General features: G+C 35.6%; 21 protein-coding genes, 1 long non-coding RNA gene and 3 other non-coding genes across 39 annotated transcripts; 10 read left to right on the top strand and 15 right to left on the bottom strand.

Annotated features, from left to right (window-relative positions):
• Positions 1 to 21,739: 21,739 nt before the first annotated feature.
• Positions 21,740 to 24,121, bottom strand: LOC133882586 (basic form of pathogenesis-related protein 1-like). Its single transcript, XM_062321790.1, has 3 exons — positions 23,995 to 24,121; positions 22,630 to 22,745; positions 21,740 to 22,501 (listed from the first exon to the last, which is right to left on the bottom strand). Exon 3 carries the CDS (start codon positions 22,376 to 22,378, stop codon positions 21,881 to 21,883), a length of 498 nt encoding a protein of 165 aa, XP_062177774.1. The 5' UTR covers positions 22,379 to 22,501; positions 22,630 to 22,745; positions 23,995 to 24,121; the 3' UTR covers positions 21,740 to 21,880.
• Positions 24,122 to 42,444: 18,323 nt separating this feature from the next.
• LOC133881580 (uncharacterized) lies at positions 42,445 to 42,986 on the top strand. Its single transcript, XR_009902555.1, has 3 exons — positions 42,445 to 42,539; positions 42,626 to 42,731; positions 42,828 to 42,986. It is a non-coding gene; the product is annotated as an uncharacterized LOC133881580 (long non-coding RNA).
• An 8,975-nt stretch (positions 42,987 to 51,961) lies between these two features.
• On the bottom strand, positions 51,962 to 52,991 carry LOC133882730 (basic form of pathogenesis-related protein 1-like). Its single transcript, XM_062321946.1, has 2 exons — positions 52,853 to 52,991; positions 51,962 to 52,723 (listed from the first exon to the last, which is right to left on the bottom strand). The coding sequence occupies exon 2, from the start codon at positions 52,598 to 52,600 to the stop codon at positions 52,103 to 52,105; it is 498 nt and encodes a 165-aa protein (XP_062177930.1). The 5' UTR covers positions 52,601 to 52,723; positions 52,853 to 52,991; the 3' UTR covers positions 51,962 to 52,102.
• A 23,920-nt stretch (positions 52,992 to 76,911) lies between these two features.
• On the top strand, positions 76,912 to 82,381 carry LOC133882442 (branched-chain-amino-acid aminotransferase 2, chloroplastic-like). 6 transcript variants are annotated; one of them, XM_062321626.1, is made up of 11 exons: positions 76,912 to 77,271; positions 77,381 to 77,428; positions 77,713 to 77,822; positions 78,290 to 78,458; positions 78,542 to 78,718; positions 78,811 to 78,942; positions 79,646 to 79,741; positions 80,577 to 80,693; positions 81,228 to 81,323; positions 81,862 to 81,974; positions 82,090 to 82,381. In XM_062321626.1, exons 3-11 carry the CDS (start codon positions 77,779 to 77,781, stop codon positions 82,202 to 82,204), a joined length of 1,059 nt encoding a protein of 352 aa, XP_062177610.1. In that variant the 5' UTR covers positions 76,912 to 77,271; positions 77,381 to 77,428; positions 77,713 to 77,778; the 3' UTR covers positions 82,205 to 82,381. The 6 variants fall into 6 exon arrangements, with proteins under 6 accessions (XP_062177610.1, XP_062177609.1, XP_062177608.1 ...); XM_062321625.1 differs by having other exon boundaries at positions 77,371 to 77,428; XM_062321624.1 differs by having other exon boundaries at positions 77,367 to 77,428.
• Positions 82,382 to 84,840: 2,459 nt separating this feature from the next.
• Positions 84,841 to 96,433, top strand: LOC133881940 (branched-chain-amino-acid aminotransferase 2, chloroplastic-like). Of its 4 annotated transcripts, XM_062321018.1 has the most exons (11): positions 84,841 to 84,927; positions 85,031 to 85,095; positions 89,149 to 89,215; positions 89,774 to 89,957; positions 90,151 to 90,327; positions 90,675 to 90,806; positions 92,078 to 92,167; positions 93,914 to 94,030; positions 94,413 to 94,508; positions 94,773 to 94,885; positions 96,098 to 96,433. In XM_062321018.1, exons 1-11 carry the CDS (start codon positions 84,884 to 84,886, stop codon positions 96,210 to 96,212), a joined length of 1,200 nt encoding a protein of 399 aa, XP_062177002.1. In that variant the 5' UTR covers positions 84,841 to 84,883; the 3' UTR covers positions 96,213 to 96,433. The 4 variants fall into 4 exon arrangements, with proteins under 4 accessions (XP_062177002.1, XP_062177001.1, XP_062177003.1 ...); XM_062321017.1 differs by lacking the exons at positions 84,841 to 84,927; positions 85,031 to 85,095 and adding an exon at positions 87,352 to 87,472; XM_062321019.1 differs by lacking the exons at positions 84,841 to 84,927; positions 85,031 to 85,095 and adding an exon at positions 87,611 to 87,705.
• A 4,784-nt stretch (positions 96,434 to 101,217) lies between these two features.
• Positions 101,218 to 104,970, bottom strand: LOC133882036 (protein trichome birefringence-like 13). Its single transcript, XM_062321127.1, has 6 exons — positions 104,476 to 104,970; positions 104,125 to 104,302; positions 103,194 to 103,334; positions 102,244 to 102,364; positions 101,632 to 101,766; positions 101,218 to 101,511 (listed from the first exon to the last, which is right to left on the bottom strand). The coding sequence occupies exons 1-6, from the start codon at positions 104,936 to 104,938 to the stop codon at positions 101,248 to 101,250; spliced, it is 1,302 nt and encodes a 433-aa protein (XP_062177111.1). The 5' UTR covers positions 104,939 to 104,970; the 3' UTR covers positions 101,218 to 101,247.
• A 2,690-nt stretch (positions 104,971 to 107,660) lies between these two features.
• On the bottom strand, positions 107,661 to 113,984 carry LOC133882413 (probable pectin methylesterase CGR2). 2 transcript variants are annotated; one of them, XM_062321578.1, is made up of 7 exons: positions 113,825 to 113,984; positions 112,429 to 112,582; positions 112,147 to 112,186; positions 111,766 to 111,807; positions 110,544 to 110,918; positions 109,603 to 109,658; positions 107,661 to 108,128 (listed from the first exon to the last, which is right to left on the bottom strand). In XM_062321578.1, exons 2-7 carry the CDS (start codon positions 112,549 to 112,551, stop codon positions 107,982 to 107,984), a joined length of 783 nt encoding a protein of 260 aa, XP_062177562.1. In that variant the 5' UTR covers positions 112,552 to 112,582; positions 113,825 to 113,984; the 3' UTR covers positions 107,661 to 107,981. The 2 variants fall into 2 exon arrangements, with proteins under 2 accessions (XP_062177562.1, XP_062177563.1); XM_062321579.1 differs by having other exon boundaries at positions 112,429 to 112,573; positions 113,825 to 113,974.
• A 13,323-nt stretch (positions 113,985 to 127,307) lies between these two features.
• On the top strand, positions 127,308 to 132,606 carry LOC133881808 (DUF21 domain-containing protein At2g14520-like). 2 transcript variants are annotated; one of them, XM_062320846.1, is made up of 11 exons: positions 127,308 to 127,868; positions 129,339 to 129,415; positions 129,512 to 129,595; positions 129,930 to 130,043; positions 130,139 to 130,225; positions 130,500 to 130,639; positions 130,732 to 130,819; positions 131,476 to 131,549; positions 131,685 to 131,809; positions 131,920 to 132,200; positions 132,292 to 132,606. In XM_062320846.1, exons 1-11 carry the CDS (start codon positions 127,691 to 127,693, stop codon positions 132,334 to 132,336), a joined length of 1,293 nt encoding a protein of 430 aa, XP_062176830.1. In that variant the 5' UTR covers positions 127,308 to 127,690; the 3' UTR covers positions 132,337 to 132,606. The 2 variants fall into 2 exon arrangements, with proteins under 2 accessions (XP_062176830.1, XP_062176829.1); XM_062320845.1 differs by having other exon boundaries at positions 127,311 to 127,868; positions 131,911 to 132,200.
• A 954-nt stretch (positions 132,607 to 133,560) lies between these two features.
• On the bottom strand, positions 133,561 to 136,752 carry LOC133881007 (uncharacterized). Its single transcript, XM_062319976.1, has 5 exons — positions 136,514 to 136,752; positions 135,401 to 135,574; positions 134,194 to 134,449; positions 133,776 to 134,084; positions 133,561 to 133,682 (listed from the first exon to the last, which is right to left on the bottom strand). The coding sequence occupies exons 2-5, from the start codon at positions 135,567 to 135,569 to the stop codon at positions 133,583 to 133,585; spliced, it is 834 nt and encodes a 277-aa protein (XP_062175960.1). The 5' UTR covers positions 135,570 to 135,574; positions 136,514 to 136,752; the 3' UTR covers positions 133,561 to 133,582.
• A 7,188-nt stretch (positions 136,753 to 143,940) lies between these two features.
• On the top strand, positions 143,941 to 153,067 carry LOC133882724 (LL-diaminopimelate aminotransferase, chloroplastic-like). Its single transcript, XM_062321940.1, has 10 exons — positions 143,941 to 144,054; positions 144,234 to 144,313; positions 145,680 to 145,747; positions 146,567 to 146,683; positions 148,237 to 148,299; positions 149,008 to 149,112; positions 149,316 to 149,366; positions 150,168 to 150,488; positions 152,017 to 152,223; positions 152,440 to 153,067. Exons 1-10 carry the CDS (start codon positions 143,975 to 143,977, stop codon positions 152,731 to 152,733), a joined length of 1,386 nt encoding a protein of 461 aa, XP_062177924.1. The 5' UTR covers positions 143,941 to 143,974; the 3' UTR covers positions 152,734 to 153,067.
• Positions 153,068 to 155,706: 2,639 nt separating this feature from the next.
• Positions 155,707 to 159,258, bottom strand: LOC133882760 (uncharacterized). Its single transcript, XM_062321975.1, has 2 exons — positions 159,109 to 159,258; positions 155,707 to 157,834 (listed from the first exon to the last, which is right to left on the bottom strand). Exon 2 carries the CDS (start codon positions 157,661 to 157,663, stop codon positions 155,912 to 155,914), a length of 1,752 nt encoding a protein of 583 aa, XP_062177959.1. The 5' UTR covers positions 157,664 to 157,834; positions 159,109 to 159,258; the 3' UTR covers positions 155,707 to 155,911.
• A 3,310-nt stretch (positions 159,259 to 162,568) lies between these two features.
• Positions 162,569 to 168,906, bottom strand: LOC133881771 (squalene monooxygenase SE1-like). Its single transcript, XM_062320798.1, has 8 exons — positions 168,503 to 168,906; positions 166,584 to 166,695; positions 165,994 to 166,168; positions 165,050 to 165,218; positions 164,372 to 164,590; positions 163,975 to 164,250; positions 163,470 to 163,748; positions 162,569 to 162,943 (listed from the first exon to the last, which is right to left on the bottom strand). Exons 1-8 carry the CDS (start codon positions 168,731 to 168,733, stop codon positions 162,839 to 162,841), a joined length of 1,566 nt encoding a protein of 521 aa, XP_062176782.1. The 5' UTR covers positions 168,734 to 168,906; the 3' UTR covers positions 162,569 to 162,838.
• A 4,362-nt stretch (positions 168,907 to 173,268) lies between these two features.
• Positions 173,269 to 178,077, top strand: LOC133881770 (uncharacterized). 2 transcript variants are annotated; one of them, XM_062320796.1, is made up of 10 exons: positions 173,269 to 173,524; positions 174,108 to 174,172; positions 174,248 to 174,309; positions 174,423 to 175,448; positions 175,540 to 175,615; positions 175,718 to 175,840; positions 175,943 to 176,056; positions 176,170 to 176,268; positions 176,788 to 177,005; positions 177,643 to 178,077. In XM_062320796.1, the coding sequence occupies exons 1-10, from the start codon at positions 173,398 to 173,400 to the stop codon at positions 177,908 to 177,910; spliced, it is 2,178 nt and encodes a 725-aa protein (XP_062176780.1). In that variant the 5' UTR covers positions 173,269 to 173,397; the 3' UTR covers positions 177,911 to 178,077. The 2 variants fall into 2 exon arrangements, with proteins under 2 accessions (XP_062176780.1, XP_062176779.1); XM_062320795.1 differs by having other exon boundaries at positions 175,709 to 175,840.
• Positions 178,078 to 179,085: 1,008 nt separating this feature from the next.
• Positions 179,086 to 196,785, bottom strand: LOC133882205 (proline iminopeptidase). Its single transcript, XM_062321319.1, has 11 exons — positions 196,626 to 196,785; positions 195,983 to 196,185; positions 195,253 to 195,351; positions 195,039 to 195,149; positions 194,882 to 194,944; positions 194,662 to 194,755; positions 194,023 to 194,120; positions 187,307 to 187,408; positions 184,129 to 184,242; positions 181,437 to 181,511; positions 179,086 to 179,444 (listed from the first exon to the last, which is right to left on the bottom strand). Exons 1-11 carry the CDS (start codon positions 196,747 to 196,749, stop codon positions 179,340 to 179,342), a joined length of 1,188 nt encoding a protein of 395 aa, XP_062177303.1. The 5' UTR covers positions 196,750 to 196,785; the 3' UTR covers positions 179,086 to 179,339.
• A 10,543-nt stretch (positions 196,786 to 207,328) lies between these two features.
• Positions 207,329 to 207,434, top strand: LOC133882978 (small nucleolar RNA R71). The gene has a single exon (XR_009902792.1). It is a non-coding gene; the product is annotated as a small nucleolar RNA R71 (small nucleolar RNA).
• Positions 207,435 to 210,852: 3,418 nt separating this feature from the next.
• Positions 210,853 to 214,641, bottom strand: LOC133881655 (receptor-like protein kinase 7). The gene is made up of 2 exons (XM_062320635.1): positions 211,944 to 214,641; positions 210,853 to 211,419 (listed from the first exon to the last, which is right to left on the bottom strand). Exons 1-2 carry the CDS (start codon positions 214,489 to 214,491, stop codon positions 211,007 to 211,009), a joined length of 2,961 nt encoding a protein of 986 aa, XP_062176619.1. The 5' UTR covers positions 214,492 to 214,641; the 3' UTR covers positions 210,853 to 211,006.
• A 13,441-nt stretch (positions 214,642 to 228,082) lies between these two features.
• On the top strand, positions 228,083 to 229,515 carry LOC133881222 (uncharacterized). Its single transcript, XM_062320160.1, has 2 exons — positions 228,083 to 228,588; positions 228,834 to 229,515. The coding sequence occupies exons 1-2, from the start codon at positions 228,083 to 228,085 to the stop codon at positions 229,513 to 229,515; spliced, it is 1,188 nt and encodes a 395-aa protein (XP_062176144.1).
• Positions 229,516 to 236,865: 7,350 nt separating this feature from the next.
• LOC133882807 (protein TUNICAMYCIN INDUCED 1) lies at positions 236,866 to 239,451 on the bottom strand. Its single transcript, XM_062322030.1, has 3 exons — positions 239,105 to 239,451; positions 238,677 to 239,009; positions 236,866 to 237,785 (listed from the first exon to the last, which is right to left on the bottom strand). The coding sequence occupies exons 1-3, from the start codon at positions 239,228 to 239,230 to the stop codon at positions 236,976 to 236,978; spliced, it is 1,269 nt and encodes a 422-aa protein (XP_062178014.1). The 5' UTR covers positions 239,231 to 239,451; the 3' UTR covers positions 236,866 to 236,975.
• A 176-nt stretch (positions 239,452 to 239,627) lies between these two features.
• Positions 239,628 to 239,701, bottom strand: TRNAV-AAC (transfer RNA valine (anticodon AAC)). The gene has a single exon. It is a non-coding gene; the product is annotated as a tRNA-Val (tRNA).
• A 6,651-nt stretch (positions 239,702 to 246,352) lies between these two features.
• Positions 246,353 to 249,127, bottom strand: LOC133881964 (transcription factor bHLH25-like). 2 transcript variants are annotated; one of them, XM_062321041.1, is made up of 5 exons: positions 249,029 to 249,127; positions 248,795 to 248,873; positions 248,044 to 248,547; positions 247,209 to 247,583; positions 246,353 to 246,947 (listed from the first exon to the last, which is right to left on the bottom strand). In XM_062321041.1, exons 2-5 carry the CDS (start codon positions 248,828 to 248,830, stop codon positions 246,873 to 246,875), a joined length of 990 nt encoding a protein of 329 aa, XP_062177025.1. In that variant the 5' UTR covers positions 248,831 to 248,873; positions 249,029 to 249,127; the 3' UTR covers positions 246,353 to 246,872. The 2 variants fall into 2 exon arrangements, with proteins under 2 accessions (XP_062177025.1, XP_062177026.1); XM_062321042.1 differs by having other exon boundaries at positions 248,982 to 249,109.
• A 2,021-nt stretch (positions 249,128 to 251,148) lies between these two features.
• Positions 251,149 to 252,217, top strand: LOC133882773 (uncharacterized). Of its 2 annotated transcripts, none has more exons than XM_062321986.1 (3): positions 251,149 to 251,429; positions 251,508 to 251,768; positions 251,874 to 252,217. In XM_062321986.1, exons 1-3 carry the CDS (start codon positions 251,264 to 251,266, stop codon positions 252,020 to 252,022), a joined length of 576 nt encoding a protein of 191 aa, XP_062177970.1. In that variant the 5' UTR covers positions 251,149 to 251,263; the 3' UTR covers positions 252,023 to 252,217. The 2 variants fall into 2 exon arrangements, with proteins under 2 accessions (XP_062177970.1, XP_062177971.1); XM_062321987.1 differs by having other exon boundaries at positions 251,843 to 252,217.
• A 3,151-nt stretch (positions 252,218 to 255,368) lies between these two features.
• LOC133882796 (L-galactose dehydrogenase) lies at positions 255,369 to 261,459 on the top strand. The gene is made up of 5 exons (XM_062322017.1): positions 255,369 to 255,788; positions 256,888 to 257,116; positions 257,263 to 257,562; positions 258,380 to 258,508; positions 261,147 to 261,459. Exons 1-5 carry the CDS (start codon positions 255,607 to 255,609, stop codon positions 261,276 to 261,278), a joined length of 972 nt encoding a protein of 323 aa, XP_062178001.1. The 5' UTR covers positions 255,369 to 255,606; the 3' UTR covers positions 261,279 to 261,459.
• A 4,518-nt stretch (positions 261,460 to 265,977) lies between these two features.
• On the bottom strand, positions 265,978 to 278,864 carry LOC133881633 (phosphoglycerate mutase-like protein 1). Its single transcript, XM_062320607.1, is given in 11 exon segments — positions 265,978 to 266,457; positions 266,536 to 266,580; positions 267,050 to 267,169; positions 268,243 to 268,331; positions 268,486 to 268,560; positions 271,549 to 271,711; positions 274,017 to 274,096; positions 274,228 to 274,344; positions 274,346 to 274,413; positions 274,491 to 274,571; positions 278,623 to 278,864. Coding segments are annotated over 11 exon segments (1,140 nt in total). The 5' UTR covers positions 278,801 to 278,864; the 3' UTR covers positions 265,978 to 266,333.
• A 2,744-nt stretch (positions 278,865 to 281,608) lies between these two features.
• On the bottom strand, positions 281,609 to 283,396 carry LOC133882371 (uncharacterized). 2 transcript variants are annotated; one of them, XR_009902661.1, is made up of 3 exons: positions 283,234 to 283,396; positions 282,861 to 282,911; positions 281,609 to 282,317 (listed from the first exon to the last, which is right to left on the bottom strand). XR_009902661.1 is itself a non-coding variant. In XM_062321519.1 (3 exons), exons 1-3 carry the CDS (start codon positions 283,229 to 283,231, stop codon positions 282,192 to 282,194), a joined length of 324 nt encoding a protein of 107 aa, XP_062177503.1. In that variant the 5' UTR covers positions 283,232 to 283,396; the 3' UTR covers positions 281,609 to 282,191. The 2 variants fall into 2 exon arrangements, 1 of the variants encoding a protein (XP_062177503.1); XM_062321519.1 differs by having other exon boundaries at positions 283,085 to 283,396.
• LOC133882953 (U6 spliceosomal RNA) lies at positions 283,258 to 283,358 on the bottom strand. Its single transcript, XR_009902769.1, has one exon. It is a non-coding gene; the product is annotated as a U6 spliceosomal RNA (small nuclear RNA).
• Positions 283,397 to 286,841: the final 3,445 nt, after the last annotated feature.

Here is a 286,841-nt window from a genome sequence, read left to right as displayed (position 1 = left end):
TTTTTTTGCGCGTGGGCAGTAGGCTTGAAGATGTGCTCGGCACATGGCGGCGCATGAGGTATAGAACGGCGGAGTTTCTTTCACGGGAGGGAAGTCCCGTACCTTGCGAATTTTTTTCTGGTCTTATTGTTCCAGATTAGACTGCAAAAAGACTGAAAAGAACTTTAAACAACGGCTACTGTCACATGAAAGAGCGCCTGAAAAATTGCCGGAAGAACTCTGGAAAAGCTCATACAGGCCATAGGCTGTAGCTCTGATACCATGAAGAAAAAGAGAATGGATTACAATTGTGAAATAAACTTGTATTTCTGAGATGTATTGTTTGCACAATGAGGTGACCTATTTATAGTTGAATGAGGCCAAATAAATAAGGAAAATAACGTAATTACATTCATACAACAATATCTAATAATACTATAATTGGGTGGAAGAATATTTTCGTGATATACTAATGATATTACGAAAATATTCTTCCACAAATATGGCAAGTATCGTATTATTCTAACATATATATATAAACGGAAAAACAAAAAAAAAAAAAAAAAAAAAAAAAAAAAAAAAAAAGATCAAATTTACATTAATGACTAAAATACAACATAAAACAATGTAATCTCATTTGTCCATATTCAAATGTAGTCAAAAAAAGTATCCACCCAGGTTCAGATTAGTCAAATGAGGCCACAAAGACCAGCACATCCCACAAGTTGGCCCAAAATCAGAACACCCAATACGCTAAAATCACAAAGAAGCAAATACCTTGTCCTTGGGCCTATGTGGATGTGACTTCCTGTCGTTCACCTTGCCCTGCTGCTAGTCTATGGAAGCCTCTTGGTTTTTTGCTGCGATTATTTTCGTTTGTGGTTTGGTGATCTCTTTACAAAACTTGATCATTTAAAAAAAAAAAAAAAGTAGGAGTAGATTGCATAAATCTTTGAGAGAGAGACCTGCTAGCACGAAGGCAAACGATGATACCAAAACTGTGAATCATATACAAGGTTTTGTTAATAGGAGATAGAGAGAGGAGCGCCTAGAGCGGAAGATAAGAGAAGACTAAGAAGTAAAATGAAGAGTAATGTAGGAAATGAAACAGGATATGAGAGAAAGTGCAAATGTCTCTAATGGTCTTTAGGGTTATTAGGATTGAACGGTCAAGATGGTGAGATGTGTATAAGATCTTTTATCCATAGTCGTTTGATCAAATTTTAAGTGAGTGAGGTTAATTGATTAAATTTAATGCAGATGATAAGAAGTAGACAATTAGGATGTTCCCAAATAAATCCAGCGGCTAGGATGTGTTCATAGGTTTCTAGAATCTACATGAGAAACACATGTTTAACACTTATCTTCAAAATATATATATATATATATATATATATATATATATATATATATCAAATGGTTAGATCCAAAGCTAACCATTTGATCTTTTAAATAAAATAAAATTGATGATCTGTTTTGATTTTTTTTTTTTTTTTTTGAATTAGACCGTTCGGTCTGATCTTAAAATTAAAAATAAAAAATAAAAAAACTTACCTTACACCATCAAATATAAATAAATTAACATTTTCCATAGTTTAATGATATTATTATTCTACAAATTCCCTTTAATTTTTATAATATTATTATCTAACACTTTCAACCTGCATAGGAAAAGACAAATTAGTTCTAAATAAATTGATATAATTTTAAATTTGTGTAATTTTAAAATGAATTCATAAATCTATGTGATATTAATCTTCTATAACAAAATGATCGTTATGCATAAAATTATAAGTTTAGATCATATTTTAAACATAATCTTTATAAAATTACAATTTACTCTAATAAAAACTAATTCATTCATGAAATCAAATCAAAACAAAAATTAATACAACTGATGAGTTGTTGGTAACTAATATTTTTTTTATTTTATAACTAGTAAATTTGAATATAGAAATAGAGGGGGGAAAAAAAGAAAAAGAAAGAGGATGTAAACTTAAAAAGATAATAGTTTGTAATTGAAGAAAATGTTTGGAGATTTTCCATCTTCTTAACATTTAATTTTTCTCCTCATTTTGAATAACGTATAAAATGTAAAAGAGAATAAAACAAAAAATACTATTTTTTTGCCTTGTTTCAAGAATGGAATGTGACTACAAATCTGAGAGGAGGAGGGAGCATATCTGCTCCCTCCTCCTCTCTTTTTCTCTTTATGCTATCCGCTCCTACCCTCCCCTTCCTATTCTGGTTTTTTATTTTGTTTGTAGGTGTTCTCCGACTAGATCAGCAATTTTGGCCTCTTCACTATACACCTTCCATCTACCTTTGTGTTGTGCCATTCATCTCCTCCCTAGCCGTTGTTGCTGTTTGCTAGTTGTGATTTTTCTTTGAATAAGAGTTTTCTTTTCTTTAGATTTGTCCTCATAGGCAATCTATGAGTTGAAAGTTAGTCAAGTGTGAGGGGTTATCTCTCACAGCCTGAATAGTTCGGTTTGAAGAGTTATCTCTCACAGCCGGTTTAAATAAATTTTTAGGATATTTAGCTATCTTTGACTTAGATCTAGTCTACTCGAAGTAGATTTGCTCTTTAACTATATTTTTTGCACATGGGTTAGCGGAAGATGAAAGTCATAGATAACACTTTATTGTAAGAAATTTGCTTGCATCTATAATTATGTAACCTCATAGCACGTGACTATGATTTTGTAAAACTTTATGCTTTGTGATGTAAGAGCTTTATACTTGTGATCTTTTATCAATGAAATACTCAAATCTTTTGTTCAAAAAAAATGGAATGTGACCCTAATCAATTTTTAATTCATTTCTTTTTTTTTTCTTTTTTTTTTTTTAACGAAATATCTGAGTATTTCATTGATAAAAGATTACAAGTATAAATCTCTTACATCACAAAACATAAAGCTTTGCAAAATTATAGCCACGTGGTATGAGGTTACATTATCATAGATATAAACAAAATTCTTACAATAAAATGATATCTATGTCTTTTATCTTCCGCTAACCCATATACAAAAATTGTTAAAGAGTCGATCTGCTCCGAGGAGACTAGATCTAAGATAAGGGTAGCCAAATATCCTAAAAAAAATTATTTAAACCGGCCGTGAGAGATAACTTCTCACACCGAACTTTCCAAGCTTTGAGAGATACCCCTTACACCTAACTAACCTTATTCATATAGATCGCCCATGAAGGTAAATCAAAAGACAAGAAAACTCTTATTCAAAGCAAAAACACTACCAACAAATAGCAGCAGTAGTCAGGGAGGAGATGAACGACACAGCACGGAGGTAGATGGACGGATGCATAATGGAGAGGCCAAAATTGCTGATTTGGTCGGAGAACACCTACAAACAAAAGAAAAAACCAGAATGGGAGGGGGACGGTAGGAACAGGGACTAGAAAGGGAAAGTGAGAGAAGGAAGGAGCAGCTCCTTCCTCCTCTCAAATTTGTTTTCTAAGGGGTGAAGTCTAGGGCCGGTTAATTTGTTTCCTTTCTTTGCCTTGTTTCAAGATTTGAACATTCATCTTCTTTGGGATTTAATTCAATATTTAAGAATGGATTTAATATTGTTTGATTCTTTTATTTAATGCTATAAATTTTTTAAGCCTTGTTTCAAGAATGGAATGTGACCCTAATCAATTTTTAATTCGTTTCCTTTCTTTTTCTTGCTTCAAGAATTGAACATTCATCTTCTCTAGCGTCAAAGGGCCAAGGAAAACTGGCTGACCTTAGGTGACCGAAATACCAAATATTTCCACGCCTATGCAAACTAGAGACAACGGCGCAACCAAATCAAAAGAATAATGACTATGTATGGGTGCTTGTGTTCTGAAAAGGAAACTATCGGGCAGGCTTTCATTGAGTACTACCAAGATCTTTTCACCTCAGGTTCGAGCCTTGAAGTAGAAGCTTGTACTCGAGTGTTGACGCAGAAGGTCTCACAAGAGGTCTCACAGGAGATGAATAACAAATTGGTGGCTGAATTCTCTATGGAGGAAATTTCTACTGCCCTGAACCAGATGCCTCCCATGAAAGCTCCTCGTCCAGATGGCTTCTCGGCTTGCTTCTACAAACATAACTGGGTGACTATTCATCAGGAGGTATTTTCTGTCATTTTAAATTTCTTCCATACTGGGGTTCTGGATGGAAGAGTAAACACTACACATATAGCCCTTATTCTGAAGAATAAGAACCTTGAACATATTTTTGAGTTTAGACCCATTAGTCTCTGTAATGTGGTCTACAAAGTGATTTCTAAGGTTCTGGCAAATAGGCTTAAATTGATATTGCCGAACCTCATCTCCCCTCTGCAAAGTGCCTTTATCCCGGGCAGATTGATAACTGACAATATTCTTACTACATATGAGACCCTTCACTCAATGCAGACAAGGATGTGGGGAAAAATTGGTTTCATGGGGGTGAAGCTCAACATGAGCAAAGCATACGATAGAGTTAAGTGGACTTTTCTAGAGGCAGTCATGGTCAGGATGGGTTTTCATACCAAATGGATTACTTTGGGCATAGCCTGTGTTAGGTCCATGACTTATTCACTGCTTGTAAATGGGAATCCAATAGGGATGATCTGACCTACTAGGGGCATTCGCCAAGGTGACCCCATCTCACCCTATCCTTTTCTCCTTTGTGTGGAAAATTTGAGTGCCTTGTTGAGCCAAATTGAACGGAAGGGGGTTATAACTGGGGTTCCTACGTCTCCAAGAAGGCCACGACTTAGTCACTTACACTTTGCCGACAACAGTCTATTGTTCTGCAAAGCAAATTCAATGGAGTGGAGAAGGTTGATGAAAATCCTAGAAGTTTATGAAGCCGGTTCAGGTCATAAAATCAATCTCCAGAAGACCTCAATTTTTTCAGTAGAAATACTAGTTTGTAGAGAAAGCAGGAGATCATTAGATTGTTTGGCCTAACTGAAACTCACAGGATTGACTTCTACTTAGGGCTCCCCTCTTTTGTAGGGAAGTCTAGGTCTCAAGCTTTCCAATCCATTAAGGAAAGGGTGTGGAGCCGTATCAGCAATTGGAAGGTGAAATTCTTGTCACAAGTAGGCAAAGGGGTGTTGTTAAAGGCAGTGCAGAACTTTGTAAAGAAATTAATAGCTTGATACAGAACTTTTGGTGGGGTCACATGGCTAAAACCTCTAAAATTCATTGGTTGAGTTGATATAAGATGGGAAGGCAAAGTCTGTTGGTGGGCTTGGTTTTGGGGACCTTGTGTTATTCAACAAGGCTTTACTTGCCAAGCAAGGGTAGAGACTTATTAAAGAGCCGAATTCCATTGCTGCAATGATCCTCAAGGCTAAATATTTTCCTCAATCAGGTTTTATGGAGGTTGAGTTGGGTAATCGGCCATCTTATGCCCGGCGCAATATTTTCAAATCCAAGGAGTTGCTTCAACAGGGTTTGTGGTGGCGTGTTGGGGATGGTAGGCAGGTTAACATTTGGGGTGATAGATGGTTGACTACCCTTACAACTTTTTCTGTTCAGTCAACCCCAAAGATTCTTTCTAGGAATGCTAAGGTGGTGGAGTTGATAGATCCGAATTTGAAGAGATGGAATGTTGACCTGATTTCTGCAATATTTTCCACAGATTCCTCTTAGTCCCTCGCTTCCTCGTGACTGCTTGATATGGAGGGGTACTTCCACTGGGGTTTTCACTGTCTGTAGTGCATATCATTTGGCAAAGAAGGTGCAAGATAATATGGAAGGTCAGTGCTCTTATCAGGAAAAAGGGAAAGAGGTGTGGCAGCGCCTATGGTCTTTGGAAGTGCCCCAAGTGGTGAAAACCTTTCTGTGGAGGGCTTTCAATAATGCCCTCCCTACTAGGGAAAATCTTTTCAAAAGGCATGTGGCGGAGGATCCTTGTTGCTCAATTTGTGGGAATGCTGGTGAAAATACTCTTCATGCGATTTGGAGTTGCCCCTCAGCCCGAGATGTATAGGGTGGAGACTCCTCTTCTTTCCATAAATGTGCTAGCCAAGGAGTTCATTTCATGCAGGTTTTTGATCATTGCATGGGGTGTTTCAACAGGGAGGAGTTGTGCCTCTTTGTAGTGGTGTCCAGAGGCATTTGGCTACATAGAAACAAATTCATTTTCGAAGGGAAATTCACTCCTCCAAATGTTGTCTTCTCGGAAGCTTCTAAGTCTTTGGAGGAGTTCATAAGGTGCCACCAAGCAGTGAATGATCTGGTGCAGCCTGGGGAGTCCATTCCTACTACGGTGGCTAATAGATGGCACCTTCCCCCCTCAGGTTTTATTAAGCTGAATTGGGATACAGTAGTCAATGCCCAGGATGGTTGGATAGGGCTGGGGATAGTGGCACACGACTGATTGCAAGGGTAGCTTCATGGGGGCTAAAAGCATCCCTCTTAATCTACAGGTGGCTCCTAAAATGGCTGATACAATGGCAGCTTATTATGCAATCCAATTTTGTCAAGAAGCTGGTTTTTATATGTCATTTTTTAGGGTGATGCTAGTCAAGTGGTCCAAGAGCTAAACCAAAGTTCACCCAACTACACCTATGCAAGCCACTTCATTGAGAACATTCAGCAGGAACTTATTTTCTTTCGAGCTACACAATTTGTTCGTGTGCCTAGAATTTGTAACAAAGTAGTTCATGAGTTAGCAAAAGAGGCAATTCGTACAAGGCTAAGTGTGTTTGGTTGGAAGATATTCCACCAAGTATTTTTACCATTGTTTGTAGGGAGCTTTCAGGCCCCTATATCCTGTTTTTTGGGTCAATATTTTCCCAATTATATGCAAGATGATAGCAATTTTCGTTAAAAAAAAAAAAAAAAAAAGGATATAATATTGTTTGATTCTTTTGTTTAATGCTATCAATTTTTTAAGCCTTTTTTCAAGAATGAAAAAAGTCATATTCTTTGCCTTTTTTCAAGAATAGAGTGTGACCCTAATCAATTTTTAATTCGTTTCCTTTCTTTGCCTTGTTTCAAGAATTGAACATTCATTTTCGTATGATTTAATCCAATATTTAAGAATGGATTTAATACCGTTTGATTCTTTTATTTAATGCTATTGATTTTTTAAGCCTTGTTTCAATAATGAAAAAAGTCCTATTTCTCTGTCTTGTTTCAAGAATTGAATGTGACCCTAATCAATTTTTAATTTGTTTCCTTTTTTTGCCTTATTTCAAGAATTGAACATCCATCTTCTTAAGATTTAATCCAATATTTAAGAATTGATGTAATATCGTTTGATTCTTTTATTTAATGCTATCGATTTTTTAAGCATTGTTTCAAGAATGGATGTGACCATAATCAAGTTTTAATTCGTCTCCTTTCTTTGCCTTGTTGGTGCGGACTAAGAAACCCACTTTGGTTTTCCTTTTGGAAACCAAACAGGTACGCAAGACTTTGGAATCTGTGAGAGTGAAATTGGGTTTTGAAGCAAATTTTGTAGTAGATAGTATTGGCCGGAGTGGTGGTCTTACTTTGTTATGGAATTTGGAGACTAATGTCGAGGTGCAGAATTTTAGTCGGAGACACATTAATGCCACTGTACTTGATGTGAAAACCGGCAAATCGTGGAAATTCATGGGTTTCTATGGAAATCCGGAAACTACTAGAAGATCAGAGTCTTGGGCTATTCTCCGTTTTCTGTCCAAAATTAATCCAGCCTCGTGGTTATGTGTTGGAGATTTTAACGAAATTACCAACGTAGGGGAAAAATCTAGCTCTTCATACAGACCGCCCCGACAAATGCAAGAGTTCAAGAAGGTGCTAGAAGACTGTCAACTCCTGGACTTGGGGTTTGAGGGGCCTAGATTTACATGGTGCAATGGCAGATATGGTAGATCTGATTTTACTAGAGAGGGGCTGGACCGTGCAGTGGCAAACGATAGTTGGATGGGTCTCTTTGATGTGGTTGAAGTTCAGGTGTTACCTCGGCATATATTAGACCACAATCCACTATTGGTGTCGTTTTCGAACTCTATGGCTATCCAATGGACTAAAAGCCGGATGTTTAGATACGAGGCTTCCTGGGATAAGCAGAAGGACCCACAGAACATTATTAAGCAAGTATGGACGGTAAAACAGAAGTCCTCTAGTCTTTGGGATAACGTTCAGAATAAGTTGCTAGGGTGTAAAAAATCTTTGAAGAAGTGGGTAAGGCAGAATTCGTGTCCAGTGAATGCTCAAATCAATAGTAAAGAACAGCAGCTTAGGGATATCCAGCTACAGGAAAATGGGAATCGAACGGGAGTAGAAATGGAAATAATGGAGGAACTGAATGAGTTATTAGCACAGGAAGCTCTTAAGTGGCAACAAAGGGCGAAGGAGAATTGGCTAAAAAATGGGGTCCAACACAAACCCTAAACCAACACAAACCCATAACCCTAAACCCTTAAAAAAAAAAAATCTAATACCCTAAACCCTAAACCTTAAACCCTAAACCAACACAAACCCTAAACCCTAAACCCTCTAAAAAAAAAAATCCAACACTTTCTAAATAAAAACTAAAACTATAAACCCTAAACCCTAAACCAACACAAACCCTAAACCCATAACCCTAAACCCTTAAAAAAAAAAATCTAAAACCCTAACCCTAAACCCTAAACCCTTAAAAAAAAAAAAAAAATCCTACACTTTCTAAAAAAAAACTAAAACCCTAAACCCTAAACCCTAACAAACCCTAAACCCTAAACCCTCTAAAAAAAAATCCAACACTTTCTAAAAAAAAACTAAAACCATAAATCCTAAACCCTAAACCAACACAAACCCTAAACCCATAACCCTAAACCCTTAAAAAAAAAAATCTAAAACCCTAACCCTAAACCCTAAACCCTTAAAAAAAAAAAATCCAACACTTTCTAAAAAAAAACTAAAACCATAAACCCTAAACCCTAAACCAACACAAACCCTAAACCCATAACCCTAAACCCTTAAAAAAAAATCTAAAACCCTAACCCTAAACCCTAAACCCTTAAAAAAAAAAAAATCCTACACTTTCTAAAAAAAAAACTAAAACCCTAAACCCTAAACCCTCTAAAAAAAATCCAACACTTTCTAAAAAAAAACTAAAACCATAAGCCCTAAACCCTAAACCAACACAAACCCTAAACCCTTAAAAAAAAATCTAAAACCCTAACCCTAAACCCTAAACCCTTAAAAAAAAAATAAAATAAAATAAAATAAAATCCTAACCCTAAACCCTTAAAGAAAGAAACACGTAAACCCTAACCCTAAACCCTTAGTAAAAAAAAAAAAAAAACCCTTAAAACACAAATGAAAATCCAAACCCTAAACCCTCAAAGAAATAAACACGTAAACCATAACCCTAAACCCTTAAAAAAAAAAAAAAAACCCTACATCCTTCAAAACATATAAGTAAAAAAATAACACCTAAACCCTTAAGAAAAAAAAAAAAAAAAAAAAAAAAAAAAAAAAAAAAAAAAAAAACCATAACCATAAACCTTAAACCCTAAACCCTTAAAAAAAAAAATTACAAAAACCCTAAACCCTAAACCGTAAACCATAAAACCATAACCGCAAAATTGTAACCCATGTTCTTTATTTTTTTACAAGTTTATACAGTAAGAAGTATGATTTGTCTCGGTCTCTTAACCCTATACAGAGAAATATGGACAAGTCCTGGATGTCAGCGTGTAGGGGTACGACACAGTATAACGACGGATGTAGGGCGTTTGTGGCATTTGCCGTTAGTAACTGTACGGCCGTCGATGGCAAAATTTACTACCCATGCAAGTATTGTCAAAATAACCAGCGTCACACTCCAGATTACGTTCTTGCCCACCTGACAGGAGGTAGGGGGATGAATCCGGGATACAATTTGTGGTATATGCACGGTGAGACAACGATCGGGTCCGCTGTTCATGGTCAGTGTTAGAGTCATCACAGTGGCACAGATTCCGCTGCCTGTAGCACTGAACATGGTGAATTCACAGAACAGAGGGGTGTGGCCATGGAACAGAATGATGACATGCACGCCATGTTGCGTGACGCATTCGGCATGCACGATGTTGCTGAAGCCGTCAGTACGAATCCGCAACAAGTTGACAAAGGAACCTCTTGCGGGGACGCATTGAAGTACCAAGAGTTGTTAAAGACTGCCGAGAAGCCCCTTCACCCTGGTACCAAGTATAGTAAATTGAGTGCTACTGTACACATGTACAATTTGAAGTGCGTTGGAGGTATTAGTAATAAGATTTTTTCTGACATTCTCGAGTTTATCAATCAACTATTGCCTCTTTGCGATGAGACATTGCCAGATAATACATATGAGGCGAAGAAGTTCCTAAGTGTCATGGGACTAGGGTATGAGAAGATTCTGGCGTGCCGTAATGACTATATGTTATTCTGGAAAGACAATAAAGAATTAGATTCATGTACCGTATGTGGAGAATTTAAGTGGAGGGCTAATATACATATAGATGAGGATGGTGAGGTCATATCAGCGAGGAAAAAATGTCCGGTGAAGATTTTGAGGTGGTTTTCACTCATCCCACGGTTACAGAGGTTATTCATGTCTGAGCATACTATGCCCCATATGAGATGGCATGCAGAAGGCCGGACTAGGGACGACGTATTGAGGCACCCGGCCGACGGTGAGGCATGGAGATCATTTGACATTTTATATCCAGATTTTATGGCAGAGAGTAGGAACGTCCGGCTTGGTTTGACAGCAGATGGATTTAATCCTTTTGGGAACATGAGCACATCCCACAGCACATGGCCCGTAATGCTTGTGCCGTACAATTTGCCACCTTGGATGTGCATGAAACAGACGTCGTTCATCCTGTCACTGGTTATCCCTGGACCGAGCTCACCAAGTATGGATATTGATGTTTACCTTCAGCCATTGATTGATGAGTTGCTGGAACTGTGGAATGTAGGTGTACGAACATTCGATGCTTCAAAGAAGGAAAATTTTAATATGGGATCCCAGTTGATGTGGACAATAAACGACTTGTCAGCGTATGCAGATTTATCTGGTTGGCCTAACAGGGGTGTGAAGGCATGTCCTTGCTGTATGCACTCGACACGTTCTAAACACTTAAAGAACGGATGTAAATTTTGTTATATGGGGCACAGGAGATACTTGCCAACTGAACATCTGTGGCAACTAAACAGAAGAATATTTGACGGTACTGAAGAATTTGACAGCGCGCCGATTGTGCCATGCGGAGACGAGATCTTCCAACTGTTGGACAGAGTTGCGTTTGGGGATGAGATCGCGGGTAAGAAGAAGAAACGGAAGAAGCGGAAAAATGGTGCAGGGAGTTCCGATGTTATATGGAAGAAGAAAAGTATTTTTTTCAGATTGCCGTATTGGAAAGACAATTTGCTTCGGCACAATCTTGATGTTATGCACATAGAGAAAAATGTCAAGGACAATATACTTGGCACTATTTTGGATATCAAAGGGAAAACAAAGGACAACCTGGCTGCTCGGCTGGACTTGTAGGAAATGGGGTTGAGACCTAAGTTGCATCCATTCACGGCCGCAAATGGTAAGACGTATATTCCCGCTGCCTGTCACACGATGTCTAGGGAGGACAAAGAAAATTTTCTGAAGGTTCTTCGAAATGTGAGGGTCCCGAACGGATACGCCTCGAACATTTCACGATGTGTTCGGCTCAAGGACCGTACAATTTTCGGGTTGAAGAGCCATGATAGCCACATACTGATGCAACAGCTTCTCCCAATTGCATTGCGTAAGTCATTGCCAGATAAAGTTGTTAAACCTCTTGTGGAGATTTCAGCATTTTTTAGAGGCATATGCTCAACCAAGCTATCACAAAAAGATATGGACCAACTGCAGGGTGACGTTTGTATAACTTTGTGCAAGCTAGAACAGGTATTTCCTCCAGGGTTTTTTACCAGCATGGTTCACTTGGTCTTGCATATTGTGCACGAGTGTAGACTCGGCGGACCAGTGCAGTATAGGTGGATGTACCCGGCTGAGAGGTAAAATTCGGCATTTAATATGTACATATATATTTTGATTTAAATGTAACCCTAATTGACGACAATCCAAATGTCGTGTATGTGGGTACACCAGGAGTCTTGGGAGTTTCAAGTCTAATGTGCGTAACAAAGCGACTCCTGGAGGGTGCATTATAGAGGGGTACATAGCGACCGAGCTGGTAACGTTCTGTTCAAGGTATCTGAATAACGCACCAACATTCCACAACAGACCTCAAAGAAATCCATATGGATCCAAGGGGGCGGGCACGCGAGTTACGCTGAACCGGTTGACAATGCACCAGATTCATCATTATATTGTGTTCAACTCTGAAGAGTTTCACAATTTGCGGATGTAAGTAGTGTTTATATATTTAACAGAATTCGAATAAAATAATTAATAACAATTATTACATAATTGTATATTCCCGCTGAATGTAGGATGCACAAGGACGCGCTTAAGCGATCATGCACTAGGGCTCGCATTACGGAGGCTCTTATTGAAGCACAACATCATGAGCAGTTCTGCGAATAATACCGTGCATATGTAAGGAAATAGTGGTAATTTTGAGATAATAATAAATTTACGCGGGTTCAATGTAATTAACCAATGTGATGTTTAATATTTGTAATTATAACATAGGTCGATGGTCTGGACGATCAACGTAGAGAGGAATTGGGCCACAACTTGATTATGCGTTATAGAGGGCTAAAGGAGACAGCGGTCAAGTACAACAAGTACGTGGTAAATGGGAAATCGTTCCGCACGCTTGCCCATGATGTGGGAAGGAGGACGCAGAATAGTGGCGTATGTGTTCCAACCGTTGAAGGCAAAATGTACTACGGGCAGTTAACCGATATAGTTGAGGTCGAGTACTATAACAGGACTACATACGTCCTATTTAAGTGCAATTGGGAAGACCCCACGATGGACAGAGGATTCACAATAGATGAGTATGGCCTAGTGTTTGTCAACTTCGATCACCTCGTCCATAGGGGAGAACTGATGAAGGTAGAGCCGTACGTGCTTACATCTCAGGTAGATCAAGTATTCTACGTCGAAGATGGTAGGAACCCAAATTGGGTTTGTGCAGTTAGGACCAAACCGCGCAATGTGTACAACGTTGGTCAAGGGGAAGGGAGTAATGAGGCAGGCACAACCTACCATGAGTGCGTACCGCTCGTACTAGCCACTGATGACCTACCCAATACGAATGACGAATTCGAGTACGACAGGCCCGACATTGATCCGATCGAAGCTACCGTGATACAATGACTGATATATATATTGTTCGTACAATTCGCTTGAACTCAATACAAATTTTTATTATTTGCATAAATTTCGTTGTATAATTTGCATATTCATTTCAAATATATAAAATACAAATTTTAATTGATTTGTCTACATTTGTTCGCAGGTATCGATGGACCAGAGACCCCCTCCAAATGCATATCGGGAACCACGTCCACCCGTGCCCCCCATGACCACGCCTACAGATTCGACAGCATTATATACTGCGGTGTGGCCACACCACCCAGATGCCGCTTATAGACCGTTGATGCCGGGTATGGTGGTCGTGCCCACGTCAGATCACGGGCAGACCAGCACAGCTGGACCTTGCAGTTCTCCATTGTCGGAGCCCCCGACATTATCTCAGATAGGGTTCACCCCACAGGGTAACGTGGCTCGATGGTGGGTGCGAGAGGGGATAGGGCCACAGGGTTATGCGCCGTACTTTCCGTATACATATAGTATACCTATGGCATGTAACCCTGACAGTGAGACACAGGATGAGAGATTTCATCTGTCACAAACCGGGGAGATGCAGATACCGGCTGTGGGGTTGGGGCATGTGCCAGCCCAGGCAGCGATGCAGGGCCAGATTATGGGGTTCAGACAGATGCCAGCATCGACCGCGAGGCAGGGCCAGGGGCCTGGAGAGAGCCAAATGCCTGTATCTGGTGAGAGCCAGGTGCCACTTTCCGGTGAGAGTCAGATGCCAAATCTAGGGGGGAGCCAGAGTACCCATGACGAGGACATTGCGATGTTGGGTACTGATCAGTTGGCCCCCGATTGCCCCTAGGATATGCTTTCAAATGATGATCAGCAGCCCCCACCAGCAGGAGGGGTTGGCGAGGAGGTCGCAGGCGACCCAGCGACCCAGCACATAGATATTGAGCAGATTCGGTTGATGGGTAAGTACATATTTAGACAACCTTATAACTCATATTATTTTTTATCAAAAATAAATATTAAGTTTGAATGAAAAATAAATTGAATTTACAATTATTTGATATAATTATGTTTTTTAGTGTTAACCATTTAAATGTTGTATATTCTTTTTCATTAGGGTACAATCCAGACGGAACCATATATTATGGGGTGATTAGGGACCCAGAGAGAAACTGGGTGCTCCCGAGGGGGAAGAAGGTTGTGTTGCAATACAATGCTGCTCTACAACCTGTAGGACGAGCCTGTAATCGTTTTAGGCGGGCTGAGGGCAGACTTATCAGGAGCGGGTCCTACATACATATGCGGGATGAATGGGCGAGGGTAGATAAGCAGATTAAGCAAGCTATGTGGGACGCGCTGATGGTATGTTTTAAAAATATATTTTATTTATTTATTTGAATTAAACTTAAAATTAAGTTTTTCATGAAGTTTTTAAACCTATAATGCTTAAATTGAATGTGCAGGAGGAGTTCTATCTACCTGTATCAATAGACAAGCGCATGGCACAACAGGAAGTGTGGAATGATATAGGTCGGAAGCACCGCTCGTGGAAGTCGCAGTTCAAAACCAAGCTAAATATTCAAGACGGTGACACGCCCGAGATTATCCGTGCGAGAGTGCCGGATAATTTTTTTGCGAAGTATGACACAGTAGATGTAGAGTTCCTGCTGAGCGATTGGTGCACTGAGCATAAAAGGGTATGTAGGCTTTTAATTGTATGACAAAAAAATGTTGTGGTTTTTTAATAACTAACCATATAATTTTATTACTACTTTAAGTGTGTCAATGCTTACATTTTTATTTTCATGTTCAATTCGTAGGCGACCTCTGAACGGATGAAGAGGCTGCGGGAGCAGAATGACCTTCCCCATTGTACGGGATCCAAAAGTTATGCTAAATTTAATCACGAGGAGGTGTGAAAAAATATATGTTTACGTTTTTAATATTTGGTGGTAATTGTATTTCTTTTTCTTTACACTATTTTCTCGCTCTCTGTTTGTTATATATTTCAACTGGATGACGACAGACATGTACATCTGGCACGCCCACCACTCGCGCCGCGTCGTTCGTGAAAACCCACACAAGGAAGGACAGCACTTACTTGAATGAACGTACACAGGTCCTATGCGTATGCTACTGATCTAATTTACTAATATTTCTAAATTATGTGTGATATGCCATTATTCAGTATATGAGTTTTTCATGTTGACGACGTACAGGAGAGGATGACGCAGAGTTTATCCAGTGATCCAACCGCCAGGCAGAGCGTCTCAGCAGACACGGTGCGGTGGGCACCGAACGACGCGTACGAACAAGCGGTTGGGAGGCCTGAGTACGCGGGGAGGGTTCAGCAGGTTGGGCCGAATGTTACACCTGTTCGGGGGACATGTTTCTCATACAGGCCTCGCTCACAGGGGGGACCATCTGAGGGCACGTCTCGGGATTGAGCCGAACACGCCCGGAAGATGGAAGAAATCCGAAACGGAGTTACGGGCTGAGCGAGAGACGAATGACGCGTTGGAGCAGCGCATGCAACAGTTCGACGCCATGGAGCAGCGCATGCGACAGTTCGAGGTCTTCATGTCCTCCATGGGAGTATCACAACCATGTCTTGGTGCTCAGTCTTCACCTGCACACATAGGTAGTACGTCGTCTGTTAGTAGTGCATCTGCAGGTATGATTTATATTGTGTATAGGACAAAATTACTTTCAATTTGTTTTCATTACCCCTTTAATTTTGTAAGTAATATTATATACTTTAATTGTCTATATTATTTGCAGATAATTCGACAACGGTTGGTACGTTGTCGCCTGTTGGACGACGGCTGAGCCAGCACTCCCCTGTCGCTACACCTTCGCCCGCTACACTATCCCTTGCGCAGCAATCGCCGGTTGGGGATAACACGCCTGGGACGGTACCTCGTGCTTCGCAGGGACACGCTTCGGATTTGTAGATATTTTGTGTAATTATCTTGTGTAATTATTTTTTGTTTGTAAAGATTTGCATATTTAACAAATACGTTATTAATTATTGGTTTGTGTAATTTGATTTTGTTTTATTTTCGGGTAAAATAAACATTGTGTTGTTTGTGGTCGGAAATAAGAAATTCTTTTTAAAAAAAAAAAAAAAAAAAAAAAAAAAAAAAAAAAAAAAATTAATTAACCCAAACAAATTTAAAAAGACAATAATCAAAACTAAATTAAAAAAAAAAATTTCAAATTGTATTTTTTAATTTAATTAAATTTTTTGTTTAATTATTTAATTGTATTTTTAATTTAAATTAAAAATATAATTAAAGAATTAAATAAAAAAAATTAATTAAATTAAAAAATACAATTTTGAATTTTTTTAAAAAAAATAAAAAATAAAATGGACACGTGTATGAAAATACATGTGTCAATCTAACTGGACACGTGTATTCAAATACACGTGTCCAGTTAAACACGAGTATTGAAATACACGTGTCTAACTGGACACGTGTATTTGAATACACGTGTCAAAATGCACAGTTAGTGACATCCACATCTGACACGCGTGGCAAAGAGCACGTGGCAACCTGTTTGACACGTGTACAGTGTCCGTACACGTGTCAAAATGCACGTGGCAAAATTCAATGTTTTTTGTTGTGACGTGAACACATTACAGTAATGTTTGTTGGGGCCCCATATTTCACGAGCACCACCATGACTTAAGGCGCCATATTAGCTTCAGACTTTTCTCCATGCTTACGACCTTAATTAGTTCTGATAATGATATTAACATATAACATCAATTTGGATCGTCATCATTTCGATTTCTAAGATATATAATTCCATAGAGTTTTTAAATCTCATAAAGTTGTATAAAGTTTTTATAAAGTCTTGCCATAAGTTTTCCTAAGATGCATGTATAGATCGAGATTAGAGAACCCTAATTTTAAATTCCGATCATGCTCAAAAAAAAAAAAAATTAACAATAATTTTCTGATATACCTATCAAATTTAAGAGGGCTCGGGAACGATAAGGATCCACTTACGGCAATTACTTGCTCGAATTGCTTAGAATTCACCGTTCAAGTAAATTTTGAGTCGTCGATCTAACCACCTACTCGATTAGGTAATTAAGTTCTATTAGAGTATATTAGGAGTTCAAAAATTTAAAATACAGTTAAAGATTGTCACAATTGAGGATTGTGACCTAATTACAATTAAGACTATCCCCTAATCATAGTTAAAGACTATAATCTAGGTCCCTATAATTGAAGTCTATCACAAGTTATAGTTGAAGACTATTACTTAGTTGTAGTTAAAGTCTATTTTTATTATCTAATTCTCGTACAAATAAGAGTTTGTTATATTGTAAACATCATTCAAAGAATTAAGAGCAAAATTGAGCCATTTGGCTGTATCCTGTGAACATAGGCCATAGACCAAAATGCATAGTTCTTTATATCTAATTATCTATTTTTATATTCTGCCTTATATTATCTTTCAAGTTTCAAATTAGCATTTCACATTATATGTCCAAATAACTAGCAATTAAGGAGGATAATACCCAAGATTCTTGAAAATTACACTTGGACGTCAAACGGTAACCCTTTTTTCCTGCAAACAAATTAACTACCTTTGATTTGGCTGATCATGAAAAAGGAAGTGTCCCTTGTATGGAGGATTCATGAGGCCCCGTTCAGTAATCCCCCTCCCCTCCCTTTATGGGAGAATATTTTTGTTGAGTGAAAGTAAAAAGTGATTGATGTGATATAAAGTAGAGAGAATTTATATGAAAAAATGAAAAAAAAAAAAAAAAAATTGTATTGTAGTGGGTTTTTTTATTTAAATAATAATAAAAAATTGTTGATGTGATATAAAAAGTAAAAAATGTTAAGAATGTTTTGAATTGATATTTTTTTGGGAGAGATGAAAATAAGGGGAGGAGAAGGGGAAGGGGTTATTAAACGAGGCCTGATTCGAAAGGGGTAAAAAGGAATCTAGGCCACAAGGGGAAAAGTTATAGCTCTGGCATGGGGGATATGGGGACCAATAAAATTATAAAAGACAGGGGCACATCTGGAAGTTTGGACAAAAACATGTGGTAAAAAGGTAAGGATATGAATTGTGTGGACCGATGTATGAAGATGGTGACTTGGTGAGAGCGGTGGAAATATGACGTGGAAAATTTTAAATTAGCCAATGGAGATTTACCAACAGTAGAGGATTCTATACCATAGGGGAATAGGATCTTTTCTATTTCAAATAAAATTGAATCTATCTATTTTATGGTCAAAATTTAAAGTTGATACATTTAATGTTGTACATGATTTCACATTATTTAAATTTTTAAAAGACGTGTCAACATTGACTTCATATACACTATTAGATGCATCAATTTTAAATTCTGACCTTTCATTTGAAATGGATAATATCTATTTCATTAAATGGAATGGAGAGGATCCTATTCCATGTCGCTCTTTTTTTTTTTTTTTTGAAGAAATATTACTGATCTCATTAAAAAGTGAAATCAACCAGAGCATAGAAGCTCTATACAATCAGAGATGGAAGCTCTGAAACAATAATATGAAAAATAAAATCAAGCGTACAATCAATACAAGTACGACTTAAAGCCTGTTGAACTCCTACTTGTGCCAATGTGTGGGCCGCCTTGTTTCCTTGTCGTTTAGTATGGCAAATCTTCCACCACTTGAATCCCTTTAATATATTTCGAATATCATCTATAATAAGACCAATCCTACTCCAATTTACTCCTGTATTATTAATAGCTTGGACCACAAGTAGGGAATCACCCTCTAACACAATTGAAGAAAAACCTTTGTCTCTACAAAACTCCACCGTGTGTAGCACTGCAAGAACTTCCCCAACCACTAGATTAGCCATTAAAAATTCCACATGGCAAGATGCAGCTTGCAAATTTCCACTAGAATCTCTAATAACACAACCATATCCCAGCTTTCCATTTTTCAAGTCAACCGCAACATCCCAGTTAGCTTTAACAACACCAACAGGAGGGGGACTCCATTCACCATTATGGGCTCTACCGACCCATTCAGGGGCTTCCTTTCAACATAAACACGAATCTGGGCACTCCTATACCCAGTCATCAGAGTTGTAGCCGTTCGAATCACTTCGTTTGGGTGAGAAAAATTACCACCATGCACAACATCATTCCTCCTAAACCACAACGTCCTAGCAATCTCAGCAAATAATTCAACTTCCTCAGGATCAAAACGGGCAAATAAAAACTCCAAAATTTCCACAAAGAAGTTACCAGAATTGGACCATTTTTGAACCTCTCTACCACAAAAACCCCACACATCCGATGCTGAACAACAAGACCACAAAATATGCAAAACAGTTTCCCGTTCACAATTACAAAAAATACAAGAGGGGTCTAGATCAATACCTCAATGCTTTAGATTATATCTAGTAGGCAAAATATCATGGCAAGCCCTCCATAAAAAGCTCTTAGGGAATTAGGAACCTTCATACCCCAAATCCTCTTTCAAATAATAAAAATATCATATTGATATGAACAAGATCCACCAGCAGCTTCAATCCTCTCCTTCTCCATATGATAAGCACTCCGAACCGAAAAGTCCCCCGAGTTAGTCCTCCTCCATGTCGCTCTTGTATCCGCTTAAAATTTAGGAAAAACTTCATTTATAATTTCTGATCGATCTTTCATCACCTTTGTAGAAAGGTATTCAAACTTAAAAAAATGTCAATTTAAAGTATCCATCTTTCAATTTTTTTCAATTTCTTATAGTGAAAGAGTAATTAATTTGTGAATTTTAATTTGAAGGGAACATGATCCCTTTCTATATGGATTCTAGCCATTGGATTTAATTAGAAGATATTTATTTCCATCGATCTAACCGTTGGGTTTAGATTTCTCTTCTTTTTTTCTTAAATAGTGATAAAGATTACAAATGGGCCCCACATGGTGATGCCATGCTGACACAATCTGCAAGGTGGCACAGTCCATTGGCTGCCACGTGGCAGCATGACAGAAAATTTACTCCCAATCTTTGAGGTCTTTCCAAACTCCAATGGGAATTGATTGCTGCACTATGAGTGCACAACAAGTGCACTCCCTCGCTCACATGAGGGTGGGGCCCAGTATGTGGGCCCCACCCTCATGTGAGGGGGAAGAGTGCACAAATTGTGCATCTGTAGTGAAACTAACATTTCCAAACTCCAATAAACCCGAAATTATACGAGAACTTAAAACGTTTGTTTCGAAACGATCATTTTAACGGGTTTTACGAAGCATTTTGAATTCATTTGACCCAGATGTTTTTTGTCACGAAGTTTTTGGTACTTCTTTCTTTTCTATTTTAATTGGACTCCAAACGAAGTCCAATTTACTCCAAATTTTAGATTCGTGCTTACGACACGTATATAATCATAATAATTATTTTATTTTTGTTAAAATCGCTCTAATTAATCCCAAATTTTATAATGTTTCTAAAACACAAAAATAAAAATAATAAAATTTGAGTTTTATATTTCAATTCTTTCAGTTTATATAGAGAGCGCTATACTCCTTGGTATTACATATATGCTAGAAACCTGGCCTCAAATTAATGTGGCTTGAGATTCCACCGTATGTCAAAAATGTGTGACGACTTAATAATATTTTTTTTCAATCGATCAAATAACTTTTTTATTATTCTTTTATTAAAAAATAAAAAATTGTTATATTTAGAAATCAAACTCCGAATACGGTTATGCACCATGCTTGTCAAAGTTACCAAATGAAGATTAATTGCATGGAAAATCAGATCATTGCAATATAAAATAAAAAATATAACATATAACAATTAATTTTCATTTTTAATTCACCTCCAAAGTCTTCTCTTGATGTCCTTAAAAGTAGGGAATTGACCGATATGTCTCTCTCCCTCCTACAGTGAAGTGCATGGATGGAAAAAGGAATAGCAATTTGTTTTCCCATATTGATCACTTTGATTCGTGTTGAGGAATGCATTGAAGATTATATAAGTTAATTTTAACTCGACCATTTTAATTAAACAGGTCAGATTCTTTAGCCATAACCTTCTAATTCTGTGTTGGGTTAGTATTATATTCACGAATCGTGTCAAAAATTATCAACCCTAATGTCGCGTGTCGGGTTTGATTGTGTTAAATAAACAAGTCATATCCCTTGACCATAACCTATTAATTTCGTGTTCATAAATTCATGTGGAATATGCAACACTTTCGTGGTATTATGATGAATAAGTTCTTCAACACAACACACTACAACTCTTCAGCAAAGCAAATAAGTTGAGGCACAATGATACTACAGAACAGTACAAAGATATCAACCAAATACAACTACAAAACACCAAAATCTACCAACAACTAGACAAAAAACCTATCAAACAATGAAAACCCCATATATCTGTCCCCACCGCTGCTACAGAACCAGAAACTTCAACAGCACAAAACCAAAAACCAAACAAACAGAAGCAGCTGCGCGCTACCTCATTCTGCAGCACAAAACCAAACCAGATCGACAATCAAGTTTGGGAGAAGTATAGTGGATCATAGAGAAACTTATAATATCTTCTCCATTAATAATAGTAGTAGTAATGATTTCATTTTCATCATATCCATACACATTCGATTACTGCCACACAAACAGGAGCAACAACATGTATACTCGCAGGTAATCATCAGTACAAGAATTTAATATGGACGCTCGCCATAATAATTTCCTGAAGGATAATAGTTGCAAGTGACAAATACCCGGCCATTGTGGCACTTGGACTTGCCACACCCAAGATACTTTGTATCGCGCCAAATCACCTGGGTGTAGTACCCGCACTCACCACCAACACATTTGTTGTCTTGATGCTCATAGTATTTCTTCTCACTCACCCACCCATTCACTACATCCGTAGCCTTGAACTCACCATGACCTTCAGCAAGGCATTCTCCATAGGGCCCATTCGGATCTGATTTCTCCAGCTTGCAGTCTGGGATCCTCTTATTAGCATAAGCTTGAGCGTAGGCTGCAAGGGTGTGGTTCCAGACAAGTGGCTTAACGCCATGGCCGACCTCAGCACGAGCTTTATTGTGTCCATCCAAGAAGTCTTGCCGTTCGTCTCCGGCTACGGAGACAATGACATGGGTTAAGGTTAAACCTGTCAAGTATAGGGCTAGCAAAATCTTGGTCAACCCCATTTGGTTCCAAGGCACGTCCAGTTATGAGAGATTTCTGGTTCTTTTGTGAAAATGGGAGATACCGTCGATTTAGATGTATATATAGCCGTATAGGCCAGGCACGAGGTAGTGAAAGGTATCTCTCTATGGGATGCATAAATTAAAGAATATAGAGTCGTTATCATAATTAAATAATAAAATAATGTCCAAAACTTAGATTATTAATAAATGATAAAAAATAAAAAATAAAAATGGCAATTTGGTTATTGTACCTTAGGAACAGACATGAATCATGCAACATAAGGGTATCTCGAGCTCCGGTTCCATATATATGGAAGCTTTCTGCAAGCATGAAGCCCAATCATCGCCTGTAAACTTGATATGAAACCTTCAAAAGGAAGTATACTCATTAATATACAATAAATTGCTAGGCCGTCAGAGGAAATTTCTGTCCTTTCAATATATGATAATGTTGTGTCGGGTAAACCGAAAATTGAAAGAGACAGATCGATGAGGTCAATAATTGCAGCTGCGAATCTAAGGTCATGCTTCTAAGTTCTAACAGTGAAATCACGTGAACAGATTTCAGTTATGTTGGTTGGGGTCCCATATTTCACGGGCACCACCATGACTTAAGGCACCATGTTAGCTTCGATTAAACTTTTCTCCATGTTTACGATCTTCACTGATAATGACATAAACATATATATGAAACTTTGGGATTGTAACGCCCTGCCTTTTACAAAAAGGCGTAAGTGAAAATTTCGATTTTCACGTGACATTACGACATCATCAGAGTTATAAATTGACAGCGGAATATATTTTTTTTATCCAACAGACTTGGAAAGAAATAACACATCAGAGCTTCTAATTGAAATACCTCAAAATAGATATATAAAGTGTAACTGAATAATTACACATAAGATAGTATTTGTACCATACAAGGCACATATAATTTACAAGCCAAAATAACTAGAGTATAGTTAATACATACCAACAAAAATATAAATATCATTCTCAAGATAATATAATAAAGGACTGGAACACAGCAGTCCACAAAATGGAGGCATCCCAACCTCAAACACTGCTATCAAGTTCACCTAAAGGTCTTCTTCATAACCTGTATTAATATATAACACAGAGAGAAACAATAATACAAAAATACCTAGTGAGTTCACTGTTTTCAATAATATGATGATTACTGATTTAATTAACAATATACGATGCAATGATATGATGTAATGACAGTTTTATATGCACAGTTTTATTTATTTTCTTCTTGCACTCCTCTCATACCAGGGCCATTAAATCCCTGTTCGTTTAATCGGCTAATTATTGGAGCACAGACTCCCTTACCATGTTTTCTTAGCTTTTCCGCACTAGTAGTCAAAGTAGCATACTTAGTACATTGGTCATCCCGACAACCAAGTACATTGACCATCCCGACAGTCAATTAAGTAGCCATAACTTGCCTAGCACATTGACCATCCCAACAGCCAACTTGTACTTATTAATCCTGCATCAGAATTATTAACAGTATGCAATATACTATTCCTATGCATATAATTAAATAAAGCAGAAATCACAACATTATAGAAAACAACCACGTATGATCCTCAGTGAGTAAGAATACTCACCTTCTTCTTCGTGTAGTTCCTTTAAACTTCTTTTCAAAATACTTCTTAGCACACACTTCAAGTCTTGAACCACACAAAACTACACAAATTCCACAATTTTCTCTCTTGGCCTTAGGTGTGTGTGTGAGTGAAGCTTGATGGGTATTGTGTCTTCCATTTTGGGTTCTATTTATAAGAGAATGAATGGTTAGGATCAAGTAGACACATTTTGATCCAATGGATGGGAATTAACCTTACCTACCACAATGCACTCAAAAATGCACTCAAACTTACCTACCACAATGCACTCAAAAATGCACTCAAAAATGCACTCAAACTTACCTACCACAATGCACTCAAAAATGCACTCAAACTTACCTACCACAATGCACTCAAAAATGCACTCAAACTTACCTACCATAATGCACTCAAAAATGCACTCAAACTTACCTACCACAATGCACTCAAAAATGCACTCAAACCTTAATATATTATTCTAACATTATTATTATTATTATTATTTAACCATTCTCATTGCTAGACCAATCTACTATGCCTAGTTTCTCACTCAAGGAAATTACTATTTCCTCAAAGGTGGGCTGGGTTTGTAGATAGCAATTGGAATGGGTTGGGTTAAGTTCAAAGATGGCCCAATAATGAATAATGTGAATTTAACATGTGAAATGTGGGTTGGGTTTGTAGATAGCAATTGGAATGGGTTGGGTTAAGTTCAAAGATAACCCAATAATTATAAACTGAATTTTCGTCCTATTCAGAGGTGTAGTTTTTTACGGATGTTCTCGAGTACCAAATAGAGTCCAAAAATTATGAAATTTGGAGAATAGCTAGAGGACTTCAAGACGAGCGTCCCAGTTTTTGAATCGACCAAAACGGAGTTCGTTTGACCCTGTTTCCGTTATTCCAAAGTTTAAGGTCCGTTTGAGTTTTTATCAAATTAAAACTATAAAGGCTTCTAAATAAATATTTATTTTTATAAATATTCATATTTATTCTTTTACCTCATTGTTAGGTTTTAAAACATATTTTAAGATATTTTATTTAATATCTTAAAATACGGGGTGTTACAGGGATCATGATCATTTCGATTTCTAATTAGATAATTCGATAGAGCTTTTAAATCTCATGTCATTTAATTAGTTGTATGTTTAAATGGTTTAATTTTAATTATTTTATTAAAAATAATTATTAAAGTTCAAAAAAAGTTTTGCCATAAGATTACCTAATTAAGATGCATGCATAGAGACACTAATTAATCATACTTTCGAGGTTTTAAGTAGAAAAATTTTGGTGTATGGTTATCATGACAATATATATTGATTTGGCTGATGAAAAAGCTAAGAAGTGTACCTTGTAATGGAGGATTCCGTCGTAAAGGGGGAAGAAAGAATCTAATTAAGCCACAAGGGAAAAGTTATAGCTTAGATCAGGAGAGTTCTTTGTGTAAGTTGCTGTCATGGTGGCATGGGATAGAGGGACCAATAAAAGACAAATGCACATGTACATGTGTGGAAGTGGGACAAACGCATGTGGTAAAAAGGTAGGGATCGATATATTATAGCTAGGGTTTGTGGACCTATGAAGATGATGATAGGGGTGGAAATATGACTGAAAAGCATGTGGAAAACTTTCAAATAGCCAATGGAGATTTACCAACATGCAGTTGAGGACAAGGGCCAAGAAGAAGAATATTTAATTTGGAAGAATCAGAGAAAGAAATAAGAATGGTGCCGGCCGGCACTCTATACCAACAAAAATCACGTGAAAAGGATCATGGGTGGGAGTAAAGTACTGAGCATGGATTGTGGGGTGGAGGCTGATAAACAGGAACAACTAAAAAAAAAAAAAAAAAAAAAAAAAAAAAAAAAAAAAAAAAAAAAAAGGCGCATGGATATTGATGAAGGAGAGGTCTCACACAAGGAGAATGGCAAATTAAGGGCCAATTTTAACACAATTAACCGGTTTAATTAAACAAGTCAAACCCTTCTACTCTGACATGATTCATTTAAATAAGTGGGTGACACGAAATGATCTGTTTGATAAACAGGTCGTGTAGGTATGAATCGACCCAACCCGACCCGACCGAAATAACTCATTTAATAATATGTATTTATATATTAGGTCACAAACACGATTTGTTTGACCCGTTATTTGACCATCCTAATAAACACCGAGGAATGTGGTGCGAAAAACAATAGTGTTGTTGAGGAGCAATTACGATGGAAAAGGCCCCCATTAATTAGGCTTCCAAAAGGTGAATTGGGATATGACACTGAATACAGAGTAAGGACGAATTGGAGTGGGAACAATCATACAAGCTAGAGCACGAGGGATGTACACTTGCAGCCAAAAGCATGAAAAAATTGGCAAAGGCGTTGGTTGCGTTGCATGCATGCAGTTGAGTTTAGTCGAGACTTGAGACTACGAAATATTATTACGAAAGGTAATGCGATTCAAGTTGTGAATGTTGTGAATGTCACTAAAAAGACTTGGAGCAGATATAGACAGATAGTAAAGAATACCCACGGTGTATTGAATACGATACAAAGTTGGCAAATTTCTCTTTACATATGGTTTCGTCAAAGTAACAATTAGACAAATCATGGATGTAATTTGAATAGAAGAGATTCTTAATTGTATTGTTAGAGCAACAAGCTCTACTTTCATGATTATAATTTATAAATAAAGTTTAAAATTTTTCTAAAAAATAAAATAAAGTAGAAAAAATTTGTGATATACCTAGCTATCAACTTTTAGAGGGCCCCGGGAGACATGATAGCTAGGCTTGAATTTTACACTTGGATCGGAGGTCAAATGGTAACCTTTTTTCCTGCAAACAAGCTACCTTTTTCTAATAATATATAATAAATTACATAAAATAAATAAATAAGAAAGAAAAGAGAAGAAGCTACCTTTTTCAATTCTTTCACCGCACTACAGATTGAAACTTGTGGGAAAAGGGTGAGAACCCACGGCATCAGCGGACCATTTTTCGCGAAATCAGATTGACCGCATAATCAGCAATCGATGGAAGAAAAAAAGTTTCCTAATAATCCTTTTGAGGATTTTATTTTATTTTACCGTTAATCTAGGTCAATTCAAATGTGTATGTATGTGGATCGAATAGGTGAGAATGCATGCATGCATGATGAATTCATGATGTCAAGTACTGTTATATATATTAAGTAAAGAGCAATGCTTCTCTTAATTACCAACTCTCGTCCAATTAATGTTTACAAATACATGAAGTGTAATTAATAGATTGTGACCTTGCAAGTGAGAACCATGCACGAAGTGTAATTATCACTCAGAAGATCATAATTATAAGTCCTTGTAATTTATAAAAAAAAAAAAAATGCTCATAGTCATAAAAGGAACTTGAAAATCCATTTAGACTATAACATATCAACTTTAACGATCTATCTTGATTAGGAGAAGCAGAAAGGACTATGTGAGTCATCATTCTTTTAACAATGTGATAAAGAATGATGTACGTGCACGACAACTTATAAACAATTACTCTAAATCCTGAGAAGATTGTGAACTCAGATGTAAAGTGTAGGTCACTTTGATGTACGAGAATGGGATCAAATAGCTGGTCAACACTTCTGTGCATTAGGTTATCTCATATAGCATTGTGGGAATACTTACTTTAAAAATGAATCAAAATCATTTGTCATAGAACAAAGTGATAGGAAATATTTCATTTGATGTAGATTTAATGGGAATGATTATCCTAAAGCTCGAGTTGGAGTGTTTCAGTGATATTTACTGAAACTTTATTTTGTGCAATGTGAAATGAAAACTCACAAGATATAAAAAGGATATCATGTAATTAAATCATGAGTATCAAAGAAAATAGGTAGTGAACTAAGTAAAGGTGTATTGACTTTGATTCAACTACGAAATAATTCCATGAAGGGTAATATGTAATAAATATGCATGTCGTGAGAATTGATTCATTAATTTGAAAATACATATTAAAGTCAGTTACATTTGTTTAGTGGAATCAATTGTGATTAAATAGGGTCATGTGATATTGTCATAGACCTATTTAAAACTAATTGTATTTTTTCCTTTAGACCCCTCTTTGAGCTGATGTAAATTGACCGTATGCTATGTGTCTCAATTATGTATTTATTTATTTATTTGGATTGTGTTATTTGATAAAACATAGGTCAAAGGAATATGATTCCTAAGTAGCTCATTATTCAAAGATGATTGGGCTTATGAATTAAATTCCTATGTGCTTAAGCAATTAAAGAGCTATGGGCTTAAGAATTAAACTATGGGCTTAAGCATTTAAGAGCTATGGGCTCTTCAAATTAATTTCAAAAGGCTTAAGTAAAGATAAAGGAGCATTAAATCTGAGAGATAAAACCCAAGCCCATGTTGAAAAATTGGTAACAATATGCTAGGGTTTTAACCCTAACCCTAAACGCATGGAGAGATAATTATCTCCCCATGGCCGTGTGGTTCATGGCAAATAGGACTATTTCACTCACCATTGTTTGTGCACCCGACATAGTAGGATTGGAATTTTAGTTCTCCTATGACTCCAATCTTATCTATGCTACATCTCTCTCTTATCTCATAACCCTATCATAAATGTAAATTCAAGACTATAAATAAAGGGCTAGGCCTATAAAAGAGTTGAGTTTTGGCACTGCTGGACTGGCTGGTTTTACTGGGCCTCTAAACGAGCCAAGCTCGAGCTTGAACTGGGCTAAGAAACCCTTGTCCGAACTCAACTCATTGGTTACATACCCTAGCTCAGGCTTGAGCTCAAGCTTCCTAAGAACGCAATTTCGAGTCGAGTCGGGTACTCGAATGACTCAAGTTGACTCGAGCTCAAGCTACACTCAAAATTTTTGTAATGTTTGGTCCAAGGCTTTCAAGCCTTAAGTTGGCAGCTCGACCCAATTAGGGCTCATTCGGTGTGATTTTAAGTTTTTATCAAAAAAATTGAAAAACACAAACTTGACTCTAAATGTATCAATTATCAAATAAGTAATTTCGAGCATTTCCAAGTAAATTCAGAAAATATATATATATATATATATTGAAGAAAAAGAGAATGGAATACAATTGTGAAATAAACTTGTATTTCTGAGATGTATTGTTTGTACAATGAGGTGACCTATTTATAGTTGAATGAGGCCAAAGAAATTAGGAAAATAACGTAATTACATTCATACAACAATATCTAATAATACCATAATTGATGGGAGAATATTTTCGTGATATGCTAATGATATTACGAAAATATTCTTCCACAAATATGGCAAGTATCTTATTATTCTAACATCCCCCCTCAAACTTGAGATGATGAAGTCAACTTGAGTTTGGAAACAAGATCACGTAGCCGACCAGGAGGATGAGACTTTGTGAAAATATCGGCAAGTTGATATTCAGATGAAACAGATCGAAGATGTAGAGTGCTCTACTGAAGATGGTGCCGAATGAAGTGATACCATATTAAAATAAATATATGAAATAGAGAATATATGTGAAAGAGAAAAAGAGCGGAAGAGAGAGCGGAAATATATTAAGGACTACATTGTATTGAGTAATATATTCATAACATATTACAAGAGACCTTTATATATAGAGAGCAACAAGTAATGACCAAGAAATCCTAGAGTATTTAAGGTGGGAAAGAAGACTAATTAACATAGGAAATAAATCATAATAAGAAAGACAAAAATATATTTTAACATCCCCTTCAAACTCAAGGTGGAAGATTCTGAAATCTTGAGTTTGAAATTAGAAGTCAGATTTAAATGCAGCCAAAGTCAATGGTTGGATCAAAATGGTGCCGGCGAGAAAGGCTGAAAGTGACAGCCGGAGAACGGAGACTATTCGTTAATCCCGTGAGGGGTCAAGCTGCATCTGACAATAATAGTCAGAGAACGGATACTAGCTATCAATCCTGTGAAGGGCCAAACCACATTGTGCTAAAAGGCTAAAGAAGACGGCCGGAGAATAGAGAATATCCGTTAATCCCATGAGGGGCCAAACCGCAACTTACAATGATGGTCGGAATCAGAAATTAGTCGTTAATCCTATGAAGGGCCTAACCATATTGTGCCAAGTTTCACCAATGAATTAAGCAGCAGATTACAACAAAATAGACAAAAAAAAAAAAAAAAAAAAAAAAAAAAAAAAAAAATCCAAAGGAGGGTCTTTTTTTTTTTTTTGCGCGTGGGCAGTAGGCTTGAAGATGTGCTCGGCACATGGCGGCGCATGAGGTATAGAACGGCGGAGTTTCTTTCACGGGAGGGAAGTCCCGTACCTTGCGAATTTTTTTCTGGTCTTATTGTTCCAGATTAGACTGCAAAAAGACTGAAAAGAACTTTAAACAACGGCTACTGTCACATGAAAGAGCGCCTGAAAAATTGCCGGAAGAACTCTGGAAAAGCTCATACAGGCCATAGGCTGTAGCTCTGATACCATGAAGAAAAAGAGAATGGATTACAATTGTGAAATAAACTTGTATTTCTGAGATGTATTGTTTGCACAATAAGGTGACCTATTTATAGTTGAATGAGGCCAAATAAATAAAGAAAATAACGTAATTACATTCATACAACAATATCTAATAATACTATAATTGGGTGGAAGAATATTTTCGTGATATACTAATGATATTACGAAAATATTCTTCCACAAATATGGCAAGTATCGTATTATTCTAACATATATATATATAAACGGAAAAAAAAAAAAAAAAAAAAAAAAAAAAAAAAAAAAAGATCAAATTTACATTAATGACTAAAATACAACATAAAACAATGTAATCTCATTTGTCCATATTCAAATGTAGTCAAAAAAAGTATCCACCCAGGTTCAAATTAGTCAAATGAGGCCACAAAGACCAGCACATCCCACAAGTTGGCCCAAAATCAGAACACCCAATACGCTAAAATCACAAAGAAGCAAATACCTTGTCGTTGGGCCTATGTGGATGTGACTTCCTGTCGTTCACCTTGCCCTGCTGCTAGTCTATGGAAGCCTCTTGGTTTTTTGCTGCGATTATTTTCGTTTGTGGTTTGGTGATCTCTTTACAAAACTTGATCATTTAAAAAAAAAAAAAAGTAGGAGTAGATTGCATAAATCTTTGAGAGAGAGACCTGCTAGCACGAAGGCAAACGATGATACCAAAACTGTGAATCATATACAAGGTTTTGTTAATAGGAGATAGAGAGAGGAGCGCCTAGAGCGGAAGATAAGAGAAGACTAAGAAGTAAAATGAAGAGTAATGTAGGAAATGAAACAGGATATGAGAGAAAGTGCAAATGTCTCTAATGGTCTTTAGGGTTATTAGGATTGAACGGTCAAGATGGTGAGATGTGTATAAGATCTTTTATCCATAGTCGTTTGATCAAATTTTAAGTGAGTGAGGTTAATTGATTAAATTTAATGCAGATGATAAGAAGTAGACAATTAGGATGTTCCCAAATAAATCCAGCGGCTAGGATGTGTTCGTAGGTTTCTAGAATCTACATGAGAAACACATGTTTAACACTTATCTTCAAAATATATATATATATATATATATATATATATATATATATATATATATATATATCAAATGGTTAGATCCAAAGCTAACCATTTGATCTTTTAAATAAAATAAAATTGATGATCTGTTTTGATTTTTTTTTTTTTTTTTTTTTTTTTTGAATTAGACCGTTCGGTCTGATCTTAAAATTAAAAATAAAAAATAAAAAAACTTACCTTACACCATCAAATATAAATAAATTAACATTTTCCATAGTTTAATGATATTATTATTCTACAAATTCCCTTTAATTTTTATAATATTATTATCTAACACTTTCAACCTGCATAGGAAAAGACAAATTAGTTCTAAATAAATTGATATAATTTTAAATTTGTGTAATTTTAAAATGAATTCCTAAATCTATGTGATATTAATCTTCTATAACAAAATGATCGTTATGCATAAAATTATAAGTTTAGATCATATTTTAAACATAATCTTTATAAAATTACAATTTACTCTAATAAAAACTAATTCATTCATGAAATCAAATCAAAACAAAAATTAATACAACTGATGAGTTGTTGGTAACTAATATTTTTTTTATTTTATAACTAGTAAATTTGAATATAGAAATAGAGGGGGGAAAAAAAGAAAAAGAAAGAGGATGTAAACTTAAAAAGATAATAGTTTGTAATTGAAGAAAATGTTTGGAGATTTTCCATCTTCTTAACATTTAATTTTTCTCCTCATTTTGAATAACGTATAAAATGTAAAAGAGAATAAAACAAAAAATACTATTTTTTTGCCTTGTTTCAAGAATGGAATGTGACTACAAATCTGAGAGGAGGAGGGAGCATATATGCTCCCTCCTCCTCTCTTTTTCTCTTTATGCTATCCGCTCCTACCCTCCCCTTCCTATTCTGGTTTTTTATTTTGTTTGTAGGTGTTCTCCGACTAGATCAGCAATTTTGGCCTCTTCACTATACACCTTCCATCTACCTTTGTGTTGTGCCATTCATCTCCTCCCTGGCCGTTGTTGCTGTTTGCTAGTTGTGATTTTTCTTTGAATAAGAGTTTTCTTTTCTTTAGATTTGTCCTCATAGGCAATCTATGAGTTGAAAGTTAGTCAAGCGTGAGGGGTTATCTCTCACGGCCTGAATAGTTCGGTTTGAAGAGTTATCTCTCACAGCCGGTTTAAATAAATTTTTAGGATATTTAGCTATCTTTGACTTAGATCTAGTCTACTCGAAGTAGATTTGCTCTTTAACTATATTTTTTGCACATGGGTTAGCGGAAGATGAAAGTCATAGATAACACTTTATTGTAAGAAATTTGCTTGCATCTATAATTATGTAACCTCATAGCACGTGACTATGATTTTGTAAAACTTTATGCTTTGTGATGTAAGAGCTTTATACTCGTGATCTTTTATCAATGAAATACTCAAATCTTTTGTTCAAAAAAAATGGAATGTGACCCTAATCAATTTTTAATTCATTTCTTTTTTTTTCTTTTTTTTTTTTTAACGAAATATCTGAGTATTTCATTGATAAAAGATTACAAGTATAAAGCTCTTACATCACAAAACATAAAGCTTTGCAAAATTATAGCCACATGGTATGAGGTTACATTATCATAGATATAAACAAAATTCTTACAATAAAATGATATCTATGTCTTTTATCTTCCGCTAACCCATATACAAAAATTGTTAAAGAGTCGATCTGCTCCGAGGAGACTACATCTAAGATAAGGGTAGCCAAATATCCTAAAAATAATTATTTAAACCGGCCGTGAGAGATAACTTCTCACACCGAACTTTCCAAGCTTTGAGAGATACCCCTTACACCTAACTAACCTTATTCATATAGATCGCCCATGAAGGTAAATCAAAAGACAAGAAAACTCTTATTCAAAGCAAAAACACTACCAACAAATAGCAGCAGTAGTCAGGGAGGAGATGAACGACACAGCACGGAGGTAGATGGACGGATGCATAATGGAGAGGCCAAAATTGCTGATTTGGTCGGAGAACACCTACAAACAAAAGAAAAAACCAGAATGGGAGGGGGACGGTAGGAACAGGGACTAGAAAGGGAAAGTGAGAGAAGGAAGGAGCAGCTCCTTCCTCCTCTCAAATTTGTTTTCTAAGGGGTGAAGTCTAGGGCCGGTTAATTTGTTTCCTTTCTTTGCCTTGTTTCAAGATTTGAACATTCATCTTCTTTGGGATTTAATTCAATATTTAAGAATGGATTTAATATTGTTTGATTCTTTTATTTAATGCTATAAATTTTTTAAGCCTTGTTTCAAGAATGGAATGTGACCCTAATCAATTTTTAATTCGTTTCCTTTCTTTTTCTTGCTTCAAGAATTGAACATTCATCTTCTCTAGCGTCAAAGGGCCAAGGAAAACTGGCTGACCTTAGGTGACCGAAATACCAAATATTTCCACGCCTATGCAAACTAGAGACAACGGCGCAACCAAATCAAAAGAATAATGACTATGTATGGGTGCTTGTGTTCTGAAAAGGAAACTATCGGGCAGGCTTTCATTGAGTACTACCAAGATCTTTTCACCTCAGGTTCGAGCCTTGAAGTAGAAGCTTGTACTCGAGTGTTGACGCAGAAGGTCTCACAAGAGGTCTCACAGGAGATGAATAACAAATTGGTGGCTGAATTCTCTATGGAGGAAATTTCTACTGCCCTGAACCAGATGCCTCCCATGAAAGCTCCTTGTCCAGATGGCTTCTCGGCTTGCTTCTACAAACATAACTGGGTGACTATTCATTAGGAGGTATTTTCTGTCATTTTAAATTTCTTCCATACTGGGGTTCTGGATGGAAGAGTAAACACTACACATATAGCCCTTATTCTGAAGAAGAAGAACCTTGAACATATTTTTGAGTTTAGACCCATTAGTCTCTGTAATGTGGTCTACAAAGTGATTTCTAAGGTTCTGGCAAATAGGCTTAAATTGATATTGCCGAACCTCATCTCCCCTCTGCAAAGTGCCTTTATCCCGGGCAGATTGATAACTGACAATATTCTTACTACATATGAGACCCTTCACTCAATGCAGACAAGGATGTGGGGAAAAATTGGTTTCATGGGGGTGAAGCTCAACATGAGCAAAGCATACGATAGAGTTAAGTGGACTTTTCTAGAGGCAGTCATGGTCAGGATGGGTTTTCATACCAAATGGATTACTTTGGGCATAGCCTGTGTTAGGTCCATGACTTATTCACTGCTTGTAAATGGGAATCCAATAGGGATGATCTGACCTACTAGGGGCATTCGCCAAGGTGACCCCATCTCACCCTATCTTTTTCTCCTTTGTGTGGAAAATTTGAGTGCCTTGTTGAGCCAAATTGAACGGAAGGGGGTTATAACTGGGGTTCCTACGTCTCCAAGAAGGCCACGGCTTAGTCACTTACTCTTTGCCGACAACAGTCTATTGTTCTGCAAAGCAAATTCAATGGAGTGGAGAAGGTTGATGAAAATCCTAGAAGTTTATGAAGCCGGTTCAGGTCATAAAATCAATCTCCAGAAGACCTCAATTTTTTCAGTAGAAATACTAGTTTGTAGAGAAAGCAGGAGATCATTAGATTGTTTGGCCTAACTGAAACTCACAGGATTGACTTCTACTTAGGGCTCCCCTCTTTTGTAGGGAAGTCTAGGTCTCAAGCTTTCCAATCCATTAAGGAAAGGGTGTGGAGCCGTATCAGCAATTGGAAGGTGAAATTCTTGTCACAAGTAGGCAAAGGGGTGTTGTTAAAGGCAGTGCAGAACTTTGTAAAGAAATTAATAGCTTGATACAGAACTTTTGGTGGGGTCACATGGCTAAAACCTCTAAAATTCATTGGTTGAGTTGATATAAGATGGGAAGGCAAAGTCTGTTGGTGGGCTTGGTTTTGGGGACCTTGTGTTATTCAACAAGGCTTTACTTGCCAAGCAAGGGTAGAGACTTATTAAAGAGCCGAATTCCATTGCTGCAATGATCCTCAAGGCTAAATATTTTCCTCAATCAGGTTTTATGGAGGTTGAGTTGGGTAATCGGCCATCTTATGCCCGGCGCAATATTTTCAAATCCAGGGAGTTGCTTCAACAGGGTTTGTGGTGGCGTGTTGGGGATGGTAGGCAGGTTAACATTTGGGGTGATAGATGGTTGACTACCCTTACAACTTTTTCTGTTCAGTCAACCCCAAAGATTCTTTCTAGGAATGCTAAGGTGGTGGAGTTGATAGATCCGAATTTGAAGAGATGGAATGTTGACCTGATTTCTGCAGTATTTTCCACAGATTCCTCTTAGTCCCTCGCTTCCTCGTGACTGCTTGATATGGAGGGGTACTTCCACTGGGGTTTTCACTGTCTGTAGTGCATATCATTTGGCAAAGAAGGTGCAAGATAATATGGAAGGTCAATGCTCTTATCAGGAAAAAGGGAAAGAGGTGTGGCAGCGCCTATGGTCTTTGGAAGTGCCCCAAGTGGTGAAAACCTTTCTGTGGAGGGCTTTCAATAATGCCCTCCCTACTAGGGAAAATCTTTTCAAAAGGCATGTGGCGGAGGATCCTTGTTGCTCAATTTGTGGGAATGCTGGTGAAAATACTCTTCATGCGATTTGGAGTTGCCCCTCAGCCCGAGATGTATAGGGTGGAGACTCCTCTTCTTTCCATAAATGTGCTAGCCAAGGAGTTCATTTCATGCAGGTTTTTGATCATTGCATAGGGTGTTTCAACAGGGAGGAGTTGTGCCTCTTTGTAGTGGTGTCCAGAGGCATTTGGCTACATAGAAACAAATTCATTTTCGAAGGGAAATTCACTCCTCCAAATGTTGTCTTCTCGGAAGCTTCTAAGTCTTTGGAGGAGTTCATAAGGTGCCACCAAGCAGTGAATGATCTGGTGCAGCCTGGGGAGTCCATTCCTACTACGGTGGCTAATAGATGGCACCTTCCCCCCTCAGGTTTTATTAAGCTGAATTGGGATACAGTAGTCAATGCCCAGGATGGTTGGATAGGGCTGGGGATAGTGGCACACGACTGATTGCAAGGGTAGCTTCATGGGGGCTAAAAGCATCCCTCTTAATCTGCAGGTGGCTCCTAAAATGGCTGATACAATGGCAGCTTATTATGCAATCCAATTTTGTCAAGAAGCTGGTTTTTATATGTCATTTTTTAGGGTGATGCTAGTCAAGTGGTCCAAGAGCTAAACCAAAGTTCACCCAACTACACCTATGCAAGCCACTTCATTGAGAACATTCAGCAGGAACTTATTTTCTTTCGAGCTACACAATTTGTTCGTGTGCCTAGAATTTGTAACAAAGTAGTTCATGAGTTAGCAAAAGAGGCAATTCGTACAAGGCTGAGTGTGTTTGGTTGGAAGATATTCCACCAAGTATTTTTACCATTGTTTGTAGGGAGCTTTCAGGCCCCTATATCCTGTTTTTTGGGTCAATATTTTCCCAATCATATGCAAGATGATAGCAATTTTCGTTAAAAAAAAAAAAAAAAAAAAAGGATATAATATTGTTTGATTCTTTTGTTTAATGCTATCAATTTTTTAAGCCTTTTTTCAAGAATGAAAAAAGTCATATTCTTTGCCTTTTTTCAAGAATAGAGTGTGACCCTAATCAATTTTTAATTCGTTTCCTTTCTTTGCCTTGTTTCAAGAATTGAACATTCATTTTCGTATGATTTAATCCAATATTTAAGAATGGATTTAATACCGTTTGATTCTTTTATTTAATGCTATTGATTTTTTAAGCCTTGTTTCAATAATGAAAAAAGTCCTATTTCTCTGTCTTGTTTCAAGAATTGAATGTGACCCTAATCAATTTTTAATTTGTTTCCTTTTTTTGCCTTATTTCAAGAATTGAACATCCATCTTCTTAAGATTTAATCCAATATTTAAGAATTGATGTAATATCGTTTGATTCTTTTATTTAATGCTATCGATTTTTTAAGCATTGTTTCAAGAATGGATGTGACCATAATCAAGTTTTAATTCGTCTCCTTTCTTTGCCTTGTTGGTGCGGACTAAGAAACCCACTTTGGTTTTCCTTTTGGAAACCAAACAGGTACGCAAGACTTTGGAATCTGTGAGAGTGAAATTGGGTTTTGAAGCAAATTTTGTAGTAGATAGTATTGGCCGGAGTGGTGGTCTTACTTTGTTATGGAATTTGGAGACTAATGTCGAGGTGCAGAATTTTAGTCGGAGACACATTAATGCCACTGTACTTGATGTGAAAACCGGCAAATCGTGGAAATTCATGGGTTTCTATGGAAATCCGGAAACTACTAGAAGATCAGAGTCTTGGGCTATTCTCCGTTTTCTGTCCAAAATTAATCCAGCCTCGTGGTTATGTGTTGGAGATTTTAACGAAATTACCAACGTAGGGGAAAAATCTAGCTCTTCATACAGACCGCCCCGACAAATGCAAGAGTTCAAGAAGGTGCTAGAAGACTGTCAACTCCTGGACTTGGGGTTTGAGGGGCCTAGATTTACATGGTGCAATGGCAGATATGGTAGATCTGATTTTACTAGAGAGGGGCTGGACCGTGCAGTGGCAAACGATAGTTGGATGGGTCTCTTTGATGTGGTTGAAGTTCAGGTGTTACCTCGGCATATATTAGACCACAATCCACTATTGGTGTCGTTTTCGAACTCTATGGCTATCCAATGGACTAAAAGCCGGATGTTTAGATACGAGGCTTCCTGGGATAAGCAGAAGGACCCACAGAACATTATTAAGCAAGTATGGACGGTAAAACAAAAGTCCTCTAGTCTTTGGGATAACGTTCAGAATAAGTTGCTAGGGTGTAAAAAATCTTTGAAGAAGTGGGTAAGGCAGAATTCGTGTCCAGTGAATGCTCAAATCAATAGTAAAGAACAGCAGCTTAGGGATATCCAGCTACAGGAAAATGGGGATCGAACGGGAGTAGAAATGGAAATAATGGAGGAACTGAATGAGTTATTAGCACAGGAAGCTCTTAAGTGGCAACAAAGGGCGAAGGAGAATTGGCTAAAAAATGGGGTCCAACACAAACCCTAAACCAACACAAACCCATAACCCTAAACCCTTAAAAAAAAAAATCTAATACCCTAAACCCTAAACCTTAAACCCTAAACCAACACAAACCCTAAACCCTAAACCCTCTAAAAAAAAAAAATCCAACACTTTCTAAATAAAAACTAAAACCATAAACCCTAAACCCTAAACCAACACAAACCCTAAACCCATAACCCTAAACCCTTAAAAAAAAAAATCTAAAACCCTAACCCTAAACCCTAAACCCTTAAAAAAAAAAAAAAATCCTACACTTTCTAAAAAAAAACTAAAACCCTAAACCCTAAACCCTAACAAACCCTAAACCCTTAACCCTCTAAAAAAAAATCCAACACTTTCTAAAAAAAAAACTAAAACCATAAATCCTAAACCCTAAACCAACACAAACCCTAAACCCATAACCCTAAACCCTTAAAAAAAAAAATCTAAAACCCTAACCCTAAACCCTAAACCCTTAAAAAAAAAAAATCCAACACTTTCTAAAAAAAAACTAAAACCATAAACCCTAAACCCTAAACCAACACAAACCCTAAACCCATAACCCTAAACCCTTAAAAAAAAATCTAAAACCCTAACCCTAAACCCTAAACCCTTAAAAAAAAAAAATCCTACACTTTCTAAAAAAAAAACTAAAACCCTAAACCCTAAACCCTCTAAAAAAAATCCAACACTTTCTAAAAAAAAAACTAAAACCATAAGCCCTAAACCCTAAACCAACACAAACTCTAAACCCTAAACCAACACAAACCCTAAACCCTTAAAAAAAAATCTAAAACCCTAACCCTAAACCCTAAACCCTTAAAAAAAAAATAAATAAAATAAAATAAAATCCTAACCCTAAACCCTTAAAGAAAGAAACACGTAAACCCTAACCCTAAACCCTTAGTAAAAAAAAAAAAAAACCCTTAAAACACAAATGAAAATCCAAACCCTAAACCCTCAAAGAAATAAACACGTAAACCATAACCCTAAACCCTTAAAAAAAAAAAAAAAAAAACCCTACATCCTTCAAAACATATAAGTAAAAAAATAACACCTAAACCCTTAAGGAAAAAAAAAAAAAAAAAAAAAAAAAAAAAAAAAAAAAAAAAAAAAACCCTAACCATAAACCTTAAACCCTAAACCCTTAAAAAAAAAATTACAAAAACCCTAAACCCTAAACCGTAAACCATAAAACCATAACCGCAAAATTGTAACCCATGTTCTTTATTTTTTTACAAGTTTATACAGTAAGAAGTATGATTTGTCTCGGTCTCTTAACCCTATACAGAGAAATATGGACAAGTCCTGGATGTCAGCGTGTAGGGGTACGACACAGTATAACGACGGATGTAGGGCGTTTGTGGCATTTGCCGTTAGTAACTGTACGGCCGTCGATGGCAAAATTTACTACCCATGCAAGTATTGTCAAAATAACCAGCGTCACACTCCAGATTACGTTCTTGCCCACCTGACAGGAGGTAGGGGGATGAATCCGGGATACAATTTGTGGTATATGCACGGTGAGACAACGATCGGGTCCGCTGTTCATGGTCAGTGTTAGAGTCATCACAGTGGCACAGATTCCGCTGCCTGTAGCACTGAACATGGTGAATTCACAGAACAGAGGGGTGTGGCCATGGAACAGAATGATGACATGCACGCCATGTTGCGTGACGCATTCGGCATGCACGATGTTGCTGAAGCCGTCAGTACGAATCCGCAACAAGTTGACAAAGGAACCTCTTGCGGGGACGCATTGAAGTACCAAGAGTTGTTAAAGACTGCCGAGAAGCCCCTTCACCCTGGTACCAAGTATAGTAAATTGAGTGCTACTGTACACATGTACAATTTGAAGTGCGTTGGAGGTATTAGTAATAAGATTTTTTCTGACATTCTCGAGTTTATCAATCAGCTATTGCCTCTTTGCGATGAGACATTGCCAGATAATACATATGAGGCGAAGAAGTTCCTAAGTGTCATGGGACTAGGGTATGAGAAGATTCTGGCGTGCCGTAATGACTATATGTTATTCTGGAAAGACAATAAAGAATTAGATTCATGTACCGTATGTGGAGAATTTAAGTGGAGGGCTGATATACATATAGATGAGGATGGTGAGGTCATATCAGCGAGGAAAAAATGCCCGGTGAAGATTTTGAGGTGGTTTTCACTCATCCCACGGTTACAGAGGTTATTCATGTCTGAGCATACTATGCCCCATATGAGATGGCATGCAGAAGGCCGGACTAGGGACGACGTATTGAGGCACCCGGCCGACGGTGAGGCATGGAGATCGTTTGACATTTTATATCCAGATTTTATGGCAGAGAGTAGGAACGTCCGGCTTGGTTTGACAGCAGATGGATTTAATCCTTTTGGGAACATGAGCACATCCCACAGCACATGGCCCGTAATGCTTGTGCCGTACAATTTGCCACCTTGGATGTGCATGAAACAGACGTCGTTCATCCTGTCACTGGTTATCCCTGGACCGAGCTCACCAAGTATGGATATTGATGTTTACCTTCAGCCATTGATTGATGAGTTGCTGGAACTGTGGAATGTAGGTGTACGAACATTCGATGCTTCAAAGAAGGAAAATTTTAATATGGGATCCCAGTTGATGTGGACAATAAACGACTTGTCAGCGTATGCAGATTTATCTGGTTGGCCTAACAGGGGTGTGAAGGCATGTCCTTGCTGTATGCACTCGACACGTTCTAAACACTTAAAGAACGGATGTAAATTTTGTTATATGGGGCACAGGAGATACTTGCCAACTGAACATCTGTGGCAACTAAACAGAAGAATATTTGACGGTACTGAAGAATTTGACAGCGCGCCGATTGTGCCATGCGGAGACGAGATCTTCCAACTGTTGGACAGAGTTGCGTTTGGGGATGAGATCGCGGGTAAGAAGAAGAAACGGAAGAAGCGGAAAAATGGTGCAGGGAGTTCCGATGTTATATGGAAGAAGAAAAGTATTTTTTTCAGATTGCCGTATTGGAAAGACAATTTGCTTCGGCACAATCTTGATGTTATGCACATAGAGAAAAATGTCAAGGACAATATACTTGGCACTATTTTGGATATCAAAGGGAAAACAAAGGACAACCTGGCTGCTCGGCTGGACTTGTAGGAAATGGGGTTGAGACCTAAGTTGCATCCATTCACGGCCGCAAATGGTAAGACGTATATTCCCGCTGCCTGTCACACGATGTCTAGGGAGGACAAAGAAAATTTTCTGAAGGTTCTTCGAAATGTGAGGGTCCCAAACGGATACGCCTCGAACATTTCACAATGTGTTCGGCTCAAGGACCATACAATTTTCGGGTTGAAGAGCCATGATAGCCACATACTGATGCAACAGCTTCTCCCAATTGCATTGCGTAAGTCATTGCCAGATAAAGTTGTTAAACCTCTTGTGGAGATTTCAGCATTTTTTAGAGGCATATGCTCAACCAAGCTATCACAAAAAGATATGGACCAACTGCAGGGTGACGTTTGTATAACTTTGTGCAAGCTAGAACAGGTATTTCCTCCAGGGTTTTTTACCAGCATGGTTCACTTGGTCTTGCATATTGTGCACGAGTGTAGACTCGGCGGACCAGTGCAGTATAGGTGGATGTACCCGGCTGAGAGGTAAAATTCGGCATTTAATATGTACATATATATTTTGATTTAAATGTAACCCTAATTGACGACAATCCAAATGTCGTGTATGTGGGTACACCAGGAGTCTTGGGAGTTTCAAGTCTAATGTGCGTAACAAAGCGACTCCTGGAGGGTGCATTATAGAGGGGTACATAGCGACCGAGCTGGTAACGTTCTGTTCAAGGTATCTGAATAACGCACCAACATTCCACAACAGACCTCAAAGAAATCCATATGGATCCAAGGGGGCGGGCACGCGAGTTACGCTGAACCGGTTGACAATGCACCAGATTCATCGTTATATTGTGTTCAACTCTGAAGAGTTTCACAATTTGCGGATGTAAGTAGTGTTTATATATTTAACAGAATTCGAATAAAATAATTAATAACAATTATTACATAATTGTATATTCCCGCTGAATGTAGGATGCACAAGGACGCGCTTAAGCGATCATGCACTAGGGCTCGCATTACGGAGGCTCTTATTGAAGCACAACATCATGAGCAGTTCTGCGAATAATACCGTGCATATGTAAGGAAATAGTGGTAATTTTGAGATAATAATAAATTTACGCGGGTTCAATGTAATTAACCAATGTGATGTTTAATATTTGTAATTATAACATAGGTCGATGGTCTGGACGATCAACGTAGAGAGGAATTGGGCCACAACTTGATTATGCGTTATAGAGGGCTAAAGGAGACAGCGGTCAAGTACAACAAGTACGTGGTAAATGGGAAATCGTTCCGCACGCTTGCCCATGATGTGGGAAGGAGGACGCAGAATAGTGGCGTATGTGTTCCAACCGTTGAAGGCAAAATGTACTACGGGCAGTTAACCGATATAGTTGAGGTCGAGTACTATAACAGGACTACATACGTCCTATTTAAGTGCAATTGGGAAGACCCCACGATGGACAGAGGATTCACAATAGATGAGTATGGCCTAGTGTTTGTCAACTTCGATCACCTCGTCCATAGGGGAGAACTGATGAAGGTAGAGTTGTACGTGCTTACATCTCAGGTAGATCAAGTATTCTACGTCGAAGATGGTAGGAACCCAAATTGGGTTTGTGCAGTTAGGACCAAACCGCGCAATGTGTACAACGTTGGTCAAGGGGAAGGGAGTAATGAGGCAGGCACAACCTACCATGAGTGCGTACCGCTCGTACTAGCCACTGATGACCTACCCAATACGAATGACGAATTCGAGTACGACAGGCCCGACATTGATCCGATCGAAGCTACCGTGATACAATGACTGATATATATATTGTTCGTACAATTCGCTTGAACTCAATACAAATTTTTATTATTTGCATAAATTTCGTTGTATAATTTGCATATTCATTTCAAATATATAAAATACAAATTTTAATTGATTTGTCTACATTTGTTCGCAGGTATCGATGGACCAGAGACCCCCTCCAAATGCATATCGGGAACCACGCCCACCCGTGCCCCCCATGACCACGCCTACAGATTCGACAGCATTATATACTGCGGTGTGGCCACACCACCCAGATGCCGCTTATAGACCGTTGATGCCGGGTATGGTGGTCGTGCCCACGTCAGATCACGGGCAGACCAGCACAGCTGGACCTTGCAGTTCTCCATTGTCGGAGCCCCCGACATTATCTCAGATAGGGTTCACCCCACAGGGTAACGTGGCTCGATGGTGGGTGCGAGAGGGGATAGGGCCACAGGGTTATGCGCCGTACTTTCCGTATACATATAGTATACCTATGGCATGTAACCCTGACAGTGAGACACAGGATGAGAGATTTCATCTGTCACAAACCGGGGAGATGCAGATACCGGCTGTGGGGTTGGGGCATGTGCCAGCCCAGGCAGCGATGCAGGGCCAAATTATGGGGTTCAGACAGATGCCAGCATCGACCGCGAGTCAAGGCCCGGGGCCTGGAGAGAGCCAAATGCCTGTATCTGGTGAGAGCCAGGTGCCACTTTCCGGTGAGAGTCAGATGCCAGATCTAGGGGGAGCCAGAGTACCCATGACGAGGACATTGCGATGTTGGGTACTGATCAGTTGGCCCCCGATTGCCCCTAGGATATGCTTTCAAATGATGATCAGCAGCCCCCACCAGCAGGAGGGGTTGGCGAGGAGGTCGCAGGCGACCCAGCGACCCAGCGACCCAGCACATAGATATTGAGCAGATTCGGTTGATGGGTAAGTACATATTTAGACAACCTTATAACTCATATTATTTTTTATCAAAAATAAATATTAAGTTTGAATGAAAAATAAATTGAATTTACAATTATTTGATATAATTATGTTTTTTAGTGTTAACCATTTAAATGTTGTATATTCTTTTTCATTAGGGTACAATCCAGACGGAACCATATATTATGGGGTGATTAGGGACCCAGAGAGAAACTGGGTGCTCCCGAGGGGGAAGAAGGTTGTGTTGCAATACAATGCTGCTCTACAACCTGTAGGACGAGCCTGTAATCGTTTTAGGCGGGCTGAGGGCAGACTTATCAGGAGCGGGTCCTACATACATATGCGGGATGAATGGGCGAGGGTAGATAAGCAGATTAAGCAAGCTATGTGGGACGCGCTGATGGTATGTTTTAAAAATATATTTTATTTATTTATTTGAATTAAACTTAAAATTAAGTTTTTCATGAAGTTTTTAAACCTATAATGCTTAAATTGAATGTGCAGGAGGAGTTCTATCTACCTGTATCAATAGACAAGCGCATGGCACAACAGGAAGTGTGGAATGATATAGGTCGGAAGCACCGCTCGTGGAAGTCGCAGTTCAAAACCAAGCTAAATATTCAAGACGGTGACACGCCCGAGATTATCCGTGCGAGAGTGCCGGATAATTTTTTTGCGAAGTATGACGCAGCAGATGTAGAGTTCCTGCTGAGCGATTGGTGCACTGAGCATAAAAGGGTATGTAGGCTTTTAATTGTATGACAAAAAAATGTTGTGGTTTTTTAATAACTAACCATATAATTTTATTACTACTTTAAGTGTGTCAATGCTTACATTTTTATTTTCATGTTCAATTCGTAGGCGACCTCTGAACGGATGAAGAGGCTGCGGGAGCAGAATGACCTTCCCCATTGTACGGGATCCAAAAGTTATGCTAGATTTAATCACGAGGAGGTGTGAAAAAATATATGTTTACGTTTTTAATATTTGGTGGTAATTGTATTTCTTTTTCTTTACACTATTTTCTCGCTCTCTGTTTGTTATATATTTCAACTGGATGACGACAGACATGTACATCTGGCACGCCCACCACTCGCGCCGCGTCGTTCGTGAAAACCCACACAAGGAAGGACAGCACTTACTTGAATGAACGTACACGGGTCCTATGCGTATGCTACTGATCTAATTTACTAATATTTCTAAATTATGTGTGATATGCCATTATTCAGTATATGAGTTTTTCATGTTGACGACGTACAGGAGAGGATGACGCAGAGTTTATCCAGTGATCCAACCGCCAGGCAGAGCGTCTCAGCAGACACGGTGCGGTGGGCACCGAACGACGCGTACGAACAAGCGGTTGGGAGGCCTGAGTACGCGGGGAGGGTTCAGCAGGTTGGGCCGAATGTTACACCTGTTCGGGGGACATGTTTCTCATACAGGCCTCGCTCACAGGGGGGACCATCTGAGGGCACGTCTCGGGATTGAGCCGAACACGCCCGGAAGATGGAAGAAATCCGAGCGGAGTTACGGGCTAAGCGAGAGACGAATGACGCGTTGGAGCAGCGCATGCAACAGTTCGACGCCATGGAGCAGCGCATGCGACAGTTCGAGGTCTTCATGTCCTCCATGGGAGTATCACAACCATGTCTTGGTGCTCAGTCTTCACCTGCACACATAGGTACTACGTCGTCTGTTAGTAGTGCATCTGCAGGTATGATTTATATTGTGTATAGGACAAAATTACTTTCAATTTGTTTTCATTACCCCTTTAATTTTGTAAGTAATATTATATACTTTAATTGTCTATATTATTTGCAGATAATTCGACAACGGTTGGTACGTTGTCGCCTGTTGGACGACGGCTGAGCCAGCACTCCCCTGTCGCTACACCTTCGCCCGCTACACTATCCCTTGCGCAGCAATCGCCGGTTGGGGATAACACGCCTGGGACGGTACCTCGTGCTTCGCAGGGACACGCTTCGGATTTGTAGATATTTTGTGTAATTATTTTGTGTAATTATTTTTTGTTTGTAAAGATTTGCATATTTAACAAATACGTTATTAATTATTGGTTTGTGTAATTTGATTTTGTTTTATTTTCGGGTAAAATAAACATTGTGTTGTTTGTGGTCGTAAAAAAAAAAATCATTAAAAAAAAAAAAAAAAAAAAAAAAAAAAAAAAAAAAAGAAAATTAATTAACCCAAACAAATTTAAAAAGACAATAATCAAAACTAAATTAAAAAAAATTTTCAAATTGTATTTTTTAATTTAATTAAATTTTTTGTTTAATTATTTAATTTTATTTTTAATTTAAATTAAAGAATTAAATTAAAAAAATTAATTAAATTAAAAAATACAATTTTGAATTTTTTTTAAAAAAATAAAAAATAAAATGGACACGTGTATGAAAATACATGTGTCAATCTAACTGGACACATGTATTCAAATACACGTGTCCAGTTAAACACGAGTATTGAAATACACGTGTCTAACTGGACACGTGTATTTGAATACACGTGTCAAAATGCACAGTTAGTGACATCCACATCTGACACGCGTGGCAAAGAGCACGTGGCAACCTGTTTGACACGTGTACAGTGTCCGTACACGTGTCAAAATGCACGTGGCAAAATTCAATATTTTTTTGTTGTGACGTGAACACATTACAGTAATGTTTGTTGGGGCCCCATATTTCACGAGCACCACCATGACTTAAGGCGCCATATTAGCTTCAGACTTTTCTCCATGCTTACGACCTTAATTAGTTCTGATAATGATATTAACGTATAACATCAATTTGGATCGTCATCATTTCGATTTCTAAGATATATAATTCCATAGAGTTTTTAAATCTCATAAAGTTGTATAAAGTTTTTATAAAGTCTTGCCATAAGTTTTCCTAAGATGCATGTATAGATCGAGATTAGAGAACCCTAATTTTAAATTCCGATCATGCTCCAAAAAAAAAAAAATTAACAATAATTTTCTGATATACCTATCAAATTTAAGAGGGCTCGGGAACGATAAGGATCCACTTACGGCAATTACTTGCTCGAATTGCTTAGAATTCACCGTTCAAGTAAATTTTGAGTCGTCGATCTAACCACCTACTCGATTAGGTAATTAAGTTCTATTAGAGTATATTAGGAGTTCAAAAATTTAAAATACAGTTAAAGATTGTCACAATTGAGGATTGTGACCTAATTACAATTAAGACTATCCCCTAATCATAGTTAAAGACTATAACCTAGGTCCCTATAATTGAAGTCTATCACAAGTTATAGTTGAAGACTATTACTTAGTTGTAGTTAAAGTCTATTTTTATTATCTAATTCTCGTACAAATAAGAGTTTGTTATATTGTAAACATCATTCAAAGAATTAAGAGCAAAATTGAGCCATTTGGCTGTATCCTGTGAACATAGGTCATAGACCAAAATGCATAGTTCTTTATATCTAATTATCTATTTTTATATTCTGCCTTATATTATCTTTCAAGTTTCAAATTAGCATTTCACATTATATGTCCAAATAACTAGCAATTAAGGAGGATAATACCCAAGATTCTTGAAAATTACACTTGGACGTCAAACGGTAACCCTTTTTTCCTGCAAACAAATTAACTACCTTTGATTTGGCTGATCATGAAAAAGGAAGTGTCCCTTGTATGGAGGATTCATGAGGCCCCGTTCAGTAATCCCCCTCCCCTCCCTTTATGGGAGAATATTTTTGTTGAGTGAAAGTAAAAAGTGATTGATGTGATATAAAGTAGAGAGAATTTATATGAAAAAATGAAAAAAAAAAAAAAAAAAAAAAAATTGTATTGTAGTGGGTTTTGTTATTTAAATAATAATAAAAAATTGTTGATGTGATATAAAAAGTAAAAAATGTTAAGAATGTTTTGAATTGATATTTTTTTGGGAGAGATGAAAATAAGGGGAGGAGAAGGGGAAGGGGTTATTAAACGAGGCCTGATTCGAAAGGGGTAAAAAGGAATCTAGGCCACAAGGGGAAAAGTTATAGCTCTGGCATGGGGGATATGGGGACCAATAAAATTATAAAAGACAGGGGCACATCTGGAAGTTTGGACAAAAACATGTGGTAAAAAGGTAAGGATATGAATTGTGTGGACCGATGTATGAAGATGGTGACTTGGTGAGAGCGGTGGAAATATGACGTGGAAAATTTTAAATTAGCCAATGGAGATTTACCAACAGTAGAGGATTCTATACCATAGGGGAATAGGATCTTTTCCATTTCAAATAAAATTGAATCTATCTATTTTATGGTCAAAATTTAAAGTTGATACATTTAATGTTGTACATGATTTCACATTATTTAAATTTTTAAAAGACGTGTCAACATTGACTTCATATACACTATTAGATGCATCAATTTTAAATTCTGACCTTTCATTTGAAATGGATAATATCTATTTCATTAAATGGAATGGAGAGGATCCTATTCCATGTCGCTCTTTCTTTTTTTTTTTTGAAGAAATATTACTGATCTCATTAAAAAGTGAAATCAACCAGAGCATAGAAGCTCTATACAATCAGAGATGGAAGCTCTGAAACAATAATATGAAAAATAAAATCAAGCGTACAATCAATACAAGTACGACTTAAAGCCTGTTGAACTCCTACTTGTGCCAATGTGTGGGCCGCCTTGTTTCCTTGTCGTTTAGTATGGCAAATCTTCCACCACTTGAATCCCTTTAATATATTTCGAATATCATCTATAATAAGACCAATCCTACTCCAATTTACTCCTGTATTATTAATAGCTTGGACCACAAGTAGGGAATCACCCTCTAACACAATTGAAGAAAAACCTTTGTCTCTACAAAACTCCACCGTGTGTAGCACTGCAAGAACTTCCCCAACCACTAGATTAGCCATTAAAAATTCCACATGGCAAGATGCAGCTTGCAAATTTCCACTAGAATCTCTAATAACACAACCATATCCCAGCTTTCCATTTTTCAAGTCAACCGCAACATCCCAGTTAGCTTTAACAACACCAACAGGAGGGGGACTCCACTTCACCATTATGGGCTCTACCGACCCATTCAGGGGCTTCCTTTCAACATAAACACGAATCTGGGCACTCCTATACCCAGTCATCAGAGTTGTAGCCGTTCGAATCACTTCGTTTGGGTGAGAAAAATTACCACCATGCACAACATCATTCCTCCTAAACCACAACGTCCTAGCAATCTCAGCAAATAATTCAACTTCCTCAGGATCAAAACGGGCAAATAAAAACTCCAAAATTTCCACAAAGAAGTTACCAGAATTGGACCATTTTTGAACCTCTCTACCACAAAAACCCCACACATCCGATGCTGAACAACAAGACCACAAAATATGCAAAACAGTTTCCCGTTCACAATTACAAAAAATACAAGAGGGGTCTAGATCAATACCTCAATGCTTTAGATTATATCTAGTAGGCAAAATATCATGGCAAGCCCTCCATAAAAAGCTCTTAGGGAATTAGGAACCTTCATACCCCAAATCCTCTTTCAAATAATAAAAATATCATATTGATATGAACAAGATCCACCAGCAGCTTCAATCCTCTCCTTCTCCATATGATAAGCACTCCGAACCGAAAAGTCCCCCGAGTTAGTCCTCCTCCATGTCGCTCTTGTATCCGCTTAAAATTTAGGAAAAACTTCATTTATAATTTCTGATCGATCTTTCATCACCTTTGTAGAAAGGTATTCAAACTTAAAAAAATGTCAATTTAAAGTATCCATCTTTCAATTTTTTTCAATTTCTTATAGTGAAAGAGTAATTAATTTGTGAATTTTAATTTGAAGGGAACATGATCCCTTTCTATATGGATTCTAGCCATTGGATTTAATTAGAAGATATTTATTTCCATCGATCTAACCGTTGGGTTTAGATTTCTCTTCTTTTTTTCTTAAATAGTGATAAAGATTACAAATGGGCCCCACATGGTGATGCCATGCTGACACAATCTGCAAGGTGGCACAGTCCATTGGCTGCCACGTGGCAGCATGACAGAAAATTTACTCCCAATCTTTGAGGTCTTTCCAAACTCCAATGGGAATTGATTGCTGCACTATGAGTGCACAACAAGTGCACTCCCTCGCTCACATGAGGGTGGGGCCCAGTATGTGGGCCCCACCCTCATGTGAGGGGGAAGAGTGCACAAATTGTGCATCTGTAGTGAAACTAACATTTCCAAACTCCAATAGACCCGAAATTATACGAGAACTTAAAACGTTTGTTTCGAAACGATCATTTTAACGGGTTTTACGAAGCATTTTGAATTCATTTGACCCAGATGTTTTTTGTCACGAAGTTTTTGGTACTTCTTTCTTTTCTATTTTAATTGGACTCCAAACGAAGTCCAATTTACTCCAAATTTTAGATTCGTGCTTACGACACGTATATAATCATAATAATTATTTTATTTTTGTTAAAATCGCTCTAATTAATCCCAAATTTTATAATGTTTCTAAAACACAAAAATAAAAATAATAAAATTTGAGTTTTATATTTCAATTCTTTCAGTTTATATAGAGAGCGCTATACTCCTTGGTATTACATATATGCTAGAAACCCTCAAATTAATGTGGCTTGAGATTCCACCGTATGTCAAAAATGTGTGACGACTTAATAATATTTTTTTTCAATCGATCAAATAACTTTTTTATTATTCTTTTATTAAAAAATAAAAAATTGTTATATTTAGAAATCAAACTCCGAATACGGTTATGCACCATGCTTGTCAAAGTTACCAAATGAAGATTAATTGCATGGAAAATCAGATCATTGCAATATAAAATAAAAAATATAACATATAACAATTAATTTTCATTTTTAATTCACCTCCAAAGTCTTCTCTTGATGTCCTTAAAAGTAGGGAATTGACCGATATGTCTCTCTCCCTCCTACAGTGAAGTGCATGGATGGAAAAAGGAATAGCAATTTGTTTTCCCATATTGATCACTTTGATTCGTGTTGAGGAATGCATTGAAGATTATATAAGTTAATTTTAACTCGACCATTTTAATTAAACGGGTCAAATTCTTTAGCCATAACCTTCTAATTCTGTGTTGGGTTAGTATTATATTCACGAATCGTGTCAAAAATTATCAACCCTAATGTCGCGTGTCGGGTTTGATTATGTTAAATAAACAAGTCATATCCCTTGACCATAACCTATTAATTTCGTGTTCATAAATTCATGTGGAATATGCAACACTTTCGTGGTATTATGATGAATAAGTTCTTCAACACAACACACTACAACTCTTCAGCAAAGCAAATAAGTTGAGGCACAATGATACTACAGAACAGTACAAAGATATCAACCAAATACAACTACAAAACACCAAAATCTACCAACAACTAGACAAAAAACCTATCAAACAATGAAAACCCCATATATCTGTCCCCACCGCTGCTACAGAACCAGAAACTTCAACAGCACAAAACCAAAAACCAAACAAACAGAAGCAGCTGCGCGCTACCTCATTCTGCAGCACAAAACCAAACCAGATCGACAATCAAGTTTGGGAGAAGTATAGTGGATCATAGAGAAACTTATAATATCTTCTCCATTAATAATAGTAGTAGTAATGATTTCATTTTCATCATATCCATACACATTCGATTACTGCCACACAAACAGGAGCAACAACATGTATACTCGCAGGTAATCATCAGTACAAGAATTTAATATGGACGCTCGCCATAATAATTTCCTGAAGGATAATAGTTGCAAGTGACAAATACCCGGCCATTGTGGCACTTGGACTTGCCACACCCAAGATACTTTGTATCGCGCCAAATCACCTGGGTGTAGTACCCGCACTCACCACCAACACATTTGTTGTCTTGATGCTCATAGTATTTCTTCTCACTCACCCACCCATTCACTACATCCGTAGCCTTGAACTCACCATGACCTTCAGCAAGGCATTCTCCATAGGGCCCATTCGGATCTGATTTCTCCAGCTTGCAGTCTGGGATCCTCTTATTAGCATAAGCTTGAGCGTAGGCTGCAAGGGTGTGGTTCCAGACAAGTGGCTTAACGCCATGGCCGACCTCAGCACGAGCTTTATTGTGTCCATCCAAGAAGTCTTGCCGTTCGTCTCCGGCTACGGAGACAATGACATGGGTTAAGGTTAAACCTGTCAAGTATAGGGCTAGCAAAATCTTGGTCAACCCCATTTGGTTCCAAGGCACGTCCAGTTATGAGAGATTTCTGGTTCTTTTGTGAAAATGGGAGATACCGTCGATTTAGATGTATATATAGCCGTATAGGCCAGGCACGAGGTAGTGAAAGGTATCTCTCTATGGGATGCATAAATTAAAGAATATAGAGTCGTTATCATAATTAAATAATAAAATAATGTCCAAAACTTAGATTATTAATAAATGATAAAAAATAAAAAAATAAAAATGGCAATTTGGTTATTGTACCTTAGGAACAGACATGAATCATGCAACATAAGGGTATCTCGAGCTCCGGTTCCATATATATGGAAGCTTTCTGCAAGCATGAAGCCCAATCATCGCCTGTAAACTTGATATGAAACCTTCAAAAGGAAGTATACTCATTAATATACAATAAATTGCTAGGCCGTCAGAGGAAATTTCTGTCCTTTCAATATATGATAATGTTGTGTCGGGTAAACCGAAAATTGAAAGAGACAGATCGATGAGGTCAATAATTGCAGCTGCGAATCTAAGGTCATGCTTCTAAGTTCTAACAGTGAAATCACGTGAACAGATTTCAGTTATGTTGGTTGGGGTCCCATATTTCACGGGCACCACCATGACTTAAGGCACCACGTTAGCTTCGATTAAACTTTTCTCCATGTTTACGATCTTCACTGATAATGACATAAACATATATATGAAACTTTGGGATCATGATCATTTCGATTTCTAATTAGATAATTCGATAGAGCTTTTAAATCTCATGTCATTTAATTAGTTGTATGTTTAAATGGTTTAATTTTAATTATTTTATTAAAAATAATTATTAAAGTTCAAAAAAAGTTTTGCCATAAGATTACCTAATTAAGATGCATGCATAGAGACACTAATTAATCATACTTTCGAGGTTTTAAGTAGAAAAATTTTGGTGTATGGTTATCATGACAATATATATTGATTTGGCTGATGAAAAAGCTAAGAAGTGTACCTTGTAATGGAGGATTCTGTCGTAAAGGGGGAAGAAAGAATCTAATTAAGCCACAAGGGAAAAGTTATAGCTTAGATCAGGAGAGTTCTTTGTGTAAGTTGCTGTCATGGTGGCATGGGATAGAGGGACCAATAAAAGACAAATGCACATGTACATGTGGAAGTGGGACAAACGCATGTGGTAAAAAGGTAGGGATCGATATATTATAGCTAGGGTTTGTGGACCTATGAAGATGATGATAGGGGTGGAAATATGACTGAAAAGCATGTGGAAAACTTTCAAATAGCCAATGGAGATTTACCAACATGCAGTTGAGGACAAGGGCCAAGAAGAAGAATATTTAATTTGGAAGAATCAGAGAAAGAAATAAGAATGGTGCCGGCCGGCACTCTATACCAACAAAAATCACGTGAAAAGGATCATGGGTGGGAGTAAAGTACTGAGCATGGATTGTGGGGTGGAGGCTGATAAACAGGAACAACTATAAAAAAAAAAAAAAAAAAAAAAAAAAAAAAAAAAAGAAAAAAGGCGCATGGATATTGATGAAGGAGAGGTCTCACACAAGGAGAATGGCAAATTAAGGGCCAATTTTAACACAATTAACCGGTTTAATTAAACAAGTCAAACCCTTCTACTCTGACATGATTCATTTAAATAAGTGGGTGACACGAAATGATCTGTTTGATAAACAGGTCGTGTAGGTATGAATCGACCCAACCCGACCCGACCTACATAACTCATTTAATAATATGTATTTATTAGGTCACAAACACGATTTGTTTGACCCGTTATTTGACCATCCTAATAAACACCGAGGAATGTGGTGCGAAAAACAATAGTGTTGTTCAGGAGCAATTACGATGGAAAAGGCCCCCATTAATTAGGCTTCCAAAAGGTGAATTGGGATATGACACTGAATACAGAGTAAGGACGAATTGGAGTGGGAACAATCATACAAGCTAGAGCACGAGGGATGTACACTTGCAGCCAAAAGCATGAAAAAATTGGCAAAGGCGTTGGTTGCGTTGCATGCATGCAGTTGAGTTTAGTCGAGACTTGAGACTACGAAATATTATTACGAAAGGTAATGCGATTCAAGTTGTGAATGTTGTGAATGTCACTAAAAAGACTTGGAGCAGATATAGACAGATAGTAAAGAATACCCACGGTGTATTGAATACGATACAAAGTTGGCAAATTTCTCTTTACATATGGTTTCGTCAAAGTAACAATTAGACAAATCATGGATGTAATTTGAATAGAAGAGATTCTTAATTGTATTGTTAGAGCAACAAGCTCTAGTTTCATGATTATAATTTATAAATAAAGTTTAAAATTTTTCTAAAAAATAAAAATAAAGTAGAAAAAATTTGTGATATACCTAGCTATCAACTTTTAGAGGGCCCCGGGAGACATAATAGCTAGGCTTGAATTTTACACTTGGATCGGAGGTCAAATGGTAACCTTTTTTCCTGCAAACAAGCTACCTTTTTCTAATAATATATAATAAATTACATAAAATAAATAAATAAGAAAGAAAAGAGAAGAAGCTACCTTTTTCAATTCTTTCACCGCACTACAGATTGAAACTTGTGGGAAAAGGGTGAGAACCCACGGCATCAGCGGACCATTTTTCGCGAAATCAGATTGACCGCATAATCAGCAATCGATGGAAGAAAAAAAGTTTCCTAATAATCCTTTTGAGGATTTTATTTTATTTTACCGTTAATCTAGGTCAATTCAAATGTGTATGTATGTGGATCGAATAGGTGAGAATGCATGCATGCATGATGAATTCATGATGTCAAGTACTGTTATATATATTAAGTAAAGAGCAATGCTTCTCTTAATTACCAACTCTCGTCCAATTAATGTTTACAAATACATGAAGTGTAATTAATAGATTGTGACCTTGCAAGTGAGAACCATGCACGAAGTGTAATTATCACTCAGAAGATCATAATTATAAGTCCTTGTAATTTATAAAAAAAAAAAAAAATGCTCATAGTCATAAAAGGAACTTGAAAATCCATTTAGACTATAACATATCAACTTTAACGATCTATCTTGATTAGGAGAAGCAGAAAGGACTATGTGAGTCATCATTCTTTTAACAATGTGATAAAGAATGATGTACGTGCACGACAACTTATAAACAATTACTCTAAATCCTGAGAAGATTGTGAACTCAGATGTAAAGTGTAGGTCACTTTGATGTACGAGAATGGGATCAAATAGCTGGTCAACACTTCTGTGCATTAGGTTATCTCATATAGCATTGTGGGAATACTTACTTTAAAAATGAATCAAAATCATTTGTCATAGAACAAAGTGATAGGAAATATTTCATTTGATGTAGATTTAATGGGAATGATTATCCTAAAGCTCGAGTTGGAGTGTTTCAGTGATATTTACTGAAACTTTATTTTGTGCAATGTGAAATGAAAACTCACAAGATATAAAAAGGATATCATGTAATTAAATCATGAGTATCAAAGAAAATAGGTAGTGAACTAAGTAAAGGTGTATTGACTTTGATTCAACTACGAAATAATTCCATGAAGGGTAATATGTAATAAATATGCATGTCGTGAGAATTGATTCATTAATTTGAAAATACATATTAAAGTCAGTTACATTTGTTTAGTGGAATCAATTATGATTAAATAGGGTCATGTGATATTGTCATAGACCTATTTAAAACTAATTGTATTTTTTCCTTTAGACCCCTCTTTGAGCTGATGTAAATTGACCGTATGCTATGTGTCTCAATTATGTATTTATTTATTTATTTGGATTGTGTTATTTGATAAAACATAGGTCAAAGGAATATGATTCCTAAGTAGCTCATTATTCAAAGATGATTGGGCTTATGAATTAAATTCCTATGTGCTTAAGCAATTAAAGAGCTATGGGCTTAAGAATTAACCTATGGGCTTAAGCATTTAAGAGCTATGGGCTCTTCAAATTAATTTCAAAAGGCTTAAGTAAAGATAAAGGAGCATTAAATCTGAGAGATAAAACCCAAGCCCATGTTGAAAAATTGGTAACAATATGCTAGGGTTTTAACCCTAACCCTAAACGCATGGAGAGATAATTATCTCCCCATGGCCGTGTGGTTCATGGCAAATAGGACTATTTCACTCACCATTGTTTGTGCACCCGACATAGTAGGATTGGAATTTTAGTTCTCCTATGACTCCAATCTTATCTATGCTACATCTCTCTCTTATCTCATAACCCTATCATAAATGTAAATTCAAGACTATAAATAAAGGGCTAGGCCTATAAAAGAGTTGAGTTTTGGCACTGCTGGACTGGCTGGTTTTACTGGGCCTTTAAACGAGCCAAGCTCGAGCTTGAACTGGGCTAAGAAACCCTTTGTCCGAACTCAACTCATTGGTTACATACCCTAGCTCAGGCTTGAGCTCAAGCTTCCTAAGAACGCAATTTCGAGTCGAGTCGGGTACTCGAATGGCTCAAGTTGACTCGAGCTCAAGCTACACTCAAAATTTTTGTAATGTTTGGTCCAAGGCTTTCAAGCCTTAAGTTGGCAGCTCGACCCAATTAGGGCTCATTCGGTGTGATTTTAAGTTTTTATCAAAAAAAATTGAAAAACACAAACTTGACTCTAAATGTATCAATTATCAAATAAGTAATTTCGAGCATTTCCAAGCAAATTAAGAATATATATATATATATATATATATATATATATATATATATATATATATTGAAGAAAAAGAGAATGGAATACAATTGTGAAATAAACTTGTATTTCTGAGATGTATTGTTTGTACAATGAGGTGACCTATTTACAGTTAAATGAGGCCAAAGAAATTAGGAAAATAACGTAATTACATTCATACAACAATATCTAATAATACCATAATTGATGGGAGAATATTTTCGTGATATGCTAATGATATTACGAAAATATTCTTCCACAAATATGGCAAGTATCTTATTATTCTAACATCCCCCCTCAAACTTGAGATGATGAAGTCAACTTGAATTTGGAAACAAGATCACGTAGCCGACCAGGAGGATGAGACTTTGTGAAAATATCGGCAAGTTGATATTCAGATGAAACAGATCGAAGTTGTAGAGTGCTCTGCTGAAGATGGTGCCGAATGAAGTGATACCATATTAAAATAAATATATGAAATAGAGAATATATGTGAAAGAGAAAAAGAGCGGAAGAGCGGAAATATATTAAGGACTACATTGTATTGAGTAATATATTCATAACATATTACAAGAGACCTTTATATATAGAGAGCAACAAGTAGTGACCAAGAAATCCTAGAGTATTTAAGGTGGGAAAGAAGACTAATTAACATAGGAAATAAATCATAATAAGAAAGACAAAAACATATTTTAACATCCCCTTCAAACTCAAGGTGGAAGATTCTGAAATCTTGAGTTTAAAATTAGAAGTCAGATTTAAATGCAGCCAAAGTCAATGGTTGGATCAAAATGGTGCCGGCGAGAAAGGCTGAAAGTGACAGCCGAAGAACGGAGACTATTCGTTAATCCCGTGAGGGGTCAAGCTGCATCTGACAATAATAGTCAGAGAACAGAAACTAGCTATCAATCCTGTGAAGGGCCAAACCACATTGTGCTAAAAGGCTAAAGAAGACGGCCGGAGAATAGAGAATATCCGTTAATCCCATGAGGGGCCAAACCGCAACTTACAATGATAGTCGGAATCAGAAATTAGTCGTTAATCCTATGAAGGGCCTAACCATATTGTGCCAAGTTTCGCCAATGAATTAAGCAGCAGATTACAACAAAATAGACAAAAAAAAAAAAAAAAAAAAAAAAATCCAAAGGAGGGTGTTTTTTTTTTGCGCGTGGGCAGTAGGCTTGAAGATGTGCTCGGCACATGGCGGCGAATGAGGTATAGAACGGCGGAGTTTCTTTCACGGGAGGGAAGTCCCATACCTTGCGAATTTTTTTCTGGTCTTATTGTTCCAGATTAGACTGCAAAAAGACTGAAAAGAACTTCAAACAACGGCTACTGTCACATGAAAGAGCGCCTGAAAAATTGCCGGAAGAACTCTGGAAAAGCTCATACAGGCCATAGGCTGTAGCTCTGATACCATGATGAAAAAGAGAATGGATTACAATTGTGAAATAAACTTGTATTTCTGAGATGTATTGTTTGCACAATGAGGTGACCTATTTATAGTTGAATGAGGCCAAAGAAATAAGGAAAATAACGTAAATACATTCATACAACAATATCTAATAATACTATAATTGGGTGGAAGAATATTTTCGTGATATACTAATGATATTACGAAAATATTCTTCCACAAATATGGCAAGTATCGTATTATTCTAACATATATATATATATATATATATATAAATGGAAAAAAAAAAAAAAAAAAAAAAAAAAAAAAAAAAGGATCAAATTTACATTAATGACTAAAATACAACATAAAACAATGTAATCTCATTTGTCCATATTCAAATGTAGTCAAAAAAAAGTATCCACCCAGGTTCAGATTAGTCAAATGAGGCCACAAAGACCAGCACATCCCACAAGTTGGCCCAAAATCAGAACACCCAATACGCTAAAATCACAAAGAAGCAAATACCTTGTCCTTGGGCCTATGTGGATGTGACTTCCTGTCGTTCACCTTGCCCTGCTGCTAGTCTATGGAAGCCTCTTGGTTTTTTGCTGCGATTATTTTCGTTTGTGGTTTGGTGATCTCTTTACAAAACTTGATCATTTAAAAAAAAAAAAAAAAGTAGGAGTAGATTGCATAAATCTTTGAGAGAGAGACCTGCTAGCACGAAGGCAAACGATGATACCAAAACTGTGAATCATATACAAGGTTTTGTTAATAGGAGATAGAGAGAGGAGCGCCTAGAGCGGAAGATAAGAGAAGACTAAGAAGTAAAATGAAGAGTAATGTAGGAAATGAAACAGGATATGAGAGAAAGTGCAAATGTCTCTAATGGTCTTTAGGGTTATTAGGATTGAACGGTCAAGATGGTGAGATGTGTATAAGATCTTTTATCCATAGTCGTTTGATCAAATTTTAAGTGAGTGAGGTTAATTGATTAAATTTAATGCAGATGATAAGAAGTAGACAATTAGGATGTTCCCAAATAAATCCAGCGGCTAGGATGTGTTCGTAGGTCTCTAGAATCTACATGAGAAACACATGTTTAACACTTATCTTCAATATATATATATATATATATATATATATATCAAAATATCAAATGGTTAGATCCAAAGCTAACCATTTGATCTTTTAAATAAAATAAAATTGATGATCTGTTTTGATTTTTTTTTTTTTTTTGAATTAGACCGTTCGGTCTGATCTTAAAATTAAAAATAAAAAATAAAAAAACTTACCTTACACCATCAAATATAAATAAATTAACATTTTCCATAGTTTAATGATATTATTATTCTACAAATTCCCTTTAATTTTTATAATATTATTATCTAACACTTTCAACCTGCATAGGAAAAGACAAATTAGTTCTAAATAAATTGATATAATTTTAAATTTGTGTAATTTTAAAATGAATTCATAAATCTATGTGATATTAATCTTCTATAACAAAATGATCGTTATGCATAAAATTATAAGTTTAGATCATATTTTAAACATAATCTTTATAAAATTACAATTTACTCTAATAAAAACTAATTCATTCATGAAATCAAATCAAAACAAAAATTAATACAACTGATGAGTTGTTGGTAACTAATATTTTTTTTATTTTATAACTAGTAAATTTGAATATAGAAATAGAGGGGGGAAAAAAAGAAAAAGAAAGAGGATGTAAACTTAAAAAGATAATAGTTTGTAATTGAAGAAAATGTTTGGAGATTTTCCATCTTCTTAACATTTAATTTTTCTCCTCATTTTGAATAACGTATAAAATGTAAAAGAGAATAAAACAAAAAATACTATTTTTTTGCCTTGTTTCAAGAATGGAATGTGACTACAAATCTGAGAGGAGGAGGGAGCATATATGCTCCCTCCTCCTCTCTTTTTCTCTTTATGCTATCCGCTCCTACCCTCCCCTTCCTATTCTGGTTTTTTATTTTGTTTGTAGGTGTTCTCCGACTAGATCAGCAATTTTGGCCTCTTCACTATACACCTTCCATCTACCTTTGTGTTGTGCCATTCATCTCCTCCCTGGCCGTTGTTGCTGTTTGCTAGTTGTGATTTTTCTTTGAATAAGAGTTTTCTTTTCTTTAGATTTGTCCTCATAGGCAATCTATGAGTTGAAAGTTAGTCAAGCGTGAGGGGTTATCTCTCACGGCCTGAATAGTTCGGTTTGAAGAGTTATCTCTCACAGCCGGTTTAAATAAATTTTTAGGATATTTAGCTATCTTTGACTTAGATCTAGTCTACTCGAAGTAGATTTGCTCTTTAACTATATTTTTTGCACATGGGTTAGCGGAAGATGAAAGTCATAGATAACACTTTATTGTAAGAAATTTGCTTGCATCTATAATTATGTAACCTCATAGCACGTGACTATGATTTTGTAAAACTTTATGCTTTGTGATGTAAGAGCTTTATACTCGTGATCTTTTATCAATGAAATACTCAAATCTTTTGTTCAAAAAAAATGGAATGTGACCCTAATCAATTTTTAATTCATTTCTTTTTTTTTTCTTTTTTTTTTTTTAACGAAATATCTGAGTATTTCATTGATAAAAGATTACAAGTATAAAGCTCTTACATCACAAAACATAAAGCTTTGCAAAATTATAGCCACATGGTATGAGGTTACATTATCATAGATATAAACAAAATTCTTACAATAAAATGATATCTATGTCTTTTATCTTCCGCTAACCCATATACAAAAATTGTTAAAGAGTCGATCTGCTCCGAGGAGACTACATCTAAGATAAGGGTAGCCAAATATCCTAAAAATAATTATTTAAACCGGCCGTGAGAGATAACTTCTCACACTGAACTTTCCAAGCTTTGAGAGATACCCCTTACACCTAACTAACCTTATTCATATAGATCGCCCATGAAGGTAAATCAAAAGACAAGAAAACTCTTATTCAAAGCAAAAACACTACCAACAAATAGCAGCAGTAGTCAGGGAGGAGATGAACGACACAGCACGGAGGTAGATGGACGGATGCATAATGGAGAGGCCAAAATTGCTGATTTGGTCGGAGAACACCTACAAACAAAAGAAAAAACCAAAATGGGAGGGGGACGGTAGGAACAGGGACTAGAAAGGGAAAGTGAGAGAAGGAAGGAGCAGCTCCTTCCTCCTCTCAAATTTGTTTTCTAAGGGGTGAAGTCTAGGGCCGGTTAATTTGTTTCCTTTCTTTGCCTTGTTTCAAGAATTGAACATTCACCTTCTTAGGATTTAATCTAATATTTAAGAATGAATTTAATATCGTTTAATTTGTTTATTTAATGCTATCAATTATTTAAGCCTTGTTTCAAAAATGAAAAAAGTCATATTTATTTGCCTTGTTTCAAGAATGGAATGTGACCCTAATCAATTTTTAATTTGTTTCATTTCTTTGCCTTGTTTCAAGAATCGAACATTCATCTTCTTAGGATTTAATCCAATATTTAAGGATGGATTTAATACCCATTTGATTCTTTTATTTAATGCAATCGATTTTTTAAGCCTTGTTTCAAGAATAAAAAAAAGTCATATTTCTTTGCCTTTTTTCAAATATAGAATGTGACCCTAATCAATTTTTAATTCGTTTCCTTTCTTTGCCTTGTTTCAAGAATTGAACATTCATCTTCTTTGGGATTTAATTCAATATTTAAGAATGGATTTAATATTGTTTGATTCTTTTATTTAATGCTATAAATTTTTTAAGCCTTGTTTCAAGAATGGAATGTGACCCTAATCAATTTTTAATTCGTTTCCTTTCTTTTTCTTGCTTCAAGAATTGAACATTCATCTTCTCTAGAGTCAAAGGGCCAAGGAAAACTGGCTGACCTTAGGTGACCGAAATACCAAATATTTCCACGCCTATGCAAACTAGAGACAACGGCGCAACCAAATCAAAAGAATAATGACTATGTATGGGTGCTTGTGTTCTGAAAAGGAAACTATCGGGCAGGCTTTCATTAAGTACTACCAAGATCTTTTCACCTCAGGTTCGAGCCTTGAAGTAGAAGCTTGTACTCGAGTGTTGACGCAGAAGGTCTCACAAGAGGTCTCACAGGAGATGAATAACAAATTGGTGGCTGAATTCTCTATGGAGGAAATTTCTACTGCCCTGAACCAGATGCCTCCCATGAAAGCTCCTGGTCCAGATGGCTTCTCGGCTTGCTTCTACAAACATAACTGGGTGACTATTCATCAGGAGGTATTTTCTGTCATTTTAAATTTCTTCCATACTGGGGTTCTGGATGGAAGAGTAAACACTACACATATAGCCCTTATTCTGAAGAAGAAGAACCTTGAACATATTTTTGAGTTTAGACCCATTAGTCTCTGTAATGTGGTCTACAAAGTGATTTCTAAGGTTCTGGCAAATAGGCTTAAATTGATATTGCCGAACCTCATCTCCCCTCTGCAAAGTGCCTTTATCCCGGGCAGATTGATAACTGACAATATTCTTACTACATATGAGACCCTTCACTCAATGCAGACAAGGATGTGGGGAAAAATTGGTTTCATGGGGGTGAAGCTCAACATGAGCAAAGCATACGATAGAGTTAAGTGGACTTTTCTAGAGGCAGTCATGGTCAGGATGGGTTTTCATACCAAATGGATTACTTTGGGCATAGCCTGTGTTAGGTCCATGACTTATTCACTGCTTGTAAATGGGAATCCAATAGGGATGATCTGACCTACTAGGGGCATTCGCCAAGGTGACCCCATCTCACCCTATCTTTTTCTCCTTTGTGTGGAAAATTTGAGTGCCTTGTTGAGCCAAATTGAACGGAAGGGGTTTATAACTGGGGCTCCTACGTCTCCAAGAAGGCCACGGCTTAGTCACTTACTCTTTGCCGACAACAGTCTATTGTTCTGCAAAGCAAATTCAATGGAGTGGAGAAGGTTGATGAAAATCCTAGAAGTTTATGAAGCCGGTTCAGGTCATAAAATCAATCTCCAGAAGACCTCAATTTTTTCAGTAGAAATACTAGTTTGTAGAGAAAGCAGGAGATCATTAGATTGTTTGGCCTAACTGAAACTCACAGGATTGACTTCTACTTAGGGCTCCCCTCTTTTGTAGGGAAGTCTAGGTCTCAAGCTTTCCAATCCATTAAGGAAAGGGTGTGGAGCCGTATCAGCAATTGGAAGGTGAAATTCTTGTCACAAGTAGGCAAAGGGGTGTTGTTAAAGGCAGTGCAGAACTTTGTAAAGAAATTAATAGCTTGATACAGAACTTTTGGTGGGGTCACATGGCTAAAACCTCTAAAATTCATTGGTTGAGTTGATATAAGATGGGAAGGCAAAGTCTGTTGGTGGGCTTGGTTTTGGGGACCTTGTGTTATTCAACAAGGCTTTACTTGCCAAGCAAGGGTAGAGACTTATTAAAGAGCCGAATTCCATTGCTGCAATGATCCTCATGGCTAAATATTTTCCTCAATCAGGTTTTATGGAGGTTGAGTTGGGTAATCGGCCATCTTATGCCCGGCGCAATATTTTCAAATCCAAGGAGTTGCTTCAACAGGGTTTATGGTGGCGTGTTGGGGATGGTAGGCAGGTTAACATTTGGGGTGATAGATGGTTGACTACCCTTACAACTTTTTCTGTTCAGTCAACCCCAAAGATTCTTTCTAGGAATGCTAAGGTGATGGAGTTAATAGATCCGAATTTGAAGAGATGGAATGTTGACCTGATTTCTACAGTATTTTCCACAGATTCCTCTTAGTCCCTCGCTTCCTCGTGACTGCTTGATATGGAGGGGTACTTCCACTGGGGTTTTCACTGTCTGTAGTGCATATCATTTGTCAAAGGAGGTGCAAGATAATATGGAGGGTCAGTGCTCTTATCAGGAAAAAGGGAAAGAGGTGTGGCAGCGCCTATGGTCTTTGGAAGTGCCCCAAGTGGTGAAAACCTTTCTGTGGAGGGCTTTCAATAATGCCCTCCCTACTAGGGAAAATCTTTTCAAAAGGCATGTGGCGGAGGATCCTTGTTGCTCAATTTGTGGGAATGCTGCCGAAAATACTCTTCATGCGATTTGGAGTTGCCCCTCAGCCCGAGATGTATGGGGTGGAGACTCCTCTTCTTTCCATAAATGTGCTAGCCAAGGAGTTCATTTCATGCAGGTTTTTGATCATTGCATGGGGTGTTTCAACAGGGAGGAGTTGTGCCTCTTTGTAGTGGTGTCCAGAGGCATTTGGCTGCATAGAAACAGATTCATTTTCGAAGGGAAATTCACTCCTCCAAATGTTGTCTTCTCGGAAGCTTCTAAGTCTTTGGAGGAGTTCATAAGGTGCCATCAAGCAGTGAATGATCTGGTGCAGCCTGGGGAGTCCATTCCTACTACGGTGGCTAATAGATGGCACCTTCCCCCCTCAGGTTTTATTAAGCTGAATTGGGATACAATAGTCAATGCCCAGGATGGTTGGATAGGGCTGGGGATAGTGGCACACGACTGATTGCAAGGGTAGCTTCATGGGGGCTAAAAGCATCCCTCTTAATCTGCAGGTGGCTCCTAAAATGGCTGATACAATGGCAGCTTATTATGCAATCCAATTTTGTCAAGAAGCTGGTTTTTATATGTCATTTTTTAGGGTGATGCTAGTCAAGTGGTCCAAGAGTTAAACCAAAGTTCACCCAACTACACCTATGCAAGCCACTTCATTGAGAACATTCAGCAGGAACTTATTTTCTTTCAAGCTACACAATTTGTTCGTGTGCCTAGAATTTGTAACAAAGTAGTTCATGAGTTGGCAAAAGAGGCAATTCGTACAAGGCTGAGTGTGTTTGGTTGGAAGATATTCCACCAAGTATTTTTACCATTGTTTGTAGGGAGCTTTCAGGCCCCTAGATCCTGTTTTTTGGGTCAATATTTTCCCATTTATATGCAAGATGATAGCAATTTTCGTTAAAAAAAAAAAAAAAAAAGGATATAATATCGTTTGATTCTTTTGTTTAATGCTGTCAATTTTTTAAGCCTTTTTTCAAGAATGAAAGAAGTCGTATTTCTTTGCCTTATTTCAAGAATAGAGTGTGACCCTAATCAATTTTTAATTCGTTTCCTTTCTTTGCCTTGTTTCAAGAATTGAACATTCATTTTCGTATGATTTAATCCAATATTTAAGAATGGATTTAATACCGTTTGATTCTTTTATTTAATGCTATTGATTTTTTAAGCCTTGTTTCAATAATGAAAAAAGTCCTATTTCTCTGTCTTGTTTCAAGAATTGAATGTGACCCTAATCAATTTTTAATTTGTTTCCTTTTTTTTTGCCTTATTTCAAGAATTGAACATCCATCTTCTTAGGATTTAATCCAATATTTAAGAATTGATGTAATATCGTTTGATTCTTTTATTTAATGCTATCGATTTTTTAAGCTTTGTTTCGAGAATGGAATGTGACCATAATCAAGTTTTAATTCGTCTCCTTTCTTTGCCTTGTTGGTGCGGACTAAGAAGCCCACTTTGGTTTTCCTTATGGAAACCAAACAGGTACGCAAGACTTTGGAATCTTTGAGAGTGAAATTGGGTTTTGAAGCAAATTTTGTAGTAGATAGTATTGGCCGGAGTGCTGGTCTTTCTTTGTTATGGAATTTGGAGACTAATGTCGAGGTGCAAAATTTTAGTCGGAGACACATTAATGCCACTGTACTCGATGTGAAAACCGGCAAATCGTGGAAATTCATGGGTTTCTATGGAAATCCGGAAACTGCTAGAAGATCAGAGTCTTGGGCTATATCCAAAATTAATCCAGCCCCGTGGTTATGTGTTGGAGATTTTAACGAAATTACCAACATAGAGGAAAAATCTAGCTCTTCATACAGACCGCCCCGACAAATGCAAGAGTTCAAGAAGGTGCTAGAAGACTGTCAACTCCTGGACTTGGGGTTTGAGGGGCCTAGATTTACATGGTGCAATGGCAGATATGGTAGATCTGATTTTACTAGAGAGAGGCTGGACCGTGTAGTGGCAAACGATAGTTGGATCGGTCTCTTTGATGTGGTTGAAGTTCAGGTGTTACCTCGGCATATATTAGACCACAATCCACTATTGGTGTCCTTTTCGAACTCTATGGCTATCCAATGGACTAAAAGCCGGATGTTTAGATACGAGGCTTCCTGGGATAAGCAGAAGGACCCGCAGAACATTATTAAGCAAGTATGGAGGGTAAAACAGAAGTCCTCTAGTCTTGGGATAATGTTCAGAATAAGTTGCTAGGGTGTAAAAAATCTTTGAAGAAGTGGGTAAGGCAGAATTCGTGTCCAGTGAAGGCACAAATCAATAGTAAAGAACAGCAGCTTAGGGATATCCAGCTACAGGAAAATGGGGATCGAACGGGAGTAGAAATGGAAATAATGGAGGAACTGAATGAGTTATTAGCACAGGAAGCTCTTAAGTGGCAACAAAGGGCGAAGGAGAATTGGCTAAAAAATGGGGTCCATAATTCGAAATTCTTCCATGCTGCAGCCACACAGAAAAATCGTAGAAGCAGGATATCAGTGATTAAAGACAAGTCTGGGCAACTATGCAAAACAAAGGTGGAGATAGAGGAAGCTTTTTCAAGTATTTCCAAGAGCTATTCACAGGGGAGTCACAACTAGAAGTGGACCAATGTATCCAGGCCATGGACCACAAAGTTTCAGAATAAATGAATGAGTCTTTGCTAGCAGAAGTAACAGTGGAGGAGATTTCCAGGGCTCTACAACAAATGTCCCCCTTAAAGGCTCCAGGCTCGAACAGTTTTAGTACTTGTTTCTACCAACAAAATTGGGGATTGATCCACAAAGAGGTATGTGCAGCTATTATCCATTTTTTCAATTCTGGAATGCTGGATCCTAGAATTAATTCCACCCACATTGCTTTAATCCCAAAAATGTCCAACCCTGGTAGTGTTTCTGAGTTCCGGCCAATTAGCCTATGTAATGTTATTTTCAAATTGCTTTCTAAAGTGTTGGCTAAAAGATTGAAAACGGTCCTCCCAGCAATTAGATCTCCCACTCAGAGCGCTTTCATCCGGAAAGGTTAATTACTAATAACGTCATTGCTGCCTACGAGACCATGCACACCATGCAGACAAGTATGTGGAGCAAGAAGGGTTATATGGGCCTTAAACTCGATATGAGTAAGGCATATGACCGTGTGGAGTAGCCTTTCTTGGAGGCAGCTATGCTAAAGATGGGTTTTGCAAGGAAATGGGTGAGCTAGGTGATGCCTTGTATACGGACAGTCTCTAATTCAGTACTAGTAAATGGAAGTCCTGTTGGGAGTATAAAACCAACAAGGGGGATAAGACAAGGGGGATCCTATCTCCCCTTATCTTTTTCTCATTTGTGCTGAGGTTCTAAGTGCTCTTCTTTTCAAGGCTGAGGGAAAGAGGGTCATAACCGAGGTCTCTACCTCTTTAAGGGGCCCTAGGTTAAGTCACCTTTTCTTCGTGAATGATAGTGTTCTTTTTTGCGAGTCAAATGCGGTGGAATGGAGAAGACTGCTACGCATTTTGGGAATTTATGAGAAAGGGTCGGGGCAGAAGCTAAATATGTCCAAGACCTCTATCTTTTTTAGTCGGAATACTAGCCAAAGGAGAAGATCAGAAATTCTAGAACTTTCGGGTTTATTAGAAGCACACCGAATAGATACTTATTTGGGGCTACCTACATTAGTTGGCAAATCTAGGAAACTAACTTTTAAAGACTTTACTGAAAAAGTATCAAAACGGCTAGAAAATTGGAAGTGTTCCTTTCTATCACAAGCAGGGAAGGAGGTCTTATTGAAGGCTGTGGTGTAAGCCATTCCCACTTACAGTATAGGGGTTTTTCAACTGCCCATAGCTTTATGCAAGAAACTGAATCAGATGATGCAACAATTTTGGTGGAGCCATATGTTGAAAAACTCAAAGATACACTGGATGAGTTGGTCAAAAATGGGTCAATCTAAAACTAAAGAGGGGCTAGGTTTTCAGGATCTTGTTATTTTCAACAGCCTTATTAGCAAAGCAGGGCTAGAGATTAATGCAAGACCCGGACTCGATGGCAGGCAAGATTCTAAAGGCTAAGTATTTTCCTCAAACTTCCTTTCTTGAAGCAAAGCCCGGGTCCAAACCTTCATACGGGTGGAGGAGTATTTTTAATGCTCAAGAGCTATTAGTTGAAGGGCTACAATGGAGGGTAGGGGATGGTCAATCGATAAAGATTTGGGGTGAAAAGTGGTTACCAACCCCTTCCTCATATTCTGTTCAGTCTACTCCACGAAGCTTGACTGTGGACTGTTTGGTGGCTGACTTAATAGACCATGATCTGAGGAAGTGGAACGAGGGACTCATTTAGGCAGAATTTGAGGAGGAGGAAGCTAAAGTGATCTCAGGTATTCCTTAAACCCATTACTGCCAAAGGACAAATTGATATGGAGAGGAACTGTGAATGGTGAATTTTTGGTGCATAGTGCTTATCATTTGGGAGTGGATGTGGAAGAATCAAAAGAGGGACAATGCTCAATTCCAGGTAAGGATAAAAATATTTTGAAGACCATGGTTAAAATGTTAAAATGTTTATTTAGAAAGCTTGTAACGAAGTCCTCCCTGCTAGACGTAATATGTTTTGGAGAAAGGCCCTAGAGATTAAAATATGCCCTTGTTGTGAAGTTGAAGAAGAGGATGCTATCCATACCTTATGGCTATGTCCAGCAGCCAAAGATGTCTGGGGGTGTTCATCATCCTGTTTCCAAAATTTTGTTTTCCAGGAGCTGATTTTCAAGGTCTCTTTGCTTATTGCATGGAACGTTGTACAAAGGATGAAGTGGAGTTAATGGCAACCACGGCTAGGCGTATTTGGCTTCGTAGGAATGCATGGATCTTTGAACAACGTTTTGAACACCCTGATGTCGTTTATAGTGAAGCTATGAAGGCATGGCTGGCCTTCAAAAGGTTTAATATGATAGATCATGAAATGTCTTTGAAGGGGGAGAGTAATGAGGAGAATAGCAGCAGACAGAGTAGTTGGTCTCCTCCTTCTGATGGAGTCATAAAAGTGAATTGGGATGCGTCTATAAATGTGGTAAAGGATTGGGTTGGTCTGGGTATCATAGCTAGAGATAGCAAAGGTCTATGTATGGGTGCGAGGTGCATCACGATACATGCCCGGATGAACCCAAAAACAGCGGAGTTTGTGGCAGCACTACAGGCTGTACAATTCAGTAAAGAAGTGGGCTTTTGGGATGTAATTTTTTAAAGGGATGCGGCCCAAGTGGTCAAGGAGATAACGACTCATTCTTCAAGTTTTTCTAAAGTAGGCCATTTCATTGAGAGCATTTATATGGAGAAGCAACATTTTAGGTCTGCAAAGTTCCAAGCTACCTCCCGTACTTGTAACATGGCAGCCCATTCTTTAGCAAAGAAGGCCTCTTCCAATTTTGTAGATTTGTTTTGACTGGAAGACACTTCTATGAGTGTTAGTAGCATTGTTTTTAGGGAACAACCAGGTCCCTAAGATCCTTATTTTTGGATCAATATTTGTGTATTTTTTTACCAGAGTTTAATGAGAGTAGTTTTTCCATTCAAAAAAAAAAAAGAAAAAAAGAATTGAACATTCATCTTCTTAGGATTTAATCCAATATTTAATAATGGATTTAATATCGTTGGATTCTTTTATTTAATGCTATCGATTTTTTAAGCCTTGTTTCAAAAATGAAACATTATTCCCCCATTTTGAACATGTAAAGGAGATGAATGATTTTTTTTTCATCTTCTTAACATTTAATCCAATGTTCAAGAATGACTTTAATATTGTTTGATTACCTTATTTAATGCAATTCATTTTTTTAAGCCTTGTTTGGAACTTGGAAAATCAATTTTTAATGCTATGAATTAAGTTTTTAAGAGAATCAGATGATATGAATGCATTCCCTATTACTTATTTATCGTAATTAGGGGCCTTAATTAACAAATATTGAGTGTAATTAAAGCACTAAATATTTTTTCAGCAATTCATTTTTTTTTTAAGCCTTGTTTCAAGAATGAAACGTTGGAAATTGGAGAATTAGTTTTTAATGCTATGAAATAAGTTTTTAAGAGAATCAGATGATATGAATGCATTCTCTAATTATTTATTTAACATAATTAAGAGCCTTAATTAACAAATATTAAGTGTAATTAAAGCAATAAATATTTTTTCATTGAATAAATTTTTGTTAGTAATTATTCATATATATAATATACATACAAATATTAAGTAACCTATATATATATATATATATATATATATATATATATATATATATATATATATATATATATATATATATATATATATATATATATATATATATATATATATATATATATATATTATCAAAGTAACCTATATATATATATTATCAAAGTAACCTATAGGCTATAGTTAACTTAATAAGATGGCATTAGCTTTTTTGAACACAGCTAAGGGAGAGGCTCGATGATGAGGAGCTTGAAGAAGCCTTAACAGTGGCAAGACTAATTTGGCTTCACCGCAATTCCTATGTTTTTGGAAGGGGGTTTACCCCCACCAAATCAATTGGTGATCATAGCACGAGAGGCCATGGCCAATTTCCATCAGGCAAATTTTCAGTCAGATCTACAGGTTCATATTTAGGAGCCGAGTGGACTCCAGTTGACAAAGCATTCGGAGGGTCTACTGAAGTTGAACTGGGATGCTACGTTGAACACCTCAACAAAGAACATGGGAGTGGGGGTGGTTGTGCGAGATGAAGAGGGAGAAGTTTTGGCTACCATGGCTAAGGTCGTCCCTTATGTTACTGATCCAATAGTGGCGGAGGTAGTGGCAGTATGGAGTGCAATAAACTTGTGTTGTGTGATGGGTTTTCAGAGGTTGGTGTTTGAAGGTGCAAGGATACCCCATGCTGGAGTAGTTATGGCTAGTTGATCAAGGACACCTGATACCGGATTCATAGTCTTCAATTTTCTGCATTAAGGCATGTAGGTAGAGCAACCAACAAAGCAGCTCATATTTTGGCAAAGTTAGCTCTGAACCAGTCGTTAGATCATATTTGGGTGGAGGAATGCCCTTCTTTTATCCAAAATATTGTACTTGTTGAGCAAGTTTCTATTCATTGATTAATGATATCCAGATTTTTCTCAAAAAAAAAAAACAGTTAGTACCTTAATATATATATATATATTTGTTAATAGTTCACAATATCATTTTTGCACTTGCATACCTTCATGCATACATCAAAGAACTATATATTATATTTTGTACAATGTTATATACTTGTGTGACATTATGATATTAAATCCATTCTTAAATATGAATGAAGTATGATAATATTGATATTAATATTAACTAACACATATAAATATACATACTTATAAGTTATATATTTATATAACTCATTATATATGCACATATATATATGATCGAGCTAACGATGAGTCGGGCGAGTGGTTTGGATCGGGTCGAGAGTTATAAAGGTCGAGCTCACAAGGCCTAAATGAGCTGGTCGAGTCAAGCTCGCGAGCCCCCATCGAGTTTCGTCAAGCAAGTCGGATATGTATCACTTACTAATTAAGCGAGTTCCTACAGTAATGAGCGAGTTTGTACAGTGTTGAGCTCGAATTCGGGTCGGGCATAACCGATCGGGTATCGAGTGGGTAGTCGGACGAACTGGTTCATTTATAGCCCTATCAGGCCATAGTCAAGTCACTACAAAAAAACATGGAAATACTAACCTGTAGAATTTTACACGTAAGTGATTACAGTAACGTAATAATTATTTGACGCAATACTAAAATATATAATGTGTAAAATTTACTTTGTAATTCCTTTGTAACGTGAACATTTTATGGGTTACTAGACAGTAGCGTAAACATTTTGAGACCTGTGCCGCGCAGGCTACTTCCACACGGAATTTGGGAACAAATTCCATCTCCCCCTCTCACTGGTCTCCCTCTCTCTGCTCTCCCTCATCTCCCCCGGCTCTCTCCCTGGTCTCCCTCTCTCTGCTCTCCCTCTCCCTCAGTAACGGTCGTCTCTCACACTCCCTCTCAGTCTCTCTGCTCAGTCTCTCCCTCTGCAGGTAACACGTATTAAATATTGTTCATATTGTTGATTTTGTTAATATTAAATATTTGATAATGGATATTGGATATTGTTAATATTGTTGATATTGGATATTGTTGATATTATTGAATATTGGATATTGTTGTTATTGTTAATATTGTTGACATTGGATATTTGATAATGGATATTGGATATTGTTAATATTGTTGATATTGGATATTTAATATTCTGAAAAAATAGTTATATTCATTTAATCTATTGATACAAATTATTGTGGATATCGAGATAATATAATGTGGATATTAGAATAATATTAAAATTTATATGTCAAAATTTAAACCCTAATAAGAATTTTTAACTTAATTTTTTAGAAGCTAATATTGATATATTGATATTGAGATAATATTACAATTTATTTGACAATATACCCTAATCAAATTTTTTAACCTAATTCATTAGAGGCCAATATTTATATTGATAATTTGATATTATGGTTAATTACAACATGATAAAACCTCCACAAATTGTCTTGATCCACAAGAACCCCTCACGGAGAGGGGAGAACATGAAGAAATCAAATGTCTTGATCCATCACATGTTAAGGTCTCTTGGAATCTTCAAGACCTAGTCATGCTGGAAGCTGAGTCAAGGAATCCCATTATGAAGAAAGCATTCCTAATTTTTCGTCAAACATCCCTTGCTGGAGTGCATCACTAGCAGACATGGTTCCGGAGGTAGACTATTGCTTCTGGAGACACATCTACAAGAGGTAATTTCTCGTGTTTATCCACGTTCAAACAGTATGTTTCTCTTGCTCTTTTTTTTTTTTTCTTTACAGCAAAAGAAAGGCTTAGGTAATGGAACTGATAAACATCGAGAAAGAGGGAAAGTGAGCCGGCCCCACCAACCACTAGTATAAGAACACAGCAATTTGACTGGTACAATCTGTCCAAAAACAAAAGGAGACAATGGTGGGCAAGTAAGCAAAAAAAAAAAAAAGCAAGAGACATACTATTTGAACGTGGAAAAACACGAGAAATTACCTGCTGTAGATGTATCTCCAAAAGCAGTACTCTGCCTCTGGAACCATGTCTGCCAGTGATGCACTCCTACAAGAGATGTTTGATGGGAAATTAGGAATGCTTTCTTCATAATGGGATTCCTTGATTCAGCTTCCAACATGACTAGGTCTTAAGATTCCAAGAGACCTTAACATGTGATGGATCAAGACATTTGGTTTCTTCATATTCTCCCCTCTCTGTGAGGGGTGCGTTGTGTATTTCGTAGGTTACCCTAGCACTTGACAGATATTCCACACCTCGTTTGAATGTAAGATCGTCTGCTTGTAGCGGTTCAAATAATAATTAATTACTTTTCTATTTTATCCTTATTTTTTTAATATTGATGACGTTTCTTTATATTCCATGTGTTACTTCTTAAGTGTTAGTTTTAATATGATATTATTGTATTTTTATTTGCTGAGTTTGTTTGTTTTATCATTTATATGTATTAGGTAATATGGAGCATGTTGTTGTACATTCGTTAGTATGTAGCTGTTCTTGTATTGGCGTTGAGAAATTCAACTCATGCGCATCTATTAGTAGTTGTTTTATCATTGTGTATTGTGTGTATTCTTTATGTATAATTGTTCATATATATATGAAAACACATGAAAACACAAACATTGGTTATATTATTTTCAACGGTTGTAATTTTTGACGATTTATTCTCAATGTACGTATATTGTTGTGCTTGTTCTTTAAAATTAAATGTAAAATGTTGGGATTGTTAACGAATGGATGGATGGAAACGTACAATTTGTTGTGATTTTAAAATGATGGATATAAATGGTCAACCGCTAAAAAAAAATTTGGGAGAGCAAAAATTTGTAATTTTTTTTTTCTATTTAACCTAAAAATACAATAACCTGAAAATTAGTTGTGCGTTTCAACATTCACTAACCTAATAATATTTACATTACGAACCACAGTCACGTGAAGATGAGTTCTGCGTTACAACATACACTAACCTAACAATCTTCAAGTTATAAATTACAATAACATGATAATTAATTCTGCACTACAACATTCACTAACCTAGAAATATTCACGTTGCAATAATTTTAATTAGTAACCTGAAAGTTAATTCTGCATTACAACACTTCAGTAACCTGTTTTTTGCATGTTACAACAACTCAATAACATGCAGTTTCACGTAACTCGATCTCAGTAACCTAAGACATTTGTCGTGTTACTGGACAGTAACGCGATGTCATATTTTCATGTTACAATACACATTTTAGCAACCTAAGGGATACTAACCTCGGCTTTGTATTATTGGGGGCCACGTTACTAACCTTAGGTTAATATTCACAATTTTTTGGTAGTGAGTATTATTTACTAATTTACTACTTTAAGTTATGAGTCCACACTCACGGTCATACTCAGTCATCAAAAAGAAGATGGAGGTTGAATTAAGAACACGAAAAACAAGTTCTCACCATTCAACATGGAGCAAATCAACTGGTCCTAAGAGCCTAGGAGAGGCCGATTTCGATTATAAGTATCCTGAACGTGTTAGTTTAATTAATCTAGCCTTGTTTATCTTAAAAAAAAAAAAAAAAAAAAAAAAAAAAAAAAAAAAAAAAAAAAATCTAGAATCAATATTCCGCTGCGCATATTTTGATTGTGACATAATCTTCAACAATTTGGCATTCCGATTTCATAGACAAAAAGTGTGATTTTAAACCAAATCACATAAACTAGATCGTTTGGAATTGCGTTTTTAAAAGAAATTGCGATTTATAAACCTATAAAATGTGCGATTTCAAATTGCAGGCAATGGATACTTTTTTGAAAACGCACAAATTTTAAAGGTTAAACTATGTTTTTAAAAATCATATTTTCAAATCGTACGTTTTGAAATCACAAACCCAAACTGATCCTAAATAAAATGTCCATTGTCCAGGTTTTCTTTAGAAAGAAAAAGAAATTAAAGCTAACGAAAAATAAATCGATTTTTTTTTTCTTATTTTACATTACAGACTCAATTTGTTTTAAAATTTTTGAACGATAACGTCATCCTTCCTTAGTGTACTTGATCTACTGGTATTTCTCGATCACATAATCTTATCAAATTTAATTCAATTTCTAAACTCAAAAGAAAAATGGTTTGTTTAACTCTATTAACTGATTAATATTTGAAACAGAGGACTTGCAAAATAAAAGAAATCCTTTATTTTGAACACCGATACAGTACACAATGGTACACAGAAATAGCTCAACACTCATACGACTTAATCTTGACACAAACCATATGCTTAAGAAATTCTCTAGGAAAAAAAAAAAAAAAAACATAAAAATATTTAAAATTGTTTTTAGTTTTATGTCAGGTTAAAACACTTTAAAAAAAATAAAATAAAATAAAAATATACTATCTTTAGAAAGATAATAATTAATTCTATCTCATAGAAAAGAGAAATTTTAAAAATTTTGGGACTATCTCAGTTCACGTGACATATAAACAGATTGAGAATCTTGCCTCATTTTCTCGATCGTTAAAATATAAAGTTAATTTTTGAATTAACATAAATTTTTTAAATAAGTGATAATTTTATATTTATAAAATTCAAAGTTTTTAATATTTTGTGTTATTTTTTATTTATTTATTTTTAATTAAATATTTAACTTGTTGAGTACGTATAACTTATTTAAAAAAAGTGTAACAAAAATAAATTAGATGGTTAAATTCCTATTAGGATAATCGAACTTAGCTGAGTATAAATTAGATGGTTAAAATATAAATTTAATTTTTGAATTAACATAAATTTTTTAAATAAGTGATAATTTTATATTTATAAAATTCAAAGTTTTTAATATTTTGTGTTATTTTTTATTTATTTATTTATTTTTAATTAAATATTTAACTTGTTGAGTACGTATAACTTATTTAAAAAAGTGTTACAAAAATAAATTAGATGGTTAAATTCCTATTAGGATAATCGGGGCACGCCCCTTCTCACCCATTCTTTCAGTCAGGGAACTGGCAGTTGGAGTCGGTAAAGAAACCTGGTAGAGAGAGAGAGATTGGGTGAGAGGGGCGGTGAGAAAGGAAGAAGGAGAGGCCAAAGGGAGAGGGAGAGATTGAAGGAAGAGAGAGGTCAGTAGAAGAAAGAGAGTCATGAGAGAGGAGGAAGGTGGGGGTGGCAGTTGGGCGGCAACAGCTTGCAGAAGAGAGGGTGCTGTCAGTGTAAGGGATATAATATTTGTATAATTGATTGTAGTTGGGCTTTGGGTAATAGAAACTTTGTAAATGTGGGTTGTGAAGTATTGATTTGGGCTTAGTTTGTTAAGTAGTTAGTAGTAAGGAGAGATATAAAAGGCCAATGTATAGGAAAGAAGAGTTATCGAGTTGACCAAGCGTTTTCTCAGAATTGTGTAATCTTGGAGCCATGGGAAGGGATCGAAAGTCAAATCTCCCCAGATAAGGAGTTTTGCTGAACTCGAATCAGGTACCTTATCAATACATAAATACAATTTCATTCTATTTCCTATCCATTTCTAATCTTTCCATCACCAATATACATACAAAATTACCAAAAACAAGGAAGTTCATTACAGGCTGGTGCTGGTGCTAACCGTCAACAGTTATCAATGACCTTGTAAGTTGTAAGTTGTAATTTTTAATTTTTAATTTGTAATTTAATGGGTATTTCACATCATCCTTATCAGGGTTCTCTTGTATACTTCCCGTGTATAAGAGTTGCGTCCCTTTACATTTTTTTTATAATAATTGCAATTTATAAAAAAAAAAAAATCTTGGGTTTAACTCGTTTTTGTGCCCATTTGCTTAATCCATTGACTGATCTGCTATATATTTTCTGATATTTTTTTTATACCCAAATAAGGTCCCTTAAGTTACAATTTTATTTTTACTCGTATGCATATCCCAGACATGAAACGCTTCGTTGAAATAGTCCACTATTTCCCTGGTTGGAACTAAGGCCCTGTTGGCTTTCATGGCGTCACCCTCAGAGCAAACAACTTGTGAGACTATGAACAGGTAACGGGAATGGATGATGCCTTTTAGCTAAATTCATGCGGACTCTTAATGAAATCTAGGACTTTGAGCGTACTAAACATTCATGCTTTTGAATGCCTATATTTGCTTGGAATCAATTGCTTTCTAAAGGAAGATAGTTATTTCCAAAGTGCTAACCAATTAGTACCTCATTCTTTTGGGTAGTACTAGTACAGTTTCCTCTTGGATGTCAGAAAGTATTAACTATCAACTACCTTAAAGCTGTATATTTGTATTTATATGGTGTACGCACTTTCTGTAGCACTTTGAAGCTGAACTGTTCTTCCTTTAGGACATCCTGACTATTTCACATTACCATTTTTTTTTTTTTTTTTTTTTTTTTTGCCTTCTTAGCAACCATACATACTTTTGTCTTTATTTCAATTTTCAACTTGTTTTCTTTCTTTTTTCTTTTTCTTTTTTTTTTTTTTTTTTGCATTTAAATACAGTGAAAAATATGCTGATATCAACTGGGATGAACTTGGATTTAATCCAATTCCAACGGATTACATGTTTGTGATAAAATGCTCTAAAGGAGAAAACTTTTTACAAGGAAATCTCACTCGCTTTGGGAACATTGAGCTGAGCCCATCTGCCGCAATCTTAAACAATGGACAGGTGAGCGGCAAGCAACAATTAATGAGAAGCATAGATATGACCGACTTCAACTGATCACAAATGCAATTCGTGATTGTCTTTAGGGAATTTTGGAAGGTCTTAAGGCATACAGGAGAGAAGACAATCGTATCACGCTCTTCCGGCCTGAACAGAATGCTATGCGCATGAAGATGGGGGCAGAGAGAATGTGCATGCCATCACCATCTACCGAGCAATTTGTTGATGCTGTAAAGCAAACGGTCCTTGCCAACAAGCGTTGGGTATTCATCCCAACTACTGCATATCTCTCCAACTATTTAATATGCTTTTCTTAATGCTTAAATGTATATATTTCAAATTTGGACATATATAGGTGCCGCCTCCAGGGAAAGGGTCATTGTATGTGAGGCCTTTGCTCATGGGAAGTGGATCTGCTATGGGTGTTGTGCCGGCACCAGAATACACATTCCTAATATACACTTTTCCGGTTGGCAACTATTTTAAGGTAGGTTGTGCTATCTGAGGAAATTTGAACCCAGGAACGGTGACAGAAAAATTGTCATTGCAATAGCTCTGTTAGTTGCATTGGAGAATAAAGTCATGCGAAGAAATTGGCTGTGCTATTGAAAGTGCATTTATTTGTTTATTCTTAATCTTCAAAGCCGTATTCATGGGGAACTCATGATGTTATTGTATGCTGATATACATAACAAGTCCTTGCTTCCTAAAAATACAATGGGGGCATTTGACAACCCTTTTTTACCTTCCTTTTTACTTTTTTACTCAAAAAGGAAAATGGAGAGGCGTTTGCTAAGCCACTTAGAAATGAGCACGACTTTTGAAATTAGATATTATACGAAAATTTGTACAGATGAACAACACTTTGATCTTGACACGTCAAAAGAGACCCACATGTGGAGCTGCCATGTCCGTTTCTTATACACTGATCTTTCCCGTGCTCTCTGAAGCGCTAGGAAGTAGGTTTTAGAAAAAAGCAAAAAAGGGTCAAAATTGGTTGACCCCAAAAAGGGTCCCTTAAAAGGGTTCTCAAATGCCCCCATTGACATCCCTAGTATAAAGGAGACCACAGGAATGCTTAGAGTTATCATAATTAACATACACATTCAAAGTTCTTCACTTGATTTCATTTTCCTCAATACATATGTAGTTATAATTTTCTTCAACGCATACTTTTGTCTATATAATAGGGTGATACAGCTATGAATGTGATTGTTGAGGAAAAGCTTTGTCGAGCTATCCCTGGTGGACCTGGAGGTGTCAAGACAATCACCAACTACGCACCGGTAAGCATAACTTTCTTGTAGTTGCTTTGCTACCAAAAAAGAATCAACAATGCATTATGTTATTTCTTGAAGTATGCATAGGCACGTACTTAATATCTTTGTATTCCTATTTCTTGACTTATTTAATGAAAAGAAAAGTTTTTAATGGGTGCATAGACTTTTTGTTGAACGGTTTGTTCTTTGATGGCGGAAAAAGCTTGTTATTCAATCACAAGTATTAGGACCTACTTGTTGTGCAAAAGATCAATCATAATTTGTTGTGCAAGTCTTTCTTTTTCCTTTTTTCTTTTTTTTTCTCTCCTTGAGAGACTGTACTGGCAAGCTGTATACCACATGTTCATGTTGGAATTAGGGACAAATGGGAATTAAGTATGATTGGAAAAGCTTAAATTTATATCATTTCAAATCATTCTAGTAAAGTGGACAAAGTGGCTTACAAATGCTGTATATTATTTCAACTACCAAAGAAAAAAAGGATAGAAGTCATTCTTTCTTAATATGCTTTTGGAAACACCATGAAACACGGTGAGCAAAACTTTAGAAGCATAAGAAATTAGCATTTATCTTCTTTTTTTGTTTTTTTGCTCAGATTCATCTCTAAGCTTATCATCTTTTGCATAAAATAAAGCAACTGCAATTTTGCCAAAGTTATCATGTGACATCTGTAACCAGGGGTGGAACCACCCTTTAGGCTTTAGGTTGGGGGCCACTACCCCCGTCCCTTTAGGTTCCGCCTCTGTCCATAGGCCTTTTTTTCTTCTTCTTTTGTGCTTGTCTGAACTTGTTTCATACTATCTGATATTATAAAACAATTCAATTGTGGTTTTCTTCATAGGTTTTGCAAGCAGTTACCCAAGCAAAGACCAAAGGATTCTCTGATGTCTTATTCCTAGATGCGAAGACTGGAAAAAACATTGAGGAGCTTTCTTCATGTAACATTTTCATTGTGAAGGTATTGTATTCTGGCTGTTGTATCACTAATTAATTATCCAAATTAATTTCATGTGAGAATCAATAACACTATCCTTTAGCTTCAGAAAATAAATATTGAGGAGTTTTTTATTGCTTACATAGGAAGAATTTAAGCATTATGTAAATGGTACATATTCCAAGTTGGATTTTCATCTTAGTAAATATCACTCTATGTAGATTGAATACCACTAAGGCATGGATTAGATGCTACTCGTAATGGCACCACAATTTATATAGAATATTTAAGTAGACAGTTTCACTTCTTGACATGATTATATCCAGCTAAGAAACTTTCCATCAACAAACTAAAATGGCATATCATAATGTCGTCCATATAGTAGTGAGAAAAATGAAGTATAAAATGGTTGTCCTTTTTTGCATTATGACGGGATGAACCCAGTTGTCTTGTAGAACAGAGTTCAGTATTTAGTTACTCAAAACTTTTCTCTTGCAACATCCATAACATCTTACTTCTGTCTGAAACTTTTCGATTCACATCATCTCTCTGTTGTAGGGTAATGTTATTTCAACTCCAGCTACGCTAGGAACTATTTTGCCAGGAGTTACACGAAAAAGCATCATCGAAGTTGCCCTTGATTTTGGTTACCAGGTGATAATTTTTCGTCTATAGTAAGGCAATCAGTACATTATTATGATCGAAATTCGCATTCCGTTTGTAACTTTTCAATAGTATGCCGCATTCACTTAATTAAAAACTAGCTAAAAGAGATGATCATGTGCATAACATCTTGATGAAGTGTGCCAATTTGCCGAATTTGAATCCAAAAGCTTAAAAACCATCTTGTACTACTCTTTTTGTGTAAGGAAAGTGACCAACAAAGAGAATTTCAATCTAATATAATTGATTTGTATTTTGAATTTCAATCTAATATAATTGATTGATTTAACCTCATGATTTATTCGTAACAATTTATCTCTTGATTTACTCACTCTAATATAGAAAGTGCATCCTACTTTAGAAGGGTTGTTATCATTAAGCCAACAAAAAATCCTTGTGTATAACTAGTTGGGCCACAATTGTTATGATCTAGCATATGAATGTCAATGCCAAGCACAAAACTTACAAAAATCTGCTACCAATTTTGAAAATTGTTTGGCACTAACAATTTGGTATCCCCTCTGATCAGGTGGAGGAACGTGTTATTCCAGTTGAGGACTTGATGGATGCCGATGAAGTTTTCTGCACAGGAACTGCGGTGGTCGTCAATGCCGTTGGTAGTATAACTTATCAGGGTAAAAGGTACATCCATGTCTATGCATGTTCTCTCAGTGAAATCATAGATTAAAATGGTGATCCTGTTTACGAGCTCACTTCTTCTTGGGACTGTTAATGATAGCTGATTATATCAATGTAGGGTTGAATATAAAACTGGAGTGGAATCAGTGGCCCAGAAACTTTATGCAACGCTAACAGGAATTCAGACTGGGCGTATTGATGACAAGATGGGATGGACTGTCCAGGTGGATTGAGCTTTAATCGTTAAATACAGTTTATGTTGGAAGTTGGTGGACCTACATTCATTTCTTGTTTCTTCTTCTCACTTCATTTGGAATGGCTGGAAGCATGGGTGTATATGCTACACCATGCAACCCTTAACTTTCTTAATATTAATTATATAACTTAAATAAAATCTCACATTTACTCCATGCATATTTTATTAAATAAAGTTCATGCAATAAGCTTTCTCAAAGGTAAACAATTTTGCAAGTGGTTGGTACTTCAAAGTCTCTAGGCAGAGCCCATCCATTTCCCACTTGCTCTTTGCAGATGACCTTGTGGTATTTGCAAAAGCCTCTTCTATCCTCTCATGCCTCAACAAGTATTCTCTCTAGTCTAGCCAAAAGGTGAATTTTGACATGTCTGCCATTCTCTTTAGCAAGAACACCAAACCAACTACCCAAGCAGAAATCACCTCCATCCCTGGCCTCAAGCTTATCCCTCCAAAAGCCAAATACTTGGGATTCCCTTATTCATCAAAAAAAAAAAAAAATGCAAAAGAACCCCGGAGCCTAGAGGAGATTATTTTTCTATAGTTTTTGCCCATTGTATAATTGTATCGTGGACAAAATTTTCCCCCAAATTAAGTTGGAAGAAATTTATTCTACATGTGATTCTCACGTGCATTAGCTTGTACTGAAAATGCCATACCAAATGATGATGCCATAAATAACACGGCCAAGTTCAAGTCAAGAGGGTCTGCAAAAGAGGAGAAATGTTTCACCTACAACCTCTACCCAACTCTTACATAACCCTTCTTTCATATTGTGTGGGTCTCACATGTGGGACCTACATGCATGGGACTTACACAATATAAAAGGATTGTGTGAGAGTTGAATGAGAATGATTGTGAATGTATCATTTCTCACAAAAGAAAGTAGGTATGGCAGTGGATACTTCCATACCTAAGTAACTACTTTTTTTTTTCTTTTTTTTTTATCTTTTTTCTTTTTTTAAGGGAAAGTAAAGTGCTCTTTTGAGTATTAAGAGTGAAGAGCATAAATGCTTACCTTTTGGGAGTTTGTCCTTCTTTATGTTCATGGGGTGCCCTTTATCTAGATGGGCTTTGACAGAAGTTATGCTGCAGTTAGACAGCATGTGAAATGGACATGACGTTTTGGCACGTCCCCTGCCAATTGTCATCCAGAGGTGCTGCACGGTCCCAAATGAATTAAACGCCACCTACCATTGCAGAGTGGTAAGGTGTGACGCCTGTACAATGGTCTAGTATGGGGCCACCTGAGGTGTCACTGAAAATATAGGGGTTGGGACTGTTGAGGCAAGGAGTAACTACCAGCAGCGGTGGTTATGTATCTCACCATAGGAATCACTCACTATTGTTTAGTGTTAGTCACATTGAATTCTATTGATATCATGATATGACTGAGTCAAACTATAATTTAATTAGTCTTGAAAGAGTACATGTGGTTCTTCTCTGTCGAAGCCTTTTCTAAGCAATTTTTAACGAGTAGGTACTACTATGGTAACACCCAAGTAGAATAGTCACAGTTCGACTTTCAAGACTCAGATGTCTGATTCTGATGGACTACTTACCCGGGCTCAATTGGGTGAAAATGGGTATATTACCAACCAACCTTAATCAATATTACGATATCCCAAATCTGCACCTATCCTTAACAAAACAAAAGGAGAGGTGTTATACAACACAATGCAAACTAAAGTCAGTGGCAGCCGTCGGCTGATATTTTCTTTGTTGTTACACTAGAAACCCGTTAGTCGGCAGGTGTAAATTGAAGGATTATATCCTTGGAGAGTTGGAGTTAGTTAAAACCTTCAGATCTGTCGTCTTAAGGTTGTCAGTTAAATCTGAAGGCCATTTGCATCAATATTTTACTGGAAGTGATTCATACACAATTCATATTGCATAATTATCTCACAATTAATAAATATTAGGTGAGATTCATGCATATATCTTGAAGTTGTAGAATAGTCGTGTAAGAATTGTAATTTTATGGTTTCTCTTTCTTTATTGCTATGCTTTCTGAGTTTTTTTTTTTTTTTTTTTTTTTTTTTTTTTTTTTTTGAAACAAAGAAGAAACAAATCTTATTGCAAAGACTACCAAATACATCATGATCCCAACAAAAGATATAGGAAAAAGACTTCTCCCTAACAATAAGATCTTGAATACAAAAAGGGAAATCTGTTTTCTGAGTTTTAACTATGATTGTTGTGCAAAAAGTTTTTCCATTTTAACGTACACAGCAGAAAGAGTCACATGGAAATTCAAGAAGCAGACAGTAAAGATCGTACACAGTGTCAGGTTTATTGTACGTTAGCAATGGCATTGTCATGGAGCTCCCATGGTTGTGACTTGTGAGAGTGAAATTTATATATAGGAAGTACTGCTAAAACCAAGGCACGCAAATCTCACCCTCAAGTTTCAAACAGAGTATTGAATGTGTGAGATCTAATATTAGTCTCAAAAATTTAATTATAAATTTGAAAATAAGATGTGTAATTTTCTCAATCACAATCCCCACGAGTTTGGTTACTGCAGACACAAAAACCAAAAGCAAATAATAGAGATTTAAATGGGTCTTGTCGGTGGGGTCAAGCATATTTTCACCCACATTTCAGCCCTTCGTCTGTTTATAGAAGGGTCGAAGAAGGAGAAGAAGAAGAAGAAAGAATGGGAGCTGGAATCTCATTCTCCATGCAGATTACACAGCCCAGGTGGGTATATAGTGTATAGTCCGTTTCAGTTTTTTGTATATTAATTTGTTTTTCTTTTCATCAATGTGTCTTTGGTTTCTTGGGTGGACAATATACACAAAAGGCCTCGGGTGCTGTGGAAGGATTGGATTGGGTGGAGACTGTGGAGTACAGGTTCGAGCCGTGGAGGTAAGAAGGCTATCTATTTACAAGTACTGGTAAATATGGGTGAAAACTTTTCGTACAGACAGATGCTAACCATTCGCAATCTGCTATATATAATTATTCATACATGCAAGTGCGGATAATAAAAATCATGATTTATATGTACAGATAGCAGTTTTAAGATATACAGATGCCATTATTTAACTGGATCCGCATATTATATATATATATATAATATATTTAATAAATTCATTAAAAGGGCGTTATTTTGTTGTTTAATACCAAAATGAAGTCGTTTTAGATTAGGTATATATAGGTTATATTTACATTGATTTAGTTAGTTGTATTGCTTTTTCATGTAACACTTAAAAAAAATGTAAAAGTAATGTGAAATTAATATATTTTCAAAAGATTAAGGCTTTAAAAAAATTAAAAGTCCAAAACACTGAAAATCGACCCAAATTATTGTCAAAATCGTATTGTGAAAATAAGCTCTAATAGAGACCCAAAAAGACCTAAAAGACTGAAATAAGCTCATTACCTAATATTCGAAAGCGAATGTGTATATTGCAAATAACCACATCCGCATCCGTATGTACATCCTTACTAGTAAATACTACCCAAAAAAAAAGATTATTAATGATATATGTTGACACAAAATGTTAAGCTCATTTGGTAAACCGGTTTCTTTTTTTGTGTTTGATAATTGTTTTCGATAACAAAAATAAAAAACAATTTTTTGTTGTTTTTTCGTTAAAAAAGTATTTGACAAACTGTTTCAAAAACAATTTTTTATTTTATATATATATATATATATATATATATATATATATATATATATATATATATATATATATATATATTCACTTGCAAGCATATAATATTCTCTTCCTGATCTCCTGATAGCCTCGAAACCTATGGCCTATGGGGGAATCATATAAACATTTTTTTTTTTTTATTTTGAGGTCTTCACAAACCTATTTGTTGAGCTGTATTAGAGCATCTCTAGCATATTAGGTAAAATGTTCATATTAATTAAATTTAGTTAATATTGTCAATTTTTCACTTTCAGCAGGTTAGCTAAAAGCTAGCTAAAATACATTAAATCATTTCTTTAATATTTTTTCTCTCTCCATCCCTTCTCTCTTCTTTTTCCCTCTCCGATCCAAGAGGTCACATTGGTAATAATATAATAATAAAAAATAATATTTAAAAGAAAACAGAGAAGACAATGGATAATTTTGAGTTGTTTATTAAAAAATAAGTATGTAAAAATAAAAAAAATAAAAAAATAATACTTTTTGATTAGGTATTTTACATCTTATTATGCTCCTAAGAGTCAATATTCCAAGGCGACCACAATTGGTTCTTTGATATTTCCAAAGTGGTGACTCAAGTCTTTCCAACTATATATATTCAACATCATATATATCATTCAATTAAGTGAAATTTCCACAACCACAAAAATATAAATATGGTAGATTTTTCCAAAGTGTGGTGCACTACTGGTGACTCAAGTCTTTCCAACTAATTCATATACTAATATAGTAATATTATTATATTTTTTTTCATTGTGGAAATTTCACTTGAATGATATTTCCACAATGACAAAAATATAATAATATTATATACTTTCTTCTCCAAATATATATCTAACATCATCCAAGTAAAATTTTCACAATGAAAAATATATAATAATATTAGTGGATGAATTGAGTAAATTCCTAAAAAGATTCTTTCATTTAAAGTTCTTAAAATCTCAATAAATGATGATTTCAAATTAAACTACTAAATTTTTTTTCATTTACCACGAATTTAGTAGGAGTAATGCTATATATATGCAAATTTAAATCTGTTAATGGTGATTTAAAAAACCTCATCACCTTTGAGAGAATAAGAAGGGAATAGGTCATGACTCTTGTTGTCTTACATATAGCATTACTCGTTAATAAATATTAAGGTGACAAAATATCTGAGCCATTTAGATTGAAAATAACAGTTACGATTTAAGAAACCCGGATATAGAATGTGATCCAAAAATGAAGCGGGTACCATATCAGAGAGATTACAAGTATTTTTGGCTGAGAGAATGCAAAATAACATTTCTATACGCTAAAAATTCGATCTAGAGAATCTTGGTTCCTGTTTTACCATTACACTTCTATTAATTGTAAGGAAAAACAAAACAAAAAAACGTATTTGTAGCTTTAAAAGAGGAAATAAATGGTCGAAGAGCTTGTAACGAGTATGATGATGATATAAAATGCATACATGCACCAACGACAACTATTGAATTTTACCATAATGCGGTCCGTTTGTCGTTCCAGATCTTCAAATTTCTTTGATTTTCTTCATTCTTTTCAATCTTCATCGATGGGGAAAGTTTGTGGCCGACCAACAGGTTGACTCTATTTTATATATATATTTATATATATATTATAGTTATTTAATTAATTATATTATACTCAAGAAAAAACTGTGCTTAATTTAATTTGTTTCATCTGAATAGTGTTATTTGTGTGTGTGTATATATATATATATATATATATCTCTTATACGAAACTTTTGTGATTATACGAGTTTATTTTCTCACGGTGAAGATCGAACAATTTCGTCGTCGTTATTTCTGTTGCGGTAACTATCTACCAACATTGTCTCTGTGTCTTCACTCTTTGTACGTAATTTCTTGTTTTCTTTCTTTCTTCTTTGGTGAGTTCAATAGAAACCACATTGTATTGATGATTTTCCAAAGGCCATCCATTTTGCTTCTTTTTTTTTCTAGGACAATAAGGAAAAGGTTAGAAGATTGAGGTTTTTTCCATTCTTGATTAGAAAGGAATAAAGAATGAAAGATCAGTCGAAAATGCTTCCGAACACGAGATTTGAAAGCAGGGCGGATCTCAACCTGGGCTTGGGAGTTGGGAGAGCAATAGTCCCCACAAAATTTTTAAAAAACCTATAATTAAAATTTTTTTTTTTTTAAAAAAAAAAAACAACAAAATTATCCTAAATTTTATGTTTTTTTTTTTTTTTTATGAATTTGACCTCCCAAAATTAGTTTTTTACCCTTAAAAATCTTTATTTTCTAGTTTCGTTTTCCCTCATCTCAAATTCTGATTCCGCCCTCGTTGAAAAGGACTAGGATCCTCTCTAGTTGGTTTTATTTCGCCTTTTTTTTTATCTAAATTTATTTTGCCTTCTTAAGCGTTAGCTAATTGGCATAGGCGTTTATTTGAAACTTCTTCCTAGTTTCGTTTTCCCTCATCTCAAATTCTGATTCCGCCCTCGTTGAAAAGGACTAGGATCCTCTCTAGTTGGTTTTATTTCGCCTTTTTTTTTATCTAAATTTATTTTGCCTTCTTAAGCGTTAGCTAATTGGCATAGGCGTTTATTTGAAACTTCTTCAAAGTAATGTATTAGGCTAAAGTGTGTGTGTGTATGTTGATTACTTAATTATATATATATAACGATATATATATATAAAACGATGAACGTTTTAATTCTAAAATCCGTTTTACACCTCTAAATATATGCTTTCATCTTAAAGCAAGCAAAGATGGCTTTTCTAACAGGAGAGGAGCCGATTCCTTATAACATGATAACTGAATTGTAATTTTACTTATTATTTGAACAATTATACCCTCATCTTATAAAGAACCAACTCTTCTCTAGTTGCTTTCAGCCGGCAAGAATTCTGATCCAAGTGGCTAGCTCTCAATCAGCCTTCGTTTCTTTTCCCTGACTATCAATCTATTAAAATAACTAAAAAAGTAATCCCCATTACGTGCATGTTTTTAATTTCAATCCCATGTGAGATTTCATGACATGAGTGACTGCATGCTTTGCTGGGGCCAATTTTGCAGCTATGTTATATTGATTTAACGTAGTATTAAAGTAAAAGATTTTGAATTTAAATTTTGTTTTTGTTATTATCTCATTTCAGTTAAATATTTAGCTATGTGTTATGTCTCACTTGTTGAGAGAGAGTTTGAGAGCACGTGAACAGGAGTGTTAAATTATTAATTTAAATAATTAAATTTATCGTTTCTTATCGGCTTAAACTTTTCTTGATTACAGTTGGAGCCAATTTTGCTTCCATGGCACCAGCCGCCGGGCAAACAGCCTTCCAAACCATGGATAACAGGTAATACGAATAGCATTCGATTAAAATTATGTAGATAAATAGTTGAGAAAATTTTGCAAGAATTTCAGTTTCTGCTAGCCAGAAGTTACAACAATCCGCTTCCAAACTTTAGAAAGCTATTACCAAAATGCTACTCAAAAGTAGAGGTTGTTTGTGATTGCATTAAGAAGCTTAAAATGTACTTTTTAGTACATAAAAAGCTATGCCAAGCAAAAATGAATCGTTTTGGTTAAAAAAAAAAATTGAAAACCCAAAACTGTAATTGTTTTAGGAAAAGCTTAAACATAAGATTTTTATTTTTATTTTTTTCTAAGAAGCTCATAGCTTTTCTATATAGAAAAGCTTTATTTTTCAACACAGTCCTAAACATGGTCGTAGTACCTAGCTGTTCTCTACAGATGGGCTTCACAGTTATCTGTAGCAGCAATAGCCTGCTTGAGCTGATTTTTCTAGAGTTCATTTCACATTGTCATTGTTGTTAATATCTATCCATCATTTCTTTGCTCCATTTGTAACTTTTTTTCCTTTTAATTTTGATTGAAAAATATGACAAAAAAGAAACACAAGTGGTGCTGAAAAATATGCCAATTTCAACTGGGATGAACTTGGATTTGGTATAGTTCCAACAGACTACATGTACGTGATGAAATGCTCTGAAGAGGAGGATTTTACTCGAGGAAACTTAACTCCCTATGGGAACATTGAGATGAGCCCATCTGCCGGAATCTTAAACTATGGACAGGTTAGAGCAGCATCCTAACACTACGATCGATTTAGCACACAAATGTGTTAAGAGGCCGGTACCATTAAAAACATCCTCATTAATTTCCCATATATATATATATATATATATATATATATATATATATATATATATATATATATATATATATATATATATATTAACATACATACGGATACGATGATGTCTTTAGGGGTTGTTCGAAGGCCTAAAGGCATACCGGAAGGAAGATGGTCGTGTTTTGCTCTTTCGACCAGAACAGAATGCTCAACGCATGAAGAATGGTGCAGAGAGAATGTGCATGCCATCGCCATCTATTGAGCAATTTGTTGAGGCTGTAAAGCAAACCGTCCTCGCCAACAAGCATTGGGTATTCTACTCATCCCCCCTTTCCTTCTTGTCTGCCGCTCTTCTTTGGTTCTGTTTGAATTTTCGATTTCAAAACGTGCGATATAGTTGACAACGTTATTTTTAAATCTACAGTAAAATCTCAGTTTTACTTTCAAAATCGTAGTATAATCTTTAAAGTCTTGTCTATAGTTTGAAAACGCATATTCTTTTACGTTTTGAAATCGCTATATTTTAAAAACGTACTTTCAAATGATAAATTTTTTACGATTTGGTTTAAAATCACACTTTTTTATCTGCAAAATCACAACGTGAAACACCCGATCTTATGCTTCATGGATGTTTAGAAGTTTGCGTTTGATGAAACAGGTACCTCCACCAGGGAAAGGGTCGCTCTACGTTAGGCCATTGCTCATTGGAAGTGGACCTCATCTGGGCATGGGGCCCGCACCAGAGTACACATTCCTAACATATTCAGTTCCTGTTGGAAATTATCATAAGGTGGGTTATTGGCTATGCTAATAGAGGAAATGTATGGTAGACCAGTATTTTCGTAGAGATTAATGTTATTCAGTAGATTATTAACCGGATAACGTGGCAGTGAAAGTTAACTTTTATCTTCTCCTTTTTTTCAAGTGCTAATCTAAATACTGATTTTCACTGGCACATCATAAAAAATAAAAATAAAAAATAAAAAAATTATAACAGTCATTTAATAATCTACTAAATAGCATTACTATTTTACATGCAAAAATCACCATCTGCATATGCAATTGCGAATAATAGTTTTAGTGTATGTGGATGCGGTTAATAACCGCATCCGCACACCCTTTATATATAATATATATTTTGTATATTTTATATTTCATAAATCCATCAAAAAGTCTTTGTTTTGGTGTTTAATACCAAAAAGACATCATTTTAGATTAAGTATAGGTTATGTTTTACATTGGTTGTGTTGGTTGTGTGGCTTTCTTATGTAACATTTGAGCAAAAAGGAAAAAGTAATTTGAAATCAATATATTTTAAAAAGATTAGAGCTTCAAAAAAAAAAAAATTAAAACAAGCCCAAAAATCACTAAAAGCCGGCCTAATTTATTTTTTAAATCGTTTAAAATATGCCCTAATAGAGGCCCAAAGAAGGCCTAAAAGTTTAAAATATGCTCATTACCTAATATGCGGATAGCAGATAAAAACCGCAAGGATGAGGTTAGTAAAAACATGATGCAGATGCGTAGCGGATAGCTAAAAGTAATATCCGCATTTTGCGGATGCAGCTGTGGATATTACAAATAACAGCATCCGCATGTATATATACCTTTTATTAGGGTAATGTTATATACCACACCACTATCTCACTATGCTAACGTGACATTATCAATCTATCCTTATATCAGCTCTTGTTAAAAGAAGAAGAAGAAAAAAAATACAGTAGCGGATTGGCAATCCTACATTAGCATGATGGGATAGTGATATATATATGGCATTACTTTTTATATTAAACTGCTGGAAAATACTAAATGCTACACCCCTATCACACCCCTATTTCACAGGATTGATGTGATCGTACCCATCAACCTTTAATTTTTATTTAAAAAAAAAAAGATTGACCACGTCAATCCAGTAAGATAAGGGTGTAATATGTAGCATTAATTGCTCTAAACTCTATATTGACTAAAACTTGAGACATCCTGATTGTTATCTTATATGATGGCATCATAAGATCTTAGGAAATCTTTAAGGATCATGCTATTCTTTTTTTCATAAAATAGGGTCCCTTAAACTTGGTTGTTGAAGACAAGCTCCATCGTGCTGCTCCGGGTGGAACTGGAAGCGTCAAGGCTGTCGCCAACTACTCACCGGTAAGTATAACTTCTTTTAAGCCGGTTGTTTCAAAACTTTTGGTCATTTGGAGTCATTTTACTGTTCAAACAACTCCAAACAATTAGAGTCATTCTTACCAAAACGACTTTAATTTGAGTTGTTTGAACAGTAAAACGACTCTAACCCGGAGTCCAAACCCTATGTTTTAAGTTGCTTTCCAACCGACACTATTCAAGCGACTAAAAATGTATAGTGTCATTTTTTTGCCCAAAAATGACTCCAAACAAGCGACTCAAAACAATGGTTTTTTTGTAGTGTAAATTGCATGTAGCATAACGGTAAGTAATATGGTATGAATTTAACGTTTTGTTGATAGTTTAAATTTAGGTATACCTAGCCAACTAATCAATGTGTTTTGTGTGAATAAGTCTACTATCTCATTAATAAAAAGTTGAGTACATAGCTCCAAAAGCAAATACATTGATGTGAATTATCATTATACTCATGATATAGTGGAGAAGGAAGAGATTAAAGTCGACTTTATTCCCTCAAATGAGATGGTGATTGATCCTATTACCAAGGGACTATCTCTAGATAAATTTAGAGAGCATCTAGGTGTAATGGGATTTAGAAACACTTAGGTGAGATAGCTACATGGTTAAAAGGCATAATTCGGAAAAGGTTGCGTGGATGAGAGAGATTGTGTAATACAACCTAGGGGGACATAATTGGTCGGTTAAAGGTATGAGGCACTAGCTAATGAGATATGGATATTACGGTTCATATGGATGTAAAGTCCACAAATATATATGTACCATGATGAAACTTGGTAATATCTATGCTCGTGCAGTGTAAAGTCGCTTCTAAGGTATATCAAGAAAAACCTCAAGAATAAGGCCCTTAAAGAAAGTACTTCATCAAATATTCAGCAAAAGTCGACACATGGGTTATGTGTTTGGTTAAAGTCATTAGTGGTGGTATGGGTGTGGACTATGTTCCCAACAATATAATGGGGAATTGATGTCGTTCACTTGAAAGATAGTGAAACGAAGTCGCCCCTAATATGTTGTTGATGGGAAAGAATATGGTAAAGGGTGGGATCAAATAAGAAAGTGACAAAGCATGCGCACGTAGGGCTATGTCATGAATTGACGTCAATTTGTTGATATTACAGATGAGAGTCGGCATGGGGGCAAAGATTGGGTACCAAGGAAAATCATTCTCAACTGAAAATCCTATCAATTACTACTATAGTGTCCTCAAGTGAGAGATGAAAGAATATAAAGGGTGATCACACCATAATAGTGTGCACCCTCACACACCATAACCTCCTATGGTGATAGATTTCCCATGGGAGATGTTTGTTCATGGTGAAAAGACAACCCTTTCAATGGGTTTATTTGTTTAACATATGCAACTATTGGGAGAGTTGCACCAGCTGTGAAGAGGCACCATTGCATCTATAAAAGGATGCAGTGGTGTGGGTTTTATACAACTTTTTGCTCCTTCAACATGTTGTCTCCCATGAGATCGATCAACAACATTTTCTAGATCCAGTACCTGTTAGAAGTTATGCTTCTAGCAAAACTCTTACATTAATAATGTAAAGAAACTTACAAAGGCATTGCTATTTGTATCTTTAGCTTGGTCCTTTGCTCAGGATACTATTTGGAACTTAATTACCACGTTTAACAAATTGAGGCAATTGCTTTATTTCAACATATCCATCATGTTTTCTTGACTATCCTAGTCGCTTATGCAGAGTGTTCCCTTTTACTCTATAGGTTTACAAAGCAGTGACTCAAGCAAAGGCCAGAGGATTCTCTGATGTCCTATTCCTAGATGCATTGACAGGGAAGCACATTGAGGAAGTTTCAACATGTAATATTTTCCTTGTCAAGGTATGACTTGACAAATATTCCGAGTAATTTCAAATGGAAAATGTTCAGTTTTATTCTTTTGCACATCTTTTATTCATCTCCGTACAAGAAATATACTGCAAATCCACCATTGAATTTGTGAGACCACATGTGGATTCAACAAATTTAATGGTGGATTTGCAAAATAGTGACACCAAACATATCTCATTTCAAATAGATCAATTTAGAAGTATAGTATTTTTTTACCTACCCAAGGCACACGGAAAATGCTCTAAAACTATATTTACTTAATCATGTGTGTACTCGTTTTTCTTATGATGAAATCATCTTGCCAGTAATTCAATCATCTTAAATCTAACTTTTCCCTTAACATGATTGAATTTACATTTTGTATATGTGGTAGGGTAATGTTATTTCGACCCCAGCAACACGTGGAACTATTCTGCCTGGAATCACTCGAAAGAGTATCATTGAGATTGCCCTTGCTTTTGGTTACCAGGTGATCATCATTCTTCTACTATGATATATATGCCAAGTGATAACACTTAACAGGACTCAAATCCCGTACAATTAAGTTGTCCAGACCCAATTTTCTCGAGACTGATCACCTACTCACCTGCCCGAGAAAGCTTTAGGCCTTTTCAACTTGAACTTAGTATGATAACTTGCATATATATAGAGAGAAAATCAAATTAGGTATTAAATTTTACAAAATGCAAAAGTGATTCCCAAGAATTAATCGACATTGTCCCAATTGGTTCAGGTGGAAGAACGTGTAATTCCGGTGGAGGATTTGCTTGAAGCTGATGAACTTTTCTGTACAGGGACTGCTGTGGTTTTAAGTCCCGTTGCTAGTGTCACCTATCGGAATAAAAGGTAACTCCCAATTAAGTTCAGTTTCATAAATCTCTTTTCTATATATATATATATAAAAAATTGATTGTACATATAAAATTGATTGTACAACTGTTGTACACTTTTGTAGACATATAGAGTGGGACCTATATATATGGGATTTGATTCTTGTACAACAACTGCACAACAACCTCTCACATGAGGGTAGGTCCCAGTATGTGGGACCCACCCTCATGTGAGGGATTGTTTGTACAGTTGTTGTATTGGTGTTGTAAATCTAACATTTTCCCATATATATATGAAAAATGTTAAATTTACAACACCAATACAACAACTGCACAACAACCTCTCACATATGTGGGGTCCACCCTCATGTGAGGGGTTGTTGTGCAGTTGTTGTACACTCATTTTTCACAATAGCTCCACAACAAGCTGATGTGGCTGGTAATATTTTATTATTTTTTTACAAAAAGAAAACAAAACAAAACAAAAAAAATAATAAAATATTACCAGCCATGTCAGCTTGTTGTGGGGCTGTTGTGAGAAATGAGTGTATGGATCATTTCTCCAATTATATGGGGATTTGATTCTTGTACAACACCAATACAACAACTGCACAACAACCCCTCACATGAGGGTGGGCCCCAGTATGTGGGACCCACCCTCATGTGAGGGATTGTTTGTACAGTTGTTGTATTGGTGTTGTAAATCTAACATTTTCCATATATATATATGGGGATTGTTGGACAACTTCATTTAAGGATATCGAACTTTTACTATTTTTGAAACAAGATACTTGAATTTCAAAACGTCTTAATTTCAAGTATCCATTTTTCGAAAAGTTTCAATTAGAGGTTCTCCGTTAGGATTTTCCCTTAAATCCAATCAAAATTCTCAAAATACCCCTCATTTTTTTTAAGAAAAAAAAAAATGCTAGGATTTAGGTATTAGTTAGAATTTAACGAAATTAGCAAAAATACCCATGCCTGGATCTTTGAAAAAAAATTATAAATTTTTTAAAAAAAATAAATACCGGAGTATTTTGAAAATTTTGATAGAATTTAACGGAAAATCCTAACATAGGACCCCTAATTGAAACTTTCCAAAAAATGAATACCCTAAATTGAATCGTTTTGAAGTTCAGATATCTTCGTTCAAAATGGTAAAAGTTCGATACCCTTAAATGAAGTTATGTATGAGATTGTTTTGATCTTATTGGTCACGTCTGCGCAGGGTTGAATACAGAACTGGAGCTGAAACAGTGTCGCAGAAACTATATGTTGTGTTAACAGGGATTCAAACGGGGCGTATTGAGGACAAGATGGGGTGGACTGTCAAAGTAGATTGATTTTTTAGCCTCTGATCTCCCCTCTCATTTACAATAAAACTTTGCTTGTGATTCTTTCTTTAATTTTGTCCACAATATTCCACTTCGAGTATGAAAACTTATCTTCAGAAATGTTATGTATTTTCTATATTTAATGGTGTATATGAATCTGTTTATGTAATTTGTATGGATTTATGGTCATGGATGATGAACGAATGAACAATGGAATTGGATTTTGGCTATTCTAGTGTAAACTACCGCATAGATTATGTTAGTCTAAACGGCAAGGCCAACAAAACTAAACGGTGGAATTTAAGGCATATAAAAAAAAAAAAAAAAAAAAAAAAAAAAAAAAAAAAGAAAAAAAAAAGGGAGCAAAAAATACAACTCATGTGCTTTCTTCTATCTTGTAGTTTATCTTTTGTAACAAGTTTGATCGGTCAATTGCAAGTCATTAGGGAAAAAAATAAAATGCAAGTCATAAGAAAAAATGTGTTTGCTTTCTTCTCCCAATAACACAACTTAGGCATTCAAAAAAAAAAATAAATAACACAACTTAGAGTCTATTTGAGTTTGTAATTGTAAAAAGTTCAATTTAAAAATAGCGATTTGAAGAAGTGATTTTTAAAAATACGGTTATCCATTTGGAAAAATCGTAATTTGACCTTTAAAAGTGAGATTTTAAATCAAATCGTAGAAAATAAATCATTTAAAAATTGCATTTTGAAAACGTAGAAAATATGTCTTTTCAAATCGTAGTTAAGAAAGTGCTTTTTTGAAAACGCGGAATTTTAAAGTCTGCCTTTCCAAATCGCAGTTATGGGGATGCATTTTGAAAACGCAAAATTTAAAGGCTAACCTACGATTTTAAAGGTTAAACTGTGATTTTGTCAAACGCATAACTGTGTTTTTAAAAATTATTTTTTCAAATCATATATTTTTTAAATCACAAACTCAAACAGGCCCTAAGATGTGTTACATGAAGAAGAAAGCAGATGAATTATAACAATTCGCTGAGATACAGTAAGAATGTTCTTGTGGCATGCTTTTATTGGTTACACGTTTGTTCTTCTGACTTGAAAAAAAAAAAATCTATTGACCAACAATTGACCTATCAAACTTGTTACAAAAGATAAACTATATATAATAAGTTGTGTTAAAGGGAGAAGAAATCAAATGAATTGTATTTCTTTCTTTTTTTTATGCCTTAAATTCCACCGTTTAGGCTTCGTTTAGCTCGCGGAATAGACTACATTTTCTAAAAAAAACCACTCATTATTTTTAATTTTCTCTCATTTTTTTTAAAGAAAAAAAAATTAAAATTAAAATTGTTTTTTTTTTTATATAATTTGAGTTTTTATTTTTTAACTTTTTTTAATCATGTGGGTTTTTTATTTTTAGTAATTTTGATTGGATTCCAATTAAATTATATGAGTTATTACCAAATTAAAGAGTAGGAATAGCTATTTCATTCCATGCTCTCTTTTATTCCCGCTAATAATTATTACCTTTCTCAATAGAATACTTATTCCACAAAATAAACGAAATTAATTTTATTGGCCTTGCCTTTTGCTCTTAGTCTAAAACGACCTAATTTTAGTACCAACAGCATCTATTTGGTAGTGTAAAGGACTAACAGGTTTGAATTTACACTACCAGGTTTGAATTTACACTACCAGGTTTGAATTTTCATTTTTTATATTAAATCAATAATTTTTTATTATTATTCAAATAAAAAATTTTATTACAATACAAAACTTTTTTACTTTTCTATACAAATTCTTTTTACTTTATATCACATCGTCACTTTTTGTTAATTTTTTGTACAAACATTTGCCAAACATCACCTAAAAGTCTTCCAAGCATTTGGACTCGATCACTCTCATCTCTAATACACCATTATTAATATAATTAAAACAATAATATGCTTTACTTGCTCTTCTCCTTCCTTTGCAAGCCAATCGAACCCTTATATATATATCACTATCTTCCTTCATTCATTGCTTGCATGTCCAATACCTCAACCTTGTTGATCAGCTAATTAAGGGTCTTCACCAAGTCAAAAGGTCTAAACAGAAGGATCGAAGGGATCATCGACAACATGGCTGCTTGTCTCTCAGCCATCTTCAGCTGTTTCAAGACATGCTTCTCGTCGCCTCCGGTCTCCGATGATATTGTGGGAGGGTCGGACTCCCGCATGAAAGAATGTTCTTCGGAGAAACCTATGTGCAAATCAAAATCTGAAGGAGCTCCGATTGTAGCATCCTACTTTCCAGTTAATTCAAACGTCTCCCGCTTGTAAGTATTTTATATATCATGATTCATGATACTGAACTGAGCTTGTCCATGCACTTGTCTCTTGATCATTACGTTCTTGTCCCAATTTTTCAGAATTTTGATTGCCTAGAAATGTTTGGTAATTTCAGCGATGACGTTGCAATATATATTTATTTTTTGATTTTTGTCAAAAGTATTTATGTATTATGAAGTGGAATCCATATGAAAGTAGAGAGCATGCATTCTCTTAAAAAAAAAACTGGACTGAAATATTTTTGATGAATGAATAATAAATAGTCCAAAGGCTACGATTCCTAATATTACAAATAAAACTCCCAATTCCTAATGAATTTGTTAGGACAGAAATAATCTCTAAAAAAAATTATCGTATCATTATAATTGCCTATTCAAATGAGTAATGGAACTCTCAATCCCCATTTCATATTGATTGACGTAATGTATTTTTAAGTGGTTTATCATGTTAGTCATTTAATAAAAATAAAAAATAAAAAAAATAGTCACTTAAAACTCATCCCATTAACCGACGTAAAATGAGTATAGAGAGTAGTTTTAATCTATCCAAAAATATTAAAAATAAAACCTAAAACGTTTGGTTCAACAATTTTGAGTTTGGTTAAAAGAAACTTTTACAAGTTAATCTTGCAAGTCAAGTTAAAGAGTTAGCATCAATGTTTTACAGGTGCTCATATAAGCTGTATTTTCTTGTTAGAGAGTTGAAACACGTGTTAAAGCATTGAAGCCATCACTTCACTTGACTTGCAAGATTAACTTGTGAAAGAAACCAAAACAATCTCAACCGTTGCTTTAATTTATAGCTGATGTGCTGTTGTCTAAAACTACACCACAAAAACCGGATCCTTCTTTACTTGTTATTAATGTAATTAAAACAGAGGAAATTTTTTTTTTGAAACGGAGTTTATTAGGTTTTAAGACATCGAATGAAATCTGTTATTCACTATGTTTGTTACTGCGTTTTGGAAAAAAAAAATTATATATATATATATATATATATATATATATATATATATATATATATATATATATATATATATATATATATATATATATTTGATTTGTATTTTAAAAAGTATTTTGTGTTTGTTAGTATTTTTGTTTTGAGAAAGAAAAACAAAACAAAAAAGAAAAGAAAAAGAAATTTAACAAACAGAAGTCACTCTCTTTTAATGATTGTTGATATTATCCGGTTAATGAGAAAGTACTTAAAAATGGAAGTAGACAAGACTAACCAAAATCCTATACTCTGAATCTCCCCCAACCAGACCATTAGTGATTTTTTTTTTTTTTTTTTTTAAACAAATAACATGTACTATTATAAATTCTGAAAAACCCTAAAGCTTACATATTGAGAAATTGAGAGACAGGACCCTCTACACTCTAAGCCAAAAGGATCTGACTTAAAAACAGCTGTCTAAGCAGAAACATCAAACCCTACCAGAATTACATTTGATTCTCTCTTACATTATCGCTCACTCTCAAATAAAAGAGAACCGATCTAGCATCTAACCAACAAAAATTCCAACAAAATCTTAGTAATACACAGGCAGACTGTACAGGAGAAAACAAGGGGATACACAACACAAAGCAGAAAAAACCAAAAAAAAAAGCTGCCGGCAAAAAGAAGCAGCCTCCACCGGAGACTGCGACGCGTGGAAGATGCGCGCCGTCACCGGTACCACCCAGTCGTAGAGTAGCCACCGTAGACCCCATTCCCACTGTGCACGGCCAGAAAATAGAGGAGCGTGGCCATTCACACGCACCAAAGAGCAAAGGGCTCTCTAGCGCATGCAGGTCACGCGCCGGACTCCCACGATCGGCGTGACCAGTGCTTCCAGCAGTGGAAGCGGACGACGACAGGAAACACGGCTGAGGGGCGCGTGTCTTGAGAAAAGCAACAGGGTTATGTAGATCTGGCTCCAAAAATCGAAGAAAACAGTTGAAAAAACTAGCTAAAAAACCACCGTTAACAATACGAACGGCCGCCACACCCCCAAATTGGACACCTTGAGTTGAGCTTTCCTGCCTGAGACAAAAGAAAAAAAAGAAAAAACAACACAAATACAAGCTACCATAGCCCAACAAGGCTAGAAAAAGTCAGTTACCACCGGATCTACCGAATGAACAAAAGCTCCACAGCCTTAATGGCTAGAAGAAACCTATACTCCACTGAGAAAAACTCAAGGAGGAAACAAAACACCTTAGTCCAAGAGGAGTCAGAGGACTAAGGGGCAAAAAACGAGCTGGAGGGAGGGAACGACTATTTGGGGAGAGGAGTTGTTTACTGGAGAAACGAGAGAGACTTGAGTGTCAGACCATAAGGAATTTACCTTAAGTGCTAAAAAAATAAAAAATAAAAAATAAAAAAATAAAAAACAGCACATCTCATATAACTTTTTCAACGGTTCAAATTTAATTCTAAATTTTTTATGAGAGAGAGAAAGGGTGAAATTAAATATGGACGGTCGAAAAAACTATAGAAAATGTGTTGTAGTTTCTTTTTTTTTTACAACACCCAAAGGAGAACCTTCCCCCAAAGGTCCCAACCCACCCTCCCATAAGAAAGGAGGGGTATATTTACATTACTGGTTAAGAAACTCATCATTCATTGCTTGGGACAACAAGTTAATCATCTGTGCAAAAATGGGGAATAACTATGTAATAATCTACCTCCATCAAAATCAAAGACAAATTTCAGATAGCCGGAAGCGAATGCAATTTCAGGATGAAAATAATTAATATATCAATCTCTAAACTTAATATTGTTTAGATGCTCTATGAACAAGTCATTCCAAGTATCAGTAATTCCTGGTAAGCACCAGTGCATACAATCATCATGTTTCTTTCCACCAGAAGTGGATGGATGGGCATCTGCTCTAAACTCACTCATGCGGGTTATGTCCAAAATATGGAAAGCAGACCCTTTAAGGGCTTTGTATAGGTGCTGATTCACTAGACGTGCCTCCACATTTGTTCCATTATTATTCAGAGAGAAGAGTTCTTCAACCTGAAAGATAAACCAAGACTTTCAAACCTTTAATGTTGTCTTGCAAAACAGAAGTGCAACAATAGAAGCATGTGGAATGGAGTTTCAAACACATTAGAATGCAAGTTCAATGTGAACCACCTGCTCTGGCAACAAAGGCTGTAGCCGTTGACAAGAACCACCTTGGTCCCAGTCACCTCCCTCAAAATGTCTAGGTGATTGTGTACGAAAGAATTTGATTGCACCCGGTCGCAGTTTTTCCTCTACGAACAGTACCTATCATGAAAGCACATGTACTATATGAAAAAATTCTGACAGAATAACTGAAGATATGCAGGGTCATATGCAACATCCTATCCTGTCAAAATATGTTCTCATCGGATTATTTCCCTATTGTATTCATGGAATTCTCAGATCAGGTAGTCACGTAAAATTATGATAATGAACTGATGACACTGTTGACAGCTAATATGATGAGTTTGAATCAGGAAACTCAGCCATCTATATGCACACAGCATGGCCTATCCGTCTTCCAAACATAAATAATATTTTACGCCCACTGGTTTTCACATCACTGGTTGCTACACAAACTATGAAATGTAAGCCTGCATTAGTTACATCACTAGTTATATATGTGTAAGCCTGCAGAAAGTATAGAGTTGAAGTATAGCTGGACCAACTGTTAAGTGTAAGCCTAATTCTTCTTCACCGTTGGAGAGAAAATTAAACAGAAGAAAAGTTTCAATCCTGTACCATGTGCTTTAAGACCATATCCAGGCCAACATCTTGGGGTACTGGAGGTATGACAGGGTGACCATTCTCAAAGAAAAGCATGGGTGACTTCACAGGGTCAAATTTTGAAGGAGCCCACCACCTATTTACAAGAACCAAGAGGCAAAATAAAGGATCAGCGATATCTTCTCATACCATAAAAACTGTTCCAATTGTCAAAAACAAAAACCAATACAAGGACGTCATAAATAAGAAATTAGCAACTCCAGCCCTGATTGATGTTCATTGCATTTAACAAGGTCATGTAATAAGTATGGGCTGCACGGCCTCACAACTGGTTTAAAAAGTGTAGAGATTTTGATGCAACCAAATGACAAGTTTTCCAATAATTACAATCGCAGAGCAGTAAGATTCTATAGTACAACTGATGGGCACTTTGTTCCTGTAATGGTGAATTTCAATGGTCATATGACCAAGCATTTATCCACCACATATGTAAGCCCAATTTCTTGAGCACTAAGCAAGATGCATTTTAAACTTTTTTTCTTTTAAAAGTAATCGAGATATCATTAAAAGCGTAAGATGCCCCCAAGTACATAAAAAGTAAACAAGAAAAGCCACCTATCTAGCAGAGGCAAAAAAAGAACAATAAAATCATGATAAATAATCATAAGTAGCTGTCCAAAAATACAATGTGATGAAAAATAAAGAAATAATCTCCTCCAAAGCCCTCTCGCGACCCTCAAAACTTATATCATTCATTTTCCTCTATAGACACCACAAAAGGCACGAAGGCAACGTCTTCCACACAACAGTGTAAACTATTGCAGTGTAAGCCTTGTTTTGGATGTTAGATTGGGGAGAGGGGAAACGGAAAAGCAATGCTCGAACATCGGGCAGAGCCATTGCAGTGTCAAACATCATAGAAGTGATCAATACTCTATGACATACGGATATGAAAATAAATTTACCAGTGTCCTGTGTTAAAGATTAGAATATCATGAAAGGCCGGAGTCTCAGCCCATGTGCCTTCTGGAACATCAACATCAACCCTAAAGCCTTCTTTATATCCAAGAGATTCCAACACACCACCATTGGCATTAGCTGACCACCTGCATGAAACAGGAGCCTAAATATAACCTAAAAATGTCGAATATAATATCCACGGTATCAACTAAACAACTAAGAAAAACAAACAAACACTTATCAACACCTTACAGTTATACAAATATCAAATAAACAGTTTATTCAAATAAAAAACTAACACTCACATTCAACACCTTATAGGGATAATTGTGACACGCTGTAAATGAACAAGTCCTTTCGACAAGCCTCATATACGTTATATGATATTCTTATATCTGTCCTACATGTCAAGCTGAGTTCAACAGCCAAATACCCAACTCGGCTCGAATCCAGCCCTAATTGTGTCCATTTCATACCCTACTTACTCATGATCATCTTCTCTTATACCATGTGAAATTATCAGTTATCCTAAAAGTTCAAGAGTCCGTTTGAGTTTACGATTTCAAAAAGTGCGATTTGAAAAAAGTAATTTTTAAAAACGCAGTTAAGCGTTTGGCAAAATCGTAGTTTAGCCTTTAAAATTCTGCGTTTTCAAAAAAACTCTCTTCACTGCGATTTGAAAAAGTAGATTTTCTACGTTTTCAAATTACAATTTTTAAAAACGCAGTTCTCAAACAATTTACGTTCTGCAATTTGGTTTAAAATTGTACTTATTGTCTATGAAATCGCAATCCCAAACGCAGCCTAAGTAGATAAGAAGTGATTAAATTTAATCACTTGACTATTATTTTCACAAAACTCATACAAAAAGCCATCACCGATGGAAAAATTGTGCTCTCAAATCAAATTCATGTTAGGCATAGGAGAAAACCTTACCTACCATAACGAGCCAAGAGATTCGTGCGGTGATACGCGATGGTGAGATTATAGCGAAGAAACGTAAATCCGCGATCGGCACCAGCTGGCCGCCACTTCTTCACTTCACTGGACACGCGTTTCAGATTGCAGAACAGAGAAACAAACATATTTCTATTCAGGGAATCCCCAACAAACCCTGCACTGTTCCACATTCATAAGCTCCCACAAACACCAAAGGAGAGAGAACACAACTCAACAAAGGAGATTATCCATAACTGTCAAAAGAGAGTGACTGTTCATTTTCCTACATTTTCTCAGAAACCAAACAGAAAGTAACTAGCTGCTTCGTTTGAGAGAGAGAGAGAGTACCGATGCTGGTGTTCCTGTGCTTCTCCAGAAACGAAACCGGATCGAACGGCGGGAGATCACAGCGCCGGGGCTTCCACCGCCACGCGGTGAGCTCGTGACCGTTGGATTTGTTGTTGGAGATGCAATTCCAGCCCTTGAATATCTCCTTGCACGTACCGTCATACCTCGGGCCCGTTGAGTCGGAGTCTCGGATCCACGCCCCGTCCCCGTAGTCGCAGGACCAGTCCGGGGCCGCATTCGGGTCGGGGCTCCGGGTGTGTCGAAATCGGAAGGTTTCGTGCGAGTGTGAGGCATTGGAGAAGGTTTTCCTGGAGAGCGAGAGGACGAGGAAGATGGAAGCGAAGCAGAGGAGAGAGAGGAGTGGGAAGAGAGGGATTTTCTTTGCGTGGATATGATGGTGGTCTCGTGCGGCCATGGCGGAGAGAGGTGGTGGCAATTGGCGCACGTTAGCACACAAGAACATAAATAGATCTATGTGTAAAAAAATTAATAATATATACTTTTATACGGCTTTTTTTTTTGGGCATTTGACAATGCCTACTTTTTTTTTTTCTTTTTCTTTTTTTCTTTTTTTTTTCCATTTTAAAAAATGTTTTGTATTTTTATGCACTTAATTTTGAGGTTTAAGACGATGAAAATGTTTTAACTTTAAAATTATTGAGTTTTATAATTGGCAGTAACACATCAACAAAGTGAATAAAAGTGTGATATATAGTATTACTTTTTCATTTTTTTTTTTTTACGCACTAGGGTGGCTTGATAGTGCTCATCATTTTTTGAATTTTTAATTTATTTTTTTTTTTTAACCATGACTAATCTATGTATTAATAGGCATTAACACTAATAAAATAATAAAACGAGAATAAAATAGAAGTATGATTTTTAATATTACTCCGGAGCTAACATAACATTAGGCAAATAGGCAGATATTTTGTCTTCTTCTCTCTCACCGAATTTGATTGCAGAACTATTTTCCACTTGAGTTGCTTAGCTGCATTCTAATTCGATCTAGGGTTTACTTTACTTGGTAGGTTACAACCCCATTAAATAATGCGAGGCATAATGCTAATCTTCAATTGGATCATTGACAAATTTACCCTAATGGCCGTTAAGAACATAATGACCAAAGAAGAAAGAGACCAACCCCAATGTCTTTTAAATTTGGTTTGATGTCACCCTCGCTAATCAATGTAGAATATCACAATCTTGTTAATTAGCTAGAACGATAAATTAAAAAAAAAAAAAAAAAAAAAAGTATACGAGAAGCTTGATAAACCGCTTATAGAAAGAAGAGAGAATCTGTCAACCTGCAACAATAATTGAGACTTTGGTTTACTATCTACATTGTACAACAAGTTATCTTTACAAAAAGTAAAAGATACTTCTTTTATTTTTTTATCTTTCACAACTCTACAAAAGGGTAAACAGCTCTTTTATAGAGATCATCGAATGTAAAATAAGTTTGAGTGTCTTATAGTAATAACTTATTCTTTTAAGTGTTTTTCTGTAACTGATATCAAAGCCTATAAAGCATTCAATAAAACCTTCTACCTACTATTTGCAATCTTTGTAAGAGTTTGTAACAATCTATAAACGAGTTTGTAAGGGACGTTTGTATATTACAGGCATTTGCATATGCTTTCTTGTTCTATTCAATGATTTGTCTTCTTGATTATTATATTGTGTTGCTTCACTTCTAATGGTAGTAAATCTAATATATAAGAGTGTCAACTCAAATTAGCGTGTTGAGCTCGGATAGTGTCAAGACATAGATTAACTATATAGTCATATAGATCAATCATAATCCGAACTATTTAATTAAACGAGTCACGCTCCTTAACCCTAACCCAACTCATTTAATTAAACAAGTCAAACCATTAAACCCTAACCCATTAATTTCAAGTTGAGTTTGTGTCAAAATTACAAGTCATGTCAAAAACTCACTTCAATGTTACATATCGAGTTCATGTTGTATCAAAGCATAAGTATAAAACTATATAGATCAACTACAACTTGACTCATTTAATTAGACGGATTAAACTCTCCAACCTCAAAATCCTAATTTTGCGTTGAATTCGTATCGAATTTGCAAGTCGTGTCAAAAATTGTCAACCTAACCAATTAAATGTATTTGCTTCAAAGTCCATATCTACTATTCAACTTCGGTCACATTGATTGCCTGGAAAAAGGAACCCAGTTTCTTTCATCCCACAACGGTCAGAAACGGGAGTGCTTATTAGCATTTGTCCTTTAGTTATTGACATTCGAAAACAACTCCCACCTGCTTGTTTTGATGTTGAAAAAGAATGTCCAGGGAAATATTTCAAGGTAAAAACAACTTCAAATGTATGACTCAAAGTCCATCAGGAAGAGCTGCTTTCACTCTCTTGCTCATTCTCCTCTACTGTATGATCCACCACCACAGCAGCAGTATAATGTCAAAACACATGATCATTATGCTCAAAAATAGAATGATCTGTCTATTAAAAGACCATGTCACAATTTTTTTTTTTTTTTTTTTTTTTTACATATCCACACAAGAGGAGGGGAGGGAGGATTCGAACTAGTGACCTCCGCTTCATGAGGCGTGGTTTCCAGCCGATTAAGCTACCCCTTGGGGACAAGATCATGTCACAATTACATGACTACTTGGATACATTATATAAAAATAAAAAATAAAAATTTGAAGCATGCCACTGAGATTCCACTTTCTGGGAAGAGAAGAGGTTACAAGAGTTCCAAATCCAAAACAGTAGCTGGAAAATATGTCGGAAATACAATGCCAGATAAGGAGACAATTCAAAATTCACCAATTTCCCAGGTGATATACTCTTTTTTGTTTATGTATTTCTACCAGTTCTCATGATTCAAAAATACACAACTCCATTTGCTACCCACATTATCTCAAATGGCATGTTTTAATATGTGATTTAATATCACAAAATAATTATCAACACAAATACATTGAATTAATAATGAGTTATGATTTTCAAAACAATATATATATATATATATCAATAATTATAATAACAATAGGTCCACTTAACATGACACTTCAAGACTCTTACTACCTGCAGCTTAACCCATTCTGGACTCCGCGTTCATCTCTGACCCAGCGTCCAGCTCCTTTCAACCCACTCTTAGGCATATCAATTGCAAACTTTGTTAAAGAATCATGATGAATCTTGTCTAATAATTATCTTCTCATTACTAAAACAAAAGTGAGTTTGGAGAAGCTAACAAATTTATCATTGCAACCACAACAAGCCAGTATTAAGGAGCCAAAGCCTTAAATGAATACATAATGGTGGAAGCCATAACATGCAACCCAACCTCCTCAATATGTAAATATATTGATTGGAAGATCTACCGTCTCATAGTTGTAAAACAAAATTAGGCTCTGTAATTTCCACAGAATAAGAACTTACCCCTTTGGATGCTGAAAATGCTTGCGGGAATGGTTTCGCCCCACAAGCCAGAAAGCGAAGATATCATGCTTAGATTCTCTATGATTTGAGGTGGAAAACTTGGCAGGCGGGCTTATACAACCTTTTGGTTGAAGCCTGTTCAAATTTCTTAGAGGCAGCTTCATTCTCCTCTAACTTATTCTGAACAAAGTATCTTATCCACCAAGATGAGCTTCGCAGCTTGGCCTTCACAAAATGAACATTTTTCGTGTTATTTTCCACAAGTCAATTCTGTAAATTTTCTTAAAAGGAACTACAAAGTAGCAACAATCACACAACAAAGATGCACATATTCGAGTAGAGATTTAAAGACATCTTTGAAAAACACCATTCAAATGGTCAATTCATCAAGCATCATTCAATGTGTCTAACTCTCTCACGCTTGTGTGGGACCCCGCCAATTCCTTTGAGTTTCTGATGGGGACACCAGACACGAGCCATGTGTGTATGGACGTCAACATCAGGTGATGCCCAGCCTATGACCTTGTGGTTGGGTGATTGAGAGCTGGATTATTATTGGGCTTTTTATTAGCTTGCATTTTATTTGTTTTATGGTTTATTTTTCAGACTAGTTGTATTATTTTTATTTTGGGCTTTATGTTATTGTAGGAAGCCATTAGCCCAAGTACGATTAGGGTTAGGGTTAGGGTTTAATTCCTAGTCTATTTAACCTAGTTTTCTATTGTATTAGTAGCTTATGATGAATTAACAAAAGTGAACAACTACTTTTTTTTTTGATAAGTAACAAAAGTGAACGACTATTTGTCGTCTTTCTCTTCTCTTTCCTATCTTTCTCTTCTCTTCGGTGCTTCTTCTTCTCTTCTTCTCTCTCTTCAAACTTTTTTCTCACTTGCTGGTTGTCCCACATCAGTTTCATTTTTGCATATTGCAAGAATTCATACTTCGATTTGTTTGCTTTTACCTTATATGCATTTTTTTATAAGTAATTGGCCCCAAAGAGATGGGAAGGGGAGATTCGAACTAGTGATCTTATATGCGTTAACTAAAGCATTTATGACTCCCTAATTTTTAATATAGATTCTTTCTTCCTATGAGGATCCATAAATTTACATCTGATTATTTTTATTCCACTAAATACAAATTCAAACAATTTGGCCATGATGTCTTAAAAAATGTTTAGCAATTACTGGTTTGTTTTCATTAGAGTAGCATTTAGTGCAATGAATCGTAGATAAAGAAAATGGCATTGCATAATTCGGATTGCTTCAATCTCACCATCAAACCAAACACTACGATGGTGATAGTTTTTCAAAACTACTTCAGAGATCTGAAAAACAGAGTCACTATTTTTTTTATTCCTTTCTGGCGTTTGTTAGCTAGGGTAATGCAGCTCTATCAACCAAATAGGTTATATCAACCTTAAATGCATCAATTCACCAATTAATGAAGCACAGTTTTTCTATTTCATGATTTTTTTTTTTTAAGTCGAAGCCACATATTACCAAATAAAATTGCACAAAAATCCCACATCAGCCAAAGAGCGGGAGATATGAGTTCATAAGCACCATGGGGTCCTCTTCCAATCAGCAATTGCCTAGATAGGTTACCTTTGTGGGTCCCGCCTAAGAATGGTATTGCGTAGAAAAAGAAATTGCACAAAAATGACAGGAACAATTAGAATAAGTACTAAAACACTTACTGGACGGCCAAATTTGGACAACTCTGCAACTTTAGCTCTATGCTGACCTGGATAACCTACACATAGGAATTACAAATAACCAAAATTTCAGAACTTCAATCATTCTCATGGTAAATAAAAAATTTCAAAAAAAAAAATGATAATAATAATATTTTAAAAAAAAAATGCAGCACAATTGGTTTATGTAAATGAATATGTTTGGTTGTCAGCCTCTATCACACCATGTCAATTCCTTTGGCTACTCAAAAAATGGTATTGGCTAGGTCACTGATTATAAGAGAGAGATCAAGGGAGACATCAAAATATATCTCATGATAGCAGCTACAAACAATACATGGGAAGCTCCAGAAGGTAGAATGCTGATTTAATTTGCCCCTGGAAACTAGAATCATAAGCTGAAAGTGAACAATACAAGGGAAACTCCAGAAGGATATGAAGCATTCCAAACAGATTCTGAAAAGCTGAAAGTGAATTCATAAGCTCCAAAGCAACATGAGTGAGAATTGGGAAATTGGGGTGGGGAGAGAATAAGAAAAAGAAAAAGCTTGCTCAAGAGCAATTCAACTATAAACTAAACAAAATCTAACCCAACCAAATGGTTATGCCCTTTGAGTAAACAGCTGATGTTAAGGAAGTAACCAACTGATGTTATCGAAGTAAACAAGAAACCCCAAGTGGAGGGGCTGGGACAGAGATATCATTGTTGTTTTTTTGATGAATGAGATCATCGTTGTTGTAAGAGATGAATTGCATTCTGGGAAGGGTAAGAAGGCAAAAGAGAATTGACAGGGGAAACATCACATTGTCATTGTTATTAATCAAATAAAAGTCAGCTGAACCAGGCCTTGTTATGTCATCAACTTCTAGTTCATTTTAAGTTTTCAATAGGCAAAAAAAAAAGGTGTTACAATATGAAGCACGTAAACCTTATAAGGAATTACCAGCAAATATAACAACACCACCAGCAGATACCCTTGTCAACTCTGGAAGGGTTCTGTTCAGGTACTTTGGGGACAAGTAATCCACTGCATCTGACACTATAACAAGAGAAAATGATTTTGCCCTATAGGGCAGAGGAAACTTAATATCAGCCACACGGACAATGCCTTTACGCACAAGGCTCTTACAGTTGGCATCACCATCATCTAATTCATATGGTTCCACACCCCATGCTTCAGCATCCTCTTCTTTTAACAACTTAGATACCACTGAACAGGTATCAGGGCCCACATGCAACACTTTATGCATGCTATCACCATAAGACTTTTTTAGAATAGGTAATGCTCTCTGAACTTCTAATGTACATGAAATACCACCTGCATATTCATACTAGAAATTTATTAGATTAAAAAAGTTTCTCCATCACACAAAATTTTGCATTACCAAAAGTACTACACCCTAAGTGAGCTAACTACCACAAAGATGGCAGCTTCTTGACACCAGATTACTAATACTTAACATGTAAAATTTATGGATTTTAAAATTACTCATTACTGTGTCCACTAAAACCAAAGGAGAGCACATACAATGATTCAATCTACATAAAAGTGCTAAATATATGATTTAAAAACCACCTATGGCTTACTTCTGTCCTAACTTGATAAGGTTAGATTCACATTCTATGGCCCACTTCTTATTCTTCCTCCGAGGACAAAAAACATTAAGCCTCTCACAAGTCAACTTTTAAAATTATTGGTGGGGTGGGGTGGGGAGAGAGAGAGAGAGAGAGAGAGAGAAGAGAGATTCAAAACCTAGGAGGCATGTGCAGTATTCCTGTAAAATACAGACTGCAGAAAGGCTGATAATAGGAACCATAGAAACAAAAGTGCAAATATTATCCTCCCATTCATTGTAGAATTGAAAACTATATAATCATCCATATGCTCAACGAAAATGAAACAACCAAAAAAAAAATAGATGAAATGACTTTTCAAAATTCGGCAGAAGCATTTTAAGAAAGTTTGGGTGGTCATTAAGGAGTCAATAATCCTGTGCATAAACCACATATGCAAAAATTCTAAATTATGCCAAAGATAACAATTAGCAAATTGAATAAATGAACAACAACCTTCACATACTGACATATACTAGACCGTCTCATTCACTATGCAAAATCTTTGAAACGCCAAAAAGCCTATAATAACAAGATAATGCCATAATTACCTTCAATTTTACTCAATGCTTGTATATCACTGGTTGGTCCACCTGTCATGCAAACCCCAGCAAAGTGAACAAAAGACATATCAAAGGAAGTAAAACAGAGCCTAGGATACAAAAAACAAAGTAGATTATCAATGTTCATGAACCTTTTTTTTTCCTGTTTTGTAATTTTTTTTATTTTTTTTTTCCCAGCTGGGAAGTGTGAGCTGCTAGTTCTGTTGGTAATCAGAGGACGTTCAAGTTCATAGGAAGGCTTGAGCTAGAGTCTGCAGTTAGATCTCCAACTGCCTTAATCATTTGTTGGTTTGGTAAGAAAAGAGAGCAAGGAGGGGTTCATGAACCTCCTTTGTTCCAATTATTCTAGTGCACAGACCACATACGAACCTGAACCACTATAGGAATAACCAATAAGAAGAATTGCGCCCTGAAATTTTCAAAGAACAATTATATCAATATTCTTCATATAGAAATGCAGCCAATTTAGAAATTAATATTGAACGTGCTTGCATTAAGAATAGGCAGTCATCAACAGTGGCAGAAAAAGGAGAAATTGTATCAGCTAATATTTTCTCACTAAGCAATGAATAGCATTTCTATATTTGCTAGAGAATAATGATTTGAAGAAGGAAAATAATAATGGGAGACCATAATGGCAATGAAAAGTACCACAATCACTAGCCCAATAGATATTAGGGGAGAGGAGCGTGATTTGGACTGCACCACACCCACAAATGGAATGCTTCCACCATCACCAATGCGTCGAGCAGGATTTACTGGCCTCCTTGACATAATTCTATAACAGGTAACAAACCTGCAAGTCCTAGCATAAATTGAAAAAAAAATTCAATAATGGTATTTCAAATTTGAAAGGACATCTCCTTTAATGTTTCATTCAATGTTTCTACTCACTAACACAAAATATTATCCTATTTCATCAAAGCTAAGCTTCATAGCAGACATATCCTTTATACATAAAGGCAAAACATAGCTTCATGGCTTGTCTTATCAGGAAAAAGAAAATCCTAACCATGTTTCAAATGCTAAAGGATACATACAGTACGGTTGACAGCATATACTTATCAGCTAAAGGAATTGCTTGGCATAAGTACGAATCAGGTAAATGAAGTTATCATGTGTCTAGGGCCATGCCGTTATGACTGAATATGCGTTAAAAAGGTCAGTCCCTTCCCTATGACCCAAAAAGGGGGGCCAAACTTCTACATGTCCGGCAGCCTGATCCACGATTACTAGCAATTCCAACTTCATGGTCCCAAGTTGCAGACTACAATACATACCGAGGCCAAAAATCAAATGGTACAGCTGCTTCCTCACAAGTAGGCAACAGATTATGCGTGGGCGTGTGTACGTGTGTGCGCCTGCATCTGTGTGTTGTATACAAAATGCTGCTATTTTCTTTTTTGTTATGTAGAAAGCCGTTTCCAAGTTGTTTGTTGCATATCACTGTGTTTCTTGTGATACCTAATCATATGCTGCACACATACCAGCGTAAATGCTCTCTTACATATCAGCATCGACACCATCCCAATATTAAAGCAAATCAACTCGTTATGAAGTAATCATTCAACTTCTGTCATTAACATAATGGCATCCAACACAATCTTCAAACAAATCCAACTCAAATCTTTGCAATGCAGCGACCGAATAGCCCATAGCAAAGGTACTTAGCACCCATTTTACTAAATCAAACACCACAAGCGCAATGCATAAACCACCTTTCACTACCATTTCTTACACTGGGATATATCATATTCTTAATTTTTTTTGCCATTCACGTTTCTCACAAAAACTTCACTTATTCAGCACACCCACTTCTCTCATTGGTAACACCTATCCCAACAAGAGCCGAAGTTCCAATACCCAGATAACAAAAACGACTAAAACAACAAAAACTGACATGTTGCAAAAATCTCAATGAAAAAAATAAGTTACCCAGAATTAATCAGAAAAGGCAACATCAAGACAAGTGTGCCAAACATACAAGCAGATCCACAGAACACACCCTGAAAATATTAAAAAGAAAAAACTTGCAGAGGAGGATTACCTGGGATCAACGAGAACACGAGGCTGGGTCTGAAGGATTTCTTAATGCACGATCCAGATCTGTGCTTGATGTTAAATGTGTACACGCTAAAACAGAGAGAGAGAGAGAGAGAGAGAGAACTGTGGCCAAAAAATAATTGCGTTATTTTACCTAAAAGGTATTAAATAAATAATATAGTAAGCTTTGGGATTTTCTTTTTTGAAAAATCGTGGTTGAGCTAAGATTGGCATTTATTATAACTTTATTTCCGATGGATCAGGAATCTGGATCTTGCCGACCTGCAAATCCTAAAATCTTGACCATTCATTTTAAAGGAACCAATTAAAAAGCTTATGTCATGTTATATTTTTGTTTCGAAAAGAGAAAATGGAATACATAAACAAAAATTGTAACAAACCGAACCTTTGGTTAAGAAAAATGTGTTTGGTTTTTTGGGGAACTGATTTTTAGAAATTTAGTATTTTAGAAAATTTGATTTAATTCCGGTGAAGAAATTTGGTCACGCATGTGTTGTGAACAAACAAATGATATGGATAATCTTTCCATTCTAGCTTCTTGCATTCCGAGCAATACTCATTCATATTTTTATGCTTCGTTTGTTTTGTCGTAAAACATTTTACGTCATAAAATTTTTTCATAGAAAAAATGATTTTTCTGAAAAAAAATTTCGGCGTTTGACTCATACAAAAAATTCACCAACGGCGAAAAATGACCAGCAACAAGATTCCAGTGAATGGTGTGGTAGCCGGAATTTGGCCACTGTGTCGGATTCTAGCTAGTTTCGCCAGAATTCACTGTGCATATTCTGACAACACCGGCCAGTAGCCAGAATCCTACCGAAAATGCTGTATTCCGAGCAATTTGCCGGAACTTGGGTCTCCGGAATCCAACGACGGTGGCCGGATTCCCGCATCTCAGGACAAATTCTGGCGCACTGGCCTGATTTCAGTGACAGAATCCCAAAATTCAAGAACCTTCGACAATAAATTCATGATACCAACAAACTCCAATGTCCGATGGTGGCGAATTCCCACAAACTTGCATGCAAGAATTAAGAGTTAAATTCATAAAACGATTTACGGTTTTTAAAACCGTAAATCGTTTTTCAAAAATTAAAGAAGTTTTTTCGGTCAAACTGAAAATGATTTTCGTTGATCATCATTTTTTGTTAAATTAAATATAAAAAAAAAAATACAATAAATATTTTTTAATAAATATTTTACGCCTAAACAAACAAAGTATTAGATAGTTATATTTTAATGTACCAAAAGTTCTCTTAGGATCTGGGTTCAAGTAATGGCCTAAGCTCATTCTTAATACAAAACTACATAGGTTCCAGCCCAGCCTCAAGCCCAAAACAGTTTTTTTTTTTTTTTTCTTGCTTTTTAACATTAATACAAAATTATTAGAGCTCATAAATTGAAAACACTCTAAATACCAAAGAATTTTATAAGAACTTTTGTTAGGATGATTGGAAAAGAAAATATAATCTCAAACCAAATTGACCAATACTTATCAAATTAGGTCAGGCCTAATAAGTTTCCTACCTCATGACAGTCGCTTTGTTGTAAATGGATTGAGTTGCTCAAGGGCAATTTCGTCAAGAGAAAGTCTAAAGGTTTTTCTCATGTCCTTCTCTCATTTAATTTTTATTTTTTTTTTTTTTTAAAAAAAAAAAAAAAAAAAAAAAAAAAAAAAAAGGTTCTCTTTGGTCAAGATGAATGACATATTTGGTCAGGGTCACGAAGTTGTCAATCGGCAAGAAAAGATACTATAGATACGAATACCGACTCTAACACATTGTAGGCCAAAAGCAAGAAAATTCAATCTTTATGATATTTGTATGAATTTGAGAGAATTCAGTCAAATAATTATGAAAGATCACTTATAAAATTTATTTGACTAATACTCCGTTTGTTTCGGCGTAAAATAATTTCTGGAAAATAATTTCAACATTTTTCGGTGTTTAGTAGGGGCGAAAATAATAGTCAACCGAAAAATGATTTATGTTCGACCAAAAATGCTTAGTAAATTTCGGAAAATGATTTACGCTTTTTAAAAGCGTAAATCATTTTTCGAAGACGCCAGACGCAGTCGATCTATTTTAAACGGCATAGTTGACCTTCACGTTCAAGCAGCCGACCACCATCAAATATTGCCGGTATCGGAATCCAACATCCGGTTAATGTCGCTGGAATCTGGCGACAGAATCCGGCCACCTTCGCCGGAATCCGGTTAGCCAGATTCCGGCGACCAATCTGACCGGAATCCGGCCACTTTCGCTGAAATCCGGCTATCTCAGATTCCGACGAAACTATCCGGATTCTGGCATTTATCTCGAATTCTGGCTATATTAGCCGAAATTAGGTAAAAATAGTCAGAATCTTGTCGGTCAGTGACCGAATCTTGTCATCGATGATTTTTATATTATTTTAAATTAATATTTTTATGTTGTGAATAAAAATTGATTTTTATAAGTTAATATGATTGAATAAAAATATAAAAAAATATTTGCGATTTTCCGTACGCGCCAAACACCGGAAAATGCTTTCGACGAAAAATGGTTTCCTGAAAAATGTCTTCCCTGAAACCATTTTACGACGGAAACCATTTTACGTCGAAACAAACGGAGCATAAATAAAAATTGGATTGTCTAACTACTTATTTGGTCAGGTGAGTCTCATAAGTAGTCACAATCACTTACCCAAATTCTCTCAAATTCGGGCAAATAACTGTAGAGAATCATTATTCATAATTTAATAATGATGTGACTTTTAAAATTACTCAGATTTATGTATAAGCTAAGGAGGAGTAATACTATAAGTCAATCTTTTGTCACTTTTGTATCCTTCTAAAAATAATGTGTCTTTTAAAATCACTATTGAGCTTGTGATTGATCACTATTAAATTTGAATAATTTTAGAAGTCATTATTGTATTATTCTCGTGTCCCTCCAAGAATGATGTGGCGTTTAAAATCATCACTTAGTCAAAATTCAATAGTGATCAATAACAAGCTCAATGGTGATTTTAAAAGTCACATCATTCTTGGAGGGACACAAGAGTGACAAAAGAGTAACTTCTAGCATTACTCATTAAATTTTGATCAAGTTGTGATTTTAAAAGCAACATCATTTTTGGAAGGATATAAAAATAACACAAGAGTGACTTTTATAATTACTCGTAGCAGAGATGTGTTATTTGTACACACACTTGCATTTGGTAAGGAACTCATATATATGAGATGGGTTCCACGTGCATAGGTCACACATCAAATGTGAGTATTATCCCATATATATATATATGAGTCATACACCAAATATGAGTGTGTAAAAAAAAAAAGTGTATCATTTGTCATAAGCTAAAACATGATTAATGTATAATTGTGAAGAATCGAATATAAGTCAATTAAATTCAGTTCAAAACAATTTGGTTTTGATTTTGGATTGATTCAGAATTAATCAAACAAGTTTTCTAAATAGTCAAACACCATCTTAAAGAAACCTCCACCACCTTCGTTAAATATATATATATATATATATATATATTATATATAAAATAAAAATAAATAAATAAAATCTCTCCTAAAACATCTCCCATCACTAAAGCTTTCGGAAGGAGGGAGAAGCCTCCCGGCTCCTTCTCTTTTCTCCTCCTTCTCTTTTTTTTAAGTACATCCTTTTCTTCTTTATTTTGAAGAGATAAAGGTTAGATGTATTGGTTTTTCTTCCCTCCAGATTCACCACGATCTATTGTCAATCAGATTTGGAATTTTTCAAATTTTCTTTACAAATTTAAAAGAATTCGAACACGTAATTGTGATAAAGCACTTGTAGGACCTACCTGCATTCCTAGTAGTCTCATCAAAATAGCTTTTTAGTTATTTTGGTGAGTCAATTTGATGAAAACACTAAAAAACCACTCACAGCAGCCTCACCATTTTAACCAAAAAGTTTTGATGAGTAAAATTACTCACCAATTCTGATGAGTAATATTCACTCACCAACTCACTTACCAAATTTTGTTTCACCTTTCTATCTCACATGATCAGCACACTTTTTTCCTTTTTTCTCTCATTTTCTTCTCTCATCTCCCATATCTCTTATATGATAATGTTCTTATTTCCTGGATACGAAGGATTCTTTGTAAAAATATTAAATAGAGAAATAATAAAAAAATCTGAAAAATTATTATTTAAATGAAATAGTGAATATTGATTAGTTAAAATGGTGAGGCTGCTAGGAGAATTTTAATAAAGTGGCTCACCAGAATAAAAATAATAATTTTTAGCTATTTTGGTGAGTAAAATTTGGTGAGGCTACTAGGAATGCTCTAACTCAATAAGTAGTCAGACAGTCTAATTTTTATTTGGTCAGGTGAGCTCCATAAATATTCTCTCACAATCACCTACTCGAATTCTCTTAAGTTCGAGCAGAGAATTCGAGACGATGCTAATTCCGACCAACCAACTTATTCCCCAACACGTGAGGCCCACACGGTAAGGCACACGAAATATTGGCAGTGCACCTTTTTTTCAACTGTCCAAAATTAGCACGCATCATCACAAACCGCTTTCAATGAGACCCTTTCCTCAGTCTTTTGGTCAAAAAATTAAGAGAGCAAATCTGTTTATATCAATTTTCCGATTTTTATTTTAGTCTTAAACTCTTGTAGTGTAATGACTAGTTTGGAGTCTTTATTTGATCATCCGCTCTCTTACTTTAAAATAAATAAATAAAATTCACTTGAAGAAAAGAAAAAGATTCATAACATAATCTATAATAAACCTTGCTTGGCGTTACCGGAACTCGTTGATAAAACAAAGGGAAAGGTATAGACTATAAAATATAAATATATGAATAAATTAATAATTCATATTTAGAACTAACACTTCAAGATTAATAATAGATTATGCAGGTGATTGTCGAAATTTTGGGCCCGGATGGACCCAGGCTCGAAACACCGGACCCACTGTCCAATGTGGACCCCACAACAAATAATTCGAGTCCGAAACCCAATCTGATAATTGATAAAGAGGTTTTTATAAGATAAGCGTGGAGTGAGGGATTGCATCAAAAAAAACCAGGTTGTTCTGGAAGACACGTGTACCTGATCATTAACAGTGCTGTCATGGTCCGAGAGAATCGTATATTTTGGACACGTGGATGCACTTTCATCTGAAAACACGGGAGTAATCCTTACCCTCGCACTATACAACAATGACACAACACCAAGGCACAATGGAGTGGGATCCATGTGGGAGTAATCCTTACACTCACACTATACAACAATGACACAACACTAAGGCACAATTGAGTGGGGTCCATGTGTGGACCCCACTCCATTATGCCTTGGTGTTGTGTCATTGTTGTATATTGTGAGTGTTTTAATCATTTCTCCTGAAAATAAGAGAAATTATCCTTACACTCATTTCTCACAACAACCCCACAACAAGCTGACGTGGCTGGTACTATTTTATTATTTTTTTGTGTAAAAAAATAATAAAATAGTACCAGCCACGTCAGCTTGTTGTGGGGCTGTTGTAAGAAATGAGTGTAGGGATCATTTCTCTGAAAGAATAATGATTCAATGCCACCCAAATATACAACTTTTCACCACCTTGCATATGTGGCAAGATGGTCTCCCACTACTTTTTGAGTTTTTTTTATTTTTTAAAAATAAATTAAGGTGAGGGACCACCTTGCCACATAGACAAGGTGGTAAAAAGTTGTATATTTAGGTGGTAGTGAATCATTACTCTCTCTGAAAACAAAGGCAGTAAAAGAGTAATAATTCACTACCACCTAAATATACAACTTTTCACCACCTTGTCTATGTGGCAAGATAGGCCCTCACCTTAATTTATTTTTAAAATATTAAAAAACTCAAAAAGTAGTGGGGGACCACCTTACCACATAAGCAAGGTAGTGAAAAATTGTATATTTGAGTGGCATTGAATCATTACTCGGCAGTAAAAAGCCTTTGCCTAAACTCTTTTTCGTTACTTTTTTCTATCGCATCAATAAATTTTTTTATTATTTAAATAAAAAAGTTTATTATAACTTTTTTTTAATTATTTTTTCATGAAAAAAATTTTCAAATTTTTTATTATTAACATTAATCACATTTTATTACTATTAAAAAAAAATACTTTCCCATAATATTTAGAGAAATGATCCCTACACTCATTTCTCACAACAGCCTCACAACAAGCTGACGTGGCTGATAATATTTTATTATGTTTTTACAAAAAGAAAACAAAACAAAACAAAAAAATAATAAAATATTACCAGCCAGATTAGCTTGTTGTGGGACTGTTGTGAGAAATGAGTGTAGGGATCATTTCTCTAATATTTATCAAACGGCCCCTTTTTACCGTCAATTGACCGTAGTAGTCCTTCAACCATTACGGTTATTCAGTCATTGCTCGTTAGGCTACGTGGTTAAAAAAAGCTTTGAGAGTTGTTAGTATACAAACTCAATAATAAAATGTTAGAGAATTGTTAAAACTCATAATAATAATAATAATAATAATAATAATAATATTATTATGATAAAACTCATGAAGTCTGAAAGAGCCCCTCTCCCCCCTTTTTCAAGATAAACTATGATACTATTATTAGATCTACTTTTTCTGCTCCAGCTGCAGTCTACAAATACTCTACTGGTTCTATAATCAAGTGCACCTCCATTATTAGCTCACCTTGTTCTGCTCTTTATGGTGAAGCTACTGCTTCTTCTGGCTGCTCGTTTGACAGTTTCGTTAAGGTTATTCTCTTTTATCTTAGAGGGTGATTCTCTCAATGTCACAATGGCGCTTCAACAATCAGCAATTACTATTGATTGGCGAATTGCTTCAACCATCTCCATCATTCACTCCACCATCCCTCAAACAGCTAGTTGGAAAGCTAGTCATGTAAACCAAAGTGCAAACTTCTGTGCCTATCATGTAGCAAATTGAGCCGCAACCAGAATTCATTCTGGCTGCATTCTCATCACTTCCTCTCTCTCCACATCTTTTCCACCATGTTTTGGAAAAGACTCTCCCTCCACTTTCTTTATTCCTTAAGTTTTGTTTTTTCTTTGGTTTTTTAACAATGTACTCACAAAAAAAAAAAATGTTAGAGAATTAAATGATATTAATGTTTTTTTAATTACTTATGACTATAATTAGGGCTTTAATTAAATAATATTAATTATAATTAAGCCTTCAAATATTTTTTTATATAAAATTTTTTTATTAATATTAATTAATTGGAAGTTTTAGACGACCGCCAAATTTCTTTCTATATAAAGCCAGCCCTGAAATAAGCAATGAAAGTTTCACGGAGAACGTCCAGTTATGTAAAACTCAACCTTAAACAAGAGTGTAAAGAATGAAAGTTGGGTGTCTCCCTCTGGAAATTTCTTAAAGATGAACTTTGATACACATTTTTTTTTTTTTTTTTTAATCAGGGGTTGCTATTTGTTGAGACTCAATGTGGAAAACTCTATACTTGAAAAATAAAAGCTCCCTCTTGGGAATCCAATTGTGGGTGAAGCTAGAGCTGTTTTACTTTGCCATTATGTAATACCCACCAGCCAAAAGATATACAAAAATAATAATAATAATAGGTTTCAATTTCAACGCTCGTTAAATTTTGTCAAAATTTTTAAAATACTCATATTTTTTAGGGGAAAAAAAAAATTGTGAGGATTTAAGTGCTGGTCGGAATTTACCAGTATTTGCAAAAATACCTATGCCCTAAATCTTTGAAAAAAAAAATTCTAATTTTGTTCTTTTTTTTAAAAAAAAAAATGAAAGTATTTTGAAAATTTTAATAGAATTTAACGGAAAATTCTAGAAAAAAGTTAGAGATTTAAAAAAATTGAAAGATAGATACCCTAAATTGATATTTTTTAAAGATAGATATCATAATTATAAAAGTGATGAGAGATCAAAAATTATAAGTGAAGTTCTCCGATTTATTTTTTATTTTTTTATTTTTTTCCTTAGCTTGCCTCTCTGCGTGGTAGGTTCTCAATGTTCCCCATAAGATAACAATGTAAGATCACCGTGAAGAAGAAGGCAAAAAGGGTAATATGCCACCAGATAATTTCATCTCAAAAGTTAAAACATTTTCATCAAAAAAGGTAGGCCCTTGTCGCCTACTCTTCTATTTTTGGATGATTTTTTTTTTTTTTTTGGAAACTTTAGGAGTAGTAATTTATGATTACTGAAAATGTTATGAGTAGTGATTACAAAAAAAAAACTCAGTAGTAAGTATTAAGGGTCAAACGAGTTTGTGATTTCGAAAAGTGCGATTTAAAAAAGAGATTTTTAAAAACGCAGTTAAGCGTTTAACAGAATCGCAGCTTGACATTTAAAATTGCAATTTAGCCTTTTAAAATACTGTGTTTTCAAAAAAAAACATATGATTGCCTGCGATTTGAATAAGCACTTTTTCTGCGTTTTCAAATCATAATTTTTTAAAAATGCAGTTTTCAAACGATTCATTTTCTGCGATTTGATTTAAAATTGCACTTTTTATCTACGAAATCGCAAGTCCAAACACACCCTAAGTATCAAAACTTTATGTTGTATTTGGGGCATATATTTGTGATGTTTTTGCTTATTATTGTCAGGGTAAATGTCTAAAAAACTCCTGAGTCGGAGCGCTATTTGAATTCAACCCCTCACTTTTTGAAAATCGATATTCGGTGCTTAACTTTTTTCGTGATTTTGAAACAAGTCATTCTGTGATTTTTCTGTCCATTTTCGCAACCTCTGTTAGTACCACGTCATCATTTTCGACACATCTTCTTAAAATATTATTTTTTTTATTTAATTATAAATTTAAAAACTTAATTTTTTTTTTTAAAAAAAAAAGAAAAGAAAATAAGGGGTTTGAGCCACCCCCAGGGCCTCGGGTGGCCCGAAGCCGCCCCCAAGGACTAGGGGAGCCACGCGGCCACCCCCTCAAACCCCCTATTATTATTATTATTATTTTAAAAAAAATAGTTTTTAAATTTATAATTAAATAAAAAATAATATTTTTAGATGATATGAAAAAAAATGCTGACGTGGCACTAGCAGAAGTTGAAAAAATGGACGGAAAAATCACTGAATGACCTGTTTCAAATTCGCGAAAAAGTTAAGTACCGAATACTGATTTTCATAAAGTGATAGATGGAATTCAAATGACGCTCCGACTCAAATATTTATTAAACATTTACCCTTATTGTTATAATGTTACCAAAAATTTTAGTAAGTACTAAGTAGTTATTTTTATTTTTTTTATTTGATATTAGACTAGTTCAAGTTATACTAGTTTAACTTTAACTCAATAATTTGACATAAGATTTTATTTTATAATTTATTTGATTTGTAGATTATGAGAAAGCTAAAGGCAACAGTTGTTTTCTTTTTTTTGCAAAAGAAAAAATTCACAAGGTGCAAAAGCCAATGCTAGTGATGCATTGTCGCCAACCTTTAACGTTAACATCCAAAAAATGCCTCTTACATATCACCAAAGACTGAAAAACAAAAATGATTTTTTACATGTTTTTTCGACCAAACTGATAAGTCAATTCATGAAAAAAAAAATGATGATGCAGAGTTTTTCATAATTGTTGATGAAGCTTGTGATGAGTCAATGAAATAGTAGATGATTATAATTTTAAGATTTGTTAACAAAGATGGCTTTGTAATATAACACTTTTGTTGTCATATTTTATGTCATTGATACTACGGTATTAACCCTAAAAAAGTAGGATATATTTCGTATTGTCTCGTCGTAATTTAGATATTCAAAACATTTTAGGGCAAAGATACGACGGTGCAAGTAACATGCGAGATAGATAAAATGGGTTGTAAGCTTTGTTTTCAAATGATTGTCTATATTTTTCACTACATCCATTGTTTTGTACATCGTTTTCAATTGGCATAAGTGACGGCATCAAAATAAGTTATCCCAATTCATAACTTTTTTTTATTAAATTAACTTATATTGTCAATATTGTTGGTATGTCATGCAAGCATAATGAAGAATTAAAGGTTGCTCAAGCTAATAAAATTGCTCATATGGTTGAAATTGATGAGCTTGAGAATGGAAGATGACTTAAACAAATTGACACTTTTAACGAACTGGAGATGCTTGTTGGAATTCTCACTTGAGATCAATTTCTAGCTTGATCAGAATGTTCGATTCATGTGTAGTTCTTCTTAAAAGAATTGATGACAAAATTACTTTTTTTTTTTTTATTTTTTTTCAAACAAGGAAAAGCAAACTCAACTTATCAGAAAATAACTTCATTTGAATTTGTCTTCATCTTGTAACTCATGAAATAAATAAGGTTGATCATTGATTTACTATGCTAAACTTCGAAATTCCAATCTTAATACATTTTAAATGTCATGCATCTTGTTCCATCTAGTAAAGCACTTACCCAACAATTTAGAGACAATGAATAGGAAAAAAAAAAAAAAAAAAAAAAAAAAAGAGAGAGAGAGAGAGAGAGAGAGAGAGAGATTCACAATCATACTTGTAGTGAGTTTAAAGAAAAAATAGGAAAATCAAAGAAAAATAATAAAATAAGAAGGGCGACCTTTTTGTACGAGGTAGAGTTTTATATAATATAAATGAAAATCCAGGTGTTCATAGATGTCTGCATTATTTAAGTCCATCAGATGCTGGATATTATTAAAAAAATAAAAAGGAAAAAGGAAATTAATGAGGCTTGATATTATCCATAAACCTTTAGACTGGGATACTAAGAAGATATCATGCCGACGAAGCCACGAGAAGAAGTGTATATAAAATCATTCTTTACATAAACATCAAAAAGATCATCCCTCCCGACAAAAGCTCACGCCGGCTACTTTTTATCAATTATTCTCAGTCTATTTTTTTTTTTTTTTTTTTTTTTTTTTTTTTTTTTTCCATTCTCAGTCAATTAATTTAACACGAAACTTGATAGCATTTTATAATTTGGGTTAAATAGGGAATTGCCCTTCTTCTTCTTCTTCCTTTTTTTTTTTTTTTTTTTTTTTTTTTTTTTTTTTTAATGTGATTCATTTTGTATTGCAGATGATATATTGGCTTTGAGAAAAGACAAAGATGATATATCCGTCCGAATTTTCATAAAAAAATAAACGATTGTCCACGTGTCTACTCACAGGTGTTGACACGTGTCATATTTATTGAAAAAAACATTAAAAAACTTTAAAAAAAATTGAGAAAAAAAAAACAAACAAGAGGAGAGAGAGCCACCCCGTTGGCCAATATGGGGGTGGCCGAATCATCCTCAAGGGCTAAAGAGAGAGAAAAAAAAAAATAAAAAGAGTTAAGGGGGTTTGGCCTTTGGGGATGGCCAAACCACCCCTATGGCCCATGGGGATACTATCTCCGTCTTTTCTCAAAGCCAAAGTACTATTTACGATACAAAATAAACTACATGCCAGTATATGGGGCAAAAAATAAAAAAGTTAAATCACATGGGGCAAAAATGTGTTTAACCATTATAATTGACTATTTCATCTTATTGTTGTGATAGTACCAATCGAACTAATCTAAATACTGATTGACATTATTACATCAGTAGATGATATAGTATTAAAATAAAAGTGTAGTTCCTAGCATGTCACATATAAATATAAGCAATGATAGAAACTATGAGTGACATTCGTGGTCACATGTTGGGTTTAAGTCGTATTGAAATATAGATATAAGACTACATACGTTAACTATAATCTAGCTCATTTAATTAAACAAAAATTTCTAGCTATCTGTTTCGTGTCAGATTCAGGTCGTGTCAAAGTATGAGTATAAGACTATTTATGTCAATCTTAACCCGATCCATTTAATTAAATATATCAGATTTTTCAATCTTAACCCTTTCATTTCGTGTAAAATTCAAAAATCATGTAAAAAATTAACAGTCTTAATAAAAATCACATTTTTATTTCATCGTGGTAATCTGAATCAGCCCAATAATAGCCGTCTATTTGAACAATTCATGTAAGAAGTGAAAGTTGAGTAAATATTTGCGTATCCTCCGTTATGCTAAATATTTGCTCTGGAATGGAGGGCTCGTTGGCATGGGTGTTTCCCACAAAGGGGACCCTATCACCGCTGGGGTGACAAGTGGTGGAGATGCCCTTTGGGTAGATGGCTGTTGGTTAATTTTTTAGATTTTATTTTTAAAATTTGTTTTATAAATTTTCATTTATAAAATACTTAAAATATATTATTTTAAAATGATATGGCAAAAAGAATGATGTAACATTAACGGAAGTAACAAATTTGGACAACAAATTCACGGAGGAACTCATTTCAAATCCGCGACAAAATTAAGGAGTAAAAGTTGGTTTTTAAAAAGTGAGAGTAATTTCAAATCACTTCCTAACTTGAAAATTTATAATATATTTACCGTAAAATTTAAAACCCTGTCAAAGATGGATTAGGATCCTTTACAATTTCAAATAAATTTTTGATTATCAAGTTATATGAATTCATATATTTTTTTATCGAATTGCATAAAAAATGCTATGAATTAAAAATATGACATGTTACTGAGACAACCAAAAAAAAAAAAATCATTTCAAAATATTTTTTCTTTACCTTTGAAGAGCCTCTTCATTTTTACTAATGCTCCGTTTGTTTCGACGTAAAATGGTTTCCGTCGTAAAATAATTTCAGGAAAGTCATTTTCTGGAAAATATTTTTCGCTGAAAGTATTTTCCGGTGTTTGGCGTGTACGAAAAATCACAAAAAATTTTCAATGTTTTTATTCAATCATATTAACCTATAAAAATCAATTTTTATTCAAAACATATAAATATTAATGTAAAATAATATAAAAATTACCGAAGACGAGATTCCATCACTGACCGACAGGATTCTGGCAACTTTTACTGGATTCCGCCATTCAAGATTAAAGGCTGGAATTCGGCGACATAGATCAGACGCTGTCGGATTTCGGTACCGGCAAGATTTCGGTGATGGTCGACTGCTTGAAGTGAAGATCGACTGTGTCGTTTAATAGGAGTCGAATACATCTGGCGTCTTCGAAAAATGATTTACGCTTTTAAATTTACTAAGAGTTTTCGGTCAAACAGAAATTATTTTTCGGTTGACTTTTATTTTCGCCCCTACCAAACACCGAAAAATGCTTTCTGAATTTTTCATGAAGAGTGATACATAACACGCCTTAAATTCAAATAATTTTTATACTCTACAAATTTATAAAAATTATAGGATATCGTCATCCGTCAAAAGATTAAAGACCCAATGATTCACTTGATTTACCACCGCCTCTTGCCTAACTGTCCTCACAATTATTAATTAATTATTCACTACGTCACTGCTTTAGTGGACCCTACCATCCACTGACAGCTCCTAACAAACTGATAACGATAACGCCAAAACGTCACCCCTTTCTCTGTCGGTGAAGAATCGAAGATTATTGATCTCGACGCTACTTTACAGAGATCATCCCGCATATTCCGCTAACACCGTTGGCCTGGCCACGCCCCTCCCTTAAATTAAGCGCCGTCAAATTTCCCGTCCCTTTGTCTCGCCGGCGTTAACACTCTCTACAAGTGTAATTATACCTCCTTTGGAGAAAAATGACAATTTTGTATTGTTCCGTCCAAAGGCGTGATTGTTCTTTTTGGGAAGTTATCCCGATATTATATGCATAAGCGCATAACATACGTAGAAGCCGCCTCTTATAAATTCCTCTCTCTTTCTGGAATCTCCATTTGAAATCGAGAAGGCTCGGCAATGGAGGAGGTTGCTGTGGTCTGATTGTTTCTGACTTTAGGGATTGTGTTTGGTGGTGGAGCTGAGCCGAAGCGAGAGAGAGAGAGAGAGGAGGGATTCGAATGGCGGTGGAGTACAGTTGTTGCGGAACGAATTTTTTCTTACACATATTGATCATCGTGTTTTTGGTGGTGTTCGCCGGGTTGATGTCAGGGCTCACCTTAGGGCTCATGTCCATGAGCCTCGTCGATCTCGAGGTCCTCGCCAAGTCTGGAACCCCTAAGGATCGCAAACACGCCGGTACTCTTTTTTTTTTTTTTTTTTTGTAATTCAGTTGAGTTTTATGTAATGGTCTGCGCTTTTTAGTTTACTTTTCTGATCGTTTTCTTGGCAACCAAACAGAAAAGGTTAATGTTTGGTGACAACTGAGAAGGATTAGAAACTGAATATTTTCTTCTTCTCTCTCTCTCTCTCTCTTGGGGGGCTGTGAGGGCGTTTGGACATTCCATGGCCGAAATTGCTGTTCGGATATAACTGACTGCACTTTCTTTGTGAAATCTTACCCTAGACATTTCTGCTATGTAGTTCCTAACTTTGTTGATTCAGCAGCTATGGAATTACGAATTCTTTTTCTGTTTTCTTTTTTAAAATATTTTTGAATAATGTATTGAAGAATATTATAATTGATTATCGGTACTGAATTTGGGACATAAGCATCACATATTATTCTGTCTCACTGTAGCATTATTTGGCGTCTGAGATAAACATTGAATCTTTAAATTGTTATTGGAGTTTTAAATTATTTCCAGAATCTGAACACATTTTCATGCTTTTATATTTTTCTCTCCTTTGAGTGGTTTTGTTACAGTGATAATAGCAGTCAGCAATCAAACTTATAGCAATTGGAGAGGACTCTATTCATGAGTTTGTGAATTGTGTAATTAGAAGGTTTTGAAAGTCATTAGAAAAAGCTCTTGCTTGTGTGTGGTTAGCTTGCTGTCACTGAAATGAACATCTGCTTTTGCAAATCAATCCATGCTTTGACTCCATTACATTAGGCATAAGCTAAGTCCCTTCAGATTTTAGGAATTTTAAATGAGCTGGGAAAAATCATGCATGAGATGTCTTAGAGTTTCTGATTGTTTCAGTATAGGTTAATACATGGAATGTTGCACTTAGGAAACTATATCAAAGAAAGTCTAATTTGAACAGGATTCTGGAGCAATGATTGAATGGTTGATATTTAGGTACTGGAAATATGTCTTTGACTATTCTCCCTTGTCTGAAAGATTTACCATATTTATATAATTGAGGACAACATTAATGCAAAATGAAAATGCTGAATTTAACATATAGTGTTCTTGCTGTTCGACTCTTAATTCATCAACATTGTGAGAGATGTGCTTAATGTGTACACATGAGACTCTTTCCTAATAAACTTTCATTTTTACTAAGTGTATATCTGAGACAAAAAAGTGTTTTGCATGAATCATCTCTACACGAACATGACACAGTTGAAGGGAAAGAGAAAAAGACTGACTTGGCAAAACCGAATAGTTCATCTTGGAAGAAGAAAATTGGTCTTTCATTGTTAGTGTATGTCCTGTGTTTGCTGGATCGAACAAACAAGTAGAAAGACATATACTTACCAGTCAAATGGTGCTTTTTAACTAGTCAAATGAAAAATGTATCTGAATGATGTTGTTTAAGTGATAGTTCTTTGGTGGTTGTAGACTACTTATGCTAACTTTTTGTACCTTGTAATTATAGCGAAGATATTGCCAGTGGTAAAAAATCAGCATTTATTACTTTGCACACTCCTAATTTGCAATGCTGCTTCCATGGAGGTACATATTTTTGAGATTTTACTGAACAAGGAATTTACTTACATGCATACTGTATCAAGAAAGATTAGTGTTTGAAATCATTCTTCCTTTTGCCAGGCGCTTCCCATTTTTCTTGATAGTCTGGTTACAGCATGGGGTGCTATTCTGATTTCAGTGACATTGATTCTTCTGTTCGGTGAGGTGAGGTATTTATCTGACATTATTTTTGAGTTTTTAAGAAAGCTAATCCAGGACAGGCAGTTTTAGTTAGTCTGTCTGACTTGCTTGGTTACTTGTTGCTTGCATATATGGAAAAATTGTTCCCAGCTTCCTCCCACAATCATTGCAACATATGTGGGATATGTGAAAATTTTCATCCATATAATTTGCCATAAGAAGAGCTACTCAAAAGAATTGAATTTTATGTTTAGGCTGGTTATTTTACCTTGTCCCTATGACATGTATGTTTCATGCTGGTAGTAAAGCCAACACGATGTGTCTGAGTTCAGTAATTTCTTTTTACTTGTGCAAGCAGATCATACCCCAATCTGTTTGTTCTCGATATGGTTTAGCAATCGGCTCGACGGTGGCACCATTTGTCCGCGTTCTTGTTTGGATCTGCTTTCCTGTTGCATTTCCAATCAGCAAGGTGATATATGCCAACCACTTTAATCTGTTTATGTTAGCGATTAGTGAATTATTGTTTGATTTTCTTGACTATTTATGTTTTATGTGCATTTCCAGCTATTAGACTTTCTGCTGGGACATGGGCATGTAGCTCTTTTTCGCAGAGCTGAGTTGAAAACGCTTGTAAATTTTCATGGCAATGAGGTGTGTTTAACTATACCTTTTCCAAATTAATTGCATATTTTTTTCTCACAACCGAATCCATATTTTCATTTTCCAAAATAATTTACTCCAATTGTTTAATATGCTAGTCTTACTTGTCTTGCCATCCATACGCTGCACTTGTCAGCTTTCTCTTCTGTTAAATGTCCCTCAAACTTATCTTGCACAATTATTGTGATGCATCCTTCACCTAAACCTTCCTGCACCATTCCAATAATACTATTCACTTTATAATCCTTTGGTTGGCTGGTATTAGGCTGGAAAAGGTGGAGAACTGACGCATGATGAGACAACAATTATTGCTGGAGCGCTTGAGCTCTCTGAAAAAACAGCTGGTGATGCCATGACTCCTATAGCTGATACTTTTGCAATTGATATCAATGGCAAGCTTGACAGGTGTGAAATTTTTGGAAAGTATAAACCAGAAAATTCCTCTTGCACCAGTTGTTGCATTCGTTTAATTATTGGAAATACTTCTTATCATGCAGGGACTTGATGAATCTAATATTGGAAAAAGGGCACAGCAGAGTGCCAGTTTATTATGAGGAATGTACAAACATAATTGGACTTATCTTGGTATACTGTTTACCAATGTTCTTATGCTTAAGTATTGAAGAGTTTTCTGTTTTCATTTTCAATTTCTATTTAATGATTATGTATTATGTGGAATGATTATGTACACAAATGTCAGGGATCACTGTTGATGATAAATGCTTAAGTACCACAGAGTGGTATGTGCACGGCAAGGGTAGTGATTTTTCTGATTTTTCCTCTCCCCCCTCCCCAGGCCCAAAAACACAAAATTTACATGGCTGGGGAAGTTTTGCTAGGATGTTTGAATAGTAGTGGTAAAAGAATGGGGTGAGGTGGACAGGACTTAGGTTCAATTGGTACCAAAATAAAGGGGTTAAATGAATGGTTTAGAATAAGTGGATTTGTAAAGAGGGACTTGCCCAAAAGGAAATGTTAAGAGGTTGCCTCTTCATCAAGGTTGGTTATCTGTTCTTTCCTACTCATATAAATATTAATAAATATTGATCAAGATTGTGCAGATCTAGAATCCATTTTGAGTAGTTAGTATAGCAAAATCAAAATGCTTATATGTATCTTGTTTAACAATTTATCTATTGATCTGTCTATTTTTTAAACTTTCATGTCTTGATGTATGTTATGTTTCATGCTACTTTAAAGTGCTACAGGCTTTTGTTAACATTTATATTATGATATTTTAGGTCAAGAACTTGTTAGCAATTCACCCACAGGATGAAGTGCCGGTAAAGAGCGTCACTATACGCAGGATTCCAAGGTACTTCGTATTGGTTGAAAGGAAGGTCACATCTGATGTGGGTCTGATGAAAGTGCCCATTTAAATTCTTCTAGAAGCATTTGATGTGCGTCATATAACTGAGAAACTGATTTTTGGCATATTTCTGTGGTATAGGGTGTCAGAAACTTTGCCCTTATATGACATATTGAATGAGTTTCAAAAAGGTCACAGCCACATGGCTGTTGTTGTAAGACGGTGCAACAAGGCAGCGGAGGGGCACCCTGGCAGCCCTCCTGAAAGTAGGAACCAATTTCATATCTGAGTTGCCTTGGAAAGTTTTCCTTGGGCTAAAACTTGTCTGTCAATTAGCTATATATATGACCTCTCTCTCTACAAACAGATCAAACAGATCAAACAGATCAAGTGAAGGACGTGAAAATAAATATTGATGGTGAAAAGCAGCCTTCCCTAGATAAGACTTTAAAGAGCAAGAGAGTACTCCAGAAGTGGAAGAGCTTTCCCAACGGTGCGAATAATTCATATAAGGGTGGTTCTAGGAGCAAGAAGTGGTCAAAGGACATGTACTCCGACATCCTGCAGATTGATGGCAATCCGCTCCCAAAGCTCCCAGAAGAAGAAGAAGCTGTTGGCATAATAACAATGGAAGATGTCATTGAAGAGCTTTTACAGGTACAAGTGATTATTTTCTGCTTAATTAATTTCCAAAGATATTGTTATTTTCTCATAGATGGCCCTCTCACATCAATTTGGCGTTGTGTAGGAGGAGATCTTTGATGAGACAGATCATCATTTCGATGACTCATAACACTAGCTTTACTAAGGAGTTGAATATATTGTAGTGGAGAGATGATCACGAAATATTTGTTGGACTTTTGTTTTGATAGTCGGCTTATAAAGCTCTTGTTAAAAAGTTGAAAATCGCCGTATGGTGTTTAGGTAACTCTGCTTGAACTGTACTAAAAGCAGCTGAAGGTTGACGATGTAAGAAAAGGAATGTATAATTTGTTGTACTGCTTTGTGAGTAGAACTATTGGTAGTCCGAGTTTATGAAAACACAATGAGAAAATTACATTAACGGGACTGGTAAAAAAAAAAAAAAAAAAAAGAATGTTATAGAAAGCATTTCTGGGATTTGAGTGATGTTATATACTATATTTTTATTTTACAATGTTGATGTGGTAGTTTTAATTGATTTTAAATTTTTTTTAGATAAAAATGTAATTTTTAGTACTACCATTACTCTAGAAATTATATAATAATGTAAAAAGTCACATTTTTATTTCACCAAGTGATATTTCTAACCAACTTTTGAATAAGTTGTTAAAAATAAAAAGATAATTAAGATTGCCACCTTAGCATTTGTGTATAATTGTATGAGAAAGAGACGATTTATTATTATTAGTATTGTGTTTTTTTTAAACTTCAACTTCGGTTATAATTTCTCAAGTTATATTTTAACGTTTAAGAAGATTTTGTCAATTGGAAGTATAAATGGTTGACCCCCCCTCCAAAAAAAAAAAAAAAAGCACTTCAATTGAGAGTTTCAAAGTCGAAAAAAAGTTTTTAGCAATCTTAGTGCATTCATATTAGCCTCATTGATTATTTTGATAAGCTAATTTAGTGAATAAACAATGCTCACCGGTCACCAACAATAGTGAGCACTATTTACTTGCAACATTTTTTTTTTTTGATAAGTATATTTACTTGCAACATCTATAAAAACTTTTTTGCTTTAAGAAGATGGATGCCTAAAATGAAAAAAAAAAAAAAAAAAAAAAAAAAAAAAAAAAAAAAAATAAATTGTTCTTATCTATTTTGACTAATAAAATTTGATGAGGCTATTAAGAATGCTCTTATGATGGTAAAATTGAAAATATTTAATATATCCACGCATGAAGCATATTCCATGTTGGCAGACAGGAAATCCAAGGGAATTTCATTTTCGACAAAAAACAAGAAATATTGAGTATTTTTTAAAAAAGCAGCAACCAGCTGGGGCTAAGGCTTCAAATTCATAAAACTTAAAAGGTTTAAAATCTAATTAAGTTATATTAATCACAATATATGCATTCTACGTCTTTTGGGTAAGAGTGCTCCGACTCCAAGGTGCTCCAAGTGAATTCCTTAATTCTATAATTGTGAAAATCAACTCTGCACAAATAAGGATTTTCATTCAAATTGACAAAAATTAACTTGTGACCACCTTCGATAGAGAACAACGGCGCAATACAAAACAGCCCTTACTTGTGATGTCTGTTTCTTTTCTCATCCTTGCTCTTCCTTTTCTTATCCTTAGACTTATCTTTGGATCTGTGCTTCCTTGAGTGCTGCTTGTCGGAGCTCCCTGAGCAAACCTTCTTTCTCTTCTTCTGCTTCTCCTCTTCTGAAGAATCATACTTCTTAAGTGAAGAAGGCTTCTCGGGTCCATAGACCGCATGGCCTTTCCAAACATCGGGGATTGTTGACAGCTCTTCCCTCGAATCTGGACAAGGTGGAAGGTATGGACCCGTTTCGTCCATCCTTGGGCCTACACCACCTCTGCCACGCTTGACCCTGCAACCAAGGAAGAACACATTCATGTCAAACCAATCAAATTGACATACTTTGATTCAAAATTGTGTGCATGCGCGCACACACTTGCGCAAAGAGCTTAAATTATGACCTTGAGTGTAGAAACTTCTCAAGCTCTTCATCTTCTCTTGAATCGCCACTCTCGTGTACTCTTTGGCTTGATGAGCATGAAGCACTCGCATCGTTAACGTTTATGGGAGGCCTCTTACTTGGGCTTGCGGAGTCGTGATCCCTATGGCTGCTGCCACCACTGCTCCCATCTCGAGACCGGCCTCTAAGCCTATCATCCAGCTCTAGTTCTTTCTGCCGGGATCGCCACATCTCGTTCACTTCCACAGCTCGATTTGCTAATTAAAAGAATAAAAAATCAAATTCAGATATGAAAAGCCTATGCAAACCTAGTTTTATTCTTCACTATCAAAATCAAATTGATTGATTGTCAGACGCACACATATAAAAGCCATAATGAACAAACAAAGGCCCAATTTTCATATGCCAGTATATCCTTCCCAACTGATTAGATTTTACCCAACTTAAGAAAGCCTACCCAAATCAACGGAATCATAATCATCTGGTTCCTCCAAACATAAAAGATAACCTACACTTCAAGTGATAGAAATTTGTGCATTGTACAACGCTTTCCAAGACTCTTTGCTAACAAAATTTCTTAATCCTTTTTTCCATATTTGCCATGGTTGAGTTGTGTTACGATTCTCAATGTCCCGCATGGCTTAAGTGCAATCTTAACCATGTTTATATTAGCTCTCTTGGACACCCTTCCCTAGTAAGTCGGTTTTTAAGGGTACGTTCTATCCGAGGCCGCCCCCTCCGTGACTCAACCACAAAGCCGCAACCCATTCGGTCCCATACTCAATGAGCTGCGTCTAATCCCATACTTGACGTGAAATATGGCTTTGATACCAAATGATATAGACCTGAAGTATAACTCATCCTTGAAAATCAACTTACAAAGGGGGGGGGTGCTCAAGAGCCTATATACACATGATAAAGATTACATTTAAGCCATATGAAATACTTAGGATCATAACAAGTTGATATACCAAGTAGATGAAAAAGTTACCAAATATCAATAAGGCCCAAGTTATAGAGACCCTGAAAGTATAATGTGCCTCAACTTTGATGAAGGCAGGCAAGGATCACTTTCAAAGCAAATGATGACCTTTCCCCCATGAAAGCTTCAAGTTCGTTTCATAGATATTTATTTACACAAGGCATTAAAAACTACATTTAACAATGCAAAAAATCGACATTATGAATACATTAATCACAGAACTAACCTTGTTGAACCCCAAGAACAGTTGCAGTTAGAAACCGCGAATTAGGCCGAAACCGTGAGTTAGGTTGTCGCAGATAAACATGCACACCTTCCTTATCTGCTTGTCGCCGCAATTCTGCTGCTTCTTTCATAAGCATTGCAGCTATTCTATTCTCTGTCTCAAGATCCATCTGCCCTGTTAAACAATTTCACAGAACCCGAGTGAACAACTTTTTTTGTGCACAGTATAACCTTAACCTTCAATTAAACATGAAGCAGTAGCACTAAAGTGTGAAAGTGGGGAAAGCTTGAGTAAGAAGGAAATTGTCATCAGTTTTCCTGGGACCTAACTACATTCAAATTTCAGTAACAGCAAATGAATTCATAAAAAGTGCACGCCAAAAGAAAATAGGAGGATAACGCTTCCTAAAAGAGGCAAAAAAATGGCAAAGACACAAACCAAAAAAATCAAAAGCACTTATATGAAACAACCATTATTCGTCAAAGCAAGCTAGATCCAACAAAAACTCCAAGCTATCAGGCATCAGCATCCTTTTGGCGTCTGAGTCTAGCTCGACCAGAACTTCTTGTTGATCACCCTAACAAAAAAACTAGCACCGAAACTTGGCACAAAATTCAACAGTAACGTACACCTAAATCAACCTTACGTCACAGAAATCACATCACAGAATTCTACAGTAACATTAACCTACTAGGCCATTGGTAACCAATACTGCGACCGGAGACGCGTAGACAGACTATCTACAGCGATACCAAAACAGAAGGACCCAAAATGAGAAGGCAAAGACACAACGAACAAAAAGTTGATCAATTTCTCCAAAACCCATTTCAAATATCATCCACTAGTCCGAGCAGAAACAAAATTTGTTGGCCTCTATCCTTCCCCTAAATTTTCTATGCCACCAAACAGAGAATCAGGGTCACAATTCAAATTATTCACCAAAAACATTTTTTTGAAGAAAAAAGAAGAAGACTGCCGAGAAGCAAATATTAAACTCCAAAACGAAAAACAATTGAACAATAAAAATCTCAAATTTTTTCTTCTCCTAAATTCAACGAAGATGAAGCACATATAATCTTCTAAAAAAAAGGGATAAAAAAAAAAAAAACTCACCGACTTGAGCGATGCAACAGTGGAATGGTGAAGACAAAGGTAGAGACGATAAAGAAAATTGAGTAACGACCCGCTTCGACCTCTCTCTTTTGGCGTCGGATCGGAAAATTGTTTCGCAGAAAACCCTAACCCTAGGTCGCAGCGTGGCCAAAAGCGTGGACGTCAATTAAGGCTATTTCTCTATATCTCAGCTGCCGTCGTTAACAAGCGTAGAAGCCGCCTTGCAATGTGATCTGTAGAATAAAAGTAAGGTCTCGTTTGGATTGCGTAATGACTATTTCATTAAAAAAAGGAATGGCTATTCCTAAGAGTAAAATGTGGTGGAATAGATTAGTTATACTTATTCTTTTGTTTGGTTGTAACGTTATAATAGAACACTGAATATGTATTCTTTTATTTGATATAATTCAATACATTGGCAAATAGAATTATATTATAATCAAATTTCTTAAAACATTATAAAAGTACTTTGTTATAAATCTACTGTCCAAGGGTACGATTGACATTGAGATTTCGTTGGCAAAAGATCGCGATTTTAAATTAAATAACAAAATATAAATTATTTAGGATTTCGTTTTAAAAGAAATTGTGATTCCAAAAAAGAGGATTTTTTTTTTAAACGCATAAATTTAAAAATTAAACTGTAATTTTAAATATTAAATATTTAACTGTATTTTTAAAAATTATATTTTTAATTTACACATTTTAAAATCATTATTTTTAAATTGTGGTCGTTGAAATTGCATGTTCAAACGGTTCAACATTGAATTTGTAAGGACATGTTTAGGTAACAATTGTTTGTTTATTAAATTTTATTATTTTTTAAAAACATTTTTTTATGAAAATAAATTTTGTCTTAAGTTTTATAAGGGTGGGTAACTGATTTTTTTTTAATTATATTTTATTATTTTTGGAAAATATGTTTGGGTTGATTTTTAAAATTTAAATTATACTAAAATTGTATTCAACTTTTTTTAATTATGTCTTAGGTTTTCTAAACCATCAAAACATAATTTTAAAAAATAATTTTTTTTTTCGGTATTCTCAATTTTAAATATAGACCAACTGTGATGATCCTTGTCCTTTGGAATCGGCAACTCTCCCACATGATCACTCTTTTCGTTTACTGGGCAGGTTGGTTTCTCCAAATCCACCATCCCTTTTTTGGGTTTGTGATATCCTCAACATCTCTTGGAAATTTGCTTTGCCTTTTGAAGTGGATTTACTCCCTGGTGATCGTTTCCTTTTCAAAGTTTTTGAGCACCGTTTGATTCAAGAAATCATGGATAATGATCCATATAACATTAAGGGAGCTCTGCTTGTTGTCAAACTGTGCCCCTTGAGCTTGCTTTTGAGGAGGTTGACCTCTCTTCTTGTGCTTTTTGGGTGCAAGTACATGGTCTTTATCTTGAGAATATGCTGGCTGTGAATGCCATTAAGATTGTCAAACTTTTTGGTCTCGAGGTTCTGACTGTTGAAGATGGTGAAAAATCAGGTATCATCAATCATCATCATCTTCGTTTTTGCTTCATTATTGATGTTTCTTTGCCTTTGGTTCCTGGTTTCCATCTTCCCCGCAGTGGCCTTTCTCCGCTTTGGATTAAACTCCTTTACGCGAGATTGGGTGATTATTGTTCGTTGTGTGGTTGTATTGGTCACCGCAAAACTTTTTGTATAGTTCCTCCTCATTTGGTTGATCCTAAACGTTATAACACCTCTCTTCGTGGTTATGTTTATCCGCGGGTCCGGAAATTGGTTTCTGCTAGTCTTGTTTCGAGTTCTAGAGAGCCTTCCATCAATCCTCTGTCTTCTTGTACTGGGACTCCTGGTTCTATTCTCTACTTACAGGGTGCTGCTTCTGCCTCGGCTGCTTCTCCCATTGTTGGGTTTCCTCCGTGTTCAGTTCCCTTGACGCTTGTGGAGGAAGCTTCTAGGCCTACAGAAACCAGGGCACATTCATCTGCACGTTCGTACACTCAATTCTTTGGACAGGGTGCTGCCACGTCGTCATACATCCGTCCCTCTCTGTCCTCCAAAGGGAAGGAAAAAATATCTGACCCTTCCCAGTTGATCTCTTCTGACCCGATGGTTTTGGGTCAGGAACCTATTCCTGGACATGACCCATCTACTGATCCTCTATTCAAATTGGGCCCTGCTTCTACTAGGCCTACTGTGTATGGCCCTCATGATCAGCATAATTTTGGGCATCTTCGACTTGCACAGCAACTCACAGGAGTATTGAGCCAATCTTCATCGAGCCTGACTGTTTTTGGACCTTCAGCTCTTCACCTCTACTCGGGTCTTCCTCAATCCACTACATATCTTCTGCTCTTCGAATCCCAGCTGCCTGTGTCTGATTCGGTTTCCCCTGTTATGCCTGTTTATCCTCATACATCCCTTCCTGATATTCCCCATATCTATACTCACCCAATTGTCGATTTACCACCTCCTCCTTTTCAATTGCATTCCAGCCCTCCTTCATATAATTCTCCCTCGGTTTATTTCCCCACCAAAACTCCTCCCACAAAGACATCCCCCTCTCCTCGTATTTCTGCCCGGCATCATCCTTACCAAAAACACAGGTTTCGGTAGTTAGGGGTAGTGTTCCGGTGTCTGAGGTTTACCCCTCTCCTCTTTTGGAGTTGCGCCCCATGTCGGGTCATAAACGAGTTGCTGTCTCGGAGGTCTTTGATTTATTTTCACCTCCTTCCAAAAAGCTATCTACTACTTATAGTCTTCGGGACTGCATGTTGCTTGCTGCTCAGTCACTATCTACTCTGCGGAATTCTCCACCAGCTCTGGTCACTCCAGGAACTTCTTAGGAAATTTCTCTTGCAGCTTCTTCTCCAGGATTGAAGGACCCTCTGTTGGTTGCTCCTCCTGAGCCCCTGTCTCCTACAGCAGGCAAGCATTTTCACAAAGCAGCTAGGAAATCTGGCAGTGTCACCCAACTTGTTCTTGTGGATGAAGTTTCCCATGTTGATGTTCATGTGGCTGTTTCAACTTCAACATCTTTAGAGGCGGCTGGCTCTGCCATGCCCCCTCCAGTTCCATGATTACTATATTATGGAACTGTAGGGGTTTGGCCCAGTCCTCTACAGTTCGAAGTCTTAGGGCTATTATCAGGAAGCACAATCCTGATGTTCTCTTTTTGACAGAAACTAAGACAGCTCCTCACTTAGCTAGCCCTATTTTGAATCAATTGGCTTTTGTTAATATGCTTCAGGCTCCACCCTCCGGTTCTAAAGGAGGTCTTTTGTTGGCTTGGAAAACTGATATTAACCTTGTTAGTTTGTGTGTTTCTAGTAATATTATCTCTGTTTGGTGCTATTCTGTTGACCCTACTGTGAAATGCTTGCTCTCTTTTGTCTATGGCCCCCTGTACAAGAAAACTAACTCGGATTTCTGGATGGCTTTGGCAAATTTTGGGTACTCTTATTCTGATCCTTGGATTTGTATTAGTGATTTTTATGCTATTTCATATTCTAATGATAAATTGGGTGATAGGCCTTTTGACTATGTCTCATTTAATCCCATTAATGATTTTATGGATACATTTGGTATGGTGGATTTGGGTTTCTTAAGCAATCCTTTTACTTGGTCTAATCACCGACAGGGTTTTGATTTAATAAAGGAACGTCTGTATAAGAGTATTGCTAATTGTCAATGGATACATTTTTTCCCTCATTGTTCTGTTACTCATCTCCCTGCCCATAACTCAGATCCCAACCCTTTGCTATTGGACACTTCTATTCCTAACCCTTCTTTACCTAGGCCTTTTAGGTTCGAAGAATTTTGGACTCGTGATCCGACTTGTGGTATTGTGGTTAAGGAAGCTTGGTCTTCTCCTATAACAGGATCTCCCTCTTATTGTTTGGCAAAAAAGTTGAAACTCACCAAATCTGCTATTAAGCAATGGAATAAGCATTATTTTGGCGATATTAAGACTAAATTGGATAACACTCTCTCTCTCCTTGATATTGCTCAACAGGCTCCTCCTTCTGATTCTAATCTTGCTTTGGAGCTCCATCTCCAGCATCTTCTAGATGTTTATCTTCAACAGGAGGAATCTCTCTATAAGCAAAAATCTAGGGAATTATGGCTCACTACCACTGATCTTAATACCAGGTTTTTTCATACTAGTACTTTGATACGCCGGAGGCGGAACTCTATTAATATTTTGCAATCTCCTCTAGGAGGTTGGCTTTCTGATCGTTCTGCTATAGGGGATTGTTTTATCAGTAATTTTAAATTAATTTTTACTTCCTTAAATCCTTCTCCTGATGAGGAGTTATTGAGCCTATTTGACCCGATTATCTCGGATGATGATAACAATCTCCTTTGTGCTTTGCCTACGGAATCTGAGATCTATGATTCTTTAAAAAGTTTAGGGCGTACCAAAGCTCCTGGTCCTAATGGTTTTACTGCTCTTTTTTATGTCAAATACCGGGCTTATATAAAGGGCACTGTTCTTCTTGCTATTGGGAATTTTTTTCCAAAATAACCATTTGCTGAGGGAACAAAATCATACATTCATTGCTTTGATTCCAAAGTGTTTGGGTGCTTCCTCTGTTCATCATTATAGGCCTATTAGTTTATGCAATGTTATCTATAAGATTATTTCAAAATTGCTTGCTAATAGGTTAAAGCCTCTTTTATCCAAATTTATTTCGCCTTTTCAAACTGCTTTTGTACTCGGACGCTATATTCAGGATAACTCTATTTTGGCACATGAAATGCTCCACACACTCAAGTCCAAGAGGGGTAATGGTGGTCTTATGGCAATTAATATTGATATTGAAAAGGCTTTTGACAGAATGGAATGGAGTTTTATTCTATCTATTCTTCATAAATTGGGTTTCAAGGACAAATGGATCAATTGGATCCGTCTCTGTATTTCAACAACTTCTTTCTCAATGTTATTAAATGGTAGTCCTTTTGGCCATTTTTGACCTTCCTGGGGTTTGCGTCAAGGTGATCCTCTGTCTCCTTTTCTATTCATCATTGGTACTGAGGCTTTATCTCGTTTACTTCATCACAGTCTGAGGGGTTTCTGTGTTTCTCGGGACAGTATGGCCATTAATCACCTGCTCTTTGCTGATGATTTGGTTATTTTTACTTTAGATACGTCTTCTGAAGCTTCTATTATTAAGACCTGTTTGGATAAATATAGCATTGGGTCAGGACAATCTATCAATATTTGTAAATCTAATATTCTCTTTAGTAAAAATACTACATCTTCTACTATCTCAGGTATTCAAGGATTTCTGCCATTTGCTATCACTCCAGTTTCAGCTAAGCATCTGGGTCTTCCTATGCTTATTGGTCGATCTAAGAAATCTGCTTTTTTCGACATCCTTGATAAAGTTAACGGGAAAATTGAGGGCTGGCGTTCTAAGACGCTCTCCCAGGCTGGGAAATCTGTTCTCATTAAGGTAGTGGCTTCTTCTATCCCTTCCTATGCCATAAGCTCCTTTTTGATTCCAGATGAGTTATGTCATCGACTGGACATGTCATTTAAAAAATTTTGGTGGGGTTTTCCTAAAGACAAGTCCCACAATTTATCTTTAAAATCTTGGACTTCTCTTTGTTTGCCTAAAAATCAGGGTGGTTTGGGCTTTTGTCTTATGAAGGATGTTAATATTTCTCTTATTTTCAAGTTGGGATGGAAATTACTTCTGGATCATGACTGTCTCTGGGTTTCATTATTCAAGAACAAATACTTTAAATATGGAAATTTGCTTACTAGCCCTCTTCCCAAGGGTTCTTTTATTTGGAATGGTATCAAGTCCATTGTCCATTTTCTGAAATTTGGAGCTTGCTATATTCCTCATTTGTTAAGTTCACTTGCTATTTGGTTTTTCCCTTGGGTTCCCACGTTACCTGATTTCCGGCCTGCTCCTCGGGTTGAGAGTTTACAAGCAAATTTTCCTCTTGCAATATTGGATATGGTTTCTTCTACTACAGGGACATGGAACTTGCCTTTGTTGGAATTTCTTTTTGATCAGGTTTCTGTTTCTGAGATTTTGAAGATCAGGATTCGGTTTGCTAACGACTCTCTTCTATGGACTCCTTCATCTACGGGTGTTTTCCCTACTCAGTTAGCCCATCTGTTTTTCACCTTTCAGAGGACTCCGGTCGTTTCCCTTTTACACCAATCAAGTTGGAAACTTCTTTGGAAGTTTAAACTTAATCATCGGCTTCGCCTCTTTCTATGGAAAATGGTTTGGAATATTCTTCTCACAAAGGAGTGTATTTCTTCAGCTATATGTTCGCAGTCTATATCTGATTCAACATGTTCCCTGTGTTCTTTTTCTACAGATTCTCTGGTTCACCTATTTTTGTCTTGCTCCATTGCTAGGGTGGTCTGGCGAAATTCTTTCTAGCCTTTGGATATTATTGCTTTGCGTATCTCTTCTATGGCTGATTGGTTACATATTAATCTTCATCCTCATAATATTGGAATTCCTGCTTCCGACTCTCATTTATTCCAAATCTTTGCAGCTGTTGCCTGTGATCAAATTTGGTTAGCCAAGAATAAAGCTCATCATGAGAATCTGGTTCCCAATGCTTTGACTATTTCTATCAAGACCAATCGTCTCTCCAATGAACATTATGGGGCTTGGAAATTATAGGGTTCTCCTTCTTTTCCTGTGTGGAAACGGCCAATTGCATCTACTTTCAAGATCAATTATGATACTGCTATTAGGGACACTTTTTCAGCTCAATCGGTTGTTTGTTGTGATTCTAACGATTCGGTTATTCATTGTCTAGCTCAAGTTAGCCCTCCTTGTACTGCTATTTATGGTGAAGTCTCTGCGGCTCTTCTTGCAGCTAAACTGGCCCTGTCCCTCAAGCTCCTTTCAGTCATCTTTGAAGGCGATTCTCTTAAGGTAACTCTTGTCATTAACAATCCTTCTATTATGTAGGATTGGCGAATATCTTCAGTTATTTCGGATTTCTTATCTACAATTCTGAATATCAATCGAAGTGCAAACTTCTGTGCTCATCATGTGGCAATCTGGGCCGCAACTAGATTCTCTTCTAGCTGCATTCCCACTCCTTCCTGTTTCCCGATTTCTTTTCCACCCTGTTTAGGAAAGAAATCTTTTGCTTCTTTCTTTGTTCCTTGATTTAGTTTTTGTTGTATTTCTGATTGTACTTAAAATATATATATATATATATATATATATATATATATATATATATATATATATATATATATATATATATAGTAAAGAATAATATAATACAATAAAAAAATCGTACACCTAAACAAATCCTAAACCATTAAAATATAATTTCAAAAAATAAATTTCCACTATATTCATAATTTTGAATATAAACAAAATAGTAAAATATAATAAAAAAAAATCGCATAAGAGAATGACGTGTAAAAATATATAAAGTGAACAAAACGACAACATTTGGTTAAATCGCCATCTCTATCCTCGGCTCAAAATGTCTCTCACACCGCACCTCTCCACTCCAATCTCTTCGTCCTCCTCTGCTTTCTTGGCCTATTCCAACTTCAATTCGAGGTACCATTTTATTTCCGCTGTTTGGTTCCAGGGAAAATGCCGGAAACCAAACAATAAGCCCCGAAGTTCTACTATTGTAGTTCCCCTCCTTTTTCTTCTGATTAACCATTTTCATTTCTGATTTTTGGTTTAAACAATCAGATTAGTTGAATTCGTGTGGTTTTTTTTTTATCCTGCAGAACGAAGAATGTTTCACTGCCGGCGAAAAGATTCGGCATTTGCAAGTGCGTTACGGCGGCGCCTCAGGAAGCTCAGACTGGTAGATTTTTATCTCCTTCATTTCAGTTTTTGATTTTGGATTCTATAGTTCTTTTTTTTTTTTGGTTTGATGTTATGTGAATTGATTGCTCAATTTAAGTTCATTATGAATGGAAATCTTATATTTTTTTTAGTGGGAGTTTATTTAGGAGTGACACTATGATAGGGGCCATATGGCTTTGCTTATATTTCTGTTATGCAAAGTCTTCTTTATTTTATTTTTTAGTAAGTAATTGGCCCATGGGGAGTGAGGGGAAGGAACTAGTGACTCTGCTTCGTGAGGCCAATTGAGCTACCCCATTGGTTTAAAGTCTTCTTCATAGCATGGAAGTGTAGAAAATTACTTTATTCTGCGAGTGATGCTTTTGTTGCTGGAATTTGAATGATGGGCCATGAAACATTACTTTGTTGTGCTCCATTTGAGTAACTAGTGTAGTCGCGCAGTGTCTGTACTTCTATTCTAGATTACGTGCGTAAGGTTCAATTGTTTATAGCTAATGAATGGTGCATTAGGGAGGAGTGGTTGTGGTGGTGATGGTGGTTTTGAGAACCTTTGATGAAAAACACCCTCATAAGAGGGCATCTTTTTTTTCTTCCCCTTGTGACTAAACATTTGCATAATTGGCATCTCTTAATGGTGTTTAAATGAATGTTCTAGAAACAAGTAAAGTGTACGTTTTGGAGGGTACTGCTTGAAATCAGAATCACTTTTTCTGCCACTGAGCTCTAGTTCAAATGGTTCTCTTCAGTAAGGTCACGGGCTTATGACCCATCGAATGCATTTGTAATTTACCAATAAAATATAAATTTAATAGTTATGTTTAGTCCCTAAAAAATTTACCCAAACTTCAACTTTGTTCCTTAAAAATTTCGTGTGAAATTCGTTCATGTGTTTTCTAGACAGCTTTTCAGTTTTTTTCCTCACATCATCTGCTGGAGTGGCACTTTGTTTGATGAAATGACACAATTTCAAAACCACAAAATACCTAATCAGCGGCCAGAGCACATGTTTTATTTGTTGGGGGGGGGGGGGACTAGTGATCCGTGTTACTAATGTTTACCAATGTTTTGCGGTTGCTGATTATGCTTTTTTAGTTTAGAAATCATGCCGCATCATCAAAAACAGTGCTGCATCAGCCAATTTTGTAACTCCAGTAGATGGCATAAGAGAAAAAGACACAAATGAAGCCTTTTGGAAAGCATAAGAGCAGGAAAACTTTTCAAGGCACTTACTTAAAATTTGGGTAATTTTTCAGGGACAAATATACTTAAACAACAATGGAATTAGAAGCATCTCTTCCTTTTGTGTTGATTATTGAAGTTTGACATTTAATTATTGCTAAATATGTTTGCTGTTTGTTCTGAAGCTTACAAGACAACGGTCTCTCGCAATGCAAACATGGCAAAACTTCAAGCAGGTTACCTTTTTCCAGAGGTCGGTGATGGCATGTGCTCTTCATTCATTGGACCTATGATTGGTATCATGGTGCATAATTTGTTTTTGGGGACCAATTTCTTGGCTTTCAGTTCATACATGATTTAACTCCTCTATGTCCTTTATGCAGTTTTCAAATGATTCTATTTTTTATTATCTTTTCTTCTTGTATATTTGATGCTTTTGAGTATACTTTCTGTCTCCTAAGCCCTCTTTTTTAATTTTTTAGAAATTTTGTTGCTTAATAAAGATAAAGGAATAAAGCTTGGGCTTCTGAGTACAGTATTTCCTTCATTTTATTATATGTGTCTCTTCCATGATGTCTTCTGCCGTTCACAAGAAATACAGATTTGTCTCACCTCCTATATCTTCCCTTGGTTCATGATCCCCATGCATTTGTCTAAGACTCTAAGTTACACTTTGAAAAATGCCCTATTTATTTTGACCATCTTTTTAGAAGATACATTATTTCAGGTTTATGGGAAATCCGTATAATGATCTGCTGCTCCAGAATTTGGATAAAAGTTAACCAGAATGGCTTTTTGGTTGTCTCTAGCACCTTGAATTGGAATTTATTTTTACATGTTATTGATGTAAGGGTGTATTCTTGTTCCAAAAAACTGACCAAGAAAAGCAAGGAAATAGAGAAAATAGTGTGCTTCTTAGTTATATGTTTTGACTGTTTGTTGCATATAGACCAAAAGTCTGCGATCTCTCTGTGGGTGTGTGTGTGGCTTCCCAACCTCTGGTTCATTATTTTTGTTTTAAACACTGATTTTTGGTAACCCTATTTTTGTCCTTATAATTTCTTGAAAATAGATTTCTAGAAGGAGGGCTGCACATCTGCTGAAGTACCCTGATGCACAAGTGATAAGCCTTGGAATTGGTGACACTACTGAGCCTATTCCAGAAGTTATAACTTCTGCAATGGAAAAGGTATAACTTCTTAACCCTTCCCCCCTTCTTCCTGGTGTTTGAAGTTTCTGCTTGTGAACATCAAAAGTATATCTGTTGTTTTGCATTTCTTGATGTGTTTCTTGCTCTTTTTGCACTATCCTTTTCATCAGGTCAAGGTATTTATTTCTCTATATTCTGGAGATTGAAAATTTCAATTTTTGTGCATGAGGATGACAAACCTTTGGAGTGGTGTATGGCTGATGGATTATTATTTTGATCAAAAGAGTTTTCTTCTATTCTTAATCTTAAATTTGTTTTTACTACTGGCTTTTCCAAACTGTCTTGAATTTTATGATCCGTTTGTGTTTTATTTTTTTTTTTCAAGTGCATTTTATTCTTTAAATATCTCACTGTAGACAATTATACTTGTTTGTTTCTCCTTAAGTTTATTAATAAGGATATTCTGCCCAAACTTCTGGCATTGAGGAAAAGAAACTGAAGGCCTTAGCTTTGGACTATTGATATTTACACAGTTAATAACTGTTATCATTTATGAAGAGAATTTGGTCATAATTCTTTTCATGAGGCATATAATTGTGCATAGTGAATGACAACTAGATTATCTGTTTGGGTATGAAGTCATTTTGTTACCATATTTGTGAGCTGCTCTGTTTTTCTTTGTTGGTGTTGAATATGGAATTCTTTGCGACTCTTTTTGAAAAGTGATTTGGATATATGGGAAGAAAGAAAGAATGTAACCCTTGAAAACAAGTGCGGCTTCATCACATTTATCTGGGATAGGATTAATGCCCTTGCCTCAATTTGGACTGCTGCTTGTTTTGAGGTTAAGCATTGCATTGCCTATTTGGACATCTCCAACAAGAACTTTTTCAGACATTACACCCTGCCTGATGTTGGTTATAATATCTTAATTGGGGTCTTTGGGCCCCATTCGATCATAAATTAGAGGAATTTTATTGGACATGTCCAATCTTCAAATTGCTTACAATCTCCAATTTGAACTCAATTAGGGCCCATGCTTGTGTCAAGCTTAAAATTTGAGCACTGGCAGTGCCTTTACTATGGGATGGCTTGGGGAGTTTTAACCTCCTTGGATGCTGTTTTCTTTGGGGGTTTTGTGCTCCTGGTTTTGTTCTTCTTTTATTTATTTATTTATTTTTTTGTATAAGGAAATCTCCTCTGTTTCTATGGTTCCTTATATTTTTCTCTCTTTCAAAATGTTTCTATTAACCATTTTTGTTGACTGGAATAACAAAATATGAAAGAAAACAACAAAAGCAATCTGGCAACTGGGAGAGATGTGTAATTTATGAAGCTTAATCTCTCTCTCCCTCCTAATTGCTAACTAGAAATTCAGGTCTATTTTTTCAAATTACAGAATCCTTGCTCAAGTACTGACCCAAACAAGAGTTTTAGGAGCGCCATTAACTTGACATAATTGAAACTATTCCGTGGTCATGTCCTTGTATGTCTTTATGAAATTTTGCACAGTTTTACATCTTATCTGGTTTCTGATTCAGCTGAATTGTTGCTTATTTAACTACTGATTCAAATCGTTCTTGTTTTGGCAGAGATCACGTGCATTGTCAACACTTGAGGGTTACAGTGGTTATGGAGCTGAGCAGGGTGAAAAGGTATGTGTGGCGTTCTTGATTCCTATTTGACTGTTTCATGGAGTTGAACTTCTCTGTTAATTGTAGTTACTTCTATTACAAATTGGGTTCTGATGTTTATGAGTTTGTGTCCAATGTCAATATATTCTCCCGTTATTGGTGATGAATAACTACTACCTATGTATCAAAATTATGTGCTGAAGATGCAGAGTTTCCCTTGCATGTTCATATGGCATCATTCAGCTTTTCAGCCTGAAATGAGAACTTGAAACATGCATGGGCACCATGCATAATACAAGCGATTGATCGAGAATTCAAGTGTATAGTTGGAAACTTAAGTGGTTTCTTTCGAAAGTTATTATTAATGGTCATACAACAATATTCTTGTGGTCAAATATTTTTTTTTGTGCTTCTTACTGATGGTTAATTATACAAAAGCTCTTTTCTGTTGCCATTCAGCTCTCAAAATATCAGTATTCATGCTGATTAAGGTTTGGCTGAAGTTTCTATGCTGGCTTTTGACCTGAGACAACCGTCCTCTAGGTTCATAACTGATTTGATCAAGCTTAGAATCGAGACACAACTAAGATCAGATTAGCAAAGCCAAAGAATAGAAGCCTCCTAGTTTTTATGAGCCTTTCTTATTTGAGATTTAATTGAGATTTCCATTTCCTTTCGATGATAAACATCATGATTGCTGAAGGCTAACATTGTTGCTGATCTGTATAGGTTTTGAGAGCTGCAATTGCTTCAACATTTTATAGAGACCTTGGTATAGAGGAAGATGATATATTTGTTTCAGATGGTGCAAAATGTGATTTATCCCGCCTTCAGGTTTTTTCACTTTTTTCACGTTGTGGTTTTGAATTCCTTACTTTAGTCTTTGCCTTATTTTTAGTTGTTTGCATGTGCTGATGTTTTTGTCTACCATCAATGGATGATACTCTGTTGATGGAAGCTTAAAGATAATATGGCTCATTATTAACGGTTTTTCACTTTAACACTATTTGAATTTGCTTTCTTTCTACTCTTGGTAGGTTGTTTTTGGGGCTAATGTTACAATAGCAGTGCAAGACCCATCATACCCGGTAATTTGTTCTACAAAATAAAAGAAATTTATTCTCCAGTTGCATTTGACTTGTCTTCCTTTTTCTTTTTAAATTATCTATTTTCACTGATATATGTATCAAGTGAAAAAGTTTGAGTTGGTCTTGTCAACATTCATTTGGTCGTTGTTTTATTTTGTCATATGGTTTATGATTATTTTTTTATTCTTTTAGTTTTTCCTTCTTTTTTTTTTGCATGAAGTTACCAGTAAGAGGCTTACATGTTTGATTAACTTACAATACTGTGTTTCTTTGAACACCCATGCAATATCTTATACAAAAAGTGGAGGGGGTGGATGTGAGACAGACATAGAGTTGGTTCTCTTTGGAAGTTAGTTAGTTAGTTAGTTTTTTTTTTTTCTCCCTTTGGTAAGCAATGAGAATTCTATAAAAATGAGTAAAACAAGGTTCACTTGGGAAGTTTGTTTTTTAGGTAATACCAGGATTCTATGTACTAAGTCACTTACGGTCTAGAAGAAGTACCATAAATCTGTCATCTGGTTTCATTTATTAGAGCTACCTTCTGATTTCGATAATTGACTTGGATTGTTGGTTAGATGATCTTACCACTTAAATGCAAGTCGTGAAGGAGGGGATGTTATTTCACAATTTCAACCATATTGAACATTTACCTTGCTTTCAGCAAAATGGAAAAACAATGATTTTCTTCATCGGACTAGTCTGTTGGATAAGATATTAGCAGCATCACATGCAAATGTCTTTATAGGGTTAAAGGTTTAGTGTGCGGTATCAGTTCCTTATTAGAAATGTTTGAAAGTGCAGGTTTATGTAGACTCAAGTGTTATCATGGGCCAGACTGGACTGTTTCAGAAGGATGACCAAAAGTTTGAGGGCATTGAATATATGAAGTGTACTCCAGAGAATGGTTTCTTTCCTGATTTATCGAGTGTTTCTCGAACAGATATCATATTTTTCTGTTCACCAAACAATCCTACTGGTGCTGCTGCAACCAGGGAGCAACTGACCCAGCTGGTAAAGTTTGCTAAGGACAATGGGTCAATCATAGTCTATGATTCTGCATATGCCATGTATGCATCAGAGGACCTCCCCCACTCCATCTTTGAAATTCCTGGAGCTAAAGAGGTAACGTTGGTGATGAAAATTCGTTTTTAGATTTCTTGCATGCAAATCTGCAATTGGATTCTTATTTTATTTATTTTTTCCTATTTCTTATCCTGACATATGTTGGTTAACTCTGCAAGATGCTGTGTGGTTTCTGATGAAATGAGATCAATAATGTATCCTAGAATACAGCTGGGTGCAGTTTCCTCACATAATCTACAATTGTTCTTATTCTGAAATGCCTCTATTTTTTTTTTTTTTTTTTTTTTTTTTTTTTTTTTATGAATAATAATTTTATTGAAAGAAAAGGGCAGTGCCCTCGTACACAAAAAGTATACAAGAGAGACAATGGCCCTAAAAGCTTCTACAATCGAAAAAGTAAACAAGATCTAACAGATTCAAAGAGGAGAAATTAGGAACATAAACTAGAGCCAAATCCAAGAGAAATCTCAAAAAGGAGGATTTTACACATACACATTGGACTCGCAATCCTCAAAGAGACGCCAATTCCTTTCTCTTCAAATGCTCCACATTAAGAAATGCATCTCTATTAAAATCGATGAACTTTTATTTTTTCTACCTATGTCATCAGGACAGTCTTATGGAGGTTTTTATATGTTATTATAAAACTTTTTCTTTCTCGAGTTCAAAATCCATACTTATATGGTAGTAATTGTTTATGTTTCAAGGGTAAGGTTGGGACATCCTATGGAAATGGCATATTGAATGATTGCATTATATTTTTCACAGCATTTAGTGAATTTACTATTTGTTGCGAAGCATTAGATCATTTTTTAGGATAGCCAGTAATAACTTCAGTTTCTATACGGCTCATGCCTTGAAAGGAAGTTCAAACAATATTTTTGTGAAAATTAGTCATTATCACTTCCCACATTTCTCTTGCTACGCAAGGTCAGAGGTTAAGATCTAAGTTGTCCACCTATTACCACGAGAATACAGTTCAGGATCTCAGTTCTCGCATAAAGTTTAAAATTTTTCCAATTTTTCCTGAATTATATGCCATATTTCCTTTGAATGGGTCCATTTTCCATCTTCTCCTTTCAAATACGTTATGGCAGACCTGCATTTGAGAGCTATTCTTTGGAGAAATGCCTTTGCTAAAACCTTCTTCCAGTCTGTTCCAGCTTTTTGTGCCATTGGTTGATGTGCTTATAACTGCAAGTCTGCAACTATTGTTTTTCAATTTTTTTTTTTTTTTTTTTTGTTGGTATAGTGATTTTTGATTTGAGTACAACGAGAGTACTTCATTATGGTTAGGAGAGGGGTTAATCTATATTTTCCCCTTTCAATGCTGTGGACTTTTATTTTTACAAAGAGAAATGTTTGGATTTCATATTTTGCCCATCTCTTGTCTATCTTCGTACAAGAGATGGGCAAATCAACCATGGAATCTGTGGAACTCAATGTGGGTCCTATAGATTCAATGGTGAATTTCCAAAAGAGATGGACAAGAGATGAGCAAGAAATGATGTGTAATAGCTCTCTTTCATAAATATATGACTTTGTAGTATAAATATGTGCATTGCAGGTTGCAATTGAGACGTCATCATTTAGCAAGTATGCTGGGTTCACTGGAGTTCGTCTGGGTTGGACCGCAGTTCCAAAGCAGCTGCTATTTTCTGATGGATCTCCTGTAGCCAAGGACTTCAACCGCATTGTTTGTACTTGCTTCAATGGTGCATCCAACATTGCCCAAGCTGGTGGTCTAGCTTGCCTTTCGCCAGAAGGCCTTAAGGTCTGTTTTTTGGTCTCATTTTCTTGATTAGTTACTAATACATACAAAAAAAAAAATTTGAATCTTTGTCACCATAAATCCCGTTTTTTAAATTAGAAATTTGTTTCTTTTCATTATCCATTTACTTTCATGTTCCTCTTTTCTTACCCAAACAGAGCAAAATGTTATGAAATCCAGATTTAACAACTTCTGTTGATTTTTTTTTTTTTTTTTCAGGCAATGCATGAAGTGATCGGTTTCTACAAGGAAAATACTGACATAATAGTAGAAACCTTTAATTCACTTGGGTTCAATGTATATGGAGGGAAGAATGCACCATATGTGTGGGTCCACTTTCCTGGCCGCAGTTCGTGGGATGTATTCAGTGAGATTCTGGAGAAAACTCATGTGGTTACTACCCCTGGCAGTGGTTTTGGACCTGCCGGCGAAGGGTTCATCAGGGTTAGCGCCTTTGGTCACCGGAGCAATGTTTTAGAAGCTTGTAAAAGATTCAAGCAGCTATACAAGTGAGCCAGGGATCCAACTAATTTCAGCTGCCTCTTTTTGGAGCAGAGATGGGTACATCTGCCTGCATTCTTCGATTTGATTTCTGCAATAGTAAGACCTGAGCATGTTCTGTATTTTGGATTGTTATTTATAGATTGCAGAATCATTTTATCAGTTGTAGAAATCTTCTGATCTAGATTTCATTTTATCATTTTAAACTGAAAGCAAATGTTTTAATGATTTAGTCTCCTAGAGATATCCAAGAATAGTGCATTTCCAACATAAGCAATCTGTGCGAGTAAATGGGATTTGGCTTTGGTGCTGAAAAAAAGAACTACATGAGATTTTTTTTTTTATAGTTTTACAATGGTCAAGATTTAATTTTACTCTTTTGAAAAGCTTGAAATTATTTGACATGGCTGATTCTGGATTTTTGAGAACACAGCTGGCTTCTGGTCCTTGTTAACCCTTTTGGAGTTGACAACAGTACAAGTGCCTTGAGATAAGTAGCAATGGCTCTGTTTGTTAATGTCTTTTGGATGATGTTTTTTGTTTTTGGTTTGAAATAGTGTTTTGATGTGATTTAAAGGTGAAAATAGCTTTTGTGTTTTGAAGAGTGTTAATTGTTTTGGGTTGTTTGTAATGTTTTTGTTTGGAAAGCAGAAAACAAAGAACAAAAATGTTATCAAACAGAGCCTATCTGAATCTCTCTTGTCCAGTCGAGTGATGTAATATAGGTAATTTCTCTGCCATATGTTGACTTTGAGACTAATATTCTCGCTTGAAACTAGTCAATTTAGCACATGATTTTTGTATTGTTAGACTAATGAGCATCTAATATCTAAAGGAGTTACCCTTGAAGAAGACACAGGGTCCTTTGTCAGAGCAGCCAAAGTGAGTATATTAGTTGATTAAGCTGAAAAAAAAAATAAAAATTTAAGGCTAATATTCCCGCTCAAAACTATTTTGTTGAGCACATAACATTGTTCATTAAACTATTGAGCATCTACAATCCAAATAACTAAGATCACACAAGGTTGACCAAGCTTTGTCTTAAGAGTAGTGCTACTCTTTACATTTATTTATCACACCGGCTAACGTAGTGTGTTTTAAGTTACTTTTCATGTCAACCATTTAAAAAAAAAATTGAAAAATAAAAAATTATTTAAAACACATCATGTAAGTGGGTTGCTGGAATAACTGAATCAATTATGTTAATTGACTAAGCTTTGCCTGTAAAGGTCAAACCTTAGAGAAAAGTTATCTCTACTTGCAATTTATAACAAAACAAATACCTTGATTAATTTGAAATTAGCGATATAAACACCCCACCCAAAATAATTGTTCTTATTTTATGCTCATAATAAATTTACATATTTGAATCGTATTTGCATCTTCAAAACCTTTAAACATGTGGACAAAAACAGAAAACAATAAAAAATCGAATAGTTTATAGTTATATGGATATGTAAAATTGTAAAAAAAGAAAGAAAGAAAGAAAGAAAGAAGAGTACACATACCCCTTAAACTATCACTCAATTGTTAATGTGCTTTCTAAACTATCAATTGTGTTAATGTACCCTTCTAAACTACCAAACAATGTCAATGTGCCCCACAATGACAAAAATATCCTTTATAAAATTATAAAAATTCTTAAAAACAAAAGCAAAAAGTTATTTTTTTTTTAAAAAAAATTAAAATTAAAAAAAAAACCAAAAAATTCTGTTTTAGATTTTGTTTTATATAATTTCAGTTTGGGCCACCCTTTGGATTTTCATTTTTCTTTATTTTTTTCAATCTTTCAAAATTTTTTTTTTTTGATTTATTTTTTTTTGATAAGTGAAAAAAAAAAAAATTTGATTTATTAAGAATATATTTCTCATATTGAAACTTTTTAGGGGTTATTTTTGTCTTTTTGCTGGCTTTAGGAGGGACATTGACATTTTTTGGTAGTTTAGAGAGGGACATTGGCACAATTGGTAGTTTGGGAAGCACATTGACAATAGAGTGGTAGTTTAAGGAGGGTATGAATATTTTTCAAAAATAAAAAGAAAAAAAAAAGAGGTGAGGGAATCTATAAGATCCCATAATCCAAATAGAGATCCTAATTATTCAAAATTTTAATTAAAATCTAGATCATTTTTTTGTTTTTTAAGATCGTAAAATCTAAAGATTTTAAGATTTAGATCAGGATTTCAATAATCATAGTCATTTGGCATAAAATTTTTGACACAACTAAAATTCTTGGTTGGAATTCTCTTTTACAATTGGAGAAACTAATTAGGTTGGAATCTCATGACTATAATCAAGATTCAACACCGCTACTCTCTTTTTTTCTAAGCTTCAAGATCACTACTTTGCTATATCAAGTGTAATATTTTCACCCAGTACTGAACCCATTTGGAAAAAGGAAAGATAATTGGCTCTTTTAAAGGAGAGTTTCCTCTGTTTTCAACTCAATTTTGTTCTCTTGGCAACCAAGAAGCGCATTAAGAGCGCCAGCAACAGTTTCCCTAAATCTCATTATTTTCTTTAGATTTAGGAAAAACTTCTAAAAGACCCATTGAATAAGATTTTATTGTTGTTTCCTAAACTAAGAAAACACCAAGAAAACCAAAAGTTGTGTCCTAGACTTAGGAAAGAAAAAGTAATTCCCTTAATGTTATTTTAATATAAAAAATGTTCATTTTCATCTCTCATTCCTCTAACATTTATTTGAAACAATATTTAAATGATTTTTCTTTCTTCCATCTTTCTCATATCATTTAAATTAAATGGTATAAGAAAAATATAAGAGAAACTATTATAGAGTTCATTTAAATAGAAAAGAAAAAGTCCCCGAGGAATAGTTCAATCGACTGGGTACCATATCTCATGAAGCGAAAGTCACTAGTTCGAATCCTCATTTCCCAATCGGCTGTAAGTCATCTTTGGTTTTTTTTTTTTTTTTTGCAGATACTTTCAGTAAAAAGCATAAGCTCCAACGTACCAAGTGAGTAGAGAAAAGAGGACCTTAACCTGTTTGAAACTACTAGTATCTACCTTTCCTCAAAAGTCATTCCATTTTAACATACATTCGGAAGTACTAATGAGATCTCCTATTTTACATGACCTGAATGAGAAGTATGGCCTACATAGAGCAACACTACATTACTAGAGATTACAGGGTGATCTACAAGGTACAAAATTAGACGCCTAAAGGCTAAAACTGTTCAATACCCTTCATGATCTCTGCCTTGCAAGTTGTCTTATAATGTCCAGTTTGGTTACACCGACTACAATGAACAGTATGTTTCTCGCGATTAAGGTCCTCTACACAAATTCGTTTCTTTTCGGGGCGTCCTGGTGGCCGGCGAGACTTAGGCGGCCGCACAACTTGAATGTCGTCGTCCATGGGAGTCACATCTGCCCTTCTCCATTCAACTTTGCCAGGTATAGGGCGTATCTCCTCCGCATATGTCTCACGGTAACTAGCAACGGTGAAGCACTTCTCGGTGAAGGCATATATATCCTTCCGACAAGAAATAAGGGCCGCAACAGCATGTGAGCACGGTATTCCATAAAGCTGCCAATCACGACATGAACAACAATGGGTCCCAATATTCACAATCTCTGATCGCTCGGCAGATATAACCTCAAATTCTACTTCATCTGATCGAAGGACTTGATATGTGGAAGCACGGTTGACAGCCTCCATCATATGCTTCTCAGCAGATGGGGCAAGTACAGAAAACCATGAACTGTTTTTTATACGTCGATCCTCAAACTCAGCCATCAATTTACTGTGAATCACCTCAATCACCTGGATTATGGGCAACTCTCGGGCTTCAAGAATCCATCTATTAAACTCTTCTATATTTGAAGATAGATGACCATAACGAGTTCCTTCAAAGTACACTAACGCCCAGCGCGAAGGAGGAAACTGTTGAATCCACTTTGCGGCTTCAGGAGAAACCTCCTCAATTTCAGCCATTTTTTGTTTGAAACCAACGGTGGTGGTGGCATATGCAGCTTTCCACAGAAGATGGACAAGCCTAGAATTCTTAAACTCTTTGCCAATGCTTTCACTCAAGTGACGCACGCAAAATGCATGAGAAGAATTTGGGAATTTCCTTCTTACTGCGTCTACAATTCCTTTTTGTTCATTTGACAAAAATGTGAGCTGTAGTATGTTTTCACTGTTTATCTCAAGCGCCTTATGCAACTCTGACAAGAACCACATCCAACTCTCATCACTTTCTACATCAACAACACCAAATGCAAGTGGAAATAACCCACCATCAGCATCAAAAGAAGTTGCAGAAAGTAAGGTACCTAGGTACTTGCTTTTAAGCTGGATAGCACCAAGTCCCACGATAGGCAAGCAACCATTCAGGAACCCATATATGGATGCATAAAATGAAACAAAAAGCCGCTGGAACTGGTGATCAGCACCAGTGGTAAACACCTCTGCCATACTCCCAGGGTTAGTCTTCTTTATTTGTGTGCAGTATGAAGGAAGTAGGCAATACCCTTCCTCAGAAGAACCATAAATTGCTGCAAGCCCACGTTCTTTCGCTCGCCAAGCTTGCTTATATGGTATAGTGATCCCATATTGTTTATGGATGTCATGGAGTATATCCTTTGGTTTGTAGTTAATATTGTCCCGCAATCGTTCCTCTATAAAACTCACAATCCAATCTAAAGAAGCCTGATGGTGCCCGTTTTGTGCATTTCTCCCACACGTATGTGTTCCTTCAAGGCTTCTTATTGTGAAGGTCGAGGCATTAGGAAGCTTAACTGCACGGATGCGCCACGGACAACCCTCGGTGGCACACTTTGCAAAGTAACGAATCAGGTCACTTTTTATAATACGTAGCTCAAAATGTTGTGCAATTGCAGCTTCTTTAATTGCATTCCGGAAGGCTTTGACGTCCGGGAACTCTTGTCCGACAACAAAAGAGTGGTCCTCCATGTGGTAACAAATACAACTTCACAAGTCGTCTTTTTTGATGCAATATGATCAAATCTTCCAACATTTTGCTTCCCATGAAGGCAAAAAAGTCATGAGAAGCACCATCTTTGCAATATATAGACAGTTTTGACTTAAAAGCTCAGAAACGAGTCTTCTCTACAGAGAAAAGGTCTGCAAGAAGCCAAGTGGTGGAATTTAAAATCGTACAAAGGAAAAAATTAATTTCATTCAAGGAAGAAAGCAATATTCATCAAGTGATTACCAGTTCAAATTAACTACCACGAAAACATGCACAATGGCTTCTCAAATGAAGTGCTAAGAAATGTACATATATTGAAACAAACACGTGCATGCTCATCCCTGGATTACACTTATGAAGGGTATAAACAGACAAGTATTTCTACAAGTGTATACTGAATATATTCCCTGAATCAGAAGACGTGTTGCTACAAGCACAATGCATATTTGTATTAAGAATGCCCAGACTGATGAATCCAGTATTATCAAATTGAAAACCAAGTGAGTTCATGAAAAGAGAACCAAACCATCCAGGAGCTTTGGCTGAGTATCATCCTGAAACGTGTCAAATGACATGAAACTCTTTTGGCGGTCAAAGAATATAAAGTGAATAGTTCACATGGAAATGACACAAAGCATCATTTAGATAATGACACAAAGCATCATGTTAGCATATGGGTATGACAAATTTGTAACAAAGCATCATTTATTTTGATGAAAGAAATGATTCTTAAAAAATTAATAAGATCAGTGTATCAGAAGATTTCATGTTGGGTATGGAAAATTGGCGGCTGCAAGAATTTTTTCTTCCTTCTCATAAAATAACCAACTTATTTAGATAATTCCACGCAAAAGAACCGATGCTTAGAAGTTCATTAGATCAGTACTAAGGACTGTTAGTACAAGAATAAAATCATAGGATCAGATAGAGGGTTCATCCTACATAAGAATAAAATCCAATAGCAAAGTAATGCAACAATTACTAGCAAGTTGCTTCCATGTTCAATATTTCCCCATCCTCTAAATTAACATTACTGTTACTTCGCACCTATAAAAAAACCTTTGTGGTTGTTGCTGTTAATTTTCACTTACTAAGTCATGGGTTTTCACTTGCTGCCATTAATCCAAAAAATGAAACTTTATTCTCACCTAAATTCGGCCATTTCCACAAACCAAATCCAAAACATTTAAAAAGAAAAAGAAAAAGAAAAAACAGAGTTAAGCTAAATCAAAGTTGATTATCGCTATAACCCAAATACATTTTAGAAGAGAAGAATTGAAAGAAACAAAAAGATAGAGCTTTTAAGAGTCCTTCTAAGATCTGAAGCTCGAGAATCTCAAGATAGAGCTCAATCATGAACAAAAGCCACAGACAAAAAGACACTGATACAAACATATATAAAATATGTGTAACATATAATGCTAACCTCGAAGAGTAGGGGCTTAGGATCAGAGGAAGACAGAGCGAGATCAAAGCACAAAGATCGACGCCATTGGAGAGATGGAGAGGATGGAGGAAGAGAACACTTTTGGTATTCTGACGAAAGATTAGGGTTGATTAGGTCCGAATGTGGGTATTACTGTCATTGCGGCTTTCAAAAGAGAGTATGTTCGTCATTTTAGCTTGAGAAAGACTTATGATTATGACACGTGTTTCTTTTAAGGAAAAAGATTTTTTCACAATACTTTTGTGCACAATATTTGCACTTTTATCAAATCGTTTCACTTTAAAAGTTTAAATTTACTTATTAAGGTTAAAATCTTAATAAAAAAAAAAATACATTATATTTGTAACGGTTTAGTCATATTATACCCAATCAGAAGACGATATGTGTCATGTTTAATAAAAAAAAAAATTAAATTATATTTATTATTCTAAATTTTTTGTTAATATTTTTTTTATTAAATGAAATACGTCTTATTGTTGATTTGATATGACATGATAGTATTGTTAAAAATTAACAAAAAGTGGACAAAATGACATATTTGATAATAATTCTGACCTTAAAGAATAAATTGATAATTTTTTTAACCTTATAGGAAATGATTCCATCGAAGTCCATACCTCAAGGACCATTAAAGTATTTTTTTTTTTTTTTTTTTTTTTTTTTTTTTTTTTTTTCTATTTGTTTTTCAAAATATCTTAAGTTGAGATATGAAAAGTCTGTTTAAATTATGAAAATCAAATTTGCTCTGAAATTTAAAGGTAATATTGAAAATCAAATGGATATATATATAAAATTTATATAACGATTTCAAAAAAATACGATTTAAAATAATGATTTTAAAATGTGCGATTTGAAAAAAATGATTTCTAAAAACGCAGTTAAGTGTTTGGCGAAATTGCAGTTTAGTCTTTAAAATCGCAAATTAGTCTTTAAAATTCTGTTTTTTTTTTTTAAAAAAAACACCATCTTATCTGCGATTTTAAAAGGCAGATTTTATGCATTTTAAAAACACAGTTCCCAAACGATTTATGTTCTACAATTTAGTTTAAAATCGTACTTATTATCTACGAAATCGCAATTCCAAGCGCACTCTTATCCTTAAACTTACACTTCAATTATAATTTCTTAAAATTTTAAAAAATCCACCCCAAACTATTTTCTACTTTCACTTAGGCCCTTCCATTAGAATTGAACCCCAAACAAAAACACAAGACTTTTGCTAGTACCACGTATCATTGTTTATTACAAGTCTAAAGTTGGAAGACTGCATGTTCCAACCTGTTTACACCCTACCACCACCTCTGCAATTCCACTAGTAGTGAAGACTTTTGGACAATTGGACTGATAGTGGGTCACTTGGGGGTGTACTCATTTTTATGGGACATAGTCTATGGTAGCATTGATACCGGTGCGATTTACCATGCGAATCGTATTAATGGCCATGAAGGTGTATAGTTTTCATGTGGAGAAGACTCTAAGAGTGATTTGATTTGTTTTCATTTGATGGCGTGATTATCTCCCATGTGGAGGCTAATTGAGTGGAGTTCATCTGTAATTTATATTTCCAACAGTATCCTCCAATTTTCATGGCTGATTAGCTAGTCAGGCTGTGAGAATATTGTGGGCACTTGCAATAGAGGTTGCCTTTGACTTTGAGGGCATAGTGTTGGCCGTAAAGTGCCTAGTCAGACGATGAGGTGTCGGGGGGCCCAGCACGTGGCGTAGGTCTTAACCCCTGAGCCTGTAGACAAGGATCTTCTCCATTTCAAATGCCGAGCCCGCTGCTTGGTACTCGTTGAATCGTTGTTCATTGTCGAGTCGTGCGAGGGGCAAGGTCTTCGTGTAGGTGCGTGGGACGAGGCAGTGTCTTTAGTGTCCCAAGTTCGACTTAACTCCTGAAAGCTAAAGCTGCATGATCAGCATTGGAGAGCATAGGACTTCCCAGCAAGTGGAACCCTAGTGTAGAATGGCTCTATAATCTCACCCAAAATCCTTGATAATAAAAATTGAATCTTATCATAAAAAATTCATTAAGTAACAAATATTGGAGCCTAGAAGTTCTCAATAAAGGGCAAAGGAGCCTAAGAATTCTTGATAATAATAAAGATGGAGCCTAGAAGTTCTCAATAAAGGGCAAAGGAGCCTAAGAATTCTTGATAATAATAAAGACATCATAAAAAAAAAAAAAAAAAATCAATTTATCCACAAAAATAGAAATTAGAGCCTGTAAAATGATGTTCTCCCAAAAAAAAAAAAAAAATACGTCAATGATAGAAATTAGAACACCCCTTGCTTGGAGATGATCATAAGTTTGACTTATCTCAAAAATAAATCGATATTCAATTTTTACCTGAAAAAGATGCAATTATGGAGTTTTAAATAAGTGTCTTATGGAGTATTGCCAATGCTTAGGGAACCGATAGAATATCTACTGTGTGTAGTTTTTTGTATTTTTTTTTTTTTTTTTTTTTTCATTTTCCCTATATGTAAGGAAGGGAAGAGGTTATAAGAAAGTTGTTGTGAATGCTCTAAGGAGATATATTGGTGTGATATCGAATCTAGCATGTCGAGCCCCGTGGAATCCTAATTGGCAATGGAGACAATAGAGCCCATAATTCTCTGTTTGTTTAATTGCATTTTGCACAAACGAAAAATTAAACCAGAATACTCTCAGATTTTCTATTAAAGCAAGAGACAGTGACTTGAAATTCAAATACAGAAGGTATCAAGAAAAAGAACTGAAGTTGAAAGAAATATTGTTGTCTTTTATTAATAACTGGACAACAGTTATTTCTGTATTGTGTTGAATAACTGCTAATCCAACCGTCCATAACTGCTTAAGTAACAGTCATAAACTGCTATTTTAACAAACACTTAATTCTAACCATCAGATCAAATGACTATAAATGATTATTTAATAATAATCATTAGATCGTTATTATTTAATCTCAATCATTAGATCAAATGTGATTTGATCTTACAATTTACTTTAGTGATAGTCCAGTAAATCCAACCACTGGATCTTCCTAAGAAACATCATATGGTCTAAATCAAACTACCAGATCGAATGATTGTTTTAGTTTTTATTTTTAAATTGAATATAAGACACGTGACAAGAGTATTATAGGAATATTTTGACAAAAGGGGTATTTTTAGCACAATTTGGTAGTTTGAGAGGCCATAGTACGAGGGTTGATAGTTTAGGGGGCTACTTAAGAAACGACTGGTAGTTTGAAGGGCTTAAATGTAGTTTTTCCTTTTTATTAAGTATTCTTTTAAGTTGGATTTTAAAAATCGGGTTTCAAATTGCACATTTTAAAATTATTATTTTTAAAATCACACGTTTTGAAATCACAAATCCAAACCGGCTTTAGTGGCACTTTGGGATAAGGTAGATAAGATTGCAAACGTCTAGAAATTAAATAAGCTTGTAATCTAATGGACACCCAAAAACTTATTAGTCATGTATTGTCATTTCCATAGAAATTGCCTGGCACTAGTTTTTGGGAAACTTTTTCCCAAATAAAGAGCAAATCCTGAATCCATAATACATATTATATTGAAAGATTTCATTCTCCAAACTGTTGACTGAGCTCCTCAATTTTCTTGAAGGGAGTGTTGCTACTTGAACAGATTAGTGTCTATTAATGGTACATATATAATTTGTTCTACATTTTCTTTTATTCATAAAATTTTCATTTTCATTGTGCTAATGAATAGGAGGAGCTCTGTGATAGGCAGGCACAGTTAGAGGGAAAAACATCTGTCTAACTCCTTCAGCCTTGATTATGGGGAAAATGATACCTGATGCACCCTGGAAAATGAAAAGAAAATGATACATATCAGAAAGTTTCATATATTCATCCACTTATTTTTCAAATCAAAAGTAGAAAGAAATATATAAGAATACTATAAACTAATAGATAATAGGGGTGACAATTCGTTTTTGCATGTCGGGTTCGATCGTGTCGAGGTATGGATATAAAACTATATACATCAACTCTAATCCGATCCGTTTAATTAAACGGATCAGACATTTTAATATCAACTCTAACATGTTAATTTCATGCTTAATTCGTGTTGGGTTTGTCGGACATGTCAAAAATTGCCAGCCTTAAATGTTGGTTGTCCGGTTCGGGTCGTGTCGAGACATGAGTATGATTATAAAATTATATAGCTAAACCTTAAACCGACTTATTTAATTCAATGAATCAGACCCCTCAACACTAATCTGCTAATTTCATGTTGGGTTCGTAGGTCAGGTCCAAAAGTGTCTGCCCTAAATTTGATATGGACATTGGACTTTGATTGAAAACAGAGTGGTGAAGAGTTATACATACCGTAACCAATCTAGCTCCAATCCACATGCGTTTTGGTGAAGGAAATGGAACCAACAAGCGGCCAACACCATAGACAGCCACGGCAAAGAAATGGAGAACCAAGCTCAAAGGCCGAGGGTTTAGACCAGAGAGTAGAGACACTGGTCCAGTTGAAAAAACACCTCCAAGGCTCAGATAGTCGAAACATGCTTGGCGCATTTCATTCCTTGCTGGATCAGATGATGCACAAAACACCTTGTATAAGGCACCTGCCAGTGTGTTTATGGTAGATGCCACTGGCTGGAAAACAATACCATGCACTATCTGTTAAGTTGCTAAACACCACAATTCTATGCTGAAAGTAATCACATTTAGATCATTACTACGTAAGATATGCAATGATTTAACATGATACGATAGCAGTTTGAATGACTCTACAATTGAGCTTTTGGGATAACCGTTGATTTAACGCTTGAAAAATGAAGTGCAAACGTTATTAGATAGGGAACATACGAATGCGGCTTACCTTGCGTAGGGTGTAGAAGGATTCAAGATACTTGCAAAGGCTAGATGCATCATTGAGATCACGCAGAGGACTAAGAAGATTGTTGAGTACAACAATGTCTGATAGAGCCACTGTCATTCCTCCTCCTGTTAGAGGGTGCCTCATGTTAAATGCATCCCCCATCAAAAGGGCACCTGGAGTGGGATAGGGAGCGGCAGGCATGCTTCTATTTGGCATTGATCTGATGTTTCCCTTATCAACTGCTGCTATGAAAGCATTGTAAAGCTCAGGGGGAACCTGAAAACACAAGATTTCTTTGATTAGTACTGAGAAAAATTCAGAATCAAAGCAAATATCATGAAGATGATCAGAAACTTCCAACTGAGTTGAGTAGAAAATAAATGATGTAGTTAGTTACCTGAGGAGCCACCACAGTTTTCAAATACTGAGCCATTTCTCCATTAGAAATGGAAGGCACTTTTTGTCCAGGAACATCAACCAAACAGCGAATCTCAGTGCTACTAATAGGATAGAACAAGATGGGTGAAGGATCTCCCAGAACAACATGTCCATGATTTGCATATGGAAGATTACAGTTCTCTAGGACTAAACCAACAAAACAGGAGGGGATATCAACCTGGAGAGATGATGATAATGCAAAAGATGAAAAAGATGTACAAATTCATATTTTAATCAACAAAATCTAACATGACTTCTTCATAGATTTCATCCGACTTTCTTGTTATTCTACAAGGACAACATGTTTAATTACCTTAACCCCAAGGGATTGGCCTAGCCGTTGAGGCTTGAGGTCCTTAGGGAATATTATCCCATAGGTCTCAGATTCGAGACTTGCTAGGTGCAAACTCCCTCTTGGGGCCAGCCATCCGACTATAGCCCATGACTCAATTGTTCAATGCTATGAGTGGTGCGGGGCATTGGACCGAGGATTTGTCGGTCGATCCCAGGCTACACCTCCGCGCTTAGTAAGGCTCATGTAAAAAGTGAGGTGAGCCCGTGTTGCTGGGCCGCTAAAGGTTAAGCCGTATACCTCGTATCAAAAAAAAAAAAAAAAAAGAGAAACAAACATGTTTACCTTAGGGTTGCACAAGGAGCGTCGCAAATTTGAAAAGCAACCATCACATACTACGGTGAGGGGAGCATGTGCAGTCAGTTCTTGATCAGTCTTGGTTTTGTATTGCACTCCTTTGACGGTGCCTTTCTCTTCAAGTAGAGCTGTTACCGTTCCTTCTTCCAATCTTACACTGGATAAAGATAAGAAACAAGACACAATTCAGAGATTTTTGTTTTGAATAAGTAATCCAAGTACATTGGGAGTATACAAGAGAAACGCTCAATTAAGAAAAAGAAGAAGAACACATAACAAGAAATTCCAAGAAATTAGAAAAGCGATAACTGTTGTGAGCAACCATCCAAACATAAAAAGATTCGAACAAAATGGCTTTCAACTTTATCACGGTCCTCTTATAATCTTCGAAGTTTTGATCATTGCATTCTCTCCAAATACACCGGATTAAGCACAATTTAGAGATTGAAAAAATAAAATATAAGCAGTTGTATAATAGTTCTAATATTGTATCATAGTGAAGCAGGGCAGTAAGTAGTCATGCAAGTACAACCAACAAAACAAAGCACCTAAAGTTGCAGTTACTCTAAAACAAAGAATCAACCCCATAGGCCCCTACCTAAAGAATTCAAGACAAAACTTGAGCAAAGGACTTCCGTCAATTTTTGGATGGAAGTTGGACGGAGGTACTATCTCCATCTTTAACCATAAACAATGTATCATCTACGATATGAAATTTAACAATAGAGAGCAAAAAAATAAAGTCTTTAAACTATAGGAGGTCAAAGATATTTACTCCTATGAAATAAACACAAAACATTCAAAAATATACACAAAACTACTTTCTCATTTATGTCATGTCATAATACTTTTTTAATAAAAACAAAAAACACTGCTATCAAATGTGAATGACTCCTGCAAAAATGAGTATGCTCAAAGTGAAGGAAGAATACTTTGGAAGAGAGGCAGCTTTTTCTCTCAATCTTTGAACAAAACGCCCGTTGTGGAAGCTTCTCCCAGCCACATCTGAATTGAACTTTTCCAAGGGATAAGACAGTTTGGTACTTTTCCCATCCTTGTAAAGGGCGTATCCGTGCACGCGTTGAGCATCGATTTCATCCACACAATCTGCAACCAATCATGCATTTTACCAATTAGAATGGAAGGGCTACAGCAAAAGATCAGAATTTTCAGCAATTTATTACAGCAAATGTGAAAGAGTTTTGGCAATCCGAGCAACAAATGTGAGAGAATTCTTATGGGGTTCACATGCTTGAGTAGGGATGGAAGTTGCTCGAGACCTATTCAGACATGTGGGTCTCTAAAAACTCTATCACATTTACTGTCCGAATTGCTAGCAAATGAGACAATACAATTATTGAGAACTCTATTCTACTGCAAGACAGGAGTAACAAAGAGAGTTCTACTAATTTATTATTAATTAATTAGATGAAAACATAAACTATAGCAAGCCTTTTCAAGTTGCAACCATACAAATTTCCATGTTTTTCTTTACATGCCAGAGAGCAGAGAGGTTCCTTACCTTCAAGACCCAACTCAATCAGTTTCAGATAGCCCCCTGGCTGTAGCAGCTCACCAACAATTCTGTCCGGCTCAGTCAAGTCTCTTTCAATCACATGCACTCGACGGCCGTCCTACAATAAGTAGGAGGATTCAAGTTTTCAGATCACCCTCAAAACCAAAAAAGACAGAGATGACTCTCCTCAATGAATCTTCTACTCTATGATCTGGGTCCTCTGTCTTTACATGAACAGATTGGTTAAAGCTCCATCAATAACGGATCTGGATTCCCAGCAGTTTTTTGACAGAAAATGGGAGCGAGCCCTTATGCGGCCACCTGCCACAACAGGTGGGCAGACTCCCCGAAACGGACAAAGGATCTTCTCCATTTCAAATAGTATCCTTTTCATGGTCAGGATTTAAATTTAAATAACATGTCAATATTGACTACATATTCACCATTAGATGCACAAATTTTAAATCATGACTACGAAAATATTATCAATTTTATTTGAAATGAAGAGCTACCTATTCCGACAAATGGACCCAAAAAGACTCAAACATTTATTAGATAAAGGCAGGACATGATGCAAGGTAACTAGAACCATCAATTAGAAATCCCACCTCAACAAATACTTCTGTCGCACCATGATCAGCCCAATATCCTTTTAAAAGTGATTTACAACATGTCTCAAAACATTATTATTTCCAAACTGCAGTTTATGATCTATTAGGGACTGGTAGGTGATTAACATGTTATTAAAAAAAAAATTGGTAAAAGAAAATAAAAAGAGTTATAAGGGTTTTGGCCATAATTTCTACCTACTCCAGTTATTTTAATGAGAACCTTTCATCCAACCTGCCAACACCATCAATAAAAAGCGAAAAAAAAAAAAGAAAGAAAAAAAGAAAAATTCACTAGAAGAGAAATTAAGAAAAGCCAACTTATGACTTCTAAGAGCATTTCCAACGGACACTTTAAAATAAAATGTTTGGTAAAATTTGCTATAGTGAACTTTCATTCGTGAAAGTTTATTGTAGAAACTTGTAGGAATTTTTTTATTGCTTTTTTTTTTTTTTTTCCCTCTCTCTCTCTCTCTCTCTCTCTTTTTCTTCCATTAAATCCGAAAATCACACCCCAAAATCGACACCCATACGAAAATCGATACCCATCTGAAAATCACATCCAAAACTGATACTCATCAAACCAAATCATCCCTCAGGGCCTCTCTTTCTCCAACTTCTAGCTCTTCAACACCAACACAAGCCAAAGTCAATTCTTCTCTGTAATTTCTGGTTCTATGGTGGTGAGCAAGAGTGAGAGAGGCAAAAGGGGAGTTGGGTTGGAAAATAAATCATGGGAGAGTGCATGTGCATGGTGAGGGAGAGTGAAAGAGAGAAGTAAAAAAATAATAAAAAAAAAATTGAAAAACAATATTTAAATAAAATAGAGAGTGAACTAGATAGTCCTACGGAATTTATGGAGAAAAATTAGTAGCTAAAATAAATTAAAAAAAAAAGGTTGTATTTTAAGTAACTAAACTAGCCATGATCAGTACTGGATATGTTTTTGGTGTTACCTACATCTTGTACCATTTTGACTTTGATTTAAGTTGCTCTTTTCACAAACGTTCATTTTTTTTTTTTTTTTAGGTTCTACCTATTAATTTGAAATGGTTCCATGTAGTTTTTAAAAGAATTCAAATTTAATTTTACTATCTCTCTTTGTTAAGAAAAGCTTAAAAATAAATATTAACCGTTAAAAAAATTACAGCAACATATGAATTAAGCTTACATAGCTCAGAATGGTATAGAACGCAGGGTTCAGGAACTGTGAGATTCATCCTATATTATTCAAGTCTCCAAAAAAAAAAAAAAAAAAAACCTCTTATATATATATAGAGAGAGAGAAAAAAAAAGAAGCAGAAAATAAAGCACCACCTTGGCAAGACTGTAAGCAAGAGCTGCACCGGCAACTCCTGCGCCAACGATGATCACGTCCGTGCTTCCGGAGATCTCAGACCGACATAGACCGTTCTCCAACTTCTTTTCACTCCCATTTCTTGTCATCTCCATTGAAGCTCTGGTGGTCTTCTTTCCTCTGAAACTGTACAGAAGAACAAAACCCAACAGAGAAGCAGCAACGCCACCCAATAAATACTGGAAAACCATCTTCAAAGATTGGTTACAAATTGGATGTCGAAGAAGAAGAGAAGCAACAATTAGAAGATGGCAATATAATGGGACTTTCTCTTTCTCTTTCTCTTCTGCAGGTGCAAGCACTCTCAGCCTCAAAGAGTTTTTGTGTTTTACTTTTTACGTGCGAGTTATGTTTTGCAAACTAAACTTGGATACCTTAATATATAGAAGGGTAGGTAAGGCTGCTCAGGTCAATGAGAATTTGGATCCTCTCCATTTTGATTCTCTCCTCTTAGTATAAAGATGATTCTCTCCTCTTAGTATAAAAATAAGGATGTAATTGTCTTTTCATATTTCATAAAAATGTAAATGTTAAAAAACAATTATGCCTTTTTTGTTACAATAAATGAAGAGGATCCAATCCTCAAAAGCTTGTATTGGGGATTTTCTTTTTTATTATTATTTTTATTTGACTTATATATATATAGTTTTTTTTTTAAAAAAAAATTTATAAGGACATTTTTTAAGGGAATATGTTTTTTTTTTTTTTTTTTAATGGGTTGAAAAGGGACGAAATCTGACTAAAAATTAATTAGTGTACAACTGTCTCATAGGAGCCTTGGTTTAGAAAGAACCACGTTTGTATGTTTAGGAGACCTCTTTGCTAGGAAGCCTCAATAACAACGGTGGCCAGAGGTTGTTTAATTAATTTCGGACACAATTCCTCAATTCCTCCTCAAAGAAAATGTGAAAATTATGAAGATATATATATTGAGAGATTAATGGCCATCAAGAATGCTGATCACACATACGTACCTGGTGGTAATCTGAACCACGTATATTTTCTTTCTTGTTAATGCATTCAATTTGGGCTGCTGCCTTATTAGGCAGGGCTGCACCATAAAATAGTCATGTTTTCCTTCCAACTTTTACATGGTTGATGTAGCCTGAAAATATTAATTTGAATGAAATATATATATTTGTTAATGTGTTTTTTTTTTTTTTTTTTTTTTAAAAAAAGTGTTTTGATATAATATAAATGTGAAAATTATTTTTATGTTTTTATGAGTATTTTTTGTGTTTGAGATGTTTGTGAATGTTTTTGTTTTTAAAAGAAAATTAAAACAAAAGATAGAAAACAAAAATTTTAACAAGAGTAATGTCATATACTACACCCAGTCTCATTTTATTGGGCTGATGTGACATGTTTTAAGTGGTTTCCTATATCAGTCACTTAAAAAAAATAAAACAAAAGGAAAGCCACTTAAAACATGTCACGTTAGCCAAATTTAAAATAAGTATGACAAACTGGTGTGAAGAATATCATTACTCATTTTTTTTTTCTCGCTCTCTAAAGGTTGGGCTACTAATAAAGAGAAGATAAATGTTATACACCGGAGAAGTATTCGTATTTCGTTCACTAAAGCTGATGACGTGTGGTCCTCCCAACCAAAAATCTCATTTCTATCTACCAAATGTTATGGGAGACGACCAGCTTGTTTGACAAATTGTTGTAATTGTAGAATATTTGTTTGAATAGTAGTAAAAAGTGATAGATGTGATATAAAGTATAAAAAATAATAATTTGGAATTGTTTTACAGAAAAGGGAAAAAAATTTGTTTTGTAGTGAATTTTTTTATTTGAATAATAAAAAAAAATTATTGATGTAATATAAAAACTAAAAAAAAAAAAAAGAAAAGAAAAAAAGAACGCTTTTTATTTGACTTTTTTGAGAGAAGTAAAAAAAAATAGAGGGAAAGTGAGAGTTGATTGCCAAACAAGCTCGACATCACATTAACTTTTGTGAATGGAAAGCATATACTTGTCCAGTATTGTTTCTCATTAATAAATTATCCTCTCCTTACTTAATATTACCCCTAAATTTGGATGAAAATGACCAACATGTGTCTAGCTATTTTGATCTAGCCAGATAACCACTACATAAAATAACCAACAAGTAATGCTACACGTCTACACGTCACCCCCATATTTTCTTTGTCTCCCTAAAATTGTTGTGGCTTTTAAAATTACTATTTAGTCAAAATTCAATAGTGATCTATCACAAACCCAATGATAGTTTTCAAAGTCACATTAATTTTAGGGGATACAAAAAGAACATGGGTCTTACATTTAGCGTTACTCAATAACCAACATGTATCTAGTTTTGTGTGGACTAGGTCATTCTTACACGATAAGGAATAACGAATCACGAAGTGGAATGCAGAGAATTCATTTTATGGTTTAGATTTAATGCTATATTGTAACATGGTGAATATATTGCCTCGCACATTTTAAATGACGTGACAATATATTCATTAGAGATATGTTAATTACACAACAATTACGCAACAATGTTTATGTGCCCAGCATTTTCATATATATATATATATATATATATATATATATATATATATATATATATATATATATATATATTTAAGAAATGTTGGACACGTACATTAGCATTCTTGTGCAATTGTTGCATGTGTAAGAGTCGTGCAAATAACGTATCTCTATTCATTATTAAACGTAACAAAACTAAAATATAGTGTAAAATTAACTTGAAATAGACAGGATCCTATTCCAAGGAATTAATAACATTCAGGGATGGAATTGTTATGGTTCCTGACTTGACTTTATAAGAACCCCAAATTAATTAATTTAATGGCATTTAAAACCTAAACCTAACATAACACATAGTAATACTCGAATTTATAAGTTTTTTTTCACCACAAATTTGTTCAACAGATCAATTTAATGCATTATTTTGAATTCGTCAACATATATATTAAATGAAAGAGAGTACTAAATTGTATTCAATTTAATTTGTTCACAATATTATTCCACGACTACAGAGGCCAGATTCCCATCACTCATCCGAAGAGGTAGAAGAAGAGAAATATCTATTACTTGATTGGATTGCTTGTCAACTTTCTTTTCACAGCCCGAGCTAGCACTTCAACATTAATTAGGGAGGGGGATCAAATCAATTTGGGGGTATAAATCAAATCAATTAGTGTAACACTTTGTTTGTAATTGGACCAAACTACTTAATTATCACAATATATATAATGGTGAATGGTCTTAGAATACAATCCCGGCCTCTCTAATGGCTAATGCTAACACGAATATATTGCAATCGATTAAGCTCACAAGGCCTAGTAACTTGTATGAATAAGGCTTATCAAATGAGCCGTAACATAAAGATGAGTGATCATTGGGTTTATTTATTTATTTTTATTTGGTTAATTGTCTTCTTCTTTTTTTTTTTTTTCCTCCTATGAATTACCATGCTATTTTGTTTGTCCAAGAAGTAAAATAATATCTAGGACCGGGATTCCTTTTAATTAGAGATTTTTTTTTTTTTAAAGGAAAATTTATAAGAAGAATTAGAGTTTGTGCATCTAATGATTTACATGATTTCACATTATTTAATTTTTTTAAAAAGTATGTCAATATTAACTTCATATACACCATTTAATGCACTAACTTTAAATCATAACCATGAAATGAATAGTTTTATTTAAAATGGATAGTATCCATTTCATTTGAAATAGAGAGGATCGTATTTCTTTATTTATACTTCGTTTGTTTCGGCGTAAAATGGTTTATGAAAAATGATTTCGGCATTTTTCGGTATTTGGCGGAGGCGAAAATAATAGTCAACTGGAAAATGATTTCCGTTTGACCAAAAAATGCTTAGTAAATTTTAGAAAATAATTTACGTTTTTTAAAAGCGTAAATCATTTTTCCCATACGGCAGACACATTCGACTTTCTTTTAAACGATGCAATCGACCTTCACGTTCAAGCAGTTGACCGCCACCGGGATTTGGCTAGTACCGGAATCCAATAACGTCCGGTGACCTTCGCTGGAATCTGGTCAGCTCAGATTTCGGTGACCAGAATGGTCAGATTTCAGCACAAATGGTCACATTCCATCCACCTTCGCCACAATCCGGCCAACCCAGATTTCGGTGAACCTGTCCAGATTCAGGCCTTTATCCCGGCATCCAGTAACAGTTGCCAAAATTCGGTGAATGTGGCAGGAATTCTACCAGTCAATGACGGAATCTTGTCACCGGTGATTTTTATATTATTTCATATTATATATTTCTATGTTTTGAATAAAAATTGATTTTTATAAGTTAATATGATTGAATAAAAATATAAGAAATATTTATGATTTTTCGTACGTGCCAAATATCAGAAAATGTTTTTGACAAAAAATATTTTTTTTAAAAATAACTTCCCTAAAAATATTTTACGTCGAAACAAATAAAGCATATTACGTACATTTTTCATTTTTGCCTCCCCGAGTTCGTGGTCACCACTCACCATCATGGTATATATATATATATATATATAAAAGAATAGGTAAAAATAAATAAATAAACTCTAAATATGGTCCGGTTATTTCGGGTCGGGTCACATGAGAATCCGAATTTTCGGAAACGTCCATGGACCATAACATTCCGTTTCTCTTACCAGTTACCAACCTGTCCGAATCTCAGAACCCTTTTTCCCAACGGCTAGTTTTACAACAAAATTTAAAAATTATCTCCTCTATCCTCAAATCCCAGCCAAAAACCAGTGCCACTCAAACACGCTCCTCTTCTCCTCGGTTCTCTAACCCTTCCCCTCTCTCTGTCCCTGTGTGTCTCTGTTGTGTGAAAAGGAGCTAGTAACCGCAAGCAATGCAGATCGACGGCGAAAAACAAGGGGACGAGTTCTACGAGAAGATCGAAGCGCCCAAGTTCGTGGACTTGACCGCACCCGATCAGTACCGCCCCGACGACCGCTACTGGTTCTGTTTACGTGTCGGTGAGACTGAGTTCCTCTCACCTTTCAGTCGGCGACCCTATTCTTCATTTTTGCTTTTTCGTCACTAATTTGTCTTACTACATTTGTTTTTCTAACAGAGTTCTTCAATTAGTTCAAATTTTCCCTCATTTAGCTCATTTATATATAAATTTCTTGATTTTTTTAATGTTAGATTAACACAGTGATGGTGTTGCTTAGAATACATGTATGTATTAGTGGTCTTCACGTATTTTCTTTTTCAGTAAATTTTTTTTGATACCCTTTTCACTATGTGCCCTGTTTCGGACTGTAAAGTGAGAAGGAAGAACAGGAACCTGAGTTTGAGATATTGGGTTGTTTGTCTCGAAATTCTTAAGAAAATGAAAAACCCAAATCAGTTATCTCCTCACTCCATATTATTTCCTCCATCTTCTCTATTAATAGTGCATTTTTTTTTTTAGGAATTTGAACTGACTTTTGAGCTCATTGTGCATTGACTAGCCTTTAGTAGTCTTCAGGAGCTCTCTTTACTAGAAATTGTTTTCCAATTTGCAAAGCAAGTTACTTGAGTTTCCTTATATATCTGTGTGTAATTGTGTCTCAGGATGTGACCAGAAGCATGAAGAAGAAATAGATTCCGAAGCAATCTACAAAGATTTTGTTCTTCGGGTTAGTGGTGGTTCCTGAAAATTGGTTTTGAGTACTATTGGTTCAAGTTAGAGCTGATGGCTTTTAAATATACAGGTTATGGCAGCAAGAAGTCCCAATATACGGCTTCGAAAAGCCCTCAACAGAAAAGCTGCAAGGTAAATATGCAAAGCTCTCAGTCACTAATTTTCTTTTCTCTTGTTCTTGTGAGTCATTGTCCATAAACTTCAGCTTTTCATGATCTTATTTTCTTGTACTTTTTGTTTGTTAGTGGAAATGTGAAATGCCCACTTACGGCTCCCCCAAAATCATCCAAGTCTAGAATACCAAGATTAGCACTGATTTCTTCAATTTCTCAAAAAGTGGTTCATAAGCCCAGTGCAACCCCAGATTCAAAGAAAAAACAGCCTTCTGAGGTGTCTAAGGCTTTTACTACTCCAAGGAATAGAAAGCGCCTCTCAAACCCCAACACATTTAGAAGTGTTCGGAACCCAAAAGCAACAACTGTTGCTGTGCCAAAGAATAGAGTGGTAGCAAAGGCTTTAGCCTTCAACTCACCAAAGAAAGCAGTAAAGACAAAGACTTGTTCAGAACTGAATACCCCTGTGAAAACATTATGTGCAGCAATGAAGAAGCTTGAGATCACCGGTGGAAAGAAGAATGTACTAGGGTATGACAAATCATTGACTATAGGTGCTTCAAGAAAACAATTAAGAGGGAGAGGGAGAGAGGTTAAAAGCCGGGTTTATGACGCCTTGAATTCTCGTGGCCGCAATGTTGAGGAAGCTAAATCTTCAAGATGTTTGAAGAGAAAGAATAATGGCAAAGACATGAAACCCTCTTGTGATCATGTGCCTCATGAAGGGGATGATGATTCTAGTGACATGGACATAGACGAGAGATCAAGGAATGGTTCTTTTGAGGGTACTTCTATGAGCAGTGAAGTAAATGGGCATGAAGAGTGTTTGGAAATTGGGAAATCACAGCAAGGTGAGCATTCAATTGAAGTTTTCTCAGATGCTTCAAGAGGTGACATTATTATCTCTCTATCAAGTTCTGAAGAGAGGGATTCAGGAGAAAATGAAGCCCCAAAATCCCAAGCAGTGGCTGAAGGGACTAGTGAAGGAAGTGATCAAGAGGATAAAATAGTATCAAGTTCAGGAAAAGAGAAAATCCCTGAAGTCAAGGAAAGTGATGATGATAAGGAAAATACCTTGACTTGTGATGACACTGAAAATGACAGTGGAGCCATAGATGATGATGAAAAGGAAAATGCTTTAGCATCAGACGATAACAGGTCACTTATGATCTCTTATTTGCTTGATGTTCTTTTTTTTTTTTTTTTTTAACTTCATTTATTAATGTCTGTTTTTGTCAAGTGGTTACAGGGTACAGAATCAAAATGATGTTAAACATGGAAATATAATATTGGGGAAGAAAGAGAGTTCTAAAATATCAAAAAAGGTGGCTTCTTTTACATAACATTATATCTTCTTTTGTGACATCTACTCCCATAAAAGTATCCTTCATCCCAGTCTCATTTCCATGCTTTAAAAGATGATGCAGGTTAACCGAGTAATAGGTAAGACTTTAAAGGGGGGTTCCATCCCTGCTGCCACTGGTGCTCAAGGGGTGAAGTATAGGAAACCAAAGCCTACAAATCCCAAGCCTTTTAGGTTGAGAACTGATGTATGTGAAACGTTTTTCAGGCCCCTGTATATACTTGAAGAATCATTTAACTTTTTTTTTTTTTTTTTCCCCTCATATCTGATGTCAACTATATTGTTCTAGGAAAGAAGGATTCTTAAGGAAGCAAACATGGAGAAAAAACTCCTTGCACCTCTGACAGAAATTACAACAGGTCCTAGGCTTCAAGGTGGAAACTCACAAAGAAAGGCAAGCCAAGTAAGTTACAGTTACTAAACTTGACTTTTCTTTTCTTTTTTTCATTTTTTTTTTCAATAGGGGATCAAATGGAGCTCCAAAATTTAATACATTTTTTTTTTTTCTGATCTCAGAAGAATGAAAGATGCCGTAGAAAAAGTGAAAATGAGTGTGAAATACATGAAGGTGGTGAGAAGAAACTGGACAGAACAACACCAGAGGATCATCAATCCGTAAGTCTCTAATACATACAGAGAAAATGAGAAGAAAAATTAGGGAACTTCACTTACCCCTCGATATATCACAAATTTTGCAATCTTGACCTTGAATTATCGAAAGTTGCAATGTGGGTATTCTATGTTTCAACCCCTTTTAATTCACTCATATTGTTTGGGTTTTGTATCGAAAGTTGCAATCCGTAAGTTTCTTATACCACTGTAAAAATTTTAACCAGACCCACGCGTGGCCGTGGTCTTACCTTTTTTTAATTTTATTTTAAAAATGGAGTATTTTGATCATTTTGGCATCATCTATTAGGATTTAACAGAAAATCTTACGGTAAGTTGAAATTAAAAGGAACTAAAAAATAGGATATCTATATTGCAACTTTTGAAAATACGAAATCAAAATTGTAAAACCCATGATACATCACGAGTAAGTGAAGTTTTCCTGAAAAATTATGTCTTGCTTATTATTGTTTGAACTTTTTCTATGAAGAGATTATGCTCAAAACCTGCCATGACAATATCCAGATAAGGGTTGGAAGTACTTGCTTGAAGCATTCAAAAGGAGGAGTGGAACGTAAAGTATCATCACCTATGACTCCATGTAGACGTACCATTTCTACACACCAGAGAGCCAGCCTTGTGACTTCACCAATGGAACGTGACAAAGCAGCTCAAAAACCACTGAACAGCTTGAAAAAGATCAGATCACCAATTATACAACAAAAACTTGTGAGGCCTATTGGGTAAGCATAACCTTTTATCAAATATCCAGCTCTTGATCACCAAAGAATCATAGTAATGCTGTTTAGTAGACTGTTACACAATTGTGATGACGTGACAATAAAAATCAGCGTTTTTTTTTTTTTTTTTTTGTACAAGTGCCAATCTAATAGCTGATTTTAGGCTGGGCAATTTGGGTTGGCATATTGGGTTCGGGTCGACCCGCTTGGCCCACCAACCTGTTAAGGGTCAACCCGAATACAACTTGCAACATGCTTGACCCATTTAAATAAACAGATCGCAAACGGGTTGGCCCGTTTGACTTGTTTAGACCCAAAAACGACATGTTTAACCGTTTCACCTAACACGACACAACCTGTATGACCTATTTGACATGTTTCAATATGTATTTATTATATAAATATATGAAGGTCAAATCGCAGGTCGACCGGGGTTTATGACATGTTTATTAAACAAGTCAAGCGGGTCGACTCATTTATGTCGAGTTCATGTCGGTTTGCGGGTTGTGTCAAAAATTGTCAGCCCTATCTAATTTTCACCGCCACATTATCCAATTATATTAGTCGTATAATAATCGATTAAATAGCATTACTAGAAGATATATGGACTAGATTGATTTAGGTGTGGATCCTCTTGCAGAGCTATGTCGAGTAGAAAGGGAACTGTTGCCCTTATGACACCTTGTCAACTCAGTGCCATTAAGGAAACCTCATCAAAGATTTTCACACCCAGGAGTGTGGCAACGGGATCTGAGAATGCTGCCCAAGGAACTAAAGCTTCCGCTCATGCTGCTTCCAGGTCGATGTCGCGGGGAAGAAGAAGGCCTGCAACCATTCCAAAGGAGCCAAATTTTCATAGCATCCATGTACCGAAGAGCTGCACAAGGAAACAAAATCTACCTTGTTGAGTGTGTTCATATCTTCTTCTTGTTCAATAATGTCATTGAATTGTATTTTTCCTGTTTAAATTTCACACTTTTCTCTTTAACTATCTTCGGCTTTTGGGAATTGGGAACATGTGTGTGTTGTAACATTTGAGATTAGAAACTGATTTGTATTGATTATTTAAAAAAGAGTAAGCAATATAGTTTATTAATTTTTCTACTTATGTATACACTACCGTTATAGTCTATCAAATAGGCTTTTTAACTCATCATTTTTCTTATGTTGATTATGTGAGAGGGAGTATTCGACAAATTTAGAGCTTGTGTGAAATTGCGTTAAGAAATAGAGCTTTTAGAACAAAACCTCATTTTCAAAAAATAATAATTAGGGTTAAATACATATTTGCCCCCTGTGCTTTACGACATTTATTTTTTGCCTCCTCAGTTTCACTTTTTATCAATTTTGGTACCTGTGATAAATGAAAAGATGAAAATGGTACCTCCGTCTGATTTCCCGTCCAAAACTAACGTCCATCCACGGCATTTTCTGTCATGTTGTTGTCTGGATGTTGTTGGAAACGATGTGTAAAGAATTGGGTTCTAGGCTTCAAATTTTTAGGTACCCAATGACGTGGGTAGACGTTAGTTTTGGATGGAAAATCAGACGGAAGTACCATTTCCGTCTTTTCATATACCACAGGTACCAAATTTGATAAAAAGTGAAATTGAGGGGGCAAAAAATAAAGGTCGTAAAGCACAGGGGACAAATATGTATTTAACCCTAATAATTACCAAACAGACCTATTTTTGTCTGGAAAAAGTTTTTTAGTATTAAAACTACTTTTTAAGCTCCTAAACACAATCCTAAACATGCTTTTAATCCCCACTCTTACCATCAGAGTGATAGGGTAAATGATTAAAAACAAAAATGCCATCCTACAAACACTATTCTTTTATGTGGGTTTTTAAAAAGATGAGTGATTCATGCACAACAGTTGTGCACCATCTCTAGAAACATGAGATGAAACTCATCACATAGGACCCACCCATGTCTCTAAGTCCTTGCACAACAGTTGCACAACTGTTGTACATTTTCCTTATAAATTTTTTTTCTACATTAAGGAAGTGAAATGGAATTTTGAGTATGTTGCTAATGCTTTAAGAAATAATTCAACCCCCCCCCCCCCTAAAGGAAAACATTCCTGCAACGTATAGAGACAATATATTGGAAGTTTCAAGATATACACAAGGTGGCCTGTTCATAAACCATCCCCCCCTTTATGTTGACAAGCAATGTCTTCTTTCAAGTGAAAGAATGGGCAGTGCCAATGCAGAGCAATAAACAGTGTTAATCTAAACCCAATAAGCTTCAGCATACATTATTAGCCAAAGTAACAATGGCCTGCTCAACAGGAAGCTAGTTTCTCATCTTCTCTCATCTGGTGTGCTGGGCTTAGTCCACATACTTCTTGATGATGTTTTTCAGCTTCTCGTTTGCAGCCACAAGTTCCGCAGTTATTCCAGGTTCATTAGCAGAATGTCCAGCATCTGGAACAACCTGTAAACAGGGGCATTATTATGTAGTTTGTTAATATATATATAAAATGAAACCAGAACTTAAAAGGATATATGAAACATTGACTGCAAATAACTGTCTGTTAACATGAAATAACAACAGCTTCATTCTTTGAGTTAATCAGGTATCTGCAAACGCTGAACTCTAAATGGTTCTGCCCTGCTTTTCATACTTGGAATATTGAGAGGAAAAAGAAACTTCATAAAAAGCGAAAAGGCGAAAAGAAAAAGGTAAATTGTTATAAAACTAAGGAATTGCAATCAAGGATAATTTTCTGTTATCTTAGTATATATAGAACCATAGCCTTAGTTCAAGGCTATGATGTCTCTTCCTGCAATCTCATTCTCCTTTATACATACTAACACTTGGAAGTGAAATAAACTAGCCCTATAATCAATATTCTTAAATCTCAAGGCACAGTTGAGCACGTAAAGGCCTCATGGAGCCTCTAAAAGAATCAAAACAGTCTTATCAACAAAAAAAAAAAAAATCAAAACAGTGGTTATTTAGCTTATTGGCTCAAATAATTGGAGATTGATTATTCAGTTACATGAAGGTTGTAGCCAAAATTCTAAATCGTAGCAGGCTATTCAATTTCTTAAAATCCTTACAAAAAAAAAAAAATGGATAAAAAAATCAATGGGCAGCGAAGTAAGCATCAAACGGAATGAAATCTACACATAACAATAGAAAACATTTACTTATACTTTACAAAAGCTATTTCCCTAGGCAGTACAAAGTATACACAACCAGCATAGAAATAATCAGATTGAAGCATATGGTTATACAAAATATGCCCAAAAAGTACGTAAAATGAGAGTATCATCAATATGGACATTTGTAATAGGTTGTTGATCAATGGTTATTTTAAAGTGAATTACATATATGATATATTTAAATGGGGAAAAGTGCTTTTTGGTGCCTGGCAGTTCCACAAAAAGCACGTGTTTTTTGCACTTTTAACTCCTCTTCATTGAATGCACTTAACATTAAGTTCAAAAATCAATGTTCCCTTGGTGTTTTGATTTTTCATCTCTTCATTGAATGCACTCCACATTTAAGTTTAAAAATCAATTTTCCCTTAGTGGTTTGCATTTTCATTTGACAGCACTACCTATAATTTTAGGTCAGACGGTAGATTCCTGGTATGATGGCCATGCACCCTTATCCATACCTCAATTAATGCATTACTGCTGTAGAAATGCCATATAATCACCACCAATAAGTAATTTGATAACAAATGCATGTTATTTTTCATCCTCATGACATTTGAGTCTTAATGAACTTGATGATTTGAAGGGTGACATATACTTGGAAGAAGTCTTCTGGTTTTATTACACAAAAGCTAAGATAATCAGATAAAATTGTACATAGCCAGTCCGATGTTTTTCGGTCAACATAGGGAAAACCTCTGTATCCTTACAAATGGACTGAAAAATATTATGCCCTTGCAAGAGCCTAAACTTAATATAGTAGAACATAATTGCTGTTTCTGTCCACAACAGTTTGTCAAAAAGTTAAGGGACTCCACTAATGGCTTTTAAAATTGCTCTTTATCAGACAAATGCAATGAGATGGCTTTACAACAGATCAAAGTGGAAAAGAAATGAAAGATAGCCACCGCATAACAAAGGGAGTGTTTTCACACTACGGTTTATATGGTCCACACTTTTGGTATGTTGTATTCCTATTCTGCACCATCTGAAACAGCATAATGAATAACACAAGATTCTCTATAGGCAAATAAAGGAGCACCATTATACAAAATGTGAAGACTTGTCCCCTATCTTTAAAATTTGAAAAATTTGTTGACAAGCCAGGGCAGCCCACCTGCACCGACTGCTCATCCAGAGTAATTCTATCCTATTTCTTCAAAATGTAGAAAGCAAGTAAAGTCCGACCAGATAGTCCAACGATCAAAGACAAATATACTTTGTAACAAGCCAGATAAATACTCTAGAGCAGTTCTCTTACCTTAAAATCTGCCTCTGGCCATGCTTTATGAAGATCCCATGCTGACACCATAGGACAGCACATATCATATCTTCCCTACAAAGTCAAAGAAAAATTCTTTTGATTTGGGCATCAAACTTCAGTTTCAACTGAACCTTCAAGGGGCATACTGAATGGCTACCCATAAGGTAGCACATGTGAGAGTCATTTTGCTGCAATGCAATATCAACAATACTTGGAGTACTCTTTACACCTTGAAAGATGTAACAAATAAGTAAACAGCTAAACTTTGACAACATGACCACTTAACTAAGGTTGTCAAAAAATAAAATCCTCAGAAGTAGAGGCCGCATACCAGTAGGAAGAATTCCCACTGGCACTACAGCCAAGTGATACTTCTCTTTAAAAGAGGGAGGTCCCAGGTGAACCTGTAGGAGATTTTAGGAATTGGAGGGTAACCCTCAAAAATATGGTCCACTGTTGCTTGAAAAGAATAAAAAAGCAAATTTTAGTGATGCTGTGGCTGAGGTGGCAAAGAGTGAGGTATAATTGGGCTTGGTCTCAGGTTTAAATCTTACCTGTCAGAAAATATGAGGAAACATATATGTGTTGTGGGTTTGTATGTATAGTAACGATGAATAGGATCATATATAAATGTTTTTTTTACTGGTCACTCATTCACGCACTCAGATATAAATGTGCATTTAAAGTATTCAAAAATTAGAGTTCTGCTTTTAATACCATTTTGTCAAAAATTAGAGTTCTGCTTTTAATACCATTTTGCAAGAAAACCAAGTCATAATGCACCGATCTTTTTAGCTGGTCCGATTAGTTGGAGTTTAGGGATTTCTTAAGTTGATGTCCTCATAATTAAAAACTTGCTCTTGATGTCAAAGAGCACACGAGCTAATTCCCAAAAACTCTTATAGAACCCATCTGTTATTGAAGACCCCGTTTGTATCGGTGTAAAATGTTTTATGAAAAGGTTTTCCCTATTTTTTAGTGTTTGGTATAGCATAAAATATTAGTTAACCTGAAATGTTTTCAGTTAACCAAAGAAAATAACATTCATAAGGTATAAAATGATTTACGCTTCTCATCTGCATAAACCATTTTTTTGCCACTCTCCCACACTTCTGGGCAGGCAATTGTGAGGAGGTCCCTCATGGGGGCCACCTGCCCGAGTAGTTCTTGGGCTATCTGAACACCTACCTAGGAAGGTGGGCCCCACAAGGGCCCTCTCACAATTGCATGCCCAAATTGCAAACAATATGGACAGACAATTGCACTGGATCTCAATCCCACCCCTGAAGCCCTTCAATTCTCACCCACTCTTTTCTTCCGTAGCTCCTCTTCATCGTCTCTCTCTCTTCTTCGCAGCTCTTCAAATTATATGAAAATACATGATCATTGTTGGTCAATGTGTTTAAACATAATTTTTAGGTTTTTTTTTAGTGGCTTTATATTGATATTTTTATGTTGTGAATAAAAATTGATATTTATAGGTTAATATGATTCAATGAAAATACAAGAAATATTTGTTGATTTTCTGTACGAGCCAAACCTCGTGAAAATGTTTTCAACTAAAATCATTTTCCTGAAAAATGATTTTAGTTGAAAACATTTTCCAACAAAAAACATTTTACATCAAAACGCACGAGGCCTATGTTAACAGATGAATTTGTTTAGCTCTAACCAATTCTCAGAAATTCTAAAAGAACTGACAGAGTACTTATGAACAATCTTTCATCTAAAATATAATAAGCACTAAACTAGATCATGGGATAGATGTGCCCTTGTACAAGTTGATATATGAAATACAACCTTGTATAAATTACTATGGAGTGGTAGAAAAAATCTATGTGCAGGAAAAGAAACAATCAAGAAATCATCTAATGGAAAATAAATCAATAATAAATAGAAAATAAATATTATATGCATTATGATAAAAAGTTAACAAGTTATTCATTAAACTCGGCCAAAATATGACACCCGAAGGGCCCGGCGCGCACAATCCTATCCTAAAAAAATGTGTGTGACAAAATTAATAACATTTGCTTACTGACTTATCATACTAATGCAGAAAATTAGGATAACAGAAGTTTAATACTATCATAATAGCGTCGATAAGTAATATCTATCTATACATCATTCTTTTGATAGAGAAATAATATATAACACTAAATACCATATGTTAATTAAATCGATTTGCTAAACAGTAGGGCCTGACATGGATTCACCATGTATTTTACCATCACTATCTACCTATCATTAATCAACTCACACAGAATGGATGATCTTCTATTTTACTATCCATTTAGAACTTTTTTTTTTTGATAAGTTAGAATTTGTTAAAAAGCGCAGAGGAGCGCAACCCTAGTACACAGGAAGTATACAAAGAAGCCCCTAATTAGAAGACCGAAACGATCAAGAAAGAAAAAAATCAGCGTACGGCATACTACCCAAGCTATGCGCCGACACCCAAAATCCATTTAGAACTTTCCCAAGAAAAAAGGCTACTAAAAAAATTCTGCTTGTTTAAAGAAAAAAATAAAAAAAAAAGCAGATATTCTCCAGCACATGATTCTTCATTCAACGTCATGTCGGTAAACATTATCCATGTATCACCTGTCTCTGTCTAAGTAGATTACTTGCTTCAATAGTTACTAAAAAGCATGACCAGAATGTATATGGTGATAACAGAAACATTTACCTGTACAATAGTAGTGCTAATATGCCTTATCTTGTCAACATTATCCAAAAGGAATGAATCTGTAGGAAAGAATCCCTGGTTCACAAAGTAATGATTTTCAATTCTTGCGAATGCCTGCATAAAACCCAAAAATAAATGTCATTAATAGAAGAAAATTTCAATCATTCAAATATCCACTGCTCAGAAGATATCCAATCAAATGAAAATAGCATGGATCTGTCAGATCCTATATTGAAAATCCAAAAAAAAAAAAACAATGTAACAGAATCTCAATATAGAAGTAATAGGGACGATTAAATACAACACTTAGTTTCATACTGTTCACCTTTCACCCATGGCAGTTATATGTTTAGCACCCAGACGTGGAAAACCCAATATACAGGGTCTTTGGTTGTTTTAGTTTTTATTTTCTACTTGTTCCACTTCACCATAGCAGATTAAAAAGGAGACACAAGGAAGAGAAGTTTTAAATTACTAAAGGTATCTCCCACCGAATCCTTTACATGAGAGGATCCATATGGAAGTTTTTGAATGACAGAGAAATAAACAGAGAAGGAGAGGGACAACAGATAAAAATGAGAGGAAGATTAGAAAATGAAAGGAACAAAAAGAACCGCATGCAGTGTTGCTTTAAAAATAAAATATTTATTTTTTGAGACAAAGAGAATCATTATTGCCCTACTTTCAGCAAGCTTAAGAATGAAATGCTTTTACTAATGAAAGTTTTCCAGCAAAGCTATGCCATATAGTTGCAGCTATATTTTAGGGTCATTAATCAAGCCACTTCTCAACTTTTTTGACCTAAAAATGTTTACGTTTTCATTTTCCGTCTAAGACCCATGTTCTCCACTAAAATGCATAGCTTTTTGTTCTTCTGAATACCAAACTCGACCTTTCTGTACTTGACCCTCTCTAACCCAGGAATCTATAACCCAGTTTTTGTATCCCTTAGACTATCAAACCAAATATTGCTTTGTGACGATTTATTGTTTGCTTCTTAAAATCTTTACAATCTTTTATTAACAAATACTGCCAGAATGACACATTTGCTCACTAACTCCTGAACCAGTGCTGTTCGGGGTTAGAATTTCCCTCATAACTCTAATCAAGACATTCATGCAAGAACCTAATCCATTTCATAACTGGATTGATGCAGAACCCCAAGAAAGCACCGCTTGAGCGGTGGCTCTCAACAGGTGCTTCACGAGAGCACCCTCGCTCGACGAGCCCTCAAGTGGTGCTACCCAAGAGCAGCTTGACCACCGCTCGAGTGGTGCACCTCCAGGAAGCTCTGCTTGCTCTAACTCAAGTGGTTCTTGGCAGCTGGGCATATAAGGAAAGGAATTTCACATGGCCACAGGATCCCACTCGATTTCTATCCAAATTCTGATTTAATTTCAGCATTGTTAACTTCAATATTAGATTAGGACTCGCTATCTTTGTTGGATTTTCTCTCTTTAGATGATTTTCTTATATTTTGAACTTTTAATAATTGTAAAATACTCCGGGGTGTTGTACGGGAGTTTCAGTTTTGGTCATAATACAGTTGAAGTTTTCACTCAGCTCCTACTTATAAAAAAAAATAGTTTCACTCCGTTCCTTTTTGTTACACCGCACACACAGAAGACGTAGATCTTCTGTATTCTCTCCATTAGCTTCTGCAACGTCAAGTGGTATCAGAGCCGGTGTTATCCTGATCCAATGGCCAACCAGCGCACTGGTAGAAATCTCTCCAACGACATTGATCGTGAAGGACAGGCTCTCTCAAGAGCCAAGTTCATGGAGTTCCAACGTGAGACCTTGCAAGCGCAGGACGCGTTGCTTGAAATCCAAGAAGCACTTACTAGAGTCCCGATGGGACCCATTCAGAATCGCTGTGATTACAGGGCTCGTGACGACGATGGGATTCGCATTCGATATGTCCATAACCGTAATCATGCGCATCTGAATAGGCCGCCAGCCTACGAGGAGGATTTCAGTGATGACGAGGATTTTGCTGAAGCTGTATAACAAAAAGGAACTGGGTGAAAACTGAAACTCCCGTACGGCACCTTAGAGTATGTTACAATTGTTAAAACTTCAAAAGGCAAGAAAACCATCTAAATGGGGAAAATCCAACAAAGATGGCAAGTCCTGATCTAATATGGAAGTTAACAATGCTGAAATTAAATCTGAATTTGGATAGAAAACGAGGGATCCTTTGGCTGTGTGAAATTCCTTTCCTTAACACCCAGCTGCTGAGAACCACTCAAGATGGAGCTCAAGCAAAGCTTCCTGGAGGTGCACTGCTTGAGCACCCGTCGAGCAGCAGTCTAGCGGTGTCTCGGGTAGCAGCTCGTCGAAAGACGATTGAGTGGTGCTCTCGGGTAGCACCTGTCGAGAGCCACCGCTCGAGCACTCGTCAAGCAACAATCGAGCTGTGCTTTCTGGGGGTTCTGCATCATGGATGCACCGAAAGAACTTAACCTCCCAACCAAGCAGTTTAGACTTATCAACCAAACTGGCCACTGTAATTTTTGGCAATGAAAAGTTAAAAAGAATTAGAGAGTAAAAATTAAAAGAAAATCATAAAGAGAAAAGTCCTCGAGAAATAGTGGCATACCATGTGACATTTAAACACAAATTTCCATTGTGCAGTTATAACAGTTAATGCTGTGTTAAAGTTACTCCTGAGAAGATGAAAAGTAGCACAAACAGGGAGAGAATTCTGGAAAGTGAGAACAGCGAGCTGGTGTTTTCTAATCAATGACAGAACAATAGCCACTGGAAGCAATGTAATAACTTGGTCAACTGTAAATCCTACAGACAATTCAATTGTCTTGACACTTCAGACCATATCAAATTCAGGGAACCCTGTTAACTACCTCTCACATCTCCAATCAGAACACATAAGCTGCACTTTTGCAGTATTTGCATGAGAAAAAAACAGAGAGATTCAATAATTTTAATATATTAAATATTATGAGTGGATATACTTTATCTTGTCACAGGCCTACAGCAACCAGTATCATATCATACATAGAGGTTATATAAAAGCAAACAGCTGTTTGATTAGAACAGACTGCTCATGGAATAAACAGAGAGTTAAATGCATTTTTTTTTCTGATAGGAAAATGCTTAATGTTTCTATTAACAAACAACAATAGAAACCACAATATTCGTCACTGAATCAACTTACCAATGAAAAAGCATCATCGTCACCTTTCTTGATGTTCTCTTCATTTGGGAGAAGATGAGCCGTCTCCATTTCCCATTTGGTCCAAGCTCTCGCAGCTGCATACTAAGAGATTGAGAGAGAGCAAAGAAAACAAAATAATTTGTCAAATATAACAATCAATACAGAGTCATAAGAAATTAAATCTAAAGGTAATGCATGGAAGGTCCTTTTTACTCAACAAGAAATGCACACACTTTGGCAGCATTTGGGCCAATGGATACTTAAACCAGCAACAGTACAAGGCTATTACACTGAGAATGCTGCACATAAAGAATGGTACCATGTTTACAGTGAAGTGGCTGTGTACCTATATAAATAAAACGTAAGATGCTGCTTTTGGGAACAGTTCAACTCTATTAATAATATTTATGTGAAATATTTGCACGAGGGAGAGTTTTCAAGATGTTATGATAACACATCTTATCTAACATCATTAACACAAGCCTTGAATGATTCTTTTTTTATTTTTCCCATCAACCAGGGACCTTCAAGTTCTCGTATAAACATGTATATTAGTTTAATTTTCAGTTTTGTTGGGAGTTTCAAGCTTTTATCATGTGACGCCTAGATGTGATATCGAACACAAGACACAATGAGCCTTGGGTTACAAACATTTTTCATTTGAACGATTTTTTTGGGAGTTCAGTTCATTTATATGCAACAACAGGATCAGAACTGTCAGGTAATCTTTCACAGATCTTTAGTTTTAGCTATTTAGGGCCCGCAGCTGGAGTTTTCAAGAAAACAATTCTAGGTGTGCTTTTTTTCCTCAGTTTCAAGCCAGTTCATTAGGTCTTGATTGGATTTTTTCTATGTCATAAAATTTGAGTCCTGCATGGTTTCTATAAAGGTTAGTAATATTTTTAGGAAGATCTTGGCACCCAAGTACTTTATATTTCACTCTACCTATAAGGTTGTAGAAACAAATAATATTTGGCTTTTCAAGCTTACTCATCTTGTGAGCATCTATTGATTTATATAGAGTTTGTACATGATACAAGATAACATCAAGGAACTTGCTTCCTAGTCTAATACTATCTCTTAGAGATAAACCTAATCTAAATACAAAACTGTGATCAGCAGCCTAAAGTAAACAAATACAATTAAAACTCTTCCAGTAAATACAAGTAGGATTCTATCTCTTTAGGAACCGGTTGTCAATAGGAGTTGTGATCAACCGGGTTTCTCCTTAACACACTCACTAGGACTCTTATTAGTTTGAATAGAGTTAGGAGTGTGTTGTGCGTTAATATCCTCCCGCAAGTGCAACGGGAGTGAGCGGACGTTGAGCTTGTAAGACAGAGAAAGAAATCTTTTAGAAACAAGTGGTTTAGTTAGCACATCGGCAATCTGATCAGAACTTGGAACAAATAGAATCTCTAGGTTCTTGGATGCAACCAACTCTCGAACAAAATGGAAATCAATATGGAAATCAATAGCAACATGCTTGGTGCGAGCATGGAAAATAGGATTTACCGACAAGTAAGTTGCTCAAATATTGTCACACCATATCTTCGGTGGACTAGACAATGTAAGACGAAGTTCTTTAAGAAGAGACCGAATCCAGAGTAACTCAGCAGCCGTGTTAGCAACAAATTTATACTCAGCCTCGGTTGAAGACCTGGAGACAGTAGGCTACTTACGAGAGCTCCAAGAAATTAAGTTAGAACCAAGATACACACAATAAGCACTGGTGGAACGTCGATCATCAGAGCATCCTGCCCAGTCAGCATCCGAGTAGGCTTGTAGAGAATTGGATGAAGTCTTGTGCAAAAGTAATCCATGAGAGATGGTATGCTTGAGGTACCGAAGAATAGGCTTGACAGCTTGCCAATGGAGCTTGGTTGGACGATGCATAAACTGACATACACGACTTATAGCAAACGCCAAGTCTGGGCGTGTAAGAAATAAGTACTGAAGTGAACCGACAACACTTCGATATAATGTGGGGTCTTCCATAGGATCACCTGTGTAAGCAGATAATGTCGAAGAAGATGCCATGGGAGATGAGACTAGTTTTGCTTCGGTCATGTTGGTTTTGGAAAGTAAATCTCGAATGTAGCGCTGCTAAGAGAGTAGGAGACCGTCCTTCACTGGTATAACTTCAATGCCAAGAAAATAGTGTAAAGTGCCGAGATCTTTAACAGCAAAATCACTGCTCAAAAGTTGTAAGAGTTCATCAATGGCAGTGGGAACCGAAGATACAATAATAATATCATCAACATAAATAAGTAGGAACATAGTGACAGTTGCTGTATGATAAAGAAATAGAGAGGAATCGGCTTTGGAGCCAATAAACCCAAGCTCAATCAGTTTCCCACTAAGTCGAGCAAACCATGCCCGGGGTGCTTGCTTTAGTCCATATAGTGCCTTTTGCAACTTGCATATATGATGAGGGTAAAAAGGATGAATAAAACCCGGAGGTTGCTCCATAAAGACATCCTCGGACAATAAACCATGCAGAAAAGCATTTTGGATGTCTATTTGTTTCATAGACCACCCAGCCGAGTAAGCATGTGATAGGACAGTATGGATGGTAGTTGGCTTTACCACAGGGCTGAAAGTGTCACCATAATCAATTCCAGCATGTTGGTGAAAACCCTTAGCAACCAGTCGTGCCTTGTGACGATCGATAGATCCATCAGCCTTTCTTTTGAGTTTAAAAACCCATTTGCAACCAACCACACATTTTTAGCAACCGAAGCTGGAACAAGAGTCCAAGTGCTATTTTTCAACAAGGCGTTAAATTCAATCTGCATGGTAGTACGCCATTCACTAATCTTGACAACATTGGTGAAGCATGTAGGTTCTGTAATAGTAGCTTCAGAGAGCAGGGCCCGAGGTAGAGGATAGCGCACTGTCCCATCAGTGAGTTTCCTGATTGTGCTAACATTATTTTGAGATCGTGTCCGCATAGGATGTATACGGGTTGGTTGCTGATCAGCAGCCACAACCGGTTCTGCAGGAGGTGAAAACAAAGAAACAGAAGGACTAAAAGGATTGGCACGATCCGGTGAAGAAGATAAAATGGGGATAATGTCGGTAGGTGGATTTGAAATTGCCATGGAATGTGGAATGGGTAAGGGTAAGGAAACAGAAGGAGGTATGGAAGAGGGAGGAGCCGGATTTGCCGAAGGTGGCGTGTTTGAGAAAGGAAAGACATCTTCATGAAAGATGACATCCCGAGATATATAGATACGGCCAGTTGCACTATGATAACATTTATAGCCCTTATGGAGAGTGCTATAGCCTAGGAAGACACAAGGTTTAGAACGAAGGGAGAATTTGTGAGAGTTATACGCACGAAGATTTGGAAAACAAGCGCAGCCAAAAACCTTGAGAAATTTATAATCCGGAACTTGAGAAAAAAGTTTTTCAAAGGGAGAAAGATTTTTGAGTAAGGGAGTTGGCAATCGGTTTATTAAGTAGCAGGAGGTCAAACAAGCTTCATCCCAAAATTTCTTTGGAAGGGAGCTTGCGGCCAGTAAAGCTAAGGTGGTATCAATAAGATGACGATGCTTCCTTTCCACACAACCTTGTTGTTGGTGAGTGTGAGGGCAGGAAACACAATAGAGAATGCCAACGGATTGAAAATATTTGTGAAAATTGCGATATTCGCCACCCCAATCAGTTTGAACAGATTTTATTTTGGCATTGAGAAGACGTTCAACCATGGATTGAAAATTGAGAAAAACTTGCAGGACATCCGATTTGGATTGAATAGAATAAACCCAAGTAAAAAGACTAAAGGCATCCACAAAAGAGACATAAAAACGATTGCCATTTATTGAAATAGTGGGGGAAGGACCCCAAACATCTGAGTAAATTAAATCTAACGGATTACAAATAGAAGTTTGTGAAGCTGAAAAGGGCAATTGGTGACCCTTTGCCTGAGGACAGACATTGCAGGAAGCCGGTGCCTTATTTGACAAAACAAGAAGCTGAAATTTGGATAGGACAAAGTTGACAGTCCGCAGGGCTGGGTGGCCCAAACGGTGGTGCCAACTCTGTGGAGAAGTCCTCTCACCAACGAGTGCGTGTGATGTGGATGAAGGCACTTGCGGAGGGAAGAGGTGATAAAGACCATCCTTAAGTTGGTCGTGATGAACTGGCAGTTTGGTCTTGCAATCCTTAATGATAAAAAAACAGGAGTGAAACTCAAAGAAAACGTCATTATCAAAAGCAAACTGACGAACAGAGAGAAGATTTTTGCAGATGGAAGGAACATGAAGTAATTGGTTTAGAAGAAATTTACGACGAGAAACGGAAAGAGTGGCAGAACCGGAGTGCGATATAGACAAACCTGTACCATTACCTATGCGGATTTTATCTTGCCCAAAGTATTCTTCAGAGGAAATATTCAGGTTCTGTAGGTTGTTGGTGAGGTGGTGAGTTGCACTAGTATCCGGGTACCAATTGTCTTCTGTAGGAAAATGAGGAGAAGAATAATAGGCTTGAGCAGGCTGGTATGGAGCAGACGGTGGTCCAGCAAGAGTTGGATCGGGACGCTGATAGCACCTGGGGGCAGTGTGCCTGATTTTCCCACAAAGCTGGCAAATGGGACGTGAAGACTGTGACGAATCAGATGGGAAATATGTACCTCTGCCACGGCCAGGAGAAGCAGATCCCAGACCTCGGTAGTTGGTGTTGCGGCCTCGACCGCGATGACCCCGACCTCGGGATGAAAAATTAGCAGCAGGCGAGACAGGCTCCACGGGTGTGAGATGATGTTCAATCCACATCTCATGAGCAAGAAGGTGTCCATAGATTTCATCTAGGGACAAAGGATCCAGTCGAGTAGTGATAGAGGTAACAAACGGATCGTAATTAGATCTGAGACCAGCCAGAAAATAAGATGTGCGTTCAAAATCGTTGAAGTGTTGGCCGGCAGCAGCAAGGTTGTCACAAAGAGCCTTGAATGATTGAAAATATTCCGTGATCGATGCGCTACCCTTCTTGGAAGTAGCAAGTTGATAGTGAATCTGCAGGACCCGGGAACGTGCTTGGGAAGCAAACATGGACACCAAGGTAGTCCAAAGTCGGTGAGAGGTGGCACAGCTGACTGCATGAACCACAAGAGGTTCAGAGAGCGTGGAGATTAACACGCTGAGGAGCATCTGATCATGTTGGCACCAAGCTAGAAATTCTGGATTGGCTATGGTGGCAGGAGCACCTGGAGTGGTGCTTGGATTCGGGAGTGTCTGGGCTGGAGGCTGAGTAGAACCATCCAGGAAGCCGTATGAATCTTGGGCTTTAACAAAAGCCATGATCTGAGTTCTCCAACTAGGAAAGTTTGCATTGGAGAGTTTGATTTGCAAGGTGTGGTTCATGTTGGGGATAGTAAAAACAACATTAGATGAGGATGGAGGGGTGGGATTTGTTTCTCCCGAAGTAGTTGTAGAATCGGACATGATGAAGGGGAAAAAAAAAAAGACGCTAGTCTATGGAAGGCTCTGATACCATGTAGAAACAAATAATATTTGGCTTTTCAAGCTTACTCATCTTGTGAGCATCTATTGATTTATATAGAGTTTGTACATGATACAAGATAACATCAAGGAACTTGCTTCCTAGTCTAATACTATCTCTTATAGATAAACCTAATCTAAATACAAAACTGTGATCAGCAGCCTAAAGTAAACAAATACAATTAAAACTCTTCCAGTAAATACAAGTAGGATTCTATCTCTTTAGGAACCAGTTGTCAATAGGAGTTGTGATCAACCGGGTTTCTCCTTAACACACTCACTAGGACTCTTATTAGTTTGAATAGAGTTAGGAGTGTGTTGTGCGTTAATAAAGGTCCATTCAACCAAAATGATATTAAATTTCTTAATTAAGGAAGATAGCCAAGACTCCTCTTCTTTTACTTCTAGAATTCATCTTTCCTTGACAATGAACTTAGCAAAAAACCACAAGGAACCCAGTCCAATCTCTTTGAGAAAGGGCATATAGGATCATCAGACTAGAGGAGACTATAGGATGTAGTATGGATTCCCACCAACTCCGAGTCTTCTCTAGAACACGACCCAAAATTAAGTCAGGAGATTATTACTCATGGTCTCTACTTGGATCCACACAGGCTCACAATCATAACTTCATAACTGCAAGATAGGATGACCTGAAGATAATCTAAGTGTTCAAAAATATTTTCCATCTTTTAGAAAATTTCAGAATAATTTTTTTGATAAGTAAATTTAGTCTTATTGAAAACGTAAGGCGTCCCTAAGTACACCGAAAGTATACAAAAGGAAACACCTAACTATGAAGAGAAAAACGAACAAGAAAATCGACAAAACTGACAGTAGGGACAAAAATACTAATCGGAAGTATTTTTTTCAGAATAATGAAATAAGTAACTTGTAGAAATAAGGAAAACGAGAGATTTTGTAAATATAAAAGCTAAAGATCTCAATAGACAACAATAACACATGCCAAATTCCACTTGGCCAACCAAGCTACAATCCATGCTACACCTGATTCGCAGGACCTGTCTCTATTGTAATCTTAGATATAATTCTGAAATTTTCTTTTCACAGCAAAACCAATATACTTGTTGATGCATGAGGTCTGAGAGAGAGAAGAAAGATCTCATTGCAAATACAACTTTAAAGATATAGTTCAACAACCAGGCAATGGAAGGATGGCATATATCCAAAAACAGAAGAAACTCCTACCTGTGTTTCCATATCATCAGAGTTTAATCTCTTCTTGTAGGCATCAACGAAGCTTTCCCTCTCAGTTTCTGGAATGAGATCTCTAAATGGCTCCCAAGCTGTACATTGTGAGGATATACAAAAGCATTCAGCCACTTAGAAAACTTCTCACTAGTTTAATCAGTACAGGGAAAAAAATCAAATCAATGCAATATGAAATGAACATCTTCCCCACCCACAAGAACATAAACTTGGTTTTCATGAAGCTACGCAGTAGAGTCCCTAAGCTTAAAACCCCCTTGTCTTGTATCATCACTTAGAAAATATAATTAGTAAGGCTTCAAGCCCTCATACAATGTTAAGTAATATCCAATAACTGGAAAGTGCTACAAATATAAAACTCTTGGAATATTCAAAAGGATGACCGAACAAGAGTGAAACTATCATGACTAATGTTGACGGGTTTTCCAATTTATGAATGTCCTTCTATAGATTTGTTAATGAAATTATTAATTTTGAATAAGTGAAATTAAGAGAGATTGAAACCTAAAGCTCTTAAATACTTTTCAGCATCAATCTGAAAGGCATATTATATTGCTTATGTCACACATATGCAATAAACGATCCAGTAGACCACCAAAGAAAGTGTATGGAACATACCATCAGGGTATATGGTAGCGGCACCACCCTCATAAAACCAATCAATCTCTTTCTTTCGCAGAAGAAAGATCCCTCTAAGGACCATGCCAGTCACCTTACAAAGAAAATCACCGAGACTGTCAGAAATGTACCAAATAAGAAATTTATTAATTACAGACGACATTTTCCAAGGATAGTGTATTCAACAATAAATAATATTAAAAAAGACAAAGTTACACACCTTGTCAGGGTGTGATTGGCTGTACACAAGAGCAAGTGTACTTCCCCATGACCCTCCAAACACCTGCATGATTACAGAAAAGAAAGTTATCGATTAGTTACATCCACTAGGAATTCCAAAATTTGTTTTAGGTTAAAACCAAATGTGAAATATTTACCTGCCATTCTGGAATTTCCAAGTGTTCTCTTAACTTTTCAATATCATCAATGAGGTCCCATGTCGTGTTTTCTACCAAGCAAGCATGGGGTGTACTTTTTCCTGCACCTCGCTGAAAGAAGGAAATATTTTCTGATTTAAAAAATAAAAATAAAAAAATAAAAAAAATCAAATTCAATGTAGCTAATAATTTAGCATAACATTCACAAAATAACCTGATCAAATAGAATGATGCGGTAAAAATCAGGATCAAAGAATCTTCGATTGCTAGGTGTTGTTCCTCCTCCTGGGCCCCCATGAAGAAAGACAACCGGCTGCAAGATAAAGTTTCAAAATAATTGACCGATTTATTTTTTCTTTCTCCTTTTATAAGTCAAGGTAGAAAAATAAAATCACAAATCAGCATGGAAATATAAAGAGATACAACATAGACAATGAAACTCTTTGAGACGATACTTCATGTACATGCCTGCTAAATAAGCGTGTTAAGGACCATAGTATCTAAATTTCATTTCATTTTGTGACTAATAGAATGCTAAACAGTTAATATAAAAAAAATTACAATCATCTATGCCGACTGGTTTCATAGATTGAACTCATGCAAACAGATTTGCCAACTTTTGGTGGCTTGAAAGGCCAAATATAGTCCTTCCCTAACCTTTTCACCCAAAGGTCTTCTGGTATGACACTTACCAGACCTACAAGCAGTCCAACTGGCATTTTTTTTTTTTTTTTTGTTGAAATTCATTACAAAAATTTGAACACACAACATGAACTATAGTGGATATATGGATGTATAAATATTGTATAAATGAATATATATATATATATATATATATATATATATATATATATATATATATATATATATATATAAAAGCTAATTGTTAACAAACAAGTAACAGTCTAAATTAGATAAAGATCCAGTTGGCAATTGCCACTCACATGCCCATTCGGGTTTCCCGACTGCTCCCAGTAGAGTGTGTGAATGTCGGAAACCTTCAAAAACCCAGTACTATATGGCTCAATATTTGGATAAAGGTTCCTGTTTAATTCCACAGCTTCCTTTTCAGACTCCATCAACTCTATTAGCTGTTGCTCACCCTTGTATCCAAAATTCAGCGCACGTAGCACTAAATTCTTTCTTCCTGCACAGCCCCAATAAACTCTAGCAATTTCAGCATACACATTTGAAAAAATAAATTTTCAAAACTGCAGTGCCTATAACACACACAAACACACAAAAATACATAATAAATGATCTTCAGAAAGGTATAGATTAATTAAGAACAGAAATTAGTACTACTAGAAGAAAATTGAGGAAAATTTGGAAGCTTTGCAGGCAATTCTGTTGTTAAACAACCAAAACACACACATAGTAAAGATATATACACAACAAAAAGTACATGATCTTCTGAAATGACAAAACCAAAAAACTCTATTTGGGTAAAAACTCAGAAGAATTTATCATACCACTGACCAACCATATAACACAAATAATTCAACTTGCAAACAATAAAACAAACACACACTCACAGAGAGCGAGCGAGCGAGCGAGAGAGAGAGAGAGAGAGAGAGAGAGAGAGACCTGAGGCAGTGGAATTCTTGGAGGCTGAAGGATTAAGCAAATGAGAGAAGTGGGGAATAATTGCTGAAATGGTGGGAGGTATTGAGCGAATAAAGGTTCCATTTGGAATAAACCCTAACTTCATTGTTGATCATGGTCATGATCATCAATCAATTACTAACATCATCAATCAATTAGAAATTCCTTGGCCAAATTTAATTTATTTATTTATTTATTTTTTCTATTCCTTGGCCAATTTGTTTGTACTATTCTTTGTCTTATCTATAACGTACTTACTTTTAACTTTTTAAATTTAATTCTTTAAATTTTTATCAAAAATATATGGACTGTATGCATTATTTATATGCATTATTATTATTATCTATAATTAGAGTAATATAATTTACGCAATTTTAAATGGCAAGTAGTACCTTCTTGGCGCCCATGTCTCTCAGAGCCTGACTAGCTACGAATTTTTTTTTTTTTTTTGGAAAATAAGTTAATTAACAATTAAATAAGCCTCAAAATCTTGATTAGTAATTAGTAGTAAGGAGTAAGCAAATCTCCGCAGAACCCGCACCGCCCCCCAATCCCCTCCCCGCAAAGCCTAAAACCAGCACCCATAGTGCGGGCCACGGGGCCTTATTTGGGCCCCCCACGCGGTGCAGGGCGAGTTGCAGGGGAGGACCTTGAAATTTCTCGGGTCCTCGCCCCGCAGATTTTGAAAAAAAAAAAAAAAAAAAAGAGGCAGAAAAATGTAAAAAACGGTAAGCAAGCTAAAGCAGCCACTGCAGCCCTTTCAACTTTTCTTACTTTCCTTCTAAGTTCTAACATAACCCTAACTTTAACTTCTCTAACTCCCTAAGCGTCGCAGCCCTCATCACTCCGCCACTCGCCTCACCAGTCACCGGCCCTCACGGCTGCACCCCACTCCGCCACTCGCCTCACCAGTCACCGGCCCTCACTCACCAGTCGTCGCCTCAATCCCTCACCTCCCCACACGCACGGACACACCTGCAGGCCGCAGTAGAGGAAGGGAAAGGCTATAAGGAGGTAACGATTACCTTCTTTCTCATCGTCTTCTAGATTGTTCACTGGATTTCCTTTTTATGTTTTTAATTTATTTTTCATCGTTGTGGATTTTGATTGCCGATTGTAATGGTATTCGCTTGATCCAAGCTTAATTATTGTGTTTTATGATTACATGTCTTCGTTTTTGTAGTGGACTTGTTGTAGATTTGTTGTCCCTTTTTTTTTCTTCTTTTTTTTTTTTTGGTATTTAGCTTTTTGATCTAAATTTGGACGATTGATTATTGTTTTCTGCTTGTTGTGGATCTAAGCTTTGGATTAATTGATTGATAAATAAGATCGTAATAGCTATTAATTGTGGTTAAATCTCCATGTTGTTTGATTCTGGTGATTTGAACTTTTGGATTCTGTGTGGTAATCGCTATTCATGGTTCAAATTTTTTTTTTCTTAAACAAAGCTCTTCCTCCGATCTATGAAATACGTTTTAGTGCTTGATTTTTATTATTTATTCATTTATATGTTGTCAAAGTTTTATTACTTCTTTGCTTGATTTTTTGCTTTTTAAACAGTGGGTTTCGAGGTTATTTTTTGTTATTGTTTTTGCCCCTTTTTTTATGGTGATGAACAACGGTTGATTTACATGAGAATGGTTTGTATAGGAAAATCGGAAGAACAAAATGTTGTGGGTGTGTTGAAATAGAGAACACCTACAACTTTCCTCGAGTGTTTGAAGTGGCATTGAATACTAATAAGAGATTTAATTTTTGTTTAATGATATCCATGAACCTGTGTTATTCTCGGTTAATTATATTGTAAATTTTTTAGGTATGTACGGTTTTCTGCCTTCAAATACTTGTCTTCTTTGAGATTTTGTATACCCATTGGTTCGTCGCGAACCAAATTTTTTTTCATATTTTACATGGTGTTTGCTCTCACTTACTTGACTTACACGGTTTGCAGGTATTTTTGGAGGAATAACGTTCACGGTTCACGGGTCTCGTTCTGATTTCTAAGGGATTTAGGCTTTGCAGGTATTGTTTGTTCTTTGTTCTTTGTTTGGTTTATGAATTATGATACATGTGTGCCTATAATTTAAATTTGAATTTATGGTTCAAGGAATCAAGGGGCATGTGAGGTCTTAATAGAATATGTTAGGATTATCAATGTATGATTAAATTAGGTCTCTATCTTCTGTTGATTATGTTTTTTTTTTTTTTTTTTTTTTTTTCCACTTAAATTGTAGAATCAAGTCATGGACGATTTAACTAGTGCTATTATTGGACATATTGGTTCTAGTTCTGCTTCATCTAGGCCTAGTCTTTTGGATACTAATATGGGTTCTAGTTCTTCAACTATGGGCCCTCAAAATCCTAGTGCAACTCTCCCACCAAAACCTAAAAAAAATGAGCAAACATCAACGGTTTGGGAACATTTTACCAAGTTAGAGTCGAGTGACCCCGATGATCATAAATCACAGTGCAATTATTGTAAAAGGGAGTTTAATTGTCACCCTAGAAGCCATGATACTTCATCTATGCTACAACATATCAGTAAAAGCTGTAAAAAATATCCTGGTAGGTTTGATAAGACACAATCGAAGTTGAGCTTTGAGGCTAAGAGAGAAGGACAAGCGGCAGTGGGTGAAAGATCTAGTGGTAACCTTGTGATTGCTAAGTTTAATGTTTCAAAAATAAGGGCGGCACTTTCTAAGATGATCATAGTGGATGAGTTGCCATTTAGGTTTGTGGAAGGTGAAGGATTTAAGGACTTTATGAAAACAGTTAAACCTAGGTTTTCAATTCCTTCCCGTTTTACTATGATGAGGGATTGTTTTAAGTTCTTTATGTCTGAGAAAGAAAAGTTGAGGGAAATGTTCTTGACATCTGGTGTTCGGGTTTGTCTTACCACTGATTGTTGGACTTCAATACAGAACCTTAATTACATGTGTATTACTGTTCATTTTATTGATAATGAATGGAACTTACACAAAAGAATTTTAAACTTTTGTTTAATTCCTAATTACAAAGGTGAGACCATTGGGGGAAAGATTGAGTCGTGTATGCATGAATGGGGCATTGGTAGCATTTTCACTACCACGGTTGATAATGCTTCTTTCTATGATGCTGCTTTGGAGTACTTGAGGAAGAAAAGTGCTCATAATCCTAGTGCCATATTAGAAAATCGGTTTATGCATGTGAGGTATTGTGCACACATCTTAAATCTTATTGTGACTGAGGGGTTGAAAGAGGTTGATGAATCCATTATGAGGGTTAGAAGTGCGGTTAAATAAATGAAGTCTTCTCCTGCAAGATTTGAGAGTTTTAAGACTTGTCTGGAAAGAGAAAACATTAATTTCAAGGGGTTGTTGTGTTTGGATGTTCCAACTAGATGGAACTCTACATTTGAGATGTTGGAAGGTGCAGAAAAATGTTAAAGTGCTTTTGAACTTATGGAAGAGTTAGATGGATATTATGGTCCTACATTGTGGGATAGTAAAAACGGTTTAGGACCTCATAATTATGATGATTGGGCTCGTATTAGGGTTTTTCTCAAGTTCCTCGAAATTTTTTATGAAGCCACAATGCGACTTTCGGGGTCTTTGTATGTGACACGTAATATGTACATTGAAGAAGTTTCTGCCATTCAACTGCATTTACAAGAATATTGTGACAGTGATGATTATATATTGAGTCTATGGCGGAGAAAATGATGTTGAAGTATAAAAAGTATTGGGGGGATCTTGATAAGGTTAATGTGTTGTTGTTTGTTGCTATTATACTCGATTCACGAACCAAGTTGGGATCATTGGAATGTTGGTTCAATGATATTCTTAGTGTTGTGCAATGCAATGATATGATATTAAAATTGAAGAACTACCTTCAGTAATTGTTTGATCACTTCAACACTGGAGAAAACTCTCAAAGTGAACATAGTGGTGCACTTCCTCAAGGTTCCTTAGGAGAAACTGGGAAACGTACATATAAATTGATGAATAGGTACTCAAAGCTCATGACTTCTAATAGTGATGTTCAACACAAATCGGAGTTAGATCGGTATTTGATGGAGGAGATTGAAAAACCGAATGAGATCTTTGATATTTTAAATTAGTGGAAGGTGAACTCAACCTAATTCCCAGTACTAGCCAAAATAGCACGTGTTGTGTTGGTCATTTTCATTACTACAATTGCTCCAGAGTCGGCATTTAGCACTGGAGGGCGTGTGTTGGACCCTTTTCGAAGTTCATTGGCCCCAATAACGGTTGAAGCATTGGTGTGTACACAAAACTGGTTAAGATCAAAACCCATCAATGGTTATGACACAGAGATGGTTGAAGATCCTGAAAGTTATAAGCTCGAGTCAGGTAAACTTTTAGCTTTCTATTATTCACTTCTTAATTTATTTTGCTATTTAAATATTCTAAATTTCTAATTATCGGTTCCAATCTTTGTAGAAATAAATTTGAAGAACATCAACCTTTTGCTTGAGGAGGATTCGTGAAGTGAAGACTCAAAATTTTGGTTGAAACTTGCGTGCTTGATACTTGTGGTAACCGATTGGGAGGTGCTTGATGCTTTGGAACATTTAACATTTGGGTTTTTTTCATCTTGTAATATTATGTTCTTTGCGTTGTCAGTAATTTGTTCATTTATGGGATTGAATTTCTATTCGTAATTAGCAGTTAAACCCTACTAATCTACTATGTTTTTGCTTTGTAATCTGTTTTTTTTTTTTTTTTTCAATTTTTTCTGCACTAAGTGATTGAAAACATAGCAAGCAAAAATGTTTTCTTTCTTCTTTTTAAGTTTTTTTCCCCTTACATTTTAATAGATGTTGGAATTTGAATTAGGGTTCTCTATTATAAAATGACAATTAATTTTATTTTCCTTTATTTGAATTGATCTAGTTAGTAGTTACTTTGAGTCTTTAATGATAAAGCTTAAGATTTTTTTATTTTCATTTTCTTACCTTCTGGTGTTTCTTCATAATATTGATGGGTGCTAAAGTTTGTAGATTGTTTGGAATTTGTGAAGAGGGCATGTGTCCGTTGATTATTCAAAATCAACTTGGAAAACAGTTTCTAAATATGCCGGTTATGGTTCAAGTATTCAGGCTAGAACCCCACTGGATTTTGCTTTATCTCTTTGAATACATTTGTTTTCAGCTTCAATTTGCATTTGGGTTTGTGTACTGTATCGGGTGCGGGAAAAAGTTTTTGTTTTTGGTGGTGAAGAAGTGGGAGGTTCTGGTTTTTGCAGATATAGGAACTGATCCGAGGAGCCAAAAATGCTGTGTCTTTGGCCCAGGCTTGTTTTTCGACTTCCAATGTTATGTTGTTGTAATTTGCTTTGAATAAAGGTGTTGCTGTTATCATTGACGTATTGAGAAATGAGAGGAAAAACAGTTTGTTTAGTCTTCCAATGTGGTATTGTTTCTATATTGGTTTGGTGTTGAGTTTGATGAGAATGGAGGTACCGAGAAATTTAACCAGTTTTTATTATTCTCTGAAAATTAGGGCGTGTTTGGTGCAGGTTTTGAAAGGGGTGTTCTTTGTTATGAAAAGTTTAGACTATGGGGAGGACCGGACAAAACAATTTGGCAATGCATATTTAGAAACTGATTTCCAAGTTGATTTAGATAAATATATTGATTGAGGGATACTTATATTTGAACATTAGTGATAAGTGGCAAGAGTTTTCAAACAGGCATAACCCGCGGGGATCCCCGCCCCGTGCGGGTGCATGGGGTTTTTCGTGGGGTGCGGGGTCAAAAAATCTCTATCCCCGCCACCTTCCGCCTTATGCTCAACTCTAGTCATTACTATCATTTGCTTATGCTATTCCAATATATTTATCTCTCTAGATTCCCATAATAATATGAATGGCCCCAAATTGAAATGTGAAAATCAATTAGCATTTTCGTAAAAGAGTAATGCTATAAATTATATTTTTATATTATAATTATTCTACAATGCTGATATGGCAGTCTCAACCAACCTTTTAAAGCATTAACAGCAGCTTTTCTTAAACTTTTTTTTCTCAATTTAAGGAATTCAATCACTTTTTGCTTTCCTATTTAAATGCATTCTACAATAGCTCATCTTATCATTTTCTTATATCATTTAAATATTCTTTAAATTAAATGATAGAAGAAAGAGATAAGAAAAAAAAAAAAAATCATTTAAATATTGTTTCAAATAAATGCTAGAGGAATAAGAGTGGAAAGAAAAAGTTTTTTATATTAAAATAATATTAAGGAAACCACTTTTGCTTCCCTAGATCTAATGTATAATTTTTGATTTCATTGGTGTTTCCTTAATTTAGAGAACAATAAGAAAATGTGATTCAATTGGTTTTTTTAGGAGTTCTCCCTACAACTAGGAAATTGAATGAAATTTAGAAAAGCTGCTATTACTACTCCCTAATAATTATGATTATGACAGTCTAATCATGTATGTTTACTCGAGTATATAATTACTCCAAGCCCCTTAGGCTCCCCAAGTAAGATGGGCCTATTGGGCTGAAAGTGCAAGACCCAAAACCAATAACCTCCGAGTGGCACATAGGGACCTATCGACCATTTGAGATCTAACAATTGAGGCACGAAAAAGGATACCCGCTTTGACTGTAATACCCGATAAAATCACATGCATAATAAGTGTATTGATATTATTATTATTATTATATATTAAGTACTCGGATGAAAGAAAGAAATAAAAGCATGAAGTTAATCAATAGGCGCTTGAGCATTGTAAGTCTGCAGTGTAATACAATATACTTGTGAGCAACAAAAGACGGTGAAAATGAAAATATCTTTTAACCCAGTTCCTAGAAACGATTCCAAAAGATCAAAAACTGATTCAATTACCCTCATAAGCAAGATTCGGTTTATGGGTAACTTAGTTAATTAAAGATAAGATGATAATTATTAGACAAGACATATTATTCCATTAATTATTACTTAAGTCAGCTGCTTGTGAATCCGGCCATTGAAGCTCTAAGGTGCTGGATTCATCACAACCGTGCGAGTGTAATATAAATAAGTTGCATGGGTTCAGTCATTGATCAAGAAAGAGTCAGAAAATATTAAGAGAAACTCTATTGTTTTCACTCTCCAATCTCCTTCTCTCTAGTTTATGAAATTCCATTCTCAGGTTTCATTGCTTTCGCTTACTTTCCAGCAACCTATAAACTAAGGTTGAAGCTTTGAATTACCCACAAAAACATAGCAAAACCAGTAGAGACCAAAACAGAGACCGTTTCTGTTCTAAAAACCAGAAAACAGAGTATTAAGAGAATTATTGTGCTCTTCTACTTTGGGCAGCAAACTCTTCTCCATTGTGAACCTTGGAAACGATTTTGGTGAGTAAATCATCTCTCTTGTTTTCCTGGAATCAATAGTTCTCTTCTTAATTGATCCTTATTATAAGAATTGGAAAACTAATGTATAAATATATATATGGTTTTAAAACATTGGGTACTATATATATTAAATATCTGTTGTTTGTGTGTGTGTGAATGTCGGGCAGAAGAGAGTTGAAGAAGAAGAAGACGTGAACTCTGTGTGTGTTTGATGGATGTTTAAAGAAAATATGTGGGTAAAAGAGGAGTGAAGTGTGTTTTGTGTTTGTTTTGAGGAAACAAGAAGTTTGTATGTGTGTGGGTATCGGTTTGTGGGTAGATGAGTGGGAGAAAGAATTTTTTATTAAAGTTTGGGTATGTTGATAGCAAGTGATATAAAAACACAAAAAAAAAAAAAAAAAAAAAAAAAAAAAAAAAAAGTGTATAGAAGTTCTAGAGATATTTCTTGAAATAGATATTTCAAAAGGGGGATTATATACAAAATTACTATTTATGTATATGTATATAAGCAAGTATATAGTATTAAAAAAAGGAATATTTTTGGTAAATAATGTTATGCTGTCCAAATTTTTTTAAAATAATATATAGCATTTAATTAATTAATGTTGTGATTCCACCTTAGTTAAAAGAGACAAAATAACAATATTTTAAATTACTATGTTTATTTGAGAAAAATGGATATTTTATAAATATAAGATAGAGCTATATTTGTAGCTGTTATGATGACCGAATAAAATAATAAGTTTATTTAGCATCATTTACTAATTAGTTAATGCATAAATGTAATTATGTAGTTACAGAGGATTATCTTTCGAGTGAGAATTGTAAGTATCTTTATATTTACTGAGGGTGATGCTGGTGGACTTTTCATTAATATCATGTTTACTGTTTTATTTATTTGTTTGTGCATGTGATTTTACATATTTTCTATTTTAATTAAACTGCTTAAATAAAGCTGGTGAGACCTAGTTTTGGCCTACCAGTAGAACTTAGTTTTGGCTTCCATAACCTTAATAAATAACAGGTATTGGACCAGAGTTTTGGTATTCAGCAACCATTAAACGAATAAGCTTTAAGTGAGTAGAACTTAATTTTGGCTTCCAGTGGAACTTAGTTTTGGCTTCCAGTGGAACTTAATTTTGACTTCCAGAGGAACCTAGTTTTGGCTTCCTCCAACGCGTTGATCAGACCTAATTTTGATCACATAACAAGATAAGTGCAAAAGAAGAGTAATTAATATATTACATATAAAATTGTCATATTACTGCTTTATCCTTATGTTTATATTCTTTTCATGCCTACAGAACATGAATGGCATATACATATATTCATGAAGCTAAATACATCGTGTTACATTTTCATAAGTAAATCAGTTTTCATCATATTATTGGAAACAATTGACTCACTTAGGTTTTTTTTTTTTTTTTTTTTTTTTTTTTTTTGTATTATTCTTTTCATGTTAAATATTAATACAGGTTATGAGGATTAGGAATATCAAAACTTCCCAGAAGGCGGTTAGAAGGATCCTAATAGTAGGCTTTGAGACTGTGTGGTCTCCATTTTTGTAAACTACTATGTAGTAGTCTATTGTGATATTATTTGGATATATATTATATTTATATTTCTGTCGTATTGTAATAATAATACTTTGGCTATTTTGGATTGTATTATATTCGTGCCCTGTGTGATACAAGTACTATCATATGTGTAATGACCTAATTACACTTGTTTTTATAATATGAGGTATTATCATTAGAGGTTCTGTCATGTTGGCTATGTTTCAATCTAGTAGATAATTAAATATAGTCCGCTACCATTTTATACTTTGTTGGTGTTATTGATGATGTCATAACGGCACGTGAAAAAAAAAAATTAAAATTTTTACTTAAGCCTTTTTGTAAAAGACGGGTTGTTACAGTATGGTATCAGAGTATTTTGCTCTGAGGACCTTCCTAGTTGTGATCATAAAATAGAAATTAAAAATAACACAAAGAGTTATAGGAATACAAAAATATATTTGTTTATGTATATATATATTATGATTTTGGTTGAATTTGTATGAGCATACATTTTAAATTATATTGATTGCAATATAATTGTTTAAGAATATTATTGTTTGATTTTAGTGTTATTTGATTTTTTTTTTTTTAAAAGAAAAGAAAAGAAAAATCGTTTCTATTTTTTTAAAGAATGTGGGGGTAATTATTCCTTAAATATAGAATCATGCCTCCTAGATGCCGTCCTCTTTGTGACATTAATCGTGATGCACATCACTCTGAAAATAGTGATGAAGATCAACCACCTCCACCCCCACCTCCACAATTAAATGATGGAATGCATCCAGCTTTAATGCAATTCATGGCCGACACGACGAGGCACCTCATCGATGTGGTATCTTGAATCCCACGACCGGTTGAACGAGCTGAACGCATAGGTTGTTCCCTTCGCGATTTCGCTAGCCATCGCTTCCGTTCGTTTGAAGGAATTGAGGGGCCAAGTGCTGCAGAAGCATGACTCACAGACATAGAAGCACTGTACAGAACTCTTGATTGTACTGATGAACAGAGAGTTCGGTATGTCAAATTGAGTCTAACTGGTGAAGCGAGAAGATGGTGGAATGCAAGGAGGGTGCTGTTAGGCAAAAATGCGATGATTACCTTGGAATCTTTCAAGGTAGAATACAACCGACGTTTCTTCCATCAAGCCTAGAGGCAGTTGCAGGCAATTGAATTTCAAAACCTAGTATAAGGTAGTATGACTGTAGAGAAATATTCTGCTAGGTTTATGGAATTGGCTAGGTTCGCAGCCAACTCAGTGCCTGATGAAGAGTCGAAGGTAGAAAAATTCAAGAATGGCCTTAACCCTCGCGTCAAAGAAAGGGTTATGTGTCTTGAAATTAAAGGCTACGCCCGATTGATGGAGGTTGCGTCCATTGCTCAATAGGAGGCTCAGAAGATTGTCCAACAATAGGACAATTTCCGACCTGATGTGATGGATCGGAACAAAATGAACATGCATCATGTGGTGTGTGTATATGAGATGCAGTCGCAGGAACAAAATCAGATGCAAGTAATTGATCTAACTTTCTAGATAAAGCATCCACTTTGGCATTCAAGTCCAAAGGTTGGGATACTTCATAAAGAGTTTGGCTCCTAGTGTTTGTCATACAACCGGATGATGAATGGTGTAAAGAATTTTCAGACAGATTTTCAAAAAGTGTCCATGCATCATCCTCACTCTTCAACATAAAAGTACCCCCACATGAAGCATTTATCATCTGTCTATGAGGCTCAGTTAAACCATCATAGAAGCACTGTACAAGCTGCCACTTGGGAACAGCATGATGTGGACATTTTCGTAAAAGGTCCTTCATCCTCTCCCAAGTCTCATGAAAAGGTTCTCCCTCTATTAGCGAAAAGCTAGTTATGTCTCTTCGTATTTGATTTGTTTTCCCTATGGTAAAGTACTTTTTAAGGAACTCGTGTTGCATCTGAGCCCAAGAAGTAATGGAGTTAGTCTCTAGGGAATTCAACCAATACTTAGCTTTTTCTTTAAGAGAGAATGGGAACAAACGCATCCTTAAAGCATCCTCTGTAAAATTCTGCAATCTTATGGTGGAGCAGATTTTTATGAATTCATCTAAATGCTTATAAGAATCCTCAGTATTAAGTCCGTAAAATAATGGAAGCATTTGAATGAATCCAGACTTAATTTCAAAATGAGCTGCCGTAATGTCCGACAACTGAAGGCTTGAAGTAGGTGTGTATGTCGAGGGAACATAGTGGTCCCTCAACAGCACAGGCTTTGGTTCTTCAGCCATTGGTGATTTAGAATGGGCTCTTAGACGTGAGTTCCGTTTGGATCTCCTTCGTCTAGAAATCTGCTCTAAGTTTGGGTCATATGGAAAAATAGGCAATGATAATGAACGACGACCAAACGTGCACCAACAAAAATTAATCTATATATACAAGGTACAGAAAAGAAATAAAATGAATAAGAAAGAAAAACTAACCGGTTCTGCAGTGAGGCAATGATAATATTGTGATGTTATTCAGATATATATTATATTTATATTTCTGTCGTATTGTAATGATAATACTTTGGCTATTTTGGGTTGTATTATATTCGTGCCCTGTGTGGTACAAGTACTATCATATGTGTAATGACCTAATTACACTTGCTTTTATAATATGATGTATTTTCATTAGAGGCTCTATGGTGTTGGCTATGTTTCAATCTAGTAGATAATTAAATATAGTCCGCTGCCATTTTATATTTTGTTGGCATTATTGATGATGTCATAACGGCAGGTGAAAAAAAAAAAATTAAAATTTTCACTTACGCCTTTTTGTAAAAGGCGGGTCGTTACACTGACACATCACCATAGTCGTTTACTAAAAGATAGAGGAGACAATTATTGAAAAGGGAATATTTGTTACTCCCTCCCTAAGTTGAGATGTGGATTGAGGGACTACACTATACAACACGAAAGGTATTTTGTACAATCAAGGCATACCCAACCAAAAAATGCCACTTGGCTAGACAATTACGAGAATATGAGATGCAACACATCGGTCCCATTTGTAACGACCCAAGAAAAGCGCTAGCTACATCTGCACTATCACCTTAAAATGACTAATCAATTTTGGAGGTTCCCTACAATCACCTATAAAAGATCAGCTTCATTTAGTAAGTGAGCAATATGGAACTTAACACTCATAAGTGTCTTTATAAACCACATACTCCATGTGGACTACTCATCTCTCAATATGGGACTAGGATGTTACAATCTCCTCCCTTTAAACCTCTGACCTCCTCGTCAGAGCCACGTCATGCAGTGCTCTAGTGCCACATGATGTTACTAAGTGGCTTTAATACCATTTATATTGACCTAATTCTTTCAAAAATCTCGAATGGCCCTACATGCTTGGGGCTTAACTTTTATTTTTTACCAGATATAAAAGGGGAAAACACCATCACAGGTGAGATCTATTTTGCCTTTCATTTTGCCAACTCTCTTTTCCTTCATTATCTTCCTCTCAAAGCAATCCCAATAACTTAAGCATTGAAGGTATCTCTCACTATAGCTAGCACACCTGACAAGCTTCTTTACTAACCTTTCTTTTTCTTTGCAGTCACCTTAGGTTAAACCCTTGGTGTGTTGTCAGCAGTACCAACATTTACCATTCTCATTATGCAAAATTCAGTGCATTCCATAGTGCTTGTACTCACTATTGGGGTGCAATTAACCATATCCCATGTTAGGATGCACAAGATTCGTGCTTTGCCCCACGCATTGATAAGGGTTCACTATTAATGTGAAATTAGTTATAGAGATGTGTTTGATGTCGTTTTCTTACACATCTCTTTTGTAAATCCACCATTGAATTTGTAGAATCCACATGTAATCCTACATATTCAATAGTAGATTTGCACATCTCTTATACAGATATGTGCAAGAGAATAAAACAAAAAAGTTCTCTTAAGTATATTCCATACCATACTAGTGCGAGGTTGCATTGTTCATTATTGTATATATTTAGTTTCTGAGTGGGCCAGCATAGTCATTCTTTTTTGGGCTCATAATGCGTTGGGCCATTTGTAGGTACTTGAGGACGCTCATACTCTTATCATATATAAAAATGGAATTGGCCCATTGAATTCCATTATCACCATTTGTGAATTAGGGTAGAGAGAAAAAGACTCCTCCCACACACAACACTATATTCTTACGAGTAATACTATTTAATAGATTGTTATGCAATTGCTAAACAACTAGATAATGTGACAGTAAAAATAAATCATTGGATCAGAACTTGTAAAAAAAAAAAAATCAAACATTGATTTTTACTGTCATGTCATTACAGTTATATGACAGTCGTATAACAATCTGTTGAATATACTTACTCATACTCTTATTCTCATTTAGGGCATCAACTGTAGAGGAGGTATGTGTTTCATTCTCAATAATTAATTTTTCACATGTTGTGAACAAAATGAGAGAAGATTCTTGCTTAAAATCTTTCATGCATCAGATTTGTGCTTTGCACCAGTTTCAATTTCTATCTGTCACGATTATCTATCATTAACATATGTTTTTTACTACCATATTAATTACTAGAAAAATGAAAAATTAAAATTTAGCCTCGCAAACTGCCAGCCGTTTTGGAAGTAGCTCCACGAATTGCCAACGTTTGGACTCTGGTCCCCCAAACTACCAAAAAGTTTTAAAAATGCCAATTTTGTCGAAATATGCCTATAATACCCATGTCACGTGTCATTTTTTATTTTAAAAATAATTAAAATAAAACTAAAGTTTTATTTCTTTTATTTTTTAAAATAAGAATAAAGAAAAAAGAAAAATGGTGGTGGCAGCCACCCCCCTTGGGAAGGGGGGTGGCCGCTCGCCACTCTGTGGGCATTGGGGGTGGCTTTTAAGCCACCCTTTGATCCATTTTCGGGGTGGTGTGGCCTTTTTTTTTTTTTTAAAAAAAAAAAAAAAAAAAAAAAATCATAATAAATTTTAGTTTTTTTTTTTTTTAGTTTTTTAATTGTTTAATTGAAAAATGACATATGACATGGGTATTATAGGCATATTTCGACAAAATTTGTCTTTTTAAAACTTTTTGGTAATTTGGAGAGCCAGAATCCAAGCGTCGACAATTTGTGGGCTATTTGCAAAACGGCTGGTAGTTTGAGGGCTAAATTATAATTTTTCCTTGAAAAAATGTTTGTAACATGTGAAAGTCCATGTAGGTTGGGGAATCATGACTTTAAGAAGCTAATTTCTTGAGTTTGGACAAAAGCAAGAAGTTTGAGTTGAACTTTGCTAATCAAATAGAAGCAGGAAACACCTTGATGACGAAACAACTAGCTTAATTATTGTGTATACAATACAATCTAAAGTCTCTCTGCAGAATCTTATGAGCAGAGATGAAAATGATACATCTGTACTACTATTCCGAAATTCTCTCTTCGTTTTTACAGCAAGGAGAATCAATTTCTTATGAAGTTTAACCTTCAAATTCAAGGGCTCGGATCATGCCAGTGTTCTTCAATCTCTGATTCGAACTATCTGGGGATTCTTTGTTGATAACAATGTCTGTAAGTTTGCATGGCTCAGCCTCTTCTAGCATCTGAACTACTATTCTCATGGAGGGTCTTAGACTTGGAATTTTTGCTGTGCAGTGGATGGCTATTTTCAACACCTTCATTGCATCTTCCTTTAGAGCCTCTGAGATGATTGAGTCCACCAGGCCAAGCAAACTCTCTCTGCTATTCATTTTGCTGTTTACCCAGCAGACTATGTCCTTGTTCTCTCCAAACTCTCGCTCAATCGGCCTCTTTCCTGTCACCAGCTCCATTAACACTACCCCAAAGCTGTAGACATCACTCTTCTCATTCACCTTGTATGTGTATGCATATTCTTCACCCACCAAAATAAAAAGGAAAACAATTAATTTTCATATGACAAGCAGCAACTTAATCAATGTTAGAGCTACTGTGTTTTTAGCAATTTCCAATCATATTAGTCATCCTAAGCTGATCCAGTTAATTAGCTTTGCATCCCCTTGGATTTCATGATACACCAAAAACTGCAAAGAAAAATTGTCACACTGCTCATTAAACTACTATCTTCTCAGAAAAAGGATACCAATTTCCTCAACAATCTAGCTTGTTTCTTGAGCATTTTTACCTTTCCCTTATCTTTCCTATTCATTTTGATCTTTGGAAAAATCTAGGACCCACAGTTTTTTACACAACCGCAAACTCAATACGAAATTAGCGGGTTAGAGTTGAAAGGTATAGCCCATTTAATTAAGTAGGTTAGATTATTGTTAACTTATGTAGTCTTATACTTATACTTCGACATAACCCAAACACGGCATGCGAAACACAAATTGCCACCAATAACAAGACAAAAAATCAAACAAAGGAGAAGGAACTTACCAGGAGCCATGTATCCAAGTGTCCCAGCAATGACGTGGGTCCAATCCCCTACACCATCAGCCTGCAAAATCTTAGCTAACCCAAAATCAGCAATCTTTGGCTTCCAATCCCCATCCAGCAAAATATTACTGGATTTCACATCACGGTGAATCACTGGTCTATCACATCCATGGTGAAGATACTCCAATCCCCTTGCAGCCCCCAAGGCAATCAAATACCTCACCTCCCATCCCATCTCAATCTTCTTACATGTATGGAGCCGATCCCACAAGCTCCCATTAGGCAAGTACTCGTAAACCAGTAGATTGCTGTCCTCGCTGGTGATGCTGCAGTAGAGATCCACCACGTTCACATGCCTCACTGAGCTCAATGTGGCCACCTCTGCTTCATACTCTGATGACCGGAACTTCCTTTTTGTCAGCATAGCAGAGCTGCTCTGGCAATTTTTCCGGCCACTCGAATCCGATATCCAAATGTGCTTCACAGCAAGCTCTTTCCCATCAGCTAGTACAGCCTTGTAAACATTCCCTGACCCTCCTTTCCCAATCTGATTCTCTGTTTTGATGGCGCCGATGATCTCTTTCTCTGTGAAGCTTAGCACGCGATACTGCTTCATATCCCAAGAATTAGGCTTCAATGGAGTTTCAAGATTATTGGGTCTTAGCTTAACGCATAGGAAACATGCTAGCGAAGCGAACAGAATCAAAGCTCCGGCAGTAAAACAGAGTATCAGTGTCCGGAGGTGGCTCTGTGTGCTGGAACGTGATGAACATGGCTGGAAATGCTCGAAATTCTGACTGCATAAGCCTGGATTTCCATTGAAGCTGTTGTGGAAGGCTTGGATGGCCAGAGACGCGGGTATTGGGCCGGCCAACTGGTTGTTTGACAGGTCAAGAAGGCTCAATCTCAGTAATGACAAACTGGTCGGAATTTCACCGGAAAGTTTGTTATTTGACAAGTTCAACGAGTTGAGAGTAGGCAAATTTCCGAGACTTGCCGGAATGTTGCCCGACAGTAAATTCCCAAAGAGGTTTATGTCGGACAGGGAAACACATGAGCCTAATGACTCCGGTATAATCCCAGAAAACATGTTACCGTCTAAATAAAGACTGTTTAGTTTCCTCAATCCACCGATTGTTGCCGGGATTTGACCGGAGAATTGATTTGAACTGAGCATCACGGAGACCAACGACGAAGCTTCGGAAATCGACAAGGGTAATTCACCAGAGAAGCGATTGTTAGCAAGAAGTAATTGTGCAAGAGATTTTCCTTCTCCGATATTGGATGAGACGGGACCTTCAAAATCATTCATAGTAACATCAATTATGGTTAAGTTGGGTAAGCTCCATATCCCCGCCGGAATAACACCGGAAAGGGAATTGTTATTTACTCGTATCCGTTCCAAAGACGAGCAATTCGCGTAGTTTTCTGGGATTCCACCGGTGAACCTGTTCTGTAGCAGAAGCAGTTTAATCATTTTGCCACTCTTGCACATGTCAGGCGGTATAGGACCTGTCAAAAAATTCTCCGATACATCAATGTAAAGAAGGTCCGAGCCGGAGCCGAGCTTCTGAGGAAGAGTGCCGGTAAACTCGTTCCTGTAGAGTGAGAAATACACAAGGCTCTTCAACTCCCCGAGCTCTTCAGGAATCTCCCCTGTGAACTGGTTTTCATAGAGATTTAAAGAAGCAATGTTCGTCAAGAATCTCACCTCAGAAATATTGCCTTGGAGGTTGTTAGTACTCACATCAAGATTTACAAGACTCGTAAGATTTCGAAATCCCGCCGGCAGTTTCCCGGTCAAGAAATTTTTGTAAAGCTCGAGTTGCCGAAGATTCGTGAGTTTTACAATATCGCCGGGGATTTCACCGGAAAATCGGTTCCAGGAAAGCTCGAGATTTCTGAGCTGAGTAAGATTTCCTAGACCCTCTGGAATTCGTCCTTCGAGGCTGCAGTTCGAGAGGTAAAGCCAGTACAATTTATCAAGCTTCAAGACCTCCATAGGGAAAGGACTTTTCTGAAAGACAATGTCGCCGAGGCTCAAGAAAGTGAGACTCGTAAGATTTTCCAATGATTTCCATGGAAATAGCCCAGAAAACCCACTGTTGTTTAAACTCAATAGCTTCAATTGGCTTAAAGAAGACAAATCAGGCACTTCCCCAGAAAACAAATTCACACCCAAGTCTAACTGTTGCAAACTAGTACAATTCTTCACGTCCTCAGAGATTCCACCGTGCAAAAAATTCTTCCCCAGAGAGAGTTTCTCCAGCGCCTGAAGCTTGCATATTGAATCAAATGGAAGAATCCCAGATAGCTTTTGTTCGGGGAGATTGATTTCCGTGACAAGTCCATTGGAATTGCATACTATCCCAGTGAAGCTGCATACGGAGTTATCTTGTGTCCACGAGCTGAAAACATTGGTATTTGAACTTTGCAGAGCAAACTTGAATTCTAGAAGCGGCTGGAGCTCGTCGGATTTGGAGAAAGATATCAGGCTGAAAATGAATAGAAAGGCAAACAGCTGCCGGAAAAATTGATTGGCCGACATGCCGGTGAAAGAGTAGGGATGGGTGGCGGTGGTTCTAGAATTTGTCAGTGTTGTAGTAAGAGGACATGGAAATGGAAATGGAAATGGAAGACAGGGGGTAGACTTGATTAGCACGAGGACGGCTTGAAAGTTTGACTAAAAGTGGGAGAAGAGTTACGCATGTGAAGAGCAGAAGAGGAGAATTTTCGCACGCAAAGTTGGGTAGTATTTCCTAATTTTGGTCGTCATTTTTAATATCTTAATATAATTTCTTGTTGGAAATTCATGAACAGCAAATGATAAGACAAAATAATAATAATAAATTACTCAAAAAAAGAGTTGAATGACAAAAAAGCAATATGAACATGAGAGTCGGTTGTTTGACAAAATTTTATTTTCTTTTTATAATATTTTAATTGAGGATCAATTTGGGATTTATTTGTTACACAAGTGCATGCGTATCACATTGAATTATTTATTTATTTATTTATTTATTTTAACATTTCAAGATTTTATTTGTCACAAGGTCAAATCACAAAGACAAGTTTAATAGCTTTTTTTAAAAAAAAAATAAAAAATAAATTAAATGATGTAATATCAACATATTATGACAGAGTAATGCTATATACTACATAAAAAAAAAATTTATAAATATTTTTAAAGTTGATTTGATAAGGTCTTGTAATTATTAGATTTTTTTTTTTTTAATTTTTAACAAGCGCTACTAAAACCCTGCCACGTTTATTTTATAGAATACTTGTAAATATTTGTAGCGTTACTCATTATATTATAGTTACACTCGGAGATTTTTGATTCTCTATACCACTCCTTGCTCGATGTGATAACCATTTGAATCTCTTAATCGATGCCCAAAATTAGTATTTAAAATATAGATATAAATTTCTTCTAATTTGAGTTCAAAGAATCTCTTCATATTCAACCCATAATACTGTCGTGTTTTTTTTAAAATTATTTGTCAATATACAGCATGTCAAGTTCGGGCCGTTCCCAGGTCTTAACAATACTTAAAAGTAGGCCAGATTTACTTCCATGCTAATTTCCCAACAAGACAAGAAGCATGAAACATTTTTTCCAACATGGGTGGTTGGTTTTGTTTGTTCCCCACCCCCACCGCCAAAAAGAATCATCAATATTTGTAAAGAACTTGATTTGCTTTTGTGAGGATGATATCATAGGGAGACATCTTTGACTTCAATGTAGGAAGATCTCCATAATTTTGTTAATTTAGTCATGGGGATCGAGTAGAAAGAAGAATGGCGGTGTGTCACGTGGCGAAGAAGTAAAGCATGGATGACTACGGCCACCGATGTTGACTAACTTCTTCGTGGCAGCAACGTGTCACCATCCTAGTGATTAATAACCGTTGGGAAGCTTGAAAGAAAGAGCATTTCCACAAGAAGTTGATAATGTGGTCAATTGGCCTCGAGGGTAAATTGAAATTTATTTGTTGGATTATTTATTTCATATGTCATGATAGTGTATTTTGGTTAGATAATTTGGGTCTCACCTTATCACCTTATGTAGTAGAATTAAATAAATAATAAAAAGACAGTGAGGGTATATACTTTGCTCAAAATTTCCAAAATATCCCGCTTTCACATTTAGGCTATTAAACTTTAAAATGTAACACTTTGACTCTCTTTAACTACCATTTCGTTACGTATAACATCCTCAATTTATTAACATTTTATTTTAGTACGGAGGGAAAATCTCTCGTGTGCGCCGCATGTTACTTTTTTTTCTTCTTCCATTTTTACTTTCTAAAATGTCCTTAAAAATTATTAAACAAATAAAATAACTAAAAAAAAATTAAGGAGTGGCCAAACTGCCCCTTGAGGCAACAAAGGGATGGCAAGGTTTTTTTTTATTTTTTATTTTTATTTTTTTTCAAGTTTTGTTTATGTTCTTAATGATTATTAAGAGTATTTTGGAAAGTTAAAAGTAGGGGCGTAAACTCGGAGCCGGTTCCCGGCTATTGGCCAATAACCAAGAACTGGTTCCGGGGTCCCTGGTTATTGAAATTCAATAACTGGCTCTAGAAACGGCAACCCTATTAACCGATGACTCTGATTACCCATGTATTTGAGTCGAGCCAAACTAAGCTTAGGGCTGTTGGATTCAGCTCGAATACATAAAATAAGAGCTGATTCGAGCTCAAGTCGAGTTTTAAAGTGTTTTTCGAATTCAACACACGAGCGAGCTAATGATTTAAGCCAAACAAGTCGAGTCAAACTTATATAAGCCGAGCTCACGAGAGCCGAATTTATACGAATATGTCTCATTTAATATAAGAGCAGATTATTGTGTTCATGAACAGCTCATTTATTTTTCGAATCGAGTTTGAGCAAGCCAATTCGAACTGAGTTCATGAGCAACTGGACTCATCTAACACCTATAATTTGGCTGCATGAATAGGTCGTAAAAAATTATACCATAAATCAAAAAAAAAAAAAAAAAAAAAAAAAAGGTCACTATTACTAGATTTTGTCAGGAAGGTGGAAGGTGGCCCATGTGGGTGATTGACGGAGTAAAGCAAATGGCCAATTACTTATATTACAAAACAAATGAGAGGGACGTACAACTTTTAAAAACTGATTTTCTGTTAAGCTGGGAGGCCATCAACTTTGACGATCGAGGTTGTTTGATGCTAATTTTTACAATAAAATAACGGTTAAAGTACTTATTAAATAATTAAGTTTATGTTTTTCTATTATTAAAGTTTTCGTGATAGGTAATGATTTAACTCTATTTTTTTCATTTACTAATTATTTCAATTAAATATTTTACGTGTTAGACATCACCTATTAAAAATAAAATTTTAGCTCGCACGTTAGAAAAAATATTAAAGTATTGATTAAATGATTAAATTTACATCTTTATATCTGTTTAAACTTTTGAGATAAATGATAATTTAACTGTAACCACTATGGTTTCTTATGAATCTAGATTTGGACATTTCATATTAATAGAGATTAGGTAGTTCATCATAGTATGGTCTATATTGCTGCTTTCTTTTGTCGATGCTGCTGTTTTAGAGTGTTTTGTTATTTTTTTTGCTGTTATTTTTCTAAATTTTATTGTCATTTTTCGCTATTCTGTATTTTTTTTTTTGGTTTTAGTCTCATTGTGCTTTTGCAGTTTGATCTTGTTATGGATACTTTGATTATCGGAGATCGGTTCTTCTCTTTGTTAGATTTGTTTCGAAAATCATAAGTGCTTATCATTCACCGGTACTCACTTGATTGTCGTTTCAATTGCTTGTTAATGAGTGCTATTCCGCTTGGCTTAGCTTTAGTTACCGCTTTATGCAGTCCTTCGAAGAGGATCAGGTCAATTTTTAACCACTTTCTTACTATTTAGTTCTATTTCCTACCCTTTATTTTTCATTTTAAGTTTGTTACCAAAAAGCCCACTCATTTTTCAGTATTTTTATCTAATCTAACATTTTTCCCCCCATTTGCTTAGAAAAAAGAAAAAAAAAATGTATATTTTCTTGGAATTCTATGTACCACTTTAAAGAGTTCTTTGAAAGAGCATGGACCTAAGAAGTTGACAATTTGCATATTTTATGCAAAATAAATCAAAACATAGCATTATTATTAGTTTCTTTTTCTCGTTCAATAATGATTATTTGGTTTAAGTGCCGTAAAAAAAAAAATTACAGTAAATATGTTGTAATTTTTTTCAACAATTCAGAGTTAATTCTAACTTTACGATGAAAAAAAAAATAAAAAATTCTGAACCGTTGAAATTTTTTTTTTTTATGGAAAAAAAGTCATTTTTGCTTGTTTTTAAGCTTCATAATGCTAAGGTTCCAGAGAAGTCATGGAAGGTTGGACTTTCCGTAAGATGCAACGCATTTGGGCTAAACATGGAGCAAAGAGTCAAAGCTGGACCTAATTTGTGGTCCATGGCCCAGCCGTTATAGTGGAATACCCGGGAAATGAAAGGAAATTAAGGCACGTGGTACCAGCCACTCGATTAATAAAGGGAAAAGTACACATAACCCCCTCAAACTATCATATCATTGTCATTGTACCCCCCAAACTACCAATTGTGTCAATCTCCCCCCTTAAACTACCAGAAAATGTCAATATCCCCCTAATGACAAAAATGCCCTTCATAAAATTATTAAAATAAAACAAAAACTAAAAAAACTTATTAAAAAAATATAAAATAACACAAATTTATTCAAAAAATAATAATAATAATAATTTTCAGTTTTTTTCTTTTAAAAAAAAAATAGTTCTTTTTCGTTTTTCTTTTAATTTAATAAAAACAGGTTTTTTTTTTTCATTTGTTTTATTTTTAAAAAATAAATAAATAAATTTCAGTTATTTTTTGTTTTTTCGTTTTTTTTTCTTTCAAAAAAATTGTTCTTTTTTGTTTTTTAATTTAATAAAAACTGGGTTTTTTTTTCATTTGTTTTTTTTTAAAAAAATAAATAAATTTCAGTTATTTTTTGTTTTTTCGTTTTTCATTTTTTTTCTTTAAAAAAAAAATTGTTCTTTTTCGTTTTTTAATTTAATAAAAACTGGTTTTTTTTTTCATTTGTTTTTTTTTAAAAAAATAAAATAAAATAAATCTCAGTTATTTTTTTGTTTGCTTTTTTTTTTTAAAAAAAAAATTGTTTTTTATTTATTTATTTTTAAAATATTTATTTTTTAGTTTTTTATTTAATTTATTTTTAAGTTTTTTTAAGTTTTTTAGTTTTAGTTTTAATTTTTTGAATTTATGAGTACATTTTTGTCTTCTTCAAAAAAAATTAGGATCATTTTTGTCTTTTTGTTGGTCTTAGGGGGGACATTGACATTTCTTTGTAGTTTAGGGAGGGACATTGACACAATTGATAGTTTATGGGGTACATTGACAATTGAGTGGTAGTTTGAGAGAATTATGTGTACTTTTCTCATTAATAAATATTTAGGGTTAGAATTATGGCTTTTCATAGTTAGAGTCTTAGAGAGTATAGGAGCCAAACAAGAAATCACACTTATTTAATTAAGATGGATGACCGACTTCTTTTTCTTTTTTTTTTTTAACAAATATCTGAGTATTTCATTGATCAAAGATCACGAGCATAAAGCTCTTACATCACAAAACATAAACCTCTGCAAAATTATAGCCACATGCTATGAGGATACAAAGTCATAGATACAAACAAAATTCTTACAAATGGATGACTTATCAAAGCTGTGAAAATTAAAAAAAAAAAAAAAAAAAAACCTAATTTGCTCTAGAAAATCTATGTGTTAAAAGAATAAATTTATATTTTCCGTTTTAGGTTGCCTCACTATTTTTCTTATTAGGTTGTCTTGTTTAGCACACTTCATCTTACATTATTTGGCACACCTTGCCTTGTTCGTCACGGATTACATTTAGGCCTCGTTTGGTTCGCAGAATAAATTCTTAGAATGGAATGACTATTCTTATGGAGAATAATTATTTCCATTAGAATAACTATTCATTTACAAATAAGAATATCTATTTCTCTTAAAAATGAGAGGAATAAACTATATTTTTCAAAAAAAAAAAAATCACTAATTATTTTTAATTTTCTTATATTTTTTTTAAAAGAAAAAAAAAAAAAAAAAAAAAAAAAAAAACCAACATTTACGGTACCTCAAAAACATCAAGCTAATTTTCAATTTACTTAAAATATGCAATTCCCTCCTTTCCCTTTTCCCTCAAATTTCCTGCTAATCAAATAGAGCTCAATCCAAAACACAAATTCATAAATAATAATAGAGATGCAACTAATGCCAACTAATTTGAGCTAATTCTCAACTTCCATAGAAACCATACAATACTCAAAATATGAAATTCGATTCCGCACAACTCAATTACCAATATTCTCAGTAATAAAACACACAGAACTCAACCAATGGCACTCACATCAGTTTTTTCTTCTTCTTTTTTTTAAAATAATAATAATAATAATAATAATGCATGGTTTTTTTTAGTAATTTTGATTGGATTTCCAATTAAAGTATATGGGTTGTTACCAAACTAAAGAATAGGAATAACTATTCCATTCCACTCTTTTTTATTTCTAGTAATAACTATTTCATTTCTCAATAGAATACTCATTCTGCAAATTAAACGAGGCCTTATTATAAATACAACTCAATACAATATAAACTCAATGTAACCCTATTAGGCATTTGCAACGTTGGACATAGGCCTCCAAGGCCGAAGCACCTCAAATCCCTCTCTCTCTATTAATTTTTTTCTTATTTCACATTTTATATTATAATTTGTGAAAAATTAAAAATCAGCCTTTGTTGTTGGCCTAATTTACAAATCTTCAAAACACTTTATAGATTCTGTTAGTATGTCACGTCAGCTCCAATAAAATGACAACATGTGTCACTCTTAATAAAAAAAAATTATTAATATATTAAACCTAAATATTAAAAACTTAAAAATTTATTTATTTTATAAAAAAGAAAAGGTCTGATGGGGGTGGCCACGCGCCACCCCCAACCCCATTTGGAGTGGCTCGTGGGCCACCTAAAGCAGGCTATGGGTGGCCCGTAAGCCACCCCAGCCTATAGAAGTGGTCACGTGGCCACCCCATGGGCCAGGGGTGGACCCCTTTCCTTTTCTTCTTTTTTTTTTTTTTTTCAACACAAGTTGTCTAGTTACACCACCATTGCCATAATTTTCATTAAAGAAGACAAGAAGTTTTCCCGTCCCATAAAACACTAAACTGTATGAACATTGAACAATGTTCTTGGCCCAATGCATAAATAGGTAGAGCAAAGAAAGTAGTAAAAACATTCAAAAGTCAAAACGCGGTTATGGTTGCGTTTTGGTTAAATTCCACTCGTATCCCACATTTTTTATTCCCACCTTAGAAAACAATTACACTAAACAGCCCACCTCTTGTTGTAACTGTCTCACACAAACATTCATTTAATGTTAACAGTAAATATCTTATACTTTAAATATTAAGAAACTAGTCATGTAGTGTGCAATTATATATACTTTAACTAGTGTATTGCATGTATTAAACTTAGTTTGTGCGTTTGGTTCGAATATTATTCAATATTCGAACGGGAATTTTATTCAAAAACCCAGAATCCAGATCCAAGTTGAATAAAATCCGACTGCCACTTGAATTTAGTTTGAATTTCGAGATAATGAATTGACGCGTGAAGTCATAGCCGACAGAATTCAGAGTTTTTGGGGGACTACAACTCGAACAAAAAAAGTAGCACAAGAGGATTCAAATACCTAGAAACAAGTCTGGCAGCGTACGCGTTTCAGCACCATACTAGTCACTGTACACGTTGCAGGTAGCCTTCCTCCTCGCCACATTTCAACCCTCTCCTCAAACGGCTGTGATGTACCAAATTCCTGCATAATCCCATTTTCGTATTTGGCTTCTTCCCCCATCAAGTTACAGCACACAAGTACACTAAAGTCAAAAAGTAATTGAAAATTCTGTTATTTCTCTTATTGTAATATATTTTAAAACCCATCCATACCTTTTTTTGGTTTATTTTGAAACAAATAAAATTCATTTATTGTCCGAGAGATGGAAGACAAGTAATTTATTAATTTTTTTTTGTTATTTTTGTTATTATTAATTTTATTTTTTACCATACCAATTATTATTTACAATTTTTTATACAATCCAATCATTTCTTACTACTAAAAAACATTTTTTTTCAATTTCTAAAAATTAATACTTATTTTCATAATTCCAATCATTATACACAACTTTTCATACAATTCAATTATTTTCAATCACTTTCTACCATTAGAAAACATTTTTTTTCAATCTCAAAAATTTAACACCCAAACACATATTTAAAAAGAATCTGAATTATATTCAACATCCAAACACATTTTCATTACCTTGAAATTCACAAATAGATTCAGAATATTATTCATTCGAAATATTCGATACCCAAACGGACCATACTAGCTAGTTAATTGGCTTATATATATATATATATAGAGAGAGAGAGAGAGAGAGAGAGAGAGAGAATTGGTTAAGTTTCTTTATTATCCAAGTCAATTTCATATATTAACAATGTATATTAAACTCTTTTTTTTTTTTTGCTAGTATTAAGAGTAAACCCTTTTGGATTTTCCTAGCAATATTTTTCTTTTTTTTAAAAAAATGAGGGATATTTTAAAAATTTTGACAGAATTTAACGGAAAATTCTAACGGATGTTTGAAATTGAAAAAAATTAAAAGATGGATACCTTAAATTGACACTTTTTAAAGTTTGAGTACCTTTTTGCAAAAGTAATGAAAGATCAAGAGTTATAAATGAAGTTTTTTAAAAAAATTATTAAACAAATAAAACAACTATAAAAATAAAAAAAGAGTGGCCAAACCGCCCCTTAGGTGACAAAGGGATGGCAAGGTTTTTCTTTCTTTTTTTTCCTGAGTTTTGTTTATGTTCTTAATGATTGTTAAGATCATTTTGGAAAGTTAAAAGTACAAAAAAGTCGTGTTTAATGGCGCACATTGAGGGATTTTTTTTATTCATTTTAATGTCAAATACAAGTAATTTTATTCATCACCTCCCATCCTTTAAAAGAATATGTAGCATGGTCTTCCAACCAAAAAATAATTCTCCATGCATCAAATGGTATGGGATACCACATCACATAGGCTTTTGGAAGATAAGGGGTGATGTATAGTATTACTCGACAAATAATAACAGATCGAAGATGTTATTTATAACGACCTGATAGTTGGAAGAGGTCAAGTATAACATTTTAAAGTTTAGTGGTCTAAGCGGCAAATTGGTGGTAACTTATGTATTTTTCCCTAAATAAATGGTTGATATATTAATTTTGAATTCAAACTCATCAATTCCATACTTGGAAACTTCCTTCAACTTTGGTAAACCCTAACACATTTGAAGTTTCACAGTTATCTATTTGGGGTTTGATTCCTACACTTCACCGGTACAACAATTGTACAACACCCCCTCACATGGGAGTGAGCCCCACACACTGGGTTGTACCCCATGTGAGGGAGTGTTGTGCAATTGTTGTGGTGGTGTTGTAAATCTATCATTTTCCTATCTATTTTAGCAATGTACAACATACTCCATGTTAGAGTATTGATGAAATTATTAAAATTATCCTTTCCTATTAGCTTAAATTTTTGGGATAAATCATGGTTTAATATTATATCAAAGTCAGAGGTTGTGAGTTCGAATACTGACTCCACAATTCACTCCCATTTAAAATTAAAGAGTAATGATTCATTGCCACATTTTTGTACAACTTTTCACCACATTTTCTATGTGGCAAGGTGGTCCCCTACTACTTTCTGAGTTTTAAAAATAAAATAAGGTGGGGGACCACCTTGCTACATAAGTAAGGTGGTGAAAAGTTGTATAAAAATGTGGCAATGAATCATTACTCAAAATTAAATATTTCAAGTATTGAACTCCATCCATCTATTAAAGGGAAGTTTGAGTCTACACATGAAATGAATTATTAATGTATTGATTTAGATTATTGTTTTTTTCTTCTCGGCTTAAACTTTTGGAATTATTAATGATTTAACATTCCATACCATGATTTAAAAAAAAAAAAAAAAAAAAAAAAAAAAAAAAACTGACTAGGAAATTAAAAAGAAAACCGAAGAGAAAAGAGAGCTTAAATGAATACTTTGAAATTGCAAAACTCATAGACTACATTCCATTGATGTTGCCTTCTGCTTGACAACATGAATATATAAGTCTGAGAATTAATAATTGACACTCTCGGCTGTATTTAAGCTTAGCCGAGCTAAGTTTGGGGTAGCTGGATTCGGCTCGAATAAATAGAATAAGAGCTCGAGCTTGAGCCGAGTTTTGAAGGGTTGTTCGAATTCAGCACACGAGCGAGCTAACAATTCGAATTGACCTTATACAAACCAAACTCACGAACTTTTTCCGAGGCGAGCCAATCCGAGTTTATACGAATATGTCTTATTTAATATAGGAGCAAATTATTGTGTTCACGAACAGCTCATTTATTTTTCGAATCAAGACCAAATCAAGTTTAAGCGAGCCAATTCAAACCGTGTTTACGAGTAGCTTGACTCATCTAATACCCTAAATTTGATAGCATGAATAGGTCATAAAAGTTCTACCATAAATCAAGAAGAAAAAAAAAAAGAAAAAGAAAAAAGAAAACGTCACTGTTATTAGATTTGGTCAGGAAAGTGTTTGGCAAATGTGATGGCCAAGTTTTTGGATGTGGGTGATTGATGGATGACCATAGAATAAAGGGTATAGCAAATGGCCAATTATATACATTATATTACAAAACAAATGAGAGGGACAAGCACCCAAACACAACTTTTAAAAACTGATATTCTGTTAAACTGTGAGGCCATCAACTTTGACCGTGGTTGTTGGATGCAATTTTTTATAATAAAATAACGGTTAAACTACTTATTAAATGGTTAAGTTTATCTTCTTCTATTAGTTTAAACTCTTGTGATAGGTAAAGATTTAACTTTGTCTTCTTTATTTATTTCTTATTTCAATTAAATATTTCACGTAGAGAGTTTTACCTATTAAAAATGAAATTTTAGCTCGCATGTGAGAGGAAATGTTAAAATATTAATTAAATGATTAAATTTATATTTTCCAATTAGCTAAAACTTTTAAGATAAATGATAATTTAAAAATAACCGCTATGGTTTCTTATGAATCTAGATTTTGACATTTCATAATAGAGATTAGGCAGTTCATCAGAGTATGGTCCATATTGCTACTTTCTTTTGTCAATGATGCTGTTTTGTTGTGTTTTTTGTTGTTATTTTTTTGAATTTTGTTGTTATATTTTGCTATTCTGTATTTTTTTTTTCTTCTTCTTTTTGTTGGGTTTTAGTCTTATTGCGCTTTTGTGGTTTGATCTTGTTATAGATACTTTCGCTACGTACCGGAAATCGGTTCTTCTCTTCGTTAGATTCGTTTCAGAAATCGTAATTGCTTATCATTCACGGGCATCTGCTTGGTTGTCATTTCAATTGCTTGCTAATGGGTTTTATTCCGCTTGGCTTAGCTTTAGTTACCGCTTTATGCGGCCCTTAAAAAAGGACCAAATCATTTTTTAACCAATTTCTTACTATGTAGTTCTATTTCCTACACCATATTTTTTATTTTAAGTTTGTTATTGAAAAGCCTATCCATTTTTCGGTATTTTTATCTCATCTAACATTTTCCCCTATTTACTTGGAAAAAAAAATTGTATATTTTCTTGAAATTTTAAGTCTACGTACCACTTAAAGAGTTCTTTGAAAGAGCATGGGACCTAAGAAGTTGACAATTTGCATACTTTATGCATAATAAATCAAAACGTAGCATTATTATTAGTTTCTTTTTCTTGTTCAATAATATGATTAAAGTGCCATAAAAAAAAAAAATACAGCAAATATGTTGTAATTATTTTCAACGATTCAGAGTTAATTCTAACTTTACAATGAAGAAAAAAAAAATTAATCTGAACCGTTGATTTTTTTTTTTTTTTTACTGAAAAAGTCATTTTTGGGCTAAACATGGAGCAAAGAGTCAAAGCTGGACCTAATTTGTGGTCCATGGCCCAGTAGTTATAGTGGAATACACGGGAAATGAAAGGAAATTAAGGCACGTGGGTACCAGTCACTCGATTAATAAATATTTAGGGTTAGAATTATGGCTTTTCATAGTTAGAGAGTATAGGGGCCAAACAAGAAATCACACTTATTTAATTAAGATTGGATGACCTTTTTTTTTTTTTTTTTAAACAAAAGATTTGAGTATTTCATTGATCAAAGATCCCGACCATAAATTTTTTACATCACAAAATATAAAGTCCTGCAAAATCATAACCACATGCTATAAAGATACAAACAAAATTCTTACAGATGAATGACTTATCAAAATTGTGAAAATTAAAAAAAATAATAAAAACCTTATTTGCTCTAGAAAATCTATTTGTTAAAAGAATAAATTTATATTTTCTGTTTTAGGTTGCCTCAATATTTTTCTTATTTGGTTGTCTTGCTTAGCACACTTCATCTTACATTATTTGGCACACCTTGCCTTGTTTGCCACACATTACATTTAAGCCTCGTTTCGTTCGTGAAATAGATTATTGAAATGAAATGATTTTTTCTTGTTTGGTATGGATTTATTCCTTGTAATAGTTATTTTCATTGGAATAACTATTCCCTTACGAAGATGAATACTTATTCCTCTAAAAAAAATGAGAAAAATAGCTATTCCTAAAGGAATAGACTACGTTTTCCGAAAAAAAAAAACACTAATTATTTTTAATTTTCTCTCCTTTTTTTAAAAAAAAAGAAAAAAGAAAAAAGAAAAAAACCCAACACTTACGGTACCTCAAAAACATCAAGCTAATTTTCAATTTCCTTAAAATATGCAATTCCTTCCCTTCCCTTTTCCCTCAAATTTCCTGCTAATCAAATAGAGCTCAATTCAAAACACAAATTCATAAATAATATTAGAGATGCAACTAATGCCAAATAATTTGGGCTAATTCTCAACTTCAATAGAAACCACATGAGACTCAGAATGTCTCACGCCCTATGGACCTTTTCATTCCCTTTGTCACAATTTTCTAAGGAACCAAACAGAATCCAACCAAAAACAGCGACAAACATTATAAACAAAACAAATCCTAGAATATCAAATAAATTCTTGATGTTCTATAGAAACCATATAATACTCAAAATATGAAATTCGATTCCGCACAACTCAATTACCAATATTCTTAGTAATGAAACACACAAAACTCAACCAATGGCACTCACATCGATTTTTTCTTCTTCGTCTTCTTCTTTTTTTAAACTTTTTCTAAAATAAAAATAAATAAATAATGCAGGGGTTTTTTTAGGTATTTTGATTGAATTCCAATTAAAGTATATGAGTTGTTACCAAACTAAAGAATAGGAATAACTATTCCCTTCTAGTCTCTTTTATTTCCCGTAATAACTATTTCATTTCTCAATAGAATACTCATTCTGCAAATCAAATGAGACCTTCCTATAAATACAACCACATACAATATAAACTCAATGTAGCCCTATTAGGCATTTGCAACGTTGGACCTAGGCCTCCAAGGCCGAAGCACCTCAAATCCCCTCTCTCTCTTTATTAATTTTTTTCTTATTTCACATTTTATATTATAATTTGGGACAAATTAAAAATCAGTGTCTATAGTTGGCCTAATTTACAAATCGTCAAATTTCGTCAAAATACTTTATAGATTCCGTTAGTGTGCCACGTCAGCACTAATAAAATGACAACATGTCACTCTTAATAAAAAAAAATATTAATATATTAAACCTAAATATTAAAAGCTTAAAAATTTATTTATTTTATAAAAAAGAAAATGGCTAACAGGGGTGCGATCCCATTTGGGGTGACTTGCTGGCCACTAAGAGCAGGTTGTAGGTGGCCAGGTGGCCACCCCATGGGCCAGGGTTGGACCCCTTTTCTTTTATTTTCATTAAAGAAGACAAGAAGTTATCCTGCCCCATAAAACACTAAACAGTGTGAACATTGAACAATGCATAAATAAGTAGAGCAAAGAATCTGACTCTTTGGTAGCCCGTGTCATGAGAGACAAGTATCATCCGGAGGCGGATTTTATGAACTCAGAATTGGGGAAAAGACCTTCGTATGCTTGGAGGAGCATTTCACAGGCAAAATCGTTGTTAGAAGAAGGTCTAATGTGGAGGGTTGGAAATGGGGAGAAGATCAAAATTTGGAAAGATAGGTGGATCCCTACCTCTACTTATCACAAAATTCAAGACCCCGTTAGGGTTCTATCCACAGATGCTAAGGTTGCGGAAATTATTAATCGGAGCACAAACTGGTGGGACATACCTCTTATTGAGCAAATATTCTCACAGGAGACGGTTGATAAAATTTGCAGCCTCTCGATTTGCCCCAGAACCCAGGAGGATAGACTTATTTGGGCAAGTACGAAGTTGGGTTCTTTCTCAGTCCGTAGCGCCTATCACTTGGAGATGGAGCGCCGTGCTCGGATTGCTGGGGAATCGTCCTCGGCTTCTCAGTCCAACCCTTACTGGCAACACCTCTGGAAAATTAAAGTCCCAAGGTCAGTAACTCTTTTTCTATGGCGAGCCTGCAATGAAATTCTCCCTACTAATAAAAACCTTTTCAAAAGAAAGGTGGTTCCGCACCTGTTTGTCCGCTATGTGGTGTGGATGAGGAATCGACGAGCCATGTGTTATGGCGGTGCCCTGCTGCCCAAGCCATATGGAGTTGTTGTGGGAGGTCTATCAACAAAAGTGTGGTGATGGAGGATAATTTTTTCGGCATCTTTTGCTATCTTTGTGACAGATTAGACTCGGAGGAGATGGAGCTTGCTGTGATTGTAGCCCACAAGATTTGGCTGAGGAGAAATCTGATGGTTTTTGGGGGCTCTATATCGTCCCCCTCTATTTTGGTGAAAGGTGCTAAAGATTTGCTGGGAGATTTTCGGAAATCCTTCGAGGAGGTCCCAAATCAGGAGAATGAAAGCTCTAGAGCTATTTCGCGGTGGAGCAAACCAGATGCCGAATTCATCAAGTTAAATTGGGACGCTGCCCTGGATGTTTGGCAGAATCGGATGGGTGTGGGCATTATCGCTAGGGACGAGTTGGGCGAGGTGAGGGCAGCATTATGCACAGCGCTTCCTTACATTCAGAATCCTTCTGTGGCTGAAGCTTTTGGAGCGAGAAGGGCAGTGGAATTTGCCAGAGAAAGGGGGTTTTCCTTTATTGTTATTGAAGGGGATTCTCGTGAAGTGGTGCTAGCTTTGGGGAACTCAGGGGATTGTTGTGTCTCTTACGGTGACTTAATTTCGGACGCTCGGGCTCTGCTTTCCTCTTTCCTTCACTGGAAAATTGCGCATGTGGGGCGTGAGGGGAACAAAGCTGCGCACTGTTTAGCTAAACTTGCTGTCTCCCAGTTCAGTAGTAGAGTATGGTTAGGTGTTTGTCCCTCTGCTATTGTGGATATTGTTTGCTCTGATATTGATTAATGGAAAGTCATACCTTTCCCTTCAAAAAAAAAAAAAAGAAAAAAAGTAGAGCAAAGAAAGTAGTAAAAACATTCAAAAGTCAAAACGCGATATGGTTGCGTTTTGGTTAAATTCCACTCCTATCCCACATTTTTCATTCCCACCTTAGAATACACTATTACACTAAACAGCCCACCTCTTGGTGTCACTGTCTCACACGGACATTTAATTTTAACTGTAAATATCTTATACTTAAAATATTAAGAATCTAGTCATGTAGTGTACAATTATTTATACTTAAACTAGTGTATTGCGTGCATTAAACTTAGTTAACTAGCTAGTTAATTGGCTTATATATATATATATATAGAGAGAGAGAGAGAGAGAGAATTGGTTAATATATATATATATATATATATATATATATTATATATATATAAAAGTTTCTTTATTATCCAAGTCAATTTCATATATTAACAATGTATATTAATTTTTTTTTTTTCTAGTATTAAGAGTAAACTCTTTTGGATTTTCCTAGCAATATATATATATATTTTCTAAGAAAATGAGGGATATTTTGGAAATGTTGACAAAATTTAACGAAAAATTATAACGGATGGTTGAAATTGAAAAATATTAAAAGATGGATACCCTAAATTGACACTTTTTAAAGTTTGGGTACCTTTTTGCAAAAGTGATGAAAGATCAAGAGTTATAAATGAAGTTTCTTTAAAAAATTATTAAATGAATAAAACAACTGAAAAAAAAATAAATAAATAAAAAATAAAAATTAAGGAGTGACCAAACCGCCTCTTAGGTGACAAAGGGATAGCAAGGTTTTTTTTTTTTTTTTTTTTTTTTTTTGTTCCAAGTTTTGTTTATGTTCTTAATGATTGTTAAGATCATTTTGGAAAGTTAAAAGTACAAAAAAGTCATGTGTTTAGTGGCGCACATTCAGGGATTTTTTTATTCATTTTAATGCCAAATACAAGTAATTTTATTCATTACCTCCCGTCCTTTAAAAGTTTACGTGGCATGGCCTTCCAACCAAAAAATAATTCTCCATGCATCAAATGGTATGGAATACCACATCACATAGGCTTTTAAAAGATAAGGGGTGATATATAGTATTACTCGACAAATAATAACAGATTGAAGATGTTATTTATAACGACCTGATAGTTGGAAGAGGTCAAGTATAACATTTTAAAGTTTAGTGGTCTAAGCGGCAAATTGGTGGTAACTTATGTATTTTTCCCTAAATAAATGGTTGATATATTATTTTTGAATTCAAACTCATCAGTTCCATACTTGAAAACTTCCTTCAACTTTGGTAAAGCCTAACACATTTGAAGTTTCACAGTTATCTATTCTAGCAATGTACAACATACTCCATGTTAGAGTATTGATGGAATTATTAAAATTATGCTTTCCTATTAGCTTAAATTTTTGGGATAAATCGTGGTTTAATATGGTATCAAAGTCAGAGGTCGTGAGTTCGAATACTGACTCCACAATTCACTCCCATTTAAAATTAAATATTTAATGTATTGGACTTCATCCATCTATTAAAGGATAGTTTGAGTCTACACGTGAAATGAATTATTAATGTATTGATTTAGATTATTATTTTTTCATCTCAGCTTAAACTTTTAGAATTAGTAAAGATTTAACACTCCATACCATGATTAAAAAAAAAAAAAAAAAAAAAAAAAACACACTAGGAAATTAAAAAGAAAACTGAAGAGAAGAGAGAGCTTAAATGAATACTTTGAAATTGTAAAACTCATAGACTACATTCCATTGATGTTGCCTTCTGCTTGACAACATGAATATATAAATCTGAGAATTAATAATTGACACTCTCGGCTGTATTCAAGCCGAGCCGAGCTGAGTTTAAAGTTGCTGGATTCGGCTCCACTAAATAGAATAAGAGCTCGAGCTTGAACTGAGTTTTGAAGGGTTGTTCGAATTCGGCACATGAGCGAGCTAACAATTCGAATTGAACTTATACAAGCCGAACTCATGAGCTTTATTCGAGCCGAATTTATACGAATATGTCTCATATAAGATAGGAGCAAATTATTGTGTTCACGAACAACTCATTTATTTTTCGAATTAAGACCAAATCGAGTTTAAACGAGCCAATTCGAACCGAGTTTACGAGCAGCTTGGCTCATCTAATACCCTTAAATTTGATAGCATGAATAGGTCATAAAAGGTCTACCATAAATCAAGAAAAAAAGAAAAAAAAAAGTCACTGTTATTAGATTTGGTCAGGAAGGTGAAAGGCAAATGTGATGGCCAAGTTTTTGGACGTGGGTGATTGATGGATGACCATAGAATAAAGAGTATAGCAAATGGCCAATTATATACGTTATATTATAAAACAAATGAGAGGGACAAACACCCAAACACAACTTTTAAAAACCGATATTCTGCCTGGTCTTCAAAACGTTCATCCCCTGCTCCTTGGTTGAAACCCTGTGCTTCTTTTTACAAGATTAATTATGATACTGTTATCAGGGATTCTTTTTCTGCTCAAGCTGCAGTCTGTCGGGATTCTTCGGGTTCTATTATACAGTGCTCATCACTTATTAGCCCTCCATGCACTGCTGTTTATGGGGAAGCTACTGCTGCTCTTCTGGCTGTTCGTCTGGCCTTATCTTTACAGCTCTCTTCTTTTATTTTAGAAGGTGACTCTCTCACTGTAACTTTGGCTATTCAGAAACCGGATCATACACAAGACTGGCGTATTGCTCCTATCATCTCTGAGGCTTTATCCATGATTCCTTCTTCATCTACTTGGCTGGCTAGTCACGTAAACCGAAGTGCAAACTTCTGTGCCCATTATGTGGCAAATTGGGCCGCAACCAGAAGTTTTTCTGGCTGCATTCCCACTCTTTCTTTCTTGTCTGGACCTTCTCCTACCTGTTTTGGAAAGGCTTCCACCTCTACTTTTTTAGTTCCTTAATTTGTTGTTTCTTTCTTTCTACTTATTAAAAAAAAAAAAAAAAAAAAAAAAAAAAAAAAAAAACTGATATTCTGTTAAACTGGGACGCCATCAACTTTGACCGTGGTTGTCGGATGCAAATTTTTATAATAAAATTACGGTTAAAGTACTTATTGAACGGTTAAGTTTAAGTTTTTTATTTTTATTTTTTTTATTATTTTTTTTAAGCTCTTGTGATAGGTGATAATTTAATTTTGCCTTTTTCATTTACCTTTCATTTTAATTAAATATTTCACTTGTAGGGCTTCACCTATTAAAAATGAAATTTTAGCCCGCATGTGAGTGGGAGTGTTAAAGTATTGATTAAATGATTAAACTTATATCTTCCAATTAGTTTAAACTTTTAAGATAAATGATGATTTAATGGTTACCATTATGGTTTCTTGTGAATCTAGATTTTGACATTTCATAATAGAGATTAGGCAGTTTATCATAGTATGGTCTATATTGCTACTTTCTTTTGTCAATGATGCTGTTTTTGAGTGTTTTTTGCTGTTATTTTTATGAATTTCATTGTTTTTCTTTTTGCTATTCTATATATTTTTTTTGGAAGGGGGGGTTGTTATTGTGCTTTTGTGGTTTGATCTTATTATAGATACTTTCGCTACGTACCGGAAATCGGTTCTTCTCTTCGTTAGATTCATTTCAGAAATCGTAAGTGCTTATCATTCACGGGCATCCGCTTGGTTGTCGTTTCAATTGCTTGCTAATGGGTTTTATTCCGCTTGGCTTAGTTTTAGTTACCACTTATGCATCCCTTCAAAGAGGACCATGTCATTTTTTAACCAATTTCTTTATTTAGTTCTATTTCCTACACTGTATTTTTCATTTTAAGTTTGTTATTGAAAAGCATTTTTATCTCATCTAACATTTTCCCCTATTTGCTTAGAAAGAAAAAAAAATTGTATATTTTCTTGGAATTTTAAATCTACGTACCACTTAAAGAGTTCTTTGAAAGAGCATGGGACCTAAGAAGTTGACAATTAGCATTATTATTAGTTTCTTTTTCTCCTTCAATAATATGATTAAAATGCCATAAAAAAATAATAAATAAAATACAGCAAATATGTTGTAATTATTTTCAACGATTCAGAGTTTTTTTTTTTTTTTAGATCAACGATTCAGAGTTAATTCTAACTTTACAATGAAGAAAAAAAATAACAATAATCTGAACCGTTGAAATTTTTTTTTTATTGAAAAAGTCATTTTTGGGCTTAAACATGGAGCAAAGAGTCAAAGCTGGACTTAATTTGTGGTCCATGGCCCAGCCGTTATAGTGGAATACCCGGGGAATGAAAGGAAAGGAAATTAAGGCATGTGCGTACCGGTCACTCGATTAATAAATATTTAGGGTTAGAATTATGGCTTTTCATAGTTAGAGAGAATAGGGCCAAACAAGAAATCACACTAATTTAAGATGGATGAATTTTATTTATTTATTTAATGAAAGATCGGAGTATTTCATTAATCAAAGATTATAAGCATAAAGCAATTACATCACAAAACATAAAGCCCTGCAAAATCATAATTACATGCTTTGAGAATATAAAGTTATAGATACAAACAAAATTCTTACATATGAATGACTTATCAAAGTTGAGAAAATTAAAAAAAATAATAAAAACCTGATTTGCTCTAGAAAATCTATGTGTTAAAAGAATAAATTTATATTTTCCGTTTTAGGTTGCCTCAATATTTTTCTTTTTAGGTTGTCTTGTTTAGCACACTTCATCTTACATTATTTGGCACACCTTGCCCTGTTTGCCACCCATTACATGCCGAAGCACCTCAAATCTCTCTCTCTCTCTCTCTCTCTCTCTCTCTCTCTTAACTTTTTTCTTATTTCACATTTTATATTATAATTTGAGAAAAATTAAAAATCAATCTATGTGGTTGGCCTAATTTACAAATCGTTTCTTGCTGTATAAAAAATAATTCAAAGGTCTTCGGGATATGGTAAAATAATAATTTAGTTATTACAGTCAAATTTCGTCAAAACACTTTACAGATTCCGTTAGTGTGTCATGTTAGCATCAATAAAATGACAACATGCGTTACTCTTAATAAAAAAAAAAAAATTAATATATTAAACCTAAATATTAAAAGCTTTAAAATTTATTTATTTTATAAAAAAGAAAAGGGCTGATGGGGGGTGGCCACGCGCTACTCCCGACCCCATTTGGGGTGGCTCGCAGGCCACCTAGAGCAGGATGTGGGTGGCTTGCAAGCCACCCCAAACCCGTGGGGGTGGTCACGTGACCACCTCATAGTCCAAGGGTGGCTCGAGGGCTACTCCCTTTTCTTTTCTTTTCTTTTCTTTTTGGGTTTTTCATCAATTCAAGTTGTCAAGTTACACCACCATTGCCATAATTTTCATTAAAGTAGACAAGAAGTTGTCCCGCCCCATAAAACACTAAACAATGTTCTTGGCCCGATGCATAAATAAATAGAGCAAAGAAAGTAGTAAAAACATTCAAAAGTTAAAACACGGTTATGGTTGCGTTTTGGTTAAATATAACTCGTATCCTACATTTTTCATTCCCACCTTAGAAAACACTAAATAGCCCATCTCTTGTTATCACTGTCTCACACGGACATTTAACGTTAACAGTAATTATTTTATACTTAAAATATTAAGAATCTATTCATGTAATGTACAATTATTTATACTTTAACTAATGTATTGCGTGTATTAAACTTAGTTAACCAGCTAGTTAATTGACTTATATATATATATATATATATGGAGAGAGAGAGAGAGAGAATTGGTTAATATAATATTAAAAAAAAGGTTTCTTTTTATCCAAGTCAATTTCATATATTACCGATGTATATTGAACTTTTTTTTTTTTTGCTAATGTTAAGACTTAACTCTTTTGGATTTTTCTTGTATTTTCTTGCTTATAAGTGTCTCACACCAATAAAATAAAAGCAAACACACATCCCTCACAAGCATAGTTAACTTGTTCGATTGTTCCACATGAAAAAATTAAGAAGAATTCCTCACCTAAATAATCTATAAAAATAATGCAAGCCTCTCTTATTGAGCTAAGGCTTCGGTTGTCCCACATGAAAAGAGCAAGGAGATTTCCTTACCCGAGTAATTTGTAAAAAGGGATGCAATCCTCTCCTTTTGTAGAGAGCTCATATGTGTCATCACGCATGCCAACAAAAGTAACTTTGAGTTTTAATTACAAAATTGCCCTCAATTTAATGGTTGAGAAGTTTAAACTAATATTATTTAGGGATAACTTTACAAAAAAGTATTGAATTATACGCTGTTTTGAGACAAGGGTATTGAACTAGCAAACGTCTCAAACTGTAGTATCCACATTTTCAAACGTCTCACTTTAGGGTATTCCGTTATGATTTGCTGTTAAATCCTAACAGAGTATCTAAAATACCCTATCTTTTTTTTTTAGGAAAAAAAAAATGCTAAGATTTAGGTGTTAGTCAAAATTTAATGAAATTTACAAAAATACTCATGCCTGAATCTATAAAATTTTTTATAATTTTTTTTTATTAAAAAAAAAAACATTGGTATTTTGGGAATTTTGGCGGGATTAACAGCAAATCCTAATGGAGTACCCTTAAGTGAGACATATGGAAGCGTGGATACCTCAATTTGAGACGTTTGTTGGTTCAGTACCCTTATCTCAAAATGGTGTATAATTCAATACTCTTTTGTGAAGTTATCCATATTATTTAATTCAATTTGTCGCATTAGACGGTTGGGAAGATGAGTTATTTAAGTTAAAGAATTTTTTTAAAAATTTCTATACATTCTTAATTAGCTGAGCCAAGCAAGCTCGCACAAGGAATTCTCCTTGGTGAGCCGAGCCGAGCTCGAATTTTAGTACTTGTCATAAGCTCGGCTCGAGCTCGCCGAGCTCGAATTTGTGAAAAATCTAAATGAGCTAAGTTTAAACAGGCAATACTCGTTCGAGCTCAACTCGTTTACAGCCCTACCCAACTATGGTTGCATGTTTTTATAAGGGGTACTCCTTCACCTGCTTGCCTGCGTGTGGAGATTCCATTGGTGGCGCCCATCAACAAAATATACCAGGCCTCCCTTTCTTTTACCCTTAAATTTGTTTATACCTTACTTATTTTTTGCCTTGCCAGAGCACTTTCAACACTCTCTGAAAGAGCATATATAGATGGATTTCTTTGTATCTAATTCCTTTCTTTATATCATTTTGATTTTGATTTTGGCTAATGACCATGGCTGTAAATATTTGAATCATGTATGGGAAAAGCCTCTGCTGTTCAATTGTTCTCAATTTAAGAAGCCTTTAAATCCAAAACATTTGCTTTAAGAAACAGGAGGTATTTTTTACAATGTTTTTATACCTCTTCTAACTCATCACATGTGTATATATATAAAAAGAAGCAGAAGAAAAACAAGACTTTCATCTTTACACTTTCTTCCGGTAACTCAAAACAAAATTAAACCCCTTCAAGCAATTTACAAGGCAAAAGGGTCGGGGGGAGGGTGAATAATAGGGGTAGTTGACATTGTCACATTCCCCACAACCAGATTTTGTGCCACCGTATCCTCCACAGTAACAGGGTTAACTTGCATGATTCTCTCTGGAACAACCTTCTCGCCATCAACCTTCGCCAGAACCTCAAAATGCATTCTAACTGTCTCCGGCTTTGTCCTCCACTCGGGATAACCCTTCAAATCAATCCCATCTCCTTCTTTCAACTTCTTCTCAACCCCAAACCCTATCTTTACAAACGTCTGCGCCAACACGTCGGCCTTCAACAGCCGGAAGGAACCTTTCTGGTTAGCCTTAGGACCCAGCACAGAAGAGAGCAGTGCCTCAAAACCAAGCAAGTTTGAGTTTGAGCCGTTAATGGAAGGAAGGGGCCACATTGTGGCGAAATGACTTGGCGTGAGAAGGGTGGTGGATTCTTCTTGCAGAGAAACAGGGGAAAGGGCCTTTGATGGTGAGGATAACTCCACCAACCCTGGTGCAAGGCGCTTCAGCCTGAGTCTGTTAGCGGATGAGTGGGACGATGAGGTCAGGCTTGAGAGAGACGTAGCACCAACAATGCGAAGGGAGAGGAGTGGAGCGACTTGACTGCGGGAAGCGTGGCGGAGCCGTTCGGCCAAGGCTAGAAGACCAGATGCAAATCCATTTTGGGTTCGGTTCAAAGGGAGTGGAAGATCAAGCGGGTGACGAAGGCTAACTGATCTTGCACCCTTGACAGTAACAACTGCACCATCTGCTAAAATCACTTTCTTCAAGACACCGGCATCCACATCATGCTGCAGAAATAAATCAACAACAAGATCAATGACGACTTTCCAAAGATCAGATCTTAAAACTAACTCACAGCATGTTTATTTTCCTATGGCTATGGCAAAGGAATCCCCTATATAAATATATCAGATACGAACTAAAAACACAAGTTCTGGATTTCCCTAAATCAATTTGCAGGAACTCTCAAATCAGGCCATTTCTTATTACTTCAGCAAAAGAAGCATGAGACATAGCGTTTATATGCATCCCATGTATTTCAAATAAATATAACGGTTTTGCTCCTTGAGAATCAAAATATCAGAAATCTCAAACAATCGATATTACAATCCCCTAGAAACTTCATTCCTGAAGGCCTAAAATCCCATAATTTCGAATATGAAGTAATTCAAATTCTTCATAAGAAGATCAAGATGTGAACCAAAAAGAATTTCTATTAGACAAATATAAAAAGGGCAATCTTGCAAAACAACAGGTATGACAAATTTACCTTAGAAAATGCAGGACTGAATAAAAGAGTTCATAAATTCATTCAAATACTCGTAATTAGATTCATATTGGACATAATCCCGACTGAATGTAAATTCCAAACACCACCCAACAACAGATGTTTCAAGTCCCTCAAACATGGATGCTTTCACACCCATTTTCCGGAATCAAAATTTGCAGTGAACAACCACCGATCATACATTTGATTCACATTCATCCACATGATGTTACCTATTCAGAACTCAAACACGACCTAAAATCTTCCTACTACCCCATTCCATCCACATGATATTACCTAATTCATTGAAAATAAGAAAATTGCAATAATTTTAACACCAACTTTTCATAATCAAACCAAAGTCCTCCAATTAAGTCCACACAAATTGACATTATCAGAAAAAGTAACTCACCGGTAGCGAGAGGCGCATATCTTTGGCATCCTGGATCCAGAGCTCCATGGGTCCGGCCAACTGAAACGGAGCCAGAACCGGCAACCCGTGACCGGATTTCCGAGTCTCTATCAACCCGTTCTCGTCGCCCACGGGTCGGAATAGTGGCAAATCAACGTAGTCCCAACGGTTGACGTCCTCCAAGAGCCTGAAGGGGAGGACTTTGTTGTCAATCTCCACGTCGAACTCGTACGCCACCGAATGCCCCACCTGCGCGTCCTTCACATCGAACCCCGAAACCTTTAAATCCTCCCCCTGAAACCCCAGTCCCTTCAAGATCTCTTCCTTCAGATCCTAAATTGAAAAAAAAAAAATTAAAGATTAAAAGAAAAATAAGAAAAAGGTTTTTTTTTTTTTTTTTTTTGGGGTTGGTTTATGGAATTACTTACGGAGATGGCTTTGGGGTAGGGAGGATTGAGATCCGGCGAGGAAAGAAGAGCCCGGGACGACGCCGTTTGGATCGCGAGAAGTAGTAATAAGAAGAGGGATCGGAAAGAGAGCGAGTGAGAAGCCATTGTAGTCTGTAGAGATTGATCGGAGAGTTTTTGGGTCCGGCGATGAATAATAAGGACTGGGTTTGGGTTGGGGATTAAGTTTGAGTTTGTTATCGTTGAGCGGAGGGGGTTGGAGGGGTGCTGACGTGGACGGCCGCGGGCCAATGGGAGGCGAGGGTGTGATGCGGAGAGGAACGTGATTGGATGGGGTTTGTTGGCGGGAGATATTCTTGTGGAGTGTGTTACGGACGAAGAATGTTCGGGTTGATGACGTGGAGGTTACAGTGGTCGGTGAGGGGCGAGGGCCTACATTTCCGATGAAGAAAAGAGGTTATTTAAAGTTACGTATAGTAGTGTAGGAAGGAGATAGAAACGACGTCGTTCCAAAAGAACGTTAAAAATAAAAGTAGAAGAGAAATGGCTTCGCCCGGGTTCGAACCGGAGACCTTCAGTGTGTTAGACTGACGTGATAACCAACTACACCACGAAACCTATATGTTTATGATAGCGAAGTTCTTTATATATAATGTAATATTCAGCGGAACATGTTTAACGACCATATTAATTTATCCAAATTAAGTTTTATTTTTATTTTTGAACGAAATTAAGTTTGCATTAATTTTATCCGGTTCTGTGAAATGATATGAGGGCCGGCTTGTGGGTGGACTATGCTTGTACTTTGCATTATTTCATGGGCGGTCCAATCATTATGTTTTTAGGCTCCATATCTATTTCAGTAGGGGTAGTACTAGAATATTAGAGGAGGACAAAACTCAAAAGAAAACTTTTTACAGGGTCAACAATTAATTTTAAAAGGTCTAAATATAATAATTTATATAATTTTAGACGAAATTTTAAAATTTTGGTGGTCATCTTGCATTTTGGTGACCAAAATTTTGGAAGCTCTGAAAAATTGACCATTTTATATATATATATATATATATTCTAACTCATTGTTTGCTAGTAAAATATCCAAAATTAATGCTCTGTTAGTTTCGACGTAAAATGATTTCCGTCGTAAAATAATTTCGACGAAATCATTTTCAGAAAAAATGATTTTTTCAAAAATATTTTTCTGTGTTTGGTTCGCACGAAAAAATTACGAAATGCAAAAATCAGAGTTTGGCAAATGTCGTTGGAATCCTACAACGTCTGGCGAGAAAGTTTGACCAGATCCGACCGGATCCTGGCCGTTTTGGCCAGATCCAGCTGGATCAATAGCCGGATCCGTCCAGATCCCGTCGGCTTGGCCGGAATCCGGCAATATTCCGGCCGGAATTTGGTCTGCCGGTGGCTGGATTCCGGCGACGGTAGAATTCCAGTGGCCTGATTCCTGCGACCGGATGTTGTCGGACTCCGGCGCCGACTGGATTTCGAAGACCGACAATTGCTAAATTATGACGATCGGATATCAAACATGCGTGTAAGAACGAATAGCTTAATCGATTGACGGTTTTAAAAATCGTAAATCGTTTTCTAAAAATTAAAGAAGCTTTTACGGTCAAACCAAAAATGATTTTCGTTGACCATTATTTTCGCCCTTACCAAACACCAAAAAATGCCGAAATCATTTTCTAAAAATCATTTTACGCTGAAACAAATGGAGCATTAAAAAAAAAAAAAAAACTTATTAACTCAACTGCAAGTACCTTCAAATAGTTGATTAGAAGTTGGAATCTCTCTAAAACAATTGTCAATTTTTAGAATAAAATAATTCACACTTGTATACTTTATTTTTGGACAGAAATTCCTTATTTTCTTTAAGCTATCTCACCTAACCAACCGGCACCACCAAAGCCCAAGGCTTTATTTTTTAAAAAAAAAAAATGAGAAAGCATGCCTTTTAGTATTCGAGATTCGAACTAATCATCTTAAGGTCCTGTGTTGGTACGTAGATTTGAACTAACATTAGGATTAGGTTCAAGCTAAGATTATGATTAAATTGTCTTATTATCAAGTTAGGGTGATGAAGATATAAGGTGATAGTCAAACCCTCCAACCATCCCCTCACCTTGAGGGGAGTGGTTCAACCATTCTTCATGTTTAAAATTTGCCAATTTCTTATATTGAGTGATTGATCGTGGCCCGTATTGAGTAGATAGATCATAAAAGTGTTCATGGATGTTAAGTCTCACATTCGTTCTTTAGTAAGTGAAACTGGGTTTTATAAGTTATCTCAAGAAACCTCGATTACTTGACTTATCCTTTTAGAGCAATATATAACGCAAATATGACTAAAACTATTTCCTAAGTCGTTTAATCTAGTGCAAATATCACCTTAATTTTTTTTTTTCTTTTATATATATTTTAATGACAAGAGAAATCTCTTAATCCCAAATCTACATTCATGATAAATCAATGCTCAAACCATATTTATTTATTATTATTTTTCCCAAATGAACAGACTTCAGGCTTTCCTCCACTTAATTTGCATGTGAATATGCATCCAATAAAAAAAATCATTTTGATATAAACTAATCAAACCTTAATTACTGATTTAAGGTTAAGTTGCCAGATTTCCACTCCATGAAAACTGATTTAAAGGTTGGAGATTCTGAATTTGACAACCCATTAGGCTTAGTTTCCTAATCAATAATCAAATCTTAACAATCTACATAGCCGACCACAAATATGACCAAAGAAAGTCAAGAAAATAGGTGAGTGGTCAAATTCAAACTATGCCATGTAGAAAAGTGAGACAGACTTAATTAGGATGTGTGTTTAATTACTATTATTTAATTCCTTTAAGTTTAGAAAATAATTGCAAATAACTTTAATTATTGGACTTCTCCAAACTGTTTGATGGTGTGATCAGATGGATAGGTATGTCAGCGAATTGGGATTCTTTATCGTATCTTTGCTCATTTTGTTTAGTTCATCTGTCCGAGCAGGAGAATTCCTCTCTCTCTCTCCTATTATTATTCTTTACCCCTTTTGTTTTGTACAAAAAATATTAGAGGATCTGAATTTTGATCAAATTTCTTCCCAACGTACGTTTTGATCCACATTTTATACGAGATTGTACAAGCCCTACCTACTTAAAATGAGTGTGGTTCAAGCGGACCGAACTGATAGGATTAAGACAACCTCTCATATGAAGTTGCCCATTCTAATGTAAGAGCATCTCCAATAGATACTTTAAAGAGTCGATAATTTTGCTCATTTTTCTTCTTCTTCTTCTTTTTTTTTTTTTTTTTTTTTTTTTTCTTTCTTTAAAAAAAAAAATAGTAATTAAAATAGAAACTTGCACTTTTAATGCTGCTGGATCCATGTGCGTGTTTGGAATTGCATTTTAAAAAAATTAAAATTATCAAAATTTCAAGTTGTTCTTACAAACCTATACTTAATTAATTGCCGGATTAATACAAGACTGAAACTTTAAGCAAAAAAGAAAACTAAACCTATAAAGAAAATTCCTAAGTACAAAGAAAACTAAAATCAAATAAAAATCCTAATTTTAAAGAAACGTGAATCATTCTTTTCAATAAAATAAAATCTCTAGCCGATCTCAATCAAATCAAATTAAGTTATTTAATATATGAAATGCTAAATTCTTCAAGTATGGCTCTACTTAAGAAAAATGATAAAACAAGTTACATAATATATATTTATCATATTTTAGAATCTTTACACACCCGTATGCATATATAGAGAGATGTGTTTTAATGACATTATTTTAGAAATGGATGGCTTACAGATTTGTAACGGCGATTAAAGCGGAGGAGAATAATTGGAGCAAATTTAAATATATAATTGATGTAATCAGAGTGGGTTTGCGCCAATTGAGATCATGGGGCGTCGAACATGTTAAGAGGAGCGTCAATTCGGCTACTCATATCATAGCTTGAGAGGCTATTTTGTATGTCATATATATGATATAAGTTGAAGAAACTCCAAATTGTATATGTGGTATTGTAGGTAGAAATTTCTATATTCCTAGCTAATTTGTTGAATTTCTAATAAAAGTTCCGATTTTGTTTTAATATATATACATATATATATATATATACACACACACGCTAAGATCTACATATAACTATGATAGAGTATATTACGCGCATTTGACTATGATGTACACGCGCCACTATTTCTTCCTTGACTTAGGATTCTCTACTATACTTCTTTTGGATTAATGGAGGGGGCCAAACCTAAGGGGGGTGGAACATTGAAATTCTTGGGAAATAAAAAAAGAAGAAGAAGAAGAATTTCTTAGATGCGTTAAAAGAGACAAGGTTTAAACCCTAGAAGCCGTTCTATTAATTAAGCCAGACTTTGATTTCATATTTATTATACAACAGCTTAATTAAGCCAGGTTGGCCAGTTACTATTCACTGTATGCTATGCTCTATTGATTATAAGTCTTTCTGTTGTATTTAATGGTGTATATGATAATTGATACCACGTGATCAATATGTTGACATGCCATTCAAAAACTGTGTCACGTGATCCGATTTTAATACCGACAAGGATCCTATTCCCTAAGGAGCATAAGTGAGAGGGTCCAAACTTTATGTGTTCAATATTTATGTTTATCTTTTGTATGGTTAGTTGTAAGCATTATTGAGCATCATTATACTTTGCTTGATCCTCTTGCCCTCTACATGCATGCTTGTTTCCAACCAAACAGCCAAACAGGACCCAGCCTTAATTTACTCCCTATCAATAATTTTCAAATAATTGGACACCCATTTCTGTCATTGGAAAATAATGGTCTTGTAGTTTTTAATCCACTTGACACCACTTGGAAAGTTAAAAGTGTTTTTATTAAGTGAAGGAATTTTTGAGAGAAATAAAATATACAAGAAGACTTTGAATTTCAAGAAAACTGTTGATAGCATCACATGATTGAAAGAAAATTGTTGTAAATGCCAAACTTCTTCTATTTTGTTGTAGGCAACTTATAAATTGATAAAAATAAAATAAAATAAAAAAATCTGCTCTTTAACTCTTGTCTTGGCAAGTACTGAAACAAATCACACAAGGAATCTATACCACTGTAGGACTAGTATTTGTCCATGTGTTCATCACACAATCCAAAAAATTTCTCTCTCTCTCTCTCTCTCTACATATATATAATCTCAATGTTCCCAAACCAAAAGGAGAAAAGATTTCCACTTAATTAGAGAGAGAAAGAGAGAGTTCACAAAGTCATAGCAAGATCATAATCTTTTGCTTGAACATTATACGTTAAATTAATAGGAAACTTCACTTAACTTCTCGGACTTTTATCATTTTTACAATCTCTTTTCAAAGTTTAAAAACTCTCAATTTAGTATATTGAACTTTAAAAAATTTGCAATATCACCCATCCGTTATGATTTTTTGCCCATCAAAGGGGTAAAAAATTTCCAAAATACCATCATTTATTTTTTTATTTTTTTTAAAAAAAAATATTTGTAATTTTATAATTTTATAAAGTTTACAAGAGTATAAGGGTCATTTTACCTTTTGACTGTCTGATTTAACCCCAAACCCTAACAGGAGGGGTGAGATTGCAAAAAATTGAAAATTCGATATATTAAATTGAGAATTTTTAAACTTTGGAAAAAAGATTGTAAAAGTGGTGAAAATTCAAGAGGTTAACTGATGTTTTCCCTTAAATAAAACTTCTAATGACAGCGAAATAACCCATTTTAATACGCTTAAGATAATGTTTAGTCTTTTCAGGACTTTTGAATCTTTAAGTCACTATCAATGACAACTTAGTTAAGTTTTGTTCAACCCTGCTTCTTAACTTAATGGCATAAATGATTGATGATATTAGCATTGGCCTATTATATAGGTAGAGCCTAACTGTTATCTCTGTGAGTATTTGAATATCATTTTATTTGTTCTGTTGCCCAAGTAACTTGGACATTAGGGCAACCATATAGAAAAACTTATATAATTGCATCAAGATTCTAGCACAAAGGCATCTTTTAGCACATAGGACAAGGAATGTCAATTCCATACAGTTCTGTTTTAGTTCTTTATGGTTTATTGGATGTTAAAGTGTTTCACTTCGCTAAGCTTTCTTTCACTTGGGTACTTTATAAGTCATGGTGTCCCATCCTCTCTCAAGGCGTCTTCCTACATGGGCATTTTATAAGCCATATTGTCCTATCTTCTCTCAGGGCGTTTTTTAAGAGTGTCAATAGGTCCATGAACTTTTCACACTGGAGACAACACTTAGGCTTCGTTTGATAACGTTTTTTGGATATGCTTTTTAGTAAAAAAGCAAAAACATTAACAAACAACTCCAAACACAAAACAACTTTCACCTTTATATCACACGATATAACCAAAAAGCAAAAATCACCCTCTCAAAAAAGCATTACCAAACAAGTAGTCTTTCCTGTAATTTCATTGCTTTCCACACATATAACCTTGGTGTTGTTGGTACCCAATTAATTGATTTCTTTTTCCTTATATCCAAGGCTTTTGTCCCTTTCAATTGTGAAATAGATTTCCTCCTAATTATTTCCCATTATTTTCCCAAGTTACTCCCAGTTCCAGAGTAGTTAGTTGTCAACAACTTCCAAGTCACAATTTGTCAATGTGGAGCAGGGTGTTAGCTTCATCATGAACTATCATCATCTGCTTTGAAGTATTTTTAGTAGAATAAGGAATTAAATAATGCCCATTATGTCACAAAAAGAGGAGGATAAGGCAGTTGTAATACTCCAGTCCCACATTAAGAAGAATAATAGCACACATTGAGTTGGTAAATTATAAAAGCACTCATGATGCTAAGTCTCACATTGGTTCCTTAGTAGATGAGACTAAGTTTTATAAGTGATTTTAGAGAGCTCTAAATAAACTACTCCTTTTAGAGTAATATCGCAGATGTGGGTGGGTAGCGCTTTTTTTGGGTCGTTACAAATGATATCAGAACAACCTAATAACGTCATGTGATATTGTAACACTCTAGTCCCACGTTGGAAAGATATATAGTCCACATTGAGTGAATAGATTACAAAGGCACTCACGATGTCCCATATCGGTTCTTTACTAGATAAAATTGAGGTTAAAAACCAAAGTTGTTAGCATGAAAATTTTAAGAGCAGTTGCTTTCAAGCAACTGTTGATTCCATGATGGCTATTGCATATTATTGCGAGTTTGTCTGTAACAATCCTGCATATGTAAAAAACACATGGATAATATAAACAAGTCACAATTATTGCTTCATTATCAACCAAAGTGTTACAATCTATTGACGTTGCAATGAAAAAGACCCCAGAAGAGTTATCATTATGCCTCTAAAACCTGACAAAGTAACTGCAGAAACAGACGCCTGTTTGTCTACACACCAAAAAAGCCATATTCCCTCTTCAACCATCACTCCCCCCACCCCCCACAAAAAAGAAAAAGAAAAAGAAAACTGTGATATTACTCTTTTTGTACAAGTGGGTATTTAAACATGGTCAAAGACTTAACCATGCAAAAATTCAATAAAGAAAAACCCACCTTCAAAAGGAGCCTCACAGCAAACAAGCTTAAAAGTAGATGGTCTAAGATGGTAGAGCATTACAGGCCCTGTAAGCAGAAAAATTTAAAAAGATAAGACTTGGGCTTATTGTGTTTTTGAGGATTATTCCTGTCTTCTGAAGCTTCCAGCAGCAGCAAAAAAAAAAAAAACTTTAGAAGAGACTTTTATATATTAGCTCAAGTTGCAACTTCTTTTCACATGATCAACTCAAAAGCAGATCGTAGATTCCTTACAAGATCCTTCACTGACATGCAGAATTCCTCATCCATCTGCACAATGTGAAGAAGGCATTAATGGGGAAAAGATCAAATACTTATTTCCCAAGAAACAAAACATTGTGTGTGTGTGTGTGAGTCGCCTTCATTTAGTGGAATTATTTCATATAAAAGGTTATTATGAAGACAGGCATTAAGTTTTCATGGATTTTATTTTTTCGATTGCAACTTTAATCTTAAAAGTATTGAATTTCCATCTAAGAAGCTAATCTACTTTTGTAGACTCTTTTTTGTGGTTTGAAAATGAAGGATAACCTGAGCAATTATAGTGATATCAAGAGCAGAACTCCCAAATGTCATGACACTGCTGTTGATGACTGTTAGGTGGAGCTTTTCAATTTCAGTGACCGATTTCTCTAGTACTCCTTTCCTTTTCTCACAGTGAATTCTTATGAGGACATTTTTGTCGCAGAATCTTGCTTCAATTTCTGGTAGATGCTCATCAAGGGGGTCGCTGGAGAGGTTTTCATTTGAGGTAGAGTTGTCACCATCAACCAAGAGTTGAGATTTCCTTACAAAGACCACTGATTCTATGTTTTTCTTCCTAGATTGTTCCTCAAGTGTCTTCACTTTCTCTTGCATTTGTTTCAGGTACTTGATGGCATCGCCAAGAACAGAAGCCTTGTCCATCTATCAACACCATGAAGATATGATTTGACATTGAAAATTATTTAGCAGAAATACTTGATCCTTAAACTCACAATTAGTAATCTCCTGCCTTTCCCAATAATCTAGAAATTACGGGATTTGTTTGAACATAGTTACAGTTAAAACTGAAACTAATGGATGCAATAATCTATAGGACTGGTTTATAATAAGAAATATTACAGATTATACCGAAGTGTTTTAACAAAGCCTGCAGGTACTTTACTGAAGAAAGATACCAAGAGGATGTAGTCTAAGAGAAATCATATATAGTTCTATTTCAGCAAGCATATAGTTTCTTTTAGAAAGCTAAGTTTATATTCTCTAATCTCATTTCTTCTTTTTTTTTGTTGTGTCAAATCAGGGAACATAAAAAGATCAATAAAAAAAAATGATAATCCCAGAGGAGACATTAAGGAAATATAATTGCCATGGAATATTATACCTTCTTAAGGCCAGGAACTATAGCAGATAATGCTATGAACCGCTGGCTGAGCTTCTCTCTCCTTTTCCTTTCTGCCATAATGTGATCTTGTGCTTGGGAAAGTCTACTGCTTGTGCTAATATTCCTCTTACCTCCCTGGCAAGAAGGAAGGGTATTCATGATTTGGGAACATAATACCTCCTCTTTAGGCTTTAAAATACCCATGTGATTCGTGTAGTTCGCATCCGCAAATGATAGATTAATGTTTGGATCAGAAGAAGCAAGTTGTGGATATGATACATGATCGAGTTTGGATGAATCCCAGCTGTTGACTTTGAGCTTTTTCGTGGCTCCATCAATACCAGTCTGAGAAGTTTCCATGGAATTTTTGATGTTGAAGTTTGGGTGAGTCATGAAACAGTGTTGTAAATTCTCTCCGAATGTAGTGGCTGCTGGTTGCAGTATGCTGAGCTCATCGAGAGAGTTCATGTGCCACTGGTTGATGAACCTAGGATCCTCCATACCCTGCAAAAATGCTCAAATTACTAGTGAAAAATTTCTTAAAAAACCAGAAAGTTCCAACTAGTTAATTACCAGTAGTCAAACTATATACATACAGGGTATTCAAAAAACTCTCTACAGTCTTCTTACCTTAAGTTGTCCTACCATTTCATCATGTTTTTGTGACCATGTGCCAAACTCAAAGATTATGCAGTAAGATTTTATACATTTTTAGATAATCATGGATAATCAGGAGCACATTACCACTTACCAGTTCAGATAACCCTCTTATGGAAGAAATCTCCATTAGAAGAACTCCTTTGTTGATTAAAAGAGCTCAAGGAAAGATCCTGCATGAGAGGTCAACAAAACAGATTACTTGGGTATTCAATTCCAACAAAGCTGGTCGTTTTTTTCCTAATTTTTTTATGCAAAACTGCGGCAGAGAAAAATCCCACCTGCAGACAACAACCAACAGCTTGAAATAGAAAGAGGAAAAGCTCACCCTTCAGTTCTGATCAAAGCTTTTCCTTTTCCTGCTTTTTCTCCCTAGAAGGATAAAGACAGTCTGCTTCCTCAATATTTATAGCTCTTGCATGTGAATTGGTCATAGACATTCTGAAACTTATTCTTAATTGCAATTAATATTATATTCTCGTGGGTCACTTCAAGCTGGCAAATTAATACTCATAACTCAATAAGCAAAGTCAGTTTTGTTGTTTTGTGGACTTTTAGGAGGAAGCCTCACCAACTAGCCGTTGAAATTTCACTCAAGATTTTGCTAATGAAGCACTCTAATCTTAAACATGTGGGCACCCAAGTATGTCTAAATCAACCAAAGCCAACCCACAATCTTGTTTTCTTCTTCCTTTGCATTCAAAATCAGAACCAATAAGATCACAGAAAGAGCTGGTGACCCAACCCCATGGATCACAGTTTGAGCCACATGTGAGTTGAAACGTGTCATCTATATTGGCTTTTTGCTCCAAACTTTCCTTTGACTTTTGTTGTTGTCTGATCCAATTCAATGGCGACAGGTGGCCAACGTACATGTTGTTGGGCCCCGTCAAACCGACCCTTTAAAGTTGTGGAACAGGGACATATATTCTGTCCAAGAAGCTTGTAGTCAAAAGTTCTTGTCATTGCCGATTCCAGCGGATGAATGATGGTGCAAGCCAAGTTTGAAAATTGCCTGTTACTGTGATATTTGCTATACAAATATATATCGGTGCCCCGTGCCTGTCGGCGCCGAAATCGCCCAAAAAATGGTCGGCAATAAGTGCGCTCGCACTCGGCGACGTGTGAATTGGCTTACCGTTTCATTTCTTGTTTCTAACCAGGATGCTGTTTGATGTCAAGGACTCAAGCTCAGAGAAAACAGCATTCAACTACAAATCTTTGAAAATTGAAATTCTATCCGGGTTGTTAGGATATTAATTAGGGAAAAATTGTAAAATTGGTAGTTGTGATTAATTTATTTTACAAATTCTATGCGATATAAAAAATAATTTTATAGTATATGTGGTAGGTGAAAATTACAAATTACTTATTGAAGTCGTTTTCGTCCAAAAATTACAAATTACTTCTCGGAGCCCACCCCCTACTCTGGGGTGGCTCCGTCCACCTTTGGGGGTGGTTCGCAAGCCACTGGCATCTACCCCTCCAAACATTCTTTTTTTTTAAAACAAAATATATATTTTTATTCAGAGTGACACGTGTAACGTTTTTATTGGGATTAATGTGGTAACCCTTGCAGACATTGTTAAGTTTGTAGACGGAAAAAAACTTCAAGGAGTAATTTATAATTTTTACTTACCACAACGACCTTAAAATTATTTTTTATATTACATGAAGTGATTTGTAAAATAGGCGAATTACAATGACCAATTTTAGATTTTTTTCTTAATTAATTAAATGATTAAATTAACGCCAAATTGTAATAGAGGGGGATATTGCAAAAAAAATAAAAGTTCGATAGTTTAAATTGAGAGTTTTTGAACTTTGGGAAGTTTGTTCAAATCGAGTGGAAGTTTCTAAGGTTAAGAGGGTTTTGTGAAGTTTCTAATTTTATTTTCCAAAGATTCATACATGTGTATTTTTGCAAATTTCGTTAAATTTTGACTAACGCCTAAATCATTGTAATTTTTTTCCTAAAAAATGAGGGATATTTTAGAAATTTTGACACCGCTCCTTTAGGATTTACACACAGATTGGTGAAATTGAAAAAAATTAAAATATTGATACACTAAATTGAGAGTTTTTTTTATTAAGTTTAGGAATGTGATTGCAAATGTGATTGAAGTTCAGGGAAATTACGTAAAATTTCTCCTTAATTAAATGATTAAATTCATAATTGTTTTTTTATAAGCATAAACTTTTTGAATAAATACTAATTTAACACGGTATCAGAGTAAATGTTTGAGTTCGAACTTTGTATTCATAGTTCACCTTTCATTTAAATTAAATATTATATGTATTAGGCCTCACTTAATGAAGAGATCGAAATTATACTCTCGCATAATAGTAGTGTTAGAATATTAATTAAACAATTAAATTTATATTTTTTATAAATATAAACTTTTAAAATAAATGGTAATTTAACGGTAAAGTTTGGCTCATCAGACTTGCTGCTGTGAATGCTGCTCTATCTGCAACGTTTCGGTTTCCCACAAAACAGTCTTTTGTGCACTTAAATTGATATTTAGCCGTCTCTTTGAGCTTTTCCCTGTATTTCAAAACAATGCGCCGAGAAGAAAAACGACGTAGGTTCAATGAAGCCGTCGTCGACATGCTCTTTCCCCAACCACCGCCTCCTCCACAAGTACTTGGGGAAGAGGAGGAGGAGGAGGAGGAAAACGAACCGGTGAACATATTACGGGAAGACTTCGATACGAATCTTATTCCAGGTTTCAATATGCGAACTATTTTTATATATAAATTATTCGCAATCAGTAATTTGACCAATTGAGTGAAAATGCGTGCAGACGATTTGGAAGAGAGTGGTTGCTCTGCCTGCGATGATACAGATGGTGAATCCGGGCCTCGGAGGAAGCTGACGAGGGCTCAGAGGAAGAGGCTTCGCAAGAAGAAGCTCAAGGAGGACGCATCCCGCCGCGGGAATATTGTTGGGCCGTTGTTACGGCCTTCAACAAGTGAGAGCGAAGGTGGTGATGTTGAGACGGAACCTCCAGATGTTCGACGTAATGTCGCTGAGAAGAAAGTTGATGCTACAGCTGCCAACTCAGGTGAAGATCCACACGTACACGCGCGCACGGAAACTTAAATGTCATATTCAATTGTTTTACGCGCCTGAGTAAAGCGGGCCCTTTGTGTTATGTATTTTTGTTCAGGAGAGGAGGCTGCTTGTGCCAACCAAAAAAAACTGAAGCACAGAAGGATGGCTAAAAGGCTGGCAAAGGACAGATTGAAGCCATCTAATCTGGAGAATTGCAGTCAAAATGATCAGCCTCTTGCTGATCAGAACGTGGGTTCCACGTGAAATCGTGACGCCCGGTACATTCTCCTGTCTTTCCATTTTAAAAATTAACAATTATTGATTCACGGCTCTTACAAATCCAATAGATAATTTTTAAAATGGGAGGATGAGAGAATGATGGTATAGATATATTGATTATATATTGATTATTGAGTTATTTGAATTAATTGAATATGAAAAGCAGTTGAATTGTTGAAATACTATGTGCCAATATAATGTTAGTTTCTGTCATAGAACAAGATAATGTTTGAGAATATGAACACAAGAAACCATATGAAGAAATCATGGTTTTTTATTGGTAAGAGCTAATAAATAATAGGGTTAAATACCTTTTTAGTCCCTGAGTTTTGTCAACTTTATTTTTTAGTCCCTGAGTTTCAATTCGCATCACAGATGATACATCAATTTTGAGAAATGACCAAATTAGTACCTCGGTTAACTTCTCCGTCCAAAAACTAACGGTCCGCCACGTGTCAACCTCAGAAGTTGACACATGGCACTATATAAAAAAATTAAAAATTAAAAATTAAAAATCTTTAAAAATCAATTAAAAAATTTGAAAAAAACTAAAAAAAAAAAAAAAGGGGGTGGCTCTCAGCCACCCCCTTGGCCACCATGGGGGTGGCTGGCCACCCCCATTTTGGCCAGGGAGGTGGCCGGCCTGTCTGGGGTGGCCGAACCACCCCCATGCAGTGGTTCGGCCACCCCCTGGACAGAAAAAAAAAAAAAAAAAAAAAAATTCGGGTTTTCCGTTTTGCCCTCAAGGGGCACGGGGGTGGTCCGGCCACCCCTAGATCGGTCGGTCTGGGGGTGGCCAAACCACCCCCGTGCCCCTTGGGGGTGGTTCGGCCACCCCCAGACCGACCGATCTGGGGGTGGCCGAACCACCCCCATGCCCCTTGGGGGTGGTTCGGCCACCCCCAAGGGCAAAACGGAAAAATTCTTTTTTGGGTTTTTTTTTTTTTTTTTGCCCTTGGGGGTGGCCGAACCACCCCCGTGCCCCTTGGGGGTGGTTCGGCCACCCCCAAGGGCAAAACGGAAAACCCGATTTTTTTTTTTTTTTTTTCTTTCTGTCTAGGGGGTGGCCGAACTACTGCATGGGGTGGTTCGGCCACCCCAAACCGGCCGGCCACCTCCCTAGCCAAAATGGGGGTGGCCAGCCACCCCCATGGTGGCCAAGGGGGTGGCTCTCAGCCACCCCCTTTTTTTTTTTAGTTTTTTCAATTTTTTTTTTAATTTTTTAATTGACTTTTAAAGATTTTTTATTTTTAATTTTTAATTTTTTTATATAGTGCCATGTGTCAACTTCTGAGGTTGACACGTGGCGGACCGTTAGTTTTTGGACGGAGAAGTTAACCGAGGTACTAATTTGGTCATTTCTCAAAATTGATGTATCATCTGTGATGCGAATTGAAACTCAAGGACTAAAAAATAAAGTTGTCAAAACTCAGGGACTAAAAAGTTATTTAACCCTAAATAATAATATAGACCTTGATCTACTTTCTTTAATTAATAACTTACTAATTTTATAAACTATATATATATATATATTATCTCACTACTCTTCCATTTTTCTCGTGTGATTGTATCAATCAATTTTCAGATTTTTTATTTTTAAGAAGAGCTGATTGTCAGTACCACCTCAATTTGTCGTTATTTTTTTTTTTTTTTTTAGAGTTTCTCAGTCGACAAAGAAAAAGAGGAGAGGTAAGAAAAAAAAAACAATAAAAAACTAGTTGTTAACATCTTTTTAAATTAAAATGTGAAGTAAATTAGGTAACAGATTACGAACTCAAAATTTTTGTTCTAATATCATATCACCTCTTATCTTGGAATTGTAAGTTAAGACGAGAGAGAGTGAATTTTATAATGAAGACATTCTTTCAATTTAGTTTATTAAATTGACTTTGTTCAAAATTAAAGGTATAAACGAACTGAGCTATTCGTGAGCTTACTCGAGATCGATTTGAATAAATACGATTCATGCTCAAATCGATCATTAAATGAGCTATTCGTGAATACGAAATCAAACTCAATTATTAAACGATGGAAGCTCGTATAAGTTCGGCTTGACTCGTTTACTTTGTTAATACAAAACTTATTTTTATAATATAATATATTAATAAACAATAGAGTATATGTAAATATAAATTAAGTAACAATTAAAAATGGTCAGTAAATATTAATTGGTTATACTTGTTTGGTTATATAAATATGTACATAAAATAATAAAAGTGAATAATATCAATACTTAATTGTTAATCACTTAATCATATGATACAATGACAATTCAGATACTTAATCATACGATTCATATTATATTATTCATTTAATATAATAGGACTATATGATCATATAATAATATAACATTGTGGCATATGACATGTAATTACTGATCCACTATATCTAATGTTATAACTTATAAGTATTATCATTCGATACTTATGAATCATTACATCGTTGTCATTACGTGATCCAAGATTAGGGGTGTGCAGATCCCACCCGTACCCACGAACCCGCACCGCCAATAACGGATATAAGACATTTTTAAAAAAATGCGGACCCTAAATATGCCAACCCATGATTTATGGGGCGGGTTGCGGTATTAAATTTTTTCCCACCCGCACTCCCGCCTCGCCCCGCATCCCTTTATACTCATACCATCAAATTTTTTCCAAAAAAAATGTAAGAGTCACGACTGGGAGTGTGCCTTTGATTTCATCAAATTTTTCCCAAAAAAATTATAAGAGTCACAAATTGCCCAGATTGTGTACCTTTGAAGTCATTCAATACAGTTATGAAAATGGACAGTTTTGCACTATCCATTTCATCTATATTCTTATTCCATTCTCATATACACTTCCATCTCTACATTCTCACATACACATACCCATTCAATCATAGAAAAGAATAAAAAAGTTCTTTACAGTTGGGTTTTGAACTGGGTTATCAAGATTGTGAATTATTTTTCTAGTTTTGGGCCCAGGAAAAAAAAAAACCCAAACCCGCATGAACCCGTCCCGATCCGTGCTACCCAAGGCCTATGGGGTTGACTATTCACTATGTGAGTTGCGGATCTAGATTTTCAAACCCTTTCAATGCGGGGAGAGTTGTGGGAAACATGCAAATCCGGCCCGCACCGACCCCTATCCAATATCTAAGATCATATGAATTGTTAGATTATATGAATCATATGATCATATATCTATACAATAATACTTCTGTCATATCATCATAAATACGAATTAATTTTTTTTTTAGATGAATAATTTTTTTTTTATTGTTAAAATAAATAATTTGAATCGAATGGGAAGGTAGTTGTTATGTCTCTTTGCAAGAGTCCATGACTGCAGCTTCTGCGAAGAAACACAGATCAATGAAAATCCATTCTGTCTGGGACCCACTAGGGATCCAGACCATTTTAGTACGGTCCACCCCTCACGTGCCACGGTTCTACCACTTGACCTTTTAAATCTATTCCACTCAATTTTCCTTTTACCGTTAGCACTTTCTTTCCCGGGAATCGTCATTGTCAAATTTTCTCGCTTCCCAAACAGCCTCGTCTCGGCCACAAAACCCTGGAACCAATGGCTTCGTCGCCGTCCAAGGTCGAGCTCCGGGAGCTTGGGAACACTGGGCTGAAGGTCAGCTGTGTTGGCTTCGGGGCGTCGCCTTTCGGCAACGTCTTCGGCACAGTCTCCGAGGAAGATGCCATCTCCTCCGTCGGCGAGGCCTTTCGCCTAGGCATCAACTACTTCGACACTTCTCCGTACGTAATTGCATTCCTGAAAAGTGAAATTTTGTGTGTGTGACAGTGTTTGGTGCCGAGAAAATGTAGGGAAAGAGTGGAAAATGTATAGTTAAACATTTAGTATAAGAATTGGAAAAAGAAAGGGATATATTTCTTTAATGCCTCTCTGTTTGGTCGCTGAGAAAACATAGGAAAATAAGGGGAAGTTGAGAAATGAAATGATCGTATCTCTCGTAATGCAGGATCGAAAAATAAAACTTCTTACACTTAGATGGGTAACTTAGCCAGCAAAATTTGGAATTCCGTATGTGTAGTTGGGTTCAGTTCTTAGGAGAAGAAAGTGATCAATTTATTTGATGCCTCGGCACATGCGTTACTATCTATGGAAGGGTTAATTTTAATTAGAAAATATGGGACTAGAAAAGAATATATTAGTGTAATGGATGTTACATTTTCATTATTGAAAACTCTAGTGGACAAAGAATTTGTTTTGCTGATCTTAATAGTTAATACCTTTCAAGAGTTTGGAACTCATTAATGCCTTGTTTGGCTGCCCAAAAATTTAAAAAGGGGAACAAATATAAGGAGTAACGAACTAAAGTTCTAAAATCTGAATATTTCGTTGTGTAAATCATTCGGTGATCAGGTAAGGGTGATCCATCTTAATGAAGATCACTAATTACTTGGCTTTTGGTGGGTTTCTTTGTATGTGTTGCCCAGAAAGTGGGGTTGAAACACAAGAGTGCTTGCCCAGGCCACTTTTTTCCGGAACACAGTCCGAGATAACCGTGACCATGTATATACAAGTTAAAAACCGCTTCACTCTTTTCAACTCTATTTGGTGTACTTCTATTAGTAATTTTTCAAAAAAAAAAAAAATATATGCACTAGATTTCAAACTTAACTCTTTCTGTTTCTCTGTTTCTCTTGGCCCCAAATAGAGTAAGTAGTTGTGCTAAACTTGCACGCTTTCACCCCTATTATGTGCTTCCTTGTTCTTCAATATTAGTTGCTTTGAACTTCCATTCTTGAATGTACTAATTATGTGCTTTAATTGTGATAATTCACTCATTTTGTAAGTTTTGATACTGTATTTTCTTTCTCTTCTCATTTTAAGATATTATGGAGGGACTTTGTCAGAGAAGGTACTTGGTAAGGCACTAAAAGCTCTAGGCGTTCCAAGACACGATTATATTGTATCAACAAAGTGTGGGAGGTACATTGAGGGTTTTGACTTTAGTGCCGATCGAGTGACTAGGAGCATTGATGAGAGCTTGGCAAGATTGCAGCTAGACTATGTTGATATCCTGCAATGCCATGACATTGAATTTGGATCTCTAGATCAGGTGCTTAATTAATTAACCTTGTTCACCTTCTTTGAATAAGTATCATTTTAGTTTTGTATATTCCTAAGGGTATTTGCATGTTTGATGTTTGTTATAAAACTCATTGTGATAGTGCTGCTTGGCTTCTTTAATGTTTTTGTAAACAGGTTGTGAATGAGACTATTCCTGCCCTTCAGAAATTAAAGGAAGCAGGGAAGATCCGTTTTCTTGGAATTACTGGACTTCCTTTGGAAATTTTTACTTATGTACTTGATCGGGTGCCACCTGGCACAGTGGATGTAATTCTGTCTTATTGCCACTATAGTATTAATGACTCAACAATGGAGGATTTACTACCTTACCTAAAGAGCAAAGGGGTTGGTATAATTACTGCTTCTCCACTTGCAATGGGTCTGCTTACTGAGAGTGGTCCTCCAAGTTGGCACCCAGCTTCACCTGAACTCAAGGTGTTCTTCTTAAATAATCAAAATTTTAATTTTTTATGCTTCTTTTGCAACGGATATATCCTTTTAACCAACACCATGTCTGTATGTGTATGTGCGGATGTGTGTCAGCCTGTGATGCCAAAAAGGAGAAAAAAAAAAGTTCCCCAAGCTAGCAAATATTGTGGAATGAGAGATAGACACTTCTTAGAGAAGAATAAAGGGAGAGATTGGCCCTTGACAAGAACTAATGATCAATTATTATATAGAATGAAAACATCTCTTCTGATTATGGACATTAGTTCATATAATATTCAAATATCTAGAAAAGTGCTCCTACATAAATAAGTGCTTTCATGTACACCTGCAACTAGGTTTATGTTTTTATAAAGGAACAAATAATGTTTATTACCTTGTTGCCAATGTTTGAGGGGAAGTAGTTCACAATAAATTCGAATTTGAGCACATGGGATTACCACAATATTTCATTCTCCCATGTTGGACTCCTTTTTAGCTAACCAGGTAAAGAGAAGAATGATCCACATATTGCATTGCTAAAATGAAAGGTAGACAAAAATCTATTTATGAAATAAACGTAATGTTGCTACCTGTTAAGTTTTGATGTCCGTCCACATAAGAGAGTCACCTCTGTTGATCTTTTTTTAGGTAATAGGTTCATACCCCGTCATCTTCGCCATTGAACATTGTAAATGTTCTCAAAGATATTATAACTGTTTGCTTATGGATAGATGGATTACTTCATTTCTGAAATTTGTGTATGGTTTGAAGGATTTAATATGATTGTTTTTAACTGCTTCTATCTGTTTCTTATTTTCCACAGTCTGCATGCCAAGCTGCTGCTGCCTATTGTAAAGAAAAGGGGAAAAATATTTCAAAGTTAGCTATGCAATATAGCCTGTCAAATAAAGACATTTCATCTGTGTTGGTTGGAATGAACTCTGTTAGACAGGTAGATTTATCATTTCCTTAATTTCCACATTACCAAAATATACATGTATTTTTATTTATTTTCACAAATATCTATCTCACCATGTTGAGAATATGCATATCACCCTACTCTCAAGCCTTACGCATGGTCATCCAATATATATAAATTGCCTGGATCATGTCTGTTGCATTAAAATTGAATAATTGCTGACCTTTTTCTTGGATAAAATATTTACTCTAAACACACAGGAATTCACTTTTTTGTCATTGTGCTTTACATGATAACTAACATATATTGAGTATGAACAATTAGCGATTAACACTCATCAAGTTGAGCTATAAGCTCAAATTTTTGGTACTGCTGGCACATAAGAGACATGTGTATGTCTTTTTGCTTGTTTTATAATCAATTCATGTAGACAAGTGTTTCAGTTGATTCCCCACCATGTAAAGTCATGTTCCAAATGTGTTTATTCAAGATAAAATTTGCAGTGGGTTTATGAATAGTTGTTCAGTGTCATACTTTTAAAGTGTTGTGATAAATGTGATAGTATAGTGTGCAATGTTATGATGCATTGCTTACGGAAGGTCAATGTATTTGTAAGTCTGATTTAATTAAAATGGATGTTCAAAATCAAATACTGCAAAAAGTTGGCTGCAGTTACAAGAATGAACAACTGTGAGAGGCAGCCTTTTGTTAAGAAATTTCTTGTTGTAGAAAGTGGACAAGTCTTGGTGTTCAAGACCTTAAAATATGGAGATACGGATGAATGTTAACCTATTGTCTTGTTGACTGTGTTTTACTCGAACATATACCCCTTTTTTTTTCTCTTCTGCTTTTATTTTGGGTCTGAAATACTTAAGCCATATAGATGGCATAAGTATACAAATTTGTTAAGCATATAGCAGATAGTCAACAATATGCTATTGGACAGAGTTCCAGCACTGCAGCCCAAAACTCTTGAGAAAATTGACAGTCAAAGATCAGATGCTCCACATTTCATTACCTCTTTTAACAAAAAGCACAATAAACATGTTAAGCGTTCCCTTTATTATGAAGAAAAGTTGAATCTGCAATCTTTGCCCTCTTACCAGCCATGAAGTAAGATTGCGCCTTGGAATGATTGGTGTTTCTACTCCAAACTGTAGCATCCTGAGAAACTTGAGTAAAGCTTTGATATATCTTCCAGCACTTTTGACGCGAACAACATCCTCACCCTGAAATACCCATTTCCTTTCTTCCTTTAAATCTGGTCATATCTTAATATCATTTTTGATCCATTGCCACAATTCCTCATAGAATATGCACAGTTAGGATCAGCCAAATCCTGTCTCCCATTCCTAATTACATCTGCTATAGTAGTTTTCCTAGGATATCAAAATCTTCAGTTATGCTCTCCCTTCATCTCTACTATCCGCACCTGCCTTTGTCCCTTACTGCCATTGTTTTTTCCTCATCTAATTGGAGTCATTATATTTGATATGGCATATTTATGTATGAAGCTTGTGTTGGTGGAGATCCAGTATTTTCTGAACCCCTATGTAAGGAATTACAAAAGAAATTCTTTCAACAGCTATCCATCCATCACCCGTTCCCCCCTAGCTGTGCGTGTGGGCAGACAGTGCCACTACAGTTTGGCAAACTTGCTTCGGGAAAAAACGTATTTGAACCTAGGAGTTTTTGAAAGTCCAGGTGTAGTCCATAACTGCTGAAAATACCTCTTTGTGTAAGCTTGTAAGGGTGGCCAGGCCAGGCAAGCCCATTTCCTTCATACTCATGTAATTGGGTTTGGATTCTCACCTTAATTATTTGCCTATCTGGAACTTTTGTGAAATATTTTGGAATAAGAAAACCATTGATACTCTATTTGAGGTTATGATTTTATAAATTATTTCAAAGGGAAGTTATATCTGACACCTCTTGCACTTTTGGTCCTTTTGATTTTAAGATCCCAAGAATTCAATTTTTCAATTTTAAGATTCAAGCTTTAGCTCATTTCCAATTATTGACTTCAATAAGAATTTTGTCAATTTTGAAATGGAAAATTCTTTCTATCCAGTTATATCCCTCTCTCTCTCTCTCTCTCTCTCTCTCTCTAAGCTCCAACCGTGGAGCTTAAACCATAGTCAACCTCCCTCCCTGGCTGTGCAGCTTGAGCTTGACATTTAAAATTAGGAGGGTATAACTGAAAAAATCCATTTAAAATTTGCAGAATACTAATGGTGGTCTTTGAATATTTGATTGAAAATAGACCAAAGTTCGGATCTAAAAATTGAAAAATTGAGAATCCAAAATCAAAATAATCCAAAAAACGGGGGATATCAGATATAATTTTCCTGTTTTATATGATGAGACCACCTACTACATGGTTAAATTACGATTCCTTTAGCATGCATTGTTGTTCATTTATTTTCTTCATGTGATCATGTCCCTGTGGTAGTTATGCTAAAAAAAATTTGTCAACACCAAGGATTCCATGGTTCCAGCCAAGTGCCAGAAAATTGTCTAACTTGCCCGTCCCTGATTAATACCGAAGGCCTTAGCATGATACTAAGCGATATATGAATTGAGTAGTATTATCTACTAAATGATGTTGAATTATCTCTTAACAATCATTCTTCTCGAAATGTTTATAAATTGGTGGCATTTTGATAACCAGGTTGAGGAGAATGTTGCTGCTGCTCTGGATCTTGAAACTGCCGGGAAAGATGAGGAAACTTTATCAGAGGTTGAAGCTATCCTGAAACCTGTGAAGAATCAAACATGGCCAAGTGGAATCCAACAGAGATAACTACTGCTTTCATGTTAGTGAATTATTTCTGTTCTCCCAGTAAAAAAAAAAAACTAATCCATTTGAAGGCGAATTCAAATTCTTGTATGCATGTCATCTAAGCATACACTATGCATCATTTTCTTTTCTGGGACAGAATGAGACATTATATATTATGATTTTGGAGTAATGATTTTGGACATTATGGGTTTTGAAACCGGCTTGTGGTGACCTTAGTAGAGCAGACAAAAATCCCGGGTCAAATGATTGAATTTGGGGGACCAAAATAAATAATTATTCTTCATTGCTGTGAGAACTGAGAAGCAATCAAACTACTGCCCGTTACGTTAGCGGGTTCCAAACCTACCATTCTCGTCCGGGAGAAAAGGAGAGCACTAACAAAATAATTACTTATCTAAAAGCATAAAGTAATAAATTTGTTTTAAGTAAAATTTAAACCATCTAAATTCAGTATTTGCTTTATCAAGGTCTTTTCTTTTTCTTTTTCTTTTTCATTTTTTTTTTTTTTTTTTTTTTTTTTTTTTTTTTTTTTTTTTTTTTTTTTTTTTTTTTTTAAGTAAACAGGCTTTCTCAAGAGGTTTGTGATACCCATAATGAGCATTTACTTGATAATCCACGAGAGACTGTTCAACAAGTCAACATTATTGGAATCATGAAATATAGTTTTCTTTTCATTATTTTACTAAAAAAAAGAAAAAAAGAAAAAAAAGAGAGTAAAGCTTCTGTTACTAATTGTAAAATTTAAAATGACAATTTTGACTAGATTTTAATTTAAGCGATTTTAAGATTGCCTGAAATATAGGACAGAAATGTTTAAGATTTAAACATCCTTCGGATGTCCTTAAATCTGCGATGATTCTCCTGCAAGACTATCGAAACAGTTTATGCTACAACAATACTAATGGACAAAAGCCGGATGTTTCTATAGTTAGTAAGTGTCAGGTATGGTTAGCTCCTCCTCCAAACTTCATTAAAATCAATTGGGATGCGGCTTTAAATTCTAGTAAAGGCTGTGCTGGTTTTGGCTTGGTGGCTAGGAATTGTAATGGTGATTTTTTGGCTGCCCAATGTATTGTGCACCCTCAGAATATTGAGGCGAAATCAGCATAAACCTTTGGCAGCTTTTTGGGCAGTTAGATTTTGTATGGAGATGAATTTTCGGGAGATTATCTTTGAGGGTGATGCGGCTCAAGTGATTGATGATATTTGCTCTCCTCTTCCTCGTCTATCTAAATCTGGCCATATTACTGAAAGTATTGCTCTTAACATTCTTCACTTGACATCTGCCAAATTTGTCCATGTTAAAAGGGAAGGAAATATGGTTGCTCATTGTTTAGCAAAATTGGCTGTTGACCAAAATTTGTCATCATGTTGGAGATTTGAACCACCGGCTTGTATCGTAGATTCTTTAGTTAGAGATCGTTTGCATCTCTAGATTCTATCTTGGAATCAACTTTGTATCTTCCAGTTTAAATGAGAAGTTTATTCTTCTGTTCAAAAAAAAAAAAAAAAAAAGGGTAATTCACAACTTTAAGGCCAAAACACCGTGGGTTATGTGATTTTCTAAAGGGAAAAATGTAAAATAGTTCCACGAGATTTTATTGATTTGCAATAAGTTCTTTGTAATTTTAAAATTTTTGAGAGCTCTACGTGATATGCAAAAATAATAAATTAGTCTCTATTATTAAATTTCGTAAATAAACTTGATGGATTTGTTTAATGTGCCACATCATATCTAATGAAATTACGACATGTGTCACTCATAATAGAAAGAATATATAAATATATAAAAACTCAAAATTTAGTAAAAATGGCCAGCCCCCATTTTTTTCAAAAATAAAAAAATAAAAAAATTTATTTTTAAATTTTAATTTTAATATTATTATTTTTTTGTTTTCTGTTTTTTTTTATTATTATTATTATAAGTGATGTGTATCATAATGTTATTGAATCTGATGTGGCATACTAACGGAACTGTCAATTTTTTTTACAAAATTTGATAATAGGGACTTTTTTTTTTCCTTTTTTTTTTTTTCATACCACAAGGAATTCTCATAACATTTTGGAACTACATAAAGCTTGATGCAAATCAGTGAAACCAGAACTAATTTTTTTCATTTTTTCTTACCACCTTTGGCGCCAACGGTCCACAAACCCAATTCTAAATAAGAACTTATTTTACTGTTTTACCCATGAATGGTACAGCTCGGAGAGGCAGGCTCTCACCGCCTTTGCCACCAACGGCCAAATAAGAGCATACTCTACCCAGTCACAAATCTAATTTAAAATAATAAAATATTTACTATTTTTTTTTAAAGACGAGTTGTCATTTTGTGAACAGTCTAACAATTAGTTCTTGAACTCGAAGAAGAAAAATTATACTGGTCAGACCCCTCAACCAAGGGTAGAGGCACCCTCTAAGGTGAGGATCCCTGCCCCCCACCCCAAAAAAAATTCAAAATCCTTTGAAAAAAGTTATTTTTTAAGGGTTAATCATATGATGGCCCTAGATAAAATGAAATTCAACACCCCCCCACCCCAAAAATTTTTTTACTCTACTAGTAAAAACTAGATTACATAGTAGAATGAAAGATGAGTTTCTAGCAAATCATTTGCTAGTTTATATTGAGAAAGAAATTGCTAAAGATTTCACTACAGAAATGATAATTGATAAATTTTATTCCATGAAAGACCTTTGTTGAGCATAATTCGAAAGAGATACAAAGTTCTTTTTTGGATTTTTTATTTTTATTTTTATTTTTTAACATGTCTATAGCAAACTAAAACACTTTTGTATTCGGAAGAAAATTTATTTTTAAAGATGATTTTATAGACATGTAACTTTTGTATACAGTACTTATGACTTAGTATGAAGTTTAGTTTAAGACTTATTTGTTTTTATTTTACACGCACACGCACATATAAAGGGATTATATATATATAGCCATATAGGGATTTGGACCCCCACAAAAAAAATTCCTGACTCCGCCCTTGCCCTCAATCCTAACCCGTTAACTTTGTGTTGAATCTGTCGCATGAAAAATTGCTGGCCCTACCTCTCATTAGCTTTATTGACCATTACATTCGGTCACTGTTGAAAGCAAGAGTCCATGACCAGTTAAGAATGAACTTAGAGCACTCTCATCAGGTTTCTTAAAATGGTTCTCTTTCCTATGTTTAGGAAAAATATCACAAAAAATACCAAAATCGCACCTCCAGCAGCTACCCTAATTTTGGGTTTTTTGGTTGGGAAGCACTGGTTTTTTGCTTCCCAACCCATTATTTTAATAAATAAAAAAACCGGCTCTCTCCTCTCTGTCCTCTCTCCTTTCCCCTTCCCGCGTCCGAAGATGACCGAGAAACAATTTCTTGCTGATTTTCCTTCACTTTCTCACCAAACAAACAAATAACCACCTTAATCACCACACAAAATCCACAAAATCCAACTACGAGAACAATCAGAAACAAAAAAAAAAAAAAAAAAAAAAAAAAAACCCCCAAATCCATGTCTCCCAAACAAAGCAATCAGATTATTCATTGGAAAAAATCGGAAAATAGGCTCTCCGTTAGAAAATTGGCTCTCCGTCAACCCACCGGAATTCAACCCCTGTTTCGTGTCTCTTCTGTCAACCCACTGAAAATTCGACCCTTGTTTCGCCGGCAACGACCCAACAGAGATCCATCAGAGACGACGTCGTATTGTGGTTCTGCACCCCTGAATCGTGATCGGTCTCCGACACCATCGACAATGAATCCACATCCATTGCTTCAATCCATGATTCGAGCCCTACCTTAGAGATCGGAGCTAAAATTTTCGCAAAATCACATTCCTAGAATTTCTGGAAGAGATTTCTGAGTTGGTTTTGAGAGAGAGGATGGAGAAGATGAAAGACGAAGGTGATGGGTTTTGCCTTTTGAGAGAGAGAGAGGACAGAGAAGATGAGAGGAAGTTTATGGAGAAGACGAGAGAGAGGAGGAGAGAAAAAAAGAAAAAAGAAATAAAATAATAAAGAGAAAAAATAATAAAATAAGATAATGAAATAGTATTTAATTGATATGGAGAAAATTTAAGAAATTTATTGTGGGATGTTTTTTTATAGGAAAATAAAAAGTAGTTTTATTTTTTAAATATAGGAAAAATGGTAGGAAAACTGATGGGAGTGCTCTTAGCCTTTTATGTTTACAGTTTTGTTGGCTTATTGTTATGTTTTGGGTCTCAATATCATCAATGTTTGGGTAGGTTATGACAAACTAGGGCTTGGAATAGTTTCGCAACTAATAGCCCTTCCATGGGATGAAGCTTCTCTTTTGCATGCGGTGTGGCTTCTGTATTTTGAGGTATCAATTCTAATATATAATTATGGAATGAAGGACCCCCTTTGGAACCCTTTTCCGTTATCAATTAAAAAAAAAACAAATAATGGAATGAAGAAAAAACGCTTAAAACACGCCGCATCAGCTTTGGGGGGATAAAAGGTCAAAAAAAATATGGTAAATAGAACTACTCCTAAATATTCATCAGTGATTGGTTTAGACGTATTCACATGCTTTAAGGTTATATGTAATAACTAGCTCTTCCCTTCCACACCAACAGACTAGCACGAAACTTCATTAACCCTTTCGCACCATCATAGATCAACCCAAACACCTGCAGAGGTCAATTTCTTAATGACAACAAACATTCATCCAAACAAAACCATAGTGAAAACAGACAAGGTGTCATTCATGGCTGTAATAAGCAGGAGGTACAGGAAGGGCATGGCGAGGGAACGGGCATGAATCGGCCTAAGTTGCTCCGGGGCAGCTCTACTACAGTGCTCCTACCAACTAATGACCTAGTTCATCTAGGTTTCATTCAAAATTGAATCATTGTTCATCCCTTCTAAATTAGCCCAACTTCAAACCTCATTTTTAGGTTAAAATAAATTTCAAAGGCATTACCACAACTAGGAATGTAGAGTAAGAGAAGCCCAAGCTTCAAATAATGCTCTTAGCTTAGTATGGAACCTAGTTTTCCCATTTGCTCACCAATTCAACCTTGTAGCACTTCTTTGTCTATGTAAATCCAGAATCTGACCCTTCTTTCCCTAGTTCCTTCTCATCCACATCGCTAGGGAGATCCGGTCCAGAAGGAATCTTTCCTGGATAATTAGTTGTCGATTCATCTGAACCTATCATGCTGGAAAAAAGAAGAGAAGTTATAAGAATCTTGAACCTTAGAGATTCTCTTGCAAGTATGAAAGGTTCAAAAGCTCACCCTCGATCGACAATGACCATAGAACGAAGCTCGCAATTTGCAAAGCTGCAAGTACATGTTGCAAAAGTTATTTCTGATTCATGAATAAGGTAATAAAGTGAGACAATGATATGTGTCAACTAGATTTAACATCAAGCACCGGTTACTTTATATTTGAAGTAATTTACTTATAATTAATGCTCAACCCAAAAAAGTATTTTTTTTCCATGATAAGATATATATACACACATATTATGATTATTCAAGACAAAAGAGCATAAAGCATGATTTATAGCTCAAAGGGACCAAATATTTCAAATACTTTCTTTTCTTCATTTTTCTAGTCTTAAAGTTCAAACCTAGAAGCTAAAAAAAGACCCATGATATTTATATTGGGAAAAATGAAAGGGAAAAACTCACAAAGGGAATATTTATCCTATGTACATATGTCCAATTTACTAATCTACTGTTTCATGTTTAAAGGAGTGAGTCAATATATTGTCCAAATAATATAAAAGGCATCATGGATACTTACTGTTTGCATATTTCACTTTTCACCACCGGGTGACAATCATTTCCAAATGAACTTAGAGTGTGAAACAAGAGTCCACTATGGGTAACAATTGCTATCTCCTTCTCTTTTCGTGTCCATAGCCTGAGAAAAAGTATAAAGAAAATTTAAGGTTCCACGCAGAATCATTTCAAATCAAACAAAGAGAAAATTACACTATACCTCTCTAAATTATCATCTCTTTTGCAAGACACCTCTAATTAAACTACTACTTTCAGGACTTAGCACCCCAACTCGATACTTTCATGGCACTTTACACCCTCCATCAGATTTCAGCGTTAAAATGAACGGAAAGTAAATCACGCGACTTGCATGCACGAATCATTTTCTAACTTAAAATGTCCAACTTGCCCTTCAAAAAGATAGTACAGCTATGCGCTGCTTTAAGGGCAATTTGGACATTTTAAGTTGTAAAATGACACATGCAAGTTACATGAGCTACTTTCCATCCATTTAACTCTAAAGTCTGCCGAAGGATGCAAAGTGACATGAAAGTACCACCTTGGGGTGCTAAGTATCAAAAATAGTAGTTTGGAGGTGTTCGCAAAAAGAGTGATAGCTTGGGGGGTTAAATATAATTTTCCCTCAAATAAATACATGCTTGCAATATCTTAATAATGAAAATAACAAGGGGAAATTGTACAGCGAAGAAAAAACATTTATATCCAGAAGATTAATCCAAAATTTGTAACTTTACATAATTCTTGGGACCTATTGGCTCTTGACATTCAAGCCTCATACAAGTTATGAGAAACATGAAGAGCTCTTGAAAGATGTTTTGTTCATGTAAAAAATGAGATATTGATATGGCTGATAAGCTAGAAAGTTTGTAGTACGTCAAAGAATATAAGATTAGAGCTAGCAATAGCAACAAAGCATGCGACGTATTAAAGTAAACTTTGTGCTTTTACAAGTTAAACTTGATGACGATAGCGCATAGAGCACCATGTTAGCCACATAGTATTTAGTGAAGCACCCCATGGTATCCTCCATTCCAGAGAATCTTTAGGATAGGGAAATGAAAGGATACTGCAATAGAATAACAGGAAGTCCGACTTCCATGCAATATGTGGTTATTAAGGAACTATTTGAGTGTATATTAGTGCCTAACAGCACCAATACAAATCCAGAGTTCTATTGGTAAACAAGTACGTCACCAGTTCATGAACTTCAATCCCCTAGATGCAACTTCTTCCTTGGTCTCCCTTATATCGGCCTTCCATAATATATCCTCATCAGTTTCTATCTGCAAAGAAAATTGAATGTCATCAACCAGAGAACCCAAGGAAACAACTAATATTCACCTGAAACTGTTCTGCTACCAAAAAATGAAAGGCATCGTAAATGAAATTATAAACACTAGTTGTTTCTAGATAAACTTTACATATCTAAATACTTGCCAGTGAAAAATCAACCGCAGGAAAAAGGAACTGATAGTCACTGATATTCCTCCTTCTATCACAAGGGTGAACTCCCTGCAATCAGAGAGATACAAACAAAAATAGCTCTAGAGGTCAATACAAACCTACATGCAATATAATATTTCATTTATAGCTAGACAAAACAAAAATAACTTCAGATGTCATCCCAAAAGGCATTTGGAGATGGTCTGCTGTGAGGTCAGAGGCTCTTGTCCATACACGCTATATTCCAGATATTTCATTGACCCAAAAAGATTTTGTTACTTGGAAGCCTTCTAACTCAGGAATGCTCAGTTTATATGCCACCTGGAATGAGATCTTGGGTACCCAGCCAGTGGTGGCTTGATGGAGGTTAATTTGGTTCTCTGAATCTGTGCTAAATCAGCTTTCTAGCTGGCTCGTTATTCATAACGGAGTCACTGCCAGAGATAGACTTCTTCAGTGGGGATATTATGGTGATATACTTTATGTTCTTTGCAGAAGCAGTATGGAACGTACATACCATCTCTTTTATCACTATGGTTTCAAAATAAAATATTGGGCTAAACACTTTATTGGTACCTGCGGTTTGACAACTTTATTTTTTACTCCTTATACTTTAATTCGTATCACAAATGGTACCTGTGCTATGTGAAAAGACGAAGATGGTACCTCCGTCCATTTTTCCATCCAAAACTAACGTCTGGCCATGTCATCAGATAGGTGTCGGTGTAATAATGCGACACCTGTCCCCAGATGCAACGTCAACGCCACGTCAACGCTGACGTGACTACCATTTTTTTATTATTATTTTAAGAATTTTTTAAAAAATAAAATAAAATTCAGCCACCCCTTTGGGCCACATGCCACTCCCATTTTGGCCAAGGGGGTGGCCAATGCCAGTTTTGGGGGTGGCCGAAACCACCCCCATTTGGCTTGGGGGTGGCTCAGGCCAAAACCTTTTTTTTTTTTTTCTTTTCTTTTTTTTATCACTTTATCCCTTGGGGTGGGCAAGCCACCCCAAGCCAAATGGGGGTGGTTGGCTGGTGGTGCTGAGGGGTTGGTTTGTGGGTATGGTTCCATGGGGCTCTGTCCTGTGATCTTTTAGGATCGGCTTTGATGGAGCGTTGCTTCACCGTGGAAGCAAAATGTTTCTCTTTTTCAACTAAGGCAGGAGAACCTGAGCTTCGTTTGGAAGAGAGGAGGAAGGCGTTTGGGGGGTTCATTGTTTTGGGTGTCCAGGGCTCAGCGTGGTTGATGGCCACGGTCGAGAAGGCTTTGAAGGATCCAGGTTTGGATTTCGTCAAGTACTTTCGGGAGGATACAAAAGCTCTGATGGTTCGAGGGAATGGGAACAAGGCCGGCAGCTTCCTAGAGGTGGTAGCCTACGCTGTGGGTGGTCGGAAAGGGGCTATTTGGCTCCCTGAAGGCCGTGGTGGGTGGGGTTGGTCTCGGGTAGTGGGTGAGTTAAGAAAGCTGCTTTCTTTTCTCGGTTTAAAGGCTCGGTCACCGGGTGGTGGGATATCTTCTCCGGAGGGGACTCCGAAGGGGGGGGAGTTGAGCGAAGCTCTGGATTTTCTGGGAGCCACTGATGGGTCTCCGACGGGTATTAAGAAGGGAAAGGGAACTGGTTCTCCGTCGTTCATGGAGGTGGTGCGCTCGGGAGTTACCGCCTTTGTCTTGGGTTGTGGGTTGCAGGTCTCCGGTGCGGAATTCGGGTTGGTGCGATTTGGAGAAGAAGCCGCCACCAGTGGGTTGCTCCGTCATGGAGAAGTAAGCGACTGGTCCCCTGGGTAAGGACCGCCGTGTTGATGAGCGCCTTAGTTCCAGAGTTTGCGTCTGTTGTTCAGCTTGCGTGTCTGGGGCAGCCGATGTTGAGGGTGACTCTTCACTGCAAAGGGATAGCGTGTCAGGAGTGTTCGGGCAGATTTTAGAGATCCTTGGGCGCCTTTCCAAGGCTTTGTTTTGGGCTTGTGGGTCTTCGCATAGATTGGGCTTGAAGTCCTCTATTCGGCCTAAAAGAAGGTTGGGTTTTGCTGTGGGCCGGATGCTTAAGAGGTGCAAGTCTGCTTTCAAAGGGTCCCGGTTTCGAGCTGGGGCTAAGGTGCCTAAGCCTTTTGAGAGGGCTGCGGAATCGGGTCGTCTAGGTTTGGTTCAGCTTTCTTCCCCCCCGGAGGCGTCGACTTCGGCGGCCATCTCCGTTGAGCGGCCTTTGGCGGCGGTTCCAGGTCCAGTCGTTCAGCGATCTCTCATCCCGGAGGCTTTGTCTCCGGCGCCTTCTGTTGAGTGGCCGTCGGCGGCAGTTCCTGCAGGTCCCGTCCAGTCGCTCTCTGCTCCGGTCTCTTTTCCGGCGTCTTCTGGGTGGGACTCTTTCCTTTGTTTTTTAAAAAAAATCCTTAATATTTTTTTAAAAAATAATTTGGTAGCCACGTCAGTGCTGACGTGGCACTGGCATTGCATCTGGGGACAGGTGTCGCATTATTACACCAACACCTGTCTAATGACATAGCCAAAAGTTAGTTTTGAATGAAAAAATGGACGAAGGTACTATCTTCGTCTTTTCGCATAGCACAGGTACCATCTGTGATACAAATGAAAGCACAGAGGGCAAAAAATAAAATTATCAAACCACAGGTACCAATAAGGTGTTTAACCATAAAATATTAATAAACACTAAGTTTATTAGAAGTACAAAACATTATCCGGCCTAACAGAAATAAATGAAACATATTCCATGAATGGTCTCTGAATCAAGTTGAATAAGATAATTTTGACATTTGAGCAATTAAAATTACTGAAACCATGCCAACTAAAACAAACATTACATTAGAATAACTCCGAAACTATTTACACGGAAAGGTTGACTCTCTTGCCTATTAAAGCCAACACTTTCAACTTGATTCATACTCATAAGGTTTAACAGAAATCCTATAGGCATGATCTTGACGTTTCTACTCACCCCACAACTAAGTTATCTATCCATCAACTATGAGAGACTCTCTTCCGATGGAAGGCAAGTGTAATTGCAAGAAAGAAAAATATCTGAAATTTCACAAGGCATACCAAATGTTCTCGACAAAGTTCTACTGCTGCAATTGGTGGGCAGTTAAGACTTGAGATTGCAGCACGGCCACTGTTTCCTGCATTTGCCACCATTAGAGGCAGTACATCCATCCTATCTGTGTAACCCTCACCACCAAATACTCCAACAGCAGTTTGTATAGTCCTATAATCAGGTAACCATAAGTAAAAGTTTGCAACACTAATGATTGAAACACGTCTTATCAGGAAAAATAACTACAGGAACCAAAGTCATCTTCCAAAAGGAGAACCGATAAAACAAAAACATATTTTTATACATCCAGTGAAGTTTGTTTTGTAACTGATACAGTTAGCTAAAATTACATCTTAGTGACTCAAGTTCTAATAGATTCCATTTATGTAGCTTCAATGTTTGCTGGTAATAATTTATGACCAAACTAAATCCTCTTTAACTATAGACGAACCAAGTCCACTTAATGTATCAAAAAAAAACTTTTAAACAAACTAAATCTCAGGCTGCTCAAATAGTATCCATATGCTTATTGAATTTTCCATAAGTTAAATTAATTAAATAAATCCAATATAGCATGCATGAAATTATAGCTTTTCTCGTTTGACCCCGACTTCAACATAGAAACAGGGAATCTTTTGGCAATCCTCTTCTGCTAATTGGCCTACGGCTTTTGAAAAATTTATCAATAAAAATGGATCACCACTATACTAAAAGATATAGAACGAGAAAAGATAATTTCCATGTATCATGTTATGTTCTGTTGTATAAATTACATAAGTTTCGAGTTCAGTAAAATGTCTCACACATTGACATTATCCACTAGACAAAGGAGGTACATCACAGTATCCTTGGGGTTTCCTCTCCATATCCGTTGATAAAATTACAATTTAGCAGATATCATTACAGGTTTGGTTGTTTTGCGTCAAGATCTCAAGAATCACAAATTGTCAAAGAATGTAGCTTCAATCCCACCTCCATAGTCATAATGCAAATTCAAGACTCTCTTGACTCACAAGAGTTGCTAAGAAAATTTAAACTGTTTCTACTGCATACCCCCACCCTACCCACTAAAAAAAAAAAAAAAAAAAGAACAGGTTAATAATGTTGAACAAAAAATGACACGACCTTATTGGCTTTGAAGCTCCAAGTATTTACATCAAATATACAAACCCAAAAAACTTTCGGATCATACCGAGATAGAGACTTTAAACATCAGTACTTATGAGTCACTCTTGGACTGATTTGATCAATAACAGGTCAAACCACTGCATTGTCAAGGTACCTCCGGCTGCTGGCTTAAGTAGATATATTCTGAAATACCCATCTCCTTGAGAAATCTTCTCTTGAGATTTTCTAGCCCGTCCATGAGCTTGAAGAAAAATGAAATACATAATTGAAGCCCAGATAATGTACATGGAGACTTCATCCATCACATTGATTAAGAGTGTTTGGGCACATCCATTTTCAGACAAGGATTAAAACAATATTCAATATTCAATAGTGATATTCAATATTCTAACCGGGTTTTTATTCAAAAACCCATACCCGGATTCAAGTTGAATAAAATCCATGGGTCACTTTAATAAAGTTTGAATAGTTTGAATAAACCCATCATATATTTTTTTTAATTATTTTTTACCATACCAATCATTATACACAACTTTTCATACAATCCAATCATTTCCAATTATTTTATACTATTATAAAACACTTTTTTAAAACCCATCATATATTTTTTATTATTATTTTTTACCATACCAATCATTATACACAACTTTTCATACAATCCAATCATTTCCAATCACTTTATACTATTATAAAACACTTTTTTCCAATCTTCCAAATTCAACACCCAAACACATATTCAAAAGAATCTAAATTATATTCAACATCCAAACACATTTTCATTGCCTTGAAATCCGTGATCAGATTCTGAATATTATTCATATTCGAAATATTCGATACCCAAACGCACCATAGCTCTCCAGAAATGTATATCTTCGTAACTGGTGGAAACATGACCAAAGTCTATGAATCTCATTGTAAAATAAAAGACAAGAATTTACTGTTGGACATGAAAATTACGGTTATGATTGACAATGAAGTCAATGTCCAAAAGTCAAAATTTGAGCAGTTTTTCCAGCTGTAGCAGCATCATTTATAACACAAACAAAACTGCAACATTCGGAACAACAATTTATAGGGCAACATCCAAAACCAATCAGGAAAAGAGAAAGTGAAATCAAGATAAATGTTTGCACTTCAGTTCCAGTGACAAGAATTCCAAACTATCTTCAGCCAAAATTACCAGAGACCAATTAAAATAAAAGCATTCTGCCCAAGCTGCTCAGAAATGCATATGACTCGAAGAAAACCCACAGAAGTATGACAAACTGTTTCTGGATTGAAACACAGACATGCGACAAGATATAAACAAACAGCTATCAAGAGGACTACAAAATGACAACATCAATACCTCATCAAAGGGGATGTAATGACTAATTCAATCCTCTTGGAAAGCCCACTGGCATGAACATGCTTTCGTAAATTATCAATCTGCAACAATAGCAAAAAAAACTCATACAATATTTCTCTCATGGAAGTATTACATTCTTTCTAGCAAGTGGAAAAAATTTGGAACTACTTTACATGGAATCTGGATAAACATGTAATGACTTGCTTTATACCTGCTCCCAGCCTAGTGGAGTAAGGTGTGCATCAAAATATTCAGGACGCAAGTATGCTTTGTAGCTCTTATCTCCATCTACATTGTGGATCCCTTGTGCATGCCTCACCTGGATGTATTGGTTTTAAAAGACCACAATGCCTTGAGTTGCGAGCAAAAGCCAAGAAAGAAGGCAATCTTGAATGTCCTTCAGACAAAATGTATAGCAGCTTCAAATCCATGATGGACATTGTACATAATTGGGAAACAAATTTGGATACCAACCAGATGAAGAGTTTTGCATCGGTGCAATGGAAACAAACTTGGACCTCCACCACCATCCATATCTGCAACTGAACAAATTACCTTTCAAGTAAGAAACATGAAATACATGAGCATAAAGCAGTGTTAATTATTTGTAGGACTACAAGGAAAATATTATTTCAAGATAGTATATGTTCAAAATCACATATGCCATATTCATATATACGCTAGGAAATGACAAGCATTTCAAGATATATACGCTAGGAAATGACAAACAGAAGAGCGTGTTTAAGAAGAGAAACAACTAACTCGAGTCACTCAGAGATACCTTTTTTCTTTTTTTTTTTTGATAAGTAATTGCAATTTATTAAAAAGCGCAAAGGGGCGCAACCCTTATACACGGAAAGTATACAAGAGAACCCCTAAAAGGGACGAACAGAGAATAAATTTAAAAAGTCTACATAAGTAAAAACACTTAAACTATGATAGGGCGCTATCCAAAAATATAATGTATTGAGCAACCGCTTCCGTAGCTCCACCATAGATGTCTCTACATCATCAAACAGTCGAGCATTCTGCTCCCTCCAAATACACCACAGCAAGCATAGAGGAGCTAACCGCCAAGCCACTTTAGCATGACCACACCCAATCGCCGCCCCCCAACTATTCAACAACTCCAACACCGTTCATGGCATAACCCACTCAACCCCAAATAAAATAAGAACGTAGCTCCAAAGATCCCGAGCGACCTCGCAGTGAAGCAACAAGTGATCAATAGACTCCCCACTCTTCTTACATAAACAACACCACTCAATTACTATAACATTCCTCTTACGCAAGTTATCATGCGTCAATATTTTGCCCAAAGCAGCTGACCATACGAAGAAAGCCACCCTTGTTGAAGCCTTAACACGCCAAATATTCTTCCAAGGAAAATATGGAACACATGGGCCATCTTTCCTAATAAGCTCTTCGTAGAAGGATCTCACCTCAAATACACCTTTTTTAGAGGGATTCCACACTAACCTGTCACCCTCTCCATGTCGAGCCGAAGTGGAGTATAGTCGATCGAAGAAAGAAAAGACCATATCCATCTCCCAATCCTGGATTTGTCGCGTGAAGAGAACATTCCACTGAATTACACCATTATGAACCACCAAATTATCCACTTCGGCTCAGAGATACTTGATGAGCTTGGTCTCTATGAGGAGTCCGTGGGAGTAGTCTGCAGGCAAAGCAGAAACTTCGCTTAACTCTCGCTTGAGCGAGATTGCGGTAGTAGTTTCGCTCGAACTTCATTTGACAGTTGCTCAAGCGAGATGCAACACCGTCAAGCAAACTTTTGTATTCGCTGTAAACTTCCATTGTGAGGATACGAGAGAAAGAGAAAATTGAGAGCTTGTGAGAGTAAAAAAAAAAACTTGTATTCTTGTATTCTTTCATCATCATAATAAAATATTGCTGCAACTCCGTGGACGTAGCCTAAAGTTTGGGTGAACTACATTAAACTCTAACATTCTTGTGTGTGTGCTTGCGATTGTTCTCTGAGTTCTTGTGACCAATTTTTTTTTTTTTTTCATTTCCTAACAACTGGTATCAAAGATCCAGTTTGTTTTTGAGTGGGAACGATGGCAGTAGAAGATGGAAATGTCAAGATTGAGAAGTTAAATGGTATAAATTTTGGGTTTTGGGAGATGCAAATTGAAGATTATTTGTATCAGAAAAATCTAAACTTGTTTTTGATAAGAAACCAATCTCATTAAAAAAGCGTAAAACACCCCTTAGTACAATGGGAATATACAAATGAAACACCTAAAAGAGAGAGAAAAGCGAGCGAGAAAGGTAACAAAATTAAAAGACAAAGGGCGGACATAAGCTGTAATATAAAAGTACAATGTAAGGTAGAACGATGATAGAATCTCTTTCAAGGTACTTTCCAAATCCTCAAAGCTCCTATTGTTTCTTTCCCTCCATAAACACCAAAAGAGGCAAATAGACATCATTTTCCAAACCATAGCGCTTTGTGGCCTTCCAGAGGACCACCAACAAACAAGCAAGTCGATAATCCGTCTGGGCATAACCCAAGACATCCCGAAACAACTGGAGAGATAACTCCACAAAGCAGAAGCCACGTCGCAGTGAAGAAGAAGATGATCCACGGACTCCCTAGTCTTCTTACACATATAGCATTTGTTTATCACAATAACATGCCGCTTCCTAAGGTTGTCTAGGGTAAGGATTTTGCCAAAATAATTATAGGAAAGAAGCTAGAAGGGATTAAAGATGAAGAATGGGCACTCCTTGATAGATAGGCGTTGGGGGTTATTAAATTTGACTCTTGCTCACAATGTGGTTGTCAATATTGCACCGGAGAAGACCATGGCTGATCTCATGGCAGCCCTCTCAAAATTGTATAATAACCCTTCAACCTCGAATAAAGTTTATTAAATGTGAAGTTTGTCCAATCTAAGGATGGCAGAAGGTGCTTCGGTTGCTGATAATTTGAACAAGTTTGACAATGTCACAGCTTGGTTGAGCTTTATAGAAATAGAATTTGATGATGAGATCAGGGTGTTGATTCTCTTGTATTCTCTACCAAAAATCTGGAGCAGTACCGTAACAGCGGTGAGCCTTCAGGGAATTCAAACTAAAGTATGATGATGTTCGGGGCCTGATTTTAAGTGAAGAAATTCATAGGAGGGAATTGGTGGAAATATTAGCTCAGCTCTCAATATCAAGGGTAGGGGTCTGAGAGAAACTCAAATCGTGGTAAATAAAAAAAAAAAAAAAAAAAAAAAAAAAAAGAAAGAAAGAAAGAAAGAGAAATTTTCTTTGGAGAGCTGACATAGAATTAAGTGATAATAAGGAATTTGAAAACTATCTTTATTTCTTGTCAGAAACCATGAGCAATATGAAATCAAGAAACATTGGATAGAAATAATGCCCCACAATTGAGAAGCGCAGCAAGAGATGTCCTTTTATTGAAAAGGCCATTACAGTTATTAGTCAAGTGAAGAACGCAGTAACCACAGCCATAAGTTGAATGACCAAACTAATAAAAGAAAAGAAAAATGTTATGGCAGCTGGAGCTAAAAGAATTTGGTTTCTTCTAAAAGCAAGGACTTGAAGATGTAGCCCACCAAATACAAGGTGAAAGTATACTAAATGCACAAACAGCTCAACAAAGTATCTTGTTCAGAGCAGAGTCCATAAGCATCAATTCTAAGAATGACAAAAACAATCCAGGAGAAATGAAGGGGCAGCTGTCAAACGAAAATCGAGGCAAAGGGGTTAAAATCTCAGAAACAAACTGAGTTAGCAGCTATAGAAGAGTAATAGTGTTATTCTGTGAAGGTTCCTTCACACATCCCAAGCAGGGCCTATCCATGTTTTCAATCGACTCAAGTGCCAGAGCACTGAATACTGTGATAGCGTATTAGCCTCAACCAACATGCGAAATTTTTTACATGGTTGGCTTTTATCGAACGCTCCTTATTTCCCCTTTTGTAAAATGTACATGCTTTCACAACCTTCCAAAGTTGACATGATAGTAGAGGTAATCTGGTTAGTAGGTACTGAAAGCATCTAAAGGTCCACAACATTTTAAAAATCATGCCTCAAACGTATGCTCTTCACAGCATTTCCAATACTTTTCCCACCATTGCCAGCAATTACTTCTTCCTTTTTAATTTCAATTCCCCAAAATTAACAGCCCACAAGCTCTCATGAAAATGTAGTTAATCAATTACAACTTGATACGAAGCATATATGACTAGAAAGAAGATCTACAGTTATTAAACAAATGAGCTTTAGAAATCATATATATACTGGACAAGTCAAAAACAATCTGGTCAGGTAACAACAACTCTCCTAAATGAATTGCACAAAAAAGAAAAGAAAAAAACCATAAGAATCCCATAACCTTCAATCAAATTATAATATACCACTCAAACCTTTACAGATCAAGAAAACCAAAACATCATCTCAGTCACATGGGAATTTCACAATGATCCTCCTTCCTCCTGCTATAGCAACTTAAATACAAACAAACTAAAAAAAAAACACCCATATGGGCCATATCAAATAATTCAAAAAATCGATCAAAACCCATATGTATATACATGTTTTTGTTAGAGTGAGCATTAGGGTATACCGGGGGGAGAGGAGAAGCAGAGGGCAGAGAGACGAGATCGAAGTGGGTATGACTGAAACTGAGACTGAGACTGAGACTGAGACCTGTGGAGAACGCAAGCGGAGGAAGGAAGATATCTTAGAAAATTCCCACTGCCATCATTTCTGACAGGACTAATATTAACAAGAGAAATGCTCATGGGTGGTGCTCCGCTGTTTCTTTGTGGCCTTTTGGTTTCTTGCCTTTGTAGACGAGCGTTTTTTTTTAAAGAAAAAAAAATTAAAAAAAAAATAAAAATGGAAGCTGTCAGCTTAGACTGTCTGTCGAGTGTCGACGTCTCTGAGGTCTGTTGATTTGTCTGTACTGCCCCTGATTGGTAGTGGTCTTGGATTCTTCTTGCATTGCCACTTGCTTCACAGGATAGTTGAAGGGTATTTCCGTCTTTCAAAAAATGTGAGGGTACCTATTTATTTTGGCAGGCGAATCTCATTTTGCGTATCATTATTGTCTATGCCCATGCGAAGACCGAATTACACTAATAATTAAAAAACTAATAAACATTCGCATTTGAGAACTGATTCCTGCACAACAGGTTGTACATAATTTGTATACAATTTACTCATATGGGTGGGACCTATCCACTCACATAGATCCTACCAATGTGAGTGCACGGAGCTTTTCCCTTCACATTTTCCTCTGCTCGGAGCAGGTTTAAAGAGATTAACATCATTTATAATTAGAGAAACGCTAGACATCTTTCTAGTGTTTTTTTAGTGTCTATTTTAAATAACTTGATAACATGTATGTAATTTTTTTAATTACATTTATGTCTTTTTAGATGAACACTAAAAAGAGGTCTAACATTCCTCTTATAATTATTTGTCTGAATATAAAAGAATTTGAGCCGGTGATTATGAAAAACTATTTACGAAACTTATCTAACTAAATAAAAATTGAATTATTCAATTATTTATTTGATCAAGTAAATTTTATAAATAATCTTTCATAATTACTTTTTCTAATTTTTTCATATCCATGCAAATAATTATACGGTATTCTTATGGGATCGAAATGTCTGCTGACATCTGACGTGTGACTAAATACTCTGTATCTATCCGTTTTTGTTTGACTGTTTCAAACTTGACAAATAATTTCAGAAACTCTTTTTCTGTTGGTGTTTCACAAAATTACCCTTTCAAAGATTTTTATAAAGTTTGATATTTCTTTTTGATGGTACAGTGGATCGCACTGTGGTCTTCCGACGATGAATAACAAAAGAGAAATGATTCCTACACTCATTTTTTACAACTCCACAACAAGTTGATGTGGCTGGTAATATTTTATTATTTTTTTATAAAAAGAAAACAAAACAAAACAAAATAAAAATAATAAAATATTACAAGCCACATCAACTTGTTGTGGGACTGTTGTAAAAAATTAGTGTAAAAATCATTTCTCATAACAGAAAGAGGGTGCAGACCCTAAACAGGTCCCACAGCCGAATGAGTATTGGCTGACGGAATTGCAGCCAATTATGGCATTCAATGAAAGAGGGCTATGATAGGATCCACCTGCCCAAACAGGGAGCTCCACATATCAGACTGTCTAGGCACCTATCTAGGCACCTGCCAAATGGATGGATCCTATCAGTCACTTAATAGCAGCCAATCCAGATCCCCGGCAGCAATCTATGTGGAGGCTGTCATGCGGATCTTTATTCCAAGTTTCATGCCCACGTAGGCCTTCAAGATCAAATGCAGCCAACCATAACTATAATTTCCATATCCAAATCTTGATCTTTGTCATCATCATCTATTAAAATAAAAGGAAAATTATAAGAACAATCAAAGTAAGGTTTAGCTAGCTCATGAGAAGAGAAGCTAAAAAGAATAATATTATAGTGGTCTAGGAATAAAACTTCAGAAGCACCTTCTTCAGCAAGCAAACTCAAAGGCATAATAAACAAGTTCTGCTTCCAAGCATGAGAGCTCTGTCAATAAGGATAAAAGAAAGATATGGGGAGGCATGAGAAGCCAGGGCAAAACCAGTTTGAAATAATTTCAACGGGTTAACGAATGCATACATGAGCACTACAACATCAAAGAGCAGATTGTTAAATATTGAAAGTGCAATATGCTTCTTGCTTCGTACCATCGATCAACGGCATTTTCATGAAATAAAATTCGAAAATAGGAAGACAGGAAGAGACACCCCCCTCATAAATAAAAAATCATAAGCACTCATGCAAAAGAAGTTCATTCCTAGAACATGATTTTAGAAACATGCTTCATGTGATGATGATGAAAGATGTAGCAGAAAAGGAGCATATATGCTTCTAATTGATATCACCTATCCCACTCTTTTCACAACTATGCCTTGTGTAAAGTATGCAGTTCCATGACCCAGGGGAAGAACTGAAGAAGTGAATTACAATTTTTTTTTTTTCTCAAAAACATAAAGAGAATCCAAACTTTTACTAAATCCCCCAAATGAATACACAAAAGGGAAAAAGGATTACCCAGTTCAAGATCATAAAGTATAAGGGTATATACCCTGTCAGCATTTCTCTCCTACTTGATTTCTCTTTTCCTCTTAAGTGATCTTTCGTGTTTTTTTTTTTTTTGGTCCTTTTTTTCTGTTATATTCATAAATTATGTTCATGCTGTTTCAAGGCTTATATGTTGGTGAATTGCCTCAAATAAAGCTTTTCCCTGCAAAGTTTCACAATACCTTCTTTTCTTCTTCTTTTTTTGTGATAAGTACAAAGTTTGACAATACTACAGCCAAATCAAGCAACTTTTATATTTGTTTCCTTCATTTTTTTTTTCTTCTTTTCAATTTCATAAAAATAAATAAATAAAGAAAGAAAGAAGTGAAATTCAGAGAATTAACAACTCGAAGGAGCCAATTTTAATTACTAACCATATGCATATTATAAGAACAGAAGAAAATACAAAAAAGCAAAAACAAAAACTTTACATATGCATATACATGAATATAAACAGTGGGACTCCGTGAAAGAAAATAAGGGGAAAAGACTCATTTTTCAATTAATGACGCAGATTTTTTTAAATATGTATGGGTTAACATGAGCATCCGAAGAAATCAAACGCTATCTTAAATTAATCATCAAATTTCTTCCAGGAGAACAACCCATAAGATTCCCGGCTTCTAGACTAGCTACCGCAAGCCTTGCCCTACCCAAAGCTGATTCAACCTTTGAAGTTAAATGTTATGACCCACAAAATATATTCTAACTGCTTCTCTCCCCATGCCAATGGCCAAGGCCCCATTATGCATTTATGCAACCTCCTGGACTTCTTAACATTCTCAACCCATCATCACACTATATACTTTCTTCTTTTCCTACATTGCACCTTCCAGAACTGTTCTAACAGTAAATTTTTCCTACGCACTTATTATACACGTGGGATATTGCTCATACAAAATGTCTAGTCCGGCAGTCCCAATATATTATGTGTGATCTTAACACTTTAATCACTCAAGCATCCTCTAACAACTGTGCAACTTACACATACCACTCAAAAAAGTACCAAGAAATGAAAATAACTGATGACATTGTGAACATGCTATGAATAAGGAAAGGGAAAGAGACATTCCTTGTGCCATGGATGTGGCTTTATCTGTGAGAACTTGAATTCAGAATAATTTGGATTCATGCACTTTATCACCTCCCTGGTTTGAGTTCCCAAAACCTGCACAGAAGTTTAAATTTCACGAGATAATAATTCAGGACTTTTTTAGAAGTTCCTAAATACTTAGACTGCAAAAATTTTCAAAAAGAGAAATGATATGTGGATGTATCATAAGAAAATATGTGTTTTGGAACTTTTTTTTAACAATTAAAGTGTCTATTTTATAGTTTCATAATGGTGAAAGCACTTGTACTCCTTTGTTTCCTGTTTCCATTTGCCAAAAACACAAGGTCAAAAGCCTTTAGCTAAAATTACAAGAGTTGGATCATCAAACATCAAGCATCTCTATTTTTGTTAAAACAAAAAATTATCTACAGAAAACATTAGAATTCCCTGAATCAATGGATCCCCAGGATGGCAGGATGGCCAAATTCAACAGAAATGTAAAGTCTAAGAAATAGTTCAAAACCAAGTCCTTATCTTTTTGTTTGATAAGTGTGGAATTTTTATACCGAAGAGTAGCCAAAATCAGAATTCCAATATGTGCATAGTAAATAGTATATTCTCAAAGACACGTGGAAAAAAATGTAAAATTAATCCCACCTTGATGATCTCAACTAGTTGATCAACTCCACTTTCACCAGGAAACAAAGGCTGAAGATAAGTTGGATTAAAAACATTAGGGACAGAATATACAAGGCAACAGCAAAAACAGGTCTAAGAATCCATATAAATTCGAATATTGTCTTGAACAGATGGAATAAAATGCAAACACAGTTCAGTAGAAATAAGCATAATGACAGGAACCCAATTCGAGATTCTCACACCCATTTCATCAAACAAGCACTATGCTTGCCACGAATTCGGATCAACGAAGAGTTGCAGCCAGTCGCGGTGCCATCAGGGCTCAAAATTGGACACAAACCTCTCAAAACACCGAAAATTTTGATCGAGAAAACAAAACCCAGAACCATACCTTGATTGATTTTGAAGGAAAAAAAAAAATTTGGACCATTTCTCGATTTATGCGTGTCATCCTTGCGCAGGGGCCATGCTAATCTTCTCTGTATCGTTCCAATTTTATCGGATGTCCCGAAGGACAAACTCCTCTGTTCTGCTCCCCGTTATAAACTCATCTTCACTCTTGCAACTGAACGATGTGGTACTAGTTGGCTCTGAACTAAAAAAGTACTTACAAATTGGGCCGGTAAACGTCTTAAATTAGGCCTGGCCCAAGTATTCGAAATTTTGGGCCTCTATGGGTTCATTTACAATTACTCTTGAGCGATAAGTCAGGATAGGCATTAAGATGCAAATTTTATGGGTCTTTATTTTATTTTATATTTTGATATTTGTATTTTGTAGTGAGTAAAATTTATAATTTATTCCAATTTTATTTTTATTTTTATTTTTATTTTTATTTTTATTTTTATTTTTATTTTTATTTTTTTAATAGAGATCAAGCCTATATATAATGAGTTGGTCCCACGACCAGTTGTTGATTTCTTTTTTTTTTCTGTTATACTTTTTGTAAAAAAAAAAAATTTATATTTTTGAATTAAAAATAAGGGTTAAATAGGCTAGACACTCATGTGCTTTACGAACTTTATTTTTTGCCCCCTCAGTTTTGTTTTGTATCAAAATTGGTATCTGTGGTATAGGAAAATATAGAAATAGTACCTCTGTCCAATTTTTCGTCCAAAACTAACGTCCAGCCACATCATCCTACAGGTGTCGGCGTACATGCGTGACACCTGTCCCCGTGGCACACCTCAGCGCTGACGTGGCTACCCTTTTTTTATTATTATTTTAATGATTTCTTATATATACAATAATAATAATAATAATAATATAAATAAAAAATAAAAAATCTGGGGTGGCTGTTAGCCTGCCACCTCCATTTTGGCCAAGGCAGCCACCCTCAATGTACCATTTCTGATACGTATTCAAACCATAGGGAGCACATCATGAAATTTATAAAACTACAGGGGTATATATGGAAAAAAAATTTGTGTTTAAGTAACAAACATTTAGTTATTTTTTGGGTTATATCAATTGACCACGCATATAATTTTGTGTTTCCAATTGTTACACACGACTGATTGTGTTTAGTTTTGTCTTCTTTTTTTTTTTAAGGGTTCAATTCTTATCAACATGTTATTTTGATACATGACAGGCATACATGTTACTTTTTGTTCAAAACAAGCATACAAAATATTATTTGTGTATAAAGTATCATTTATGATATAATTACAAAACTAAAATACATTTCTGATACTTATTAAAACCACATGGGGCACATCATGAAATGTATAAAACCATAGGGGTATATATTGGAAAAAAAAATTGTGGATTTTAATTTTAAGGTCTTTTTCTTCTTTTTTTTGAAAAAAAAAAAAATTATAGCGGTGGCTTAGCCACCCCTTTGGGCCACATGGGATGGCCAAATCACCCCATGGCCAAAATGTGGGTGGTCAGCCACCCTTAAGGGCCAAAGTGAAAAATAAAAAAAATAAATAAAAAAAAAAAAGTTTTGGCCCTTGAGACCACTCCCATGGGCCACGCCCACCCCCATACCCCTAGGCCAAATGGGGGTGGCTCCTTTTTTTCTTTTTTCTTTTTTCTTTTTTCTTTTTTTTTTCACTTTAGCCCTTGGGGGTGGCCGGCCACCCACATTTTGGCCAAGGGGTGATTCAGCCACCCCATGTGGCCCAAAGGGGTGGCTGGACCACAGCTATAATTTTTTTTTTTAAAAAAAAAAAAAACATTAAAATTAGAAACTACAATTTCTTTTTCAATATATACACATGTGGTTTTATACATTTCATGATGTGCCCCATGTGGTTTTAATAAGTACCAGAAATGGTATTTTAGTTTTGTAATTATATCATAAATGGTACTCTATACACAAATAATATTTGGTATATTTGGTATGCCTGTTTTGAACCAAAAGTAACATGTATGCCTGTCATGTATCAAAATAACATGTTGATCAGAATTGAACCCTTCAAAAGAAAAGAAAAGAAAAGAAAAAAGAAAAAAGAAAAAAAAAAAAAAAAAAAAAAAGACAAAACAAAACACAATCAGTCATGTGTAACAATTAGAAACACAAAATTATATGCGTGGCCAATTGATATAACCCAAAAAATGACTAAATGTAAACAACGTTGATTGCTAATTACTTAAACACAAATTTTTTTCTCATATATACCCTTGTAGTTTTATAAATTTCATAATGTGCCCCCTATGGTTTGAATAAGTATCAGAAATGGTACCTTGAGGGTGGCTCAGCCACCCCCTTGGCCAAAATGGGGGTGGCAGCCACCCCAAATTTCTTTTTATTTTTATTTTTTTTATTTTTATTATTGTATATATAAGAAATCATTAAAAAAAAAAAATGGTATCCACGTCAACGTTGAGGTGTGCCACGGGGACAGGTGTAGCGCATGTACGCCGACACCTGTAGGATGACGTGGCTGGACGTTAGTTTTAGACGAAAAATTTGATGAAGATACAATTTCCGTCTTTTTCCATACCACAGGTACCAATTTTGGTACAAAACAAAACTGAGAAGTCAAAAAATAAAGTTCGTAAAGTACAGGGGCCAAATATGTATTTAACCCTAAAAATAAATTTATACTTTTATAAATTTTTCAAAGATATAAATGACATCTCACTTATTTACCGTTTGATTTAATTCTATAAACCTAGAGATAAGTGAAGTTTCCAAAAACTGTCGGGTATTTGTTTTGGGTCCATATTTTCATCCTTTAAGCCCAACTTTTTTATTTTCTAACCCTAAGGTTCAAATTACGAATTTCTTAACTCTAGTTCAGGTTAAGATGTTACATTTGCCCACCCTCAAGGGCTATTGAAGTTGCCTTGGCCGCCCTTCAGCCAGCAATAAAGAGTGGCTCGAGCCACTCCAATTTTTTGTTCTTATTTTTACTTTTTAAATAATATTAATGAGGTATATGCGACAAATAACAGTTATTAATTAGTTTGACGTATCTCTATGTTAAAATTATGAACAGAAGTACCACATGCTATTAGAGGCAATATAGATATAATTACGATTAATTTTTGAAACAAAGCTGGCTATTTGATATTACTTTTACTAAAAAAGTAATCAACTATTTTTTTCTTATTATATATAAACTAAGAACATTTCTATATAATTTTTTTTTATTAGGAATGACAATTTGTATTAGCGTGTCCGGTTCAATTCAAGACATGGATATAAGACTACGTAGGTTAAACTTAATCCGATTCATTTAATTAAACAAGTTAAACCCCTTAACCCTAACCCTCTAATTTTTTATTGGGTTCGTATCGAGTTCACGGATTATGTCAAAAATTAATTGTCATTATATCGCATGTCATGTTGTGTCAAACTATGGATATAAGATTATATAGGTCAACCCTAACCCGATTCATTTAATTAAACAAGTCAAACTCATCAACCCTAACCTTCCAATTTCATGTCGAGTTTGCAGGTCTTATAAAAAATTATCTGTCATTATGTCGCGTGTAGGGTTGTGTCGAGATATGGATATAAGATTATATAGGTCAACCCTAATTCCG

This window comes from Alnus glutinosa, chromosome 11 (assembly GCF_958979055.1).
Source record: "Alnus glutinosa chromosome 11, dhAlnGlut1.1, whole genome shotgun sequence".
NCBI classification, from domain to species: Eukaryota; Viridiplantae; Streptophyta; class Magnoliopsida; order Fagales; family Betulaceae; genus Alnus; species Alnus glutinosa.
Note: the sequence above shows the minus strand (reverse complement) of the source record. Positions and strands in the feature narration are given on the sequence as shown.

Coding starts and splice junctions, on each gene's coding strand:
- LOC133882730 (XM_062321946.1), bottom strand. CDS start 52,600: ATGGGGTTGACCAAGATTTTGCTAGCCCTATACTTGACAGGTTTAACC.
- LOC133882796 (XM_062322017.1), top strand. CDS start 255,607: ATGGCTTCGTCGCCGTCCAAGGTCGAGCTCCGGGAGCTTGGGAACACT. Junction 255,789..256,887: donor AACTACTTCGACACTTCTCC/GTACGTAATTGC, acceptor TCTCATTTTAAG/ATATTATGGAGGGACTTTGT. Junction 257,563..258,379: donor CAGCTTCACCTGAACTCAAG/GTGTTCTTCTTA, acceptor TATTTTCCACAG/TCTGCATGCCAAGCTGCTGC.
- LOC133882586 (XM_062321790.1), bottom strand. CDS start 22,378: ATGGGGTTGACCAAGATTTTGCTAGCCCTATACTTGACAGGTTTAACC.
- LOC133881770 (XM_062320795.1), top strand. CDS start 173,398: ATGCAGATCGACGGCGAAAAACAAGGGGACGAGTTCTACGAGAAGATC. Junction 175,449..175,539: donor TTAGCATCAGACGATAACAG/GTCACTTATGAT, acceptor AAGTGGTTACAG/GGTACAGAATCAAAATGATG. Junction 177,006..177,642: donor AAACTTGTGAGGCCTATTGG/GTAAGCATAACC, acceptor ATCCTCTTGCAG/AGCTATGTCGAGTAGAAAGG.
- LOC133881222 (XM_062320160.1), top strand. CDS start 228,083: ATGAGAGACAAGTATCATCCGGAGGCGGATTTTATGAACTCAGAATTG. Junction 228,589..228,833: donor TGGAAAATTAAAGTCCCAAG/GTCAGTAACTCT, acceptor TCTTTGTGACAG/ATTAGACTCGGAGGAGATGG.
- LOC133882773 (XM_062321986.1), top strand. CDS start 251,264: ATGCGCCGAGAAGAAAAACGACGTAGGTTCAATGAAGCCGTCGTCGAC. Junction 251,430..251,507: donor CGATACGAATCTTATTCCAG/GTTTCAATATGC, acceptor AAATGCGTGCAG/ACGATTTGGAAGAGAGTGGT. Junction 251,769..251,873: donor TGCTACAGCTGCCAACTCAG/GTGAAGATCCAC, acceptor ATTTTTGTTCAG/GAGAGGAGGCTGCTTGTGCC.
- LOC133881964 (XM_062321041.1), bottom strand. CDS start 248,830: ATGGAGATTTCTTCCATAAGAGGGTTATCTGAACTG. Junction 248,548..248,794: donor TAAGAGGGTTATCTGAACTG/GTAAGTGGTAAT, acceptor GCATTTTTGCAG/GGTATGGAGGATCCTAGGTT. Junction 247,584..248,043: donor TAGTTCCTGGCCTTAAGAAG/GTATAATATTCC, acceptor TGGTGTTGATAG/ATGGACAAGGCTTCTGTTCT.
- LOC133882036 (XM_062321127.1), bottom strand. CDS start 104,938: ATGTTCTTGTGTGCTAACGTGCGCCAATTGCCACCACCTCTCTCCGCC. Junction 103,335..104,124: donor CTCTTGGCTCGTTATGGTAG/GTAAGGTTTTCT, acceptor TGTTTCATGCAG/GTGGTCAGCTAATGCCAATG. Junction 102,365..103,193: donor ATCTTTAACACAGGACACTG/GTAAATTTATTT, acceptor TCTTGTAAATAG/GTGGTGGGCTCCTTCAAAAT.
- LOC133882724 (XM_062321940.1), top strand. CDS start 143,975: ATGTCTCTCACACCGCACCTCTCCACTCCAATCTCTTCGTCCTCCTCT. Junction 149,113..149,315: donor GTGATTTATCCCGCCTTCAG/GTTTTTTCACTT, acceptor TACTCTTGGTAG/GTTGTTTTTGGGGCTAATGT. Junction 152,224..152,439: donor TTTCGCCAGAAGGCCTTAAG/GTCTGTTTTTTG, acceptor TTTTTTTTTCAG/GCAATGCATGAAGTGATCGG.
- LOC133882413 (XM_062321578.1), bottom strand. CDS start 112,551: ATGTCAAGGAGGCCAGTAAATCCTGCTCGACGCATTGGTGATGGTGGA. Junction 110,919..111,765: donor AGCATTGAGTAAAATTGAAG/GTAATTATGGCA, acceptor ATGAATATGCAG/GTGGTATTTCATGTACATTA. Junction 109,659..110,543: donor TGGTGTTGTTATATTTGCTG/GTAATTCCTTAT, acceptor TCCTATGTGTAG/GTTATCCAGGTCAGCATAGA.
- LOC133881655 (XM_062320635.1), bottom strand. CDS start 214,491: ATGTCGGCCAATCAATTTTTCCGGCAGCTGTTTGCCTTTCTATTCATT. Junction 211,420..211,943: donor ACTTGGATACATGGCTCCTG/GTAAGTTCCTTC, acceptor TGGTGGGTGAAG/AATATGCATACACATACAAG.
- LOC133882807 (XM_062322030.1), bottom strand. CDS start 239,230: ATGGCTTCTCACTCGCTCTCTTTCCGATCCCTCTTCTTATTACTACTT. Junction 239,010..239,104: donor CCTACCCCAAAGCCATCTCC/GTAAGTAATTCC, acceptor TTTTCAATTTAG/GATCTGAAGGAAGAGATCTT. Junction 237,786..238,676: donor ATATGCGCCTCTCGCTACCG/GTGAGTTACTTT, acceptor TTATTTCTGCAG/CATGATGTGGATGCCGGTGT.
- LOC133881940 (XM_062321018.1), top strand. CDS start 84,884: ATGGGAGCTGGAATCTCATTCTCCATGCAGATTACACAGCCCAG. Junction 84,928..85,030: donor ATGCAGATTACACAGCCCAG/GTGGGTATATAG, acceptor TATACACAAAAG/GCCTCGGGTGCTGTGGAAGG. Junction 94,509..94,772: donor CCCTTGCTTTTGGTTACCAG/GTGATCATCATT, acceptor CAATTGGTTCAG/GTGGAAGAACGTGTAATTCC.
- LOC133881007 (XM_062319976.1), bottom strand. CDS start 135,569: ATGGATCTTGAGACAGAGAATAGAATAGCTGCAATGCTTATGAAAGAA. Junction 134,450..135,400: donor TGTTCTTGGGGTTCAACAAG/GTTAGTTCTGTG, acceptor TCTTTTAATTAG/CAAATCGAGCTGTGGAAGTG. Junction 134,085..134,193: donor GAGAAGTTTCTACACTCAAG/GTCATAATTTAA, acceptor CCTTGGTTGCAG/GGTCAAGCGTGGCAGAGGTG.
- LOC133881771 (XM_062320798.1), bottom strand. CDS start 168,733: ATGGTTTTCCAGTATTTATTGGGTGGCGTTGCTGCTTCTCTGTTGGGT. Junction 166,696..168,502: donor TTGCTTACAGTCTTGCCAAG/GTGGTGCTTTAT, acceptor TACTTATTGTAG/GACGGCCGTCGAGTGCATGT. Junction 164,591..165,049: donor GCTCCTTGTGCAACCCTAAG/GTAAACATGTTT, acceptor TCATCTCTCCAG/GTTGATATCCCCTCCTGTTT.
- LOC133881808 (XM_062320845.1), top strand. CDS start 127,691: ATGGCGGTGGAGTACAGTTGTTGCGGAACGAATTTTTTCTTACACATA. Junction 130,820..131,475: donor ACATAATTGGACTTATCTTG/GTATACTGTTTA, acceptor ATGATATTTTAG/GTCAAGAACTTGTTAGCAAT. Junction 131,550..131,684: donor ACTATACGCAGGATTCCAAG/GTACTTCGTATT, acceptor TCTGTGGTATAG/GGTGTCAGAAACTTTGCCCT.
- LOC133882760 (XM_062321975.1), bottom strand. CDS start 157,663: ATGGAGGACCACTCTTTTGTTGTCGGACAAGAGTTCCCGGACGTCAAA.
- LOC133882205 (XM_062321319.1), bottom strand. CDS start 196,749: ATGAAGTTAGGGTTTATTCCAAATGGAACCTTTATTCGCTCAATACCT. Junction 184,243..187,306: donor ACGATGATGCTTTTTCATTG/GTAAGTTGATTC, acceptor GGTTTTATGCAG/GCATTCGCAAGAATTGAAAA. Junction 179,445..181,436: donor GGCCAGAGGCAGATTTTAAG/GTAAGAGAACTG, acceptor CCCTGTTTACAG/GTTGTTCCAGATGCTGGACA.
- LOC133882442 (XM_062321626.1), top strand. CDS start 77,779: ATGGCGTCACCCTCAGAGCAAACAACTTGTGAGACTATGAACAG. Junction 77,823..78,289: donor ACTTGTGAGACTATGAACAG/GTAACGGGAATG, acceptor ATTTAAATACAG/TGAAAAATATGCTGATATCA. Junction 78,943..79,645: donor CGGTTGGCAACTATTTTAAG/GTAGGTTGTGCT, acceptor TCTATATAATAG/GGTGATACAGCTATGAATGT.
- LOC133882371 (XM_062321519.1), bottom strand. CDS start 283,231: ATGGTTCTGGGTTTTGTTTTCTCGATCAAAATTTTCGGTGTTTTGAGA. Junction 282,912..283,084: donor GTGCTTGTTTGATGAAATGG/GTGTGAGAATCT, acceptor ACTTATCTTCAG/CCTTTGTTTCCTGGTGAAAG. Junction 282,318..282,860: donor AACTAGTTGAGATCATCAAG/GTGGGATTAATT, acceptor ACTTCTGTGCAG/GTTTTGGGAACTCAAACCAG.